Source organism: Phyllostomus hastatus, unplaced genomic scaffold, assembly GCF_019186645.2.
Source record: "Phyllostomus hastatus isolate PE091 unplaced genomic scaffold, TTU_PhHast_1.1 phas_scaffold_216, whole genome shotgun sequence".
NCBI lineage: Eukaryota > Metazoa > Chordata > Mammalia > Chiroptera > Phyllostomidae > Phyllostomus > Phyllostomus hastatus.
In genome coordinates, this window is record NW_025334018.1 from 12499498 (window position 1) to 12707502 (window position 208005).

At 37.6% G+C, this 208005-nt stretch overlaps 5 protein-coding genes and 2 pseudogenes across 10 annotated transcripts; 4 read left to right on the forward strand and 3 right to left on the reverse strand.

Moving 5' to 3' along the window:
* Positions 1–7510: 7510 nt before the first annotated feature.
* Positions 7511–8372, reverse strand: TSHB (thyroid stimulating hormone subunit beta). The gene is made up of 2 exons (XM_045817204.1): positions 8211–8372; positions 7511–7765 (listed from the first exon to the last, which is right to left on the reverse strand). The coding sequence occupies exons 1-2, from the start codon at positions 8370–8372 to the stop codon at positions 7511–7513; spliced, it is 417 nt and encodes a 138-aa protein (XP_045673160.1).
* Positions 8373–26339: 17967 nt separating this feature from the next.
* SYCP1 (synaptonemal complex protein 1) lies at positions 26340–108248 on the reverse strand. Of its 2 annotated transcripts, XM_045816907.1 has the most exons (31): positions 108132–108248; positions 106787–106871; positions 106563–106606; positions 106331–106387; positions 105059–105223; positions 104163–104230; positions 97815–97888; positions 89482–89540; positions 88008–88077; positions 87215–87288; positions 81499–81607; positions 76969–77063; positions 76309–76493; positions 75033–75100; positions 69369–69430; positions 66707–66811; positions 65774–65877; positions 64295–64412; positions 63447–63517; positions 60290–60371; positions 54311–54373; positions 54079–54141; positions 50832–50948; positions 50323–50433; positions 48881–48973; positions 48310–48384; positions 43833–43892; positions 40210–40389; positions 31804–31947; positions 26567–26656; positions 26340–26477 (listed from the first exon to the last, which is right to left on the reverse strand). In XM_045816907.1, exons 1-31 carry the CDS (start codon positions 108237–108239, stop codon positions 26340–26342), a joined length of 2937 nt encoding a protein of 978 aa, XP_045672863.1. In that variant the 5' UTR covers positions 108240–108248. The 2 variants fall into 2 exon arrangements, with proteins under 2 accessions (XP_045672863.1, XP_045672864.1); XM_045816908.1 differs by lacking the exon at positions 48310–48384.
* On the forward strand, positions 34880–36194 carry LOC123804562 (annotated as a pseudogene).
* A 2674-nt stretch (positions 108249–110922) lies between the features above and the next one.
* On the reverse strand, positions 110923–143072 carry LOC123804624 (annotated as a pseudogene).
* Positions 143073–143082: 10 nt separating this feature from the next.
* Positions 143083–150610, forward strand: SIKE1 (suppressor of IKBKE 1). Its single transcript, XM_045816514.1, has 5 exons — positions 143083–143326; positions 143535–143640; positions 144692–144834; positions 146063–146176; positions 148418–150610. The coding sequence occupies exons 1-5, from the start codon at positions 143168–143170 to the stop codon at positions 148517–148519; spliced, it is 624 nt and encodes a 207-aa protein (XP_045672470.1). The 5' UTR covers positions 143083–143167; the 3' UTR covers positions 148520–150610.
* A 7657-nt stretch (positions 150611–158267) lies between these two features.
* On the forward strand, positions 158268–191701 carry CSDE1 (cold shock domain containing E1). Of its 4 annotated transcripts, XM_045816489.1 has the most exons (21): positions 158268–158367; positions 165991–166389; positions 168909–169055; positions 170717–170915; positions 171898–172007; positions 172407–172499; positions 173118–173215; positions 176345–176426; positions 177234–177362; positions 177466–177591; positions 178189–178401; positions 179873–180013; positions 180101–180265; positions 182512–182619; positions 183199–183374; positions 183983–184095; positions 185275–185394; positions 187953–188131; positions 188935–189098; positions 189868–190000; positions 190414–191701. In XM_045816489.1, the coding sequence occupies exons 3-21, from the start codon at positions 168918–168920 to the stop codon at positions 190459–190461; spliced, it is 2535 nt and encodes an 844-aa protein (XP_045672445.1). In that variant the 5' UTR covers positions 158268–158367; positions 165991–166389; positions 168909–168917; the 3' UTR covers positions 190462–191701. The 4 variants fall into 4 exon arrangements, with proteins under 4 accessions (XP_045672445.1, XP_045672446.1, XP_045672447.1 ...); XM_045816490.1 differs by lacking the exon at positions 172407–172499; XM_045816491.1 differs by lacking the exon at positions 168909–169055.
* Positions 191702–191829: 128 nt separating this feature from the next.
* Positions 191830–199583, forward strand: NRAS (NRAS proto-oncogene, GTPase). Of its 2 annotated transcripts, XM_045816690.1 has the most exons (7): positions 191830–191956; positions 192450–192577; positions 194791–194969; positions 197169–197328; positions 198349–198472; positions 198811–198852; positions 198959–199583. In XM_045816690.1, the coding sequence occupies exons 2-5, from the start codon at positions 192467–192469 to the stop codon at positions 198466–198468; spliced, it is 570 nt and encodes a 189-aa protein (XP_045672646.1). In that variant the 5' UTR covers positions 191830–191956; positions 192450–192466; the 3' UTR covers positions 198469–198472; positions 198811–198852; positions 198959–199583. The 2 variants fall into 2 exon arrangements, with proteins under 2 accessions (XP_045672646.1, XP_045672647.1); XM_045816691.1 differs by lacking the exon at positions 198811–198852.
* The last annotated feature ends 8422 nt before the right edge of the window (positions 199584–208005 follow it).

Below are 208005 nucleotides of genomic sequence, written 5' to 3' on the forward strand. Positions count from 1 at the left end.
TTTACTTATTAATGTACCTTTTTGGAGTAATTTTTTCAAATTACGTGCCCTGAGTAAAATTAGAGAATTCCACCTCTGAGTGAGGGTAGATTTATATATATATATATATCTTGAATGTATATATACATCTTGAATTCCTATATATCTTGAAACTATATAGAGCTATTATGTACCTCTTGAATATATACATATATAACATGACTATATACATGTGTGCATGTGTATGCATGTATACATATATGTGTATATGTGTACACACAAATATAAAATTTTGTTTATGTCTGTTTACCTGTACTGATAGGAGGTCAGACCCAAACATTTTCTTAAGCATCTGGTGCCAAAGCCCTGACTTAGAGCTTCTTGATGAAATATTTTAAGATATTTCAAATTAAATTTTCTATGCACTACAATTGCTTGTTTATCTTAGAATCCTGTTATATCTTCATGCACATCTTCACACAGCATATCCAAAGGTCACCCGGCCACCCACACAATACAGTGAGAAAGGGAAGGAGTGGTAGCAATTCTACAGAGGGATGCCGGGAGCTGGACTCGAAAGCAACACTTTAAGGGCTCTCGTGGTGTATGGCTGTATTTCAACTAAAAGTGTTTCAACCCAGAGTATACCTCTTCCCCAGAACAGCTCCTCTTTGTCCATGGTTTAATCTGTAAACCGCACACTGGTGCGAGGCCCAGTGTGGCCGCCCACGTGGCCCCCCACGCAGGCAACGCCAGCAGTTGCTCTCCTCTCCCCTGCAGGGAACGCTGACAGGTTTGCTCGGTGGGAGCGAGGCTGCGGGAAGGCGGCAGTGGGGGAGGCTGTGCATCTTCCCGTTTGAAAGAAGTTTATCAAAGATTCAAGGCATCCTCTGTATCCTGGGTAAAACGTGGTGTCCATGGCTCTAAGGGCAGCAACTGGGAGTCCAGGAGGTACACCCCAGCTTTCCTGATTCACTGCACCCCTGGCATGTGCTTTGACCCCCGGCCCCTCAGTGTCAGCTACCCCACTTTCCCCCTCCCTCGAGGGGAGCCCCACAGGTCCTTGAAGCCAGTCGTTTAAATACATCATTTTAGTTTGGACTCATCAAAATCAAATTTGGAGGAAGGTATATTTTAAGAAAGACAAAGGTTTTCTATTTTCTTTCAACATGACATTATTTTTCCTATAAGTAAGTAAGGTATCATATGGAGGTATCCTCTGAGAGGTAAGAAGACTACACCAATGCAAAATGTCATTCATCATTTTGTTGATAACCTCATTATAACAACTAGGGCTAAACACATTCCAAGAATCCACTATTCAAATGACTGTCTCTGGAGATATAGAAACACGAACAACAGAAGGGAAATATCCAGAATGTTACAAAGCAAAATCTGTGCTGATTTCATAAAGTTTTTAGCTGGTGTGCCAGAAACCCTTTCAAAGCTCTGGTATTTGGGTTGTTGTTTTTTTTTTGGGGGGGGGGGAGGTTCCTATATAATTTTTGATAGTTTCATTTATCTTAAATAGAAAAAATTTAAATTGAAAGAAGTAACCAACAAAGTGCTTAGTATACCTGGCAACTAATGAATATTAAGTTCTGTTATAATTATGTTGCCAGGGAGATGTTTTGTTCATTGTAAATCATACATAATCATGTGTAACCGAAGATACCTCCACACATACCTATGTCAACACATTCATTTGCTGAATTAATGAACAGCTTTTGCTATATTTCCCAATTCTATTTTAATTCAAAGACTTGGTATTAATAGCCCCAGACAAAGTCCCTCTATTTTTTCTGGGTCTTCTCTGACTCGTAAGGTGGAACCTACTTGAATGTTAGAATTATTTTTCTTCACTTTGTTTTTGTACTACTATTTTGTACACTTGGGAAAAAACTCTTTATAACAACACTGATATGCTAAGATGAACAAGACAAGTCTCTGCCCTTAAGAAGCTTGGAGTCGTGGGCCCTGCGGGGTAGCTCAGTTGGTTAGAGTGTCATCCCGCTATGCAAAGGTTGTGAGTTTGATCCCTCATCAAGGCAGATACATCAATGAATGCTTTAAAAACGTGGAACTAATCTATGTTCCTCTCTCTAAAACAAAATTTTTTAAAGAAGCTTAGAGAGGGGAAGAGCTAGCAAGTCTAATTCCCATTAAATAAGCATCACGATAATCACTAACCCAGAGGGGACCCACTCAACCCCGGGGCAATGGTCACAGGAGAGAGGTCTCCTAAGTTCTGAGGTCTCTAAACTGAGTCCTGAAGAACCCGTACAAATCGGCCAAGTAAAAGGCAACCACAGGGGTAGGGAAGACCAGGAGACTCCTGGGAAACGACACGCAAGGAGACGGACGCAGAGGGAGCGTGTGAACCAGCCGAGAGGGCCCGACGAGAACTGAGGAGATGAAGGGCCCTGTTGCACTGGACTAAGGAGTCTCATCGTTGTACAGAGGTCACTGGGAAGATTTTAAACAATGAGCCACAAAATCAAATTTGAACTTTTTAAAGATTACCTAGCTTCAGTATGCACAATTGGAGGACAAAGGCCAGAGTCATGAGGATTCTAACTAACGTACTGGAAACCCTACCACGAAGAAGTAGACGGTTGTAAGAGAAAAGGAAGGCAAGAGGAACCTAGAATCGCTCCCAGGTGTCTTGGTATCTGGAAGAGGGTGGAGCACGGGAGGAAAAGCCAAGTGCAGTGTCACGTTGGAGAGGACTACGGGACACCCGAGAGGGAACAGAAACAGACCCCGGATGTGCAGCTCTGAAGCTCAGGGAAGGAAGGAGTCTGGATTAGAACCGCAGTTGAGGAATCTGCAATACTAAAGTAGTAATGCTCAGGTCTGAAAAATCGGAGCTACCGCTCATGTTTAAGACTTCAGTGAGAAATTCAAGTTTGAAAAATCCAATGAACAAGACAAACAAAAACTCATAGACACAGACTACAGTACGGTGGTTACCAGAGGGAAAGAGAGTGGGGGAGAGGTAGTAAAGGGGGTCAGATACTGGATATACGGTGACAAGGAGTTTGGACCCTGAGTGGTAAGCACAATGCAACATACAGATGATGTGGAGTTGTACACTTGAAACCTATATATTTTTATTAGCCAATGTCACCCCAATAAATCTAATTTAAAATTTTTTAATTATAAAATCCTCTACTCAGTTAAAAGCCCAAAACATTTATTTCCCATTCATTTCTTAATCTCAAACAAGGGTCTCCCTTAGCTCCCTGCATTCTTTCAGTAGCCGCCACCTAAACTGTCTTTCTCCAATGGATGTAATTCCTTAGGATACCCAAAGCTGAACTAATAATACAAACCCATTTCTCACATGCTCTACATTGACTAGCGCCCACAGGGGCCAGTGGACACCAGTATCGTGCCCCTAGCCCTCCTTTCACAAAGTTTGCAACTTTCACCCCTCCTGCACCAACCAAAATTCCTTTCGAAAAAGGAAGTGCAGTCCAGAACTACATGACTGTTGCCTGCTGAGAACCATAGCATAGATTGTGTCATCTTAGAGGCGGGGGTCAAAAGAAAAGGCACGAAAGGAGGAAAATGTGGACTTTGGCCTTGTGAGGACTGACTATAATTGCCAAGGGTGTGTTCCATTGCAAATCCGGGTGTGTGACCTCCACTGAGCCCTGTGGGGAGCAGAGAGGCCAGGGAAGATCAGGACCAAAAAGTGTCCTGTGTGTTGGACCAGTAGCCAGTCATGGCTGACCTTCCTGAAAACTGCTGCAAGGGAAGACAGGAGTGGAGCTCAAATGGCAGTGAGTTGAGAAGAGAGTTGAGAAATGAGAAAGTAAATGGTTAGTGTGGGGAGCCTGCTAAGATCTAAATGTTCAAGTCCCCTGAAAATTCCTATGTTGGAACCCTAATGCCCAACGTGATGTTATTAGGAGATAGGGCTGTTGGGAGTGGCCCAGGTCATAAGGATAGCCACTTCATAATGGGATTAGTGTTCTTATAAAAGAGACCCCACGGAGATCCCTTGCCCCCTCCACCAAGTGAGAACACAGCAAGAAAGAGCCAGCTATGAACCAGGCAAAGGGCTCTCAGCAGAACACGACTATGCTGGCACCATGACCTTGAACTCCCCAACCTCCAGAGCTGTGAGAAATAGATTGCTGTTGTTTATAAGCTACCCAGTGTGCAGCATTCTGTTACAGCGGCCCGAAGGGGCCATACGGGGCTCTTTCACAAAGAAACTGGAATAGGAATTTAAGGAGAGAGGGGCAAACAAGTGAAGGATTGCATGGGGTCATGAGAGGGTTGTTTGCCTGGTTTTGCTTTTTTTTTTTAAGGATGAGAAGAAATTGCAGTCTACTTCATCCTGAGGAGGAGGAGGAGTCCGTAAGAAGGAAGCAGGAGGAGGTGCAAGAGGAAACAGAAAGGCTCTGGAGGAAATCTGGGATGGGATCAGGAGTATCTTTTGGAACGAGTGGTAAGGATGCTGAATCAGTCAGTACTTTTGAGTTGGAAGTGTCGGAAACCCAACTCTAACCCAAGCAGAAAAGAAAATCTGTGATCTAAGGGTTGATGCTGGCTTCAGAACAGGCTCAAATAATATCAGTAGGTCTCTCCTTCTCGGTCTGCTTGCTGTCCTCCGGGTCGGCTTTCTTCCCAGGCAGGTCAGTCCCAGGGGATGCCAACGGGGAGCAGCCGTCTAGGCTCACAGTCTATGAGCTCGGGAGCCTCCACAGGCCAAGCGCTCCTCTTCATCCAAAAGTTACAGTAACGGCCCTCGGACTGACTCCTACTGGAAGAGACTGGGCCGCGTGCCCATCCTTTAATCAGCCAGGCTTAGTTGAGCCCAGGTGGCAGGCCCGCCCTCATTAGTCCCACCCAAGCCATTTGAATGGAAGACAGCGGTAGGAAGGACCCCTGAAGAAACTCAAAGTGTAGCTACCAGAAGAAGGGACATGGATGCCAGGAAGGCAAAATGTCGGGAAGGAGGGAAGTAACAGAAGTAGAGAAAGTGACACAGGGTTGTCTTCAAAGATAGATATAAATGAACCAGGTAGAAGAGTATGGGAGAACCAACATTGAACAATAGGGTTAGAGGAGAAGCTGCCGCAAAAGAAGTTTTATTGCACTTAGACTTGCTGCTCAGAAAAAGGGAGGGTCAACTTCTTATGTAAAAGAGAACTTTTATTACTTGAAGTTCCTGTTCTCAGGAAGCATTATGCTGTTACCCTTCTATATATCCATCCTGGTCCACGCACTCACTCCTAAAGACTCGGGCCGTGAGAAAAGCATAGATTGCTGCTGTGCTCATCCCAAGTCCATCTGGTTATGAAAGAACTCTTTACATTTCAGAATCCAATGGGGATCAAGAGGGATTTTTTTAAAATCAGAGTCTCAAACTTCCTCTGCTGAGAACTGATTCTTTGAAACCTTGCGTTGAATGTAAAGACCATGTCAGAAAATATTCCAAAGTTTCCATCTTTCTCCTATTACACACGCGGAGAGTCTTCATTTCCCATTTCTAAGCTCTCTAGACATTCATTCTCTTCAGCCCAGAGAATACCAATACCCCCAAACCAGCATTTCCATATACCCAAGTTTCTGGGTCCAGCTGGGGCAAATTGGTGGTCACGCCAATGCCTAGGCTCTCTCCTAAGGATTCTTTCTCTTGGACAGCTCCGCTCTCGAGTATGAGTATAGCTGAATACAATTTGTGTGTGCATCTCTGCCGAATGGACTGCCTTCGGTGGAAGGGGACAAAGTGCCTCTGACGTGCCCACTCCAGGGGCTGCGGCCCACCACGGCACGGGCCCACCACAACCCTTATGGTGTCTAGCCCCCTCCCTTCAGGTTGAGGCGGCCCATTTCAGCAACGTCTTCTGAGCTGGACTGTTTAGAGGTGGCCTCCCTAAACCTCCCAGTCTCTCCACAGTTCAGTCCTCAGGGACTATTTTTCAGATTCCATGAAAGTCATATGTGATTAGTGCCAGTTAAGTCTGAGCATTTGATTTTTTACTCATTAGTCCAATATACACATTTGATATACAGTTTTCAGAGAGGATGTGATACAACCCTGCAGCCTTAAGTGTCCATATTACCAAGTAATACGAGAACCCAAAGCTCTGGATGAATGTTTGGAGGCGACGCTAATATTACCTTCAGACATTAAGGTAAAAAGAATGTAAATCCCTGACTTTGTGTATAAATGTACGACTCCTCCCTCCCCACTGGAAGAGTGCTGCCTTGGCATTACCCAGCCACAGCACCTCGCCATCCCCACGGGCATGGCCGGCATGCAGGCGTGTGCGTGACACCCACTGAATGCGCCCAGGGGCCGTGGGACACAGCAAAGCCAACTGGCCCAGCCAACAGTTGACTTTCACCCTGAGGGCAGCAGTGTGGATGGACAGAAATGGACAAACACAAGGTAAATCACCTTTTTGACGTCAAGTCTGCAGGGCACTGGGTCTGCACCTAACTGAAACCAAACCCCCAGGAAAAAGCACCTACGGAAGGAAAAGGAAAACATCAGCCGCTTACCAAGCACATTTACGAGAAAACTGCTTGAATAGTGATCAGTGTTAAGGTTAGAATTGCCGATGTTTCTGCTCTATTAAATCCCTTAGCACTCTCCCCTGTCCCTAAAATCTTTCATAATCGTATTAGGTTTTCATGGCATCAACAGCCAAAACAGCACAGGTTGCTTCTGGTATAAATGCTGAAAACTGTCTCTTATTACTTGAAAGACTACAAAGGATTTAGACATTCACATGTAAAATGATCGTGGCCTCTTTTCTAGGCTTTGAGGGTGTAACTTTCATAAGTCAGCCCACCAGAGTATTTAAATTAAAGAGAATAGTTCTTCAAATAGAATACGGTGTTTAATGCGTGCTGGCGAGGTTTTATCCCGTGCGTCTGGATGATGCGGGCAAAGCACCATATTGCAGATTTCACATATTCCTTCCTCTCCGGCTCCACTCCAGTCCTTTGGAAGCTGATATCAGTGCGGCTCCAGATATTAATCTCGGGCTTTGGGCTCTCATGTCACCTGATAACTTGGACATTAAAGCTGCAGGATTATAACATCCCCTCTGATAGCCGTATATCAAATACAGGTATTTGATTAATGAATAAAGAGTCTAGTGTTCAGACCTAACTGGTCCCCCTGGGTTCTGATCACATTGGCCTTTCCTTATAACTCTACAGCATTCCCACATTCATTTTTTACGTCAAGGCAAAATCCATGGCCCGTGTAAAGAGCTCGCTCGAGGCTGGCTCTCATTAGTATTCCACGTCCCTGTCCTCCGTCTTACCTGTACTCCACCCTGTCATGTGAAAACCACCCTTCACAGGAGCTCAAAGGCCCTTCCAGTCATCCCTCCTTCCAGCACCCTAAGGTCTCTCACGTGTGCATGCGTGGGGGTTCGGGCACAGACGAGACAGTACTCGAAATGCACATGCTGCGCTGTGGAATATATTGATGTATTACTAGTTTTATTCCAGGCAAACACAGGTAACTGAATTACAAATTACATCGCCATTGAAGTCAGACCGAAAACCCCACCACATAGGACTGCTGAGGTTTGGTGCAGTAGTTCGTCCTGACGGCCTCGTGGGTGCAGTCACTGTAGTCGGTATCGCACTTGCCGCACTTACAGCTGACAGCCACGGGGTAGGAGAAATGAGGACTGACGTGGTGCGGGCACCCTGGTATTTCTGCGGTCTTGTACGTGAAGTCTCTATACGTGCAAACATCCTGGGACAGAGCATGTTTGGGAAGAAACAGCTTGCCATTGATATCCTGTGGAGAGAACAGAAAAAGGAACATAGTGTAATAGGACTTTAGGGTACATACAGATAATGAAAATAGATAAAAATTAATTCACCTATATTCCATTGTCACAAATAGGACTGGGAGAGGGTTTCTTAGCCTCATTTAACACGTACCAACTCAACACATCCTCACTGAATCCCAGAGAGACAAAGGTGGCACATACCCCCCTTTATCTTTGATCACGGGAATAAGATAACAAAGTGTGGAAGTAAACTGTTACTAAATTACCTGTGCCCATTGTGCTGAATGGATGCACATAATATTGTAACCTGTGCATTCCCCACTAAGGAGCCAATCACCATTAGATTTGGAAAGCGGGGATGTGATTTATCTGATCTCCTTTCTGGATAGAAAAGGACTAAGCCTAGTCTTATCTAATTTACAGCTGAAAAAAGTGAGATGGACGACATACCCGTGTCATACAATATCCAGCACAGATGGTGGTGTTGATGGCTAGGCAATAATCACACTCCTTCCTTTCAACATGTATCATATACTCAGTCAGAATACAAAAAGAGGTCGCTTGCCCACATGCAAGGCCAAAAATCATGGACATCAGGAAGATGGCAGTCATGCTAAATCAAAGATAAAATTAAAGAATCCATTAGATATATCCTTTAGCACATTCAGAAGGGACATTTGGGAAGAACTAAAAATATATGTATTTTATGTCCTGGCTGGTGTAGCTGAGAGGATTGAGTGCAGGCTGCGAACCAAAGTGCCGCCAGTTCAATTCCCAGTCAGGGCACATGCTTGGGTTGCTGGCCAGGTCCCCAGTGCGGGGGCACGTGAGAGGCAACCACACATTGATGTTTCCTTGCCTCTCTTTCTCCTTCCTTTTTCCTCTCTCTATAAATGAATGAATGAATGAATGAAAATTAATTTTTAAAATATATGCATGTATTTTAATACAGTGCCTATTTTGTCCTGGGCCCTATATTAGGTGCTTTTACATAGCTCATACTCTCAGTAACTTCTTCATACACTTAGATGCGGCTATGACCCACAGAGCCCACGGGTGTGAGGCCATGCGGTGAAGGTCCTGTCTGCAGCGCTGCCTGGCTCCCCGGCAGCGGAACGGCAAGCCTGAGCCACCACGGCCGGGAAGCGGCAGGGACACAAATGCCCGTGTGAAGCCATGCATTCAATGGACGCGATCCAAGTACCTCCCTCTGTGGTTACAAAAAGTGAACTAAACATGAAGTTTCAGTAACAGCTTCCCCAGAACTGTAGTTTCGAAAAACTTTGGTTGAAAGACCAGCAACCAGTTTGTGATCAGAAAGAGCCAAGAAACCAAGAAAGTGCATAATCAGACATTAGTACCATTCTCAAGGCAAATAATCTTGCATTTAATTTTACTCATTGCCTTTCAAGAAAGACAAGATAAAGTTCCAGAATGTAGAGAAAAGATAAACTGAAATTACCACAGGTGTTAAGGAGCTAACCGAGACATCCAGATACTCCCCTTCTCCAGCCCTAGGCTGTTCTTCTAAGGTTGGAAGCGGTAGAGTTGGACAAATGAAAAACTGTTACTCAGAGGATGCATGAAATTCATTATCTTAAAAAGGTTACTGATGCAAAAAGTACAGGCTGACCCAGTGAGAGTGACACACTCCAGGATGGCAGACCCACTGCCGGCGAGCCAGGTAGGCGAGGCGTGTCTGGCTGCATGGAGGACACCAGAGGGCCCACGTGCTGCAGGCAGGAGGAGAACGTGTATCTCACGAGAGTCGGTCTGATGGAAGAGTTGGCTCAGCACCAACTGGGCATCATAACAAGCTGGTGATGTTGACATAACTACTTCAGTTCTGCTACTGAGAGTGTGTACTCCAGACTTTGGAATGTAAAGTGATCACTTCAAAGAATAAGAAGACTTTTTTTTAACTTTACAAATGTTGTACAGTTAGCTAGGTATATTTGGATTTTTTTCCTTCTCAAGAATATTGGTCCTGGATTAAGGAAGGTAATCACATTTTAAGATTTCCCATGCATAATCAATAAAATGTACTTTAAAAAAATCTCCCACGGACCTATGAGAAATTGACTAAAACATTTCATCTGTTGAGGCCACATCTCCCCATCTGCAGACCAGAAAGAGACAAGTCCACTCGATCCTTTTTTAAATCCTAGGAAAAATCTACTTTAGAACTTTTACCCATTGTCATATTCAGCATGGACACTATACTTCCCTCAGAGTTCCTCCTATAAATGTAAAACTCTACCTTCACAAAAGGAAAAATTAAAAGTTCTGCGTTATCAGCAAAATAGCTGTGTAACTTTGTGAATGTAAGGAAAGTAAAAAGTATTCTTTCTTCTTCATTGCAAATAGTAAAGCTTGACCCACACAGTCTTTCTAAGCCTCAATTTTTTTATGGAGAAGAGGGAAGCTTCGAACTAGAAGATGATCGGGAGGCTCCCTTCAGCACCAGCAGTCTGTGGTTCTGCGCGATAAATCGGTGTCAGACTCCCGGTCTAGGAGTTAATGACCTAGAATTCTCCTTCCACATTTCACTGCAATTGTGTGTAACAGAGTAATTTAATATCTTGGTGCCTTCATTTTTCCATATGCTCCATTCTAAACTCATAAAAAAGAATAAAGCAACACATGTGATGAACTTGGAGTGCTACGTAAAAAAGACTATATAAATACATACACAAACATGTATGTATCACTATATAAAATCAGTGTTAGTTAATGCCTCCCTATATAATCTGCCACAATTTCTCTTTTATCACCTGGATCCTCATCTTTGCAAATTGATTTCCTCTTTTAAAATCATCATAAATTATTTATTGAGCAGCTAAATATAGAGGGCATGATTTTAGGCCCTAAAATAACCAGAAATGCTTTTTTCAGTGGGGTAACCACGTATGTCTACACTGCCAATGTTTTTCCTTATTCTAAAATATCTTCTTTTTTTTGCCCCTTACTCCATTTTTTCTTTCCCTTTTTTTCTTTGCTCTCACTACCTTCATTTTCAATAAATACTTTTTTTCTCTGCTCTGTTCATTTCCTTCACCAGTCTTTTCTGTTCAACGCCCGTGCCACACTACGAAGAGAATCAACTGCCCGCCCTATAAGCAATCCAGGAACTTACTAAAGCAACACATTTTCCCAGAGAGTAGAATGTACTATAAGACAGATGTATATACCAGACACTATCCAAGGTGGTTTAGCTACTAAATAACGAAAATAAGACAGTAAATTACCCCTGCAGGTACTCAAAATTGAATTTACTCTAAGTTTCCCCAGAAATATATTATCATCAAAGATAACCATTAGTAATTAATAGAATTCAGTAAGTAGATTATTCAGTTGACAAAAATCTTTCAATCAAAATGTAAATAGGGAAAGAAAGCCATGAGCATCAATCAGGGAATTGACCTGTTGTTCATCTTCAAGTCAATGAAATTTTTCTTATCTTTACATATGTAGTTCACGCAACTTCACCCAACATTGAACTATTTTGGAGCGATAATTAAAATTCTCTGGAGCTGACCCAAGCAAATTACCACTCAGCACTTGCCAATTTTCAATAAATGCTAAAATGGTGAAAGTGGAAAAAGAAAAAAGAACACTTCATCTGGCAGAGCCTTCCACGTACAGACCTACCTGACTTCGCATTGGGGAGCTGAGGCTGCAGTGACTCCGACTAAAGCCTCAGTTCATTTTATACCCTTCGGGATAATTCCGCTCTGATCTTCTTGTTTATACGATTGCGTTTGAATTACTGCTCTCTTATCTGAAAAACATCTATTGAAAATTCATACTGAACCCCAAATAAAATGTGTTTAAACAATTTCACAATGCCTTCCCTCTGGAAACTCTGACATTATTGCAGCGCCAGCTTTCTTTTCTCCTATTTCAAAATAAAGTTACCCTTTTAAATACATCCTTTATTAACACTTATTAATATTACAAAGGAAATACACAGAAAGAGAAAGAAACCTTAACATCAGCTAAGTTCGATATGGAAATGAAATTTTATCTGGGGCATGAGTGCCCCAAATTTTACCTAAGTGCTCATTAAGGGACAAATAAAAGTACTGCCCATCAACAAAGCAAAGGCAAGTTTTTTATGGAAACCCACGACACTTGGCATATATGTTCCTGACTAAAACAAAAAAAAGGAGTTCAAAATGTTTTGTTTTTTCCTTTGTGTTTAAAATAATAATAAATAAAATTTACGCGACAGAGACTGAAGTCTCAAATTAGTTGCACATTCTGTTCCTGCACATTTTCACATGCTCTTCCCACCACCTGGAACTCCTGCCCGCCCCGTGCCTGGCCTCACCTAACTCCCCCGTGTCCTTCATGGCTGAACGGAGAAAGCTCTCCTTCTGCAAAGCCTCATCTGAGTCCCGGGGCCTCTCTCATAGTTGGTTGTTTTATTAGAATTGGAGAAAATATATAGAATATCTGGCACATGGTAGAGGCTCAATAAATCACAGATATTATTATAGATTATTGGCACCCTGGTTAGTCTTCTCCTGTCCTCTTTATTATTAATGAAAGTTAATGAAAAAAAGAGGCCTGGTATAAGCAAGGCTCCCTGGAAGGGGCATGGAAAGGTGAAGGCAGAATTGGGGATATAAACCAAAAATAGCCACCCCAGGGGCTCCCAAATCTTGGGAGTGTGAGCTGCTATGTAGTAAGAGAAGAAATCTGGAAACAGTTAAGGTGTCGATGAGGATGCCAAATTTAACCTGCTTCGTGGGATCCCACCCAAGATGCTAAGGGCACAGTAACTGTGGGAATGCTGCATGTTTGTTTCTAATGGAACTAGTGCTCTGTCGTATAAAGTACTGATTCGTGTACTCAGTGTCCGGCAAATCTATGTACATATCCCTGGGAAATATAAATACACGTAGTAAGTAACTGATATACTCTTGGCCTACTAAGAGAAGAACTATAAAAATTATCATACATTTGGGTAATGATTTTATTTTCAAAGGAGCTCTAATATATTTGCTCTCCTACTGTTAAAAGAACCCAGGCAGACAGAACTTTCACTTCAGACTGGATTTACTTGCCCATCTCAGATAACTATAAACAGGATAAAATAGATGAAACAATGGCTCCACATACATGGAACATCAGGCAACAAAGGAAAGTGATCCCAAAGGGACAAGAAACAAAGGAACTACAGCTTACTGCTGGAAGAAAGTTTCTGGCCTATGGAGCAGGGAGGGGTATTAAGGCAGAGGCAAGAATTGTCCCCAAATTGAGGAGGATGGACCTGGGTGTCCATGGAGCCCAAGGCATTTGGAATTCACAGGAAAGCACATTGGAGAGGAGAGAACTACACAGAGAAAGAATTCTGCAGATCTGAAGATAACCTCTTTGAATATTCAGCTGAAAACGGAGGATAAACTCCTGCGAGGAAGCTAGATGCGGCCAGGAAAGGAAATACCTGAAGGGACTGAAGAGAACCGTCCTGGGGCTCACACAGAGACAGGCACAGTGTTGTTCCAACCAGCAACAGTGGAAATTTTCTAATTCGTGGGAAATCAGGTACTAGATTTAGAAGGGCTGTGCCTCCATTGTGGGGAAAAATCAGTCCTAGACTAAATGCTGTTCTGACCTTGCCTTAACAAATTTTTAAAGCAAGACCCAAAGGATCAACTATTTGCAAGTAACAGAACTGACTCACAACAAAGTTGAAGAAATATTTACAGGAATACAACAATATCTTACCCCCCACAATGCATTCAATACAATCCACAATGTGTGTCATTCAATAAAAAATTACTAGGCATGCAAAGAAGCAGGAAAACATAATTCATAATAAGAAAGTTGATCCATTGAAATGGACCCAGAAATGGTATAGATAATAGAATTAGTAGACAAAGACGTTACAGCATGACACTACCAAAGGAACACAATAATTTCCTAGTAACTGATCCTAAAGGAGTAGAAATTTGAGTAATTGAAAAAAATCCTAATTATTTTAAAGAAAGTAGTATTCAAGGGAACATAGACAACTCACTGAACTCAGGAAAACAATGCATAAATGAAACCAGAAGTTCAACAAAGATATAAAAATCACAGAAAAGAACCAAATAAATCCTGGAGTTAAAGGATATTAAATCATATTGAACTCTAACATGTAAGTTAAAAGATGGAACTGTTGAAAATAACCATAGCCACAATATTTTGTTAATGTACCACAATATAAAAGTATGTAAATATGGGGCACCAATAACATAAAATGAAGGAGGGAAGTAAACGTGTAGAACTTTATTATGCACATGAAATTAAGGTGTTATTAGCTTAAAATAAACTGTCATAAATGTGAAAATGTTTTATATAAGCATCATGGTAATCACAAAGAAACACCAATAATAGATACACAAATGATCAAAGGAAAAAAATTAAAGCATACCACTACCAAAAAAAAATCATCAATTACAAAGAAAGACTACAGGAGAGGAAGGGGAAAAAAGAACTCAAAACAATCAGAAAACAGGTAATGAAATGGTGAAAGTATGGTAAAGCAATTACATATCAATAATTACTCAAATATAAATGGTTTAAATTCTCCAATTAAAAGATAAGCAGCAGCTGAATGAACTAACAAAAGAAAAGACCCAATGATATGCTGCCTACAAAAGACTCTAAGCTTCAAGGACACTCATAGCTTCAAAGTGAAGGGATGTAAAAAGATATTCCTTGCAAATGAAAACGGAAATAGAGCAGAAATAGCTATACTTACATTAGATAAAACAGACTTTAAGGCAAAAGCTGTAGCAAGAGACAAAGGTCATTATACTATGATCAAAGGGCCTATTTATTAGAAGATATAATGATTATGGCCCTAACCAGTGTTGCTCAGTTGGATGGGCATTATCCCTCAAAGTGATATCCCTCAAAGTTGCTGGTTCAATTCAGGGTCAGGCACATGCCTCAGTTGCCAGCCCAGTCCCAGGTGGGTCAGGGTATGTACAAGAGACGGCTGACCAATGCTCCTCTCACACATAAATGTTTCTCTCCCTCTCTTTTACCTCTCCTTCCCCTCTCTCCAAGATAAATAAAATATTTTCAAAGAGAGAGTATAATAATTATAAATAGACATGCATCCAATATTACAGCACGTAAATAGGTTTAATAATAATTAATAGATCGGAAGGCAGAAAAAACAGCAATGCAATAACAAGCACTTACATATCCCACTTTCAACAATGACTACATCATCTACACAGAAAATGAATACAGAAATAATAGAATTGGAGTACACTTTAGATCACACAGACCTAATAGGCATATACTCAACATTCCATTCAACAGCAGCAGAATATTCATTTTTCTCAAGGGAGAGACAGACGATTTGCCCAATACATAGAAACAAACATTGAGAGTCTGGCAAAGTGAGGAGACAGAGGGATTTATTCCAAACAAAAGACCATGGAAAAACTCAGAAAAAGGCCTTCATGAAATGAATATAAGAAACCTACCTAATGGTCCTAAAGTTATTCAATGAAGTTGGAATAAGAATGGATGAACACAGTGAGATCTTCAACAAAGAGACAGAAAAGTATAAGAAAGTTCCAAGCAGATGTTATGGAGTTGAAGAACACAATAACTGAACTAAAAAATACACTACAGTGGTCCAACAGAAGACTGGATGAAGCAAAAGAATAGATCAGTGATCTGGGTAACAAAGCAATGTAAATCTCCCAGAAAGGACAACAAAAAGAAAAAAAAATAATAAGTAAAGATATTTTAAGGGATCTTTTGGATAATTAAGTGTAATAATATTCACATTATAGGGGTCTGAGAAGGAGAAGAAAGACAGAAGCAGCAAGAAAAATTTATTTGAAGCAATAATGGCTGAAAATTTTCCTAATCAGGGGAATGAAACACACACCCAGGTCCAGGAAGTTCAGAGAGTCCCAAAGACGATGAACCCAATGAAATCCACACCAAAACACACTATAATCAAAATGGTAAAAGTTAAATAAAAACAGAGAATCTTAAAAGTAACAAGAGATAATATGTTACATAAAAGGGAAACTTCATACGACTATCAGATTTTTTAGCAGAAACTTTGCAGGCCAGAAGGGAGTGGCAGGACATATTAGAAGTATTGAAAAACTTCAAACCAACAGTTCTCTACATAGCAAGATGATCATTAAGAATTGAGGAAGAGATTAAGTTTTCCAGACTAGCAAAACTAAAAGAGCTAAACTGGACTTATAAGAAACATTAATGGGACTTCTTTAAACTGAAAAGAAATTGGACTAGTTAATAACAAGGAAACATATAAAATTAAAAATCTCAGTGGTAGGGGGAAACATATATAGTAATGGCAGTGAATCAATCACTTATAAAGTATAAAGGTTTAAAGACAAAAAGTAAAATCAAAACTAGGTAGAGGATACATAAAATAAAAAGGTAAATTGTCACATCAAAAAATGTAGTATGTGGTGGGTGGGAAAGTGGGAGTAAAAATGTAAAGTTGTGGAAAGTGTTCAAATCCAAGTTGATATCAACTTAAACTGTTATATACACGGGATGTTAAAGGATCACACACCATGACCGAGTTGGATTTAGTCCAGAGATGCAAGGGTGGTTCCACATCTGCAGATCAATCAGTGTGATACACCACATTAACAAAATGAAGGATAGCCCTGGCTGGTGTTGCTCAGTAGGTTGAGCACCAGCTTGCAAACCAAAGGGTTGCTGGTTCGATTCCCAGTCAGGGTACATGCCTGAGTTGTGGGCCACGTGAGAGGCGACCACACATTGATATTTCTCTCCCTCTCTTTCTCCCTCCCTTCCCCCTCTCTAAAAATAAATAAATAAATCATCTTAAAAAAATGAAGGGTAAAACCATATGACCATCTCAATAGATACAGAAAAGGCATTTGACACTCCAACATCTAGTATGATAAAAAAAATTCTCAATAAAGTGTGTACAGAGGAAATGTACCTCAACATAATAAAGGCTTTCTATGACAACCCACAGCTAACATTATACTCAGTGGTGAAAAGGCTGAAAGAGTTTCCTCTAAGATCAGGAACAAGACAAGGATGCCCACTCTCGCTACTTTTATTCAACATAGTATTGAAAGACCTAGCCAGAGAAATCAGGCAGGAATAAGAACTAAAAGGCATCCACCTCTGGCTGGTGTGGCTCAGTGGACTGAGTGCCAGTCTGCGAACCAAAGGGTTGCCGGTTCAATTCTCAGTCAGTGCACATGCTTGGGCTGTGGGCTGGGTGCCCAGTAGGAGGCATGAGAGAGGCAACCACACATTGATGTTTCTCTCCCTCTCTTTTTCCCTCCCTTCTTCTCTGTCTAAAAGTAAATAAAATCTTTAAAGAAAAAGAATTAAAAGGCATCCAAATCAGAAAGGAAGAAGTAAAATTACTGGTTTGTAGATTACATGATATTATATATGGGATTGGGCAAAAGTAGGTTTGCAGTTGTTCATATTGAAAACAATACAATAACTAATATCTAATAATAGAGCAATAAACTCTGTTTCATGTACTCATAACTGTAAACCTACTTTTGCCAAACCCTGTATAGAAAACCCCGAATATTCAACCAAAAAGCTGTTAGAATTAATAAATGAATTGAGTAAAGTTGCAGGACACAAAACTAATATATAAAAATCTGTGGTGTTTCTATACACCAGCCTTGAACTGTAAGAGAAATGAGGAAACACTCTCACTGATCATGGCAGCCCTAAGAAAATAATACATGCAGTTTATTATATGTCAGTTACACCTCAACAAAGCTGTTCTTAAAACTCCAGTAGGCAAAAATAATCTGTGTTTACTACCCTGACTTCATCATCCTGTCTCATTCTACCTTTTACTTCCTATGTTCCTTTGAGCATGCTACACCTGCTCTTGCGACAGGGTTTTTGCATTTATTGTTTATCACGAAGAACTCTTTCACCAGATCTCCAAATGGCTTCCTCGTCATCTCGGCTTTTAAAATGACTTCCTCGGACCAGCCTTCCTTGACCATTGATCTGCCTCTGCCATTTTTTTACCCCACTATCTCATTCTTTCTTCATAGTGCTTATAACTTTCTGATATTATATTATTTGTTTACATATTTACTCTGTTCCTCCCCCTTTAAACTAAAATGTAAGCACCATAAATGGAGGGGCTTACCTGTATTGGTAAAACCAGCCAATTTCATGTATTAGATGTTCAATAAATATTTATTGAATGCGTAAGTGGAAATACTGGTGCTATTTCCAGAGTTTATAATCAGATACAAGGAGAGGTTAACTGCTCTAATGTTTTATAGATGGCTACAGCAAAGCCCTACTAAAATGAAAGTTTCCTGATACCCCTTTTATTGAATTAAAATTTTAACTCATTTTCAAAGGAACAATAAAAGCCTCAATCTTCAATTAGCTAAACAGAGAAATTGCATTGGTTATGAATGAGACTTGTTAATATTTTACCCTCCTCAAAGAGGGAGTGTTCTAGCTGGCAAGATGCTCTACTTCCATGAAGTTCTAAAATCCTGTGCGATAGATATGTTTTGAAAACTCAGTTTATCCATCTGAAGTTTGCGTTATCTGTAAGAGTCACATTAGAATAGTCTGCCATTTGAAATAAAATCATTTATTAAACTCCTTTCAATTTTTTCTTAAACACAGACAATTGATAGCAAGAAGTTTTGGGCTTAATGTGCGTATGTATCCCTGTACTATCTTGAAGCTCCCAAGTAGAGAGACAAAACTAATATTTATAAAAACTATGTCAATTTACTTCTCTCTTTTGGTAACATGTTAAGCCCCCAATATGCCACATTTATATGAATTGACAAAAGCTTTCACCATTTCAAAACATTTTTAAGTTAAGGTCATATATAAATGTTAATAGGGGTTGCTAACATCTTCTGTAATAAAATTCATAGTGTTATAAAGGTATTCTTTTCTGTATATCAAAACTTATTTATCCCTCAGTACAATATATTATTCACTCTATTTTTGTTACTGTATGTAACCTCTTGGTAATTAGATATTATTTCACCGTCTGAATAATACGAGCAGTATTAACTGTACTCACAGTAACACATGCAACCACTTCTCAGCAACTAATCCACATTGTTATTAATCTCACCAAAAATTATTTTAACTTGTCCCATCTTTGTTTAGTATACCTTTTATTTTAACAGAATCACAGTATTGCTATATGTAAAAATCAATAAAGAATTCCCCTGTTGCGAGAGTCTGATTTATTTTAAAAGACAAGTTTGCCTGAAATTTTGTATTTAGAGGTGTGATTACTGATCACCTGATTTTAAAATGTTGTCTTCTGAAACATCTCCTAACAAAAGATTTCTTGAACATGCCAGAATGGGGTAGCGTATGTCAAGTGAGTCTCCCTGAACCAAGGAAGACAATTTCACGGTGGCCACGAGGGAGCCAGTGGGCTGCACTACGTGGTTAACCTGGTCATTTCACTTTGGTTGCTGCAATGCCATTTCCGACTTGTCTAAACAGCGGAGGCTTGGCACCTGAGAACATACAATCTTTTGTGAACTGTGAAGAGTGGTTAATTTGTACTTCAAAAGGCTTGAAATCCGGTTCCACCACTTGTTCTGTGCCTTTAGTTTTCTCCCTCTAAGTCCTAGTTTGCTTATCTGTACAATGGGGGTAAATGCTACTTCACTGGGGTTTGGCAGGTATTAAGTGGAGTAGTAGACAATAAGCCACTTCCTACACTATAGAGCCTTACATTCTTTTATAAAAAAGAATTCTGTAAGCAAATTAATATGTGGTAGCCAAGAAATAATACACTAATAAGGCAGCTAAGTTCCTTTACTACATGGGTGTGAAAACAACTGAAGTAAAAGAAGCTAGAGACAAAAGATCCCATGTGGTACGATTCCATGTACGTGAAATACACAGAATAGGAAAGCCCACAGAGCCGGAAATACCGGGGAGGGGGAGGGGGCGGAGGGGAGTGGGAAATAGGGAAGAACAGCTCACTGAGCACAGGGTTTCCTCTGGGAGTGAGGAAAATTATTTGGCACTAGGTAAAGGCAGTGCTTGCACCACATTGTAAACGTGTTAAATACCAGAAAATTCTTCACTTTAAAGTGCTTAATTTTATTATGTAAATTTCACCTAACTTTAAAAAATGACAATTGACAGCTTATACAAAAATAACAAACAATGTATTGTGGGATTTATAACATACATAGAAATTAACTATATGTCAAGAATAGAACAAAGGACAGAAATGAGAAATGAAAACATATTTCTGTATTGTTCTTATACCATATGTAAAGTACTACAATAGCATTTGAAAGTAAACTATGATAAATTAAAGATGTATATTGCAATCCTAGAACAACCACTAAAAATGAAAGTATAGCTAAAAGCCCATAGTATCAAAAGAATGAGAAGATACAGACTGGGAGAAAATATTTGTAAAACACCTATCAGATAATGGATTGTTATCCAAAATATACAAAGAACTCTTTAAACCTGACAATAAAAAACTAATCTGACTTAAGAATGAAGAAGGCCTGAACAGACAGACATCTCACCGAAGAAGACATCCAGACAGCAAATAAGCATATGAAAAGATGGTCTACATCATGTCATCAGGGAAATGTAAGTTAAAACCGTGAGATGCCACCACGCCCCTATCAGAACCCTGACAACACCAAATTCCAGTGAGGATGTGGAGCAACAGAAATTCCTGGTGAGAATGTAAAATGCGATAGCCATTTTGGAAGATAGTTCGGCAACTTCTTTTAAAACAAAACATACCATTACCATACAATCCAGCAAACTGTGCTTCTTGGTCTTTACCCAAAGGAGTTGAAAACTTAGGTGCACAAAAACAACAAAACAAACAAACAAAAAAACACCCTGCACATGAGTGTTTACAGCAGCTTTATTCAGGATTGCCAAAGCTTGAAAACAACCAAATATCCTCCAGGGGGTGAATGGATAAACAAATTGTGGTATAACCAGATAATAGAATATTATTCAGTGCTAAAAAGAAGTGAATTATGAAATCACAAAAGACATGGGGGAACCTTAAATATGATTCCAAATAAATGACAACCCTGAAAAGATGAAACTACTGAAACATTAAAACTTAACAATAAAAATCTAAAAACCTGATCTAAGAATGGACAAAAGACCTGAAGACACCTCACCAAAGAAGACGGACAGATGGCAAATACACATCAGCGGATTCCAGGGGGTGGGGGAAGGAGGGATGAGTGACGGCACACAGGCAGTGAAAACATTCTGCGTGCTATAATAGATGTGTGTCATTAAACGTTTGTCACAATCCACAGAATGCACATGACCAAGAGTGAGTCCTAAGTCGCCTCGGGCTTTAAGTAACAATGAGGCACCAAGAAAACTTCATCAGCTGCAACGTTACACCATTCAGAAGCCACGTGGGAACCGAAAGGAGGGCTGTGTGTGTGGGGGCACGTGCATGGGAGATCTCTAGGCCTTCCGCTCAGCTGCACTGTGCATCTGAAACTACTGAAAATATAAAGCCTATTAATTTTTAAAAAGCCAATGGTGAAGATAAAGTAAATCATGCCAATATTAAAATAATCCAAAAGAAAATACAGAGAAAAAAAGGAGACAGCAGATAAACCAAATAAAAAATATGTGGCAAGATGAAAAGCTTAAACCTAAGCATATTAAATATAAATGGTTTAAACATTCAAATTATAAAGCAAAGATGATCAGATTAGAGAAAAATCAAGACAATATTCTGTCTCCAATTAACCCACTTCACATAGAGAGACGTGGACAGAAAATGCAAACATTAGTTAAACGCAAGTAGTAATAACTAGTATCATACTTTTGGTGAAATAACTGAGGAAGGTGAGATGTCCACTCTCAGTATCTGTATGCAGCTTTGTACTGGACATACTAGCCTATGCAATAAGGCAATGAAAAGAAATAATAATCCAACAAGCTATGTTCTTAATGTAGCTGATAAATACAATCTTTAAAAACCTTACAAAAAGAAGAAATGAAATTTTATTTACCTGCAGATGACACAATCTTACACAGAAATTCTAAGAAATCCACAAACATGCTTCTGAAACCTTATCAAGGTTATGGGACACAAACTTATGGGACAGAAATCTCGCCTCCCCAGACATCATCATCATCTTCTCCCTGCCACAGGGCATCTGGAGGACCAAGCCAGGCCACACTCAAGCACCCTTTCTGGGTCCTGGGTGCCACAGATAGGTGCTGTCAGAGGGCCATCCTTGGGTTCATTTACCTGCTGGCCTGCCAGCGAACCTGCCTCGGCTCCCATGCACCAGACGCCATCCTGAGGCCTCTGTAACAGATGCAGATTTCCGCAAGGCAGAGAGCACTCTGTCAATGCAGCTGGCACCAGCAGACCAATGCTCCTTGCCAATCTGCCTGTCCATAGACTCTGGCCACCTATTACTGGCCAGAGCTGCTCCGAGGTAGCCCTCATGTGTCCATTTGTAGAAACTGCAGCCTCCACGTTAACCAGTTTTCAAAGAACCTGAAAGAGGCAGGTGGGTAATGACAATGGCTACTGCAGGCACTAGTCTGGCAACATGGGATCTGCTCACATTTCAAGCACTCCCAGGACAGGAAAGAGACATCTAAAGATAGTGAGTCCACTGGGCCAATTTGGAAGTAAGGAGCTTCAAGAGTACAGGTCCTCCTTTCTTACTGTCCCTGTTAAATTTCCATCTTCATTTAGTGAATCAAATACATTAAAACCCACAGAAAGCCCACCTATCACAGGCATTCATAACATTGATTTTATCAATAACAATGAGAGCTAATGACCATTAGCACTTGCTTTATGCTAATAATATCTATTAACCTTTCAAAATGTCTATTAACTCACTTTCTCTAGTTATAATCACTACCACTTTACAAACCAGAAAACTAAACCACAGGGACGTTATTCAGAACTTGAAAGGCAGAACTAGGGATCCAAACTCAGTCGGCCAAACAAACCCCATACTTTCAACTGACACATCCTACCTGTGGTCTGGCCTAAAGAATTCATTTTGACTTACTTATACATGATAATTCAATTTGTGATTTAGCTGATAAGCAATATATAAAAATCTCAGATACTATTATAAAGGCTAGAGAACCTTTAATGAAATAGCTATTAATTTCATATAAGCTGAGAGAAGATTCAACACTATGAACAATATTGCTGGTAAAAAGAGAAATTTTCTACTTATGAAACTAGGTCATTTCATGACTATCAATTTACTGGGAAAGTCATTGAAAAAAACTGATGCATTTCCCTTTCACAAATCATAGTTCAGACAGAAGCTCCTTTTGACTACAGATAGCAACATCAAGCAAATAACAGCAATAATAGTTTTTAGTTAAAGGATAATTTGAAAATTATTGGAATAATTAATGACCTACAGTGCAATTTATATCACAGCAGTTTTGTAAGAATGTTTAATTTGTAAAATATATTTTTATTATAGAACATATATTAACTTTTTTATACATAATGATTTATACATTTATACCAGTGAATCCATATTTTGCTATCACTCCTAGAGAGCTTCTATTTAAAATTTTAGTATGTATCTATAGGTCCATGAGTTTCAAATTAATAATTTAACCTATAGAAATAAAAGCACTAATATGAGCACTGTTCATAGTGCAAAAAACTGGAAACAAAGAGAGTTCCCACTGTATCAGTTAAGATAGAGTACATTACGCCAACAATAACAACTCCAAATTCTCAGGGGCTGAACACCACAAAGTCTTATTTCTTATTCATACTATATAACAATAATGGGCTAATGGAGGAACTTTATTCCACATAATTTTCACTCACGGACCAAGGATGACAGAGATTGCACCATCTGTAACATCACGAATTGCTGCAGCAGGATAAAGAGAGTGATAGAGGGTCTCATGCTCTTCACCAGAAACTCTGGTACGAAAGTAATTAACGCACATCACGTCTACCTAAAATCCACTGGCCAGAACTTACCACACAGCCTCACCAAGGTAGGAGGGGAAGTGCAATTTTCTCATGTGCCCAAAAGAAGAACTGGATATAGATGACCATAAAGGCCTCTACCACACTCTAATAGAAAAGTAGCTACATTATGGTACACCCATGAACTATTACCTAGCCATTTAAATGAATGAATTGGAGCTATACCATGTTTTGAGAGGGTTCCATAACATACTGAGTAAAGGAAAACTCTGGAAAATATACATAGTATCTCATTTTTAAAAATTAACCATGACCAGAGAAATCTGTGTATTTGCATGCATATGTAAAAGTATAACTAACTAAATACATTATATCTTTATCTATCTGTTGTGGAGAGAAATAGGGAAGGATACACCCTAGGTTCTTCTCAAAGGTTACCTGGGGGAGGGAAATTTGACAGAGGGGGATTCTGGTATGTGTGGTGAAGAGGACAGCAGAGTGGGCAAGGGAGAAAGCAAAAGGGGAAAAAAGAGGGCACTAAGACTACATACGATTATATTTGCCCATTATGTAAATTATGTATATGCATACAGAATTTAAGTCATTTTAAAAACTATCTTTTCTTTTTAATTTTGATCGCTTTCATATGCCTCAAGGTACTGATCTGTTGAAATTAGATGATATTTTCCATTCCCTCAAGCTCTAAACTCTGATTTCATAACTTAAATAATGTTGAGTCTTATCTGTCTCCTGTTTGTCATTTCCTATTTGTGATCCACAACTGACCTGCCTTGATTAAAGTTCCTGATGTACTACGACCGCCTGTGGGCTATTAATTATATGGAATTCACATTGCCTGAATTATGAATAATTTATTTCTAACCTTTATATCAACCAAAGCAAATTGCTCTTTGACATCATTAATTTTTACATTTTCATGAAGTAGGAGACATTTTAGAAGTAGAGTGATAAAGTTATGGGTATTTTTCCTAGGACAGGCATTAGATCTAATCTAAAAGTGTGGAACTTAAACTTTCAGTCTAAGTAATTTTCCTGCTCTCGTCTGGACTACTTCAATAACTTTAAATATGCTATTGGCTCCCAAATTTATACCACTGCATGGACCTGTCTCCAGGCCAACTCACCATCTCTATCTGGAAGTCCAACAGGCATTTCCAACCTAACATGTCTGAAACTGCAGCTCAGGCAAAAAATGCTGAACCCATCCTTGGTCCTTTCTCTCTCTTATCGGATCCCACACCTAACCTCCAAAATAAGTTCAGAAGTTGACCCCTTCCTCCCCGGCTGCTCTCACCCTTGTTCAAGTCACTACCATCTCTCGTATGCATTAAACCTGTCTGCTGCTTTAGCCTGTGGTCCCCTTTTCAAATGTTTTCAATAAGGTGGTCAGAAAGATCCAGATGCTGAAACACAAATGAGTTAGATTTTCCTTGCTCAAAAAAATTTAATTTCACATTTTATCCAGAGTAAAAGCCAGAGCTCTTAACGTGGCCTGTAAGTGCTACATAATCTGCCCCCGACACTCCCCACCCTATGAAGTATCAAGCCTTTCCCCTTCTACTCACCCCTTCGAACACGTCCTCCAGCCACCGGGGCTCCTTGCTGCTTCCCAGCTATGCGAGGTGCACCCCCAGGTGTGCAAATGTAATTAACATTATATTGTTAAAAAATGTCTCTGGGCCTCTGTACTTCCTATTTCTTTTGCCAATAATGTGTTCCTCCAGGTAGCCACAGGCTTACGTGTTATTCAACTGTCATTCAGTGAGGGCCACCCCACATAAAATGTCATCCCCCTTCATACTCCCTAGTACTTACCCTTCCCTGTTTTATTTCTCCCTAGCAATTACCATTAACAAATATATGTTTTGCTTATTATTTTGTTTATTGTCTATTTCCCTCCCTATAATGTAAGCTCTGGAAGAACAGAGGGTTTATTTTTGTTTTGTTCACTATGACATCCCAATATCTACAACTACACTTGACCCTTAATAGACACTCCATAAATATTTGCTTAATGAATGTTGAATAAATGAAGTAATTTAGGAAGTCAAACTGGTGTAGCCCTTTTTCCAAAAACTAAAAAAATACTCTCAACTTTATAACTAGGTAAAGCTGCTTCAGAACTGTATGCAGAATTTGGCTAAAATGAGCTCAAGATTTTAAAAATAAAATTATCAAAATTTTGATGACTTGCTGTCTAGATGACCTCATAGAATCAAGAAGAAGCATGTATTTGCATCCAAAATATTTTAATAGTAAATAATTAAGAGTAAATTTCAATAATCTGTTCCTAGCATTCAATGGCTAACTTTACAATTTGAAAACTTAGCCAAAACAGTTTTCATGAATACAAGAAAAAGTAAAATCAAAATATAATCATCTAATTATCTGAATACAATTACAAGTTTTCAGATAACATGTGGTTATTTCACATTTAGACCAAAATATAAAAATACAAAGAAAGAGAAGTAATTTCTGCAAGTATCACAGTCTCAGTTTCAGAAACAGTTTGGCTCTTTATAATTTAAGAAAAAATTAACTATAAATTTTATGTTATTGGCCTCCTTAATCACACTGATTTCCTGAAATTAAACAAATAGCCTTTCTGCTTCCTTTAGTTTTTTTTTCCTATCCATTTTAGCAATTACAGCCCAACGGTCATCCCGCATTTTCCTCATAGCTCCGAACTTCAGCGTAGATCCAAGGGTTGTTAGAGTTGAAGGGGTCTGAATATGAAATAAAACCATAGTATGTTTAATAAAAGAATAAAGTCCAGCTTTTGAAATTTGCTCTCTGATATAAATTTATAAGTTACCTTTTTTGGTGTTTTGACATAAAAATGTGAAGTTGTTGGATAATTATTCTTGGATATGTTTTTCAATGTCTCTTCCTCTGAAACCATGCTCTTAAAGAAAAATACAAAAATATAATTTGGGGGGTGCCATAATTAGTACTACATTATTAAAAATGTCTATATACCATATATGAAGAGGAGGAGGCAAAGGAGGAGAGAGAAGGAAAGGAAGGAGGAGAGAGAAGAAAAAAGACTAAAGAAAGAAGGCTACGACAAAATAACTTCAATCTGCCAAAGAAAAGACCTCAATTTTGATTCCATTAACTATATTCCTGGAAAGGTAATGTGAAATACAAGGTGTGTATGAACAGTAATTTCCTACTAATTTCGATGTCAGTTTCAGAGTCTTTATATGATCAATTTCTCCTCCCCTTACCCCCAAACTATTTACTCAAATTCACATTTAAGCCCTATATAAAAAGGATTTATAATCATATAAAATTAAAATATCAATTGTCGATTTATGAGAATTGTAATTCTACCAAGTAATAATAGCTAACACATATTTAGCACTTTCTTTATGTCAGGCACTGTTTTAAGCACTTTGCATATTTTAATTAGTTTTTTACGATTTTATTTATTTTTAGAGAGAGGGGAAGGGAGGGAGAAAGGGAGGAGAAAAATATCAATGTGTGGTTGCCTCTCACATACCCCCTACTGGGGACTTGGCCCACAACTCAGGCATGTGCTCTGACTGGGAATTGAACCTGCAACCCTTTGGTTTGTAGGCCAGCACTCAACCAACTGAGCCACACCAGCCAGAGCCTTTAATTAGTTTTAATACAATAATTTTGTGAAGTAGATCTACTATTATCCTCATTTTAAAAGGGAGGAACTGAGATGCACAAATATTAACTTGCTCAAGATTATATAGCTAGCAAGAGGTGGAACCAGATAGGTTGGCTCCAGAATTCATTTTCTTAATGAAAAGCTACATAAATTTAGTCTAAGTAAGCAATCAGTTCACATTATCTTTTCCTGCTCATTAAAGTTATGTTTACCAAAAAATTCAAAGGCTTCATGAATGAAAATATTCATGTTTTCATGAATTCTAAGATTTTAGCAGAACACAATAAGAGCCACCTTTTCACATGTGTTCAAACCAGTATGTACAAACTGATCAGCTAAGAAAAGAGGAATTATTTTTAAAGTATGTTGTAAACTCATTAAAATTTTGCTTAGTGCACAGCAGCTGTTCATTACAGACTGCCCACATGAAAATAATAAATTAACCCAATTTAGAACAAAACCTTCCCTGTCCTTACAGCTCTGCTGCAGTCACCCTTGCATATTCTTACAGCCATCTGTGTATCTTCTTGGGAGAAACGCCTAATCAAGTCCTTCTCCCATTTTTTAATTTGGTTGGTTGTTTTTTGTCATTGAGTTATAGCATGGCAGTTCCTTATGTATTCTGGGTATTAACCCATTGTCAGATGCAAGATTAGCAAATGTTTTCTCCTATTCTTTAGTTTGTCTTTTCAATTGCTTTAATATTAGTGTCCTTTAATGCATAAAAGTTGTTAATTTTGATGAAGTCCAATTTATCTATTTTTTTCTTTTCTTTCTTGTCTGTGCTTTTTGGTGTTATATCCATGAAGTCACTGCCAAATTCAATGTCATTTAGATATTCCCAATGCTTTCCTCTAAGAGTTTTTGAGTTTTAGCCCTTAAGTTTACTTCTGGTCCATTTTGAGTCCATTTTTGTGTATGGCATAAGGTAACAGCCCATCTTCACTCTTTTGCATATAGATTTCATAGCACCATTTGCTGAAAAAACACTGTCCTTTCCCCATTGAGTGCTCTTGGTACTCTTGTCAAAAAATCAATTGACTATACATGTGAGGATTTATTTCTGGGCTATTTTATCATGTCAGTCTATATCTGTCCTTATGACAGTACTATACTCTTTAATTACTAGCTTTGTAGTAAGTGTCCAAGTCAAGAACTGTTGAATATTCCATCGTTATATTTCAAGATTGTATATGAATTGCAATTCTACATGAATCTGAGTATCAGATTTTCCATTTCTGCCAAAAACACATTGGAATTTTGATAGGGATTATATTAAATCTATGGACTGCTTTGGTAAGATAGACATCTTAACAATTATAGGTTTTCCTATCCATAAACACAGAATTTCTTCTATTTTTTAGATCTTAATTTCCCTCAGCAATGTTTTATAATTTTCAATGTATAAGTCTTTCACTTTCTCAGATTTGTTCCTAAATTTGTTTTTGTATTTTAGATGGTATTATAAGTGGAATTGTTTTCTTAATCTCCTTTTGGGTTATCTCTATTGCTGGTATATGGAAACATACTGATTTTCCTGTGCTGATCCTATACCTTCCAATATCACTGGATTCACTTTTTTGCTCTAGAAGCTTTCCTGTGGAGTCTTTGGGATTTTCTGTGTATAAATAGGATCATGTCATCTGCAAAATATAAATAGTTTTACCTTTTTTTTTAATTTGCATGACTTTTTCTTTCTTTCTTTCCTTCCCACCTTCCTTTCCCATTGTCCATGTTTTTTTTTGTTTTTGTCTAATAGCCTAATAGCTCTGGCTAAAACTTTTAGTGCTGTTTGACTAGCAGAAGGGAAAGCTGGCTTCCTTGTCTCATTCTTAATCTCAGTGGGGAAAAGCTCACAGTGTTTCCCCACTGAGTATGATGTTGGCTGTGGATTTCTTAAGTACACTTCACCATATTCTGAAATTTTCCCTCTATTCCCAACTTTATGAGTTTTATCATGAAAGAATATTGGATGTCCTAAAAGAAATGCCTTTTCTGTATCAATTGAGATGATCATGTGGGCTTTTTTCTATTAATGTGATGTATTATGTTGGTTTTTTTAATCCTCACATGAGGATATGTTTTTTGTTTGTTTGTTTTAGAGAGAGAGGAAAGTGGGGGAGAAAGAGAGAGAAACATCCATCAGTTGCCTCCCATCTGCATCCTGACCAGGGATCAAGCCTGCAACCCAGAAATGCACGCTGGCCAGGAGTGGAACCCACAACCTTTTCTCATTTTCACCAGGGGCCACATCAGCCTCATGGTTGCCTTCAAAGGGCCAAATGTAATTTCGACTCCTTAACAGTTAAGAAGTGGTTACATTGATACAGTCCTAAAATTATTTCGGCCCTTTGAAGGCAACCGCGAGGCTGATGTGGCCCCGGTGAAGTTGAGTGTGACAGCCCTGGTGGACATGAACATGCTCCAACCGACTGAGCCGCCCAGCGAGGGCTACACTGATTTTTTAATACTGAATCACTCTGGCATTTCTTTGCTAAATACCACCTGGTCGTGGGTAATAATCCTTTTAATACTCTGCTGGATTTGATTTGCTAACATTTTGTTAAGGATTTTTATATCTATATTCATAAAGGATAATGATCTGTAATTTTCTTTTCCTGTGATGTCTTTACCTGGCTTTGGTATCAAGGTAATGCTAGTCTCATAGAATGAGTTAAAAGTACTCTCTTTTCAATTTTTTGGCAGAGTTTGAGAAGCACAGTGTTAAGTCTTTAAATGTTTACTAGAATCTATCAATAAAGGCTTCTGGTCAATAACTTCTCTTTCTTGAGAGGTTTTTTGATTACTAGATCAAATGTTTTATCATTAATAATTTCAAGTGATAATTATAACCAATAAGACCCATTATGAATTACCTTTTTATTCTATTTTAAACAACTGTATGAAATTATACAATACTATACTTTACTTATTACGTGATTCTCCTTTCATAAATGAAATTATGAGTCATTCTGACTCTCCAACCAGCTAAAAAACTAGCCTAAATTTACACTGCTAGAAACACAATAATGTCTAAGTCTAGAACTTGTGCTCTAATTCTCATTACATTTTTATGTATCTTGACTTCAGTTTAAACCGGCAGTCCTTATGCACAATGACTTACATAGGCTATGGAGACAGAGGTCAGTGTTCCAGTTCCCACTCCATGCCTTATTAGGTATGTGATCCTGGGCAAGGTGCTTGTATGATTTAGGATGAGACGAGCAACATCATCTATACCTCTAGAACAAGAGATTGTTCTAAGAGGTAACTGAAGTAATCTGTGTAAAGTACCTACGACAGTGCCTGGTTCACAGTTTTAATCATTATCTATAAAACAAACAGGTACTAGAGTAAGGAATCTATAAGTTAACTTCAATAATTAGGGCCTTCGATGTCAACTACTCATTATTCCAAAACAAATTAAAATAGAGGGTTATAAAAACAGTAGAAAAGCTTGAAGGATCTCAGAGTTATGACTGAGAATAATATAACTATTATTTTCAGTTAAGAATCTTTGGTACATTCTTCCATCGGTGTGATCAAGTGTATCTATTTTTAAATTAAATAAATATAAGTTTAATTATTCTCAGATCATTATTATACCTTTAGAAAATATTGGGCCCTGGCTGGTGTAGCTCAGTGGATTGAGTGCGGGCTGCAAACCAAAGTGTCGCAGGTTCGATTCCCAGTCAGGGTACATGCCTGGGTTGCAGGCCATGACCCCCAGCAACCGCACATTGATGTTTCTCTCTCTCTTTCTCCTTCCCTTCCCTCTCTAAAAATAAATAAAATCTTAAAAAAATATTGGTATGTGTGAATACACTTACGGTAGGAAGTAACTTCCTACCATAAACTGCTAGGAGAAAATGTAAACCGCTAGGTGAAATACCCTCCTTAAACAGGCCATCTTTAATACATTAGTGCCTTAAAAATGATAATGTTATAGTTGTCAACCAATACTGTGATAAATATTTCAACCAATAAGTGGTGTAAAATGAAGGAAAGTGTATTATATGCAAAATCAAGAGGATCCCTGAATAACAAATTTGGCTGAAGCAATATTAAAACTATTCACCTCACCTTTTCTTTAAAAAAAAAAAGAAGAAGAAGTATAGTAAAAGCTCCTTTATAACACTCTGCTGAAAAACAATACGGTTAATTATTTCATATGCCAACCACATCATATCAAGTATTTCAAAATGTCTTGTTTTCTGAAATTTAGAGAAATTGTTTGAACCTTAATTTCTTTAAAATGCTGTAAAAGCAAAGGGTTCTGTTATAGTAGAGATGTACTGTATTTTAGGATAGCATTGATAGATATTATGAACACATACATATATATCAAGAAATAAAGTAAACAATAATGTAAACAAATAATAAATACTGATTATTTGTAATGTGTTTACCAAAAGGTCAGCAGATTCTGAACTATCTGAATTAACATCAAACTCAAAGACCATTTTTCTCTTTTTAGTACTTTCTTCAGTGGGTACATTCTTGCTTTCTCTTTGCTGAATTCTTTGTTTTGCTGGTGTCTTCACAGTATATGCCTATCCAAAAAGAAAAAAACAATACATTATCCCATCAAATAAAACATTATTAACAAAAGGCAAGATGAGTCTCTAGTAATCAATGACTCTATTATTATTGGCTTGTATATGAAGTATAAATTTTGGATAAGAATTTAATTCAGACCTGGCTGCTATGGCTCAGTGAATTGAGTGCTGGCTTGAGAACCAAAAGGTCACAGGCTCGATTCCCAGTCAGAGCACATGCCTGGGTTGTGCACCAGGTCCCCAGTAGGGGGCACATGAGAGGCAACCACACATTGATGTTTCTCTCCCTCTCTTTCTCCTTCCTTTCTCCTCTGTCAATAAATAAATAAATAAATAAATAAATAAATAAATACTATCCCTAAGGAAACCTCATCATTGGACTTCCTAGAAAAAAGTTTAAATCAGCTATTTTAAATGTCCAAAGAACTAAATAAAATTATGTCTAAAGAACTAAATGAAAATATGAAAACAATGTCTAACCAAATGGAATATCAATAAACAGATATAAATTATTTTTTAAAGAACTGAATAGAAATTCTGGAGTTGAAAACACAATAACTAAAGTAATAAATTCACTAGAAAGGCTCCACATCAAATTTGAGCTGGTAAATGGCAGAATCCATGAACCAGAAGATACAGTGGAACCTTGGTTCTCAAAGTTAATTTGTTCCAGAAGGCTGTTTGAGAGCTGAATTGTTCTAGATGGGAGATATTCAAGACTGAGGCTTAACTATATCAGCATGAAAGTGTTATTGGGCTGACAACTGAAGTTTTTTTTTTTTAATCATTTCCTTATTCTTTTTTTAAAGATTTTTTATTTATTTATTTTTAGAGAGGGAAGGGAAGGAGAAAGAGAGAGAGAGAGAAACATCAATGTGTGGTTGCTGGGGGCCATGGCCTGCAACCTAGTCATGTGCCCTGACTGGTAATCGAACCTGCGATGCCTGGTTTGCAGCCCGCCCTCCATCCACTGAGCTATGCCAGCCAGGGCAACAACTAAAGTTTTATTTAATAATCAGGACATTTTTTCTGTGAGCAACTTGATTGAGAACCAAATTGTTCAAGATGGGAGACATTCAAGAACTGAGATTTGACTGCAGTTCAACTTATATCCACTCAGAGGACCAGAGAAGAATGAAGAAAAATGAACAGAGCATTAAAGACTTGGGGAACACCATCAAGTATACCAATATACACATAATGGGTGTCTCTCAGGATGCGAGCAGAAAGGACAGAAGGAATATTTTTAAAAACAATGGCTGAAAACCTCCCGAATGTAATAAAAACATGAATCTACACATCCAAGAAACTCAACAAACTCCAAGGAGACTAAACTCAAAGATAACCACACCCTGACACATCATAATCAAACTGTCAAGAGACAAAGAAAAACTTGAAAGCAGCAAGAGATAAGTGATTCATCATATACAAGGGATCCTCAGTAATATTAACTACTGATTTCTCATCAGAAACCACAGAGTCCAAAAAGCTAAGGTTGACATATCCAAAATGCTTAAAGAAAAGCAACTGTTAACCAAATAGTTGTATCCAGCAAAACTATCCTTCAAAAATAAAGGACAAATTAAGATATTCCTAAATAAAAAAAACTGGTGAATTTATCACTAGTGGACCTCACCTACAGAAATTGTAAAGAAAGTCCTTCAGGCTTAAGTAAAAGAACTCAAAGCAAATGAAAAAGAAAAATAAAGCGCACCTGTAAAGGAAACTGTACAGGTAATTATAAAAGACAATAAAGTTATTTTTGCTTGTAATCTTTTCCTAATTTAAAACACAGACACATAAACAAAGTAATAATCATAATACTGTTTCAATGGGCTCAAAATGTATAAACGTGATTTGTATGACAATGACAGCACACAAGAGAAAGAATAAAGATATACTGGGGCAAAGTTTTTGTGTACCACTGAAATTACACTGGTATTAATTCAAGATCATCGTGTTAGGGTGTCAACTGTAATTCTTAGGTAATCACTAAGAAAATAATTCAAACAATATAGTAAAAAACAAGACAATTAAAATGATATACTAGAAAATACTTAGTTAACACAAAAGAAGGCAGTAATGGAGGTATACCTGAACAAAAAGACAAGACACATGAAAAATTACAAAATAAAATGATAGGCATAAGTTTGATCTTATTAGTAATCGTAATAAATGTCAATTAAACACTCCAATCAAAATCTAGAGATGTTCAGAATGAATGATGGGGGAAAAAAACAAATTCTAACTATGCACTGTTCACAAAAGAATACACTTTAGAATCAATACACAGATAAGTAAAAGGGTGGTCAAATTTTAACCATGCAAATAGTAAACAAAAGAGAACTGGAGTGGCTATCTTAATATCAGATAAAAAAACTTTTAAAATGTTACTAGAGATAAAAAGGATATTTTTATACGGCTAAAGAAGCCAATCCATCAAGAAAAGATAATGGTTGGAAGTATACATGCACCTAACAACAGAGCCCCAAAATGCATCAACCAAAAACTGGAAAAATTAAATAATTCAACAATAATAGTGAGATACTACCATATCCCACTTTCAATAATGAAAAGATCATATAAAAGATCAGCAAGGAAATATAGAAACACTATAAACCAACCAGGTATATATTTAGGAAATTCACAAATATGAGAATACAACACACTCTTACATAACCAATAGGCCAGAGAATAAATCACAAAGGAAATTAGAAAATACTTTGGGAAGAAAAAAAAGGAAAACACAACATACTTATGGGATACAGTGAAATCAGTGCTTAGAGAGAAATTTATAGCTATAAGTTCTTATATTCAATACTAAGGAGATACTAATACTCCTAAGTAATACTAAGTAATACTCCTAAGTAATACTCCTAAGGAGATATCAATACTAAGGAGACAGGATGGTGAAACTGCCACCAAGATGCAGATTCTCATAAAAACACAGGAAAGATGATCGCTCTCACGGTTGAACCCTCGGATACAACAGAAAATGTAAAGGCCAAGATCCAAGATAAGGAAGAAATTATTCCTGCTCAGCAAAGACAAATAAGTGGAAGATGGCTATACTTTATCTACAACATTCAAAAGGGGTCCACTCTTAATCTTGTGTTGGGACTTAGCAGTGGTGCTAAGAAAAGGAAAAAATCTTTTATCACTCCCAAGAAGAATAAGCATAAGAGAAAGAAGATTAACCTGGCTGTCCTCAAATACTATAACATGGACGGGAATGGTAAAACCAGTAGCCTTTGTTGGGAATGCCCTTCAGATGAGTGTGGTGCTGGAGTCCCTGTTGCCAGCCACTTTGACAAACATTACTGTGACAAATGTCTGACCTATTGCTTCAACAAATCCAAAGACAGGTGTATATGTGTTAATAAAAAACATCAATTAACAAAAATATAAAAAGACCACAAAGACATCACAGTTAAATGCAATGTGGACGCTCAATTGGATCCTGGCCTGGAAAAGGCATTAATGGAAAACTATGAAATACACATAAAGTTTGAAATTCAGATAATAGTAATGTGCCTGTATATGTTTCTTAGTTTTAACAAATATAATGGTAATGTAAGAGTTAACAATGGGTAAAACTGGATGAGAAATATAAAAAAAAATCCCTGTACTACCTTTGAAACTTCCTATAAATCTAAAATTAATTGCAAGATAAAAGTTTTCTTTTTCAGACTAAGGTCACCACACCTGCCAGAATGGCTAAAATCAAAAACAAAAAATTCAGCAAGGGAAACAAGGGAAAAAATAAACAAATGGGACTATGTCAAACTAAAACACTTTTGCACAGCAAAAGAAACCAACAACAAAATGAAAAAAGGGACCCACTGAATGGGAGAACATATTTGCCAATGATAATCTAATAAGGGGTTAATTTCCAAAACATATAATTTACATAACTCAACAAATTAAAACCACAATGAGATATCCCTTCATACCGGTCAGAATGACTATCATCAGCAAATCAACAAACAAGTGCTGGCAAGGATGTGGAGAAAAGGGAACCTTTGTGCATTGTTAGTAAGAATACAGAACTGGTGCAGCCACTGTGGAAAATAGTCTGTAGTTCCCTCAAAAAATTAAAAATGGACCTGCCTTTTGACTCAGCAATTCCCCTTCTGGAAATATACTCAAAGAAACCAGAAACACTAATTCAAAACAATATATGCATCTCTATGTTCATTGCAGCATTATTTACAACCACCAAGATCCGGAAACAGCCCTAATGCCCATCAGTAAGTAAGTGGATAAAAAAGCTGTGGTATATTTATACAATGAAATACTACTCAGCCATAAAAAATACATTTTTTACTTTTTGCTACAGCGTGATGGACCTGAAGATTATTATGCTAAGTGAAATAAGCCAGAGAAAGACAAATACCACGTGATCTCACTTATATGTGGAATATAATGAACAAAATAGAAACAGAGGCACGCATACAGGGAACAGACTGACCCTTGTCGGGAGAGGGGGGATTTGGGCGGCTGGAGAAAAGTAAAGGGATTAAGCAACATATACATATTGCTCATCTGAAGGGCACTCCCAACAAAGGCTACTGATTTTGCCATTCCCGTCCACCTTACAGTATTTAAGGACAGCCAGGTTAATCTTCTTTCTCTTATTCTTCTTGGGAGTGGTGCAATACTTCTTCCTTTTCTTAGCACCACCGTGAAGTCTCACACAAGATGAAGCGTGCAGATAATGTTTTATTTAAAGAAACCAGAAACACGAGTTGTACACTTGAAATCTGTATGGTTTTATGAACCAATATCACCCCAATAAATTCAATTTTAAAGGGAGAAACACTGTATCAGAACACTTAAGGAAAAAAAGATGAAAAATACCATGTGGCGGCAACAATGTGGAGCAACCAGAATTCTCATTCACTGCTAGCTACAATGTAAACTGATACAATCCTTTTGGTTAAAAAACAATATAATTTGTAGTGTAATACAGTAAGAAATATATATATTTGGTCTTTGTCCCTGGTTTCTGACACAGAACGTTTAAACCCTTGTAATTTCCTCAGTGCTACAGATGTGATGGAACAACTTTTAGTATAACATTTGGTCTTTGTCCCCAGTAATGACAAGAGAGTCTTTTTTTTTTTTTAGGATGCTCACTGTCACTTTTTTTTTTTCACTTTTTTAATTGTTGTTCAGTTACAGTTGTCCCCCTCCTTCCCCCATTTTGTCCTTCATAATGAGCTCCTTCCAACTGTACCTGAGTTTACGCTAATGAAATAGCTGGGGGCTCCTCGATAGCTTCAGGACGGTAGCTATTCATCAAAAGACTAAGGCTTAATAAGAAGCTTGGAATTTTTCAGCCCCACTCCTGACCTCCAGGGAAAAGGAGGGATTGGAGACTGAGTTAATCACCAAGGGCCGATGATTTAATCAATTGTGCTAGGTAATGAGCTTCCATTACAAACCCCTAAAGGATGGGGTTCAGAGAGCTTCCAGGTTAGTGAACACATGGGAGTACTGGGAGGGCGGCACTTCCAGAGAGGCCATGAAAGCTCCATGTCCCTTACCCATACCTCATATTCCATGAATTTTTTAAAATTTTATTATGTACTGGTTTCAGGTATACAGGTTATAGTGGGAAGAAAATCATATGCTTTACATAGTGTTCCCCCTGATATTTCCAGTACCCCAATGGCACCATCCATAGTTATCACAATATTATTGACTATATTTCTCATGCTCTACTTCCCCATGACTATTTTCACTCACTTCCCCCACTACCCACAAGCAAATTGGGCCCGTCTGGTGCCGATTCCCAGGTGGGTTGGTTTGTGTATATTCTAGGTCCCTGTGGGTCTCTCCAACAAACTCTCCTATGAGGCTGGGAGTTTCTCCCACCGCTGCGACACCCATAGAATTTTACAGCCAGGGGTTTTGAGGCTTTATTTCCCTGAGCTAGAATCCTGGGTTGTGTGGTCTATCTTGTTCCCAGTTGTTCCTCCCATTTTTCCGCAGGCAAATGTGGGACAGTCAGCTGCTGCTGTGCTGTGTGTCCTCTCTGCCCCTACCACCAGTCTGGTTGAACATTTCTTAACTCCTTGTCAGGCGTCCATACAGTTCAATGTTCTGGTAGTTCTGGTTGTCTTTTGTTTTTAAATCTGTTGTTGCCCTTTTGGTTGTGTGAGGGAGGGATGTATTTCTACCTACACTTCCATCTTGGCTGGAAGTCTAAATAATATCTAAAATGTATATTTCTAATCATATTTTTTAAAGCTGAAAAGAACTGACTGAATGTTTATTTTCCTGAGGGTATTTTTAGATAAAGCTTCATAATGGTGTGTAAACTTTACACATCTATGTAGTTTGATACATATTGTTGCATTTAAAAATCATGTGTATTGTAACTGATTCTATATAAAATATTGAATAGAGATTGTATAATTATAATCATGTGGTTAAAAATATTAACAAAAATGAAAAAGAAGGCGGGACAGTAGTTGGTCTTAGAGGATGGCTAGTAATGGGAAGAGGGGATGAGAAGCGCTTCTGAATAATAATATTCCATGTTTAATCTGAGCAATGGTTATAAGGTTATGTTTGGTTTGTAAAAATTCATCAAGCTGTATAGTCTGTACACTCTTGCATATATTTGTATTAAAGTTGTTTGTTTTTTTAATCAATTGTCAATGCCTTTTTAAGTCCTCACCTCAGAATATGTTTATTGATTTTAGAAAAAGAAGAAGGGAGAGAAGATAGGGATGGAGACAGAGACAGCGATATAGAGAGAAAGAGGGAGAGGGAGAGAGAGAAACATTGACTGGTTGCCTCCCATACAGCCATGACCAAGAATCAAATGCACAACCTGGGTATGTGCTCTGACCAGGAATCAGACTGCAACCTTTTGGTGTATGGGGTGATGCTCTGACCAACTGATCCACCTGGCCAGGGGTAAAAGTTCTTTTAAGTAAGATCATTATTTAATAGAAATCATTTCATATTCTGAATAATATAGTAGTAAATGCAACAAAATAACTTTATATAAAAATCTCTCTAGGCTATATAGATTAATTTTCCTAATTTCCATGAGCTAGATAATTATGTGTAATAGGATGTGAGTATGACTCCTTTCACTCTGCAATTCTCAGCTGGGGTACAAATCTGAGGGGGAAAGTACTAGTAACCAATTTTCTAAAAAAAGCAACCTATGGTTAAGGCCAGATCCTGCTCTGGGGCTTATTAAAAAGTGGTAAAAGCAAGCCCTACAATCACCAAACAACTCCCTTCTTCCCAGTTATTTTAAGGAAACTGGGAGGGAAAAGCATGAAATTTTAGCTTAGAGGGGTAGAGACAGGTAGAGGTCCCTTTCCCCCCAACTCCCAAAACAAGTGATGGAATAACTCAATAGCAGCCTTATAAAGACTAAGTGCCTTCATAAAAGGGAGACTGGCATCTCATTCCCCAGCTGGATATAAACCTATGCAGAAAAATTCATTTGTCTCTCTGTCTGGCTGAGCAGAGTAAGAAGAAATTAGAGAGAGATGGATGGCAGAGAAGAAAGGGAGGAGTCAGAAGTAGAGCACTCTACACCCTGCCATTTGTCGTGGAAAGGTTGAATGAATTTCCCATGGATTAAGTGAGCATGAGAAAGAAAGCTAGAAATGAGCTACTTTGCTAGCCACAAGGGCTGGCTGCTCTGTAAGAATCTAGCAGCAAGATGATGTGGAATAAATAGCAAAGGGAGATGACTGGGGTGATGCTGGAAAACATCAAGTCAGCACCACATTTCCCACATCAGGGAAATGTGCACTGGTGGATGCTAGAAAGTTATGCAATCTGCCCAAGATGTTACTAAGTTGTGGACAGTCATAGGAAAAGAGAAAAACATTTCATGTTGGTATCACAAAAAACTGAAACTTTCAAGAAACTGGTTTTATATCAATATCTAATACTAGATATATGGTATATAATACCAAAACTGTCTTTTTTAAAAAATGTTAAATGTGTTTATTGATCTTAGCAAGATAGAAAGAGGTGGGCTGAGAGAAAGAAACATTGATGTGAGAGAGAAACATCAACTGGTTGCCTCCCATACGTGCCCTGACTAGGGAATCCAACCCACAACCCAGGTGTGTGCCCTGACCGGAAATCAAACCCCCAGCCTTTTGGCGTACCCTGTGATTCTCCAACCCACTGAGCCACACTGGCCAGGGCAAAACTCTTTTTTTGTTTTCATTTTTAAAAATTATTACTGCTTTTGAAATTTTACCAACCAACCTTTGGTAATGGTGTAGATAAAGTACTTTTGGCAGATGTCCACAGACATTCTCTTTTATCTTTGGGTTTGCTATGATCAGCTGGCGTGAAATTTGGAGAGATATTTTTCAAAGAAGCTGCTTTAGAATCAAATTTCTGATAACTAGCTTCAGGTGTTTCCAATAAACATGTCTGCGTTTTCTATAATGGACAACAGAAGTGAAAAAAATCATCATTAAATGTCATTTTAATTAAAGTGTAGCAACTATCAGAAATAACACTAGAATAAAGAATTTACCCCCATATGTATTACTGATTAGAAAACTTTGAATACATTGCACAATAATTAATCAAATAATTAATTTCCCAATTTCTCACTCTGTTTTCCTATTTAAGATGTACATGGTATCAGCTTCTCTGTCTTCAGAGTGCTGCTATGAAAACAAGCAAGACAGCTCTCTATCTCACCAAAAATTCAGGATTCCATAAAGAAAAACCTCTATTCCTGGTGGCAAAATGCCTTAATCTGTGGTTCATTCTAATAGCCTAAACACTGAAGGGCAATTTATTCTCATTTTTATTCATTCTCTTTTATGCTTTCATATTTTCTCTCTCATCTAGTAAGAAATCAGCCTTTTCTAATCCACCAATCTCATTCCATTCCAAAAAAGAAAAAAATTGCTCTATCAAGGCAAAATGATCTAAAAAAAGAAGTACAAATTGATAGTTACAGAACAGTTATTGGGGTGTAAAGTACCGCATAGGGAATATAGTCAATAACACTGTAGTAACTACATATGATGTCAGATGGGTACTAGATTCATTGGGTGATCACTTCATAAGTTATATGAATGTCTAATCACAGGGTTGTACATCTGAAACTAGTAGCATTGTACCTCAACAGTAATTTTAAAAATAAAAATAGATAAAAATGGAAAAAAAAAGAAAAAGAATTGCAAATTTACTCTAAAAACTTCTTTGGTTCTCCTCCCTCCCTCCCCACCCTCTCTCTCTCTCTCTCTCTCTCTCTCTTTCTCTCTCCTTCAGCACTCGACCAAGCTTTCCTGTAAAAGCTAATAATAATAATTATTGCTTTGATGGAACCCTACATGAAACTACTTACTTTCTATTTTACCACTTTTGCCGGTCATCACCATATCCATACATCCATGAATATGATCGTGACAATCATTCTCAGGAAAGAATGAAGCGCACACACACCAAAGAAGGGGCTACTTTCAAAAGCCTGGTGGTTGAATCTGCAGTGAGCACAGATTCATTGTACAAACTAGGAGGGTAAAAAGTATAGGAGTATGCCCAAAAGTGCTATCGAAAAACTTTGGACTAGGAGTCAAGTATGCTTTTTCCTCCAGATCTTTTACTATCTTTCTGAGTGATTTTAAGTAAATCACTAAGTATCTCTAGGCTTAAATTTATCCATTTATATCATCAAGGAGCCAAATAAGGTGATTTGCAGGTTTCTCGCCCTTAGTGATCTCACTTCATAGTCCTTTTTCTCTAGCAAATAGGAATTTTAGTAGCATTTCTTCAGAGTCACATTTCTCCACATTTTTCCCAAACATGTCTATGTCATAGTTGATAACACAATTTTGATGGAAACAAATTTATTCTGCTCCTTGGATTCATCAGGAGTCTCCAAAACGTAACTGCTTTCATGAAAAGAAGAATTTTTCTCCCCAAAAGGACTGAGAATGGCAACTGCACCACCGTGTGGCCATGTCTGAGAATTAACATTTCCCTAGAAGCCTGGTAGCCCAAGAGAAAATGCAAGCCCCAATTCCCGTTCCAGAATACTGAAATAACCTTCTTCATGATACATCATGGAAATGTATGCACCTTCCTACAAATTACATTCATTTCTAAATGTTATTTCCAGTGATGCATATATACAGAACATTCAAGATTTTCTCTGTTGCACTTTTTAAACAAACATGGTGTTTCCTGTGTGCTAATCACTATTTTAAATGCTTTACAAGTATTATCTCATTTAACCCTCATAACAACTTTAGGAAATAGGTACTATTATTATCCCTTTGTAGATGAGAATACTAAGGCATAAAGAAGTAACTTGCCCAAACTTAGAAATGTGTGATAAACCTAATGATAATTACATAAAGACTTGGGGTATTTCAATAATTTTGGAATAAAGTATAGCAAAAATAAGCCTATTTAAATTATTTCATTTCTTTCATCATTTTCTCATTATTTGCAAGATATATATATGTATATATGAATATATATATATATATGTGTGTGTGTACACACACCCCTCCAGATACAATGTAAGGCATTTACTAATCTACTTCATAACAGATATAAAAAATAGCCTATATATTACTGGAATTATGAGTCAAAACAACTCTATAATAATATGGGATATATACATGCATAATATGAATGCATTCTATATTTAGAAATGAATATTAGAATTTAACCAATTTATCTATCTTCATCAGATACTTCCCTTAGACTATATCTAATCCTGCTGGTTAATTTTAATATGGCAATAATTTCTCCAAATAAAATTTTTTTCCAGTGCCTGCCACAGTATTTGGAATATATGAAGTGCTCAATGTTCATTCACAGGTACAATATTTCTTTTCTTCTTCTCTTTCTTTGAACCCAAATATAACAAAATTGTAGCACTGTCTTACACCTGAAAATTAAACTGTTCTCAACTACTCTGTCACTTTCAGTTTACAGTCAAAAGCAACCTCTGTGGGGACTGAGGGCTGACTACACCGCTGTGTGTAAAGAATTTCATCATTTAAACTAAATCTTGCCATTAAAATTCTTCTGGAATGGGTTCGACACTGAGGGGCACTCCTCTTGTGGAAGCACCACATACCTGGTGCTTCCTTCCACGTTCAGGGAGCAACACTAGGGTAACATTCCTAACCCCTAAGGAAACATCCTTAGGGGAAGAAAAATGACTTAATGGGATTAGCGAATTTGGAAGGGGAAACTGGACAAATAGAGTTCAATCCCTTCCCTACTCCTCTTGGGTACCAGAGGAAGCGCATACTCGGCTCTCCTCCTTTATGCCGTGTGTTTTACATGAGACATCCATTCTTAAGTGCCCAGATCTACCTGTGACAGGGTAGACGAATTTGTCTAATTTGGGATTTCAGGATTAAGAAATCTCCTTGCCTTCAAATAGAAGCTACTTGCCTTCAAATATAAACTAACAAAGATATTAGTTTGGTTTTTACTGCCTTTCTCAATTGGTTCAGACTTGAGAAAATCAGAATGTCATTTACTTAGTCCTCTCAAACCCAAAATTAGACATAATCTAAATATAAGCTTTAGAATTTTTAATAAAAATATTTTGCCTCTAACACTGGAAAATTCTCAAGAAACACAGAAGTACCTAACTTAAGATAATACTATCATAAAAGTTATAGAAGACTGAAATTTTCTCTAAATCTCCAAATGGAAACTGCTTTAAAACTTTTAGCTAATGCTTTTGAATTAATAAATAGCAAGAAACAGTTTAGGAATTGAAATTGTGTGATAAATTTTAAATGTTCTTTTCCTATTATGAACAATAAAATAAAAATTTCATAGATGTTAGAAAATGAATTGGTTATAAAGAAAAACTGAAAATTATATAAAACTCTTACCTTGTCACTTTTTTCTTTGAGAGTAACCATGTTTTCTTTTGTTTCACTTTTGAGTTTTTCCTATTAAAAATGAATATCAAATACATACAATGTAGTCACTGCTATTATCACAAATGAATGTCCCTATTACCTAAATCTTTCCTCAGAAGGACTAAGAAGAAAAAATACTTACCTATAAATTTTTTAAATAATAAAAATAAAACAGAAAAATGAATTAGTTCTTCTCTTCAGAAATGTTATTTGGTTTTGAATGTATTTTTTAAAAATTCTGACCTGACCGTGGCTGGTGTGGCTCAGTGGACTGAGTGCCAACCTTCAAACCAAAGGGTCGTTCAATTCAGTCAGGGCACACGCCTGGGTTGTGGACCAGGTCCCTAGTTGGGAGCATGTGAGAGGCAACCACACATTGATGTTTCTTTCCCTCTCTTTCTCCCTCCCTTCCCCTCTCTAAAATTGAGTAAATAAAATTTTAAAAAATTCTGATCTGTCTCTAGTATGTTATCTGTGGAATACTGAGTAAGCCTTTTAAAAATCTGAATCGTAACTTTCTAAATTCATAAAATGAAGTGGATGGACCAGATTATGAAGTAAGGAATACACACAGGTAACTAACTACAAAGAACTGCAAAGAGATCCAAAATATTCTTAGCCTTTAGAGGCAGAATTCACATTTTCTTCTGTGTGTTAACCTTGAAAAATGAACTTTCAACATGAGATTAACAAAGATGAAAAATAAAAAGAAAGTACAGAAAAGCACAAAATACTTAGGAAATAATACACCACTTAGGGTGTGTGTATTCAACAGTTAAAAGAAAAATAAAAAAAGACCCTGGCTGGTGTGGCTCAGTGGATTGAGTGCCGGCCTGAGAACCGAAGGGTCACTGGTTCAATTCCCAGTATAGGACACGTGCCTGTGTTGCAGGCCAGGTCCCCAGTGGGGGGTGCTCGAAAGACAGCCACACATTTATGTTTCTCTCCCTCTCTTTCTCCCTCCCTTCCCCTTTCTAAAAACAAATAAACAAAATCTTTTTTTAAAAAAAGTAAAGAAAGAAAAAAATAACCCCGGCCTACAGAAAAGAGTATGTAGTAAGTATGCTGTCAACATGACAATCATCTAGAAAACAGAATTGTTACAGCCCCAGGGAGCCTTAAAGGTGTCAGAGAAGGAAAAGTTCCAATGCACAGAACTTTAGGAAAACTTGAACTGCCTGGCCATGATACCTGTGTCAATATCTATCTTCACTGAATGTCTTGTGTACACCATCTCTCCCATAGTGTTGCTCCTAACCAGAGAACCCACTTCTCAATGAAAGAGGCTGGCAGTAAGCTGATGTAACAGTAGTCACTGCTCTTACAATATTATATATTCTATCAACCACCAGTGGTTGGTTCATCTTTAGAACTACAAAACGGCCAGAAGACAATAGATGGCCTTAGTACTTTCCCAACAATAATTACTTTAAATGTAAATGGACTAAATTTGCCAAGTAAAATACATAGAGTACCTTAGTGGTTATATAAACATGATCCACAGATATGCTGCCTATAAGAGACTCACTTAAGCTTTAAGGATATTCATAGCCATTAAGTGGAGGGATGGAAAAAGAGATGCCATACAAATGGAAACCAAAAGAGAGAAGGAGCAACTATACATACATCAGACCTAATAAACCTTAACTCCAAACCTGTAACAAGAGACAAAGAAGGTCATTATATAATGATAAAGGGGTCAATTCAGCAAGAGAATATAACAATTATAAATATATATGCACCTAAGAGCAGAGCACCTAAACATATTAAACAAATACTAACATATCTGAAGGGAGAAACAGACAATATTACAATGACAACAGGGGATTTCAGTACCCCACTTTCAATAATGGATAAGTCATCCAGACAGAAATAAATAAGGAATCACTGGATGTGTACTATGCTTTAGAACAAACAAACTAACAGACATCTACACAACTTTCCACCCAACAAAAGAGAATATTAATTCTTAAATGCATATGGGACATCTCTAGGATAAATTATATGTTAGGTCACAAAACAAGTCTTAACAAATTTTTTAAAAGTGGAAGTATATTTTCTAACCAAAATGATACAAAATTAGAAATCAGTAATAGGAGGAAAACTGGAAAATTTACAAATATGTGAAAATCAAACAACATAATCAACAGTCAATCAATCAATGGGTCAAAGAAATCAAAAGGAAATCCAAAATATCTGCAAATAAATGAAAATGAAAACAGCATATCAAAACTTATGGAATGCAAGCAGTTCTAAGAGGAAAGTTTACAGTAATAAATACCTACATTAAGAAAAAAGAAAGCTGTCAAGTAATTAACCTAACTTTACACTTCAAGAAAACAGAAAAACAAACCATGTCCCAACTTAGCAGAAGGAAATAACAAAGATCAGAACAGAATAATGAAATCGAGACCAGAAAAACAATAAAAAAGAACAATTAAACAAAAAACTGATTATATGAAAGGATAAATGCAACTGATACCTTTAGATAAACTATTTAAAATGAGAGAGAGGAGTCAAATAAGATCAGATATGTAAAAGGCGACATCACACATACCACAGAAACACAAAGGGTCATAAGAGACTAGTAAAACAAGTATATATTAACAAATTAGATAACCTAGAAGAAAAGTATAAATTCCTAGAAACATATACCTACCAAAACTGAATCGTGAAAAAATACAAAATAAGAACAGATCAATAACAAGTCAGGAAATAGAATCAGTAGTCAAAAATCTCCCAACAATTGCCCTGGCTGGTATGGCTCAGTGGATTGAGCACCAGCATGCAAACCAAAGGGTCCTCAGTTGATTCTCAGTCAGGGCACCTGCCTGGGTTATGGGCAGGATCCCTGGTGGGGAGCGTGCAAGAGGCAACCACACACTGATGTTTCTCTCTCTCTCTCTTTTCTCTTCCCTTCCCCTCTCTCTAAAAATAAATAAATAATTTTTTTAAAATCTCCCAACAATAAAAGCCCAAAACCTGATAGCTTTACTGGTGAATTCTACTGAACATTTAAAGAAGAATACATACCAATCCTTCTTAAAATCTACCCAAAAATTCAAGGAGGAAGGAACACTTTCAAATTCATTGTATAAGGCCAAAGAAGGGGACCACAAGAGAAGAAAATTATAAGCCAATATTCTTGATAAAAATAGATGCAAAAGTCCTCAACAAAATATTAGCAAACAGAATTCACCAGCCCATTAAAAGAATCATACACCATGATCAAGTGGGATCTATCCCTGGGATGAAACGATGGTCCCATATATACAAATCAACTAATGGAATGCCCACATTAACAGAGTGAAGGATAAAAATCATAATGATCTCACATGGACAAAAACTAGGGGGAGGGTGGTAATGGGAGGGAAGTGGGGAGGGTTGGGAGAGTGGGCTGGATTGGGAGTAAAAAGGAGAAAATTGTACTTGAACAATGATTAAAATAAAATTTTTTAAAAATCATAATGATCTCAATAGATGCATTAAAAACATTTGACAAAATTGAACTTTCTTTCGTGATAAAAACTCAACAAATTAGGTACAGAAGGAATGTAGCTCAACATAACAAAGGCCATAGAGAAAGGCCCACGACCAACTTCATACTCAAGTGTAAAAGCTGAAGGCTTTTCCTCTAATATCAGTTGACAAGAATGTCCACTCACACCAATCCTATTCAACCTAATACTGGAAGTCCCAGCCAGAGACATCAGGTAAGAAAAAGATACAGGGCATCAGATTGGAAAGGAAGAGGTATAACTGTCTCTATTTGCAGATGACAATTTTTACATAAATAAAACCTAAAGATGCCACCAAAAATCTGTTAGAACTAATAAACAAATTCAGTAAAGGTGCAGGATACAAAATTAACATATAAAAGTCTGTAGCATTCCTATACACTAACAATACTATCTGAAAAGAAATAAAACAATCCCATTTACAATAGCATCAAAAAACATAAAATACTTAGGAATAACTTTAACCAAGGAGAGGAAAGATATCTACACTGAAAACTACAGGACATTGATGGAATAAATTTAAAAAGACACACAAAAAAGAAAGGGAGCCAGTGTTCATGAATTATTAATCATGGAGAACAAACATTGTTAAAATGTTCATATTACCCAAAGCCATGTACAGATTCAGTGCAATCCCTATCAAGATACCAATGGCACTTTTTATAGAAGTAGGAAAAAACAATCCAAAAATTTATATGAAACCACAAAAGACCTTGAGTAGCCAAAGCAGTCCTGAGAAAGAAGAATAAGGAGGCATCGCACTTTCTGATTTTAAGTTATATTATAAATACTTTTGAAAAAAGCTAATGAGGGAAAAACTGTATTTTTATATCCAGTCACTCAGATGTATCATATTTTCTAATATGACATATTTTTATAAACACAAAGAAACTGTACAATTAGTTACTTTATAATGCTACAAAACTTACTTTTTCTTCCCTTTCTATTTCAAGTTGTTTCCTAATAGATAAAAGTTCATTTTTGAGATTGGATAGTTCAATCTCCTAAAGAAAAAGAAACATGAAGTTTATTTGTAAGTGCATATAAATGCAACCTAGTGTTTCAAATAAATTGTTTCATGGAGAAATAAATTACTTATAAAATATATATACTTTAAAGCCTACTGATATGAAGGCTGTTAAACATAACTGAAGATTTCATCTAGACAAAATTTTTATAGTTGCTCTCAAGCAATATTTAACTCTGTGTATCTCTCCTCTCAACCTCTCCCAGTCTACCCCACCCCTCCTCTCCCAATCTCAATTAGAGCTCCAAACTTATTGTAACTGTAGTTTATACTTTTCATTTTTTAAAAAAGGGTTCATTCCACCATTTCAGAAAAATACATCAAAAACTCACTTAACTATAAGATCCCTTTCAGATCTAAGATTTTTTTGATTCTACAACTCCAAAAATTATGGTTTTATTTAATATTATTCTTTGGCGCCACTCCTGTTGACATGAAAATTGGCTTTTATAGCTATCTGTTCTGTATCTCACCAGAGATGCTTTCACTGATGCCTGTTCTTGTTCTCTGCTCTTATAAAGTCCTAATTCTGAGTCTCTTTCTTCAATGATTTTATCATACTGGTGCTATATTAAACAGGAAAAAAACATTTTAAGTATATTAGAATCCAAATAGATTATGCTTTAATGTAACTGTCATCCTTGTGTATTTGAAATTTGAAGAAAATAATGATTATGAATTCAGTAATATGTATGAGCATATTTTTTTAAATTTTTCATTACATAAGCAATGAAACACAGATAACTGTCTTGGAAATAAAATAATACAAGAGCAATAAATAATTCTCTTTAATCACAAACACTGAATTTCATAATTTTAAAAATAGGCTAGAAACACCAAGACCTCTTAGAAAAATGGCTGATTCCAGATCAGAGGCAGGAAGTTTATGATGAGCCCTGAACACTGTCATAGCAGAAAGTAACAAAGCTCTCTCTCCAGGACTATTAAAGTCAAGTCAGAAAGACTTGCTATCCAGTTTGAAGAGCCTCCCACTGGCCAAGGATGAGACAAGGATAAAAACTGCACAGGACTGAGACATACCAAATATGTTTAAATCTATGAGTTCACAAACTTAGTTAAAAAGTTTTTAAAATCATCATTAGTTACCCCATAATAATGTTATATCCCAGCAACAATTTTTAAAGATAAAAAGGTAGGTATAGTCCATCTCATCTCTAAATTCTGAAGAGAATAAGGCCTAATTTGCTAGCAGAATGATTACTTTAAAACAATGAAAAAAAATAGAGTACACTCACAAACCCAACAAACATTAAGCTATTCGTCTATTTATTCCACTGATAAAAATTTATTTAGCCTCAAGTACGTTAGACACCCATAGAGGATACAAATATTAGCAAGATACATATCCTGGGTATGTACTCAAGTAAGTGTAAGATAGAAAGTGCTGTAAGAGACAACTAGGAAAACTGGGATAAAGAGTGATCAATTCCACCCTGGCCAATGTGGCTCAGTTGGTTGGAGCATTGTCCTGTAGACAGAAAGGTCGCAGGTTTGATTCCCAGTCAGGGCACACACCAGGTTGCAGGTTTATTGGAGCATGTACAAGAAGGCAGCCAATTGATGTTTCTTTCTCACATCGAGGTTTCTCTCCCCCCATCACCCTTCCTCTCTCTCTAAAAGCAATGAAAAAGAAAGTCCTTGGGTGAAGATTTAAAAAAAATGAGTAATCACTTCCATCCATCATAAATGATGAAAAGTGTTTCCTCAAAGCAACACCCAAACTAAGCTTTATGTGGCCAAGATTCAAACACAGAGAAATGGTAGATCAAAGGCATTCCAGTAGTAATTATATCTAGATCTATACCTATAATTTTTCTGATAAATAAGAATGCTATTTTATGCACAATTATGGCTCTAATAAATAATTTTCATTAAACAAAAAGAAAAAAATTACCTTATGTTTTTCCATAAGTGCTACCATTTCAGCTATTTTATGCTGACACCGTATATCAATTTCTTTCTGTAGTTTTACTGCTTCATCAGCTACTACTTTTGTTTTCTCAACCTATCAAATCAATGAAGTATTTGTTAAAATTAAGCATAAAAACGAATTTAACTTAAATGTAGAAACCACATGCTATTATACAAAATGCAGAAATCAAACACCAGAAATTTAAGGAAGCCAAGTATTAAATGCATTACTGTTTTCATTTACTATAGGATGCTCTACACTGTAATGATCATTTCATCTTTTCAAAATAATTATATACTACTCAATATTCAAGTACTTAGAATAACAAGGATACTTTCAGCTTCTGTAATAAATTGTCTCTAATACAAATGTATTATTCCTTTTAAAATCATAAATTTAAAAATTAATTACATTTCTCTTAAAATGCTATTAAATAAACAAATATAGAGCTTTAGTATAACAAATTCTCAAATATATTTAGTTTTTCCTACCTCTCCCAACAGATTTTCTTCTGATATTTTTTTGTCCTCAATTTCTTTTTGATAGCAGTCAGTCATTTCTTTAAACTTTTGTTTGGCACCTTCTAGTTCTAACTCTAATTTACTGACCTTTGTGTAAAAAAATAAAAAAGTAGCATGAATATTAAGGAAATGCTGTGGATTTCTTAAAAGTATTATATTAATTTTGTGGTTCTCTGTATCTTTAAAGATTACTTATTCATGGAAATTACAGTTAGATGAGGTCCTTACTTTTTTCATATGGTAAAATGTACTTTATTCACAAAATCTATATTCTCCCCTAAAATACATATTTAGACTTAATAATATTTTTAAAGCAGCCATATTTTAATTTTTAATGAGCTTCAACAATATTTAAATTGTTTAGTATGTTTTATTGCAGTAAGTATTCCATTTGTATAGAACACCCATGTGATTTTTATAAAGCATATTCTTTTTTAAAAAACAGCTTTACTGAGGTACAACTAATATGTAAAAAATTACAAATATTTCATGTATACATATAATCTGATGAGTTTGGATATATGCATATGCCCGTGAAGCTATCAACAAAATCAAAGCAACCATTTTTAATAGCATTTTTTAAAATTTTATTTATTTATTTTTAGAGAGGGAAGAGAAGGAGAAAGAGAGAGAGAGAAACATCAATGTGCAGTTGCTGGGGGCCATGGCCTACAACCCAGGCATGTGCCCTGACTGGGAATCGAACCTGCGATGCTTTGGTTCGCAGCCCGAGCTCAATTCACTGAGCTACGCCAGCCAGGGCAAAACAACAATTTTTAAAGATAAAGATAATAGACATATCTACACGTCCAACAGTTTTCTTTTGTCCTTTTTTTGTCATAAGAACACTTAAAATGAGATCTACCCTTCTCATAAATTTTTAAGTGCACAATACATTATTGTTGACTACAGGTACTATGGTGTACAGCAGATAGATCTCTAGAACGAAAAAAACTAATTTATCTTGCACAACTGAAACCTTATACAAACTGAGGAATAATTTCCCATCTCCTCCTCCCCCTAGCCCCTGGTAATCACCATTTTAATCTTTGCCTCTGTGAGTTTGTTTTAGGTGTGTTATATAAGTAGTATCATGCCATATTTGTCCTTCTGTGACTGCCTTTTGCTGTTGAATTGGAAGTGTTCTTTATATATTCTAGATACTACATCATTACCAAATATATGATTTGTAAATCATTTTACAAATCATTGTAAATCATTGTAAATCATTGTAAATCATATGATTTTCTCCCATTCTATGGATTGTCTTTTCAGTTTCTTGATAGTGTCCCAACACTGTCAAGTGAGTGAAAGATGTCAGTGCAATCTCTACCAAAATTCTGTCTTTTTATCAGAAATGGACAAGCTGTCACAAAAAGACAAATACTATACTTTCCTATTTATATAATGTACCTAGAGTATTCAAATTTAGAGGCCAGAAAATGCTGGCTACCAGGGACTGTGAGGAGGAGGGAACAGGGAGTTGTTGAATGAGTACAGTACTTCAGTATTATGAGATAAAGAGAGTCCTGGGGGTTAGTGCACAGCAATGTAAATGAACCGTTAGTTTAAAAAAGGTTAAGACGGTAAAAAAGATGGCAAAAGACTTGAATAGACACTTCATAAAGGAAATATACAAATGACTAAATAGCTCATAAAAAAGCACTTCACACTATTAGGAAATGAAAAATAAAACCACAATGGAATATTGCTATACCCATAAACAGGACCAGCTACATAATTTGCAGAGCTCAATGCAAAATGAAAAGGGGGGTACATCTAGTTAATAAAGTACTAAAAATTTCAAGATGACACTCTTGCTGGTGTGGATCAGTGGACTGAGCACCAGCCTGGGAACCGAGAGGCTGCCCGTTTGATTCCTGGTCAGGGCGCATGCCTGGGTTGCCGGCAAGGTCCCTGGCTGCGGGTGTGTGAGAGGCAGTGGATCAATGTTTCTTTCGTACATTGATGTTTCTCTCCCCCTTTCTCTCCCCCTCTTCCCTTCTCTCTAAAAATAAATAAACAAAATATTTGAAAAAATTTCAAGATGACAATAATGGAGCAGGAAACTAAGTGCAGGATGTTGTATGACTAAACAGGTCTCACACCCATGAAGCTGGGCTCTGCCCACAAAAATGGCTGAAATTAGAAAGACTGTGAACATCAAACGTGAGTAGGATATGGACTAACTAGACCTCTCATGCGTTGCTATTAGAGTGTAATACAATTTGCATCATTTGATTGTTTCTTATAAAATAAAACATTCAATGATCCAACAATCCTTTTCCTAGATATTTATTTAAGAGAAATGAAAAAATGTCCAGGGAAAGTCTTGTACACGAATGTTCATAGAAGCTTTATTCATAACGATAAAAATGGAAACAATTCAAATGTCCATTAACAAGAGACTAAACAAGTCAGTTATATTCATACAGTGGAAGATGACTCAGCAGTATAAAAGACCTACTGATGCCTACGGGAACAGGAGGGAATCTCAGAACAGGCTGAGCAAAATAACCCTTATAACAAGAGAATATATTTGGCATGGTTCCATTTAAATGATGTTTCAGAATAGACAAACCAATTTAAAAAGACAGAAAGTAGATCATTGGTTGCCTCTGGGGAACCGGGTTCAGACTGTAAAAGGACATGAGGGAACTTTCTGGGATGATGAAAATAATCCTGTATCTTGAGTGCTATTGTTCCATGGTTGTGAAAATATCTGTCAAAGCTCATCAAACTGTCTACTTAAAATCATGCATTTTATTACATGTAAACTGTATCTCAAGGAATTGGGACTAAGAAAACAAAGTATTACCTTGATGTCATGAGCTTACATTCCAGGATTTTAATTTGTTTCCTACAAAGTCAATGGTTATCTAATCCCTTGTGCATCAGGATAACCACAGATGAAATTTTTTTAAAATGTAAATTCCAAGGTTCCACTCCAAATCTACTCAACCTCAATTGTCAATGTATGCATAAGGAATATGAATACATACATATATTATACACACCCACGCATGTATTTTTAAGCTGTTCAAACTATTTTAACCCAGTTCAATCACAGATGAGCACTCTCACAATCAAAAGGATTGATTTCTACAATCTCAAAACATCTTTTGAGACTATTTGAAAATAACTACTACCGGGGTATACAATTCTTAAATTCTCATCTATTTACTACTTTAAAAACAAAAATAATGATTTTAAATACCTTTATCTCATAAGCATTCAGCTGCTTGCTTTCCTCTGTATTCCTTTTTTTAAGGGCCTTATTCTGTGAAAAGTTAAAAATAAAGAATTACATTTAGTACCAAAGTGACTCAAATGTGCAATGCCACCTTACTTAAGACTGAAATTACTAAGGGAAAGGAAAACATTATTCTCTAAAACTGGAGTGAAGAAAATCTTTTTAAAATAGTTTGATACTGAGAATCAGTACATACCTCCTGTTGGAGTTCCTCAATATTCTTGTTTTTATTTTCAACTTGTTTCTTTAAATTGTTACACTAAAAATTATGAAAAATTACAATTATTTTATTTAATATTCCCGTCAAAATTATTTCAAACTAATAAAATATTAAAGTAATACAGAAGTCACTTCAAAAATCATGTCATTAAATAATTCCATTAATGTCTAAAAAACCTGTAATCAAGTGCAAATTTTAATAAAGATTATCTCAATACAAATTTGAAATTCTTAACAATTCTTACTAAAAATACATTTGAATTGAACTACTTTAAAAATGATTCCATTTCTCACTTCTGAGGTCTCTTTTACCCATTATCTATAGGGTAAAGGAATAATATGATACTGTCTCCTCCTAACTACATTTTTATTCCTGTTAAAATACCAGCTGAACCACTTTTTTAAATCTCACTTTGAGGGACTTCTTCACCTGGGTGCACATGCAGAATTAGGTTAAGAAGTATGAGCCCCCCAAGTACCCGGAGTACCATAAAAGCAGCACAGATTTCTAAAGTGTCCTCCTAAAACATCCAAGATCTGTAAATTGTTCTAATGCCAATTAAAGTAGAAAGAAATTCCAATGGAAAACAATATTTAATCTCCCTCATTAGCACAAAAGACTGAAATATTTTTTGAGAGCACCATTTACTTTTTTTAATATGCTATTACAGTGTTCCCAATTTTTTCTCCTTTATCCCCACTCTGCCCTGCACCCCCCAACTATCCAGCATTCTCCACCTTAGTTCATGTTCATGGATTATACATATAAGTCATTTGACTTCTCTGTTTCCTATACTATTCTTAACCTCTCCCCATCTGTTTTATGCCTACCAATTAAGCTTCTTATTCCCTGTACTTCCCCCGCACTATTCTTTCCCTTCCCTTCCTCCTCCCCACTGATAACACTCCATGTGACGTCCATTCTCAGATTCTGTTCCTGTTCTAGTTGTTTGCTTAGTACTTTTCTTTTTTTTTAGGTTCAATCATTGATAGTTGTGAGTTTGTTGTCATTTTACTGTTCATAGTTTGATCTTCAAGTTCTTAGATAAGTCCCTGTAACATTTCACATAATAAGGACTTGGTGATGATGAACTCCTTTAACTTGACCTTATCTCAGAAGCACTTTATCTGCCCTTCCATTCTGAATGATAGCTTTGCTGGATAGAGTCATCTTGGATGTAGATCCTTGCCTTTCATGACTTGGAATACTTCTTTCCAGCCCCTTCTTGCCTGTAAGATTTCTTCTGAGAAATCCGCCAATAGCCTTATGAGCACTCCTTTGTAGGTAACTGTCTCCTTTTCTCTTGCTGCTTTTAAGATTCTCTCTTTATCTTTAATCTTAGGTAACTTAATGATGATGTGTCCTGGTGTGTTCCCCTTTGGGTCTAACTTCTTTGGGACTCCATGGGCTTCCTGGACTTCCTGGAAGTCTATTTCCTTCACCAGATTGGGGGAGTTTTCCTTCATTATTTGCTCAAAGAAGTTTTCAATTTCCTGCTCTTCTCCTTCCGGCACCCCGATGATTCAGATATTGGAACATTTAAAGTTGTCCCAAAGTTCCTAAGCCTCTCTTCATTTTTTGTGAATTCTTGTTTCTTCATTCTTTTCCTGTTGGATGTTTATTACTTTTGTCCCAAATCATTGATTTGAGTCCTGGTTGCCTTCCTGTCACTGTTGGTTCCCTGAATATTTTGCTTTATTTCACTTTGGGTAGTCTTCATTTGTTCTTTCACTTTTTGACCAAGCTCAATCAGTCTGTGAGCATCTTAGTTACCAATGTTTTGAATTCCATTATCAGATAGGTTGGCTATCTCATCGCTTAGCTCTTTCTCTGGAGTTTTGCTCTGTTCTTTCATTTGAGCCATGTTTCTTTGTCTTAGTGCACCTGTTAAGTTGTAAGGGGGTGGGGCCTTAGGTGTTCTCCAGGGCAGGGCAACCCTCTTTGCTGCTTTGTGACGCTGTGGGGGAAGGGTCAGGGAGGGAACAATGCAGCTCGGCTCGAGGGGCTCTAGCCCCACTCTCCAACAAACGCTCGTGTGAGACTGGGAGTTTCTCCCACCATGGCAACCCTGCCGTAGTTCACAGTCAGCTCTGAGTCTCAGTTTTCCATTCAGCCAGCCCTGCCCCCGTGGTCTGCTGCCTTGCCCTGGGTTCTCTGTGTCTGCCCATATGCCTAGCTCCCCCTTACCAGTCTGGTTGACTGTTTCTTTAATTTCTTGGTTGTCAAGAGTTCCATGCAGTTTCATTTTCTGGTACTTCTGGTTGTTTATTGTTTTTAGATTGGTTGCTATCCTCCTTTTGGTTGTTTGAGGAAGTGAAGGATTTCTACCTATGCCTCCATCTTACCCAGAACCTTGAAATATTTTTTCTTATTATACTCACTGCCCCATCTCACTCTCCCTTCTTTCTGAATAAGCTAATGAAACTGAAGTTTTTGATCCTTTTAAATTTAAATAATTTCAAAAAATTAGGATTAAGTAAATTTGCTTGAATGCCCAGAAATCTTGAAAAGTATCAAACTATCACAGTTCATTATTTTTTATTGTTGCTCAAGTACAGTTGTCTCCATTTCCTCCACCACTCTCCTCCACCGCACCCACTCCCACCTGCCTCCCACCCCAAACCTACCCACCCTCTGGCTTTGTCCATGGGCCCTTTATACACGTTCCTGATGACCCTTCCCCAGTTGATTTTTAAGTAAAATACTTCTTGTGCACAGTAATAAAGAATTTTATTCATCAGAATTCTAGGTAGAAAAAAAATGGTGTTGATTATTAGAGGCCAGAACTTCAGAAAGTGAAGTACACTTTCCAGAGTACTTATTCACTATATAGAAAGTCACATTTAGGACCTTTGTGTAATGAGGTGCAGAGAAGGAAAGAAGGGAATTGGGAGGCCACGCAGTAAAAACACTTCACGTAAAGGTAGCAGAAATTATTCTGCAGCTCTCTTGAGAGATGGGAAAGATATCTCTTTAAAGGCATCTTGCCACTCTAAAGATATCCACAACAAATGTAGCTGCTCAGAGTATGAAACTTCGGGAAAAGGAAGAGATAACTAAAGAGGAATATAATAACCTTGTTTTGTGAAGCATTCTGCAAAACTGAACCCAGAGTCTCTTCAAAGAAACTTATAGTGAAAATTCTACAATCCTCAAAGCCTTCAAGAAGAACTGAGATTTCTATAGTGGCTATTAAGTATAAAGTCTGGCCCTAAAGAATCTGGTCATACGTACAGCGTCTGGTAGAAGTAAGGCCTGCCTGAGTGTGTTTGGTAGGGTATGTGAGTGTCTCACACAAGATGGACAGCAATTTGAACATTTCACCTAAAATGGCATATGGTGTGCTTGAGTGCGATATTGTTATGTTATAGAATTACATGATTATGATTTTATAATAAAAGATTTTGTAATAAAAAGGGAGTGTTATTTGTGCCAGATCCTGTATATTGTTACAAAGTATCTATTCCCAAATATTTTTGCAGTTTGATAATACCTTGTTTTCTAGTATCTTCATTTGTTTATCTTTTTTTAAAACTTCACATTCAATGCTTCGAACCTAAAAAAGTAATATTTAACATCAGATTTAAAATGTTAACAGAATTATTATTTTCCACAGGTATCTTTTAGAAATGAATTATAAAGCTCAGTCTTTTCTTTCTACAAAAATATTAATAGTTATCCCCCCAATTTATTTCAGTATGATTTCTTTAAAAAACTGTCTTTATGTTAATGTTTACATATTAATGTTTATCATTCTTATCTTAGCCCAGTATCACTTGGCAGTATTTTACCAGCTTTCCCAATTTATCTTGAATTTTTAAAAACTGTCTTGCATATAAATATTTATAATCTTTTAACTATGCCTTTCATAGACATTTGTTAATCAAAACCACCTAAAAACCCAATGATATAAAAGGGGTAGGTATTATCCCCATTTTAGAGATGAGGAAATTCAGGTCAAATAAAGTATGTACGAAAAAAAAGTCTGAAGTAAGGTAGTGGATTGGAAAAAAAGAGTGTACTAAATTTCAAAGTGAGGCAAAAAATGAGAGAAATATTTGCAAACTGGATTCTTTCTGGGAAACTGTTTCAATAGGTAAACTGAAATCCAACCATGGAAAGATTAAATATGCTAACAACCTGTCTTACATTTTGTTTTTTTTCTTAATTAATCACTATTATTTTCTAATTAGTAAAATAAATTTACATTCTTTGTGGCAGATATTTTTATTTTAAATTAAACATCAAATTCATGTTTTTCCTTATCACAGACAAGACTAGTTTTTTAAGCAGCCTCTGATGTAAATTTTAAAGTAGTGAGTTACATAGCAAGTCTTGAGAAAATTCATTTTTTTCTGGTTGAATTTAATTGATAAATATGAAATTTTAAAAATTAGCTTTATGAGAGAAAAAAATATGGTGTAAGCTAAATAATGTTAGAAGGTCAATTCCACTCCTTGTCAGGTAGCTTTTCACAGTTTTTTTACTTTTTGGAGTTCCAATTTCTTAATTCACAAAGTAAGGAAAAAATGACTTCCAGTTAAATAACATATTTAAAGGAACTAGAACATTCCTTGTCCATTGTAAGCCCTTACAAATATTACAGCTCATCTCATCCTTGGATTATCTCAGTAGTCTTACGACTTTTAAAGTGTAAGGTCAAACTCTTAAGCATGGCTTAGGAAACCTAACTGTTCTACCCTCATCTCTGCCCACTTCCATCTCTCCTTACTCTCTCCACTATCACCACTATCTTAAACTCCATCTTTCAGCCATGATGAACATTTTATAGTTGCTTAAATATGATGGTTCTCTTATACTTTATAATGTACATGTGTGTATGTAACCTGGAATACTCCTCTTCCTGATACACTTGTTTCCCCCCACCCTCTGACTTCCACAAATTCCTATTAACCTGTTTCAAACTAAATGTCATTCTTTCCGGGAAGCTCGCCTGTCCTAACTCAAGTCTGGATCAAATGTTTCTTCTGTGGTCTCCAACGGCATTTATAAAGAGGACCTGTGTTTCGCTGTGGCCACCATCCTTGCCTGTAAAGACTCCTTTACTGTAAATCCAGTGACCCTGCTCAGTCCGTGCAGTCTGACAAGAGGCTGACTGGTCTCCAGAAGTGGACACAGCTCAGGTGCGGCCAGATGACTCTACCCCTAACCACAACTGGAGTCCTCTCCTCTCCAATTTGGAGTCCTCTCCAAAACTTTTTTCCAGAGCTTCTTTCTAACACTACTTTTTAGAGTCTTCCAGCTAATGCCAGTGCTTTTCACCTCTTCCTATTCTAGTCTTAAAAATTTAAAACGTCACTTCCCTAATTAAAAAAAAACTTAACTGGATCACCATTGTGTACCAAAACAAAACAAACAAGCCAAAAAGCCCAAGTCAGCACCCAGAACATTGTCTAGCACACAGTAAATAGTGAATAACATTTGTTGAATGAAAAACATTCATGGCCTTCACATCTCGTCTGATCTGTTTTTGCACAACTTGCTCCCACTATATATGTTATATACTACAACCATGTCACCTACTTTGCACTATTACATTTTCATGACATTCTTCCCTAAAAACCTTCTTCCTATCCCACCTTGTTAAATCATATCTACCAAAGCACAACACAAACTTATTACTCAATTTATCAGTATATTCTATATTATTAAAAAATGAGCCTTTTATTTACATTGATATAAAAATGTAAATCAATGTTAAATATTGAGCATTTATAAAAGCAATTTAGAATTATACCACTATTTCTCCTAGATACAAACCATACAAGCACAATAACCAAACTCTGCCTATATTTTAAAGGTCAACAGCCTACAACAGTCCCTTGAAGACTAGTTATTTATTCAACAGTATACTTCATTTTTTTAGACACATGATATTTATTGCCTTTATGATTTGAAATTTTGTGATATGATCTATTATTAAATATAACATACATTTTTGTCACTCTTGTCCAATTTACATTTAACTTCATCTTCTTTCTGCTTTAGTTCTTCTCTCACAGATTCCAGTTCATTCCTTAAAGAAAATGGAAGAGTGACATAGTAATAAAATTTATATTTTCATTTTATTCCCTTTCTGAATTTCTAAAATGGTTGACTATTACATTGTATTGGTTTATATTTTCATTTTGCTGGGTATTTTTCATGCATTAATACTAATTAGGCACAATTCGCCCCTATATTTAAATTAATGTATATATTTCTTTTGAAATTAACTATCTGGATATAGCCATTTTTCTATTTAAAAGCTCCTAGAAAGAAAGTAATACTTAAATATTTAAGTCAAGATTTCACTTTACTGTTCTCTAAATCACAAATCAGTCATCGCTCTGACATAATTTTATTCAAATCAATTTGGTACATAAACACAAATGATTTTAATGAAACACTACATGACTGAGATATCTACATACACATATATCCTTACATATGTAACAGAGTATCTCTGGAAACACACAAGAAGCAGTGACACCTCTGGGAAAGGAAACTAAATAACAGAGACAAAGGCGAGAAAGATAAGTTTTCTTCCCTCAAGTGTTTCTTTGTCCCTTTGAATTTTGTACCGTAAGTATGGACAGGGTCTGCCAGAAGTAACACCAGCTTGAGTGTGGTTGGTAAGGTAATAATGTGGGTGTGATAATTTATAGTTTTATAATTTGAACATTTTACCTAAAATGTCAAATGGTGTGCTTGAATGTGATATTGTTATGTTACAGAATGACATGCTTATGACTTTGTAATAAAAGATTTTGTACTGGGGGTGTGGAAATGGGAGGGAGGCGGAGAGGACTGGTGGGGGGTGGGCTGGGATGGGAGTAAAAGACAGAAAACTGTATTTGAACAACAATTAAAATTTTAAAAAATAATATATTCATAAGAACAAAAATTTAAAGATAAAAAAATAATAAATAAAAAAGATTTTGTAATAAAGAGGGGGTGTTATTTGTGCCAGATCCTGTATTATCCTTTTTAAAAATTTAAAGTGGGGCGGGAAAAGAGAAAGTAGGTAAAAGACATCAAATATATAATAATGGAAGGAAAGATCTTGGGTCATTAGCACACAATATATCAAAGAGCATAATATAATGTTATACACTTGACATTTATTTAATGTTGTTAACCAATGTTACCCCAATAAATTTAATTTTATTTTTTTTAATTAAAAATCTGTCTGTTGCACTTAAAAACAATGGAGCTTTCTCTAAAGGATACTTGAAGCTATTTCTAATTGTACTCTCTTATGACCACTATCTTTCCAGGTCTAACCTATCTGCATGGATAGTTTCCAATCATGTAGAATAACTGGCTTATGAAAACTAAATCCAAAATATTTAATCTTTGAGTATTAAATCTTTAATTGGTATATTCTTACTTTTCCTAAATATATTTATATTTAGAGTTCTGTATGTCCACGAATAGCTAGATGTACTAAAAGATATTATCCAAATAATTTGAATTATCTTAAATAAAAACAGCCTTTCCCTACAATATGCCTTTACTATTTTTCCTTAAAATATATAGGGGCTTAATCACAGAGATTTAATCTATAAATAACAGCCACTTCTGAATAAGAAAATTAAGAAAAAGGACAACAGCCATCATTGGAAGTATGATAAAATATAACTTTCCAAATCTGGAAAATAGGAAGTTCTATGCCAGACACTGTGTTCAGCATTCTATTCACATTAACTCAGACAGTCTCAAACAAACCTATGAGGGAGGTATATTAGGTCAAAAGGAGATTCAGATAATTTTAAGTAGCAATAAGTTTTACTGACCACATTCTTTAACCTAACATAAAAAAGTCAAAACTTAATATTTCAGAAATAAGTAAAAACAAGACCCCCATACATTTGGAAATTATCTAAATTACTAGATTACAAGAAAACTTAAAACACAAAAACAGATTTATAAAATAATAAAAATGAAAACACTGTATATAAAAAACCAGGTCACAGATCCATAGCTGTGTTAAGAAGTAAACTGATCTCTTGAAATAGTTTTATAATTTGAAAAAAGAAAAAGATAAACTAAATATCAATACATTAATTTTAAAAAGAATTAAAAAGATCAAAATTTTATTTCAGGCAGGCAGAAGATTTCTAAGTGTAAAAAGCTATAAGAAAAATTACAAAGGACAAGACAATTAGATTTAATTTAAAAAATCACAACAACTTCTGTATGAAAAAAATACCCAAAGTAAAAGAAAAACAACAGTTTGTGGAAAATCTTTGCTATAAATAAAACAAGATAAAGGATTACTGTATTTTAAAGCTTAACTAAATCAATAAAACAACCAAGACTTCAAAATATTAGTGGGCAACAGGTATAAGAATTTAGAAATTCTGGCAAGCAAATGTGAAAAATTCTAATGCTTATCCCCAAAAATGAAAAGGACAAATGACAAGAACAAAGAGTTGTTTTTATCTGTTATATTACCAAATAAATTCATGAAAATACCCAAAGCCAATTAAAACGTTTTGAAACAGTAATTTCATACAATATCGGTTGTATTGCATGCTTAGAACAAACAATAACCTATTATGAAAGATGCCTCTGACACAATGAATCCTACTATGACATTTAGAACAAGGAAGAGATTTGTATGTGCTAAGATGTTTACTATAGCATTATTTTACAATAGTAGACAACTGTACAATCTAAATATCCAAAAATATAAAGGATTAAAATTTGAAAAGTCATATCCACTTGATAGACTGGTATACAGGCATTAAAACAGATGACTGTGAAAACATTAGAAACATGAATAATGTTTAAAATAATATCAAATATTTTTTATTTCTAAATTTCCTGACACGTGATTAGTGTACCTTCTTAACAAATAATATTAGAAAGCTTATGATTCTTCAAAATTAATTTCTATGTCAAATCTCACTATTTCAACACTGAGTATAAAACAGACATCATTAGAACTTCATTTTTAAGGAGGATTCCAAAGCAGTAATTCAAGTCTAATTTTTACTTTACGTTATATGCACCATAAGTTTAATATGAATTAACTATAACAAGTTAACAGAAAAGAATACTAAATTTTTTGTCAGACAAAAGAGGCCCAACTCATTAGCCTTGCCTTAATTGTCTTTCTGTTTCTTCCAGATTTTCCATTTGTTTCAATATCCTTTCTTCTTGCTTTTTGCTAACCTAAAGAAATAATATTGTTTACATTAATTATCTTGTTTCAACAAAAACAAAATTGAAACTAATATTTAAGAGCTCTATGTGTCAGCATAAAACTCAGTTATACATAAAACAAGAAAAAGAGCTAACTTCCCTAGCCCCACACCGCTTTCCCAGCCTTTGATTACTCCTCTAACAACCTCTAGCCAGCAGTTAATGAAACAAGTCTTATTTGCTGATTCCCAGTGACACTTTGAGACACATCCTTTGTTTATATTGTTGTGGCTTCAAGGAATGGGTTTCCACTCTTTGTTGCCTCCTGAACTCATGATTAGTCATGTTTCAGGCTAAAATCAATTCTGTTCTCTCTCTGAAGCCTTCTCTTCCACCAAATCAAAAGTGGTCCTGTGACCTCAGGTAACACTTTGTCCCCTAAAGAACACATATACTGTTTGTTTAAGTTCTGTGGGCATTTTTTCTATTGAATTGTAAGCTCCTGAAGAGGAAGAATATTTTATTCTTCACTGTATCTTCCACACTGTCTTATATAATTTACTTATTATTAAATACTTGTTGAATAAATATAGAAATCTTGATGCTTAAAATTAGATTAACTTTACCATTGGGTAGCCTCTATATTCTGTTGCTCATTATCACCATTTAAGATCAATATGTATTTTTTCTTCTACAACAAAGTATCAGCTCTAAGACAATCAGACTCCTTTACAGGTCATCTATTCTAACTCCCTAAATTTAAAGGTAAGAAAACTAAGTCACTGGTACTTTTGTTTTTCAACTCACATTAATATCATCTTGCTGCTTACTAAGTTCTAGGGCCATTTCACTTCTTTCTTGTGTTAGTTCTTTGTTCTCCAATGAAAGCCTGTTGCAGCTTGCAGTTAGTTCAGTATTCTTAAGCCTATTTAAAAAAAAAGTCATACCAAAATATTTACATATAAAATGAAATGATGTGATATTTAGTTCAAAATAATGTTAGAGAAAAGGAGGGAAGAGCTTAGGGTATAAATTCAGTAAGCTTGGCCATTAGTTAATACTTTCTGAAGCTGAGTGATTGGTACATGCTATTTATTTCATTATTCCCTAAATTTTGTACATGTCTGAAATTTTTCTATAAGTTTTTCAATATGAAATATATTTCCTTGCATACTCCCTACACCATAACCTCCCCATACTTTTCCACAAATTTTAAAGGGCATATTATTTTATGTGCTTTTTTTTCTAATAGACTGTCTTAGAAACTGTTCAAACTCCTGATGATTTAAGTACAATAGTACATGAGGCATAAACTATTTTTAATTAAAATAAAAACTAGGTTTAACCTTTGTGCAAACACTTTTAACTGCTCTTACAAGGTCTCAAATGCTCTAGACTGGAAGAGAGATTACTGCTGTCATCGGTTGCAGCAACAATCAATTTTAAATGAAGAACACAGACTGTGGCTCTATAAGCACCTACTGTCTCCTACTATTTTACTGATAGTGGAAACTCATGAAAAAGTAGATAAAAGTTTTCATTAAAAAACGGAAGGCTGAAAAAGCAAGTACACGAAGGATAACAAATTTATACTAAAGTATAATTAACCTCTCAGTCTATTTATTAAAAGGGGGTGGGTTAACAGATGAATTTTACCCAGAACCCATAAAAAAACACTGCTGAAAAGGTGTCACGGGCAGGGCATGGGAGACGGAAAGGAAGAAACAAGACCCTGAGTCAACTGCGTCCTTCTCATTTTTATCCAGAGCTGAGAAGCAACCAAAAAGAAAAAAATCATGCTCACCACTAGATTAGCTATTTGAGTTTACTTCCCTATAAATAATAACAAAATAATTATTTCCTCCCACTTTCTCTGAAAATTAAACTTACTAAATAGGTGACTCACTCAAATAATGTATTTGGACAATATAAGGAATGAATTTGTATTTTGTCATTTCATCAGTACAAACCTATGAAATAATTTAGCCTAACAACCAAAATGAGTTAAAACTATAAATGATTGTTTTAATGAGGAACCAAGTATCTCCAAGAAAAGTAATATATTGATCTTAAGCAGTTCTTAACTTCATGATCTACTCTTTTTATGTGAATGGTATATACTTGCCTTAGCAATAAAATTCATAAATTATTTTGACCTTTAGAAAGAAAATACAACTTTAAGCCAATTCAAATAAATATGAATATAACTTATTAATTTATTATTAAATACCAGAAAACTTAGCAATTGAATACTTAAGCTATTTTATAGAGAGACAGAAAGCATACTTCTCATGTTCAAGCTCCATCTTCAGTTCTTTAACCTGTTGTGAATACTGCTGTTCCCTGGTCGCAATGGTAGTCAACTGTATTTCCAAATCATGTACTTTTTCCTGGAAAATAAACATGTATATCCTCGATTGTTTTTATAATTTTCTCATTTGAAAAGCTTGCTCCCTCTACACAAGTTAAGTCATATATTTGGTAAAAATTTGGTAAGAATATGTCAAATTTTTTAAATTTAAGTAGATTCAGTGCCATAAGCATTATAATTTTAAAACTGAGCAATGACAAATGCAATATAAGTAAATGCCATCTTGATATTCTGAAGCTCAACCAATAAAATTATACTTACCTATTATAAAATATTCTTTATCATTTTTACTCTACCAAGTAATTAATTTCAATTAAAATGTTATATTATTGAGAAGAGATACTGGGTCCTGCAGAAGTAAGGCCTGCTTGAGTGTGGTTGGTAGGGTGATAATATGGGTGTAATAACTTATAGTTTTAATTTTAATATTTCACCTAAAATGTCACACAGCTTAAATGAGATATTGTTATGTTACAGAATGACATGCTTATGATTTTGTAATAAAAGGTTTTGTAATAAAAAAGGGGCATTATTTGTGCCAGACTCTGTATATTAGCTAATAAAATCAGTATCTTAAAAACTAACTGTTTATACTATTATAAATGCTTATAATACTGTTATGCTGTAAAAATATAATTTTTCCAATAAAAGAAATTCTAAAATTATCATGAGGAATATAAGAAATGATTGTAAACTAAGACTGTAATTAAGGCTAACTTTATACTTTAAAAAGAAATGTTGTGAAAAAAATCTTTCACAAAGCTAATAGCTACACCTTAATCTATTTTGTAAATCCGTACTCTACTAACAAAATACGTGAAATAAAAATGTATCCTTTTAAAACAAACCTCTCTGGTTTGGAGAAGACCAGTTAGCTCTCGTTCTGTTCCTTTTAATTCTTCAGTAATCTTCTCCAATTGCTTTTTTTCATCTAAAAGCTTTTGGTGTTCTGCCTATTTAAAAAATTAATAAATCATGACAATGAAAGCACACATACATTCAAAATAATCACACTGCCTAATAAAGTTGTGGAGAAAACTATGAGTTTATCTTTGGCAAAAATTTTTTAAAAGAGAAATAAGTCCTTATTAAGTAAATTCCAAAATTAAATATGATGAAAGAATTTAATGGACAGAGCCCTAAAATGTTTTTAAATTTTTTATTGTGGTTCAGTTTCCTCATTTTTCCCCCATTGCTCTGCCCTGCCCTGCCCATATCCCCTTGCACACTCAGTCCTCCCCTACCATGTTGCCCTTGTCCATGGGTCCTTTATACATGCTCCTTGACCACCTTTCCCTTTCCTTCTTTGTTGTCTCTCTCCCCACCCCCTCTGATCACTGTCAGTTTGTTCTTTATTTCCATGTCCCTGGTTCTGTTTTTCTCACTTGTTTGTTCTGTAGATTAGATTCCACTTGCAGGTGAGGTCATACGGTATTTGTCTTTCACCACCTGGCTTATTTCACTTAGCATAATGCTCTTCAGTTCCATCCACACTGTTGCAAAGTGGAGGAGCTCCTTCTGTCTTTCTGCTGCATAGTATTCCAGTGTGTAAATGAACCATGGTTTTTTGATCCACTCATTTGCTGATGGGCATTTCTGTTTCCAGCACTTGTCCATAGTAAATAACACTGCTATGAACATTGGGGTGCATGGGTTCTTTTGGATTGGTGTTTCAGGATTCTTAGGGTATAATCCCAGCAGTGGAATCGCTGGATCAAAAGGCAGTTCCATTTTTAGTTTCTTGAGGAAGCTCCATACTGTTTCCCACAGTGGCTGCACCAGTCTGCATTCCCACCAACAGTGCACTAGGGTTCCCTTTTCTCCACATCCTCACCCAGGACTTGTTGCTGGTTGATTTGTTTATGATGGCCACTCTGACAGGTGTGAAGTAGTATGTCACTGTAGTTTTAATTTGCATCTCTCTGATGGCTAGTGATGTTGAGCATCTTTTCATATGTCTCTGGGCCCTCGGGACATCCTCCTTGGAGAACTGTCTGTTCAAGTCCTTTGTCCATTTTTTAATCGGATTGTTTGTCTTCCTAACAAAGTGTGGAGTTGTGTGAGTTCTTTACATATTTTGGAGATTAAACCCTTGTCTGAGGTATCATCAGCAAATATATTTTCCCATACAAGTTGGTTACCTTTTCATATTGCTGATGTTTTCTTCAGCTGCGAGAAGCTTTTTAATTTGATGTAATCCCATTTGTTTATTCTTTCCTTTATGTCCCTTACTCAAGGGGACTTATCAGTGAAAATATTGCTCTGTGGAATATTTAAAATTTTCCTGTCTATGTTCTCCTCTAGGACTTTTATAGTGTCATGACTTAAATATTTAAGTCTTTTATCCATCTTGAGCTTATTTTTGTGTATTGTGTAAGTTGGTGGTCAAGTTTCTTTTTTTTTTGCATGATAGCCATCCAGATCTCCCAACACCATTTGACTTGCTCTTTCTGGGAATTTTATTCTACCTTGTCCTTAAGGTCACTGATTTGATGCTCTGCTTCATCTACCCTGCTTTTAATTCCTTCTACTATGCTCTTCAATTAAGAAATCATATTCTTCATTTCCTCCTGGTTCTTATTGATGGTTCTATGTCCTTTTTTCATGCTGATGTAGTTTGCAGTAACTTCCTTGTAGCTTCCCCATAATTCTTTGAATTCTCACTGAACTCATTGAGCTTCTTTATAACCATTGTTTTGAACTCAATGTCTGATAGTTTACTTGCCTCTATTTCATTTAGCACTCTCTCTGGGAATTTCTCCTTTCCTTTTGATGGGGGGGTTGTTTCTGTGTGCCCTGATCAGGAATTGAACCTGCAACCTTCACATATCAGAATGACGCTCTAATCAACAGAGCTACCTGGCCCAGGCAGCAGTTTCTTTTTGTAGGCCCTTGACCTAAGAATGGTTTTTATAGTTTTACCAGGTGGTTAAATTAAAAGAAGAGAGGAGGAGGAAGACAAGGAGAGAGGTAGGTACAGGGACATGAAGGGGGAGAAGGAGTAGGAAAGAATTAACATTTTATATATATCCCATGAGCCTAAAATATTTCCTACCTAGTTTTTTACAAAAAAGGTTGCCAACTCATGCTCTATACATTGAAATCAATTAAAATATAATGAAGCCTTATCTGAACAAATTTATTATTTATAATTCTACCTGAATATTAAACAGGTATGAATATATATCATACACATACCTCTCAAAATTGCAGCTTTGTGGCTCAAAGGTATCCAAGACATACCAAATTTAAAATCAGCTACATAACATGCATATTTGATCTTATTTAAGTGTCTACCTATCAACACATGTTCAAATAGTATAAAGACACCAAAACAATTGTCAAGATGTATACATATTAGTATAGATAAGAATGTGGCTCTATTAAAAACCACAGGTAATATTCTTTATATTTTAGCTGAAAATATTAGCATAAAACATCTATTAGAAGAGTCTAAGTCATTGAATTTGAAAAGTAATTGTTGTATATTAATAGAAATGAAATACTTACCAAGATTTTTTTCAATTCTTCAAGTTCTACTTCTTTGTTATATTTAAGTTTAGTCATCTCTTCTAAAATAAGCAAAAGAATATAAGTATATTAAAAGCTGGATTAAAAGACAAGGAAAGGAGAGGCAAGAAATCAGAATAATACCATTTGGCCCTGAGTGACATGGCTCAAGGGGTTGGGTGTTGTCCCACAAACCAAAAGGTCACCAGTCTGATTACCAGTCGGGGCACATAACATGGGTTGCAGGTTCCATACCTGGCTGGGGTCATACGAGAGGCAACTAATCAAACTTTCTCTCACACACTGATGTTTTTCTCCCTCTTTTTCTCCCTCCCTTCCCCTCTCTCTAAAAATAAATATAAATAAAATCTTTAAAAAAAGAGAAACAAGAATAATACCATTTGAAAGGGGAAAACTAAAAGAGATGGATTAATGCAACTACAGTACCCTAAAGCAGCAATTTTCAACTGATGTGTCACACTAATTTTTAAAACATGCAAGACCTATTTCGTCAAGGGCACTGACCTGTTTCCCCTTAGACTGTCAAATTTAAAAAATGACAATAGCCAACATAATAACCATCCGGTGTAAATGAAAAAAAATTATATTTTTTGTCAGATTGGCAGAAAACATATTTTTTGGTGTGCCACAGATTTTTAGTAATTTGTTTGTGTGCCATGAAGTGAAAAAGGTTGAAAATCACTGCCCTAAAGCATAGAGGTAGTCCAAACGGAACTATATAGAAATAATAGATTAGAAACAAACAAAAAAAAGAAAGAGTGGACAAATATTAATATTTCTCCAAATGAACCCAAAGTTCATTAACAAAGTAAGTAATCAATCTGTATTTGGAATGTAATCATTCGGCACGTGTGCTTTTACCCACAACTCGTCATTCCTTTCTAAACATCTGGCCTCTTCATCTTCACTCCAAACTTAAAAGAAGCGATCCACTCACCGCCAGTTAACTCTAACAACTGTACTCTGGTCTCAATGCTCCCATCCCCTGTGATGCTTTAGTTGCTCTATCGTCAATACACATTGACTCTCTGTACAGTAATCTTTCATTTCCCTCATCATGACTGAACATCTCTTTGAATATAAAACAAAAGTATTTGATTGACCTTTCTGCCTTTTTACACTACAGTCAAATCTCGATTTTGTTTGGCAAATTCCTATTTGTTATCTACAAACTTCTTTCTTACCCCCATGCATAACTAATACCTATCTCCATTAAATTAATAAAATTATGAACTCAAAGATCACTAATAACCATTTGTGATACGGGCATTTAATACTATTAACCACTCTAATTTTCTCCCTTTGATTTTCCAGACCTTGCATTATTCAGATTTCTTGTTTCCTAATTCCTGTTCCTGTTTGCTGACCCCCTTCCTTCTTGTCACCTTAAATAATAATGTTTAACAATGCTTTTCTTTCTATACTTCCACAAATTCAACACAAGGCTAATGAATTATAAAATCTTTGCGGCCCATACCTCCTGCTTTTTTCTCCTTCCTTACATTTTTTAACTGCCCACAAAGTCCCAAATGATGTCTAGTTGTGACCTAAATTTTGTTATATCTACAACACTCTCCTTCTTCATTATTAACAGTTATTAATTATTGGAGATATAACTGTATGTTATTAAAAACAAACAAAATGCTTGTAATAATTGCCTACAGTATTTATAAAGAAAAATCTACACAATATGAGATCCCAGTGTAGAGTCTAAAAGAAAAACTTGGCAAATGCAAAGCTTATTTAAACCACAAAGTTTCATTTTAGTTTAAAGTTAAATTTTTATATATTTATCCTGTTTTTATGGTTTTCATCTTTATTTAATTTTTATTGAGTTTATTGGGGTTACATTGATTAATAAAATTAAATAGGTTTCAGGTATACAACTCTATAATACATCATCTGTATATTATAGTGTGTATTTACCAGTCAAAAAAATTGATTTTTTAAAACTCAACGATTGGTTAAATATAGTGGACTGAGCATGTCTCTACACTCTTTCTTACCCCCAATCACATAACTTTTTTTAAAGACCAAAAAAAAGATACATGTGAACATTTAAAAAAAAACAGACATATTACCACTAACAACCCCAAAAGTTAAGGATTCCTTGTAGGGGTAAAAATCACAGTAATTCAATGAAGACTATGTGAAACGAGGCCAGGTGACCACATCTCCACCACACAATCCACCTCAGGTTAAATCAAGGATTCTGGGAACTGGAGCCAAAGGCACGTGGCAATGTCCCACACAGCTCATGATCTCTAGGCAAGATAACACCTCCTATGCCCAAAAGACAAGCTACCAAGCCCAGCCTTCTTTACGGCACCTCCCATCCCTCCCCTATAATTAGATAAGGCAGATTTTAACACACATGTGGGTGAAGATGGGTTCTTAAATACATAGATGAGCAAACAACTAAGAATCAATAATTAGTGAGGAAAAGCAAAACCATGAAGAGAGAACCAAGTTCTATGAAGAAAATAACTAAAATAAAACCCAAGAAGAATAAATCAAACAGAAGCAGATATTTTGCTAAATATGGTAACATATTAGTAATGGTCCAACAGCATATTATATTCATGAAATGAATTACCTAGAGCTCTTGGAAATTTAAAATTTGACAACTAAGATTTCAGAAATAGCAAAATAAACATAGCTAAATAGTGAATTAGCAGGGGGAAGTCAAAAATCTTTTTCCCCCAATTCTCCAGAAAAGAACTAAAAGGTAGAAAGTATAAGAAAAAAATTTAAAACATAAAGGATAGATCCAAAACGCCCAAAATCCATCTATCAGGACTTACAGAGAGAGAACAATGACACTAGAAGAAGTAAAACAAAAGTTCAGAGCTGAAAACAGACAAACATTCTTAGATTAATGGGCTCATCAAATGCTCAAAGAAGTGTGCTACAATTCCTCCCATACTTGTACCGCTCAAAAAGCCTCCAATCCAATTTCTCCAACTTTACTCTTTCTTCATTACCAGCACTCCTCACCCACTACCAAATTTTTCTGCCATAATGAACTTACAATGACTTAAAAACAGCACTGGCTGGGTTGCTCAGTTGGCTGGAGCATCATCCCACATACCAAAAGTCTGTGGGTTCTACCCCTGGTCAAGGGACGTACCGAGGCTGTGGGTTCAATCACCAGTCAGGGCATATATGAGAGGCAACCAATCGATGTTTCTCTTCCACATTGATGTTTCTCTATTTCTCTCACTCTCTTCTCAACCCCCAACTTTCCTCTCTATCTAAAATCAGTAAAAATGTATCCTCAAGGGAGGATTACAAAAAAATCCCTAACCCCTATCATGTCATTTCTCTAACTTAAAATCTCTACTTAAAATCTTAAAATGGCTTTCCTTTACTGTTAGAATAAAATCAAAATTCCTGATTTGGTCCTTATCACCGCAAACTCATTTCATTCCTCTTTTCATACCAGTTGTTATACTCAGTCACAAAGGCTTTCATTCAGTCACTTAAACTAAACAAGCTCCTCCATACCTCAGAACACTTCTATGTGTTTTTCCTTCTAACTGAGGCACTTTCTCCAAGTCACATGGGTTACCAAACTAAATCTCACTTATTTTTTAGGTCTCAGCTAAATGCTATCCCTGATTGCCAAATCTAAATTAGGCCCTATTATTGTATTTTCTTCCATTGCATCATTTTCATTTTCTTCACAGCACCTATCTCAATTTGTAATTAAATATTTGTTTGTGATTGTTTTCTGTCTCCCCAAGTAGATCCCATTAGCACAAAGGTCATGTCTATTATGTTCCTAATTATGTAACCAAAGCTAACTGAAGAATAAGATCTAATAAATTCAACAGTTACATTATCTAATATCAATATGAGGAGGGACCCAAAAAAACTGGAATTACCTTCTGGAGGGCAGGCCCCTTGTAGTACAGGCTCCCCGCCCGCCACTAGATGAGTGTTATGGGAACCCATCCGCATCAGTATACAAGCTGGCATTGTTGTAAGAAGCTGGGTTCGGCTTCAGTGAATTCTTTTTGAAAACTCTTTCAATGTGCTCATTTCATGATGGGTGATTTACAAGTGTATCTGCCCATACCACACTGCATGTTCAGCAGTTTTTTTAAGTATATTTTATTGATCATAAATATTGATTGATATTTATGTTATTGACATTTTGTGCAATATGGATTGATATTTTACGCTATTATAGTTGTCCCATTTTTTTCCTCCGCTTTATCCACCCACCCTGCCTTCTATCCCCCTTAGTTCATGTTCATGGGTCATATATGTTAAGTTCTTCGGCTTCCCCATTTCCCATACTATTCTTAACCTCCTTCTGTCTACTTTGTAGCTACCAACTTTGCTTCTTATTCCCTGTACCTTTCCCCCCATTCTTCCCCCTCTCCCTCCCTGTTGATAACCTTCCATGTGATCTCCATTTCTGTGATTCTGTTCCTATTCTAGTTGTTTGCTTAGTTTATTTCTGTTTTTGTCTAGGTTGTCGATAGTTGCAAGTTTGTCGATAGTTGCAAGTTTGTTGTCATTTTACAGTACAGACAAGAAGGGGCTGGAAAGAAGTATTCAAAGTCATGAAAATCAAGGACCTCCATCCAAGATTACTCTATCCAGCAGTTATCATTTAGAATGGAAGGGCAGATAAAGTGCTTCCCAGATAAGGTCAAGTTAAAGGACTTTATTATATGAAATGCTAAAGGGGCTTATCTAAGAAAAAGATCAAAACTATGAAAAGTAAAATGTTCAGTAGTTTTTGACCAAAAATGGCATGATCCCAGTGCTGAACCCTTCCTATTCATCCAATCTTGCCCTGCCCCAAGTGACTTTTTTTTTGTTCCTACGGATGAGAAAAGTCCTCAAAGGCAAACATTTTGCCAACATGGAAGAGGTGAAACAAAAAAACAGCAGAAGGACTAACAGGCATCAAAATGGACTCGTTCAAAAACTGTTTTGAGCAATGGAAAAAAGTCTCCATATGTGTATTGCATCAAAGGGAGAGTACTTTGAAGGTGACTGAAGTTTAAACATGTAACAATAATATCCAATTTTTCATAAATAAATTTCAGGGTGTTTCAGGGTCCCTCCTCATATAATATCTAATAATCCTAAGCAGCAGCAGCAACAGGTAACACTAGAGGGAGAATCTGTTACATACCCAGAGTGAAAGTGAACACAGGTCTAAACACAAGAAAACTGACTACAGGAGCAAAACCTATTTAGAGCAATATCAGACTTAATTAAAGACTGGAGACACAGGAAGAAGCAAAGCAAACTGTACAAAGTAAAGAAACAGAAAAAATTATTTGACAAAGATTTTGTATTTACAATTGTCTAACTTGGAATGCACTACTTCACTCTTTAAATGAGCAATGAAAAGACAGCTCATATTTAAACTATTTGATCTTAGGCAACGAGATGGCTCTAACTTTGCAGTACAGACTAGTCAGATTTGAACTGCATAGTAAACTGAATAGTCTTTCTTAAGGTTTAAATTTTCTATCTTTGAAAAATCAAATGAAAAATCATCAAATAATCACTACTGGTAAATGACAGAGGAGAAACTATATTTTATTCTGAAATAGTGTTTATATTTTTAGAATTGGCTAATAATATTATGTACACATATTATTCTCTAAATCTTACCCAGTTCACTTGATTTCTTCTGAAGTTCCATGGTAAGTATTTTCAAGCGATCTTCACTTTTTTCCAATCTTGTAAAATATATTATTAGTTTACAATATAAAACATTCTTTTAATCAGAATACATCTAGTAACTGAAGTCGGTGCAATTTAGCAACAATACACATTAGCACAGATTCATTCATTCAATTATTAAACATTTTTGAGTACCTACTCTGTTCATATTTCAAAATAAAATATTGCTATTATAAATACATTTTTGTACTTAATTAATATACATAAAACCTTAAGCCTATGGTCACAATTTATCTCTTCTTGGCTGTATGAAAATCAAATTAATGCATACTAGAACTTTGAGACTGAGTATGTAACTACCATTACACTGAATTCTGTCTTAGGGACAATATAAATATGAAAGTTATGCAACTGGCTTAACTCCTCTGGTTTTCCATTTCCTTGTCTATAAAACTGAGGTAATTGGAACAGATGACATCAAGATCACTTCCAATTTTAAAACTTGAAAATCAACTAGATAGGTCAATCCAAGAATCTATGAGATTAGCTAAACTAGAAAGTTGGCTTTTCTTCCTTTATCAGACACATGCAGTAGAGAAGAAATACTACGAGGCTCAGTTCATGACTTCAGAGAGAAACTTGTTTCTTTCATCCTCATTAACCCTAATGCTAATGGGACAAAAATAATTGCCTAGGCCTCTTAACACAGCTTTATATGGATTTTTCCTTAATATAAAGTAGTGAAAAACAGCAAGTTTTTAACTCTTTTTAGACACACTGCTATTTAGATTAAATGTAAATAGCTTATTTTATAATTAATCAAATTCATTAATTCATTAATCTATTAATTTAATTAAAATGTTTGAGCACATTCCTTGTATCAGGTTAGTTGCTAATTTTATAAATCAGAAAGAAGGTTAAGACCCCAGTAAAATAAACCCCACTCCCCCATTATTTCTATGAAGCCAATAATAATCCAATTTAATTAAATATGTCATATCGCTGCATCAGCACTTATCAGCTGCTTATCCATTTAGCTTGACTCTAAGGAAAGCATGCATGGGAACTATCCTAGAGAATACCTGCTATCCTTCCCTAGGATACGTGCCTACCCAATACCACCTTGTAAAATGTATTCCCACTTTATACATTAAAAAAAAAACACTTGGTTACAGTTGTTATAGGAATTAGTTGACAATGAATAGAAAATGGCACTGAATATTAGTAAATCATTTTTATTCAGCTAAGCAAGAAATATTTTTACCTCTGATGTTCTGTTGTCAATAATTCTTTCAAGTTGCAGATAGTAGTTTTAAGTTCAGTAACCACAAATGAATGAGAAGCTTTAGCTTTATTAAATTCTTCCATTTGAGCTTCTTTTTCTCCAGTGATTTGATGTATTTTTTTTGTCGCTATCTGTAAATCTTCCTCTAAAGCCTTTTGGGTAGTCTAAATGAAAGAAAGTACAAAACAAAAGCTATGATCCAAGGTCCTAAAGAAAACAGGCTGAACTCATCTGCTTCTGTAATTTGCTGTCCCTCCTTATCCCCTCATTTCCCTCTCCCATCCCACCCACTACTCCATCTCAATTCACCATTCTTCCAAAGCCCACCTATAGCCCCAACCTCTCCACGAAGACTTCCTGGCCAACTCAGCCCCACAGTGTTCCTACAATTCCCACAACTACGGTAGCAGTTTTTGCCTGAATCACACTGTTGGTACCTAGCATGGTCTTGCATTTTAGTTATGTTTTAAATGTGTTTTTTATCCAATGTCTCTAATTAAACTAAAAGCATTTTGTGACTGGCACTGTATCTTCTCTAATTGAAGTTCTGGGTCTTTGTACATGGTATCATCATTCAATATTTGATGACTGATCAACAGTGTGAAACTTATCACACACTAATCAGTTTTTAAATCATACCACACTTCTTTGCAAAGACATTTTACAATCTTCGAGTTCTGATGTTAAATTATCCTGCTTCTCATTTGTTTCTTTCAAGTTTTCATTCTGTAATTCTGAAAAAGAAAGTCAAAGGTACATAGTATTTAATAGAAAATATAAAAACAAATAATTTGTAGCAATTACTTATTTTTCTCCATTAGATATTCCAAAATGAGGAAAAATTTTGCAAATATAGATACATTGATATTGGTTATCATCAACTTTTTAAAAAATCACCTTTGTTTTTGTTTTTCAGATTTAATTTATTTATTTTTAGAGAGTGGGGAAGGGAAGGAGAAAGAGAGAGAGAAACATCAATGTGTGGTTGCATCTTGTGCACCCCTACCAGGGACCTGGCCCATAACCCAGGCATGTGCCCTGACTGGGAATCGAACCCGCAACCCTTTGGTTCGCAGACCCGCACTCAGTCCACTGAGCTACACCAGCCAGAATCCCCAACTTTTTAAAAATATTTTATTTATTTATTTTTAGAGAAAGAGAGGGAGAAAGAGTGGGAGAAAAACAATCGGTTGCCAAATCTGCAACCTAGGCATGTGTCATGACCAGGAACCAAGCCAGTGACTTTTCAGTTTGCAGAATGCTGCCCAACCAACTGAGCCACAACAGTCACGGCAGTCATTGTCAACTTTTATTGACTTTTCAAGGCTGTTATCTCCCAAGCACTCAAAGGTGAATATATAAGGATTTTTGGTGCTACATTTTTAGTAATAGTTGAACACTGGAAACAACCTAAACATCCAATAAGAGATGGATTAAATTACTGTGGCACATACATAATAGTACAACATAGCTACTGTAAATGACACTAGAGACCTTATATATGGATTACTAATTTGGATATTTATAAAAATCATAGAATAAAAAGAGCAAGTTAAAAATAGTACTTATTTGAGTAGTGCATATGAAAAGTAAGAATATACACAAGAACATTAAAAGTAATTTATCTTCTAATGGTAAAATTATTCATGATTTTATTTTCATTATTACTATCTTGTTATTTTAATTTTTAAAAATATATTTACTTAAATATTATTTATAAAAGTTGGTAACTCCACTTAATAGCTAATGCTTACTAAATACAAATGTTTACAGATACTAGTCTCTGTGTTTTATATCTGTGCATTCACTTTTAAATCTCATAAAAACAAAAAGGGAAAATAGAAGTTCATGCTCTTCCCTAGGTTCAAATCATTCTTACTAGCTACCTAGCCTTAAGCATGATACTTAACCAGTCAGTCTGTCTCTACTTTTCCCACCTGGAAATTGAGAATAATGGTAGTTAGTTATATCTTCAAAGGTTGCTGTTAGGATTAAAAAAATATGATGATGATGTTGATGGTGGTGGTGGTGTATACTAGAAACTGAATCTTAAAATTCATGGTATTTACAGTATGCGTGGGCAGGCCAACAATAAAAAATCAATGGTAAGTGCTGATTGGTACTCACTGGAAGTTTCTGGGAATATACATAGAGGGGGCATCTAAGTCAAATAGGATCAGTAAGGGTTAAAGTTAAGGAATGACAGACATAAAGATGGAAAGTTCAAGGAAGACTTCTAGAAAGTGACAGCTGAATTGAAATATTTGAAAGCCAGTAAGAACTAATAAACGTAATGGGAATTGGAGGAGAAAAGAAGACCACAGACAAGTGAAAAAGCATGTACAAAAGCAAAAATGGAAGAGACAGAATGAGGCACCCCGAGGAAGGAAATGTATTTCAATAGCATTAAAACCATATGAGGGAGAAATTGTAGTAGATGATTGGAAAGAAAATAAGGATAAGATCATAACAGGATTTATGTGACTTGCTCAAAGGTAAGCTTCGTAAGTCATAAAGACCATGAAAAACAGTTAAGCATGTTAAGCAACAGAATGATGTTTCATGTTTGTATTTTTTAATTCCTGAAAAATCTGTGTAGAAATAAAAGAGGTAGTGCTCCAACTCTGGGGAAAAATAGGGAAAGTAGATCTAGAGAGAGGAAAAGTATATTCTTACTTTTCACGTGCACTACTTATAACTAAACACTGCAGTGTCCACTGTGATACTATTTATATAGTCTGGTCACTAAACATCTTCTCTGGGAAATTCTTATCACCAGCTAGTCCTTAGGCATGTGTGGAAACTGAATGCATGCTGTGTGAAGTTTCTAAAAAGCTTCATGGCTAAACTTAGTTAGAAGTGCCCCGAGTTCTCCGAGGATCCCAGAGCTACAAATGCAAATTTTCTCTGTAAAAATGTACTTCCAATCCAGGCCTTAAAATGTTTCCACACATGAAGTTAACATGATCTCACAATCAAACCCACAGGAGGAAATGAAGCATCCTGAGTAGAGTCAGCAGAATAAATAAACGGCAGGCATGGATCTGCATATACTTCAGATACTAGAATTACTGATTGTGGATTTTTTAAAAATAAGTACTATATCAATCTTTAAAAACTAAAATAGGTAAGGAAAAGGTCTATAAACTAAATAAAACTTCTAGAAATACCTTTAGAAAGGAATAAAAATTCAGAATCAAATATAAAAATTCAGAATCAAAAATCATTCAACTCCTGCCCTGGCTGGCGTAGCTCAGTGGATTGAGCGCGGGCTGTGAACCAAAGTGTCACAGGTTCGATTCCCAGTCAGGGTACATGCCTGGGTTGCAGGCCATGACCCCCAGCAACTGCACATTGATGTTTCTCTCTCTCTCTATCTCCCTCCCTTCCCTCTCTAAAAATAAAATAAATAAAATCTTCTAAAAAAAGATGTCAAAACATTATAATAAAAAAAATCATTCAACTCCTGACAAAATAGGAAGAAATTATCAGGCCAAATGTGAAGGGGAAACAGAAACCTGAAGATGTGAGATAAACACAGACACTTCTGTCCTGAGGGGATCTGCAGATCCTGGCAAAGTTGGACTTCTGATTTGAAATCATGATTCGGTGAGAAAAAGAAATATGAACACACAAAGACTTATAAGATAGAGCCCAAGAGTTAAACTTTTGTGCAATAAGCTGGAACATTCTTTTTACAAAGAGGAAACAAAAGTAAGCCAACTCACAAAAGCAAGCCAGCCCAGGGCCATATCACCTGAGTGGTCTAAGGATCCCAAGCCTGGAAACTGACCTAGATTGTCCCAGATAGGTAGAGCCACCATGTACATGGCAAAAGTAAATAGAAATCCTCCCAGGAGGAGGTTGAGTTACCTATATACTTAACGGGCCATAAATTATTCCTACAAATAATTTTTGCAAGGAAAAATGAGCATGGAGTCAAAGACAGTAAGACACACAAGAAAACAAGGTACTTTGAATAAAAATGATCAGATACAAGTGAAAGCAGTTACAAAATAGTCACAGGGATATAAATTACAGTATAGGGAATATAGCCAATATTATTGCAATAACTACATATGATTGTCTAACCACCATGGTGTACACCTGAAACTAATATAGAATAATACTGAATGTAAACTGCAATTGAAAATGAAAAAATTAAAATGAAACTATACATTTTAAAAAAGCAAATGACAGGATGAGCTCACAAACATTTAAGAAAGAATTATCAGTAAGCAACTATCAAAAATCTATTCTTAGTAGTTAAGAAAATAAGAAACTGAAAGCTACATGAAGTGTAACAGCAGATTTGAAAAGTAAGAATAACATTTTAAAGATCTTAATAACTGAAAATAAAATGGAAGGGTTCATAGTGGGTAAGAAACAAATAAAGAGAGAATTAGTAAAAAAAGAGAAGATTTTTAAGAGAAAAGTGAAAACTGCCACGAGATCCCTATGACGTTCTAAAAGATGCAGTGTTTCAGTGTATCATGCCTACCAAGCGCACACCACTTAATCACGTTTGAAAAATTTCAATAAGATAGTCTAAACATAACATGACATTCAAGATCCTTCATAATCTGATCCAAAAGTCATTTCCAGTCTCATCAAGATATAGACACACAAATTAGTGTTTCAAATATACCCTAACTTTCACACTTCCATGACATGCACAAGCCATTTCTTCTGCATACACCCTCTCCTACAATTAACTGTCTCATAATCCTTTAGTCATCTAAGGTCTAGGTTCAACAGTTTTTTTCTCGAATGCCTTTCCAAATGTGTTGCTCCAGAAATAATTAACAATTCCCTCCACTGTGCTCCCAGAGTATTTATTCATTCATAAAGTATCTACTGAGTGCCTCATATGTGCCAGGCATTGTTTTTTGAATGCATCTGTGGACAAAAAGACACATGGCCCTGTTTTCATAGAGCACTGAGCTGAACTAAAGAAAGTGAGAATATGAAAAGGGAAAACAGGAGCATATGTACTTTGAAAAACCTGTGTAAGTGATTCTATTATGCTTCACTTGACCTGGTTCACCCCAAGTTGGGAATTACAGCACTAGAAACATCACAACAAAACTGTAATGAAAGCCAAAAATTAAAACATAACAAGAGAAATACATAAGATACATTGTTACATTTTATTACATAAATTCTTACTGATTTTTTCTTCTAATTGATTAACTTTATCTCCGGATTCCTCTAGCTGCAATATTAACTCTTTTACTTTATTTTCTTTCTCGGTGTTTTGGATCAACAGCAGTGATACCTAAAATTAAATATTTAAATAACATATTACACATATGAAAAATAAAATACGGTAACCTAGCATTTACCATTACCTGCAATTACTTTATGTACTTGCTTATATGCTTTTCAGTTGGCTGTGCCTAGCATTTAGTATGTGTTTGCTCCCTAACCCCCCAAAAAACTTTAATAAATGAATGAAGAAACTATAGCAGGTCCTCGAAAATGACATTTTATTCAATGTTGTTTCATTATAATTTTGATGAGATGCCATAGAAACTTAACTTTTGTTTATATCAATTAGCCTATGGTAAAATTAGTTTCATTATACACTATTTGGCTGCAGTTCTGAGAACCTATTGATGACATTAAGTGAGAACTTACTGTATTATGATATACCTGATATTATAGTATGCATTTTAACTTATTACCGAAAAGATTATATAATAAAGGCTGCTTGGACTATTTATTCCATAAATATTATTGAGCATCTACATCATTACACAAACCATAATAAGTGTGAACTCACCTTCAAAACACACATAGCCTAGACCAGGAGATAGACAACTCTACCTAAATATTATTAGGAACAGGACAAAAATGTTACAGGAATTCGGGAAAGGAACATCTATCTAAATCTTGGGGGATGTAATAAAAAATTAATCCTTCTCAGAGAACAAAATAGAGCCTTTCTAAACAAATAGAAATTAATCAGACAAACACAGGGAAATAAGCATTCTAGACTCATCCAAGAACATGAAGGATCCACAGATCATGCTTCATACAGAGAATGGAAAATATTCAGATGGCTAAAATATTGAGTGCATGTGATGAAAAGGTGAAAGATATACTTAAAAGATAAGCTGACACTTGCAGATTCAAGATGGTAGAAAGATCTCTGCCCTATTTTCACCTCCAAATCACCCCCAAAAATAACCAGGGAAACAACAAAGACAGACTATCTTCCATGAAGTCAGGAGACTTCTCTATAATCCAAACCACAGTATGTAAAAAGAACAGTTGGAAGAAATGGAAAATGATTCAGCATAGAAAAGCAAGGTCAAACCTAAGAGCCTGAACAAGGAAGATACTACTGAAAAGCGAAGTATGTCCACCCCAAAGAACCCAAGAATGCTTCAGGAGTAAGAGGCAAGAGACGCTATGGAAGGTGGCATGAAACAGGGAACTAAATTTAAGGAGGCTATTTCAAAGTCCTTTCCTGGACTCTATTCCATAACAGCCAATGTAGTCAGAGAACTAACCCTACCCTATCTTTACAACAAACACAGACATAAATTTAAAAAGATAATCTCTAAACATGGGTATACTAGGTATAGGAAGGGGTTAGCATAAAGGATCATTGAAAAGACAACACATGGAATTATGGGACTCAGCATGTCTTCCTACCCTGCCAACCTAGCTCCAAAATGCCACGGCCAAGTTTTTATCTCCAGGCACAAATCTGAAGAAAAAAACAGTCTTAAACGTAATGACATTTAGGAATCCCCAGCAAAAACATTTATTGGCCAGACCATCATTTTACAGGGAACCCTAACAATCTGTAAGCTCTACCCAAGAATCCAGAACTTCAACAAGCTTTCTTGCACTGCACTCTCTTTCTGTGTTCTTTATAACAAGCACAGTTTTAACTTTTAAAAATACCTCCTTCTTTCAGAAATCTCACAAATTCAGCTAAAATATAGAACATTGCTAACTCCTTCAAAGTATGTAAGCCTAACACATAAATTATTCTATCATTAAACCAGAATTAAAAGAAAGCTCTAAAATCTCCTCTGTGCTTTCAATTAACTTTTGCTACTATCGTTTAAGTAGGTATCCACATCATCTACCATTATGAGGTATCATGTGGCAAACCAGAGGAAAAACTCAGAAAAAAAAATGGAAACAAAAAGCAGAGGATTCCTTTCTATGTAATGCTCTCCACTGGGAAACAAAAGGCTTGAAACCAATAAAGTTGGCATAATAATGAAGTTGACCTGAAAACAACATTTACAATTTTCAAGTCTTACACTATATGACATTAAAAAAGAAGCAAAAAAATGTTTTAGTTCACCTTCATTTGTGTTACAAATAGTATATTTCGAAATAAACTATAAAATGTGGGCTGAATGGTCAATGATCATCATCTTCACATTTTATGAGGTTTTTGTTTGAACAAAAAGTTCTCACAAAGTAAAATATTTTTGCAGCAAGGCCCTACTACTCACTAATATAAATAATGTAGAAGATTCATTGTTTTTTTAAAAAGGTGTAGCATCCATTGTGTGTGCATAGTTGAGTCAATGGAAATTAATCCCGCCAGGCAAATGGCTGAATATTTGGATATGTAAAGTAATAAAATTATCTAATAGAAATTTATAATGCAGTCAGCAAATACAAATTTCTTTTGAAATTTTAAATATTTTATAAATTATGCCCTGGTTGGTGTGGCTGAGTGAATTGAGTGCCAGCCTGAGAACCAAAGGATTGCTGCTTTGATTCCCAGTCAGGGCACATGCCTGGGTTACAGGCCAGGTCCCGAGTAGGGGGCATGCAAGAGGCAACCACACATTGATGTTTCTCCCTTTCTTTCTCCCTGCACTCATTCCCCTCTCTAAAAAGAAATAAATAAAACACTTTTTTAAAATATTTTATAAATTAACCAGACTTATATCAAGAATAAAAGAGACATAGCCAAAATAAATCAGAAATGAAAGTGGAGAAGTAACAACTGATATCACAGAAACATAAAAGACTGTAAGAAATTATTATGAACAACCATATGCTGAGAAATTGGACAACCTGGATGAAATGGATAAATTTCTAGAAACATATAATCTTCCAAGACTGAAGCAGGAAGAAGCAAAAAACCTGCATAGACTGAAAACAACTAGAGAAATTGAAGCAGTAATCAAAAAACTCTTGGCACAAAAAAAAAGTCTGGACCAGATGGTTTCACAGGAGAATTTTTCCAAACATTCAAAGAGGAACTAACCCCTATCCTTCTCAAACTATTCCAAAAAAATTTAAAAAGGAGGAAGACTCCAAAACTCTTTTTATGAGGCCAGTATTATCCTAATTCCAAAACCAGGTAAAGACACAACAAAGAAAATTACAGCCAATATCCCTGATGATCACAGATGCTAAAATCCTCAACAAAATACTAGCAAACCAGATCCAGCAATACATTAAAAAGATCATACACCATGATCAAGTGGGATTTATTCCAGAGATGCAGGGATGATACAATATTCACATATCAATGAATGTGATTCATCACAGAAACAACATGAAAGACAAAAATCATATGAGCATGTCAATAGATGCAGAAAAAGCATTTGGTAAAATCCAGCACCCACTTTTGGTAAAAACACTTAACAAATTGGGAATAGAGGGAGCATATCTCAACATAATAAAGGCCATATACAAAAAACCTACTGCCAGCATCACACACAGTGGGCAAAAAACTAAAAGCATTTCCATTAAGAACAGGAACAAGACAAGGGTGCCCACTGCCACCACTCTCATTCAACATAGTACTGGAAGTCCAAGCCACAGTGATCAGACAAGAAGAAATAAAAGGCATCCAAATTGAAAAGGAGGAGGTAAACCTCTCATTCTCAGATGACATGATCGTGCAAACAGAAAACCATACAGGCTCGACCAAAACACAACTCAATCTTATAAGTGAATTCAGCAAAGTAGCAGGACACAAAGTCAATATTCAAAACTCGAAGGCATTTTTAAACACCAACAACAAACTCTCAGAAAGAGAAACTAAGGAACAAATCCCATTTGCTATAGCAACAAAAAAATAAAATAAAATAAAATAAAGTACCTAGGAATAAATTTAACCAAGGAGGTAAAAGACCTATACTTGGAAAACTATAGAACACTGAAGAAGATACAAATAAATAGAAGCATATACCCTGTTCATGGATTGGAAGGATTAACATCATTAAAATGTCCATACTATCCAAAGCAATTTATAGATTTAACACAATTCCTATTAAAATATCAATGACATACTTCAAAAATCTAGAACAAATATTCTAGAAATTTATATGGAACCAGATACCAAATAGCCTCAGCAATCTTGAGAAAGATTGGAGGGATCAATATCTGATATCAAACTATATTACAAGGCCACTGTAATCAACACAGTGTGGTACTGGTATAAAAACAGACACACACGTCAATGGAACAGAAGAGAGAGTCCAGAAATAAACCCATGTCTTTATGGTCAATTAGTATTTGACAAAGCAGGCAGGAGCATACAATGGAGTAAAGACAGTCTCTTCAATAAATATTGGGAGAACTGGACTGGAACATGCAAAAAATGAAACTAGACCACCAAATAACACCCTACACCAGAGTAAATTCAAAATGGATAAAAGACTTAAATATAAGTTGGGATACAAAAATTCTAGTGGAAAACACAGGCAGTAAAATTTCAGGTATCTCACAGAGCAATATTTTTGCCAATATGCAAGGGAAACAAAGGAAAAAATAAACAAATGGATTTATATCAAATTAAAAAGTTTGTGCACAGCTAAAGAAACTATCATCAAAATGAAAAGGAAACCAACTATATGAGAGAATGTGTATGTGCCAACAGTACAGTGGACAAGAGTTTAATCTGTAAAATACATAAAGAATTCATATAACTCAACACCAGGAAGACAAACAATTCAGTTAAAAAATGGGCAAAAGACCTGAATAGCCATTTCTCCAAGGAGGACATACAGAGGGCCCAGAGACACATGAAAAGATGCTCAACATCGCTAGCCATCAGAGAGATGCAAATTAAAAACACAATGAGATATCACTCCACACCTGCTAAAATGTCCATCATTAATAAATCAACACACAAATGCTGGTGAGGATGTGGAGAAAAGAGACCCTAATGCACTGTTGGTGGGGACACAGACTGGCGCAGCCACTGTGGAAAACAGTATGGAGTTTCCTCAAAAAAATAAAAATGGATCTGCCTTTTGACCCAGCGATTCCATTGTTGGGAGTATGTCCTAAGAACCACGAAACATCAATTCAGAAGAACTTATGCACCTCTATGTTCATAGCAGCGCTATTTCTAACAGCCAAGATTTGAAAATGCCTAAATGCCCATAAGTAGATGAGTAGATCAAAAAACTGTGGTACATTTATATAACGGAATACAACACAGCAGAAAAAAAGAAGGAATTCCTGACTTTGTATCAGCGTGGATGGAACTGGAGACTATTATGCTAAGTGAAATAAGTCAGTCGGTGAAAGACAAATATCATATGACTGTACCTGTAAGAGGAATCTAGGGAACAAAATAAACTAATGAAAAAAATAGAACCAGAGGCATAGAATCAGGGAATAGGCTGACAGCTGTAAGTCAGGAGGAGGGAGGTGGGGACTGACTGAAAGGTGAAGGGGTTAGTCAAATAACATACAGGAAGAACCCATGAACATGGACAATGAGGAGGGGACTGACTGTGGTAGTGGGGGTGGGCTTAGTGGAGGGGGGCAAAGGGGAGAAAGGGACATCAGTAATAGCATAAACAATAAAATATCAAAATGAAAAAAGAATTTAAAAAATTAGCAAATAGGAAGTATACAGAGTTAATTTTTAAAAAAACACCTGCTTTTCCTTGTCATTTACTTCTTTCTTGCATTCTTCTTCAAGATGTTGGATTTTTTCACAGTCTTCCTTTACTTTAAAAATAAAACAAAGATACCTTAATATTGTAATAGAATTGCATAACAGACAAAACTTTAAGTTTCTTGTATTTTATTTAACTCTCTTACATGTTTCTAACAAGCAAAAAGTGCTATTTTCTTGCTAAATTTAGTGAATTAGTGAATTTAATATCGAGGTTACAACTTAAGAAAACAGAGCATATGTAAAAGTTCTTTATTGGGGGTGGGGGCGGGGCATGTAAGCATGTGTGGCCTTTACCCAGAACAAGGGGAATTCACTCCCCTAAATGAGGGGGATAATTACAGGAAGTGAGATCAGATAGTAGCAACACATCATGTGGGACCTGAGGTCACTGGAAGACTTTTGCTATGAGCAAGATGGGAAGCCTTCAAAGAGCTTAAAGCAGAGGAATGTCACAGTCTTGATTTCTGCTTTACATGATCAGTTTTGCTAGCAGTTTATCAATTCGATCAATCTTTTCAAAGAACCAATTTTTGTTTACTTACTTTAGTAAGTTTGATTTCAGGGAAAATGTAGCTTTGAAGTCAAAAACATAGTTTTAACACATATGAATTCCCTGCCACATTCCACAAGATTTTAGGAGCATACAAGACCACACATCATACAAAAATTAAAAGAGCCAAGGCATCAAGCTGATGGTACAAAAACATTAACAGAATCTAGTAAAAACATAAACAACAGAAGAGTAACAAAAATTAAATAGAATCCCTACATTTAAAATGCATTTCTAGTCTGGAATTCTCAGCTTGAACACGAAGTTCCTCAAAAGCTATTACCATTTTCTGAAATACAAAACTTAAGTTTTAAGAATAATACTTAAACTTTTTAAATAGTTTTCTTCAAACTATAAACTATTAATAAGTTTGTATCATGTAGTCATTGGATTTAAAACCATGCAATCTTGAATAATGAAAACCTTATACCTTTTAACAATTAAATAATTTCTAAAAACTTACGCCCTGGCTGGCATTAGCTCAGTGGATTGAGCATGGGCTGCGAACCAAAGTGTCGCAGGTTCGATTCCCAGCCAGGGTACATGCCTGGGTTGCAGGCCAAAACCCCCAGCAACCCTACATTGATGTTTCTCTCTCTATCTCCCTCCCTTCCCTCTCTAAAAATAAATAAATAAAATCTTTAAAAAAAAAAAAACTTACTGCGTACCTATTATGTTAGCTTCTCATATGCTTAAAGGTACTAGAAACAAGTTATATATTAAACAACAGTAAAATGATTGTTAGTATTCTACTGACTTAATAGCCTTAGTATCAAAATCTGTAATTCTCTCTTTATTTTTACTTACTTACTTCGTATCTGTCTTCCCTATTAAAGCATACCTCTGTGAGGTTTGTTCCCATAGGAGTCCAAATTACATGTTCATCATCTGGCACCATGAGTTCATTCAACATTCAACAAATCTTGATTTACAAAATTGGATGAATTCATTTATCCAATTAATAAATAATTACTGAGTGTCTATTACATGCCAGGCACTGTTTTAAGCACTTAGGATATAAGCCAAAGTCTTTATTCTACTGAAACTAACTTATATTCCCTACAGGAAAGAATACACACACACAGATACACACACATACCTCAGATGCATGTAGTTTTAGGGGCTCCTCGGAAAAATTAAACAAAGTAAGGCAAGTAATAATGAAATAGAAAGATATTTTAGATAAAGTAGTAAAGGTATAATAAAAAATGAAATTTATCATTTTGCATAAGATCTTGGACACAAAAGTTCTAGACAAAGGGAACAAATTCAAAGAACCAAGATCAGGAAGAGCTTAGCAAGTTTGAGAAACATAAAAAAGAGTGACTATAGTAGAGAATAAAAGTGGAGAATTGTAGGGGATGGGATAAGACAGGTTAAGCAGGAATCAGACACATTAAAATACTATGCTTTTCAAATTAATAATTATGTGGCACAATTTCCTAGTACCTGACACAGAGTTAATAAATTAAGTTAAACAGTGTCACTATCATGTAAATTTAAAAGCTACCCAATAACAAAACATTAACACTCATAGTACAAACCTTAGAAATGTTATTGGTGATATAATCATATATAAACAAATAAATAATAATCTCTTTAGCAAGAACAGTTTTCTGTATCTTTGTAGCTATCACTCTACCTTGCTTAGAAATACCTCTGTTTAAAATATTAAATGTTCATTACCACTTACCTCAATGTTATTATTTAGGTCCAAATAAACTTGCCTAGTTTCTTCCCGTTCATATTCATCTATTATTAATATAAAATATTTTAAAATTAAATTTTAAGATAATTATGATACCAACAAGACAATACTCCAAGTGTTTCAGGAAAACATTAAAATACTTCAAATTCTGTGTTAGTGAAGGTCATTGCTATATCTTTTAAATCTTTTAGTAGCAGCAAAAGCAGTTTCATAGTAAGTGATGGGAGTACTTCATCTCAACATCAAAAGCTTGGTGCTGCTTGATTATCTCTAATTTCCTTCCATAAAATTACTGTACCTGAATTTACTCAAGCTTTGTAAAATATAATTTTAGCCTTTACAATGAGTATGGGTTTAACAACTATTCTACAAAGCATTTTTCCCTGACTTCCAGTCAAGATGAAGACACAGGTAAATATACCTCACATCCACGCACAAGTACAGGAAAAATACAACTAGACTACAAAAACAAGTATCATGCAGAATGGTCAAAAAATCGAGCTGTGTGGAAGTCGGACAACCAATGATATAAAGAAGTCACATTCATCCAGATGGGTAGAAGGGACAGAGACTCAGAGACACGTGAAGAGGCATGGAGATGGGAAGGGGAGGTCCCACATCCACGTGTCATGGATAGAAATCAAGAGGGATACCTCTGGAGCAAGGGAGCCCAGCCCCAGACCAGACCACCCAGCCCTGGGTTCCACCACCAGGAAGATAAGTCCCCATAACGTCTTGCTATAAAAACCAGTGGGGTTTGGTGCAGTGGAAGAAACTGTGGGATTCTCAAGGAACTCCTCTTAAAGGGCCCACAAGAGATCTAGGACTCACGTAGAACCACCCACTCTAAAATTCAGCACCAGGGCAACAGCTGGAAGGGCACCAGTGGCATACGGAGAGAAAATGAAGAGAGACGGAAAACAGGGCAGTGCCAGGAGACAGCTTCCTCCCAAGCAAAACTCCAGAGGCCAGCCAGCAGCACTGTCCCCTCAGCAAGCCCTCCCCTACACAGACCAACAGAGCAGTGACAGGGGTTGCCCCACCCTGGCAGTTACCTAAGGCTCTGCCCCATACAACTTAACAAGTGTGCTTTTCTACAATAGGCCACACTACTAAGACAGGGAGTCAAAGCAGCTCTACCTAATACACAAAAACAAACACAGGGAGGCTGCCAAAAGAAATATGGCCCAGATGAAAGAGCAGAACAAAACTCTAGGAAAAAAAACTGAATAAAATAGAGATAAGCAACCTATCAGATGCACAGTTCAAAACATTGGCTATTAGGATGCTCAAGGAATTCATTGAGTACTTCAACAGCATAAAAAAACCCAGACAGGAATGAAGGTTACATTAAGTGAAATAAAGAAAAGTCTACAGGGGGCCAGCAGTGGAGAGGATGAAACCAAGAATCAAATCAACAATGTGGAACACAAGGAAGAAAAAAATATTCAATCAGAACAGCAAAAAAAAAAAAACAATTAAAAAAAAAGAGGATAGGCTTAGGAAACTCTGGGACATCTTTAAACATCCAAATCATAGGGGTGCCAGAAGGAGAAGAGGAAGAGAAAGAAATTGAAAACTTATTTGAAAAAAATGAGAGAAAACTTCCCTAACTTGGTGAAGAAAATAGACATACAAGATCAGGAAGCACAGAAAGTCCCAAACAAGACGGACCCAAACAGGACCACACCAAGGCACACCATAATTAAAATGTCAAAGGTTAAAGATAAAGAATCTTAAAAGCAGCAAGAGAAAAGCAGATAGTTACCTACAAAAGAGTTCCCATAAGACTGTAAGCTGATTTCTCAAAAGAAACTTTGCAGGCTAGAGGAGACTGGCAAGAAGTATTCAAAGTGATGAAAAGCAAGGACCTACAACCTATATTACTCTATCCAGCAAAGCTATCATTTAGAATTGAAGGGCAGATAAAGTGCTTCCCAGACAAGGCAAAACTAAAGGAGTTCATCATCATTAGGCCATTATCATATGAAATGCCAAAGGGAATTCTATTTTAAAAATATAATATAATGTAAAATTATATAATTATATAGTTAATATTATATATAAGTTAAACAACATTATATAGTAATTGAATTACATTATATAATGTAAAATATAATATAATATTATATTTTAAAATATATAATATAGTGTTCACCATTTTGATATGAACATTAAAATGGCAATAAATTCACAACTACCAATACTTGTATACAAATAACAAACTAAGCAAACAAGAAGAACAGGAACAGAATCATAGATGCATAGGTTATTTGGAGCATTATCAGTTGGGAGGGGGAAGGGGGAAAATGGGGGTAAAGGTGTAGGGATTAAGAAGCATAAATTGGTAGGGACAGAGGAGACAAGGGAATGTTAAGAACAGTATAGGTAATGGAGTAGCCAAAGAACGTAAATGCATGACCCATGGACTTGAACTAAGAGGGGAATGCTGGAGGGAATGGGGGTACCAGGTGGAGGGGCAAAGGGGGAAAAATTGGGACAACTGTAATAATATAATTAATAAAATATATTTTTTAAAGTATTTTTCTCCTTTGTATATTTAGGATTCATGAGACACACATGAAAGGTAAAGCTTGTTCTTGTTGTCTCTTGATCTATCTCTAAGAACACAGAAAGGAAGATAAACCTCAAGACAGGAAAAACAAGTTTAAGAATGGCCCCAGAGAAAAATCACCTATGAATCCCTTATAATATTCTTCTTTTTTCCTTTTTTTTTGGTGTTTTATGTGCACAATGATTTTCTCTAACTATACTAAAGCCTTCAGTAGTCAGTAAAATTGAGTGTTGGTAGGTAGTGCTATGAGGAATTAAGGTACGAGGCAGTGTAAGAAAATGTGGCTATCCCTTCATCATTCCCCCAAACGAGGCCAGCAGCACAGAAAACACACTGAATTCCCAGATTCTCATTAACAAGGTGCAAAACGAGAACAGCAGCTCAAAGTGTCAACAAGGAGACAAACAACCAAAAAAGAGGGCACATGAACTGACTTTAGAAGAACACAAGTATCTTAAACCCCTCAAAAATACTGCAGGGAGCTCTGAAATAATCATAGCACGTGAAACAGGAGCTGGACCATTCTTATTTGAATATTAAAAAGCTGGAAATTTTAAGGAAATAGATGCAGAACACATCAGCATTTCAACAAATAGTTCATGTCAATACCTTTTACTCCATCTGTTCACTGTCATTTTCACTACCTAACACACAGCAACAAACCTTATCTATTCCTCAGAAACTATCTGTCCTAAGGAACTGCATTCCCAACCCAGTCATTGTGGCTCAGTTGGCTGGGCATCATCCTGCAAACCGAAAGATCACAGGTTTGATTCCTGGTCAGGGCATATGCCTGGGCTGCAGGTTGGGTCCCCAGTTAGGGCGCATAAAAGAGGCAACCAATTAATTTTTCTCCCCCACAAGATGTTCCTCTCCCTTTCTTTCTCTCTCCCTTCATCTCTCTCTAAAATCAAAAGTAAAAATAAATTTTAATTTTAAAAAAATTGCATTCTATCACCAACACCATTTTGGTCTTCCTTCTTGGTGTTTATCTAGACATCAATTCATCTATCTATCAATCTATCAATCTATCTCTCTATTTCCCCATTCCCCCTCCTTACTCTCTTCTTCCTCCTTCCTCCCTTTCTCTCTTTCCCTATCTCTCCCACTTTCCCTTTGCCCCTAGCCCTTTGTCCCTCTTCTGTGTCCCTCCCTTCCCCTCCCCTCCCCTCCTCTTCTTTCTCCCCTGCCCCTCATATTCTCATACACACACACACACACACACACACACACACATACACACACACCCTACTCTGTCCCATATTGGGAAACTAGATCTTGCAGTTCAGGCAAAATTAATTGCCCTAAAAAAGAAATGATTTAACTCAAAGCAAAGAAAAAATCTTTGAGTTTCAAAAGCCAAGTGTTGGGGTTAGAAGAAAGATTCAGGGCATAAGTAATAGATTTTAAACATATATATGTCTGAACAAAACTTCCCATCTTCTAGACCTAGGAAATATTTCCAACTTATGAAGGAGAAGCCTTTACAAGGGGAAGGGGAGAGAGCTTATTAGTCTGTGGCAGATATTTAAAAAGGAGTTCTGCGGCTTCTACCTTCCTCAGGCTAAGCCTCATGTTTGAGGACCACAGAAACACCAGATAGTTTGGGCAAACCAAGAGCAAAGGAGGAATGTGCCTCTTCCTTCAGTAGGGTTCAAGAAAGATGACAAACCCTCAGGGAAAAAACAGCTATAAAATATATTTAGACAGATGGGGTCTTAGACAGCTTCAGGGTTTCCCCTGTTTCAACATCCCACGCAAGTGCACGTGGCGGGATGAAGGGCAGAGAATGAGCCAACCTAGAGAAGCACCGGTGATAGGGAGAAGGGACAACTCAGCAGCAACCCATGTGGGACGTTAACTGAACACCAGTTGAAATGTTCACAGTCGCAATGGACAGATGACTGAGAAACAAATGTCCGTCTCTACCACATGGTACTATACCACATGTGTACCCCAAAATTAAGATATAGCCCCAGGGGAAGGGGGAAATTTTCCAAATTTACTGAGATTGTTTTTCTATGCCAACAGAATCAAGGCATTATGATTTTTTTAACATCTGAAAATATAAAAATTTTGTACATGCTTGAGTTTGTTGACTAAAATTATTCAGAAACATATACTCTACATATAAGAGTACCAGAAAACCAAACAGGAGGGGCAGAAAGAAGATGCAACTATGCAAGGTGAAAACTTTAGAAACTGCTCAGTGACCTGCCATACAATTATAAATATGAAAAGAAGATTCAACCACTAAAACAGGGAGGAAATCAGGACCAAAGTGAGTTTAACACCCAGTTTATTTAGTCTGAATAGTTTCTGCCTTTTTCAATGATGTATATGGGGAGAAAAATCTATGGTGCCTATGAAAAAATATGATCAAACAAAGGAAAGAAGAAACATGAAAGATGTTAAAATAAACAGCCTATCTCTGAAAATGAATTCTTTAGAATCCACATGAAAATTTCAGAAAACTACTCAATATTCTCAACAGAAGCAAGATAATATGGCCTCAATGAGGCAGATAGAGTCATAAAGAAAGAACAGGCCACATGGATAATAAGGCAAGTATTAAGAATATTTCAAGGAAAAAAATGTCACCTATGTGTAACATCAAGATACAATCCTTACTTCCAGTCAAGATGGCTCATAGGTAAATAAAGCTCACCTCCTCGTACAACCACATCAAAATCACAACTAAACTACAGAACCACCATTATTCAGAACCACCAGGAATTAAACCAAATGGAAGTCCTACAACTACAGAACTGGTAGGAGGGGCAGAGATACAGAACAGGCTGGTCACACATCCATGTGTGCTAGAAAAAAATCAGGAGGGAGATTTTGGGAGCAAGGGATTCCAGCTCCACACCAGGCCCCCTAGCCCAGGATTCCAATGCCAGGAAGGTTGGTCCACATAACTTCTGGCTATGAAAACCAGTGGGGATTGAGGCTGTGAAAGACAGAAACTTCTGGAGTCCCAAGTAGTTCCTCTTAAAGGGCCCACACTCGGACTTACCTGGACACACTCCCTGTAAGCCCCAATGCTGACAGCAGCTTAAAAGGCATAAGAGGCATATGAGAGGAACTAAAGTGTCTGGCATCAGGGCAAGAGCTGGGGGGTAGCCTCCTACCTGACAGAAGTGCTGGCAGAAGCCACTGTACCTTTTCTGAGCCCCACAGAGCCAGTAGGCAGGTAACATCTGAGACTCCATCAACCTGATTCACAGTTTGCTCTGACTGGGCATTCCCAGAGACTCTGCCCCCACCCAACTCTTGGGCCCACCCAAGCTGTTCCCAGTGGCTTTTCCATATGAATGGCTTGTCTTTGCTCATGCTTCAGATTTTCCTAAATTCTCTCAAGCAGCATCTAGCCTCAGCAAGCCCTGTGCCTCTCACTAACTGGTCCCAGGCTTGGCATTAGCAGCAACTGGCTTTGGTTCACACTTTGGCTTCACCTGGACAGCTCCAAGCACAACACAAGTAGCAGCCATCTGCAGACTGCTCTGTAGCTTATAATGGGTGACCCTGAACAGAACACAGATGGTGGCTAACCTTTGCCCCAACAAAACTCCAGAAAAAGAACTAAGCAAAAAGAGACAAGCAATCAACTACCTGCAGAGTTCAAAGCCTACAAATCCAGTGTACAGCTACAGACCACATCAGAGCACCACCATCAAACCACCTCCACAAGCAACACAACTCAAGGGGTGAATCAGCATGCATCAGAGCCCTGCTGTAGCAAATCCTGCTCTGTGAAGTGGGCCCCTGCACAGCTGACCCTCCAATGTGGTTGGAAGTTGGTGGTGAGTGGTCACTGACAGTCCTTGAAGCTGACTGGCCTGGGTAAATCCTTCCCATTGACCTGCCAATAGCAATCAAGGCTAAACTACAAGAGGAGTGTGCACCCACCTTATAGGCTGGGTGCACCTTGAGTACCCAGCTTGGGTAATAGGGGAGGTAGTGCCACTGGACCCTACAGGACACCTAGTACATTAGGTCACTCTACCAAGCCGAGGATGGTGTAGCAGTTCTACCTAATACATAGAAACAAACACAGGAAGGATGCCAAAATGAAGAGACAAAGAAACATGGCCCAAATGAAAGAACAACAAAACTCCAGAAAAAGAACTAAGCAAAATGGAGACAAGCAATCTACTACCTGCAAAGTTCAAAACACTGGTTGTAAGGATACTCAGTGAACTTAGGGGAAGAGTAGATGAACTCAGAAAGAACTTCAGCAGCATAAAAAAAGAACATAGTAACCAAAAAAAAAGAACCAGTCAGAAATGAAGGACACAGTAACTGAAATGAAGAACAATTTATAGGGAATCAATAGTAGAATGGACAAAGCCAGAAATCAAATCAGTGATTTGGAATATAAGGAAGCAAAAACATTCAATCAAAACAAAAAAAAGAAACAAGTATCAAAAATGAGGAAACTGTAAGGAGCCTTCTCTGGGACAACTTCAAGTTGTCCAATATTTCCATCATGGGGGTGTCAGAAGAAAAGAGAGAGCAAGAAATTAAAAACATATTTGAAAAAATAATGACAGAAAACTTCCCTAATTTGGTGAAGAAAATAGACATATAAATCCAAGAAGCACAGAGTCCCAAACAAGATGAACCCAAACAGGACCACACCAATACACATCATAATTAAAATGTCAAAAGTTAAAGACAACAAGAGAATCTTTTTTTAAAAGATTTTATTTATTCATTTGCAGAGAGGGAAAGGAGGGAGATAGAGAGAAAGAGAGAAACATCAATGTGCAGTTGCTGGGGGTTATGGCCTGCAACCCAGGCATGTACCCTGGCTGGGAATCGAACCTGCGACACTTTGGTTCGCAGCCCGCACTCAATCCACTGAGCTACACCAGCCAGGCAAGACAAGAAGAGAATCTTAAAAGCAGCAACAGAAAATAGTTAGTTACCTACAAGTGAGATCCCATAAGACTGTCAACTGATTTCTCAAAAGGCTAGAAGGGATTGACAAGAAATATTCAAAGTGATGAAAAGCAAGAACATACAACCAAGATTACTCTACTCAGGAAACCTATCATTTAGAATTGAAGGAGAGAGAAAGAGCTTCCCAGAAAAGAAAAAGCAAATGGAGTTCACCACCACCAAACCAGTATGTAGGAAATGACAAAAAAAAAAGTCTTCTTTAAGAAGAAGATCAAAAATATGAACAATAAAATGGCAATAAATAGCTACTTATCAGTAATTGAATCTCAAAAACAAAAAAACAAACAAGGAGAAAAGAAACAGAACCATGGATACATAGAACATTTTGATGGTTGCCAGATGGGAGAGGCATCAGGTGATGTGTGTAAAGGTGAAAGGTTTAATAAGTATCTATTAGTTGTTACAGAATAGTCATGGGGATGTAAAGTACAGCAGAGGGAATATAGTAGGCAAGGAATATATATGCAACAATCCATGGACATGGGGTGGCCTGAGGGATTGGGGGCATCTGGGTGGAGAGGGGGAAGTAGGGGAAAGTTGGGCCAACTGTAATAGCATAAACAATAAAGCACAAATTATTTTTTTAAAGTTATACTCCTTAGTTCATTTAATAGATCATCTAAAAAATGTTTTAAAAGATTCTTCAAACCACAATCTGATCTCTGACTTAGAGAGCCTAAAACTAAAGAGTGAAGACAATTTGTTCCACTATCAACCCCCACCAATAAAATAATAATAAACTGATAAAATCACATAGAACAAGAAAGACATTTACATTTCTTTGTCTTTTCTGCAGATCTGGTACAGGTTTCTTTCAGTAAATTGCATAAATGCCTTGTAGCATTATTCCTGTAACAAAGGAAAGAGCCTCAGTTTAATCCAATTGCAAGCAAAATCATATTCAAAAGTTATGAAACATACTATTACAACTATTAAAGGAATTCTTAAACATTATATTTTGTATATATATATTTTGTTCATAAATGATATGTACCAAAAAACAATTGACTGTACTACTAGCAAAGCTGCCTCCTTTTAAAAGTAAAAGGAAAAATTCTTTAACAAGTTTCTACCCAAGTAGCTATCAATAACCTTTCAGTAAACATTTCCAGATTTGCCTTAAGAAAAAAAGGAGAAGAGAGGGTTGGGCTTTCCCTTTACTAATTACCCCAAATAGCTGTCTACTTCCAAAACATAAAATAGGTAGTTTCTGACTAACCATTCATTATGTGAACAAAAATACCTCTGGTCACCTTAATAGATATTGAGAAAGCATCTGACAAAATTCAATATTCACTTATTGTTTAAAAAAAGCCTTTCCCTCAACATAATAAAGGCCACATACAAGAAACCTACAGCCAACATCGTATTCAATGGCCAAAAACTAATAGCTTTCCCCCTAAGATCAGGAACAAGACAAAGGTGTCTGTTTTCACCACATCTATTCAGCATAGTATTGGAAGTTCTAGCCACAGAGATCAGACAAGAAAAAGAAATAAAAGGCATCCAAATTGGAAAGGAGGAAGTAAAACTGCAATTGTTTGCAGATGACATGACAGTGTACATAGAAAACCCTACAGACTCCACCAAAAACTACTTGGCCTAATAAGTGAATTTGGCAGAATGGCAAGATGCAAAGTCAATATTCAGAAATCAAAGGCATTTTTGTACACCAACAATGAAATATCAGAAACAGAAATTAGAAAAATCCCATTTACTATAGCAACAAGAAAAATAAAGACCCTAGGAATAAACCTAACCAAAGAGGTAAAAGACCTGTACTCAGAAAACTACAAAACACTGAAGAAAGAAATTAAGGAAGACACACATACATGGAAGCATATACTGTGTTCGTGGATTGGAAAAATTAACATCATTAAAATGTCCATACTACCCAAAGCAATTTATAGATTCAGTGCAATCTCTATTAAAATACCAGTGACATATTTCACAGATACAGAACAAATATTTCAAGAATTTACATGGAACCATAAACAACCCCAAATAGTCTCAGCAGTCTTGAGAAAGAAGAACAAAGTAGGAGGGATCACAATACCTGGTATAAAATTATACTACAAGTCCACTGTAATCAAAACAGTCTGGTACTGGCATAAGAACAGACATACAGATCAATGGAACAGAAGAGAGAGTCCAGAAATAAACCCATGTCTCTATGGTCAACTAATATTTGACACAGAGGGTAGGTCTATACTATGGAGTAAAAACGGCCTCTTCAACAAATGGTATTGGGAGATCTGGACACCTTACATGCAAAAAAATGAAACTCGACTACCAACTTACACCATACACAAAAATAAGCTGAAGATGGATAAAAGACTTAAATATTCAAGTCATGACACCATAAAAGTCCTAGAGGACAACACAGGCAGGAAATTTTTAGGTGTTCCCCACAGCAATATTTTCACTGATCTGTCCCCTAGAGCAAAGGATATAAAGGAAAGAATAAACAAATGGGACTACATCAAATTAAAAAGCTTCTGCACATCTAAAGAAAACATCAGCAATATGAAGGTAACCAACTGTATGGTAAAATATGTTTGCTGATGATACCTAGGTAAGGGTTTGATCTCCAAAATATATAAAGAAGTCACACGACTCCACACCAGGAACACAAACAATCCAATTAAAATGGGCAAAGGGGCTTCTGGCCCAGATGGAGGCATACACTTTGCCTCCTCATACAATCAAAAGAAGGACAACAACAAATTTACAAACAAAAAAATATCCAGAACTGCCAGAAAATTGAACTGCATGGAAGTACAACAACCAAGGAGTTAAAGAAGAAATATTCATTCAGACTGGTAGGAGAGGCGGAGATGGGCAGCCAGGTGGAGAGAACTCCCAGCAGGGTAGCAGCTGGCAGACCAGGCAATGCAGCAGCTGGAAGAGCTATGGTCCCACATTTGTGTGCAGTTAAACCGGGAGGAACAACTGGGCAGTGAGGTAGACCACAAAACCCAGACTTCCAGCATGGGGAAATAAAGCCTCAAATCTTTTGGCTGAAAAAACCTGTGGCAGTTGTGGTGGTGGGAGAAACTCCCACCCTTACTGGAGAGTTTGTTGGAAAGACCCACAGGGTCCTAGAATGAACACAAACCATCCCACCTGGGAATCAGCACCAGAAGTGCCCATTTTGCTTGTAGGTAGTGGAGGAAGTGACTGAAAGCCAGCTGAGAGCTGAGCAAGTGGCATTATTCCCTCTTGAATCCCTCTCCCACATACAGCACCACAATGCAGCAAAGTGGGTTGCCCTGTCCTGGTGAACACCTAAGGCTCCACCCCTTACAATGTAATGGGCCCTCCAAGACAAAAAAGTATGGCCCAAATGAAAGAACCGATCAAAGCTCAAAAAAAAAAAATACAACTAAGCATTGAAGAGATAGCCAGCCTATCTCTGCATCTGTACAGAATTCAAAACACTGGTATACAGGATGCTCACAGAAATGGTTGAGTATGGTCGCAACACAGAGGAAGAAGTGAAAGCTATGAAAAGTGAAATAAAGGAAAATGTACAGGAAATCAACACTGAAGGGAAGGAAACCAGGACTCAGATCAATGGTTTGGACCAGAAGGAAGAAAGAAACATTCAGCCAGAACAAAAGGAAGAAACAAAAATTTTTAAAAATGAGGAGAGGCTTAGGAACCTCCAGGACAATTTTAAATGTTCCAACATCCAAACACAGGGGTGCCAGAAGGAGAAGAAGAAGAGCAAGAAACTGAAAACTTATTTGAAAACATAATGAAGGAGAATTTCCCCAATCTGGAAAACAAAATAGACTCCCAGGAAGTCCAGGGAGCTCAGAGAGTCCCAAAGAAGTTGGATCCAAGGAAGCACATACCAAAGCACACCATAATTACATTACCCAAGATAAAAGAGAAGGAGAGAATCCTAAAAGCAGCAAGAGAAAAGGAGACAGTTACCTACAAAGGAGTACCCATAAGATTATCAGCTGATTTCTCAAAAGAAATCTTGCAGGCAGAAGGGGCTGGAAAGAAGTATTCAAAGTCATGAAAGGCAAGGACCTACATCCAAGATGACTCTATCCAGCAAAGCTCTCATTTAGAATGGAAGGGCAGATAAAGTGCTTCCCAGATAAGGTCAAGTTAAATGAGTTCATCATCACCAAGCCCTTATTATATGAAATGTTAAAGGGACTTATCTAAGAAAAAGAAGATAAAAAATACGAACAGTAAAATGACAACAAACTTACAACTATAGAAATAGAACCAGCAAAATAGAACCAGAGACATGGAAATAAAGAACAAACTGACAGTGACCAGAGGGGAGGGGTGAGGGGGATAACAGAGGAAAGAAGGGAAAGGGTGACCAAGGAACAAGTATAAAGAACCCATGGACAAGGACAACATGGTGGGGGGAGGATTGAATGTAGGAGGGGAGAGGTGGCAGGGCAGGGGAGAGTAATGGGGGGGAAATGGGGACAACTATAACTGAACAACAATAAAAAAAATTTTAAATCTCAATGAAGTGGGTACGAAGGGAATGGTACCTAAACATTATAAAGGCCATTTTTAATAAACGTACATGCTCAAAGTGAAAAGCTTTTCCTTTAAGATCAGAAATGAGACAAGGGTGCCTAATCCTGACACTTTAATTCAAGGTAGCATTAGAAGTCCTAGTCAGAGCAATTAGGCAAGAAGAAGAAATAAAAGGTATTCAAATAGGAAAGGAAGAGGTAAACTGTTACTATTAGCAGATGGTATGTTATCTTAGAAAACCCTAAAGATTCCATCAAAAAAACTGTTAGAGTAAATAAACTCAGTAAAGTTGCAAGATACAAAATCAATATTAAATACAAAATTATCAATATCAATACAAAATTCAGCTGCATGTCTATAAACGAATTAAGAAAACAATCCCATTTACAAATGCATCAAAAAGACTAAGATACCTAGTAAATTTTAAAAAGGAGGTGAAAGACCTATATATTGAAAACTATAAGATACTGGTTAAAGAAACTGAAGATGACAGAAATAAATGGAAAAATATTCTGTGCTCATGGATCAGGAGAATTAATATGTTAAAATGTCCTTACTAGCCAAAGCAATCTAGAGATTAAGTGCAATCCCTATGAAAATCCCAAGAGCATTTTCCACAAAAATAAAGCAATCAGTCATAAAATTCATATGGAACCACAAAAGACCCTGAAAAGCCAAAGCAATCTTGAGAAAGAAAAAAGCTGGATCCATCACACTTCCTGGTTTCAGACTATATTGCAAAGCTATAGTAGTCAAAACAGTATAGTACCCTGGCTGGGTAGCTAAGTTGGATGATTCAAATATCATCCCAATACACCAAGGTTGTGGTTTCAATCCCCAGTTAAGGCACATAAAAGAATGAACCACTGAACACACAAATAAGTGGAACAACAAATCAATGTTTCCCCCCACTCTCTCTTTCTCCCCTAAAGTCAGTTTTTAAGAAACAATATAGTATTGGCATAAAAAATAGACATACAGATCAATGTGGAACAGAATAGAGAGCCCAGTAATAAACTCAAGCATATTTGGACAATAATACATTGATGACAATGGAGTTAAGAAAATACAATGGGAAAAGGACAGCCTCTTCAATAATCACAACCTACTCCTTAGACTTCAGACACCAGTGGTGAGCCAAGATTGTTACCTCTACCTCTGACCCACTGGTTATACACATCAGAGTTCCCAAGACCTCCTACTTAGGTTTGATTAATTTCCAGAATGGCTTCCAGAACTCAGAGAAACAATTTAATTACCAGATTACTGGTTTATCATACAAGTATATAAATCAGGAACAGTCAGATGGAAAAGATGCTTAGGGCAAGGTACGGGGAAAGGATGTGGAGCTTCCATGCTTTCTCCCCAAATCTCCAAGTGTTCACCAAGTGGGAAGATCTCTGAACGCTATCACTTTGGGTTTATTGGAGGCTTCCTTACACTGTCATGATTGATTAAATCATCAGTCATTGGCAACTGATTCAACATCCAGGTCCTCAACCCTCTCTGAAGGTGATAGTGGGGAGAGGAAGACGAAGTTCTAACCCTCTAATCCCCTGGATGATTCTCCTGGCAACCAATCCCATCCTCAGGGTCCAAAAGTCAGCTCATTAACGTAGTAAGAGACACACTGTCATTCTCAACACTTAGGAGATTCCAAGGGTTTTGGGAGATGTGAGTCAGGATCTACCTTGTAAGATACTTTAGGAACTCAATCATACACCCAAATAAAAGTGACCAGTATGTACCAAACATACACTAGGCACACAATGTTAGAAACTCCCTCTTCTCCCTCCCTTGCCCCTATAACCGAACTTCATTTAGGCAAGGAAAACATTAAAACGTAACATTTAAATTTGATCTAGGAAGTTACAGTTTGTCTTTTGACTGGGCTAAAACAGTCCATTGTAATAGTATTTTTCACTTAGCAACTTCACTGACAAGTGATAGGCTGCTAGAACCATGTTTAGCATGTTTAACTTAAAGCAAGTAAGGAGTAAACAAAGTCAGCACTCTACATGGACCCATACACTACATTCTAACTCTTCAACATTTTCATGGCAGATGAATGAAACAATTACATTTTTCTACTAAGTTCTACATGGTATAATCTGAATGAGGTGGTAATGTATAAAATAAGGCTTAGCTATTGCCTAGAACAAAGGAAAGGAAAAGTCAAAGATGATACTAAAGTTTTAAGCCAAACTTTAAATGAAAGAATCATTGGGCCACTGGCAAAAATAGGAACTTGAGAATGGGAATTAGCTTGGAACTAAGTTGAGCCCTACTTTGCAGTGCTGCACCTAAAACAATAGTCAAACAGAAAGGTAGACAATATACACAGGCAGTTGTAGACACAGGATCATCAGGTAACTTTTTGAAACCAAGTAATGGTTTCTCCAATCTGACATTTTTTAAGTGGAGACATTATTAGTAATCAGTGACCACAGTTTGCCAACTGCAAGAATGTAAAAACAGTATGTCTTCATCTCTCTGCAGCACCCGTGTAGCATTCTGCATGTATAACAGGAAATGCTCAATAAATTTTTATAAATTATTTTAATAATAAATTTGTAAAGAACAAATTCACTGAATTATTACTTACTCTTTTATTAAATCTTTATTTTCCTGAATTCCTTCTTCTAATTTCAAACTTACTTTTTCATTTTCAAACTAATTTATAAAACAAAAGAATAGGTCATCACATTTGGCTTAGCAAAATAAGCATGTATAATAACAAGCAGTGTAATATGTAATTACATATATAACACACATCTGCTTAAAGAAGTGACTATAATTGTATATCCTTAATGTATATATACTGTTTAAAATATCAAATGCTTTTGCTATGTAAACAAAACAAAAGCAGTGTTTGTTTGCTAACATACTATGACAATCTGTAAGAATTCTTCTCTTTGAACATCAAAAAGTACTTTTTTGTCACAGCTTATGGATTTCACATAACACAATGGGTCTCACTTTCATCAATCTAAAATCAATTTTGCTGAATTATCTCCAAAAAAATCCAACAATATATTAATGCAATGTTATCTTCCCTAAACAATTTTGAAATGATATTTTATTTTTGTTCTAACCCACTGTTACATTTTCTCAACATTTTTCTATCACTGTCCTGTAAAATACAAGCTAAAGTTTTATGTATAAATGTCATATTCCATTATAATAGAAGATTTATATCAAATAAAACATCATCAGTAATAGGAATTAATAAAAATAAAAATAAATTAGAACCATTAAATCAATCTTCATCTAAAGATATATTATTTCCCTAATAATTTGCATTGTTTTGTGTAATCTTGTCCTGTGTGCTCATCCTAAAGTTGAAATGCAACTTCAATGAAACTTCAAAAAAGCACTACCTTTAAAATCTACATCAATGAAACAACATAAATGCAACTTACCCTGGAATAATACTCTACTTTAAATAGTATTATGATGAGATTAACTGTACTACATTCTCCACTCCAAATCTCCTTATACCTGTAGTTCCTGAATGGCTTTCCTCTGAGCTTCAATTATCTTTCTGTTTTCTTGCAACTTATTTTCTTTCTGCTTCAGTTCAGATTCTACGTTCACTTTCCACTTCTTAATCTTTTCAGCCTCCTTATACAGTTTTGAATATAGTCTGCTCATTGGCTCTGAATTCTATTAAAACAGGTTTTCAAAGATTGTTAATTGTTCAAAATTTTAGTATAACCAAACTATTTCTATCTATTGAAAATATCCATGAATAATAGCATCTTAATAGTTGAGACCAAATCTCTCAATTTATGCCCTAATAGCATGCATAAAGCTACATTAACTTTTTTGCATTATTAAGGCAGTCCTAGCTACTACACTAAAGTTACTGGTCATTTGACTAAGTTATACCTTGCTGAATACAACCAAGTAACTTCAAAATATACCTAAGCCAGAAGTTAGAAATATTCTAGTCGATGAGAGAATCTGACTAGTTAAAAACTAAAATAAATCACTCTACAAGAAATCTATAAATCCTAACAATGGCCTTGAAACCTTTTGGTTATATAAATAGTTTGAGGATTAACTACAGGGCACGAAGTTTTATAATGACAAGATAAATAAGAGTGAACACAAGATCTAACTTTCATTTAACCTGAAATTGGTTTTCTGCATTATCCATTTCCACATTATAAGGTAAATACCAGAGTTTATTTTTCAAAAAGTGACACTGATCTCTGCCCACAGATGCTCTTTGTCATCAAAATATATAAATAAGTTCCATATTTTTAAATTCTGTGATACCATAACCACAGCAACAAGCATATAGCACTTTCTTTGGCTGTGGAATTTCTCTTCATTTTAAAGACATCTACGTGCCATTTGTAAAAACATTTTTTACAACTAAAATTGAAAGTATTGTATGTCCTACAAAGTTCTTAGACAATAAACCAGCCAAACAATCACATCTAGTAATAAAAAGATTGTAAAATAGTGGCTTAATTCTCAGTCTTTTCACATTTTGTATCCATCTCCTCTTTTCTATTCTTGATTTCTATGGTTTAAAATAAAATTTCCCCTAAAAAACAGATGCCATTATAACCCAGGAAAATACAGAAACCTAGTGTTTTGGCAATTTTAAAAGAAATACAAAAAGAAAAAAAAAAAACAAAGGGCATACTTTAGAACATAAACCAAATATTTTTTTGAAGCTTCAAAAGAAAAATATATACAAGTAATAATAAATGATATTCTAATTACAAGAAATTTCATGTGGATGAAAAATCTTCTGACCTCAAAATCAGAGTCTTTTAGTCCTTCCTGGTAGTGACAACTGTCAGAATTATCAACCTAAAAAACGAAAAAATGTTTCCTGTAAGAAAATATTTCTGAACAGAGTTTCTAAATAGTAACAATTAAATAGTAAAGACTAGTAATCCAACTACTACAGATTTTTTTTTCCCTTTTCAAGGAAGAAATTTGATACCTAAACAGATTATATCTGTAGGCACTACATTTAACTGACCTGTTCAAGCATGGGCAAAAAGTTAACTTTTTGTAAAGTAGCACCTGCAAGATAAAAGACAACTGGTATTAAATATGCCAACATCTTATTTTTTATATTAAGTATTATATCTAGTTTAATGTCAAGACTATCAGTGTAGTATTTGTTATATTTTCAATATCTAGCAATGTGTATTTTAAAAATGCTTCATTGTAAGGTGATATATTACTTTTCCAGTCTCCTACCTGAATCAATGTTTTCCCCTTTTTTGGAGAGATTAGTCATTGCAAATGGAAAACCAGTATCATCTTCAATATCTTTGCTGAAGCTCTAGAAACACAAAGAAGTTCTTAAACATAGTGCCCCATACCACTCTGATAACAAGCAGTGTAATATGTAATTACATATGCAATTACCGTATTTTGTTGTATATAACACATACGATGTTTTTGGCCCAAACTTGCAGGAAAAAAATTTTTAATTTAATTTTTTAATTCAATTTTTTATTCATTTATATTTAGAAACAAAACCAACTATTGTATTTTAGGGTGTTATTTTGCATATGATATTGTTATTGCTTTCTATAGTTACACTTTTAACCCATAAGCATAAATAAAAGAATTAAAAATATTTATGGAATTAGTACTATGTGTGTATAATGCACATCCTTATTTTTCCCTCAAGAATTTGGGCAAAAAAGTGTGCATTACACACAGCAAACTATGGTACATCTACTTAAAGAAGTGACTATAGTTGTAAATTTTTAACATACATATATTATTTAAAATATCAAATGCTTCTGCTTTGCAAACAAAGCAAAAAATGCAATTAGTATTTCCATGTATAAGATGAAGCTAACTTATCAATTATGCAATACATGTTATTACTAATAACATTAGTAGTTTTAACTAGTAGCACAGGATATTAGATGTCTTCAACTTCACTATAATCTATCCCTTGATTTTTGAGAATTATCTTTGCTATACAGCATTTTAATTTTACATTTTTGACTATAGAGACATAAGAACTTTCCTACAGCAGATAAAAATTTAAATATTCATTGTTTCACTCCATTTCCAATATAAAGTTCAACCTAAGAAAACCTTTAAGTAATTTAGTAAAAAAAAAACTCTGTTTCATCTGAGAAACTCTATTATATAAATGAGTTTCCTTTTTTATCCTGTTAACCAGGAAGCTCAGTCACACCCTAAATTTTACTAGTATGTCAAAATATTTGTCCCAGTGTTCTTAATTTTCCTTCTCCTTGATACTCTCCTAACTTATACTTTATTATATCATGGTATATGTCCTATACGTTGCCCCTAATCAATTAAGGAAAGAGGGAGAGTTAAAATGTGCAGGTTCCATCCTGTTTGCTGCATCCTAACACCACGGCGATGAGTTTTTTGAGTGATGCCCACGCACATTAGGAACGCTGACTCTTCGTTCGAACGATGCTATTCTGGGGTAAATCAGACCACCCTCACTCAAAAGAAATACTTATAAAAATATCACCACTACGAAAGCGTATTTGGCCTCCTTTGCCTAAAGTTAATTACAGTCAAATTCAAGATTCCAGTGCAAATTTACCTTGAAGAAATTAGACTCTCCGCCCAAGGCCTGCGGTTTCACGGCAGACACCTGGCTGCTGCCGAGTCTCGGCGGGACAAACAACGTGAAGGGCTTCTGCTTTTCCATGTCTCCGTGCAGTCGGACCACCTAGAGCCCCAAAGCGGGCAGGAGGGGAGTATTTTGCATTGCTTCATTAATACACCATTTTCCTTTATTCTAAATGGTGACGTTTGTATGCTCGATGGCCATTTGAAAGAATAGACGCAACCTTTGCTCGAGTGTAAGCCACGGCGTCGCCTGTCGCCTGGGTGGTCCCAGCGGAAGCACCCCCATTTCTCCCCCGGCCCCTCCCCCACCCGTGGCCGCACTGACGATGGAGATGGGCCAGAAACTCGAACATGGCATCACGCTGTGCCCACCAGTAAAGAAAGCCCGAGCCCGCATTCACCAGCCCGGTTACAGGGCATCGCCCTGCGGGGCGGAGCTGCCCTAGGCGCTCGGCCCAACACCCAGAAGGCCGCCTTTGGGAGCGAGGCAGAGCATCAAAACCAGGCCCAGCTCCGGTTCCGCACTGCACAAAGAACCCGGTACACCTGCCCCGTGATACCTTTAAAGTCCACGAGAGCCTCCACTGCCACCTAGGAGGGAAGCAAAAAGAACCCACGAGAGCCTCCGAACCTCGGAAGAGGCGGGAAACCTCCCCACCTGCGTGACCAGCAGGACACCGTGGGGAGGGGCGGGCAGCTGTCTAACGGCTAAATAACCGTCAGTAACGGTCAGCCACGTGAGTGTGCTGTGATCGCGAGGCCGGCGTCTCGCGAGATTTCTCCTTGATAGTAACAATTCCATCCCGGATTCTGTTGCTGTTTATATTGTACATTCTTTAAGCCTCTGCTGTTGTCGAAGAATGCTAGGAAGCCTCTCAGGTGCTGTGATAGATGGGAGCTGAGCGTGAAAAGTCCACTTCTGTATTCCAAGAGCTCAGTTTTAGGAAGGACACATATGCAAACAGTTATAACCAGAGGTCATCATTGAGAGGTGGTAATTTTTAAGGAGTCCTTAGAACCTAGGGACGGTGGCGCTCACAGTGGTTTGCGGGGTCAGGGGAGGCTTCGTAGCAAGCTACGCTTCCATTACTGCTTCCCGGGAGAATAAAAGGGTGAACGGAGAGTTGGGTAGACAGGGAAGCAGGGAAAGCAGATTCCTGGCAGAAGGAAGGGAGGCACGGGCGCTGGCATTGTGAGAGTGGGTGAAGTGGGCCAAGAGTGAGTGGGTCCAGGAAGCGTGGTGTAGGTGGTGAGGACGAAGTGGGAAATGCCAAGAGACATACGAAGACCTTACAAAGACTTGGATGTTAGCGCCTAGAGATGAGAATCTTGAAAATTTTTGAGCAAAAAGGGAGTCATGAGCAAATTCAGGCGAAAATTTGTGGTATGAAAATGGCTCATGAGACTGGAGTTACAGATCCAGTTTCAATACGCTGGGTGAAGTATGAGGACCTAAGCCAAGATGGTGGTAATGGAGGTGAGAGGAGATATCAAATATGAAAGATGGGAACTAAAATGAATAGGATCTGATGATTTTTTAATAGTGAGGAGCGAAAGAGAAGAGTTTAAGGTGACTGCCTGGCTTCAAGGCTTGGGAGACTAAATATAATAAATATTGTGGTGCTAAGTACCACATTTGAGCCATAAGATGAGTTACGTTTTGAACATACCGTGTTTCCTAGTGGTCTCCATGAATATAATTGTTGCTTTAGTAAAGGACCTTAGTAATATTTTTAAATAACCCATTTTGTTTTGCATAAATTTAACCTATCAGACATACTAATTTCTGCTATAATTATAAAAATTTTGAGCTGGAAAGGATGGTCAAGTGTTACTCATTTTACACTTTAAGAAAACTGAGTCTAGGTACCCTAAATAACATAAAATACTCCCTCCAAGAAATGACACCAAGAATATGCATGTACAAGGTAGCCCTGGAGGTAAAACAATAGTCCCACCATAGACTTTCTCACTTTCACATGAAATTTATTTTTAATGTATGACTATCTTATCTTTTTCATCCTCACAAGAATGAAAATATGTGTGGAAAGATTTTAAGAACTTCGTTTTTTCTACACAAGGTGTTGGCAAAAAAAAGTAAAAATATTTTTCTATCAGAATGAGCAGTAAATTGTGCTGTATTTCCCAATATATATTAAAATGTTTTAGTGATTTTTCACTTCAATTTTTTTCCAGTATCTTGCAATCACAAAGCTTTAAATTTGGGCTTATGAAAGATCTCTTTTTTAAAGGCATTAAGAAAAGGTAAGAGTTGAACATATCTGTTTTCCTCTTTAAGCATACAATACTATAACAGGAATGGTTTTAAAATATTAGTTAAATTGGGCATTAACGAGGTTGACAAACTACCTTTACCCTTATTACATTGTTTCCAAAACATAGTCTTTTTCATGCCTATAAGAAATCCTTATATTTTCATTCAATTTTATACTAAATGAAAAAAGTGGGGTTTTTTTTTTCAGGTAAGAACTCTACTAGCATTACTCTGTTTGGAAGGAAACAAGCAGTAACAACCATTGCTTGTTTAAAGAGTCGAATCTTGAAATCCTGGATGTCCATCTAGTGGTAGTCCTGTATTCCACACAATTGGATGGGCCCTGATGATGTCCATTGTATGGTTGCTATGGAAACATTGGTACCGTAGCAATGCTGTTCTTGTTTTTCAAATCAGTCATCCTATAATGATACAGTAAACAATATAGATTTGGGAGTTTTAAAACAAACAACAATATTCTAAAGTTTCAGGAATGTGAATACAGATTCCACTTACCAGAGAGAAAACTAGCCAATTTGGGGTCCTTTGTTTTCCAAAGGGCTTTTCTGAATGGCTGTGATTGAGTGTCCTCAGTTCAGTGAGCCTCCCTGGGAGACAAGCAAAATGCCGTAGGTCTTCTGGATGATGAATTTTTGAATATGTGTACAAAATTTGTAAAATTGGTTCCTGTAAATTTTCCACACATTGCTTATTTTTAAGGCATGGACGATCTGAAAAACATCATGTGTATCTTTTTTTTAAGATTTTATTTATTTTTATTTTTAGAGGGAAGGGAGGGAGAAAGAGAGAGAGAAACATCAACGTGTGGTTGCTGGGGGCCGTGGCCTGCAACCCAGGTATGTGGCCTGACTGGGAATCGAACCTGCAACACTTTGGTTCGCAGTCCGCGCTCAATCCACTGAACTATGCTAGCCAGGGTCCATCATCATGTGTATCTTAATGAATACTAGAAAATGGTAGAAAATAGTGAATTTAAAACAATACAGTTTTACATAATAAAAATAGCAAATAGTTACTGGATCCTTAATATTATGCCAGATACTATGCTAAGTAACTTGAAACTATCTATGCAGTATCTTACTTAATCTTCATAATCCCCTACAAAGAGTATTTCTTAACAGTTAGGCTGCATTCATTCACCCCGTCATTGCGTTGGACATACAGCAGTGAACATTACAAAATCTTCTGCCCTCACTGAGCTTATATTCATGGTCTGGGAGGATTAGGGGAGAAAAGAGATATGTACACATTTTTTAAATAAAAATATAACAGTGATAAATGTTATACAGAAATGAAAGGGAATAAGAATATAGGGTAGAGAGGAAGTAGCTATTTTAAAAAAGATAATCAGAAGTAAGTGACATTGGACAGAGATCCAAGATGGTAAAAGGAGGGAACCATGTAGCTATCTAGGAAAATATCTTCCTAAGATTCGTCAAGTATAGAACCTGTGACAGGAACCTGCTTGCAATTTTCAAGGAAATTCTGTACCAAAAGCAACAGAGATGGTAGTAGGCAATGGTGCAAAGAATATTGGCTTTAATCTGTGTGAAATAGAAAACCATTGCAGGGGTGTCCAGCCTGTGGCCCACGGCCACATGTGTCCCAGGATGGCTATGAATGAGGCCCAACACAAAATCATAAATTTACTTAAAACATTGTGAGATTTTTTTATTTGTGATGACATGGTGTGATGTATTTAATGTGTGGAAGAAGACAACTCTTCTTCCCGTGTGGCCCAGAGATGCCAAAAGGTTGGACACCCCTGCGAAGGGTTATGAGCAGAGGAATGGCAAGACCTTGCTTGTTTTCAAAGACCCACTCTGGTTACTGGAGAGAGAATGCACCTTGGGAGTCAAGGGCAGGAATAGAAAAGCAGGTTAGGATAGTAGTTTTGGTTTGGGTAGCAGAGACAGTTCTGGATATATTTTGAGGCTAGAGCCAATAGGATATGTTGCCCATTTAATAGAGGTATAAGAAAAAGATAGAAGTGAAGAATGACCTCAAGAATTTTGGCTTATGCAGCTTGGAGGATGCAGATGCCATTGAGTAGAGATGAGGAAGATATAGGAGGATCAGAGAGGACAGCAAGAGTTTACCTTTGGACACATTAGATTTGATATGCCTACTAGACGTACAAGTTGAAATCTTGAATAGGCATTTTAATGGAGTTAAGGGAAGCACTCCAGGCTGGTATTTAAGTTTGGGCTTAATTTGGTATTTAAATTAAAATTGTCAGCATATAGACTGCAGTTAAAACCATGAGATAGGATGAAATTTCAAAAAAAGTGAGTATATAGAAGAAAGAAGAACTGAGCCCTGGGACACTCTTAACATTAATCAGTGTGGGAGATGAGGATGAATTAACAAAGGAGATGGAAAGAGCAGCTACTAAGGAAGAAAATCAAGAGAGTGATGCTCTATAAATCAAATAGAGGTGGGGGGGGCGGGGAGCATGTCAAAGAGGGAGTGATCAACTGAAGCCAAGTAATGAAGTTAAATATTAGTTCTAACAAAGAGGGAGTTAGTCTCCTGCTCTGTTAAATGTAGCTGATGGATCAAATCAGATGAAAAAATGGAGACAACTGTACTTGAACAACAATTAAAAAAAAAAAAAAGATGAGGACTGAGATATAACCAGAAGCACCAGCAATGCCAAATCACTTAAGATCTTCAAAAGTTACAGGGGGTGGGATGGGAGTAAAAGGCAGAAAACTGTACTTAAACAACAAAATTTAAATTAAAAATAAAAATAAAATAAAAAGTTACAGGTGGGTAGAAAGGAGGAGCCAAAATCTGATTGTAATGAGAGGAATTTGGGAGTGAATGAGAGGAGAGAAATGGAGGCAGGAGTGTAGACAACTCTAAAAATATTTTTTTTTCTGTAACACAGAATGGAGAAACAGGAGACTAGCTGAAAGGGGGACATGAGGTCAAGAAGATATTTTTTAAGAGGCAAGAAACTGCAGCATGTTTGTAAGCTGAAGGGACTAGTCTTACAGAGAGGACAATTTTGATGAAACAAGATTGACTTTCATCAATGAATAATATAATAACCACAACCTTCATGATTTCATTACCAAGCTCAATCCAGATTTTTACTGCTGAATGCTTTTTACCTGAAAAAAAAAAAACACAGTAGTTGCTGCAAGCAGAGCATATTCAGCATTAGTAGTATTAAGCTCACTCATTCTTCCATAGAAGTAAAACAATGTGCCAATAAATTCTTCAGTAATACCTAAGATTAATATCAAATGTAGTTTCATCAGAACATCGTGCAGACTCACATGTATTGCCATTATCATTTTTCCAAAGAATTAAAAAATAAAATGTTATATCTGGCCAATCTTTTTCTATCTAATAAGTATTTTGCATTGTATGTTGGATTACCAGTCGGCATAGTAGAAGGACAGTCTTTGTTACAAAATGTTTCCACAGAATAAACAAGACTTCCATCACCACCAGGGTTGTGACAATTCAGTGAATGATCTGAATATGATAGTCTCACAGTACCTAGTAAAAGGAAAAAATATAAATTCTGATTTTTAAAAAATATATAGATAGTAAAATCAATCTCTCTAAACTCTGTTACATAGAAAAGGTTCCCAATGAAAGGTAGCTCTCTAATTTTTATTACTGAAACATAAAATTAGATAAATATAAGCTAGTTCATATTTTATATAAAGATTTTATATAAAAACCCTCCAAAAATATTTTTCCATGATGCTATATAATAAAAATGACATTCTTTAAAAACATTAAAATTAAAAAAGCAAAAGCTAGACCAATAAATCAGAAAACTATAGACAGCTAGTATGAAGTATTTATTTCTACCCTAACTAAGTAAAATTAAAATATAATAAGAATAGCTCAATATTATAAATTCATTGCTAAATTTAATAGTAACTAGGAACATTAAGATTGAGTTAATCGGCCTTTTTACTTTCAGATACTGATGAAAAGCATTCTCTGTAAAGTTGGGCGCAGGAAGGAACATCACTTCAGTTTTCAATCCCTTCTGTATTCAGTCTCATCTTCATTCAGCAAATTTTTAAATCCTTTAAGAAAAAAATCACATAATTGTTTGAAATAGATAACGAAAAGATAATTTTGCAGTATAGATTTAACATTTTATGTTATTTGTTTAGTTATGGTATAAATCTCAAATGTTCCCTTAGAATAATCACGATATGTAACTTCAAATCTAAATAAAATTTCTGATTCCACACGGCAATGTTTTGGGGCACTTCTGTCAGAAATGGATAATAATACTCTCCTATAGCAAGAGCAAATTAAATATACTTTAGCCTTGAAGAATTTATTTTTGCACTGAGTTATCTGTACATGAAAGTAGATAACTGAATTTTAGGCAACAGAGGCTTGATTTATTTATATTGCATAGGAAATTTTGTGTTTCATGTTTTATTTTAAAAAATGCAATTTATTTCCAAAAATAAAAACAAAATAAAACCTACAACAAATCACATTGGTTACCTTAAGCATAAGTTTTTGAAATCATTTGAATAATATTTTAAAATATTTATAGTTTTACCCACCTGTTTGATTAAAGCAGACAAAATAAACATGTTTTTTGCATTTAGAAGCAGTGTTGAAGTGAAAATAGAGGTTTTTGCTTTCCTAAAACGTCCCCTTCCTTTAAAGCAAGGAACTTTTTAAAAATTGTTAACTTTAATTTTTTTCCAAAAGTAGATTACCTGGGAGTGTCTGGTAAAACCCAGTAACCCCTGTATGTGTAGGACTGCTGTTTCTGAGAGTTGTAAAAAGCTCAGTTCAGGATTTGCAAATTCCTGCAGCTAACCAAGGAAAAGAAATAAAACTAATAAAATGTTTGTTTTCTTTCCAATAACTATTTAACTTTTAAATTATGCTCTTATTTTCCAACATAACTAATTACACATTATGTTATGCCAGTAATGAACCAGATGCAAATTTCTTTGTTTCCTCTAAAGGAATGGTATATTTTTGATGAGCAGCCACAATGTTATTAGTAAGCTGATGTTCTTCTTGAGTTAGTCCCATGCCCTCCTGGATCTATAAGAAAACATAGTGGGTGGGCCTATAATGCACAGTTGTTAAACAACACATCGTCATCAAAGAAACAAGAAATCTTAGAAGAGGAGTCTTGCCACTTTTCTAGAGCTCGTGGTGGAAGATGCAAGCCTGTTGTCTACTCCTTCCTCTTCCTCTTTGATGTTGGAGCGAAAACTGTTCTTCTGCTTAAAGTTCTTTCGAAGTTTCTTTGATTTGCGTTGAATTTCTGTGAGCAAACCCGTGATATTACAAAATTCATATAAGATGTTTGGGTACAGCATAGAACATTATAGAATTTGATGAAAATGGTCTTATATTGTACACATGTGTGATCACAGACTTGTCTTTTTACAAAGAACCTTTCTTTCCTTTTCTTTTAATTGTTGTTCAAGTACAGTTTTCTGTCTTTTACTCCCATCCCAACCCACCCCCCAGCCCTCCCCACCTCCCTCCCATTTCCACACACCCCCATAGTTTTTGTCCATGTATCCAAAGAACCTTTCTTGATAAGTATGTACATAGCAATTAAGTTTACTACACTACTTTCTCCTTTTCTTTCCACAATACCTATCCACTTAAAGTACATAGTCATCCTAGACATAAATTAGAAGTTAATGTTGTATCTCCAAGTTATAAATTGAGACCTTCTTATGTTAGGGAAATTTCCACATTAATTATATATTGGAAGCAACATAGAATGTCAAGTGGTAGAGCAATTGAACAACCTTATCTGTGGGCTTTTATTCTTGATTAGCCTAAAGAATGTCTGGTGGTTTTTTGTTTTTTTTTTAAATGGGCTAAGTCATTTTTTTCCTTATAAGATAGGACAGTGGTATTTCGTTATGGCAGCAGAGCAGACTAAGGCAGGGACACAGTAAAGGATTCAGTCTGGTTGGATGGGGTAACCTGAAGATCTTCAACCTTGGAATTTTAAATAACAGAAATCCATTTGGTAAAGAGCTCTGACTGAACAGTTTGGATTTGATTACAACAATCAGTATAACATATAAACTGAATAGTGCATTAGTCTTTATTGAATAAGAGTATAACTTAATAAAAATTGAAGATTCTTACAGCAGTTGAAGGCAGAGTGAACTAAAAAGAAAGAATGGACAAATGGCCATGAGACTAATATGATGGTATACATATAAGAGAAGAAGAGTTTGCACAAGGCTAGATTAGACAGGAAAATATTAATAGTACTCTATGGAAAAAATTAATTTTAAAGTTACCATGAATTTTTGAGCCCTGGGGAACAGGAGAAACTGGGGAAATAATGCCAAAATCTTTGTATTACTACTGTATCAAATGGCATCATGTAATTGATTATGCTAAAAAGACAGTGAATATGGAAGTAACTCAAAAAACGTCAGCACTCTTCGGCCCATTGAGTTGGATATTGACCCCTACGTGTGAATTGTTAGTAGGCTTTACATACCCAGGTAGGATGTAGGCTTCTAGAGATACAAGACTGAAGAAGAGGAACCACTCAGGAAAATTCTGCTCCTTCTAGATGCATTACATAACTTTAGGTTAAGTACTGTAAAAATACAAGGATTTCTAATTAAGAGAATGTGATTATTACCAATATTAGAGCAATAGAGTATAGAACAGGATTTATGAAAATAATTACCTGGATTGGTAACTGGCTATCCTAATTTAGCAGATGTTAGAGAAATAGCTTAAATCCAGGCAACTGTTACTCCAAAATCACAACTTGAAGAATATATTAAGTTCTCTGTAAGGTAAGATAACCACAATCTCCCTCAAAAAAAAAAGTGCCATTTACATTCTGCCAACATCCCTACTGCCTTACACTTTCTCAGTCCGCACTCTTGACATTTTCTACGTGTACATGTCCATTTCACAGTGACTACCATTCTTGCAACTGTATACTGCATTTTTAGTAATGCTACACCAAAAAAAACCTAGTAACAAAAAAAAACTTTAATTTTACCATTAGGTACTTTTAGTTATTTGTTTTTATTAATATATACCTTCAAGCCCTGGCCCAGTAGCTCAGTTGGTTAGAGCATCGTCCTGATACACCAAGATTGCAGGATTCAATACCCAGTCAGGGCACATACGAGAATCAACCAATGAACGCATAAATAAATAGAACAGCAAATCAATGTTTCTCTCTCTCTCTCCCCCTTCCCTCCCTCCCTCCGTCTCCCCTTTCCTCTCCCTTTCCACCTGCCTAAAATCCATCAATAAAATTTTTTTAATGTTTTTATATAATTTTTATATTTTTTATATATACACTCACACACCTTCAAGTAGAGTTAAATAATCAAGTTAACTAATTTTTTTCAATGTTTTCCCCCTCAGTAAGATTTGGTTTAATATACATTTTCCTGGATAATTATTTTAATCCTCTCCTGTTTAATACATTCTATGTCAAGTTTGTTCCTTTCAATAATCGCATTGAAAATTAAACTAAACAGCTCCATCACATTAAGACCACTCTATTTTACTATGGTTATAATATATTATCTAAACCCATTTTTTAAACTATGTTGTACAGACTACCACGATTCCATCAAGTGTCTTTCAAGGACCCCTTGAAAGAATGTGTGCTCATGGAAATTAAAACTATAAGGTAAACCTCTCTTTTTCTCTTCTTGCATTTTTACCTCAACCCATAAAGGAAGAGATATTCTTCCAAACGAATTCCTCTTCCTCCTTCATTTTAGCACCTCCCCAGAAGAAAAGGCATCGCCAGTTTATTTGACGGAGATGTGCGAATGAGCCACGTCTTGTGCGCGCGTGTGCTTACAACGGGGTGGGGTTCTACATTTCCTCTCTCACTTCCCGAATCCATGCAAAGCCTACCTCTTCCCACTTCCTCTTTTATTTTCCATTCGTATGCAGTAATCTCTGCTCTCTTCTTCTTACTTCATGCCCAGCAGGGAAGTTGGTAAGTTTAGTCAATGCCCTTCTTAGGTACCCGACATACCCTCTTTTTCTGTAGACACATTTGAAAATAGGAGTTTCATGACTTAGATTCAACAAAGGGAGTAGAAACCTCAGTTTAGATTTCTAGAACTGTGCCTCATTCTTCAACCTGGTTTTAACAGCAAGGCCTTGCCTTGTAAGATTAAGCAAATACCAGCCCAGCTAATGTATTCATAAAGCTGAAACCCCACTTCCCTTGGTCTTCATCTGGCTCTTTCTTATGAGGGATGAGTTGTGAGATTCAGACAGTAAAACTTCACCTTGAATTTCTAGCAAACACACCTACCTAGTGCTGTATCCAGGGGTGTCCAACCTTCTGGCATCTCTGCACCACACTGCAAGAATTGTCTTGGGCCACACATGAAATACATTGTGACACACAGTCACCAAAAAATCTCAGAATGTTTTAAGCAAATTTACGATTTTGTGATGGGCCACATTCACAACCAACCTGGGCTGCATGTGGCCCGAAGCCAACAAGCTGGACAGCCCTGGAAGTCCTACCTAACATTGCACTTGTGAATGAAAACAATGCAGAGGTGTTTCAAAACCTCAAAACTTCGTCAAGGACTATTTCACTCTTTGAAAATTCCATTGTCAAGGATTATTTTCACTTGCAGACCTCCCACTTGTTTTCGAAAAAGCATTTAAAAAATAGAATCTAAGAAGTCATTTAATTCAAATTTCCTCCTAATGCCTGAATTATATCAACCACAGGAAAAGATGTAATAATTAACGTTTGGATCTTTTTAAAAGTCATTTTGTAGCCCTGGCTGGTGTAGCTCAGTGGATTGAGCACGGGCTGCAAACCAAAGTGTTGCAGGTTCGATTCCCAATCAGGTACATGCCTGAGTTGCAGGCCATGACCCCCAGCAACCGCACATTGGTGTTTCTCTCTCTCTCTCTTTCTCCCTCCATTCCCTCTCTAAAAATAAATAAATAAAATCTTTTTTAAAAAAGTCATTTTGTATTCCAACATCATGTTCATCTAGGAATGAAAACTGTTTTTCTGCCATATAAATACATTGAATTTTCTATTTAAACGTAAGTCTTTATCAGTAATGAAAAAAAACTGAATCAAAGCTTTATGACATTCCATTTCCATGTCTTTGATCCCATATATTGGTCAGTAGTTCTCCCTGCATTCATTTTTCACACTGTAAAAAGAGTACTCACCTCTAATCTTGTGCCTCTTCAGTCAACACTAGGATTTCAGTTTTGCTTTAACTTTATCCTTACCTTTGCGACCTTCACAAATAAGTGCATTATAATGATATGCTGATGCTTCATCACCACAAGCCATACAGAGTTCTTCCTGTCCCTCAGTTCGCATGGAAGAATGAGTTAGTCTGGGCCTTTTTATTCCAGGGTATCCATCTTCGGCATCATGGGCAACCACATAAGTGGATTTATTTAATTCACAGGAACCAAGTCGACACTCTCCACCTCTGAGCTGTGGGTCCAAGCAGTCAGTGTTGAAATGACCTTGTAAAGAGGGGGGCTGTAGAGCTGGGGGAGACTAGGCAGTAGAATACTGGCCTTAAGGTGATTCTTGAAAATCAGTGTCATGCAGCTGATAATCAATTTGTTCTGGCAAAAGATCTAGTTTTATAAACATAAAAAACAAGTGGTAAAAAGTCAAAATTTCATATCGTTTTTAAATTTCAAACCGTTTTATGTTCAACAGTCCGATATGCCCACTACATCTTGGACCTGCTGCTGCCCCGCACAAAGGGCAGACAGTGAACTGAACTGCAGTGTGTGATAAATGCTGCCATCCATCCACAGAGTGGCAGGGGCTGCTCCGGGGCTGGGGGAAGGGGTAAGAGTTGATGATGGCTTACATGCCAATCCAGTCTCCCTCCTTCAGTAGAAATGAAAATTTCCCAGTCTGGAATGAAAGGCTTTCCCCACCTTCTGCATTTCCCTTGTTGAGGATACAACTGTTTTCAGTGCAATCTATTCAGTGAAGAGGTGTGTTGATAAATTATCCCACCCCTCCAGCCAAGAAAAATGAAACTAAAATACAATATTACCAGTTATCTGTTGTTAAAAACCATAGGCCCAAAATGGAATCACTTGCACTAAAGCATATGACACCACATCTGACCTAACTTCAGTTTCAACCTTCTCCACAAATGTCATCTTAATAGGCCAGTCAGAAATATTTCGGTCAGTACCAATGAGGAAATCTCTCACCTGAGCCCTTTCTATCCTCTGCCCCAAAAGAAACTGAGGAAATCTGTCTGATAAGACCCCTGGGTTCCCCTAAGGAATAATCTTTTCTTTTCTTTTGCTAATAACTTTCTTGTCCCACCTAGTTTCTGCCTCTAATGCCTTCCATATTGTACAGCTTCTTGGGGCTTCTCTCTGCTTGCTAGATGACAAGCTGCTAGAGTCATGAATGGCTCAATAAAGCCAATTAGACCTCTGAATTTACTCAATGAAATTTCTGTTCTTTAACAGGGATTATTTCAAGGAAAAAAAAAAGTCTGTTTGAACTCCCCATTTAATACACCTTAACACCCTCCTTTGCCTCTAGTAGACCTGATTCAAATTACTAGTTTCTTCTCTGTTCTGTTGTCCAGCAATTCTAACTACCAGTTATCTAGGGATAAATTCACATACTTCACAGGATTACTGTAAGAATGAAATAAAATTATGTTCAATGAATATCTTTTTTATCGTTTCTTACTTTTATTATTAGTAATAAAATAAAATTCTCACTTCAGTGGATGCTGAAATAGAACCTGAAGGAAACAAAAATTGTGTAGACTATTTGAACATATAATTTGATAAAAGTAAAATACTGTTTTGAAAAAATAAAGAATTTAACAGAATTTATGCATGAAAATTTTATATTGACACTTTAACTTAAAAAAATTGATTTTTCATAGGTCTACACACCATCATTTAATTCTGCCAATTACTTACTGCTCAGCTCTTTCCAAATAACTTAATAAATCTTAGTAATAATCATTGCAGCTTTTGAAAGTGTACAAAGCTTTGGAGTAAGGCTTCACATTACCTATTTTCCTATTTATGGGTCATTGATTAAATCTCCCTGAACCTTGGTTTCTTCCTTTGTAGAAGATAAAAAATAAAAACCCTCCTAGCAAAGTTGCTGGGAGAGTTTAATTAATGTGTGTAAAATCTAACACAGTTCTTGACTTAATTTATTCTTGTAACCTTTATTCTAATAGTTTTAAGATCTCAGTGTTCTAAATTTAGATAAATTAGGAAGAAAAATTAGACATTAAGGAAAGTCAAGAGTAGGAAAAGAATAGCTTTCATAGCACATTTTTTATCTTCCAAGTCCACTGTAAATATTTCCCTTTCATAGCACTGCGATATGCCAAACATTAAAACACTAATATTGAGTGTGTTTGACTAATGAATGGTTTGTCAATTACTAAAAAATGTTTTATATTTTAATAATAAAGCCTAAAAATCATAAGCTGTTATGAGGAAAAATTATTCAAAATCTAAGACTATTCTTACGGGGTAAACTATTTTTGTTATTTCCTAGGAAGGAACTCCAAAAATAAGCATCTTTGAATAGACTTAAACAGGAAATCACAGTTTAAGAAATTGAAAGTTATTAGAAGAAAATAAAGGTCATTCAGGAGTCCATCACATTTTATACAGCTTTATCCTGTCTATTAGAAGATAAAGACTGTTTTCACCTTTGAAAAGAACCAAAAGAGAAGAAAATGGGTTTTAAATCATACCCAAAGACATATATGACAGGCTTCTGAGACTGTTTTGAAAAATCTTTTATTTATTACTCATGTGATAAGTTCATGGCAAAGGTTTCTACATCCATGAAGGTGATTCAAATAGTAATATTTCTGAAATTTGTCTCCTTTATCATCTAACAAGAGTTAGGTTCCTTTAAAAAGTACTTGAATCTGCCCTGGCCTGTGTGGCTCAGTGGACTGAGTGCCAGCCTGCAAACCAAAGGCCACTCAAGAGTCCAAAGGGTTGTGGTTTCAATTCCCAGTCAGGACACATGCTTGGGTTTCAGGCCAGGCCTCCAGTTGGGGGCATGAGATGCAACATATCAATGTATCTCTCACACATTCATGTTTCTCTCCCTCCTCTCTCTCCCTCCTCTCTCTCCCTCCTCTCCCCCTCTCTCTAAAAACAAATAAATAAAATATATTTTTAAGTACTTGAATCTCCCACTCTTCTAACAGAATAGCAGCAATCATATAGTGAGTATTGTATAGAAGGATGAGGAAAAGCTGTGCCCCCAAATAAGTACAATGTCAATATGAAATTTTCCGTGAAAAGTGAGGACTTAAATCAACAGGATCCACCAGTGTATACTTCTATTTTTCCAATATTACAACAGATGAACCGGCTCTAACTATAAAAGGAACTCTGAATGCTATTGGTTTAATTTGTGCAATACTTTTTAGTAATAATCCTGTTTAATTCTTTCCAAACTTCCCTTTTTTTCTAACTTCTCTTCTAAGTCTCAATTAGATTCTAGAAAATGACAAATGCATGTGAAAACTTGAAATTGTTAATCACCCTTTTTTTTTAATTGCTACATTACCGTTAGGCTCATAGAATACTAAATATCTGCAGATGCCTGAAAATTAAAAAGTATTTGGTACTGCTTAGATGCAGACTTTGCTGAGTGAGAGTTCACTTGACAAATAATATAGAATGTGAGACTTCATCAATTAAAAAGTATCTACATAACTAAAGAAAACATCAGCAAAACAAAAAGGGTACCAACCATATGGGAAAATATATATTGCCAATGGTACCTCAGACAAGGGTTTGATCTCCAAAATATGTAAAGAACTCACACAATTCCACATCAGGAAGAAAAACAATCCAATTAAAAAATGGACAAAGGACTTGAACAGACACTTCTCCAAGGAGGACGTACAGAGGGCCCAGAGACATATGAAAGGATGTTCAACATCACTAGCCATCAGAGAGATGCAAATTAAAACTACAGTGACATACTACTTCACACCTGTCAGAGTGGCCATCATAAACAAATCAACCAGCAACAAATCCTGGTGAGGCTGTGGAGAAAAGGGAACCCTAGTGCACTGTTGGTGGGAATGCAGACTGGTGCAGCCACTGTGGGAAACAGTATGGAATTTCCTCAGAAAACTAAAAATGGAGCTGCATTTTGACCTGGTGATTCCACTGCTAGGATTATACCCTAAGAATCCCTAAACACCAATTTAAAAGAACCCATTCACCCCAATGTTCATAGCAGTGTTATTTGCAATAGCCAAGTACTGCAAACAGAAATGCCCATCAGCAAATGAGTGGATCAAAAAACCATGGTTCATTTACACACTGGAATACTAGGCAGTGGAAAGACAGAAGGAACTCCTGCTCCCCTTCACAACAGCATGGATGGAACTGGAGAGCATTATGCTAAGTGAAATAAGCCAGGTGGTGAAAGACAAATACCACATGACCTCACCTATAAGTGGAACCTAATCAACAGAACAAACAAGCGAGCAAAATAGAACCAGAAACATTGAAATAAAGAACAAACTGACAGTGACCAGAGGGGAGGGGAGAAGGGAGTAACAGAGAAAAGAAGGGGAAGGGTCATCAAACAACATGTATAAAGGACCCATGGACAAAGATAAGGGTGGGGACTGAAAGTGGGAGGTAGGGGTGGGTAAGGCCAGGGAGAGTCATGGGGGGGAAATGGGGACAACTGTAATTGAACAACAATGAAAAAAAGAAATATACTCAAAGAAGAAAAGCAAAAAAAGAAAAAAGAAAAAGAAGGGGAAAAAATAGAACTAACTAGAGGTAGCACATTAAATCAAAACTGGTAATATCCTTACAAGCATGCACATAAATATGATAACATCACTGTCAGGGTTTACATAATAAACAGCAATGCTCTAAAACCAATTCCTTCCAGTACTGATAAATAAATGTCTAAAAATATTGTGTAAAGCAGACCCGTTTATATCAGTTTATTGACTAGTTATATTTCAGGGCATAAATGGGAGAATAATAATGGTTACATTATTTTCTACATAACATTTTTCACTAATTATGCTTTTCTTCAGACTTTTAAATGTTTAATAGAAGTATTAAAATAGGTATGCACAGTAAAAAAACAAACGTTCAGAAATAGTGTTCATAAAAATTAGTTTTAGCCCTGACTGGTGTGGTTCAACAGGCTGGGCATCACCCCTCAAACCAAAAGGTCACTGATTTGATTCCCAGTCAGGGCACATGCCTGGCTTGTGGGCCAGGGCCTTGGTTGGGGGCATGAGAGAGGCAACACATCAAGGTTTCTTGTTGGGAATCCAGCCTGATTTCAGAAGCTGTAACCCCCACCAAGGCTAAGGCTGAGGGAGCGACCTTGGACTATAAGCCACAAAGGAGACAAAAGCTTATCTCCCTGGCAGGAACACCGCTTCTGCTCCTTTCACTTCATCCATAACTGGCCCCCAGTGCTTGGTCGGTTAGCCAATGACAGGTAAGACACCCCAAGGGGGTACAATCTAAGACAGGCACGATCACGTGGGAGGCACCCAAGGAAGGACTTTGGGGGGTACTGAAAAAGGGGGTGATGGACCCTCACTCCTCGGCTTTGACAAAGCCTGAGTGCTCATTCTGTCTGCAAGAAATCTCCTAATCTCCTGGCTGCCTTACTTCCCTTGCTCCACCTAAGCCTGAAACAATGATAGAGGGTGGTACATCCCTTTGCTGGAAAGGGCAGGTTCCCTGGGCAATCAGGCCTAAGGAAGAATATGTAAAATCCTGTGAAACTTCTTTGTTTAGAATGTTCTCAATTAAATGATAAGGGTCCAAGCAAGAAGTAAGTTTGTTCCTCAAAGTTTTACAGCTCTTTAGCTATCTGACCCTGACTCAAAATAGGCCCTCAGAGTTCTTTGTTATCTATTGTTTGATCCTTACTGCCTGGCAATGATTAATGAGCTTTACCTGTATTCCTGTGCAAATGAACCCAATAAAAACCCATTAAGGAACAGGCTCCCGGCTCTTCTCCTTTGAGAGATGGGCCACCTTTCCTCCCCAAGCAAATCATGTCTTGGTAGACTTATTCTCATCTGCGGTGGCCAGTGGGGGGCTCTGCCCACAGGGCCCCCCAATAGTTTCTCTCCCTCTCTTTCTCCCTACCTTCCCCTCTCTCTAAGTATAAATAAATAAAATCTTTTAAAATTTTTGGTTTTAAAACATTTAAGTAAATTATTAATGACACAGAGAGGTATGTAAACAAAAAGGTTCTATCCTGTTAAGGAGAAAAGTTACAATGAACCTGGAATGATTCTGTTTTGTTATCTTTCCTAGTAAATATTTATTTAAAAAACAGTTAAGAGAGAAGCTTTTATCAAGAGGATCAATTTAGCACAAAGTCTATAATATTTCTTTAGCAAATATAACTTTATAAAAAACTGTTTTTAAGATTATAAGAGCTAAAAAACATGTAATGGTTATTCTACTGAAAAGATGTTAATTGTGTAAACAAAATCGCATCACCTTTCCTTAACCATAAATTGTTTAGTAAATCTTCATATATCTAGAACTTTAACAGAAAAATAAACATTGATTCCCGAGAACTACATTTATATGTTAAAGAATTTTATAGTTTTTATATTTTTACTATTGTAATAAATGTTATTTCAATTACAAATAATGCATGCTCAAAATTAATATAATTGAAAAGTAGGTTGCTTCACAAGAAAACATTTTAATGTTCATAATAGCCTCTACTAAAAAATGAATCAAAGTGCTATATGATACAAAATTATAAGAAGACATTCCGTAGGCTTCTATGAGCCAAAATTCTCTGATCTTATTGGGAACAAGGAAAATAAAAAGGCTATATTTGAATAACCACACAAATTAAGGCTTCTTGATTCCTTAATAAGAATCCATCTTTTAATTTCAGAATATAGAGAAAATTTTACACTGTAAAGTCCTCACAGAGTTTTATTATGAAGTTTTATTGGGATGTAATTTATATAACATAAAATTCATTCTTTTAAAGTGTACAATTCTGTGATTTTTAGAATATTCACAAAGTGAGCAACTATCACCACCACGTAATTCCAGAGTATTTTCATCACCTCAAAATGAAATCCCATGGGCTGCGAACCAGAGGGTTGCCAGTTCAATTCCTAGTTAGGGCACATTCCTGGGTTGCAAGTCAGGTCCCCAGTGGGGGCCACGTGAGAGGCAGCCACACATTGATGTTTCTCTCCCTCTCTTTCTCCCTCCCTTCCTCTCTCTCTATAAATAAATAAAAAGATCTAATTTTTTTTAATTAATTTAATAAAAATGAAATCCCAAAGCCCTGAGCAGCCACCCCTGTTCCCAGCCCTCAGCCCCAGTCTTTGGCAACCACTAGCCGACCTTCTGTTTCTATGGGTTTGCCAACCTAGACAGCTCATATACATGGAACCGTACAATACCACACAGAGTTTTAAATGAAAAAATACTCAATTAATATTATGTCAAGTTATTTTCACAGCTTAAGGAAAAAAACATTAAATATTTTTAAAATTCATGACTATGAAATTAACAGCTTATATACTTCAGAGGTATAGAAATATGTTTTGTGTCCATTTTCATAATTTGGAATAATTTGTGTAACTATATCATCATACCATTTTCAATAGAAGTATAATTGCCCAAGTACATCTTTATCAGAATATATTTCAAGTTGCTTTAAATTTAAAATATAACCTGTTGTTTCAAAATATAAAATATAGTTAATAAGTTCTTTTTTTAAGATTTTATTTATTTATTTGTAGAGAGAGGGGAAGGGAAGAAGAGAGGGAGAAAAACATCAATGTGTGGTTGCCTCTCCCATACCCCCAACTGGGGACCTGGCCCACAACCCAGGCATGTGCCCTAACTGGGAATCAAACCAGCGACCTTTTGGTTTGCAGCCCGCATTCAATGCACTGAGCCACACCAGCCAGGGCTAATAAGTTCTTAATTTTAAAAGTTTCATAAACCATAACAATATCATCATTACATAAAATGTCAAGTCCAACTACAGTCCAAAATTATCCTGTAAGATAATCCTTTAGGTTAAAACCAAATTACTACATAATTTACTTAATTAAATTTCTTATTTTCAAGGAGAAAATGCTTTCTACAGCTTGACTATCATAGTAACAATTGTCTTATTCACTTTGCAAAAGTTAAGTTAATGATAGTATAAACTTAAACTCTCAAAACATAGCCTTTTATTAACATCTTACAGTTTTAAAATAGTTTAAAGTAAATTGCCAACAAAATTGCCAACAAAATTAATATTCATAGTTAATTTAGATGTCATAAAATGATAACATTTTCTTATTTTTGAAAAAACAACATACAGTTAAATGACATTACTGGGAGTTGTCCTTTTGCTCACAGAATGAATATAAATAAATTCGGCAATGGCTCAACTTTCCAGATGGAGCAAAATGGGCCTCTCCCCTGTCTTTCAAGGAGCAGGTGGGGCACTCTGCACACCCCTGGGCCCCAGGCCCTGCAGAGCAATGCTTCAGCTCCATTTGAGACCAACTGCCCACATAGGCCCTCCAGGGTCGAGACAAGGGCAGTCACGAGCTGGCATAAATCAAATAACAACCAGATCATCAAGGACAGAGGCCTTTGGGACCTTTAGGTCACACTTTCCCAGAGTTCCTTAGTGTTTACTTAATAAATATTTTGTTTTCTTGATTGAATTTGACATCCTCCCACTTGGTTACAAAACATTGGGCTTCTACAAAATACTAAGTAATATACACAGGAAGAAAGACACCCTCATTAATTCAAATTCCACTAACGCAAGTGGTACAACAATTCATTTCATTAGCTACAAAAAAAGAATTTGTTAATATCAATTGGAAGTGTAAATAATAATTCATAGGTTGGTACAATATGAGGTGTGTGTAAGTCTTCTAGCCCAATCCTTTCTTTTTTTGGCCAAGTAAAACTGCAATACAAATAGAAGCTACTCCGCATTCAAGTTCTCACAACTAGTTAATAGCAGAGATAAACTCAATGAAAATCCAAGCAGTTGAACGGGATATACAAATAACTTCATTTTGATTTTTTTGTATGTCACCCACTTACATAAACAAAGTCTGTTGGGTACAAGGTTCATTGCTGTAAGGAATTTCTAAGGAAAGGTTACAAGCACAACCCTCCCCTAAACTCCCATTCTCCTGGTCCCACCACCTCTGACCTGATGTCCCTCCTGCTTTTATCTGACTCTCGGTTCTGGTCCCAGTCCTACTCTCACACAACACAGCACAGCATCAATATACAGCTTTGCCTTTCCTGACACATGCAGTTTTTGACTTCGCTGAATTCTTCAAAGGTCCTCGTCGACTACAGGGTGGAATGAAGGATAGAATCTGCATGTCATGTCACGTAGACTTTTGTTTGCTTTTTCAAATAATAGGCCCTGCATCTGTGAATTTTAATCAGTGAAACAAAGAATAATAATCACAGGATTATAGCTCATTTGTTTTGATTCTAAAGTATTCCAAAACCAGGCTCCAAATTATGCCTAAAAGGAGTGACACTCTCTGGAAAGCTCACATTAAAAGATAACAGCAGACACGTAGCACTTGATATTTTTAAAAAGCAATGCCTAACTTCTAAATATTTATCAGGAACATTTATTAACAGAACATATTTTTAAAGAACTTCAGCCCAAAAGCTCTGCCAGGTAGCTTAGTTGGTTAGAGCATTGTCCTGATATACCAAGGGTTCTGGTTTGATCCCCATTCAAGACACATACAAGAATCAACCAATGAATGCATAAATAAGTAGAACAACAAATTTGATGTTTTTTTCTCTCTCTCTTTCTCTTCCTCTCTCTCTCTAAAATCAATTTTAAATTTTTTAAATTAAAATTAAAAGAACTTTAGCCCTTCCATTATAGTATACAGGGATAATTTATAAATTAATTTTATAATTGAATAAATCCCAATTTTAACTTCTACTTATAAGCAGAATTATAAGTTTCTGTATTCAAAGTGATAGGGAAACTCAAAAGCTAAAGATTCTTAGCTTTAGTCATAGTTGATAGCTTAAGGAATTAATGCGTGTGGGAAGCTGTTATTCCAGGAACTAGAATGCATGACCTCTGTGGAAAAGCAAATCAGCCTTTATGCCCCACGGGATCTGCAAGCCGTGGAGATGGTAACTGAGCCATTGTGTTCCAGGGAGGGAAGTCCAGTGACACTCAGACACAGAACTGTGGACTATGTTTGTAAGAAGATGGGAATGATCACAGAGAAGAGGGGAGAGGCTAATAATGCAGAGAGGAAAGAGAAAGGGTAAGAAGATTGCAAACAGATGATGGACTACGGAATTTTACAACTGAAACCTATATTTTATTAACAAATGCCATCCCAATAAATTCAGTAATAAAGTAAAATAAAATGATAACACACACACACACACACACACACACACACACACACACACACACACAAAACCCTCAAAATGATTCAATGCCCTAAATGCAGGAGTTAAAACCATAAAACCCTTAGAAAAGAACATATGGGTAAACTGTCATGATCTTGGATTTGGGAATGGTTTCTTAAACATAACACCAAAAGTATGAATAACAAAAGAAAATATAGATTGTTGGACACCATCAAAACTGAACATTTTTGTGCAACAAAGAACATTACCAAGCAGGCAAAAAGCAAATCTCCAGAGTGGGGAAAATATCTGCACATCATATATATCTGATCTGGTCCAGTGTCCAGAATGTATAAAGAACACTTACAGCTCAACAACAAAAAGACAAAGAAAAAAAATACAATTGAAAAATGGGCAAAGGGCTTGAATAGATATTTCTCCAAAGAAGATATACAAATGGCCAACACACATATGCAAAGATGCTGAACATCACTGGCCACCAGTAAATGTAAATCAAAACCATGAGATACCACTTTATACCCTTTGGGATAGTTATAATGTTTTCAAAATGCACCACAAAACAGAAAATACGGGTTGGCAAACGTAGAGAAAACGGAGCCCTCTTACATTGTTGATAGGAATGTAAAATAATTCAGTGTTAATAAAAAGTTTGGTGATTCCTCAAAAAAGTTAAATAGAATTACTATATGACCAAGCAATTCTTCTCCTTAAGCACATTACCCTCTGAAAACAGATAATCAAACAAATACATATCCACAACAGCACTACTCACTTTAGCCAAAAGATGGATCTAAGTGTTCATTAGTAGATGAATGGGTAAACAAATTGTGATATAAATATTCAATGAAATATTGTCATAAAATGAAATACTGATATATGCTAAGATGTGGATGACCCTCAAAAACATTAAATGAAAGGTAAAAACAAAAGGTCACACCGTATGATTCTATTTACATGAAATATTCAGAACAGGAAAATCCATTGAAGACAGAACACGTTGGTGGTTGCTAGGAGCTGGGGGTGGGTGAATGGGGTGCAATAGCTTAATGGGCATGAGCTTTCCCTTTGGAAATGATGACAATGCTTGAGCACTAGATGGAGGTGACAGTTGTACACCACCGGATGTACCGATATCACTGAAACGATCACTTCAAAATTGTTCATTTTATGTTCCGTGAGTCTCACTTCATTTAAATAAAATAAAAAGCCAATCTCCACAGTTGGAGTTCATATTAAGCAACCAAAAAAGAATATCTCTTAAACTTGTACTGATTTTCATTTTATGTTACAATCAGGTGAATTCTACTGTGTGTTTCGGAGCTGCTTCATTGAATTTGAAAACTAAACCAGATGTGGCTTTCAATTCTAAACAAAGCAGTAAGGAATAAAGTTACAAGATAAATGGTTTAGTTGTGGTTTTTTTAAGTGTTTTAAAAATGTTTGAGGTTTTTAATAGTAAAAGGAAATCACATGTAGTACAGCTGGGTCATTTCTACATAATCGGCTTTTCATTCGTGATCTAGTCTTTAAACTGTTTACTCCAGTTTAGTAATTAACCATTATCAGCTTCATTAATGCAGCAGAAACCACCTCCTGTAATCATTTATAAAACTCTTGTCAAACAAATTTTAAACCAAGAATAGGATCTGAGCAAAGTAACAGCTTTTAAAAAAACTACTGCAAATAATTGTGGGTGTATTCTAGTTACTTTGTTATTGTGTTCCATTTATTATGAAAGAATCCTGAAGACCTACAGCATTTCTCTTGGCATAGTTAGCTGAATTCTTTTATACAAGGGTAATTATTTTAACAATACTTTTTAATCTGCTGATGTGAAAAGCAGAGTTTGCAGCTGCTTGTTTATGTCGACAAGTTATAAAAATAAAAATCAGATTCCTATTTAACGAAGCCACCTTTAGAAGCATTATTTCCTATTCTATTTTGTTTTTTAGTTGACTAAGTGAAAAATAACATGGGGGACAGTATACAATATATCTCTTAGTTTAAAATATACTTAAGAAATTGCACAAGCATAATTATCAGCTTGTGTTTACAAAAACAAAATTAAATTTTATAAATTAGAAAAATGTTCCACTCCTCTAATACTCCCCCTAAAGACTTCACACTTCACAGAATTGAAAATATTACTAATTTAGAGAAATAAGGCATAAAATTAGGATGATAATTCAAAAATATAAAGACTAATGAGAATATGTGAGCTTTATATATATAAATGATGCTAACAGCTGACTCATCAATTGAGCATGTTCTCTGAGCTTTTTTCTAGCTCATCATTGACTTTGCTGGCTAAAGGGGTCAATCTGTAGCTATGGAGCAGGAAAAGGCCCACAGGGTGATTCAATCTGTGATCGTTTATTCATTCCTATCCATTAGATTCTTGGTCTGCAGCTATCTTCTGCACATTTGTCTTCCCAGTGCCCATAACAGGGCCTGCCTCATAACAGGTGTTCAATAAGTATATGTGAATGAATGGAGAATGAACAGCGGCTATGCCAACCAACTGAGCTCACGACTGAGAGATTGAAAGTAAAGATGTAATCAAGTACTGCCTCTGGCTTTCAGGAAAATCAGAATACTTACTTAAGGAATTCATTATCTTACACCTTCTGTTTTAAATTTGAGATTGATTTTTCCTCATTTCATAGAAGGAAAACTGAGCACTGGTAGTTAACACTTTGTTCACACATCCATTAGTGCTTTATCTCCTGGGGCTATCACTGTTTTCATTCAGAATTACCTAACAAATTAATCATGTATGCCTCATTAGCAGAGATCAAGTTCATTTTTATTTCCTTGATGCTTAATCAATTGACTTGCTTGTAAGGGTTACTCAGTAAAGGGTTGTTGAACCCAAAATTGATGATTTTTCTAAAATATTTTCCTTTTCATTGTTATGTTGTTTCTAGTACATTAATGTAGCACAAACCTTTCATAATATAGAAATCTATAGATAATGGCAGGGATAGTTCTACCTATTTGTAACTCATACTTAATATATTTTGATATTTTATTGATAGCACTGGTTTATGAAGAAACAACTCCAAATATTTACGGCTACTTTTTTTTCAAAGGCACGCAGAAGTTTATTTAGAAAGTCACAGAGGTAGAAGAAGTGAATCATGGAAGGCGTGAGCCAGCTGGGCTGCGTGGGCTCAGGAAACAAGTTGTGGAGGCCAAAGAAGGGCCCTTGGAGCTCAAGAAAAAGAAAGGCAGAGCGAACACACCTGGGGAAGGGTGGGAGGAACATGTGGGCATGATCCAGAGAGAGAGAGACAGAGACGGAGTGCCTCTAACTTCTAATTAGCATTAAATAATATTTTTAAAAGTTTCTTGATTCAGCTTTTGCAGAAATTATACATTTTTAAAAGATTTTATTTATTTATCTTTAGAGAGGGAGAGGGAGAGAAATATCAATGTGTGGTTGCCTCTCACATGCCCCCTATTGGGGACCTGGCCTACTACTCAGGCATGTGCCCTGACTGGGAATCGAACCAGCAACCCTTTGGTTCACAGGCTGGTGCTTAATCCACTGAGCCATACCAGCCAGGGCAGAAATTATACATTTTTTAAAAATCACAATAAAATAACCAATGTGGAAATATAGCAATCTCAATTTCAAGGGCAAGAAAAATTTCTTAAGTATTCTAGTTACAATTTTTCTATTGAAAGAATTTGGAAAATTTTACTGCCTAACATTTATCTATAATATTAGTGAAGATCTGCAAAGAAAAATATTACTTTTTTTCCAAAGTGAGAAAGATATAGGAGCACCTGTTGAGGGTCCTTATTTCGAGGGGGAGAAAATCACCTGGCTTAAACAGCCAGGTAAGTCTTTGTATGAATTAAAGAACGGAATAACATCAGGGAGAATTTGCGAGTCACCATTTATAATGCTGATACTCCTTACCTGGGGAAATTTTCCTGTTGGTTTTAGACTGCCAATATTTTGAATAAGTACCCCTTAAAATATAGAATTAAAGACTCTAAGACTTCTCTTCATTATACTTCCCCTTGTCCTTAATCAATATTATGCTTGGCATGATATTATAGAAATGCACGTGGTGTGTGCAGACTCTTTTTTGTCATTGTCAGTCTGTTTTGCGTAATGGGCACTGATGATCAGCTCAGGCTCTAACTGTAAGGCCCTACTTCTGCTATGGAAACTAAACATGTGGCTTTTTCACCCTCTCTTGTAGCTGAAACATGGGTCTATGACGTAGGCTCAACTGACCAGACATCTTCCCCCACCCCCAGCCCAGCTGTGCCCAGGAGCCAAGACTGCACAGAACCTCTCTCTGTGGTAGTGGCTGCAATTGCAAGTAAAGTTCCCAGAGCAACTGCTGCGGAGGTGTACTGCCTGCATGGCAAGCTGAAGCATCTACGACTGAGGACAGTGCTTGTAATGTCCTCACTGGGCAGGCTCTGCAACATGATTTTGAGTATCATTCCTGGTTGTACAGCTGTGAACCCGATTCTTTAGTGATCCTAGTGATTTTGAAGGCAACCCAATATCCTTACAATAAATGATTCCCCATTCAAACCAACCAGAATTTGTTTCTACAGCTAGCAATTAAGAACCTTGGTGGGGCTCTCTCTCTCCATATCAAGGAAAGGCCTTGTAAGGACACAACCAGAAGGAGGACCTTCACCAAGAACTCAAACAAGCTGACACCCTGATCTCAGACTTCAGCCTCTACAACTGTAGAAAATAAATGTTTGTGGTTTAAGCCATTGCTCCCCCACAAAGAATCTTGCTGGACACAGCACTTAGTAAATAGCAGCTGGCTTTTCTTCTGTCATAGCTCTACCAACCGACCCAGTCCAGGATATCAATCAGAACACTCGATCCCACACAGTGTCCTGACAGCGATGGCTCCCAAGTCTGGCTAGCCATCAGAATCAAACTGAGGAGCTGTTACAGGCAAGCTAATCAGAATTTGATCAGGAGGACCAGGGGGCATTATTCATTCATTCCATATATTTTTTGAGGAATAAATAAACCGGCACTCTGCAAGTGCTGATGATCAATGGTAACAAAACCAAAATTATCTCTTCTCTCATGGAGATGGCTGTCCTGTGGGGAAGCAGAAAGTACGCCTATAATCATCATTATAAATGACACAAATGTTTTCAAAGAACACAATTTTATGACAGTACGTGACAAAGGAACCTAATTAAAACTGAGAAGTTTCAGAAGGATGCTTGACCAGTGATCTGAAGGACAAGAGACATTTGATTTAGGCCTTGAAGGACTGCAGGCAAAGACGGAAGAATGAAAGTGTCAGATCAGTGATCAGATTAGACGTCTAATCTCCTGGAACTAAGAGAAAACTGGAGACCAAAAGAGAGAAGCCACCTCTTTTTTTTTTCATGGTTCTTCATTGTTATTATTATGGAGATATAATTGACATACAACCCTATATCAATTTCAGGTATATAACACAATGACTTGATACATATATACATTGCAAAATGACCACCACAATAATCCAGTCAACACCTATCACCACACATAGTTACAATCTTTTTCTTATGATGAGAGCCCTCAAGATCTACTCTCCTAACAATCTTCAAATATATTACCTAAAGTCACCATGCTGTACATTATTACATCCTTAGGACTAATTTATTTTATAACTGATAGTTTGCACCCCTTGGCCACCTTTATCCATCTTTGGCTCCCACCCTCCCTCTGGCAACTGAGGGAAATCTATTCCCCCACCAGAATGGTACATCTGGTGTAATGGATGAACCTCTACTGACACGTCATTGTCACCCAAAGCCCCTACTTCACATTAGGGTTCATTCTCAGTGCTGTACATTCTATAGGTTTTGACAAATATATACATTTATCCACCATTATAGAATCATGCAAAGTAGTTTCATGCCTTAAAAACTCTCCGTGTTTTGCCCATTCATCCCTCCTCCCCAGTTCCCTGGCAACCACTGATCCTTTTACTGTCTCCACAGTTTTTCCTTTTCTGGAATGTCATAGCCTTTTCAGATTGGCTTCTTTCCATATGTAATAATCATTTAAGGTTCCTCCATATTTTTCATGGCTTAATAGCTCATTTCTCTTTATTGCCGAGTAATATCCCAGTGCCTGATGTACCACAGTTTATTATTCATTTACCTACTCAAATACATCTTGGTTGCTCCCAGGTTTTGGCTACAAATCAAGCTGCTCTAAACATGTGTGGACATAAATTTTTAACTCCTTTGGGTAAATAGCAAAGAGCTCAATCGACTGCTAGGTTATAGAATAGGAGCGTGTTTAGTTTTTTATCCTTTAAGGGATGCATGAATGGATAGTTTGAATCTCTTTTGGTCAAGGACGTCTCCATTTTAAACTCATGGAAGTTTAGTAGTTGGTTGGTATAAATGATCTTACCATACCAAATGAACATTTTAGAAAGTTTGGGAACACAGCAGATACTCTTTACTCATCTTTATCTCAGAAAATGCTGCAAAGAGTAAATGTACTAATATCTGTAAATGCTTAATATATGCTTAAAACATCGAGAGCATTTAATAAATGTACATTATTGTTGTGATTATTATTTAAAGGTGGGTTTTTTTTGTTTTTGGTGAATATATTTGGTTTAAGTCTTGTTGTTACTTTTAGCCTATTTAACAAAGGTTTTCCACTAAATCAAATTTACCAAAGAATATCTACAGCACATTTTAAAGGAAAAAAAAAAACTATGTCTAATGGTATCTGAAAAATTTCAGATACAATTTTCATAAACAATTTACATTGTTTAGAAATGACATATTATAATCCTAACCTTTTATTAAGACATCTACAACCTTGTAAGGTTGTAAGTGGAAAAGCAGAAACCTTGGCATCAGTCCAGTGGAGAAGTCAGCTCTGCAGTCACTGCCAACCCATTCGGGAGTAACAAAGCTGAAGTTACACCCCTGCCAGTACTCCCCACACACACACATACTGCTCACGACAGAAGGAGGAAAGGAAAAAATAAAGCAAGCCTGCTTATCTAGTCCACTTTTCAATTTATTAAAAACTGAAAGCACTGTCTTCTTGGGAACTGTGGCTTACATTGTGTACAAAATGTAAAGACCTGGTGTATCACAAGCTTTTGCCCCCACGTGCTCTTCCAAGACCCTCATCTTCCAGCAAAAGGCACACTCATATTTACGGACGTCCTCAAATGCGCATCACGACCCCACTAAAAGCAGATCTGTTGGGTGCCTTCTACTGGATGATTCTGCTTCTGTCAAGCACCACTGCCCCCTGACTTGGCTGTCACTCTGTCCACCAACTACCACCTCCCTAGGTTTACCTCCACCTTCTGCAGCTAGGCATCATTACCGATTCCCAAAGGCCTCCCTCTCTTCCACCTCTAGTACTACAGTTGGCCCCTAAGAAGCTGAACCATGCTCCAGAAAATGGTAAAACCATGAAGATTGTGCCATCACAAAAGTATAATTTCTTTTTTTACTCAGACCCCTAACACCTCTCATTTACCTGTAAGCATCAGTACCTCTCTGTCCATGGTAGACTACAAAAATTGATACTCATTCTTTCCCTCCCATAAGAAAAAAGTAGAATCTATTCCTCCACCGCTTGAATATGGACTGGCTATATGATGTGCTTCGGCCAATGAGACATTGTAGCAAACATGAATGAGGAAGCAGAGACTTGAAAAAACACTTGCATAGCGGGGTTTAGAATGAGTTTGTAGTCCCAGAGTCATGTGTACAAGACACGGCTGGTTTACTGGCGGATGAGAGACAGATGGCCCAGTCACCCCCATCCCTCCAGCTGCCAGCGGGCCTACCACCAGCCATGTGAGCGAATCCACTCAGAACCAGCTAGACCCCTGCATACCAACTAATCACAAATCAGGATTGGGGCCCGATCCAGACTGGAAGGACTACCCAGCACAATCATGAACAAAATAAGTGGTTATTGTTTTAAGCCACTAAGTTTTGGGGTAGTTTATTATGCAGCAATAGATAAATGACACACCCTCTGATTCATTTCAGCAATTACAAAGGTAATTCCAAACCCTTGCAACATTCAACGATCACCCCCACTACCACTCTTACCACCTGCTTTTACCTCTATTTTCAATAAGAACATACTTTACCCTCCAGCCTGCCCTAATGCTACACTACAGCACAATGGTAAAGAGTACTTGTGGTTTCAGTACTTGTGGTTTCAGAAAGGGTAGGACCACCCACCCTTCTGTCTCCTCAACATTTTGATAATACCCCAAATGCCCATTTCTTGGGTTCTCTCCTATTAATTTGAATGAGATTAGACTCTCTGTTTATTTAAAAATTCCACCACTAGCCCTGGCTGATGTGGCTCAGTGGATTGAGTGCCGGCCTGCGAGCCAAGGGGTCACCAGTTTGATTCCCAGTCAGAGTACTTGTCTGGGTTGTGGGCTGGGATCCCCAGTTGGGGGCATGCAAGAGGCAACCACACATTGATGTTTCTCTCCCTCTCTTTCTCCCTCCCTTCCCTTCTCTCTAAAAACAAATAAATTGAAACAAATTCCACCAGTCATTGCTTTTGTTTTCAACTTTTATACATAAAGGATAAGAGAGCCAAGGATGTTTTTGTGATTTAATTTTTAAAAAATTTTTAATCCTTACCCAAGGATATGTGTATTGGTTTTAGAGAGAAGGGAAAGGAGAGAGGAACAGGGAACACGGGGCCTTCCATGCACGCCCCAACGCAACCTGGGTGTGCGCTCTGACTGGAGGTTGAAATGGAGACCGTTTGGTGTACGGGACAATGCTCCAACTAACAGGGCCACCTGGCCATTGATTTCAATTTTTAAAAAAACACATAGGTGTGTGTCTGTTTCCTAGGGCTGTCACAGCAACAGAAATGTATTCTCTTACAGGGGTGGAGGCGCGAAGTCTGAACTGAAGGTCCTGAGGAAACCTGTCCTTTGCCTCTCTCCTGAGTTCGGGTGGCGGTAGGCGACCCTTGGTGTTCCTTGGCTTCTAGACACACCCCCCCATCTCTGACTTCATCTTCACACGCCCTTCTTCCCTGTGTGCCTCTGTGTGTCTTCTCCTTTCCTGTCACTTCTAAGGACGCCCGTCATTAGACTTAGGGCTCACCTCAATCTGTGATGATCTCCTCCTGAGATCCTTTTCTTAATTTCAAAGACAAAGACTTTTTTCCTACATTCACGGATACCAGGAGTTAAGGCGTGGGTATATCTTGGGAAACACAATTCAACCCACTACATAACATATTTAAACATTTTAGAAAATAAGGATGTTGATTTAAATATTATTACCAGGGCAACAAATGAAGTAAGGCAACCAATCAGAATTACAGACTTTTTAGATGTTAAGTTTATTTTCATAGGCTGCAGCAACAATCTCTAAAGTCAGGGTGTCCCTTAATTAGAATTAACAGTTACAAGGAAAGTTTTATAACACAAACTATTATCTGCTTTTCTTACTTTCTAGAAGACTAAATAATTCCCCTTATCTTGATGAGATTTCTTTCACCGTAATTATGAGGATCTGTGGTTTTTCAAGGCCGAGTTCTAGAAAGCCATTAATTAGTAGCAACAGGAAAAAAACAGGTCTGAGACCTCAAAACTTACCATCTGGAAAAGAAAAAAGGAGCAAAATAGGCTACTTAATAAATGCAATATGGAACATGTAATGCTGTGCACCTATGCTTCCTAACCATAGATCCTAAATGTCTATAAAGATTTGCGTTTTGAATCATTGCACAATTTTTCCAGAAATATCAAAAACTTGACATCAGCCAGGTACAGCATAGATGTGTGGACAATGCATGAAGGAAGCCTCGGGGGTGCTATGGGCCAGGTAAAATCGAGTAACTCTTCCCTTGTCTCTGTTGTGGACCATTGGGACCGACATCCGCTTCTTGAACGCCTACATCTCCGAGCGGGGTATCTCAGGCCCAGGAACAACAGTAAGACTGTTTTCCTGCCTGTGTGGTATGGCTACAGCAATGGGCAGGGTACCGGGGAGAGATTTCCAGTGAAATGTCCACGTCTCCCCCTCACTAGGGTTCATGTCAGTGTGGCAGGAATACTGCCCTGTGGGTCAGATTTGGCATTTGGATTACTGGAGGATCCCTGGGATAAAGGATATACTATCAGAGAGGCAGGAGTAGAATTGCTGATAGGGCCACCTGGGAGCTGAGGAAAAAGGTAGAGAGACCCAAAAGTGCCTCGTGGCCCAAAGAGTAAGAGAAAGTGGAGCCAAGAAATGGGAGCCAGAAAGAAATTAGGTCAGAATAGAAATGAGTCAGAACAAGCAAAAGAGATGTTGGGCAATTTGTGGTACCCATAAACAACACTAAGGTCACCTGAGCTTATCTTATTGGCTTACTGATGCGATGCGTAAGTATTGGGATGGTTTGAAGGTCACAACTCCCTTCAACTTCATGTTTCCCCACTTAGAATCTATATTTATATACATTGTTTTTATTTTCCTTCCAATTAAAAAGAATGGAGTATCTCTTATTCATTCAAGGCCAGCATATTCACCTTTGTTCTTAACCCTATGCCCACCATCCCAATCAATATTCAGCAGATTTATCAAGTAGCTACTATGTCCCTTCTCCTGGTTCTTCCTCCTTCAAAAATCCCCCTATTCTCTTGTATTTCTTTTTCAATTGCATCCTTCCTCTATAAAGCCTATAAACATGCCCAAGACGTGTTCATAAAAAACAGAAACAGAAACAGAAAAGCAAAACAGAAACAAAAACCCTCCATTATTTCTGTATCTTAATCACTACTAATATCATAGGATGGGCCAAAGGTTGGAATTCACAACTTTCATTTGCATTTAAAGGAGCACTGTGAATAAATTAAGGATGCTAGAAAGATAATGGTTCAGATTTCTGAACCACTGTAACAGCCCAGTCTGGTCAGGGAAAGTTAGACCACATGAGAAGAGTCTGATAGGTAGGGAGAATATGGATACATTCAGAAATCTAACAGCCGGTGAGGTCAAAGACACAGTAGTGGGAGAAAGGATCACAAGACCTAGATAGATTGAACCAAAGGTTTGCGGCCAAAGAATTAGGTATTAAAGCTTAATTAGGTACTAGTGCAACAATCCTTGGTGAACAATCAAGGGTGTGGCTATGGAGAGCCAAAATAAATTGAATGTTTCTAGAACTGCTGAGGCCAAAGAAGAACAGAACATTAGACAATGTGTCCACATGGGCACCTGTATCACCCAAGAGGAAAGCCATGAATGGATTAATCAAAAAGACTGTAAGCTAACTCCTCAACTTGTCTACAAATAAAGGAGAAAACCCAAAGTAGATCAGTAATTGAAAGCCATAAGGAGGGAGAGAACATTCTTTAGCTGGGTGATACAAACTTCATATAAAGAGAAGGTTTTACACAAGCAAGAGAAATTGTCAGTGGCACTGTGGAATTAGAATGACCAGTCTAGTTCTCAGTCCTAATGTGGGGGGCATAGAAAAATAATTACCTGCCACTGAAAGGGCAGCAAGTGGTTGTGGTATCCTTGAGGGAGAGCTATTAGAGGAGGAGATGACGAGGTGGGGAGAAGACCAGCTGGAATACCTGTATCATCTGAGTGAGAAACAATGATGGCCCTGGCAATGAAAATACAAAAGAAAAAAATATATATACATATATTCTAAAGATACAAAAGAGGTAGGTTGTTTTGGTAACTGATTAAGTGAAGAATAAAGGATGACTTTCGGGATTCTGTTTTGAGCAAATGGGTGTATGAATGTGCTCTTTACTAAAACAGGAGGAGGCACGGGTTCAGAAGCAAAGATAATGATGTATTCCCAGACACTAAACAGTTCTTGAAACAAAAAAGGCTCTCCAAAAATATTTGCTAAAATAATAAATGACAAAGAACAAAGTTTGACATACAAGCTTGACAAGGTAAATTCACAAACCACTATAAGAAACAGCACAAGTCACTGCTGTTCTGGCTAAATTTATCCTCAAGTTATTAATTAAATTAAAATAGAAAAATAGGCAAGCAGAAAATAATAGCTCTGTCTCACACCCATTGAGATGGTTATCTAAAAAAAAAAACAAGATAGCAAGGGTAGAGAAAAATAGAAAATATCAAGGATGTGGAGAAATTGGAACCCTTATGCATTGTTGGTGAAAATGTGAAACAGTGTAGCCACTGTGGAAAACGTTATGGTCGTTTCTCAAAAATTCAAAAATAGAGCCCTGGCCAAGTAGCTCAGTTGGTTAAAGCATCATCCTGATATTCCAAGGTTGTGGATTTGATTTCCTGATTGGAGCACACATAAGAATCAACCAATGAATGCATCAATAACTGAAACAAATCAATGTTTCTCTCTAAAATCAATACATTTAAAAATTAAATGCAAAAATAGAATTACCACATGACCCAGCAATTCCACTTCTAGGTGTACACCCAAAAGGATTGAAAGCAGGGACTTAAAACAGATTTTTGTAGACCTGTATTCATAGCATTACTCACAACAGCCAGAAGGTGGAGGCAACCCAAGTGTCCATCAATGATGAATAAGCAAAATGTGATTATAGATATATTTTTTTCAGCCTTAAAAAGAAATTGCTATGTGCATGGATCTATCTTGAGAGCATTATGCTAAATAAAATAAGCCAGTCACGAAGTGACAAATACAATTTGTATGAGTCCACTTACATGAGGTTCCTGTCTCTAGTAGAGACAGAAAGTAGAATGGTGATTGCCAAGGGCTGGCAGGAGGGTAGAATAAGGAGAGAATGTTTAATGAGTACAGATTTTCAGTTTTGCAAGATGAGTTCCGAGGATGTATGGTGGTGAAGTTTGCTGAACATTGTGAATGCACTTAATTCTTAACTATACATTTTAAAAATGGTTCAGGTGGTGTATTTTACCACAGTTTTTAAAAATCTAAATTAAAAAGAAAAAAGAACGAAAAACAACCAACATCACTCAAAACCAATAGGGAAAGGAGAAATCCAGCCACACAGCAAAACGCGACTTGCCCACCAGGCTGTGGGAATGGAAAGCCAAGGGCGTGGCAAGGGCAAGCCTCCGCCTCTCTGCGGGACGGGGCTGCTGGGAAGCCGCGGGTGGGAGCTGGTGGTTCCCCGGGACCCGGCAGCCACCGCGCAGGCGCATATGCAGGCTGCCCAGACGCCTAGTAAGCATACCCGGAAGTGACGTCCGTGACTAAGACAGGTTGGGGGAGGTTCTGAGCTAGTCGCTCGAGTAAACAGTGTTGGGGTTGTGGTCCGGCGGTCGCTATGAGCTGCACCATCGAGAAAATCCTGACAGACGCTAAGACGCTGCTGGAGAGGCTGCGGGAGCACGATGCGGCCGCCGAGTCGCTGGTGGATCAGTCCGCGGCGCTGCACCGGCGGGTGGCAGCTATGCGAGAGGCGGGAACAGCGCTTCCGGAACAGGTCAGGCAGAGGGCAGGGGTCGGTGCCTAGAGGTTCTGGGTACCTGGCGGGTGGAGGGAGAGGTCAGGTGGGACCTCGGCCCGGAAATTATTCCTGGACTCGGTGCGGCGGTGAGACCTTTCTGCCCTGGAGCCCTGACTCCTGCCTCTTCAAGTTGCGTCGCGGCTGTTCTGTTTACGGCGCACTTAGTCTGTCTCTGTTCGTCTAGTATCAAGAGGATGCATCGGATATAAAGGACATGTCCAAATACAAACCTCACATTCTGCTGTCCCAAGAGAATACACAGATTAGAGACTTACAGCAGGAAAACAGAGGTTAGTCAGGCCTTTTTGTGTAGTTTTATGATTTTTCTCATACCCAGTAAAATGTCAAGTTCTTGCAAAACTGCCCAACTGTTTACTAAAGTGCGTATGCTATGTGTATTTCCAGGTCAGCACCTTTAGTAATAGAATCGTCCTGTGCTGGCCCAGTAAACTAAAGTTTGTTACATTACCCTTTTCAAAGTTGTCTCGTTGAGGTTGTATTTATAGGCATCTTGTCAAAGGGGTGCTTAGTAGAGTTGAATTGTTGCCTGGCTTATTTGGGCATTCCCCAGATGGAGGCTTGCATAACAAAAGTTAATATTCTCAAGGGATTAAAATTTAAAGTTGAAATACTCAAATATTCTAAAGTTAAGATTGAAATGGAAGGGCTAAAGTTTATACTTAGGATGTATAGTGTTAGGTTTGGGAAGTACATCATTAATAACAGTATGAACAGTTACTTGTATACCAGTTTACAGAGGGCTTGCACATACAGGGTCTGGCAGAAATAGCGCCCCTGTTTTATTACAAAATCATAGGCATGTAATTCTGTAACATGATAATATCACACTCAAGCACACCATTTGACATTTTAGGTGAAATGTTTAAATTAAAACTAGAAATTATTACACCCATATTACTACTCTACCAACCCCACTCAGGCAGGCATGACCTCTGCTGGACCCTGTGTGTCATTCCATTGTGTTCTTGTGTTTTCGCATTAAGGTAGATGAGCCAGGTATTGGTTATTACAGTGCAGACAGGAAATAGACTCAGAGAGGTTAAATGATTTGCTTAAGAGTATTAAGCTAGCAACTTGCAAAACTGAACTCAAACCCATGCCTTCTGTTTACAAATCCCACGTTTCTACCAAACTATGCTGCCTCGGTCTAGAAAGTTGTTTCACATTGACCTTAACTGTTGTGTTTTGTGGCCTTAAACACTGATTTACAAATTTGAGTCACAGTATCTCATGGAGCGTCATAAAATTTCAACTATGAGAAGTTTGGCTTTGAGAGCTATCTCTCAGGCATCACTGCCAAGTTATTTTATTTTTCGATAGAGCTATGGATTTCCTTGGAGGAACACCAGGATGCTTTGGAACTCATCATGAGCAAATACCGAAAACAGATGTTACAGCTAATGGTTGCTAAAAAAGCAGTGGATGCTGAACCAGTCCTGAAAGCTCACCAATCTCACTCTGCAGTAAGAAACTTTGATGAATAGATTCTAAATTAACTGAATTGAAATTTTGACATTGTTTTAGCTTGTGTGCCTGTTTTTTGTTTTTTTTTTTTGAAGAAAAGTAAATTTGTTTTCCTTTCATGTTTTTGTCACATTCACTGTTGGTTTCGCTGTAGGTTTGTAAAGATGTGAATAGAAAAAAGGGGTAAGGGGCTGTCAGGCCCTTTAAATTGAATAGAACTCAGGTTCCTTCCTCTCTTGTCAAGATCTGTTTCCAAAATGTTAATCAGTGATTAGTTCTTCCACCAAATGTAATGCCAGTTAGTGTCAAAGGTGTTCAGTAAATACTTGATTGGTTATTATTGTACATTTCACTGAATTATATGCTCTTGGACATAAGGGGTATGAATTCATCTTTTATCCCTAACATAGTACCTGGCACATAGCAGGCAGTGAGGAAATGTTTATTACAGTGAACCACATAATGTCATACTCATTAGGAGGGAAAAGTATGGTTTATATATATATATGTATATCTATATCTGATTCTATATCTATATGGCAAAGATTCTACTGGTTGATTATGGTGACCAGGAATGATTCTTATACCTGAGGAGTACTTTATAGTTGTCATTGTATATTCACACGTTCTGCATCATGTAATCCTGGATTAATAAGTTGGTCCCTCACTATTTGCTACAGTGGAATTTATGAAAAAATTCATCTTAGATTCCATGGAAAGCATTTTACTGACTTAACACAAAAGTCTTAAGGAACAGGAGTATTTTAAATATGTGGATGGCTTTCATCTGGAAGAGAAAAAGAAACTTTATTTTCTTTAGTCTGGAGAAGAAAACTTGGACCTTGAAGGGGACAGATTTTAGTTCATAAGAAAAACTTGTTAAAAGATCATTCCAAAGGTGGAGTAAGGTAGTTTGGAATGTGGTAAGCTTCTCGCCAATAGAAATATTCAAGTTGAAGTTAATAAGTGCTTAGGGATGTTGTTCAACATCCAGGGGGTGATTAGACTAGAATCGATCTTTTGAAAACAAATTGTTTGTGGGTACCACAAGATAACTTTATTATGGCTTCATACCTGAGGACTCAGGTTATAGTCAAACTCTTGCGTAAACTCTGTAGCATAGATTTAATGAACTTTTTAACATCTTAATGTAGATGTTCTCATGAACTTTATATCTGTAGAAAAGATGACTTTTTAACCTTTTTTTGTGTATTAATATCTTCACAGGAAATTGAGAGTCAGATTGACAGAATCTGTGAAATGGGAGAGGTGATGAGGAAAGCAGTTCAAGTGGATGATGACCAGTTTTGTAAGGTTCAGGAGAAACTAGCCCAGTTAGAGGTAAGATTGTTGCTGTTTTCGGTTCACAGTATTTCAGGGCGCTTTCGGAGTCTGGCAGGGATGCCACTGCTCTCCTGTCACTGCGGTGTATTGGTGTTTTCTGTGTGCTGCAGATGTAACGTTAAAACTTCGCACCCTTTTCAAAAAAGGAAATGTAACCAGCAGCAAACAATGAAAATGCCTATGACGTACTGGCAGGAAATTGAGATATCATCTTTCCAAGGGGGCTGAGTGTGGAAGGGACAAATTACATGTCAGTTAGAAATCTCTTGGTGGGGAGGGGAGTATAAACAGGATAAATGGTATTGGGAAAAATACAGTGAAAAAAGGGACATTTGTATGTCCCCATTTGGTTCTTTTGGTTAGTATTTATTTATACTATAGTCAGCAAACTGTTGTACAAAATCATGAAAAACATTCTCCTATATTGTTTTTGTGTATGGATTTTGAACAATATTGTGATGTTGGCTTCTTTGTTAATATGGATAATACTTTAACACAAGTATTAATTATTGGGGAAAAAATCAAAATAAAAAATCTCTCATCTGCCATAAAAGGAAGTCAACTAGATAATTTCTAAAGTTGATGAAAAGAGATAGCAGTACTGGCATATTATTTAAAATAATAGAAGTAAATACTAAAGAAATAGATAAAAGTACTAAAAGTGGGTGCTTTTGAGAAAGAAAGCCAAAGGACTACTGATTATATTATAGGCTTGTAGTTTTTATTTATTTTTTTAAGCTATTTTCATGTACTATTTTGATTAAAATGGAAATAATTCACAGAGAAAGGCCTGGAGTGTTAGTGCACCCATAAAATTGTTAGGGAGAAACGTCATTCTAGGTGGTTGGAATGTTGCTTATCACCAGATGCCATCACGGGCCCTCTGAGAAACACCAGAGGAACGGAAAGCGAGGGTCCCCACTGGGAGGCTAGGGGAAGGAGTAACACTAGCGCAGCAGGTCCTCGAATGACTTCATTTCGTTCAGCGTCATTTCACTCCAACGTTGGTGAGATGCCACAGGAGCTGAACTCTCCTGTGTACTGTTCAGCCTGTGGTGAAGTCGGTTTCTTCATACATTGTTTTTGCTTAAAGTCACAGCACCTATTGATGACATTAAGTGAAAACTTACTGTACTTATATGATATGAAATGGTATATGAATGCTAGGAGAGAGACCCAAAGTACTGGGGAAAGCACTTTACATGGTAGATTTCATGACCGTGGGCTCTGACTTTTGTTGAAGCCTGAACACACTACGGTTTAGCAGAATTTCCTGCAGAGAGAAGAAGGATAAAGAGTGCTAACTGCCCTATTTGGAAATAAAGGGAGTGACAAGGTCCCAAGGAGTTAGGAGTTAGCTCAAATGATAGAACAACTTACGTTATGGAAGCAGTCCTAAGAAAACGTGAGACAAATGCTGCTATTTTTTTTTAGATTTTATTTATTTATTTTTAGAGAGGGAAGGGAGGGAGAGAGAAACATCAATGTGCAGTTGCTGGGGGTCATGGCCTGCAACCCATGTACCCTGACTGGGAATCAAACCTGCAACACTTTGGTTTGCAGCCAGCGCTCAATCCACTGAGCTATGCCAGCCAGGGCTGACAAATGCTACTTTTTACTTTAAGTGGAAAAAACATGGGCATTGATTGGATTAAGATCTCAGCAATACCACATCCCAGTTATCTGATTTTGGACAAGTTTTTGGAGTTTTGGGAGCCACAGTGTCCTCCTCTTAACGAGATATGATGTAGGAATAATATATACCCTACAGATGGTTTGAGATAATATATGTAGGATACCCACATGGTACCTGGTTGTGTGGCCAATAAGTAGTTTCTTCTCTTTCTTTCCTTTCTCCAAAACTGTGGGCATCTAGGAGAGGAACTAAGTGGAGTGAAAATATTACCAGGAATTTGAAAGATAGAAGAAACAGTAGTAAAACTTGGGGGAACCGTGACGAGTATGACAAGTAGTGAATTCCTCCAGTGGAGAGGAATCTTGTTCTTTTGTTTTTTGTTTGTTTTTGTAGTCTTAACAGGTAGCATATAAAAATTGCTCATTAAGTATTTGTTCAAAAAATAAATAAGTAGTAGATTAGGAAATTCTTATTTTGTTTCCTTAAAACTTTAAAAATTGAAATAGTAGGCTTTCTGTTCCTGGACAAAACGATGTGTTCTGATGCTGTTTGAAAGTCAACATACCTGAAATAAACATATACTTTTTCTTTCTTTTTTTCAGCTTGAAAATAAGGAACTTCGAGAATTATTGTCCATCAGCAGTGAGTCGCTTCAGGTCAGAAAGGAAAACTCAATGGACACTGCTTCTCAAGCCATCAAATAACCAGCTGCTGAATGACAGCTAGAGATTGTTTACTAAGGAAGGACATTATCTTTCTATTTGAGCATTGTCCTTTCAATGTCTTGCCTCAGACTTGATTTAGTGTTGATAAAAGAAATCAGGTGGCAGTTTAGAATTGGCAGTCAAAGTTGGCTGTCCACAAAACAGTTTTTGGGTGTGTTAGTGAAAATACGCACTGAATTTCACCATTCCCTTCTCTAAGAGACAATGTTTAATTTTCATTTCTGGGACCTCGATTTCTATAAACTGGGTTTTCAGTTCATTTTTGGTTTTTCACATCTCTGAATCTTTGAGCATTGTATTATAAGGCAGTGATTTGATTTTATATAGGATTGTAAATCATAATTATGAAAAAATTTGAAGAGATTAACTTCTTAAGTCTATTTGGCATAAACCCGGATTATTCTCCATTTGAGAAAAACAAAATTCTGCAGAACTAGATTGGCAAATTCTCTGATCTGTAATGCCATTCACCTTCTATGAAGTTGTAAGTCTCTCTGGTGCTAAGAGTTTGCACTTCATGGCCTGTGTCTTTACTCTTAATTTGAGAGAACCTACTGCTAGTCTCCAGGAAACACTTGAAAATAAGTCAGCTGGCCCTGGCCAGTGTGGCTCAGTTGGAGGGAGTGTCGTCCCATAACCGAAATGTTGCGGGTTCAGTTCCCCGTCCAGATGCATACAGGAGGCAACCAATTGATGCTTCTCCCTCGAATGGCTGTTTCTCTTCCTTCCTCTCGCTCTCTAAAAGCAATGAAAAAATGTCCTCGGGTGAAGATAAAAAAAATAGTAAGTCAGCTGTTTTTTCCCAATAGTAGGATAGTCATATGTTCGAAGAATGCTGAGAGATTAGTCTTGTGTATGTGGACATACACATGCACACTTAGTTCAAATGCTAAAAGCTTTTATTTGTTCTCTTAGATATTCATAATCAATTTTTCAATTTTTTCCTACTAGGAAATCTTAAACTTAGGTGGTTTACCTAGCGTGAAGAGCATATAGTAGGTTTATTCACATCTTAGTTCTCAGGTACTACATTCTACTATTTAATTTATATATAATTTCTGTTTATAATTAAGAACCATCAGTTACTTGGAAATCTTTTATTACAAGTACCAATAATTGGCTTTCATTTTAGATCCATTTTTCACAAGGAAGCAAGATTTATCACTCAATGAGAGTTATCACATTCATAGTGCTGTGTGGGCAACCAAGCAGTGTTGAGATTCAAGTGCTGAGTCGTCAGCCAGGCTCATTCATCATCTCATTCCCCCATCTCAGTTTACTCACATCACTTCATGTTATACTGTCAATTTAGGTTTGCTCCCCAAAAACTGAAATAATGAATGCTAAACCTGTCAATATTTTCTAATAACATTAAGCATCATAGTACATGGGAGAAGCACAGCATTAAAGAGTTCTCTGTTAGTGTTTTGTGTGGTATAAAATTTCTTTTGTACTGCTGTAAAAAATTCCCACTAAAACAAGATCTCTCCAAGATATCCTAAGAGCATCTGATCCCATTGGTAATACTAATGGACTTTGCTTTCAGTAGTGAGCTTTAACAAATTTGTATATGTTCTTTTAGAATTTATCAAGTTTCTATTCAAAGTCCTGCATATAATTTGAAAAAAAAAACATGTCTACCCCAAGTGTGGGCACCTTTATCTCACTTCCCAAGAGGTAAGTAAACTTTTAGCCCAGCCATTTGCCTTGAAGTATACGCCCTAAGTCCCACCACATGTGCTGCAATTCCAGTTCAGAAGGTAGGTCCCCTATGCCATTTGTCAGCTGCCATGGCCACTTTTCAGTGAAAGTGGTAGTCAAATGGCCCCTTGAAGTGAAACATGGTGTCCCTTTATCTGTCTTAGGTTCTTTTAAGTTGTTTTTAAAGTGCTTTGCGTCTCTGGATAGATGTGTATGCCCACTTTTCCCCTGGCAAATCAAAAGCTTTAAGTATGAATGAGTCTAGCTGTCAGCACTATACATGATATAAATTCTGGCTGGTGTTAATGCTTTGAAGATAATGTATCATTAAAATGCAAAGTAAAAGAATGTTTTTTCACTTTATGTAAATATTAATGTTTTCTTTGCAGTGGATGGAGGGACTGGACTGGTTTGCAAAATCAGTACAAACTTATCTTTGTAATAAAAACCTAATTTAGAAAATGTCAGCTAATTTTAGTCAGTAATGAGTCTAATTATTAGGAAGTGCAAAGGTTTATTTTTCACATGTATAGCAACCTGTTAGGTAGACAGCATTTTCATAAATATTTTGTAATTAACACAATGTAGGCAGCAGTTAACTCTACAAATAGTTGTTTTTGAAATGGTTTTAGAGATTTCCTCATGATTAGAAATCAAATTATGTGATTCCAGATCAAATTATAAAATTGAAATTAAATTTGGAAGTATCTTGAAAATGCTTAAATATTACCAATATTTACTTTTATTACCTTGACTTATATTCTTAGACATAATTTGATTCAAACAGTTAAGGTCTAGTTCAGTGTTCCTCAAAACATGGTTCATCAACCTACTGAAATTGAAATTTGGAAATGGGATCCAGAAATTTTTATTTACTAATCATCCCAGATAACTTCTTTTTTAAAATATGTATATATGTTTTATGTATTGACCTTTTAGAGAGAGAGAGAAACATCAGTTTGTTGTTCCATGTATTTTTATGCATTCATTGGTTAATTCTTGTATGTGCCCTGATGGGGAGTGGAACCCACAACCTTGTTGCATTGGGACAACACTGCAACCAACTGAGCCACCCAGCCAGGCATATTATATATTTTAATTTATTGATTTGAGAGACAGACATTGATTTGTTGGTGTACTTATTTACACATTCATTGTTTGATACTTGTATGTGCCCTGACCAAGGATCAAAGCTGCAACCTTGGTGTATCAGGATGACGCTCTAACCAACAGCTAGCCAACCAGGGCCCCAATAACTTCTGAGGACACTTAGGGTGCTGTACCTTTTGTCACTGTCCAAGAATGCTAAAGAGGCAGAGTCTTCAGAGCTTCGATGAACTACAATTCACTCTACATTTCATAGAGCCTCCTAGAAATACATGTGGAATTGACAGAAGTGAATTTCTGCATCTTCCTAATTCTAGGATTCATTTCTATTTTATTTTTAACACCTCTGAAATTGGGATATGTCTTATACATGTAGGGGTTGTGGTGTGGTTGATTCTGCACATAGACAAAGTTGGTTTGCATCCGTGGTAGCATGACTAGGCAAAGGGCAAGCTCTTGATATTTCAATCAACAAACTAAGAACCATTTGAGGAAGGAATAGTTTAGTTGTTTTCTATGAATTTTTCATTAACACTTTCTTGTAAGATCAAAAAAGTGCCAGCATAAGAACTTGGAGGACAGCTGTATGTTTTCTATTGCTGTATAAGAAGTCACCACAAATTCAGCAGTTTAAAGCAACATCCATGTATTATTTTGCAGTTCTGTGGGTCAGAAATCCATGCAGAGCTTGATTGGGGTTCTTTCTTCAGGATTTCACAAAGCTGAAATCAAGGTGTCAAACGAGGCTCTGGATCCTCTCAAACTCATATGGCAAAATTCATTTCCCTGCAGGTATTGAACTTGTAGGCCTTCAAGGCCAACAGGAGAGATCATCCTTATCTCCCACTTCCAGACTCCCTCTCAAGAGCTCACCTGACTAGGTTAGGCCTAATCAAAATATTCTCCCTCTGATTAATCCAACTGATTACAGATCTTAAATAAACTTGCAGTAATACCTTTGCCAGAGGGAGATAAGAGTGATGTCCTTGAATACGCACAGGTCCAGCCCATTCTCAAGAAGCGCGTGCAACAATTCTGTGATTCCCACATGTGGTGGGAATCAGAATTCTGCCTACCACAGTGACTTTTAGTGGCTTGGAATAAAATCCTGAAGACAACAATGAAGCACTCTTAGGAAATGCTGCATTACCAGTATTATTGGTGGGCCAAGAATAATTCTGTACAGAAAATAACCTGCATATCCATGAGCCAAAAAGAAATCCACCAATATATGTTAAAATTAATGGACTAAAGTCTAAGCAGAAAACGTTATTTGTTTAGTCTCTGCATTCGTTTTCTGGAGTTGCCACAACAAGTTACCGCAAACTGGATGGCTTAAAACAAATGTATTCATTCTGTCGCAGTTCTGGAGGCTGGAAGTCTGAAGCCAAAGTGTTGGCAAGGTGGGTTCTTTCTGGAGGTAGGATGGCTTCCATCCCCTCTTCTAGCTCCTGGCCATTCTTGGCATGCCTGCCTCAGTCTTCACCTAGTGTTCTCCCTGTAGGTCTCTTGTCTGAATCTCCCTCTTCTGAGGACACTGGTCACCAGATTATGGTCTACCCTGATCCAGCATGACTTCGCTCTAACTTGCTTACATCTGAAAAGACCCTATTTCCAAAGAACGCCACAAATCTGAGGTTCTGAGTAGATGTGAATTTTGAGAAGACACTATTCAAACAAGTATGGTCCCGAAGTATCCCCCAAATAGTAATTATAAAGGGAAAAATAGTAATTTTATTATGAAGAATCCTGGCAGACATCATTGCATCCAGCTGATTAAGGTAATGTGACCAAAACAAAAAGGGTTTCTGTGGAAAATAACCTCATGTGGTGATATGATCCTAAATTCCTAACTGGGCATGTCATGGTGGGCAGTCACACCTCAGGCACATAGCTTCTTTAGTAAAAGGCCTATCTTTGCCTTAAGCAAGACATGTCCATTATTTCTGTGCACCTAGGCTAACATGCCATTGAAATGCCCCATTTCAGACCCTTCCTTCTAAAGCATAACACCCTCAAGAGAGCACATAATCTTAACTATCCAGTAATCAAATCCCCGCCTTGCTTTCTCCCACCTTCATGTAACCCTTACGATCCCTAATTTCAAGTACATAAAAGAAGCTGCACACTCATTCTGTCTGTTGAGATCTTGCTTCCAGGCACATCCTCTGTTTGACTTAAATTTTTATAAGCTGTACAGGTTTAGACATTCTTATGTCAACAGTAAACAATAGGACATTTCAACATATACCCCTGGAGGATGCAATGAGTAGGGTATATCACCTCTGTAATATTCTTTCAAATAGTGCATAACCTCCATCTAATCAAGGGAAACATCAGACAAAAACAAATTGAGGGACGTTTACAAAACATCTCACTAATACTGTTCCAAAGCTTCCAGGTCATGAAAGACAAGGAAAGACTGAGGAATTGTAGGAGGGAGGAGGCTAAGGAGAGTAGGATCCTGGGTTTGACTCTGGGAGAAATGGGTATTAGAAAACTAGTGAAACCTGAATATACATTGTACTTCAGTTAATATTGTGTCAAGGTTAATTTTCTAGTTTTGAAAATTGTTCTATGGTTAGGTAAGATTAACATAGGAAACTGGGTCAATGGTTTATGGGAAATTTCCGTACTGTTTTTCCAATTCTTTTGTAAGTAACATTATCTCAAATATGCATTCCCCAATTAATGAGGCTGAACATAACTTCAAATGTTTATTTGTACAGGTTTTTTAAATATAGACATTTAAGTCATTCCTTCTTTTTTCCTTTTCTTGAACTTACGTACTAATTTAATATATATCCATGATACTAATACGTTGTCAGTTTTATATTTTGCAAATATATATTCTTCTAATCTGTTGACTTATTTTGGAGTTGCCTCTTAGTGGAATTTTTAAAATATGGTCAAATTTATTAAAATATTCAGAAGAGTTGGGCTTTGCAAAGAAATTATAGGAATACCCTAACCAACTTACTTTGATTTTTTTTTTTTAATTTATACACAAGAGAGTGACACATAAAAAGTCCAGGTCTAATAAATTCAAAAGAACTCTTAATAAATATAAAAATTCTAAGTAATAAAAATGTCATTAAAAATGTCAACATTTTCTTTAAGTCTTTGTCATTTTTCTTTTTTCTTTATTGTTTATGCTACTACAGTTGTCCCAATTTCCCCCAACATATTTTCTCCTTGTGGTACATAATGTTTCATACAATCAATACTGTTTTAGATTTAATTAAGTCTAATTCATTTAATGAATATTTATTAAGCACTTATTTTGTCAGTCACTGACCTAGATGTACAGGGTACAATGATGAACCAAACAGAACTGAAGCTTATACTAATGTTCAGAAGAAAAGCAATAATTAAATTCATAAATGTGTTAATTTTGGATGGCAATACATGTTATGAAGATAATAAAACAAACTAATGTTTTTTAAAGTGATGGTACTAGTAGGTACTTTAGAAAAGATCTTTGCAAGGAAATAACAGTTGAGCTGAAATCCAACTGAGAAAGTGACAAATACTGTATGTGATGATTTGGGGAAAGAGCATTCCAGGCAAAGGCAACAGTAAATGCAAAGGTTCTGAAGTAGAAACGAACTTGCAATGTTCAAGGAACCAAAAGGGCAGTGGAATTGAATCACAGTGAACCAGGGTTTACAAACCTAGTTAGGACTAGGTCATTTTGGATATTGTAGGCCATGGCAAGAGTTTGGATTTTATTCCAGCTGCAGTTGGTTTTCATGAAGATCTAATTTAAGGTTACCTAAAAATATTCTTTTGCTTCACCCTTCCCTCTGGCTGGTTCCCAGAGCCAAAATCTTATGGTGGTTACTTTTACCACAGCAGCTTAGCAAGTCCAACTGATTCTAACATTAAATGCAATGTTGACATTTTTATAGGGAAGGATTATATAAATCTTTTGCATTCTTATTTAAATTTGAATATTATGTAATCATTATTCTTTCTTATTTATTTATATAATGTATTTTAACTGCTTGGAGGATTGTTAAAGAATAAAAAGTTTTGGACTATCACCTGGGTTGGTGTGGCTCAGTGGATTGCGCATTGGCCTGTGAATCAAAGGGTCACTTGTTTGATTCCCAATCAGGGCACATGCCTGGGTTACAGGCCAGGCCCCCAGTAGGGGATGCTCAAAAGGCAACCACACATTGATGTTTCCCTCTTCCCCTCTCTAAAAATTAAATAAATAAAGTCTTTTTAAAAAAAGGTTTTGGAGTATAAGCTTCTAGGACTAAATTTTAATTACATACCTTTTTTGAAATAATAATTCTTTTGAAAGTTTTTGCTTGAAATTGTTTCCTGTCCTGAAGTCTTGGACATGGATCCTTTTACCATCTACTATTACTATAATTTTGTTTCCTTTAACTTCCCTAAATAGGAAGGACATTATGTTAGAGTAAAAACAGTCCTTAAAATTATAAATGAATATAGCCTTATTTTTTAAAAACCTCTACATTGACCTAATTTTTCTTATGTTACAGAGAACTGACAAAAATCTCGTCCATCACTTCTCAAGAAAACCTTATAAGTGTGTAAAGGATGCTTACTTTTGATTCTCAAACAGATGCCAGAGAAGTGTGTGTATTGAAATTATAGAGTGGAAAAAATAATTTCAATTTCATTGTTGACTTTAGCTTCTCAGAAAGGTTATGCTAAATAACCAAAAATAATATGTGCAATTTTCTGTTCTGATGGTTATTCCTTAATAGACTAAATATCTTTTCCAAATCCATGCCTACCCTGTTGCATTGGAAATGGTTTCCCAGTGAATTCAAAAGTTTCTGCTTTAACTAACTTCAGTTTTTTGCTGTTTTTTTTTTTTTAATGTAAAAAGAACCCCAATCAGCTTGGCTCAGTTGGTTAGGTGATGTTCCACAAAACAAAAGGCTGCAGGTTCCATTCCTGTCAGGGCACAAGCCTCAGTTGTGGGTTCAGTCTCCAGTCCTGGTGCTTGCGAGAAACAACTGATCAAGGTTTCTCTCTCACATTGATGTTTCTCAACCTTTCTCCCTTCCTTCCCCTCTCTCTAAAAAAATAAATAAATAAATTTTAAATGTAAAAAGATAACTATTTTGTTTTTATTCCTCAAAATTAATCTAGGAAAAATTATTGCCTTAAATTATACTGATCTTCTAAAAATAAACTTACCACTAATTATGGGTAGTACCTGTAGAAAGAATAAATCATTTAAACTAGTGATTTACATCAAATCACTCCATCTTTTACTTTCTTTTATGCATTGGAAGATAAAATGTGTGCTTCTGGGTTTATGTATATTTGCATCTTGTTAAATGTAAATTGATACGAAATATGGATCTAAGGGGAATTTAAAGGAAGTTGAGACATTCAGAACAAGGATGATAAAATGGTTATATGGTTTAAGAAGGTCTTTAAGAGCTATAAGTAATGGTAGAAATCTAGACTATTCTTTCTTATTAATAGGAATCATACTTACAGAATATAGTGAGACGATTATTTTTTACATTTACCATTGCTGTGATACTTGAGAATGTATGTTCTTAGGCTGAATTCTACTTTTACCCAGCTCCACATGATCTTGTTTCTAGAGCAAGAGCCCAGAGCAGTTTCTCTGTAATATTAGCTTAGAATATTCAGACTAGATGTATTGCTGGGAAAGGGAGATCTCAGTTTAAGAATTGGACAAGAAGCCCTGGCTGGTGTGGCTCAGTGGCTTGAGTGCCCACCTGTGATCCAAAGGATCCTTGTTTTGATTCCCAGTCAGGGCACATGCCTGGCTTAGGGGCCAGGTCCCCGGTAGGGGAGCCTCAACAGGCAACCACACACATTGATGTTTCCTTTCTCCCTCCCTTCCGCTCGAAAAATAAGTAAGTACAATTTTATTTTAAAAATTGGACAAAAGAAACAAAACAGCTGCTTCAATATGTTGACATTCTGTATCTCCCCAACAGAACATTCCAATTTCTACCCTGTTCAGTGCTATTCATTCAGCAAGATTTTGAGAGATGTCTATGCCAGGCACTGTCAGGAACCACGGATGCAAACATGAAGGTCACAGGCCCTGTGCCAAAGTATCATTAGCTAGTACAGACTAATAATCACAATAGAGTGAGCTATGAAAGCGTTGAAAGTGAAGCAAATATCGATGCCTAGGCAAGTGTGGGAAAGCATCAAACAACAAAGGCAAGTTAGAGGTGGTATCGGATTGGATCAATAGTAACTGAGGTGGAGAGAAAATCTTTGAACGTGAGAATCAGGATACCGCCTCCTCTTAGAACTCAAGATGGTTTGCTCTGATTTCAATCTTTTGGTTACTGATTCAGCCTCTTTGATTACTTGATACACCATGGATAACTAGAAAGGTCAGTTAAAGGGGCCTGTTTCTGTGTTTAATGATTATGCTGCCTTGCTCGTCTGTTGCAAGCAATACAGTTTCTAGGCGACAAAGGTCTCACCTAAGACTTTAACATCACCATGTTAAAACCGTGACCTATACTAATGAAAAGTCCAGTCTAACATAACAGAAAACAAAAGGAAGGTTTGCACTGTGAGGAGAAACTGGGGCTTGGGGGCTTCTGGATCATTGCTGGGAAAACAGAAATCCTTTATATGGTATTGCTGGATATGCCCTCTAAATTATTCGCCCTCAAGGTTTACCCATGTCCATCTGCTTCTACCATATTCCGGTTAGCAAAGATCAGAAACGTCAAAAAGTCACCTGCCACCCCGTCCCGAGAGTCCCAGCCTTGTCAGAAAATACCGAGATTGCTTCCCCCAGTTTATTGGGGCGGAAACGTAGTGGAACGTTGCGACCATATTGGTTAAGCAAAGCTTACCAGCGGGCGTCACTCAGTCCTGGTACGCAAGCGTATTAGGAATACACTCCCCTCCCCTTCCTGTGCACGCGCTTGGAGCCCGCAACTCTCGCGAGAAAAGCGAGATTTATTCCTACGTACCGGGCCGTGCTGCTTATGGCGGCGCTGGAGAGGGGGCGCTGAGCTGTTGGGGTAAGTACGACCCTAGGGTCCAATTGTGGGTAGCTAGAAGCCAGGCTAAGGGCATATGAGAAGACCAAGACTAACGGGAGAAACTTCTAAGTCAAAGTGGGCCCCCCTAAAGCTCCGGGTAGGGAAAATACAACCCTGAATCTCTGCCTCGGGCTTTTACGCCCGATCCTCGTTCAACTGTAGGCCTCACGTCAGGCCGCAGAGTCGAAGCGAGAAGTCAAGGCCAGGCGGCCGCGCGTGGTGGCGGTGGCAGTGACCAAAAGGGAGAGAGGAGCGAAAATGGAGGCTCCGACCGCAGCCAAGATGGAGGCGGGGTGCGGGGCTAGGGCGCGGAGGCTGCTGGGAATTGTAGTCTGACCGCTTCCTCTTCTGCGGTTTGGAGCGGGAAACGGGAACTACAAGTCCCGGCGGGCGGGGCGAGGGGGTGGTGGCGCGGTCCTTTGTGTGAGGCTGAAAGAGCCAGAGGCAGAGGAAAAGGGCCTACCCTAAGTCGACCCTATAGATCCCGGCTGTCACCTGCTTGAGGATCTGACGAGTACCAGAGCGCAGTGCGGCAGTGGCTCCTCCTTTGTGTATGGGCTAAGGCCCCGCTTCATCTCTGCCTAAAGACACCTCTTTTACCCAGCCACGTTTAGCACTGTAGTGCGGCCGAGTTGTCATCCTTATTTCCACTGCACTCTACCTTCCCCTCTTCGCCTCCCCTTCGGCTGATCGAGAAAGGGAACCAGCCCCTAATCCTAGGCACATGGCACTCACTCACCCTTCTAACCTGAGGTTAGGGCGTGCTCTGTGGGAACTTAGTGGAATCCATCCTCCTCACCATCCACTCTAGCTCATATGTTGCAAGAGCCAGCCCCACATTGTGCAATGGTCGGCTTGGCTCCGTCATTGTAGAGTTGGTTTTTTAGAGCTGTGATCGGAGACACTTTCTAGGCCTTTACTATCCGATGTTTTACCAGTACGAAGTCTTAAGAGACACGGTTCTTTTGCTTTAAGGTTTTCCTTTAGAAACATCCAGATGGTTCCTCTCGTTTGGCTCAGAAGTGAGGCAGGGAACGCCACCTAAAACAGCATCCCAATCTGCAAACACGAAAATCGGAACATTGTTGTGCTAGGCAATTTACTTGTTTTGCACCTAAAGTGAGTGAATGTAGTCCTCTTTAAACAGGGTGGAGGGAAAAGGAGAACACTCGAAGACACTGGTAGTTAAATCTGTTTCTTTTGAGAGACTTCGCTTTTTATCAAGACATATGAACTGGCAGCTCTCTTCCAGAGCTACCGGTCTGTAAAATATAGATATTAAGTTACAGTTCTCCTAATATTAGTTATTCTAGGTTAAACGCTGAGTAATTTTCATTTTGGGTTTCTAGAAGGCATGCATTCTCAATACTACATTGGGGGCAATATATCTTGGTGTCCTTTCGATACTAATAAAGGGTATTCTTGGTGTAGTTAAGCAGGGGGCTTATGCACTTGAAAAGGCATACGCCTGAGTCATAAAATCCAGACAAATATTCATCCTTGTTTCTTTTTAGCCCTCGGCCCAAAATAAAATATGATAGTGGTTCGAGTGGAAATGAAAGAGATGGTAGTGTTTGCAGCTGCTCTGGATGTTTACCGTGGAGATGAGTATTTATAGCAGCTGAGTTGAAAAGTAAAGTATTTGAGACATGGAAGATAGGTTTTCTTTTTTTGTAAATAAGTTCTGGCTTAACAAGTATGACCTTTAGAATGTGGTTGAAAATTCTAGTAAATCCTAGCAAATCAAAAATGAGTGTGAAAACGGACATGCAGTCATGGTTTATCCTACTCCTGTTTTCCTCTCCTCCTACCTAAAGACACACTTCGGGGCCATCCAACATTCTTAAAAAATATTTTCTTTTAAATTATGATAAAATGTGCATACAATAACCATGCTAACCTTTTTTTTTTAATGTACAGTTCTGTGGCATTAAGTTTATTCACATTGTGAGAGGCATACTCTTGACAAGGCATTTGAAACATGCAAATGCGTTTGGATAGATTTTTAAGGAGTTGAATTTTGGAGCTGTATTACCAAAAAAAAATTTAAATCTTGTGATCTTGTTAAAGAAACACAAAGAATTGATTTGCTTTTTTAAGCTCTGTCTTTTCCAAAAGCAAGGAAATTACTTGGAAACCTTTGACCCAAATTGTCTTACAGATAACTATAAAACTTGTAGGATTTTTTTCATAATAGTTACAGCTAGAGTTGTAACTATTTTTAAAGATTTAATCGCTGGAATGTCTGCAGTGGTGAAACTTCTGTGGTACGAAGGACTCGTTTTCTTGAATCCAGTCATTTCTTGTTTTTAAATCCTTTCTGCCAAATCGGGAGTTTTTTAAAAATTTCTTTGTCTGATACTAGAATGTTTTCCACTTGAATGTGTGAATACCTAGTTAAAAAACAGATCAATACAAAACTTTTTTTTTTTTTTTAGTTTATACTGCCAAGACTGAGGAATTCTGTTAGACTACATTTTTCATTATGGGTACTAAACTGAATATGGTATTCTCTAGGCAGTATTCTGTTCAGAAGTATTGAATGGTAATTTTATTTTTGGAGCATTTTTGTATAGAGTATGTCCTTTTATTCTGAGGTAAAACATTAGTGTGTGGTTGAAAGTAAACTGATCAGCAGTTTTTCACATTGAACATGTGGGCTATCCACGGGTTTTCAGCTACAGCCAGTACACAGTCAGCTAGTTAATGCACTTCTGCTTCTCAGATGCAAGTACAAACTCTTGCTATGGTCAAGTTTGTTAGGTCTTGCTGGCCTCCTCTTTTCAGTGGAGGTCTTTGCGCAGGGGCCTTATACTTAGTATTGTTTTATTGTTCATGCCAATGCCTTTTCCTCTTACCAGTCTGTGCTTGCTCTGACCAGTGTGGTGGCTACCAGCCTTGACTGGCTGTTTATGCACTTGAACTGTACACAATTCTGAATTGAAATGTGCTGTAATTGTTAAAATAAACGTTAAATTTCAAGGAATGTGAAACTCATTTTTTTAGATTGATTACATGTGGAAAATTATAACATTTTGGATATATTTGCTTAAATAAGATACATAATTTCAACTGAATAGTTTTACCTGTTTCAATTTCAACAAGATTGCTAGAAATCTTTAAGTTACGTGTATATGACTTGCATTATGTTTCTTTTGGGCAGTGCTGGTCTACACTATTACCTAACTTTGTGTCTGAAGCATTTCTTCAGCTTTTCCCACACTGGCATTTGCCCTGTTTCAAAGTATTAGTGTATGTAGAAGCAGTTAAGTGATAGATGGATATATAATTTCTAATAATTTAGTAGCTGGTAAGGTACCTAACAGTGCATCATCATTATTATTAAGCGTGCACAAGAAGATAGTTGGAGCAATTAGATTTTTCTAATATTTCCATTCAACATGGTGATGACAAAAGTTGAAGATGGTTAATTACTTTCCTTAGATGCTGCAGTAAAAGTGAAATAAAACCTGTTAAGCACTTGAGTTATGAAGATTATAGCAAAATGTAATATACTTTAACTTGAGTTAATGCACCAAGAAATGTGAACTATAAAGTTAAAGGCAAGAATATTGTTCATAACAAATCAACAATAGAGAGAACCTTCTCATTCTTGTGCTGCCTGTTTGGGTCTTTTGCCCTTCTCAGAGGAGGAAGGTACTCTGAAAAAAGGTGGGTTAGTTGGTGGGAGACTTTTGTAGACTTTCATTAATATTCTACCCAAGTGTGTGCTTGTACAAACTTTGAGGATAACTTGTGAAAGTGGTAAACTGGGTTATGCGATACATTTTAGATTGATTACTGAGATCACAAATTGTTTTAGTTCAACATTTATTAATTTGGTGCCCACTGTGCTTGGCTTCTGCTAGGCTTTTCAGGTAAAGCAGCAAACTGAAAAGAGCTAGTAAATAACAAAACAGGTGATAATAAATTTAAGACAGGTGAAAGGTGAACTAAGGATTGACTATTTGGCTTTTCAGTTCAAGAAGAGGAATTGGCTTTAACTCCTGTAACAACATGACATAATAGTTGGTAATTAACTAATGGTGATACTGTTTACATATGGAGCAAATGAGAAAGGAGTTGATTACTTAGCAGTCTGGAAGAGGGATCCACATTTAAGTTGTTCCTTAGATTTTTGACTGGTGCTCTGTAAATCACGTGACTTCAGTGCCTGGCTTTTGGAGAGAGAGCTGATGCACTGGCATTCAGAGGGCTCAGGCAAAACTTGTTCGTAACCATCCCTGAGTGTTAGTAATCTTGGCGTGAGTGGATAGCCAATTTTATGAAAATGCCCAACAGATACCTTTATAGTGTTTTTAATAAGTGTTAATTTGATTTAAAAGCATTTAGCTAACCACAGAAATCTCATAGCTGGGAAGATACTAATGAAATGAAATTTAGCCACTCTCAATTATTCATGATAGTTGGTGGGTTTGTTTGAACTTTGATGGCTCCTAACAGGCTTTATTAATGCCCAAGATGGGCTGGCCCTGCAGTACTTCGTGTTTAGATCCTGGAAGTGTCTTGTTTCTGTGTTACTAAGTGACAAACCTGGCAGTTCTTAATATTGTACAACACCCTAGACTGAGTTAATTTAAGTTTTTCAAGATAAGTTGTTTTTCTTGATTCTTTGTCTCAATACATACAACCTTGTTAGTAGTTTGAAATTCTCATCAGTATCATCAGATAGCAGTTCTGAGGTCTTTGGGTTCATAGATAGACCAGTGCTCTAAGTCCATATTTCTAAAAAGAAGAGGTTATTTCTTGATTGGGTAATTAAGACTTTATATTGGGTTGGCCAAAAAGTTTATTTTTTCCAGTATGATGGCTCTAGTAATGCTTAGTTGTCTTTAACTTCATTAAAAACAATTTGGTTAAGATTGTATTGTGACACCTGTCATACCAGCATGCATTAAAAAAAAACTTACCAAATCAGTGATTTCTTGTGTAGCTATTTTAATATTGAAGATGCAAGGAAATTTGCAGCATTTTCTGCATATTTTTTATTTCAAGGAAGATAAAAATGCAACTGAAAAGCAGAAAAAGATTTATGTATGCAGTGTATGGAGAAGGTGCTGTGATTGATCAAATGTGTCAAAAGTGGTTTGTGGAGTTTCTTCGTACTTCTGACATTTTGGCCAAATGATTTTCTGCTGTGGGGCTGTCCTATGCATTGGAAGATGTTTAGCAGCACCCTTGGCCTCTACGCACTAGGAGCCAATAGCAGGAGATAGCTGACATACTCAAAATATCCAAATCAATGAAGTTACTGTGAAAATGAAAAATGTGTCTTTTATTTTATGGGGGGGGACCATACAAACTTTCTGGCCAACCCAGTAGGATAGAGACACTTTGGGTGGTAATTCTTAAATGCTGGTTGCAAGTCAGAGACACCTTGGGGAAGGGGAGTAAAGAACATATACCAACACCTGAGACCTAACCTTAGTGAAGTTAAATTACAATGTCAGGGTGGGGTTTAGGCTTTGATATTTTTTTTTTTTTTTTTTAAGTTACCCAGATGGTGGTTGGGTTGGATATGCAGCCAGAATTAAGAATTTACCATCTAGCCCTGGCCAAGTGGCTCAGTCAGTTAGAACATTATTCTGATATGCCAATGTTGTGGGTTCGATTCCCTAGTCAAGAATCAACCAATGAAGGCATAATAATAAAAATTAAAAAGAAAAAAAACTCCCTATCTAGATTGCTGGAAAAGTCACTGAGGATTTTGGACAAGGAGATGAGATGAAATTGGAGTTTTTAGATCAGTCTGGCACTGTTATTTGATAGAAAAGTGGAAGGGATTGACCTTGGAAGTTAACAGATATGTTAGACACCTGGACTAACATGATTTCATTGAGGACAAAAGATGGATATAGAAGATCTTCAAAGAATATTGATTGAAAAGACTTGCAACATTGGGTGTGAAAGTGGAGAGGGAGGAATCGATCATTATGGAAGTAACCTTACTTGAGGCCAGTTGAATTACTCATTGAGTGGGAACTGGGCATAGGTATACTTTAAAGCTTCCCAGGTGACTTGAAAACCCTACTTCGAAGAATAAGAAGTAGCTAGTCTGGGTAATAGAATGATTTAAAAAAATTGTGACCAAGACAAATGTAATATTTGAAGTAACAATGTAACATCATGGAGTGTTAGATACAGTCACCAAAAAAAATGGCCACAGTGATCCTTGGCAGCACATACACTAAAATCAGAATGATACAGATAAGAGGGAAAGGCCACAAACCAGCTGCTACCCAGATTCCATTTTGCACATGAGAAACTGAAACTTAGATTAAATAATTTAACTTGTTCCTGGAATTTTACTAGTAAGTACCAGTGATTTGAAGTGAGCTCTGCTAGTTTAAGCCATTTGACCACCTCTGACCTCTCCTTATAGTTTTTATTTGTGATGTTTTCCAAATACTCTAGTCATCTTTCCATATATCTAAAACCAAATCTTTTTCTTCTCCCCAGATAAATCATTTTAGTTAACATTTGAGTTTATGCAAAATAATTTTATAGCTAATACAAGACATATGATTCCTAGTTTTATTTAGACATCTATTTCATTTCTTTCCATTTTATCTCATCTTAATTGTTTCTATTCTATAGACATTTCTCATCTATTTATGGCAACAACTCAATGACATTTCTGTTTCCTTCACCCAAAGTCATCTCCCAAAGGATTCAAGACTTAATACTCTTATATCAAGAACTAATACTGTATTTCCTGTTACATCAAGGTGAACAACTTCATAATCTGGCTGCACTATAGCTGTCACAGCACATATCCTGTTTCACCTGAACCCAGCCCTCTGTTCTAGCCAGACCGGCCTATTGATTCCTCTGCAACAAGAAGCCACACTTGTTACACAGTCATTCATGCAATTGACCGCCCTGAAGGCTGGGCATAGAAAATCATGTGAATGGTCCCTGCTCTGAGGGAACTTAAAATTTGGTGGCATATTCAGTCTTGGCTTATGTGATATTTAATGCCTAAAATACCCAGGTGTTTTCTTGCTCTTAAAAATATGTCTATTTCCCCAAATTAACCTCAAATTTTACCTTTTATTAAAAGCCTTCTTTGACTTTGCTCACCGTGTTGCTTCAATGCCCATACAGTGGTGATTAAACAATATACGCACAATATTTCTAGTATGTGACATAGTAGGTACCCAGTTATTAGTTGAGCAAATCAATTTTTGACATTTTGTCCTATATTCTGCTTTTCTCAGCGAGCGTGTAAACTCCCTTAATGGCATGAATTTCTTTTATATTTTTCACAATACTTAACACAGTACTAGCTGTTTATAAAAACCTACTAAATATCAGTATTATACTGTGTAACTTAGAGTTTGAAGGGGGTGTCAACAATGACTAAAATTTCTGGTTTTGAGTGTGCGATGCTAAAGAAGGCATCCACTAGCACGTGAGAGACTGCTCACATAACATCAAATGAATATGCTTCCAAGTTCCCTGTATTACTTGCTTGACCAGTGATTCTAAGTTAATGAAATGAGTTTGTCTCTCTATGCAACTTCTGTCCAGGATCCTTTCATGGAAGTTATACTCAATATCTTCGTTTTTTATTTCTAGTATGAAGTGTAACAGAACAGACTTTACCACCTGAAACTGCTGCTTCAAGTTCAGATCAGGCAAAGAACAAGCCTTGAAACAACCAACAAGACCAAAGAAGAGTACACTTAAGTTGAAGACACAACACTTTATCTGAAACAAGAAGTTTGTGCCTACTCAACAGCTTCGAAAGAGCACTTCCCAACGCTGCTAGTAGTCTTTGCTTTCTTCAGTGCTGTACTGTGAGATTGCCCGGTGCAGCAGCAGTCGTATTCTTCAGTAGCTTGATAGATCATTTTCTCTCGCTCTTTCTTTTTTTTTTTTTTTTAATACTAGCAACTTTCATCCTTTGAAACGTGTGCTGAAAAAGAATACTCAGCAAATACTACTGAAAGTGCAATATTTGATTATCACTGCGAGGTAGGTTTGTAGTTTCCTGTTGGGAATGATCTGTTTATAATTTTGGGTTTCCTAATTATTTGGTCAGATACAAAAATGTTTTTAATTGGTTCTTTTCTAAAAGTATTATGAAAACTGTATCCGCAGCTGTTTAATCTGAAAGTATCAACCCTAGATTATTTTATTTAATTTATTGTCTTTTGTTAGATGAGGGTGATATTAATGGCCTAAACTGAAATTGTTCATGTAAGATTGTATTTATTAGCATTGCTTTATTGGTCTCTTAGAAAAACTCCATCTGTGCTATTTAGAAGTTAGGATTTCAGACTGGAGTGCCCACTATAGCCTTTGATTGGGGCGGGGTGGGGGTTAAAGCAGAGGATAAAGAAAGCCTACAGAGAAGCGATGTCTGAAGGTGAGTGGTACTTCGTTAAAAGGTAAAGTTGGAAAGGTAACAGAGTCAGAGAAGTGAAAACACGCGTGACCAGAGTTGAGCATACAGTTTTGTGGGGTGGGGGACAGGTTCTGAAGGGCCCACTACATTTGACTTTATTCCGTAGGAACGTTGCCAGATGTTTTTAAGCAAGGATTTAATGGATTTTGTATTTCAAAATTGACCTAGCTTAAGATTTTAAAGTAACACATTCAAAAGTATATCTTTGAAGAGAAATGGTGCCACTTTTAAGAGTTGAGCTGAGGATGGAAAGACATGTTAAGAGCAAGTTTAGAGTTTAATAAGAAAGGTAAACACTAGGGTATAGTCAAGGAGGTAGATAGAAGGTGTTTTAATGGTAGAAGTGATAGGACTTGGTGACCGACTGCATGTGAAGATGAGCCTGAAGGGAATTGACTTATAGTCTCCAGTTGTCCAAGCTAGAAACTTGTTTGTAAAAAATGGTGAAGTTTATCTGGGGGGTTCTTGAAATTGAAATAGGTTGTGGAAATTTATAGTTCATTAGCTAGTAATCCTAAATTGAGAAAATATGATAGTATGCAGTGTTAAACAATGGAAATTTTCGGAATCTGGAAATAATAAAGGCAGTTTTCCTTTTTAATTTTTAACTTCTCAGCTTTCTAAAGTTGATAGAAATAAAGGTTTGGAATTCAGAAAGGAATTATCAGTTTATAGTAATAGAAGACAAAGTGCCAAAAAAGAGAATGTGTAGTGTACCTTTTGCTTTTACTTGTATTTACCTCTTTATCTGGTTTTTTAAAAATCAGCTTAGACTGGTTAGATAAGATAATGCAAATTGAATAGCTTTTATCTTTATTCAGTAGGGTTCAAAGATAAGATAACAAGATTTCCACTTCATTTCATTGATTTGAATTGTAGAAATGGTAAAGTGGAAGTGCTTTTTGTTCAGCCTAATCTTTGTATTCTGAATATTAGTTTGCTGTGTAAGTTTACCTCTTAACAATGCAGAAACTTTCCATCCTCACCAGAAATATATTTGGATACTTCATACTATCATGAATTAATATCTGAGGGATGAAATACATGTAGTATGTTTTATTGCTGCTAATGTAAGTCTGTATCATAGTCTTAGTGCACTAGTCAGATCTCATTAATGGTCATTAATTTCACAATGTAGACGTTAAAGAACTAGTTCAAGGATTCAGAGTGTCAGCTTCCATATTCTTTGCCTGTGCTTTCTGTATTAGCATTCCCTTCTGTCTAGATTCTTCTGGGGGAATCTATTTGTGAGAGCAGTTTAGTTAAACTAGATAGCTATATTTGTATGTCCACTTAATTGGGCAATTATAAACTGATATCCTGAAAGGAAGTGAGGGGGCAGGGCTTCACTGTCATCCTCTTTCCGAGTTTTCCACTCTTCCCTCTCAAAACCTAGGTAATGTACGTGATGTGTCGTCTGACTTAGCAATCAGCAAGGCTTCTCCTGTGAATATTTATAAAAGTTCATTTTTATCTTGGGCAAAAAAAAAACAGGGTCTGGCAGAGGTAACACCTACTTGAATGTGGTTGGTAGGGTAATAATATGGGTGTAATGATTTATAGCTCTAATTTGAACATTTCATCTAAAATGTCGTATGGTGTGCTTGAGTGTGATATTGTTAGGTTACAGAACTTCATGTTTACAATTTTTTAATGAAGAGGGGCGTTATTTGTGCCGGATCCTATATAAGTGTGTGTGTGTGTGTGTGTCTATATCCCTCCCCCCTTTGGCTTATGCTGCTGTGTGTACCCTTCTTTAAGGAGAAAAATGATTGACAATATTGGATTCTTTGTAAAGTTGTGGAACGTTGAGAAGAAATTGGACTGAATTGTCTCGATGTAGCAACCACTACAGAATCCATTTGGCATTTTAAAAATTATAAAACATACAGATTAGGGAATGTGTAAGAGCTTTAAAAAATACATTCCAGTTTGATGCTGTAGTTTATTTCTTTAGTCAACAGAAATCTGATAAATTATATATTGCTAAAGTAACTTCATGGTAAATCTGTAAAGATACACAGGTTGACTGTCAGTTATGTTAATTTCTTATCTCAGTTATAAACATTGTGCTATGTTATCACAGCTGTTTGAGATGGAGAACGTTTTTACTGTGCCATCAGATCCTCCTCCCCCTCCTGCAGCCCCTCCTTCACTTTCTTTACCTTTATCTTCATCTTCTACCTCATCTGGGACAAAAAAACAAAAGAGGACCCCCATGTATCAGAGATCTGTAAGTCAGGGAAGCAGTCATCCCAGCTTGTTTTGCTTTGTGTTAAGAGCATGGCTTAGGAGGGCCAGTTTGGTTGAATACCCTGCAGACTCACTTTCTAACTTTCCTAAGCATTTCTTTCACCTTGAATCTTGAAAGATAAGTTTAGGTAGTGTAGGGCCTTGCTCCTCAAAGTGTATTCAAGAATCAAAAGCATTGGTATCACTTTGGGAGCTTGTCAGAAGTGGAGAATCTCAAAATCCCCACTGAATCAGATTTGTATTTTAACCAGATCGCTAGATCTCCAGGTAACCTACCTAAGTTTGAGAAACCGTAGGTTAGAGTCCAGATTGTAGACGTAGGCCTCCTTGGTTTGACTGCTCTTATTGTTTGACTTTGGCAAGTCATTTAGCCTCTCTGTATCTGTTTCCTCATTGGTAAAATGGGGGTAATATTTCTCGTGGGCTTTTGTAAAAATTGAACGAGTTAACGCATGTCAAATAGAACAATATATAGCGTGAAATAATGAGAACTTAACCACCTACAGATGTGAACTTTGGTTTGCATGATTTGGCCATCCCACACACTGAAGTATTTATAGTTGGCTTTATTTTTCTAGAAATTTGGTAATTTTTTTCTAATGAAAAATATTTTTATTAGTGTTCAACTTTATACTTAAACAAAAATGCTTACAAACTAAATTTTCAATGAAAGGGCTTAAAACTAGTTGTAAAGATGTGGATATATTGCAGCCGTAGTAAGTGAAATATAGACCTAAGTTTTGCTATGGATTTTGTCCTATTTTAAGATTCAGTTAGTATTTATTTTTATAGCTAAATGAAATACCCAATGTGTGGACAGTATTTGATTATCTAAAGAGGGTTTGTTGCATCTAAATAGTTCCTCTTTTCACTAGGGAATGTTTCCTTTGCTTCATCTGATCATAAAAACAAAAAAGCATTGAGATTTTATCAGTGTCAGAAACAGGTGAAAACTTCTTAAAAGTACCTATCAAGTCATTGAACATTTTTAGAATTGAAGAGTTGTTACTTTCTTGGAATTTTATGTTAGACAACTCTTGTTTTCTAACTAACTATTTTGGGTTGGTTTCCCTTAAAGGATCTAAGCATGCATTATTCTGATAGTTTTTAGTTTGAAATAAGTATCGCATATAAAGTTTGTTGTTTAATCACTACTAACTGTCTTTAGGATGCATGGCTTACCAAATAGTATTAAAGTTTCTATTTAAATTTCAAAATAGATGTTAGTAAGTTTCTTACAGAAGTGTGCTCATAGTTCGGGTTGCCATCTCTTGAATACTAGTTACCACTGTTTTGAATTTGTTGTTTTAGTAATTTAAAGTTAAAGTTAGCTTTTACTTTTGTAGTTGATTTACCTTATTACTAGCCTCTGGAAATGCTGTTTGTCTTGTAAGCAAAAATTCTACCATAAATTGGGGCGATTTCCCAAAGTAACTCAAATATTTGCTCTGAAATGTTTTATTAGCTAAATTAACATTTCAACAATAAAAGCCCATAATCATCTTCCCTTAACCTATTTTACCTTTATTTTCTTTGCCTTTTTATAATATATTAAAAACTTAGTGAATTGTTCATCAGACCTCTGCTGTGGAGATAATGTACAGATCTGTATATATTGCGTTCTTTTTCTTTTTAAAACAGATGAGCTTTGATCCAAACCTTCTCCACAACAATGGACACAATGGGTACCCCAATGGTACTTCAGCAGCACTGCGTGAAACTGGGGTTATCGAAAAACTGCTAACCTCTTACGGATTTATTCAGTGTTCAGAACGTCAAGCTAGACTTTTCTTCCACTGTTCACAGTATAATGGCAACCTGCAGGACTTAAAAGTAGGAGGTAATCTGCTGATTCTCCTTTATAAAATTAATCACAAATTTCTCTTCCATATCAACTAGCTCCTGAGAGTATTAGTTTTGGTCTTTTAATTCTACCAATTACTACAGTATGTCTATTAAAAACTAGCAGAATTTTGATTTCTTTGTAGTATTGTCTTTTTGAGGGATAAAAGATTAACTGATTAAAAATTACCTTGAATATTTTTAAATAAATACTTGGAGGATTTGACACTTATTCTCCTAATAATGACTCATTATACTATATTCAATTTTGGGCCCGTGAAAATATTAAATTTTCATAATGTTAGTTTTGATTATTTTACTAGATATGATTTTGGTAGTGCCTGAAAAAAGAACTCTTGTACTGTCACCCCTTGCACTATATGAAAATTCACCCTGGCTAGCACCATAAAAGCCACTTTTACATGTGAAAATGTAAGGCTTATTAAAGGACTGAAGTTACCAGGTATCAGTGTGTGTTTTGTAAATATCTTTGGTGGGGTTGGGGGGGAGTCGGAACAGTGGTCAACATGAGTATTTGGTGTACCACATACTCTAAGCCCAATGAGAATATTATTTTGGTAAATTCTCATTTTACACATGAGGTACAGAAGGGTTTAAAAAACTTGCCAAAGGTCATGATTGTTATATTGCCTTATTTGTAGTATGTGTTTATGCCACGAAAACTAAGGCATGGCTTAGTCTGAAGCAGTGGTTTCGAAGCATTAGTGTGTGTCTGGAAGGTTTGTTAAAACATAGAGTGCTGTACTTCGTGCCCAGAGTTTGTCTTTGAGTGGGTCTGGAGTGGGGCCCAAGAATTTGTCTTTCTGCTAAGCTTCCAGGTGATACTGCTGCTGGTCCAGGAGCCACATTTTGGGGATCACTGGCGTAAGGCAGCTCAAGTAGCTACATGAAGTGTAGCTTGAAAGTCAGAGACCGTTTTACCAAAATTAGTACAACAAACAGCACTTTCTTTATTTTAGATGATGTTGAATTTGAAGTATCATCTGACCGGCGGACCGGGAAGCCCATTGCTATTAAACTGGTGAAGATAAAACAAGAAATCGTCCCTGAAGAACGAATGAATGGACAAGTTAGTGCCTTTGATGTTTTATGTTTTCTTCGGGCCCTGCATTTGCGTATCTTTCACATTAGAAAAGGAAGATTCTCCCCATCTCCTCAGCTTGCACGCAAGAGAGCTACAGTATATAAAGATTACTATTTTAAAATTATATCAGAAGCACTGGCATTTCTTGACCTAAAAAAAATACGGTCAGGACTCAATTTGGGTTTTTACAAATAACTCAAAGTTTATACTTACAGTCAACTTAAGTACTGTAAGTTTGAAACTTGGCAGCATGGCATCCTCTTATGGATCATACTAAAGTGCATCTCTGTGTATAGTATAGAGGATATTAAAATTCATTTTATATTGCACAGTGCTGCTCCTGAAATGATTAGCAATGGAAATTTTTTTTTTTTTGACTGGTAGGTTGTGTGCGCTGTTCCTCACACCTTAGAGAGTAAATCTCCAGCTGCCCCGGGTCAGAGTCCAACAGGGAGTGTATGCTACGAACGTAATGGGGTAAACTTGTGTATTTTTCTTAAACCTTTGCCTGATCCACTATGTGATCTATAAGCGTACTTTAAAATTCAAAATAGAAAACGTAAGCTGCAATTGATAAAAATCAATTTTAAATTTGGTTTCTAAGGCTTCGAAGTGCAGCATAATCAAAAAATTAAAACCAAAATTTATAGGACTTCCAAGTGTCTTAGCTTGCCCAAGTGTGACCTTAGTTAGAACATTAAGGTAAAATGCTCCTTTTTTAACTCACTTTTCGGGGGGTTGTGGGAGGAGACTTTTTTTCCTGGTTCCTCTTAAGCACTAACTCTGGCTTTTTTTGTTTGGAATGCCTTATATAAAAATTGGTTTCGAAATGTAACTACAGTCTTTGGGCAAATGCTTCCACGTGTGTAAGCTTTTTGAAGTTGGATTGCTGCTCAGCTGTGGACTCGCAGAAGTCATCAGCATCATGGAGGGGACGTGTGTGTTTACGTAATAAAACAATGTGCTTCTTACAAAGCATCTAATTTTAGGAAATTTGGCTTTTAAAATGCCAGTTTAAGAGGTATTTAACAAAGTCACAGTACACAGTAAACGTGCATCCTGCTCATATAGTAACAATAACTCATTAATTCACAGGAAGTGTTTTATCTGACCTACACCCCTGAAGATGTGGAAGGGAACGTTCAGCTGGAAACCGGAGATAAAATAAACTTTGTAATTGATAACAATAAACAGTAAGTTTTTCCACCTAGGTGATTTTCTCTTCTTTTTTTTACAGTATGAAATTTGAAGGGAGTTAAAAACCTAGCTTGTAAGTCTGGATAATTTTTATGGCCTTTTAAACTTTTCATTAATCAGCTAATCGTTTGTGGGCCTATTCCATGATGGGCATTGTACAGGGCGTCAGAAATAGGAAGTTAATTAAAATAGCTTTCAAGGAGCTAGCTGTTCTGGAGGTCAGTGAAGGTTTTGCAAAAGCAGCACTGTTACAAGTTTTGAGGGAAGGGTGTCAGGGAAAAAAGAGCATTCTGGGTAGAGGAAATAATATGAGGAAAATACTTTGAGTTGATTGAGTTGACTGGATCATAGGAAGGTGAAGCCTAAGCACTATCCCACAATCAAAGAAGTCTTTAAGTGGTTTTAAATATGTTAGCTTTAGATTGTCGGAAGTGGTGGAGATGGTAAACTTTTGGAGGGTAGGAATATCCTAGACTGGAGGCAGTTACATGAGAGTTAATATGAAAGAGGGGCCAGTATAGAAAGGCCAGGGGTGATCCAATGGAGAAGTCAGGTCACATTGATACAGCCATCAAGCATTATAATTGATTCAACAGGAGTGTGTACTGGAATTAAGGGAAGAGATGTCCCAAGTGCCATTTTTCTGGCTTGGGGTACTGGGCAGATGATGATAGCATTAAGGAGATACAGCAGAGGAAATATTAAGGTAAGGGTTGGAGAAGAATTCTACTTATTTTGGCATTTAGAATTTGAGGTGTCTGTCGGTATTTCTGGATGAAGATACTGAACATGTAGTTACACATATAGGTCTGAGACAAACTAGTAATGGGCAGGAAATAGAGCCATCAATCTCCACAGCATAAGCAGTTAGGGAAAGTGTAGTTAAGAAAGCCTAGGGATGTTTATTTTTATTTTGGGGTGGGTAAGAGGGGAGATACAAGTACAGAAGGAAGTTAAAAATAGGAAGTGGAGAAAGTACTAGAAAGGCACTTTGTAATGGCAAAAAGCCCCAAGAGCCTGTGCAGAATTGTTAGCCTTGAACATTGCCTCTTGTAAGAGTAGAAGGAATTAGGTTGAGTTGAAGGCATGGATATTACAAATTTTCATCTGAATATCTCAGTTTAATCTCAAGTAGGAATCTAGGGGGTAGGACTTGAGTGTGAGGACGGAGCCAGTGAAAGGGCTTTGCTTATCTTTTTTAAGTTCTCCTGTGTGCCGAGTGTTGTATTCAGTAGCTGTTAATCCTCAGAACCTCGCCCCGTAAATTTCTTCATTTGTAAAATGATGTTCTCATAAAGTAACTTGCCTATAATTTTTTTTAAGATTTTATTTACTTTTAGAGAGGAAGAGAGACATCCATCGGTTGCCTCGCACCCCCCAGCTGTGGTGACCTGGCCCGCATCGCAGGCATGTGCCCTGACCAGGAACTGAACCAATGACTTTTTGGTTCACAGTGGGGCCCCCAGTCCACTGAGCCACACCAGTCAGGGCAACTTGCCTAAAATTTTAAATAGCAGTTATGGAAATCCCAGTCTGAGTCTAAAGCCTGTAGTAAGTTGCAAAGGCAGGTGAGATTTTTTTCAGTGTCTTTGTTAGTCTGCTCAATTTTTGAAATAAGCACAATTGGGTTACAATATGTTCATGAAGAATTAGGGAAGTAATTGCTTGGTCTGCAACTCTTAAGACAAACTACATCAATAAATATATTGCATCTTATATAGTCTGCCAACTTTAAAACAAAATCAGATTTACAGTGCTGCTGCTCAAAGATGGGGACATTATAGCATCATATGGTGTATCTGGTTCAGTGAAGGTGAATCATTTTTTAAAGGATAGCACATTTTTCCTGTAATTATTACATGTACTCATATTTCTTTTATGGCTGCTTAATCAGAAAAAAAAATGGTAAGATAGTTACTATTGGGTTGGCCAAAAAGTTGTTTGTTTTTTCTATAAGATGGCTCTAGTAGTGCTTAGTTGTCTTGAACTTCATTCAAAGCAATTTTGTTACTGTATTGTGACAGCTGCCATTATCGTGCATTTTATTAAAAAATAAAATAAAAATTGTTGGCTTTATTTTTTTTAATTTTAATTGTTCAAGTATAGCTTTCTGCCCTTTACCCTCATCCCAGCCCTCACCACCTCTCTCCCGTCTCCACTCCTCCCCCCGTTATTGTCCAAGCGTCCTTTATACTAGTTCCTTCAAACCCTTCCCCCCTTCCCCTGAAATTCCCTCCCCCTCCCCCTCCCCTCTGGTCACTGTCAGCCAAATTGGTGAATTTTTGTACAGCCATTTTAATATTGAAGATGGACGGAAATACGCAACATTTTCAGTATATTATGCTTTATTTTTCCAAGAAAGGTAAAAATGCAACTGAAACGCAAAAAAAGATTTGTGCAGTATATAGAGAAAGTGCTGTGACTGATTGAATGTGTCCAAAGTGCTTTGTGAAGCTTCGTGCTAGAGATTTCTCGCTGAATGATGCTCCCCGGTTGCGGGTAGACCAGTTGAAGTTGATAGGGATCAAACAGAGACATTATTTAAGAACGGTCACATGGGAGATAGCTGACATACTCAGAATATCCAAATCAATAAAGTTATTTGTGAAAATGAAAAGCGTGTTTTTTAATTTATGGAAAAAATTAAACAGACTTCTTGGCCAACCTAGTAATTCAGTAACTGCAAACAGGGACCATCTCTTACTCATTTGTCTCCAGTACCTTCACTTGAAGCACATAATACCTACTCAGATGCGTGTTTAATGAATGACATTCCCAAAATGAACATTCCTTATCTTTGCTTGCATGCAGTTTGTGCCTTTATTTCTTTTGTTTTAATAGAAAAGCAGAATAGAACACCCATGGTGTTACATTAACAGTCCAAGAGAAAAATGATCTATATGTGCGCTCCTTGTTTAGAAAGCGAGGGATTTTGAGCAAAAGTCTTGCATATGAAGCCATATGAAAAGGGTCACGTGCCACAAACTTTGTTTGCTTTTAGTGATAGAATTCCTGAGGCCTCAGGAAACTAGTTTATTGGTTCTCAAGACTCATCACATCTAACCAATGCGTTTGTCACCCCTCTTTGATTCCCCTCCCACCCCCTCCCACTTACTCCTTTCTAGTACTGGTGCTGTGAGTGCTCGAAACATTATGTTGGTGAAAAAGAAACAAACCCGCTATCAGGGAGTCGTTTGTGCCATGAAGGTGGGTGGCAACAAATTTGAGGAACTTGACTTTTTCTTTGACTTTTCTAAGTGTTACAACTTCAAACCTAAGCCTTTTGTTTCTCTTTATGTTCCCTTTAAAAATGTTTCACTGTTAACCTTAAAATTTATCCTTTAAGCCCTGGCTGGTGTAGCTCAGTGGATTGAGCGCAGGCTGCGAACCAAAGTGTCACAGGTTCTATTCCCAGGCAGGGTATATGCCTGGGTTGCAGGCCATAACCCCCAGCAACCGCACATTGATGTTTCTCTCTCTCTATCTTCCTCCCTTCCCTCTCTAAAAATAAATAAATAAAATCTTTTTTTTTAAAGTATCCTTTAAAATTCTTTGGTTACTTTATGTTTGGGGTTTTTTAAAGATTTTATTTATTTATTTTTAGGAAGAGGGGAAGGGAGGGCGATGTAGAGGGAGAGAAACATCAATGTGTGAGAGATGCATCTATCGGTTGCCTCTCACACTTCCAGCTGGAGACCTGGCCCGCAACCCAGGCATGTGCTCTGACTGGGAATTGAACCAGCGACATTTCAGCTCACGGGCTGGCGCTCAGTCCACTGAGCACACCAGCCAGTGCTAATTCATTATGTTCTTTAAAATGGTCTGCTTAATTGAGAATATTAGACTTTACCAAGTATATTGTTTCCGTGGCAATTTTTTTTTTCTGGTCATCAGCTTATATTTCTTGGGCAGTATAATTGTTTTGAAAAGTCTAAATTGATTGTCAGTTGTCGTCACATACATATGCTTAATGGTACATAATGTTTCTATTTTTTGGTTTTTGTTTGGCTTCAGGAGGCATTTGGCTTTATTGAAAGAGGTGATGTTGTAAAAGAGATATTCTTTCACTATAGTGAATTTAAAGGTGACTTAGACACCTTACAGCCTGGAGATGACGTGGAATTCACAATCAAGGACAGAAATGTAAGATAGTTAACTAATTTCATCTTTGAACTTCTTTTAAGATCAGCAGTGAATTAGGAAACACTTAAAATTACAACCCCCACTCCACTCCCTTTTTATTCAGGGTAAAGAAGTTGCAACAGATGTCAGACTACTGCCTCAAGGAACAGTCATTTTTGAAGATATCAGCATTGAACATTTTGAAGGAACTGTAACCAAAGTTATCCCCAAAGTACCCAGTAAAAACCAGGTAAGTGTTATTTTTCTAGAGAGTCGTCTTTGCCTCTTCAGTAACAGAAATGTTATTCCATTCAATAAATATATGGTAGTGGAACAATTAAATACTTTATATGTATATTTAAACTAAATGAGAAACCATTGATTGGTTTGTCTGTGAATGCGGTTTGTTGTTTTGTTGTTTTACTGGTCAATAAGGGAAAAGGGGCAAAAGAAATACTTGCTAAGTTGGAAAAAATATAGTTCGGGGGTCCATTTGTTCCCACTGCCACCCACTGCACTGAGTTTCTTTCTTTTGTGGGGAAATGAGGTGATAAGACTGGGGGCTATTATGGCTAAGGAAATGTGAAACATAAAAGACTAAAATTCTTTCCCTTAAATAAAACCTCTCTATCATAGTGCGGGATCTTAACAGCCCTCTTGGGAGTTTATGGTTGTATCATGTGACCATAGAACACAAAGCTTTCAAAGTGGATTTAGGTTGTCAGCCCCTTTTTTCCCTTTAGGAAACTGTTAAAAATAACATGGGTTTGCTGTGTGTTCTTTTTGTTTGACGTAGCACTAGAAGGATGGGAAATCTCCAGCTAAAATAGTTTTTCCTTCTCATCAGAATGACCCGTTGCCAGGACGCATTAAAGTTGACTTTATGATTCCTAAAGAACTTCCCTTTGGAGACAAAGATACAAAATCCAAGGTGACCCTGTTGGAAGGCGATCGTGTTAGGTTTAATATTTCAACAGACCGACGTGACAAATTAGAACGAGCAACCAACATAGAAGTTCTACCAAGTACTTTTCAGTTCACTAATGAAGCCAGAGAAATGGTAAGTGTTAGCTATTATTAGGTAAGTATCCAGTGGGGGGAGGAGTATTACATTCAGATTTGTAAATGCTATATTGAAAATTCTTTCAGTTAATGATACTGGGCAGTTACCTTGTTAGGTTAATTAAGAACACAGTGTGAGTCAGTCTGGATTTGACATCTGGCTCTGTCACTTATCTTGACATAGATGTGGGAAAGTTTTAGGGTGGGAATTTGGACAGGATGATTTCTAAGGTCTTTTGAGAGTCTGATTATCTGGCCCTTAAATTCAGGTCTGTCATTTAGAAAGTAGATTTTCCCAAACTGTTTTTGTAAGATGTTCAGTGAACACTAGATTAAACAAAATCAGGTAGGTTTGTTTCTTCTGTTTTTACAGCAAGATTTTGAAAATTCTTTTAGTGGGTATATTGTTTTGTACAAGCTCAATTTTCATGAATTAACGTTCTCAAATTTACATTAGTTCTGTTTGGGGTGATAACATCTATAGTATATTTCAGTGGAATTGGAAACATTCAATGAAAATTGAAGTTTCTTGGGACTTTTTTAACCTTTACCTTTAGAGAACTGATCTTGTTTGAAACTTGCAATGTGCTTTTAACAAAATCTGGAGATCTAAATATGTGGGTTTTGGGGGGTTTTTTTAAGTTTCTCAAGCAGATTTTGTTCCACTTTACAGTATGAAATACATCATTGAGTAGTTTAGCTAACATCAGGATTCGGCAAGGATTAAATGTCAGAATATTTAGCCTGTATTCAAAGCTGGTTATAGAATGATCTCTATAATATATAAAAGTATGCATATGCAAAGCATTGGTAGGTGTTTCAGTATACATTTGAATTCCATTTCCTCTGGATATAATGCCCTCACAGAGCAACTAATTTAGTGAAGGAAAAAAATAAGAGAGGATTTCTTTTATTTTAGTCTTCAGGTTTAAACTTTAAGTCCTTCCTGTGCCTAAACCCTTAAAATATTTAAGGTACAGAACAGAGAGTTGCCTTTAGTTGACTTTTGAAGCTCTTGAGATATGGGCCTGTAGATTTTTAAAGCTTCTGGAAGTTACGTTGTCATTAAGGTTGGACTGTGTAATTCTGTTTTCTGCCACTTATAGCTGAGTGCTTTGGACAGATTGTTCAGCCTCTGTGAGCCTTGTTTTCCTCGTCTTGCAAAAACATGATAATATTACTAAATTTAACAATTGAGAATTTAAATGGACTTTGTTGTATACATTTGTTTACCTTCAAATATAACTTTTTCTAGTGCATATTGGCCAAGGGGAGTAGCATCTGGTTTCAGTTGCTTAGAAGTTTATTTACAACAAATTTGTAATTAAATGGAAAAAGTTATAATGTGGATACAGAATTTGGGTCATTAATACAGAGAATTCCTAATGAATTTAACTTGATCGTGTTTGGACGTTTGAATGTTGTTTTGAAAAGCTTCACAGCCAGTGAAAATATTATTTGGGTTTCAGGGTGTAATTGCTGCCATGAGAGATGGTTTTGGTTTCATCAAGTGTGTGGATCGTGATGCTCGAATGTTCTTCCACTATAGTGAAATTCTGGATGGGAACCAGCTCCATATTGCAGATGAAGTAGAGTTTACTGTGGTTCCTGTGAGTAGTTTTTGAAAAAAAAAAATGGGGGGGTGGTTCTGGATGCTTCCTTTTTCAGTTTAAGTTACTTTTGTTTATCATTTGTAGGATATGCTCTCTGCCCAAAGAAATCATGCTATTAGGATTAAAAAACTTCCCAAGGGCACGGTTTCATTCCATTCCCATTCAGATCATCGTTTTCTGGGCACTGTAGAAAAAGAAGCCACTTTTCCCAATCCCAAAACCACTAGCCCAAATAAAGGCAAAGAAAAGGTAAGTTTTACATGATCCAAATGACTTTTGTAGCTCTTTATTCCTCTTCTGCCTAAGGCAACCACTGTCCATAATAACAGACAATAATGGAGTGCTCTCTCTGTCAGAATTCCCTGTAATACCAATAGTGAACTAATCTAAGGCAAGGTTTTTTAACCTCAGCATTATGGAAGTTTAGGGCGGAATAATTCTTGGTTGGGGGGGTGGGGCTCTTCCGTGTATTGTGGGATATTTAGCTGCATTCCTGTCCTTCACCCACTAGAAGCCAGTGGCTTCTAGTTCTCCCCCTGTGTGACAGCCCAGAGGGTCTCCAGATACTGCCAGACATTGTAAAGTAACCCCCCTGCTAGAGCTGCTTGTATGAAATGATAACTTCCAAGCAGTTTAAAACTTTTAAATTTGGATAGCTTTACATCACACATTTGAACTTCATTTATTGAAAAAAGTCCACTGAACAAGAAATATAAAGAGTCTAAAATGATGGGTTCTGTTATCAACTAAATAAATTGAGACTTGTATCGAAACAAGTCATTCATACAGAATATAAAATATTTCACTCTGGTGAAATTCTAAACTGGCAGAATCTGGGATGGTTTCACTATGGCATTGACATTTAATGGGTGGAAATAAATGAGAAAAGGACATTCCTCACAGTGGAGGTACAGAGGGAAAAAATTCAGGGTTTCTTTAGACAGGAAGAAGGGTACTTTGGTGGGGGTGGGTAGGGGAAATAAGGATGGAAAATCAAGAGACAGGTAAATGAGAAGGTGTTAATTGCTACTGTAAAGAACTTAGACCTTGTTCTGTACTCATAAAGATTTCTGCTGGAGAGTGACATCAGGTGTGCAGTTCAGGAAGATCATGGCAATAGTATGAACCCTAGATGGGGTGGAGAAAGACAAAGGATGGAAGAGGCTTGATAGGAAATTAACAGTTTAGGTAGTCCTTGAACTGTAGCCAGAAGTCATGGATGTAGACAAGAAGTACATTAGATACTGGAAAGTAACGTGATTCTAGAAATAACTACTGAGGAGCCAGAAGGAGCCGGGGCAGCATCTTGATTACCACTTACTTTGTTTCTTGGGAAGTCCCTTTACCCCTGCTTCATTTTTTAAACTTAAAAAATGGTTGTGCCCTGTTTTGGTTTTACAGCCTTCACAGTGCCTCCTAGTCCGTGGTAGGAATTTCACACATGGCAGGTGGTGCTATTAATAATAATAAAAATAAAGTTCAATGGGCCTTACTTTTAACAGCTGTTGGCTTTCAGAATGCCCTGCTTCCCAAATGTCTCTGGCAACCCTGGCTTGATCAAGACAGTCTCTGAGTGAGGCTTTTCTTGGCTTTTCACTTTCTTGTTAGGCCAGTACTATATCCTAGCAAGTCTTTTCTGTCATTGTCCTCGTTACAGTGTATTTACACTTAACCATTTTACGAATCTGTCTGCTCTGCTAGATGGGGCTCTTTGCCAGCAGGGGTTGTCTTACCTCTTTTTAACCTACTTGGTGTTTGCTGTGTTGTCAGATGTTGATTGGATGTTGAGGTTAAGGGGTAGAAAGAGTCAGAGCAAACATAATGCTGAGATTGTGACTTTGGTTAACTGGCAAAAGAACTGAAGCCATTGGAGACAGACCTGAGTTCACTGCCATCACTTCACTAAACCCAAGTTGGATCCTTTCTTAGCCTCACTTCTGGGATTTGAGAGTGACTTAAGTGTGACAATGAAAACATTGGCATGGCATAGCTTAATCGCCTACCTGAATATCAAGTGCTCTGAACAGTGTTAGATCCTGTACCAAATAAAATTATCATGCACTGGTAGATGTGTGGAAACATTATGTACCAAACACTGAGTACTATGGGAGATTCAAAGTAGGTGATACAGAAACTTCTACCCTACGGAACTTCCACCTGTTTGAAAGTACACGCCCAGTTTGATTTCTCATTGGCTATGAGAAGTATTTGAATGGGCATGTAAATGTTCAGTAAGGTGTTCCTCCTTAACAGCAAAAAAATGGGTTCTTGAGATTAAGGGACTCGATAATAGCAAATTGAATCTGTTCTGGCTTAAGGCAAGACCACCTTTTGTTCATATGAAAAAATGTATTGTTTTAGACAATTGTAGATGAAGAGATTTCTACAGCCATACCAGTTCTTTGGCTCAAGGGTCTGTAAGAACTATAGCTGGTTTTACATTGCTTTTTTGTTGTTGTTCTTGTCTCTTCCCATTGTATTCTCTTGTTTTTTAGGAGGCTGAGGATGGTATTATTGCTTATGATGATTGTGGGGTGAAATTGACTATTGCTTTTCAAGCCAAGGATGTGGATGGATCTACTTCTCCTCAAATAGGGGATAAGGCAAGATAATTTTGCTTATTTGAGAGAGGGAGGGTTGAAGGCTGTAACCATAATCATCAATCCTGCAAAATGGTTTCTTTAAACTTTATCAAGTTTTGCTCAAAATTTTGTGTGCTTACAAGTTTACTATATGAACAACTTCCTATTTAAAAGCAGTTTATTCAGTTACAGCAGGATCTAGCAAGCTCTTTGTTAAGCGTTTTGAGGAGCCAGTATTTAAGATATGCCTAAATCCATTAGCTTAGATAAGATTAATATTGGTAAGATAAAACAGCCACTAAAACATCAAAGTAAAACCGCACCAGTGATTTTACATTGCTCTTCATTTTACTCATACTCAGTGTGTCTGGTTTCTGAATGTCCTCCTGTAGAGAAATAAGAATGTATAAGGAATTCACACTGAAGAACAAAACTTGATCCTTTGTGAAAAGTGGGATGGGACAGAACAGGGTTAGTTCTGGTGAACATCTGTTTCATCAGAGAATTTACAAAGGATAATTGGAGCGGAAAGCATGGGCTAAGTTAAGGAGCTGGGTGTGGAAATGGCATGGTGTTAATGAGCACCCTTATTTCTTACAGGTTGAGTTCAGTATTAGTGACAAACAGAGGCCTGGACAGCAGATTGCAACCTGTGTGCGACTTTTAGGTCGTAATTCCAACTCCAAGAGGCTCTTGGGTTATGTGGCAACTCTGAAGGATAATTTTGGATTTATTGAAACAGCCAATCATGATAAGGAAATCTTTTTCCATTACAGGTGATTAATGCCTTTTTAGGGGCTTAGAGCTTACTGTTCATTCTTTGGTTTTAGGAGTCAAAAACATTTAATATTGGGTGGCTACCTGTGTTTTAATTCTAAATTTCAGACTGGTGAAAAGTTAGTCATCTGCCTTTATGTAGAGAACATGTGGCCAAAAGGTGTAGAAAGGCCTGTACCTGCTTTGAACGTTGGGCAAGAGCCTTTCTGCTTCAATGAAAGGGTACTGTTTCCCATGTTGATACCAGAGAGCTGGGCATATGATTTGGTGTGATGAGATAGCACAGAGTTACCTCTGTGGGCTCTTAGAACCAGACAGTTTGTGTCTGGATCCGGGCTCTGCCACTTCCTACCTGTGTAACTTTTTTATCAGATGAAATTAACTTCCTGGTATCTTAGTTTTATTATCTTGAAGCTGGGGATAATGGTACCTCTTCATCAGGTGTTTCTGAGGACTAAATAAGTCAGTATATATAATGTGTTTAAAACACTGTCTATCATAGGTAGGCATGCCATGGATGTTTTTATAGGAGAAAAAAAGACTGCTTGTTACTGTTGTTGTTTGTGGTCATTGCTTATTGAAATGTCCCTTTCTTTCCCACCTGCAGTGAGTTCTCTGGTGATATCGATAGCCTGGAACTGGGGGACATGGTGGAGTACAGCTTGTCCAAAGGCAAAGGCAACAAAGTCAGTGCAGAAAAAGTCAACAAAACACACTCGGGTAATTTATTCAGTCTGTGTCTTGGGTGGGAGGGGGAGCAACAAATCCAGCTGTTCCAGATCAGTGGTTATCCAGGTGTGATTCTCAGACTTGGCAGTATTACGTGGCCACTTTTTAGAAATACAGGTTCTCTGAGCCCACCCGAGACCTCCCGGAGCTCTGGGGACGAGCAGTCTGTTCTCAGAAATCCTTCAGGTGATTCTGATGTTCTCCTACACTGAAGTTTGAGAACCACTGTTCTATGTATTTTAGGTTATTTGCTTTATTTTCAGTTCTTTTATCTCCTTTTTAAAAAATAACCCCAAGATATAAATCTCCATGGTGTTGGAGAGAGGGCCATTCCTTTAGAAGATTGTTTCGGAAAAGATTGACTCTAAATGGGAAAAGTAATGGGAACTTAAGTAAATCATTGATATTTAGCATCTTCAACTTTTGGCTTTTACCCAAACTCCCCAAATAACACTTTCTCTTAGTGAGACTTAGAGAAATGACAGCCAAGAATGTTCATTTCAGTTCAATAAATATCTTAAGTGCATGCTGTCTTCTAGGTACTGGAGGCAGAGCGGTGAAGAAATCAGCAAATCTCGTCCTTTGATGAGGACTTTCTGTTTTTGTTATGTTTTAAGTAAAGAATACAAGCAAACAAGATGCATAAAAATATTGTGTATAGTATGTTTAGAAAGATAGCAGTGCATATTATTGAGATAAAGTAAATCAGGAAAGTATAAAAGTATTGGGGTTACCATTTTAGGGGCCAGGGAAGGCCCCACTAAAATGATGACATTTGGTCACCTGGAAAAGACGAGAGGGCAAGACACATTTTGTGTGTGAATGCCATCAGACCTTGGTTGTTGAACAAAACTTCAGGTCTTGATTCTCCACCCGACAGCCTACAAGCTGATGCCTGTATGATCAGTCACATGTCTCTGGGCCAACAAAGGAGATGTGGTTTTTGAACAAAATGCCCCTCGAGCAGTTTTCTGGAATGAATTAAGTTTCAGAGCTGAGGCTCCACTGTACTTCTTAATTCCTTATACAAATTAGATTTATTGTAATGGTCGTTTAGAAGTAAATAGTAACCTTCTGTTAGCATTTGTTCTGATGACTTTTGCTTTCTTTCCTGTGGGATAGAGTTTAAATAAAATTGTTGAGTGAGATATGCACACTTTTGTTTTGTAGTGAATGGCATTACTGAAGAAGCTGATCCTACCATCTACTCGGGTAAAGTTATTCGCCCCTTGAGGAGTGTCGATCCAACACAGACTGAGTACCAAGGAATGATTGAGATTGTGGACGAAGGTAAGAGCATCCCTCCCCGGGTGTTTGAAATTTGCCTTAACTCAGATGAGTGCTTTGAAGATTTTAAATTAGGAAGGTTTTGGTTGCAGTTGATTTCGGATCCCTTAAAAACTTAATGAAGGAAACATGACTTGCCCATGCTTAGTTTTATCTTTATGTCCCTCGGAAATGAAATCAGCCTGGAGTTAAGTAGTGAACAAATGATTACTGTGTGAGCACATGACTGCCGATGTGCACAGCTAACTGAGTTACATTAAATAGACTGGGAACAAAAGCTTACACTAAAATAATACATTTATCATGTTGTAACTAAGTATTCACAATTAGCTGGTTTTAGTACAACTTTGTTTCTCTATTCACTGGTTATTTACATCAGTATTAACAAATTTTCCTGTTAACCATTCATTTCTATAAACACTTTTGATTGATGTTAAAAGTTCACTGTATCTATTCCTTAACAGCTAAGGTTCCATGGGGATTCTACAAATTACTTGTCTATAGGCCAAGGCTCCCTATATTTTGCATTTTCTGCTTTTTTTTCCTCCCCATTGTCAGTAACTCCCTGAATTTTGGTGCCCCCTCACCACCAATAGCTACCACCCGAAAGACCAACTACACATAAAATAAGTTTGCAGTAGAAGTGGTAGTGGGGAAAACTGTATTATTAGGATAGCAAAATTGCCATAGTAATTGAGTTGAAGGGAGGATTTGAAATTCAAGCAATGATGACAGTTGGCTCACAAACAGTAAACCTTGTGCCGTCTAGGGGTCAGAGAGGACGTAGGATGGAGAAGAGCAGGGCATTTGATAGAAAGCAATGAACTAGTACAAAATGTCCTTTTCCTCGTGGGGTTCGTAGGAATTTCTGCTTTAGGTAGGCCCAGTATGCCACTGTACACACCTCTCCAAACATGAGTTAATTTTGTAACAAACCAGTCTTTCAAACGAGCGACACAGTGACCTCTAAAAGGGCCTTTGGGATCCCGGCACGGAACTTTAACTCATGAGGTAATATTAAGTAGCCCTTTCCCCCACCCCCCACCCCCCAGTGCCACTGTTACTTCCTTTTGCATTCCCAACCCCTTGATCACTTACTCTTCAACCCTGGCTATAGGATATAGTCCAAAGTAAGGGTTTTGAGGAAAAGGAGTCTTCTGAAATCTCTTAAGTCTAGAGTTGTCTGAGACTTGATAGGCCACATTTTCCCACTTGGTGCGGAGAACAGCTCTTGATTTAGGAGTACAGCTGTAACTCAGGACACGACCATGATGAGCTTTGGAGTTGGGAGACCTAGATCTGAAAATCAGCTCTTCCGCTTCTGGCTGTGTGACTTCGGACAAGATAACTTCAGTCTTCCCTGGCTCAGTTTCAGTCGGCAGGCCGGCACTCAGTCCCCCAAGCCACACCAGCCAGGGCTCTGGTATTTATGTGTGGTAGTCAGTTTTAACGCCACTCTATCAAACCATCTGTCTAGTCCTTCTGCGTGACTTCATCAGTTGGAAGTATCTCCTCAAATTTTGTGGTTCCTCTGTTTGAAAATTCTTACCTCCAAAATCAATAGAACGGTTAAATGGATTTGCAGTTCTGAAGCTTACACTTGCACCTGAATTTTTTTCTCCTTTTCTCCACCTTCTTTGGTTCAGTGGATACAGCATCCCGGTGAATTGATGATAAGCAGCTGAACTCTTTAGCCCAGTTTCTATTCGTAACCTGCATAGGCCTCCAGCCAGCTTTTTACTCAGGAGCAGACATCAGCAGATATGGTAGCTTGCTTTTAGACAGTTTATTTGAAATAGCCGAGACCACTTGTTTACATATGGGTGGGCAAAAATAGGTTTACAGTTGTGAGTGTGCAAACCAGAGCTTATGGTATTACTTACTCATTTGTTACTGCGTTATTTTCTGTGCAGACAAGTGTAAACTTTTGCCTGCCCCGTGTTGTCTTTGGTTGCTTTGTGACTACAGCAGCGCAGTTGAGTAGTTGTGACAAAGACAGGATGGCCTGTAGGCCTAAAATATTTACTGGTTAGCTATTTAAGGGAAAGTGTGCTGAGCCCTGATTCAGGAGAAAGGTGCCTGCTGGTTTGAGGGAACCACAACCAGAACAGAGAAAGGGGGTGAAATGGCAAAAATCTGTATTCACGTCGTCTTTGCCTGCGCTTGGCTTATTGTTTCGCACCCAGTTGGGTGTGGGTCAGAAATATTTTTGGTCGCTGGGCTCATATTGTGAACCTGAGAAAAAGATAGTGGGTCATATTAGCAATCCATAGTGCTTAAAAAGACCAGATACTTAGATAATGAGATTGTGAGCAGTAGTTTTATTTTTAATTTTATAAATATTATTTAAAGCTCTTCATTAGCTAGTAAGGTAATAATGAGCTACAGGTTCTCATTTGTTTTCGCTATAGTATTTAGGATTTCATTGAAGCTTGAAAGAATGTCTGAGGTGTAAAAATAAATATATTTTTAGGGAACTTAAGGCACTTTTAGCAATATATACTAGGATCAGCTTTCGTGAAATACTAGCTTTTAGTCTTTGTGCCTTTTTCTTCTCACAGGGGATATGAAAGGCGAGGTCTACCCATTTGGCATAGTTGGAATGGCCAACAAAGGGGATTGCCTGCAGAAAGGGGAGAGCGTCAAATTCCAGTTGTGTGTCCTGGGCCAAAATGCACAGACTATGGCCTACAACATCACACCTCTGCGTAGGGCCACTGTGGAGTGTGTGAAAGATCAGGTAGGTGGTGGTGTCTCTGGGTCTGAATTCGATTCTTTCATAAGTTGATGATAGTAACCAAAACCTGAAAATTTTTCAGCCAAGGTTGGAACTGTCAACCATTTACTTAGTTTTTATTTCCACTTTACCTTTTTTCTTTTTTTTTTTTTTAAGATTTTATTTATTTATTTTTAGAGAGGGAAGGGAGGGAGAGAGAAACATCAATGCGCGGTTGCTGGGGGCCGTGGCCTGCATCCCAGGTATGTACCCTGACTGGGAATCGAACCTGCAACACTTTGGTTCGCAGCCCACGCTCAATCCACTGAGCTACACTAGCCAGGGCCCCACTTTACCATTTTTTCAGCAATTTGAGGTGATGTATAAAAACATGAAGAACATCAGTGATATTGACAACTAACATTGCATGATGGGGCAAATAGATCTTCAGACTAGAAAGACTACGATTTTGTATACTTTAAACCTCAGAGCTGCTTCTGCAGACCACACAAAGAAAGAAACTGTGTGTAAGAGTGTTCATGAAACAAGCTTAGGGCAAACAAAGCTATTCCTGGTACTTAGATCTCAAGAAAATCCCTGTGAGCCCTCAGAACATTTTCTTAATGTCAGAACTGTGAATACAGTATTTGTGTGGCTGTTTTTTATAATACTATAAACCACCTTAATTCTAGAAGTGATCAAAATCATGCATATGTTTATGTAACAGTTCCTTAATGATTTTATGTAATTCAGAAATTTAGCTCATATAATAGATGAAGGCACAAGGCAACCTTCATTTGTTTCAGCCAGGCTTTTTTTAATTCCAGTTTGGTTTCATTAACTATGAAGTAGGAGATAGCAAGAAGCTCTTTTTCCATGTGAAAGAAGTTCAGGATGGCGTTGAGCTACAGGCTGGAGATGAGGTGGAATTCTCAGTGATTCTTAATCAGCGCACTGGCAAGTGCAGCGCATGTAACGTTTGGCGAGTCTGGTGAGTTTCTGCTGTTGGACTGGCAGTCTCTCTGGACTATATCTTGTGATCTCGGCTTCACCACATTTCTTCCCTTTTCCATCTGCGTTTTTTCATCCTTTTCTGCCATTCTGGTTATTGCTTGATACTTCCTATGTCCTTCACCTCTAGTCTTCATTGTGTAAACTCTTAGTCTCATAAATCTGGCCCAGTGAAACATTAATTGGGCACTTGCCACATAATATATACTAAATGTAAAAAGATCGTGTACTCCTTGTTCTTAAAAGATTCTGCTTATCTCTTTTTTTATCCCTCCTTTCATTAAGCCACTTCTAGGTTATATATATTGTGCTTAAAAGTCTCATTTTACAGTTTAGCAATTCTGGCTCTATGCGTTTTTTGTGGGTGTGGTTTTTTTTTTTTTTACTTAAAAAATAGTAACATTGTTACTATGCAAGGAGCTGGCAGTCTCTGGAAATATTTCTTTGTGTTTAAGTCTTCCAGGTTTTTCACACCCACTACCTTGTTTTATGTTGTCTGGGCCAATCTAGGGATGACCCTCACCCGAATGATTCTTCCAGCTCCTGTGCAGTAGTCAGCCTTGAGTTGGGAGTAAAAACACAAGCAAACTTGTCTGTCCTGTCTTGCTAGCTGGCTGGCTAAATGAGGCAAGAGTCCCCCCTCATTAAAACTGAGTCATTTGGGTAGTTATGTGGAAAACACGCTCCTGTGAGTACTTGCTTTCTTCCCACCAAGTGTTGCTGCTTCTCTTTTCTTGACTGTGTTACAGTGAGGGCCCCAAGGCCGTTGCGGCTCCACGGCCTGACAGGCTGGTCAATCGCTTGAAGAACATCACCCTGGATGATGCCAGTGCTCCTCGCCTAATGGTTCTTCGTCAGCCAAGGGGACCAGACAACTCAATGGTATGACGGCATGCAAGGTTTCGGGGGCGGAGGGGGGAGTGCGGGGACAGAACACTGACAGACCATCATAATAAATACTTGAGGTCCTAGTTCCACATATCTCAGAGAGCTTAATAAGGAACATCAAGTGTTGCTTTATAACCGGCTGGGAGTCCTTACACATTGATGCAGCCCCCAGCAGAATGGTTGCTTACCTTTATTTTAAGAAGCACATTTCTTGGTTTTCATGATACTTTGAACATAGTTTTAGGTAATAAGTAGATTGAGAGGGTTTACTATAGATTTCCTCTGGGAAAAAATTGGTAATGGTTAAGGTGATTAAAAACAGTGCTTTTGTAGTACATTTTGGAATTGTGAGTGGGCTGTGATTATCCTGCACTCGGGTCATTAACTGCAGTTTTACTTTTTCACAGGGATTTGGTGCAGAAAGAAAGATCCGTCAGGCTGGTGTCATTGACTAACCACATCCACAAAGCACATCATTAATCCGCTATGATCAAGTTGGGGGGATTCTGGTGAAGGGTCTGAATATCTCCCTCTTCATCCCTCCCCAAAATCTGGAATACTTATTCTATTGAGCTATTACACCAATTTTAACACCTTCCTCGTGTTATGTTTAAAAAAATAAATAAATTTAAGAAAACCATTTTAAAATTATGCACAGTTGCAGCCTGGAAAACTTAAGGTGGCGCCTTGTAGTATCAATTTTAGGAGCTTTATTTGGTGCATATAACGCAACTGGTAACTGCAAAATCCACTTTGCCCGTGTTAAGTGAAAACTAATAGACTGTTACCTGGTTGGCCCTATGAAATTCTGCACTTGGTATTTAGTATATATTCTACCTTCATCACTCTGGCACGGTGTCCTGCCTTAGCACTCAGTTGCATTCTTTATCTTTTCTTGTTCATTATGCTTTAATTCTGAGGACCACATGAGGGTAGACTATATTAATTGCAAAAATTTGTATAGGCAAACCATTTCCTTGATGGCCAAATGTTAAAGTGTTATTTTTCATATCATTTATAATCTTATCACAGTCCACTTAATGAAAGTTTCGTTAGATTTCAATGAAAATTATCTTCCAGAGTAGTTTTTCTTTTTTCCTGGGATGGGTGGGGAGGGTAAATTTACTACAATTAGTATGTATGGTGCAGAATTTCATGCAAATGAGGTGTGCCAGGAGTGTGATAATTTAAACATATTTAAACAAAGACGAATGCACAAATTTGCTGCTGCTTAGATCACTGCAGCTTCTAGGACCCAGTTTCTTTTACTGATTTAAAACAAAACAAAACAAAAAAATAAAAAAGTTGTGCCTGAAATGAATCTTGTTTTTTTTATAAGTAACCACCTGGTTCCTGTGTCCTGTAAAATACAGGCACTTGACCCTTGGTGTAGCTTCTATTCCACTTTATATCACGGGAACGGATTGGTCTGATTTCTTGGCCGTCATCTTTAATTGGCCACATACAGGGTCCCTGGCCAGTGGACTGAAGGCTTTGTCTAAGATGACAAGGGTCAGCTCAGGGGATGTGGGGGAGGGCGCTTTTATCTTCCCCGTTGTCGTTTGAGGTTTTGATCTTCTCTGGGTAAAGAGGCCATTTATCTTTGTAAACGCAAAACATTTTTGCTTTCTCCAGTTTTCTGTTATTGGCGAAAGAATGGAAGCGAATAAAGTTTTACTGATTTTTGAGACACCAGCACCGAGCGCTTTCATTATTGAAACGTCCTGAGCGGGAGGGGCGGGTCTGGGTGTGGCCAGCCACTTGCCTCCCGGGTCGGGGCCCACGTGGCCGGGGCGGGACGCAGCGCCTGGGGCGCCGACTGATTACGTAGCGGGCGGGGCCGGAAGTGCCGCTCCCTGGTGGGGGCTGTTCATGGCGGTTCCGGGGTCTCTAACATTTTTCCGGGTGTTGGTTGTAAATCCGTTCGCAGCGGAGGCACCAGGGCTGGAGGTAAGGCTCTGGTGTGTGTCGCGTTGGGCTTTGGAGCGTACAGGCGTCTGATCGTTGCCGGGAATCCAGTGGAATTTGCGACCTGGAGACAAAGGCCCTGGGCGGGGGTCCTTCGGTTTGAGTCCTACAGCGAAGATCTTTGGAGACGGGCGGGGGATCCTGAAGCGGGGGCAGCCTGAAGGTAGCCCCCCAGAACTGAGAAGCCTGGCGGGAGGAGCAGGAAGGGGGGCTTGCCTTTACCTTAGGCCGAGGGCGGGGCCCAAAGCCTGCTGAAAAATAGGTGAGGGTGGCGGTAGCTAGAAGACTGTAATTAAGAATTCGGAGACCCACGGTAACTTGTGTTTTTGCATTCCTGAATCACTCTGAGAACTAAATGAAGAGTCACGTGTATGGAACAGACACATTTCCAACTCTGGCTTTCCTTACTACTGATGTACTTTGAAGTACTGTAGTGGTGGCTCGCCAATTAACCGTAATTGCTGCTTTCCCACAGGTTCTTGCTGGTGTGAAATGACTGAGTACAAACTGGTGGTGGTTGGAGCAGGTGGTGTTGGGAAAAGCGCGCTGACAATCCAGCTAATCCAGAACCACTTTGTAGATGAATATGACCCCACCATAGAGGTGAGGCCCAGGGGTAGTCCGCTGACCCTGCTCTCTTTCCGTCTACCCTCACCCGTACCCTTTAGCTATTCTTTAGCTGAGAGAAAGCGCAAAGTTATTTTGGGTACTGCGTTCGTTCATTAATACAATAAATAAAGCTTTCCATGCTTGTGGAAAACACTTCATTTTTATGAGCTGCTGAAGATTTTCTAAAAAGTCCACAGTTTTTAACAGTTCTGTGAACTTGCAAAGTCAGTGTTGAACTCATTTCATTTCTTCATACGTGACAGCTCTATTTCTAAAAAAGACACAGGCCATAGGCAGAGCGGTTCTCTGAATAATGTAGGAGCATGGAGATAAAAGATTCGGAGACCGGGGTGTTCTACAGTTGTAATTTCTAAGCTCGTTGAAGTCGCAGAGACTGGGTTGGAGTAGAGAGAACATGAGATTTTCAGTCGCAGTGCCTAGGATTTCAGTCCCCGTTTGCAGTGTCTTTAATTATGTGATAGTGAGCGAGTCACTTAATCTCTCGGAGCCTTGTTTTCTTCATCTGTTAAGTTACTGTGAGGAAGCGTCTCCTACCTCCCACACAGGGATGGTGTGAAAAACCAAATGTGTTTAGACTTTTTGTGAATGGTAAAGCCCTGGGTAAAAAGTACTTATTTAAAGATCCTGTTGTTTTCATGGGAGTTCATGTTACAGATTGGTGTCAATGAATGGCAAAAAAACTGTTAAATAAAAGGCCTTGTCATTCAATTTAGAAATGTGTGACTCTACTTATTGATTTTTTTTTTTTTAAACAGAGAAACATCCATTTGTTGTTTTACTTATTTATGCATTCACTGGTTGAGTCTTGTATATGCCCCGACCAGGTATTGAACCCACAACCTTGGTGTATTGGGGCTATGCTCTGACCAACTGAGCTACCCGGCCAGGGCCTAGAAATGTGTAACTCTAGAGACTATTTTGTTTTAATCCACACCCTGGTCTTCCAACCGCCCAGCTACTGAGTGTTTAGTGCAAACTAATTCTAATATAGCCATTATTAAAAATTATTCATTAGTACTTTGCAAAAATCTTTTATTTAGGCATAGCAGCTTTAGTATTAATTGTTAGAACCATTTACTCTTTTTCAGAGTTTTAGTTATTGCTGGGTAATTTCCATATAGTAAAACACATAAATGATGCAGATGCAGCTTAGTGACTTTTTAAATTTGTATACACTTATGTAGTAACCACCACTTAGATAACAAATAATACTGTTTCCTCCTGTACCCCAGAGAGTTCTCAGATGCCCTTTCCAGTCAGTGACTCCTTTACCCTGCTGGGAAAGAACCACTTCTGACCTCTGTTCTAAAACAGTTTGACTGAAACCTATCTTTACAATTTTTATTTTGCTCATCTCCTTAAGTCAGACACTTAACATGCTCTTAAGTTTTGGCGATGTGAATTCCATTTAAAGTACAGCCCCAGGAACTCACTGATCGATGGGCTGGGAAACTAGGCTAAATTCTATTTCTGGAGCCAGATCTTTCACTAAGTGTGATGAGGTGTTCTTTTTTTTCTTTTCTTTTTTTTTTTTTACTCACATTTCCAGAACACAAGTGTTAAAATATAAGTAAAATTTTTGCCTTCAAGCTAAATTGAAAGTACTTTTTATATGATTGTCCATCTGTCTCTCTGAGGATTTCTTTATGTCTCTACCTTCTTTGTAACCTTTAGGAAATTGATGGAGGGATATTGCCCAAAGGTACAATCTGTGATGATGAGAAAAATATTTTGATATTATAACCTTGTCTGAAATAAAAAGTATTTGTATATTTAATTATAAACACAAGTGACACTGTAACCAGGGCCAGGTTATAAATAGTGGAGGTATGTTTAGAATTTTAAATGTACAGTAAACACTCAAATAAGAAAAGTTCAGTTCATACGTAAAATACACTGTGAGTAATCTCTAGTCCAGCTGCAATAGAGCTGCCTCTTGACTTTCTACCTTTTTTTCATCTTTTCCAGGAACAGAGCGTTCACATTTTCCTTTCTGCAGGCATATAGGATTTGGGGCTTTTTTCCTAGGAAGACATTAATTAACTTCCTGTTTATAATTATATATTAGCAGTTGGAGGGACAAACCAGAGACTTGAGTAGGAGCTTATTTAACCTTGGCGATAGCATTGCATTCCCTGTGGTTTTTAATAAAAGTGGAATCTCCCTCTCACACCCTCCCCCCCCAGGATTCTTACCGAAAACAGGTGGTTATAGATGGTGAAACCTGTCTGCTGGACATACTGGACACAGCTGGACAAGAGGAGTACAGTGCCATGCGAGACCAGTACATGAGGACAGGCGAAGGCTTCCTCTGTGTATTTGCCATCAATAATAGCAAATCATTTGCAGATATTAACCTGTACAGGTACCAGGAGCGTTATTTTCTCTGAAAGGATGGTCTTTAAGTGTATTCTGAGGCTTTGCCAGGGGGTGTGCGGATACTATGCTAGGAAAGATACAGCTTCTTTAATTTTGAGAGGGGTCAATTTTAGGTTGTTTGTTGGGCATTGGGAATCTGGGGTTATTACTGAAAGTTAATGCTGGAACTTATTTTATGTAATGTAATATGGCTGGAACGTGTGATAGTTTATCCATGAAGCTTGCGAGTGAGAGTGATTCAGAACTCGAGGAGTTGTTAGGTCACAAAGGAATTTCAGAGGGGGAGACAACTGAGAAGCATTCTTCAGTAGGCCATAGAGATGACGATAGGAAGGAACAAATGGGGGTTAGATAAAGCCGAGAGAGCAACATTCTGATTTTACAGAATCAGAAACAGAGTCCAGAAGGTGGTTCATAAGGTGTGTGGAGTCTCAACTGTTAACTAGTAGCAGAGCCAGGACCAAAAATTCGGGGCTCCTTTTCCTGGCTCCGTGTTCGTTTAGCGGTTTGAAACACAGGTGCCTGGGTTGAAACCTGGCTCCTTCATCTGCTAGCCCTGGTACTCGGGGGCAGACCACTAAATCTCTGTGTCTCCATTTCCTTATCTGTAATATGGAGATTATAGTACCTACCAAGAGTTTTGAAAATTAAACGAATTAATAAATACGTAAATCGCTCAGAGCAGTGTCTCCACGTAGTGAAGTCTGCTCACACAGGCAGACTAGTTCAGACTGAATCCAGAACTGAATTCAGTGTGTGTGTGTGTTTCTGTCGCTCCTAAACCTGCTCTGCTTTCCACTTCCTCTCTGGAAATAGTACCAGTACTTGATAAAATGCCCAGCACTTGGCAGGCACCTATTTTCTGAATTTCTAGAAGTCATTTTCCTTTTTAGGCTGTCTTTTTTTTTTTTTTTTAAGATTTTATTTATTTTTAGAGAGCGAGGAAGGGAGGAAGAAAGAGAGGGAGAGAAATATATCAGTGTGTGGTTGCCTCTCGCACGCCCCCTACTGGGGACGTGCCCTGACTGGGAATTGAACTGGCGACCCTTTGATTCACAGGGCAGCGCTCAGTCAGTCCACTGGGCCACACCAGCCAGAGCTAGGCTGCCTTATATCATCCCTTAACGTAGGTTACTGCCATCATCCCCCAATGTAATACGTTTCAGGCACATGGCTTCATATGTAATCCCGGGGGCAGAGTGGAAGGCAGTAATGTGCAGTACTTGGTTATTTCAACTAATTAAAATTTTTTAAAAAGTGAAAAATCTGTTGCTTGGCCGTAGTAGGCACTGACTTTTTCAGTGTTTAGCAGCTATATGTGACTAGTGGGTGTGGTTGGACAGCAGAGATACAGAACATTTCCATCGCTGTAAGAAGTTCTGTTGGACAGTGTTGGTCAAGAGAATCCGAGCAGTACTTTGCAGACCGCTCTGTGATGTGTCTTAAATGTCACTGAAGGGGGTGTCGTCCCTGTTGAGAGTTCCAGGTCCTTTAGACCCCCTTTAATAAGAGCAGTTCTAGGGGCTTCTTTTATATCTTGGACTCCCAGCTCTAATTTTTTTGAAGGAAACACGGGGACACCGCACACCTAGAGAGGTAGATAAATACCATCACTGTCAAGGGAAGCTCAGAAAGGCACTTTATTTTTTGTACTTTGGACCTTAATAGAGAGCAAGAGTGTCAAACTCATTTTCACCAGGGGCCACATCAGCCTCGCAGTTGCCTTCAAAAGGCTGAAATAATTTTAGGACTGGATAAATGTAACTACTCCTTAACTGTTAAGAAGTTGAAATTACATTCAGCCCTTTGAAGGCAACCATGAGGCCGATGTGGCGCCCGGTGAAAATGAGTTTGACCCCCCTGATCTAGAGGGTGATTCAGAGTTGCCAGTTAAAGTCAGAGCCAAGTTCTTTGGAAAACCCAGGAGCCTGACAGGGGCATGTGTCAAGGCGGATGAACCATCCGTCTCCGCTGGAAGGTGAACTGGGACTTGGTGTTCCTGTGGCTGTTGAATCAGTCTAGACCAGTCTTGTTATGCATGCAAGGTCTTTCATACGTAGGAGGGGGAGAACGAAACTCACTAGTAGATGTTAAGAGGCCTAGATTAAATTTGCTAGATTCCTTTTTGCCCTGGCTGTTTATTCCTTCCAAAAAGCTTATTCTTACAATATATTCCCCCTTTTAGGGAACAGATTAAGCGAGTCAAAGACTCAGATGACGTACCTATGGTGCTAGTGGGAAACAAGTGTGACCTGCCAACGAGGACAGTTGACACAAAACAAGCCCACGAACTGGCCAAGAGTTATGGGATCCCATTCATTGAGACCTCAGCCAAGACCAGACAGGTAGAGTACAGCTTCCAGCCTCTGGCAAGGGTTTGTTTTAAAGCTGAGAAGTTTGATTGACTGACTCTTTGCTAGAGGTATGATGCACATTCTTTGTTATTAGGGATTTTTAATATTTTAATAGTGGTTTTTTTAGATTTCATTTATTTATTTTTAGAGAGGGGGGAAGGGAGGGAGAAAGAAAGGGGGAGAAATATCAATGTGTGGTCGCCTCTTACCTGCCCCCTACTGGTGACCTGGTCTGCAACCCAGGCATGTGCCCTCGCTGGGAATCGAACCAGCAACCCTATGGTTTGCAGGCCGGTGCTCAATCCACTGAGTCAAACCAGCCAGGGCTAATAGTGTTCTATTTTAACCTTTGGTTTGAACCCAAAATGAACTTGTTCACATTCTGCTGTGGAATTTTTACTCCCCCATTAGCATGCACAGACATGACTAAATGAAGACCTTGATTAAAGATAAGCATTAGTCTTTTCTCTCAACACCAGCCCCTGCATACGGTTTAAGTTCTGTGGAATGGAATCGCTAGATCTGGTGGTTCTGTATGTCCCACATTACCAATTTTCCTTTGCTTGGATGTTATTTTTGTAAAATGTGCCATTTGTATATCAGCCTGTTAATGTGATTCAAGAGGAATACTAAATTTAGTATGCTCTCTCTAAACTACCCTATTTTTTTTTAAGATTTTATTTATTTTTAGAGAGAGTGGAAGGGAGGGAGAAAGAGAGGGAGAGAAACATTAATGTCTGAGAGATACATCAGTCACTTGGCTCTCGCACACCCGCAACTGGGGGCCTGGCCTGCAATCCAGGCACGTGCCCTGACTGGGAGTAGAACTGGCGACCTTTCAGTTTGCAGGTCAGTGCTCAATGCATTGAGCCACACCAGCCAGGGCTAAACCGCCTTATTTTATCAGCTAACAATTTAACAATTGGAATTCTAAATTCATATAAAGAAGTGAGAGAGCGCTTACAACTTGGATTGTATCTGTTAGGCTGTCTTTATCATTTTCTTTCCTAGGGTGTCGAAGATGCCTTTTACACACTGGTGAGAGAAATCCGCCAGTACCGAATGAAAAAACTCAACAGCAGTGATGATGGGACTCAAGGCTGCATGGGGCTGCCCTGTGTGGTGATGTAACAAGGTGAGCACGTGGTCTCCCGACATAATTCTAAACCGAGCCATGTGGAGGAGCGTTGCTGTTGTTATCTTTTATGTTGTTATTTGCCTGAGGATTTCTGCTCACGTACAACTATAAAATGTTTTCCTCTGCATGCCCTCCCCGAGAGTACTGAGTTTTAGACTATTTTTAAAACATTTAATTACTTTACAGACATGGTTACATTTTCAGTAATATTAGAAATTAGAAGACATTATGGATGAACCGTGTGAAGACCACATTCTTGGCACCTACCAAGAGTTTGAAGAAGCACCGCATCCAAACTAGGTGCTCCTGACACGGTGTGTCTTTCTTTCTTACAGATACTTTTAAAGTTCTAGCATCGGAGGAGAGCCATTGTCAAGGTAGGACAGGCTCGGAAGTGCATGGATTATCGTTCGTGTCGATTGCTTCCGCTTGTTTCTCACACTCTCACAGTGACACTCACACACCCGTTCCGTCTCCTTCCAGCTGCACTGACACCCTGGTCCCGACTTCCCTGGAGGAGAGAGGAGTGTTCCTGTCGCCGCCGTCAGCCTCACGAGGGGCGGCGGCCCCGCCGCTTCCCCAGCTCCCGGTAGACCAGTACATCATTCTCTGTTTGAGACGTTCTCGGCGTAACTACCTCCTCACTTGGTTGTCTGACCAGAGAAACGAACCTCTTGCTACCACTCCCCGATAGTTTTCCACTCTGGGTTCTTCCCAGACACACCTCTGTCACCCCAGGTTTCTCATCTGATAAGCAATTCACACTCTGAAACAGAACCAAACTGTAGACATTAAATTCTCTAGAAAACAGTGTCTCAAGCTCTCATGTAGCAACTGCTGGAGATTTTTTTTTTTTTTTCTTTTTACTGTTGAACTTGGAACTATATTGGTTTTTGGAGAAATGTCATAAGTAACTGTTTTGCTGAGGCTATAGTTAATGTTGTTGGTGTTCGGTTGTTTGTAATGTTATCAGCTATATTCTGTAAGCTGGCATCTGCTCCGTAATCATAAGTACAAACGTGAATACGGACTTTTGAGTCTATCCTAGCCTTCTCGACTTTCATGCAATTAAACCTGGCTTTCACAGTGAAGTGCCTTTTTCCTATGAGTGGGTTGTGAACTCCCTTTCCAACCCTGCAGTGGAATGGATGTCTTGAAAACCAGTATAGGTGACAGTGAATGTCTGAGGTATGAGTAGGACCTGTCTATCTTTGAGAGAAAGATAATACATACCAATATGATAGCAGATGCCATTTCTTACATGTGTGAAGTCCGCTTTCCAGAGACCTGTTTTTAGGTTCTCCCAAGAGAAAGATGAAACTGGAAACAAGTATAAATAATTTCACTTAATTTTTACCTGTGCTCCACTTTTTGTAGGTTACTACCTATCAAATGTATGTAATTTGTTTCTTCTAGCTTACTGGTAATCTATTGTTCAATGAACTTCCATTCGTATTTAAATTTGGGTTATATCAGAAGGCTCTACATTTGCAGGTGTGCAAAACTGTAAAAATTCAATGCAGTTTTATTTGATATTGCGATCAGTGATTTTCAAACAGTATATTAACCCACACTTCCAATGCATATCCTGGTATCTCAATGATGTGTGTGTCCACAATTGCCCTTAGTCCCTCGCCCACTGCAGTTTGATTGTTCCCCCTGAGTAAAGCATGGTGCTAAATGGACCAGGCCACCGTTTCGGAACTTGAGTGAGCCAGTTGGCATCACGGAGAGAGAAGTCTTCCCCCATGTACTCTTTGCACCAGCAGCCCCAGGCGGTAGCTTTGCCAGATGTGGGCAGTTAGCCCTACATGGAAGGAAGAGGCCAGTTCACGCAAGTCCTCCATCATGACTGGGGAAGCGTGGTGTCCTGAGGAGGGCCAGCCTAGTGGTCTTTATAAATGAACTGTCCAGACTTCTTTTAGCCACCTGGAAACCGAACGATGCCAATATTTTTCCTCATGCTTTTAAGGATGGGGGTACCTTAGATCAATTTTTTTTTAATCCTCACCAGAGAATGTGTTTATTGATTTTTAGGGAGAGGAAGGTTTGGGGGGTGGGGAGAGAATAACATCCATTGGGCACTTCCTATGCATGCCCCAGCTGGGGATCCAACTTGCAGCCTTCTGGTGCGTGGGATGATGCTCCAACCAACTGAGCCTCCCGACCAGGGCTCAGATCAATTTTTTTTTAATTTTCTTTATTCATAATGTTCTTTAAAGGTTTTACAGCAAAATATTGGTTGGTTAGCCTGTGCATAAAAGATAACAAATGTAAATGCTGAGTTTGTTCAGAACAAGAAGACGACTTTGGGTTGGAATTGCTGTTTGAGAAAGGCATGGAAACACAGTGAATTGTTAGTTATGAGGATTTGGGGGCTCGGCTGTTCCACGTGCAAATAACATCCTGGTAATTCTAATGAAACACAGGCAACTTGATACAAGCCTGGCCCCAAATGACCGCTTGCTGTCCTGGTCTGTTAATATGTAAACGCTTTACCAGGGTCGTCCACCTTCAAACACGGATTTCATTTACTCAGCACACCCCCATTGCCTCTGAGTGAACCCAGAAGAGGGGAAGGCGTCCGGGCTGCGCGCAGAGAGTGGCGAACGCAGAGCTGCGCTCCTCGGCGTACAGTCTGAGAGTCTTCACAGTGCTGTCAGGCACCTGCAGCCACAGGGACTCCCTGCTCCTGAGTGTCACTCTTCCTGCAGCTGGATCGAAGCTTGTCCCCTCAGTCGTCATCCTCGTGGTCTTCCTCATCCTCCTCTTCTCATCCATGTGACTGACAGTGTGATTTTTCTCGGATGTCAAGCTAGCGGGGAAGGTGGGACTGCCTTGGGGCTCTGTGCCCACTGCGCTCATGTGGGTGTACCTAATCGTTTCCTCAAGTGTGTTGCGAGCACAGGTGTGTCTCAAGGGGCCAACATTCAGACTTGAAAGTGTTCTTTTAATAGCGTCTTGAGCAGTTACATGTAGGTGTGAGTTTTGGCGCAGCGGAGTGACAGCGGAATGCTGAGCCGCTTCAGCTGGTGCGGTGTGAAAGGCGGTGTTCAGAGTGTGTTTGTAATTGCTGAAAATCTGGTTTACCTCAAAATCCGATGGTCTCTTTCCCCAAATTAAGTGCCTGGCCAGCTGTCATCAATTACACATCACTTCGGTGGTCTGTCTTGTAAAGGTCGTAGGTTCAAGAGTGTGAAAATGCGATGTTCTGCCCGAAGGCTGCCGTGCCTGGTGTGGTCAGTGCTCACTCGCCCCCAGCAGTGCACTGGCGGACATTCCCCGGTCACACAGTGTCACACCTGTGACAGTGTTCACTTTCGGGGTGTACCGGGTAAAATGATGCTCAATATGTAGTCTAGTGGGGCCCGCCTGTGGTTGTTCATCATCCTTTAAACTGCTGTGAAATTTTTATCTTGACTTGAAAGCAAGAATAGAGAAACACTTCAAAGAGACACCTCTTTCTCCCGTTCCAGAGCTGGTGAGCGTGCTCATCCTCTGCTTTCCATGCGCAGTCCTGAGCTCCTCTGAGTTGGCAGCTACGACCAGGAGCCCAGACACGGTGCACTCGGCCTCTTGTAACTCATCTCTGCTAATACATTGCAAGAAAGAAGGATAATTAACTAGGGAAAATATTTTATTTGGGTGATTTCCATAAACGAGGGACTGTAACTCTCATACATTATTTCTCATCTTGGCGGTGTGCCACAAAATTATTTTAAAGTGTTTCGTGTAAGAACTGTTTGAAAAGTGTTGTTACTATCAGAGTAGTTGTAGATATATTTCAAATGTAACTGGCGATTTTTAAAAACCTGAAAACTGACCTGAGAAGCAATTGTCTGAACTCTGCCCTGGAGGGAAAGGACGGTCTCAACAGATGGTGTGTGGCCTGCAGGCGGCTGTGCCGGCACACGGGCGAAAGGGCCGGCCGCCTGTGCGCTCCTGCTGCTGAGACGGGAACCGCTGGCCGCGTGGCCCTAACAGGAGGGCTGGGGTTTGGAGTTGCCTATTTTATTGTAAATTAATCCACCCTAATTTTTGAAAATTTGTTTGAATGTTTTTTCTTTTTTAAATGTTTAAACAATAAAAACTGGAAGTTCTTGGCTTGGTTATAATTTTTTTTCCACCAAAGTGCCTTCATTGAAAATATTTCAGACTTTGGGATGGGAGTTTTGGGCGGTGTCGGGAGATCTGAGTTCCTTGTTTTATCTCAGTATAAAATGTGTCAAAGCCTGCTTTACATGATCACTTGGGGGTGATTCATTGCCGTGATTCATAGCTGCGTCACGTTCCCTCGTGTTATTAATATGAAGCGATTAGAGCCACCACTGGAAGTCTTCCCTCCCGTTGTTGCGTTGGTGCACGGAGTCTGCCAGTCTCAGTGCCGTCGGAGGAGCTTCGGTCTAGGAGCCAGAGGACGTGGGTTCCACCTGTAATTTTCTGCTCCAGCCCCTGGTTTCCTCACTTGCAGAACAGGGAAGCTGAATTCAGATACATCAGTTTTCCCAACCCTGATTAACGAGACGTGTTTATAAAAGAATGATTTCAAACCAAGGCTTCTCCACTTAACACTAGAAGGCTGTGATTATTAGGACCTGGGTTTATTCTACCAAGATGTTTTTTTTTTTTCATCTTTCTCCTTAAAAAGGGGGTAGGGAGGGGGATCATTAATATTTGGCTGAATTAAGCTTAAAGAAACAAAATTTAAGTGACAAATACTGTTTCTACATGAGGCTACCAGAAAGAGCATAAATACTTTAGATTATAAAATGCATATGAAAAAAACATGGACTTTGGGTATCTAAAACAGATTCCCCCCTGAAATCAGTCACCTGTACTTCATATCAGATATTTTATCCTGCTAAGATTCAACCCCTTCCATATCTGAGAAAAGGGAAGTGTTTTTTCTGATGGTAGCTGCTATTCTGCTCAGCCGAGTAAAGCTACAGAGAGACAATGAGAAAGTAGCTCAAGAAGCTTGTTTAGTTGGAATACAAGGAAACTGCCTGTGTGTGCTATTAATACCGGTTTCTGTTCTCATCACAAGCCTTCCTGAAGGTCGTCAGCAGGCCAACACAGTTGCGTAAGTTACTCGATATCCAAGAGGCCACGCTAGGGATCATTTTGCAGAGCTGCTCAAGAGACGACCAGAGACTGTCCCGCTCCATGACTTGAGAACACAGAGAGGCCCAGTATCCAAATGGCAAAAGTATGGTGGCGGTGCTTTAAAAATAACTCCGGGCAAGGAAATGTGGTCCCATGCCTTATCAAGAGAAAACTGGAACTCCAGGAGCATGCAAAAGGCAGATAGCAAGTGCCCTGTGCAGTGCCAAAAGGAACATAGAAGTTTCTGATTGGAGAGCTGGAAGTAGACGTAGTGAACTGGTCATTCTTAACTGGAGGCTTTTTGGACTCACGACTTCACACTGGCACCAAAATGGCTCATCTGTTAACTTACTGGAGGGCGGGCGTGGGGACCGTGCTGTTTTTGAACTTAGAGGAATGATCTTAGTCTCTTCTTAAAACTGGTATAAATACAGGCCACCACAAGTTCACAGGAGGCGTATAGAGAGAGCACCTGCTACGCGGGAGGCTCATATCAACCGTTTCTAAAGTTAGAGGCAGCTACGTGCCCAACGGGAGGACGCGGCTGGAACGGAGCAGATGCCTCCCCGAGCTTTCAGGCGCGGGAGCCGGAAATAGCACCCAGGTTAGGAGACACGATCTCGGGTGGCCGCTGTGGGCACAGTGAAACTGGCACTGGTGGCGCATTCCGCAGGAACTTGGGATACGTGAATGATGCGCTATGCTCAGGCCTGACGGAGAACAAGCACGTTGTTGGAAAACATCGTTACTATAAATTCACGTTTACGACTCGGTCCCAACATCCCTGATATGAAGGTGTTTGGTTTTTTTTTAATCAGTGGAATGAAGCTGAAAGACATTTTGAAACTTAGATCAAGAAATGACAGTTTATGCTCATTCTGTAAATCTGAGGAGTTCGGCCTTCAACATTAAAGTCCAAAATGAAACCCGCACGGCAAATGAACGGGCATCAGCAGGGCCTGAGCCCCTGCCGCCCCACCCTTCTGTGGCCGCTGCGACGACGTTTGGGTCCCACTGTGAGGCATAGCCACGTGCCCTCGCAAAATGTGCCTGTTTCATCGGCCCAGTGAGTTTTCCTTAGGACTTTCCTTCCCAACTCAGTTAGCAGGTTGTTGTGGAGCACCTACTGCGTGCCTGGGCACCGTGCTGCCAAGGGCATGCGGCAGTGACTCAGATAGACGGCCGTTCCCTCTTCATCTTTTATATTCAGATGAGGAGAAATCTCCAAGACAGAATTTTTTAGTTGTGACCTGGTGATTGTTTCCAAGGAAGTTTACTTGGAGACATCACTTGTTTAACCCGTGTCCCAGCTGCCACCCTCTCGACGCTGCCCGGGGTCACCCCTCCCCACTTTTTCTGAGGTTGCTTGGGCCTCATTGCATGAATAGACAGACTCATCTCGTATTTGAACCCAGGTCTCCCAACGTCCTATCCTGTGCTCTTTTGCCTCCCTGGTTTTCTACCAAGCTGCTCAAGGCCGCTGGAGAGCGGAGGGAGGTGTTTGAGAATGGCTGAGCAGGGAAGGCTCTGCTCTTCCCCCCTGAACCCACTCCCTCACCCACGGCAGTCCCACTTTCACCAATGAGGCTTCCAGTCAAGATTTCGTTGGAAGATTTCTTAAGTTAAACTTTAAATACCACTGGACTTCAATCGGTTCCTACAACCATCTGTCGAGCCGGGAATCACCGTATCACCTCCTGTCTCGTCCAGAACCCGCCGGCCCCCAGGCACACTCATGGCCAGTGTGAGGCCGAGCGTGGCCCAGCGGCACCAGGACCCCCGGGCAGAGAGCCCACCTCTACCACTTAGTAGCTGAGACTGCGGGCACATTGATCCGTTGTGCCCGCATTTCCTCAACTGTAAAATGGAGATAATAGTTCCTCAATTTCTGTAACAATAGTTCCTCAAAACAATACTATTGTGAAAATTAAATGATTAACATACTTACAAAAAAAAAACCTTGGAAGAGTGCCCAGCATTGTTGTGGTGGCGCAGACCCCACAGCTTGCCTCCCTCTCTACCCACAGAGCTTGGAGTTTGGATTGTTTTGCTCAAAGCAAATTGCTGAATTTCAGTTCCATTCAAGAGACAGGAAATAAAGTCAGTGTGTCTCATGGAAAAAAGATGAGTCTTACAAATTTGACTTCTTTATTTTTAGGTATGCTTGGGAATTATTACTGACAGGAAAATGGAGCTGAATCCAGAAAAATACCATAAAATTCCACAGGTTTAGTTGTACTCGAACTTCTAGACTCATTCCTCAGGTATAAGATAGACTTTATACATCTCTAACGGGGTGGAAAAAAAAAAGTCTGTAGTTGCTACTGGCCAAAGAGATGGATTCCCAAACCAGAAGTTGTAATGGACTTGGACTGCCTCCCACCGTGGCCATGTAACAAAAGTTAACCCTGGAAGTGTGGCAAACAGGAGCCCCACAGAACCCTGAGTGCCAGGGCGCTGAGGGGGTGGGGTGAAGAGCTGGTTGGTTGGTGGGGGTGGGGGGGCAGGGTTCACAGCAGGGAGGGAGGCCTCCTGGGGCCAAGTAGAAGGGCCTCCTGGGCAAAGGAAGGCAGGCGGCACCAGGCACAGCTTGTTTCTGTCAAGGGTCATCTTCCCACAGAGCCGCAGGTTACAGAATCTCTACCTTGGTGAAGTACAAGAAATCTACCCTTTAAAAAACACGTTTCTCACTTGAAACCTATAAAATTTTATCAATGTCACCCACCCCAATAAATTCAAATAAAAATTTTTTAAAAAACACATTTGTAAATTCGTTATTTGGAACTCTGAATGTTCCATTGGGATAACATTCTAAATGATGGTGAAGAGTCCAGGTTAGCTGCAGAGAATGTAGTCTGTAACACAGCTAAAACAGTCACATTAACAATTTTTTTAAAGATTTTATTTATTTATTTATTTATCTTTTAGAGAGAGAGAATGAGAGGGGGACACCGATGTGTGGTTGCCTGTTGCACACCACCTACTGGGGACCTGGGCCACAACCCAGGCAGGTGCCCTGACCGGAATCGAACCAGCACCTCATTGGTTTGCAGGCTGGCACTCAGTCCACTGAGCCACACCAGCCAGGGCACATCAACAATTTTTAAAGGGCACAGAAAATAATACTTTTCTTTTGCTAAAAACTAAGGCAAAAAGTAGAACTGAATGAGACTAGTTTGTGTTATATCCTGATGCTTAAAGAAAAGCAAGCTCAACCACGAAAGAATGACTAGACAGAGACTTGTCCCACTGAAGGAAAGTTCTGGGTGATTTTCTTGAAGGACTGGAATTTGTTTTGTTTGCTTTAAATTCAGGTTTGGTTTTGTTTTTTTTTCTTCTTCTTACCGATAGAAATAATACTTGTTTGTGGTAGAAAATTCAAATAAACCAAAAGAAAAAAATCACCATCCTCCCATACCCAGACAGAAAGGCACTGGTGTAAGTCGCCGAGGCTGTTTTTGTTGTTTATCATGATATATCAATTAAATGCCTTTCCCTTTTTTTAACAAAACAAGATTATATTGTGTATACATCTTTGCAGTAGGCTTTTTCATTTAATAAAATTGTTGAATGTTTATGTTAAAATATATTCATCTACTTCATGTTATGGTTGTATCACACTTTAATCAATCTTCTATTACAGATATATCAGCTCTTCCTTTTTTTTTTTTTTTTGGCTGTCGTAATGGTTTGGTGACAACGTTCTTGAAATACATCTTTGTGTACTTATATAATAATTTCCTTCAGAAGAAGTCATGCAAATGAGATTGTATCAATGGATATGCACATTTTTAATGTTTTGATAACTTTATTGCCAAATTTCCTTCCAGAAAGGCTAAAATGTTAAACTTCCATCAGTCACATGTAAGAATGTCTATTTCCCCATATATTAAACATTGAGTAGTATCAAGAAACTAAGCCCTGGCTGGTTTGGCTCAGTGGATTGAGTGCCAGCCTGCAAACCAAAGGGTTTTCAGTTTGATTCCCAGTCAGGGCACATGCCTGGGTTGCGGGCCAGGTCCTCAGTTGGGGCCCTTGCAGGAGGCGGCTGGTCAGTGTTTGATGTTTCTCTCCCTCCCTTTCCCTCTCTCTAGAATCAGTAAAAAAGAAAATAAAATAAATAAAACTTCTACAACAGTGTGATGTCCACAGAGGTGGGAAAAGAGGTTCTTAAGTCATTTTTGTCAAACAACTTTGATTTTTTAAAATTAAGTTTATTTGGGTAACACTGGTTAGTAGCAGCATGTACTTTCCAAGTGTGCAAGATTATAATTTGACATCCGGGTGCTCTATTGCACGCTCCCCATTTGAAGTCCCACTTCCTCCTGTTACCACATGTTTGACCCCTTTGCCCCCAGCCCCCTCCCCTCTGGTTACCACCATTCTGTGGTCTGCATCTACGAGTTTGTCTTGTTAGTTTTTTT

Excerpts from the sequence above, each read along its gene's own strand:
- TSHB (XM_045817204.1), bottom strand. The coding sequence starts at position 8,372 with ATGACTGCCATCTTCCTGATGTCCATGATTTTTGGCCTTGCATGTGGG. Across the intron at positions 7,766-8,210 it reads CTGGATATTGTATGACACGG|GATATCAATGGCAAGCTGTT; the intron begins GTATGTCGTCCA and ends TTCTCTCCACAG.
- SYCP1 (XM_045816907.1), bottom strand. The coding sequence starts at position 108,239 with ATGGAAAAGCAGAAGCCCTTCACGTTGTTTGTCCCGCCGAGACTCGGC. Across the intron at positions 88,078-89,481 it reads ACCTAAATAATAACATTGAG|AAAATGGTAATAGCTTTTGA; the intron begins GTAAGTGGTAAT and ends TTTGTATTTCAG. Across the intron at positions 63,518-64,294 it reads AGCAGCAAGATGATATTAAT|GTTAGCAAAAAGCAAGAAGA; the intron begins GTGAGTTGAAAA and ends TTATTTCTTTAG.
- SIKE1 (XM_045816514.1), top strand. The coding sequence starts at position 143,168 with ATGAGCTGCACCATCGAGAAAATCCTGACAGACGCTAAGACGCTGCTG. Across the intron at positions 143,327-143,534 it reads GAACAGCGCTTCCGGAACAG|TATCAAGAGGATGCATCGGA; the intron begins GTCAGGCAGAGG and ends CTGTTCGTCTAG. Across the intron at positions 144,835-146,062 it reads CTCACCAATCTCACTCTGCA|GAAATTGAGAGTCAGATTGA; the intron begins GTAAGAAACTTT and ends ATATCTTCACAG.
- CSDE1 (XM_045816489.1), top strand. The coding sequence starts at position 168,918 with ATGGAGAACGTTTTTACTGTGCCATCAGATCCTCCTCCCCCTCCTGCA. Across the intron at positions 170,916-171,897 it reads GCAGGACTTAAAAGTAGGAG|ATGATGTTGAATTTGAAGTA; the intron begins GTAATCTGCTGA and ends TCTTTATTTTAG. Across the intron at positions 176,427-177,233 it reads GAGTCGTTTGTGCCATGAAG|GAGGCATTTGGCTTTATTGA; the intron begins GTGGGTGGCAAC and ends GTTTGGCTTCAG.
- NRAS (XM_045816690.1), top strand. The coding sequence starts at position 192,467 with ATGACTGAGTACAAACTGGTGGTGGTTGGAGCAGGTGGTGTTGGGAAA. Across the intron at positions 192,578-194,790 it reads AATATGACCCCACCATAGAG|GATTCTTACCGAAAACAGGT; the intron begins GTGAGGCCCAGG and ends CTCCCCCCCCAG. Across the intron at positions 197,329-198,348 it reads CCTCAGCCAAGACCAGACAG|GGTGTCGAAGATGCCTTTTA; the intron begins GTAGAGTACAGC and ends TTTCTTTCCTAG.